Here is a 270,476-nt window from a genome sequence, read left to right on the forward strand (position 1 = left end):
TAATGAGCCAGTGTATTCCACCTCTCCATAATGGGACTGTGCATTGGACCTCTCCATAATGGGACCGTGCATTGGATCTTTCCAGAATGAGCCAGTGTATTTCATCTCTTCATAATGAGCCAGTGTATTCCAACTCTCCAGAATGAGCCAGTGTATTCCAACTCTCCATAATGAGCCAGTGTATTCCACCTCTCCATAATGAGACAGTGCATTTCACCTCTCCATAATGAGACAGTGCATTTCACCTCTCCATAATGGGACAGTGCATTTCACCTCTCCATAATGAGCCAGTGCATTTCACCTCTCCATAATGAGACCTTGCATTTCACCTCTCCATAATGAGACCGTGCATTTCACCTCTCTATAATGAGCCAGTGTATTCCACCTCTCCATAATGGGACTGTGCATTGGACCTCTCCATAATGGGACCGTGCATTGGATCTTTCCAGAATGAGCCAGTGTATTTCATCTCTTCATAATGGGACCGTGCATTGGACCTTTCCATAATGGGGTCTTGCATTGGACCTCTCCATAACGGGACAGTGCATTGGACCTCTCCATAATGGGACCGTGCATTGGATCTCTCCATAATGGGACAATGCATTGGACCTCTCCATAATGGGACCGTGCATTGGATCTCTCCATAATGAGTCAGTGCATTGGACTTCTCCATAATGAAACCATGCATTGGACCTCTCCATAATGAGACAGTGCATTGGACCTCTCCATAATGGGGCCTTGCATTGGACCTCTCCATAACGAGCCAGTGCATTGGACCTCTCCATAATGGGACCTTGCATTTGACCTCTCAAAAATGAGACATAGCATTAGACCTCTCCATAATGGGACAGTGCATTGGACCTCTCCATAATGGGACAGTGCATTTGATCTCTCCATAAAGGGACCTTGCATTGGACCTCTCAATAACGAGACAGTGCATTGGACCACTCCATAATGGGACAGTACTTTCGACCTCTCCATAATGACACCGTGTATTTGGACCACTCCATAATGAGACCGTGCAATGGATCTCCTCATAATGAGACAGTGCATTTCACATATCCATAATGGGACAGTGCATTTCACCTCTCCATAATGAGACCGTGTATTCCACTTCTCCATAATGAGCCAGTGCATTTCACCTCTCCATAATGAGACCGTGCATTTCACCTCTCCATAATGAGCCAGTGTATTCCACCTCTCCATAATGAGACAGTGCATTTCACCTCTCCATAATGAGACAGTGCATTTCACCTCTCCATAATGGGACAGTGCATTTCACCTCTCCATAATGAGCCAGTGCATTTCACCTCTCCATAATGAGACCTTGCATTTCACCTCTCCATAATGAGACCGTGCATTTCACCTCTCTATAATGAGCCAGTGTATTCCACCTCTCCATAATGGGACTGTGCATTGGACCTCTCCATAATGGGACCGTGCATTGGATCTTTCCAGAATGAGCCAGTGTATTTCATCTCTTCATAATGAGCCAGTGTATTCCAACTCTCCAGAATGAGCCAGTGTATTCCAACTCTCCATAATGAGCCAGTGTATTCCACCTCTCCATAATGAGACAGTGCATTTCACCTCTCCATAATGAGACAGTGCATTTCACCTCTCCATAATGGGACAGTGCATTTCACCTCTCCATAATGAGCCAGTGCATTTCACCTCTCCATAATGAGACCTTGCATTTCACCTCTCCATAATGAGACCGTGCATTTCACCTCTCTATAATGAGCCAGTGTATTCCACCTCTCCATAATGGGACTGTGCATTGGACCTCTCCATAATGGGACCGTGCATTGGATCTTTCCAGAATGAGCCAGTGTATTTCATCTCTTCATAATGGGACCGTGCATTGGACCTTTCCATAATGGGGTCTTGCATTGGACCTCTCCATAACGGGACAGTGCATTGGACCTCTCCATAATGGGACCGTGCATTGGATCTCTCCATAATGGGACAATGCATTGGACCTCTCCATAATGGGACCGTGCATTGGATCTCTCCATAATGAGTCAGTGCATTGGACTTCTCCATAATGAAACCATGCATTGGACCTCTTCATAACGAGCCAGTGCATTTGACCTCTCCATAATGAGCCAGTGCATTGGACCTCTCCAAAATGGGACAGTGCATTGGACCTCTCCATAATGGGACCGTGCATTGGATCCCTCTATAATGGGACAATGCATTGGACCTCTCCATAAAGGGACCGCGCATTGGATCTCTCCATAATTAGCCAGTGCATTGGACCTCTCCATAATGAGACCGTGCATTGGACCTCTCCATAACGACCCAGTTCATTTGACCTCTCCATAATGAGCCAGTGTATTCCAACTCTCCATAATGAGCCAGTGTATTCCACCTCTCCATAATGAGACAGTGCATTTCACCTCTCCATAATGAGACAGTGCATTTCACCTCTCCATAATGGGACAGTGCATTTCACCTCTCCATAATGAGCCAGTGCATTTCACCTCTCCATTATGAGACCGTGCATTTCACCTCTCCATAATGAGACCGTGCATTTCACCTCTCTATAATGAGCCAGTGTATTCCACCTCTCCATAATGAGACCGTGCATTTCACCTCTCCATAATGAGACCGTGCATTTCACCTCTCCATAATGAGCCAGTGCATTTCACCTCTCCATAATGAGACCGTGCATTTCACCTCTCCATAATGAGACCGTGCATTTCACCTCTCTATAATGAGCCAGTGTATTCCACCTCTCCATAATGGGACTGTGCATTGGACCTCTCCATAATGGGACCGTGCATTGGATCTTTCCAGAATGAGCCAGTGTATTTCATTTCTTCATAATGGGACAGTGCATTGGACTTTTCCATAATGGGGTCTTGCATTGGACCTCTCCATAACGGGACAGTGCATTGGACCTCTCCATAATGGGACCGTGCATTGGATCTCTCCATAATGGGACAATGCATTGGACCTCTCCATAATGGGACCGTGCATTGGATCTCTCCATAATGAGTCAGTGCATTGGACTTCTCCATAATGAAACCATGCATTGGACCTCTTCATAACGAGCCAGTGCATTTGACCTCTCCATAATGAGCCAGTGCATTGGACCTCTCCAAAATGGGACAGTGCATTGGACCTCTCCATAATGGGACCGTGCATTGGATCCCTCTTTAATGGGACAATGCATTGGACCTCTCCATAAAGGGACCGTGCATTGGATCTCTCAATAATTAGCCAGTGCATTGGACCTCTCCATAATGAGACCGTGCATTGGACCTCTCCATAACGACCCAGTTCATTTGACCTCTCCATAGTGAGCCAGTGTATTCCAACTCTCCATAATGAGCCAGTGTATTCCACCTCTCCATAATGAGACAGTGCATTTCACCTCTCCATAATGAGACAGTGCATTTCACCTCTCCATAATGGGACAGTGCATTTCACCTCTCCATAATGAGCCAGTGCATTTCACCTCTCTATAATGAGCCAGTGTATTCCACCTCTCCATAATGAGACAGTGCATTTCACCTCTCCATAATGAGACCGTGCATTTCACCTCTCCATAATGAGACCGTGCATTTCACCTCTCTATAATGAGCCAGTGTATTCCACCTCTCCATAATGGGACTGTGCATTGGACCTCTCCATAATGGGACCGTGCATTGGATCTTTCCAGAATGAGCCAGTGTATTTCATCTCTTTATAATGGGACAGTGCATTGGACCTTTCCATAATGGGGTCTTGCATTGGACCTCTCCATAACGGGACAGTGCATTGGACTTCTCCATAATGGGACCGTGCATTGGACCTCTCCATAATGGGACCGTGCATTGGATCTCTCCATAATGGGACAATGCATTGGACCTCTCCATAATGAGTCAGTGCATTGGACTTCTCCATAATGAAACCATGCATTGGACCTCTTCATAACGAGCCAGTGCATTTGACCTCTCCATAATGAGCCAGTGCATTGGACCTCTCCAAAATGGGACAGTGCATTGGACCTCTTCATAATGGGACCGTGCATTGGATCCCTCTATAATGGGACAATGCATTGGACCTCTCCATAAAGGGACCGTGCATTGGATCTCTCCATAATTAGCCAGTGCATTGGACCTCTCCATAATGAGACCGTGCATTGGACCTCTCCATAACGACCCAGTTCATTTGACCTCTCCATAGCGAGCCAGTGCATTGGACTTCTCCATAATGGGACAGTGCATTGGACCTCTCAATAGTGAGACAGTGCATTGGACCTCTCCATAATGAGACAGTGCATTGGACCTCTCCATAATGGGGCCTTGCATTGGACCTCTCCATAACGAGCCAGTGCATTGGACCTCTCCATAATGGGACCTTGCATTTGACCTCTCAAAAATGAGACATAGCATTAGACCTCTCCAAAATGGGACAGTGCATTGGACATCTCCATAATGGGACAGTGCATTTGATCTCTCCATAAAGGGACCTTGCATTGGACCTCTCAATAACGAGACAGTGCATTGGACCACTCCATAATGGGACAGTACATTCGACCTCTCCATAATGACACCGTGTATTTGGACCACTCCATAATGAGACCGTGCAATGGATCTCCTCATAATGAGACAGTGCATCTGACCTCTCCATAATGAGACAGTGCATTGGACCTCTCCATAATGAGACAGTCCATTTTTCGAATTAGAAACAATAAGCGAAACAGCAAAATATACATGTGCGGTAGGTGATGTGATACATCAGTAAGTAAGAATCAATGCGTTGTTCACAACGATATAAATTTTGTCTTATTTTTTGACAATTTTCTCTCTTTTTTTCTTGTAATTGTATCATTTCTAGTCAAATCCCTTTAAAGCATTAATTGCAACAGGATACCGATGCACCTCATTAGGATAACAATCATAGTGTGTTCAATGTTTCTGACATTAAATTAACTAAACGCGTAGCAAATAGGCTAGCAATTAATTCGTGTTTCTTTTTCAAAACTGTTTCGAAATGCATAACAGTACATTGCTTTATTTCCACAAGTTCATGAATACAACAGCATATGATTTTACTTAAGATATTGATATGATTTACACTTACGGAGTCGCCTAACAAGTGAACGAGAACATGAATAAAAATAGTGAACGTGCTATTTATAATATCCCAGTTTCATTTGCTTATAACTCGATCTCGAGAAATAGAATACACAAATACATCTGCTGTTCACAAAAATAAGATTGTTAACGGACGAACGAGAAAGCTTTCATTTCCCCTCTAATGGAATCCAAATATATGTGTTGCCTTTAAAATGTTAGCCTCGCTGGCATCTACATGTTACAAAATAGTCAACAGCCACGAGGATGAAATGTTCATATTTAGTCTATCTGCCGTGCTAGCATACTGAAACCAAGCGTCGTGGATGGAAGGAATGCTAAACATCACACATTGACGAACTATCTGATTATTGTTCACAATACATAACGTATTATATGAGTGCTAATGAAAGCATCTTAATTGTACGTGTACGTTTTTATACTTTAAGGCACCCGTATTGTAAGGTCATTTAAAAAAAACAATAAACAAGGTATTAAAAGCGAAGATGTGTCCGTCTGTTCTTTCTTGATATAGATTAGTGTCTATTTGATATATTCACGGAAAGGACACTGCGGTTGGAGTGACACTTCGGCGTAAATGTTTCCCAGTCACGGCTGCATCTCGTGTTCTTTCGTAGAATAAAATGAGGCTCGTTTTCTTTTCGCCAAATGTAGTGGATAAACACTGTGTTATATGGAAATGTTACAGTTCTTCTAATGTGAAATTCTAGAAATGCTGCCGACAACATGGCAGAGTCGTCAGCTTTTATTTCTGATTCGACAATGTTGCAATTGTACTTGGAATACACATGTTAAAAGGTAAAACATTCCCGATTCATTTGTTAAAACTTGATCTCTAGATAGAAGAAATCACCAATACTCGTAGCAGAAACATCGGCACTAAAGCATACTTTTACAATATCATAAGGCTTAAGACCAGAGTTATCTGCCCCCGTTGACCAAGATCCGGATATTAATGCAGAAAAAGGGGCGTGTGTTCAGGTATCAATATCCTATTAAAGTTGAATTAAATCCTGCCGACGAAATGGCAGAGTCGGCACTTTATATTTCTTAGTCGACACTGTTGCATTTGCCATGAAGATGATGTGCTATTCACACAAATGAACATGACAGGCATTGTTTGCGTAAAAGCCTTTTCTAGCATGGTAAGGCGAATGGAAATTACGAAAAATGTTAACAAAAGAAATTGAACATAAAAATAAAATAATAAAAGTCCACGAAAAATAGTGATATGGTGCTGACCTGATTCGAACTTACACCAAACGATACAAAAGGGAACGTCACTGGTAACGTGCGCGTAACCACTGGGCTATCTGAACACACAGCATTGCAATGACATATAATTGACCAAAACAAGCAGTTTGCCACCAAAGGTATATCCCAGATTGACTATTAAAAGATCGGACACAAAGGATTTGGACGATCTCAAATGCAAGGGTGATAAGCGTTTTTTACGTCATCAAATTTACGGATTTCCGTCATTTTCTCGAAAATTTGGGTAGTTTCACTGACGCAAATTGCAGCGACTGTTAGTTGGAACCAAGGCTTGATTCTGCTAAAACCTTTTTCTCCACAAGTGCATTTCAATTTCATCAACATCGAAAACCTGTTTTTCCGAGCCATGTTATGTGAATGGTTGGGTCGTGTTACTATTTATAGAGACCGGAACACGCATGCCAGACGCATAAAACAGTTATGCAAATATTGTCGGCAAGAAATAGTATGTTTCCTTTTTGATATAAACTGGCAAATGTGCACATCGCTTTATCACTGTGACTTAGGCACGCTGCAGTTTTGAATGCATACATAATATATTATACTACCGTGTCTTCCCACACAGGCAGGATTGCCTGCAAAGCATTTTAACGGGACTAGACACGAGATGGTCTAAAACTTGGCAAACACATTCTTTATTTTAGAAAACAAGCCTAGAATTATCAATACGAGTTAGTACGAGATGGACAGTACATCATTTACCTGATTTAAATACTATTTTCTTGCTGCCTCAGCTGAGTTATCTGCTTGGAAATAGCGCAAAGTGATTTCCATATTTAAAGTTTGTATACTTAGAATGTGAAAGTCAGGTGGTTAGTACAAATACATATACCAACGCGGTAGACAAACCCAGTAAACTTCGAATTAGAAACAATAAGCGAAACGGCAAAATATACATGTGCGGTAAGTGATGTGATACATCAGTAAGTAAGAATCAATGCGTTGTACACAACGATATAAATTTTGTCTTAATTTTTGACAATTTTCTCTCTTTTTGTCTTGCAATTGTATCATTTTTAGCCAAGTCCCTTTAAAGCATTAATTGAAACAGGATACCAATGCCCCTCATCAGGATAACAATCATAGTGTGTTCCATGTTTCTGACATTAAGTTAAATAAACGCGTAGCAAATTGGCCAGCAATTAATTTGTGTTTCTTTTTCAAAACTGTTTGGAAATGCATAACAGTACATTGCTTTATTTCCACAAGTTCATGAATACAACAGCATGTGATTTTACTTAAGATATTGATATGATTTACACTTACGGAGTCGCCTAACAAGTGAACGAGAACATGAATAAAAATAGTGAACGTGCTATTTGTAATATCCCAGTTTCATTTGCTTATAACTCGATCTCAAGAAATAGAATACACAAATATGCCGTAGCAAATACATCTGCTGTACACAAAAGATAAGATTGTTAACGGACGAACGAGAAAGCTTTCATTTCCCCTCTAATGGAATCCAAATATATGTGTTGCTTTTAAAATGTTAGCATTCGCTGGCATCTACATGTTACAAAATAGTCAACAGCCACGAGGATGAAATGTATATATTTAGTCTATTTACCGTGCTAGCATACTGAAGCCAAGCGTAAGTCGTGGATGTAAGGAATGGTAAATATCACACATTGACTAACTATCTGATTATTGTTCACAATACATTACATATTATATGAGTACTAATGAAAGCGTCTTAATTATACGTGTACGTGTTTATACTTTAAGGCACCCGTATTATAAGGTCATTTAAAAAAAAATAAACAAGGTATTGAAAGCATATATGTGTCCGTCTGTTCTTTCTTGATATAGATTAGTGTCTATTTGATATATTCACGGAAAGGCCTAGGACACTGCGGTTGGAGTGACACTTCGGCGTAAATGTTTCCCAGTCACGGCTGCATCTCGTGTTCTTTCGTAGAATAAAATGAGGCTCGTTTTCTTTTCGCCAAATGTAGTGGATAAACACTGTGTTATATGGAAATGTTACAGTTCTTCTAATGTGAAATTCTAGAAATGCTGCCGACGACATGGCAGAGTCGTCACCTTATATTTCTGATTCGACAATGTTGCAATTGTACTTGGGATACACATGTTAAAAGGTAAAACATTCCCGATTCATTTGTTAAAAATTGATCTCTAGATAGAAAATATCACCAATATTCGTAGCAGAAACATCTGTACTTAAGCATACTTTTACAATGTCATAAGGCTTAAGACAAGAGTTATCTGCCCCCGTTGACCAAGATCCGGATATTAATGCAGAAAAAGGGGCGTGTGTTCAGGTATCAATATCCTATTAAAGTTGAATTAAATCCTGCCGACGAAATGACAGAGTCGGCACTTTATATTTCTTAGTCGACACTGTTGCATTTGCCATGAAGATGATGTGCTATTCACACAAATGAACATGACAGGCATTGTTTGCGTAAAAGCCTTTTCTAGCATGGTAAGGCGAATGGAAATTACGAAAAATATTAACAAAAGAAATTGAACATAAAAATAAGATAGAAAAAGTCCACGAAAAATAGTGATATGGTGCTGACCTGATTCGAACTTACACCAAACGATACAAAAGGGAACGTCACTGGTAACGTGCGCGTAACCACTGGGCTATCTGAACACACAGCATTGCAATGACATAGAATTGACCAAAACAAGCAGTTTGCCACCAAAGGTATATCCCAGATTGACTATTAAAAGATCGGACACAAAGGATTTGGACGATCTCAAATGCAAGGGTGATAAGCGTTTTTTACGTCATCAAATTTACGGATCTCCGTCATTTTCTCGAAACATTCGGTAGTCTCAATGACGCAAATTGCAGCGACTGTTAGTTGGAGCCAAGGCTTGATTCTGCTAAAACCTTTTTCTCCACAAGTGCATTTCAATTTCATCAACATCGAAAACCTGTTTTTCCGAGCCCTGTTTTTTGAATGGTTGGGCCGTGTTACTATTTATAGAGACCGGAACACGCATGCCAGACGCATAAAACAGTTATGCAAATATTGTCGGCAAGAAATAGTATGTTTCCTTTTTTATTTAAACTGGCAAATGTGCACATCACTTTATCACTGTGACTTATGCATGTAAGCAGGCACGCTGCAGTTTTGAATGCATACATAATATATTATATTACCGTGTCTTCCCACACAGGCAGGATTGCCTGCAAAACATTTTAACGGGACTAGACACGAGATGGTCTAAAACTTGGCAAACACATTCTTTATTTTAGAAAACAAGCCTAGAATTATCAATACGAGTTAGTACGAGGCGGACAGTACATCATTTACCTGATTTAAATACTATTTTCTTGCTGCCTCAGCTGAGTTATCTGTTTGGAAATAGCGCAAAGTGATTTCCCAATTTATAGTTTGTATACTAAGAATGTGAAGGTCAGGTGGTTAGTAGGCTCAAGACCACAGTTATCTGCCCCCCGTTGACCAAGATCCGGATGTGAATACAGAAACAAAGAGTGCTTGTGTTCAAGTATCAATATTTTATTAAAATTGAATGAAAAAGAAGCAAAAAATGTTCTTTTTGCAGAGAACTTGACTGAATTTGACACTCTATTGCAGAAATTGATAGTTTTCAATGTAAATATTGGAAAAATCATAGCTTGTGGAAGTCTGAAAATTAGTTGTTTGTAGCCGATTGACTCCCTGGCGGAAGGGTTATGTATTTGAACTCAATTTTGACAGTCGGGTCAATGGTCAACATGGTGTTTTCTTGTGATTATATTTTGTGTCTTGAATTGTTCTAGAGATGCCATGTCCTTGTTTTTCAATTGGGGTGTGTATAAAGTCAATAGCCAGGTTAGTGTCTATATGAAACATATAGTAAAAATAACTGTGGTCTCACGCCTGATATAGAGGAAGCTTTTGGAGGGGTGGCCTATTTTAAATTGTTATAAATTCTTAATTTATACAGCTATCTGGTTGAAATTTGGCCAGTTGACAGTGCTTAGCCATAGAATATTGGTGTTTGAGTATGAAATGTGAAAATCTTATTGTAATAGGGTAGTTTTTCTTATGACCACGACTATATTAACGGTCTAACTCAGCAGTTAGGGTTCAGTGTAGTTGATTAACACGTCGGAAGTCTTTAGGGGCTTTTATTACATGTATTATAAATCCACAGCTCTGAAAGTATATAAACATCAACTTAAGCATATCACACAAGAGTTAACAATTAATTCAGTATATTTTCTATAATACTTTGAGAAGCAATATTCCTCATAATTAATACTATTTTCTAGCGGCCATACTATTACATAATATAATCATATTAAAACAATACATACATCATATACAAAACAGGTACAAACATATTTCACATCACATTACATATAATCTAACTCACCAGCTGTAGGCCAAACTGCCTTTATATTCTCCCTGACACATACATTCAACTGGTGCCGCAATTCTAAAATAAGTGGATTTATTAATATTACTTATAATATTAACATGCAAGATTGAATCACTATCTTGACCTTTTAGAAATATTATAACTATCATATTTCCAACTTACTAAATACTTAGATACAACTGCTCAAATGTAATTAAAACAATTACACTTCTTAATAAACAATATTCTAGAAATACTAGGTTCTAGAAGTATAACTAATAGACTAACCTTCAATATCTTTTCCCGCCAATTCCAACAATTACAGACAAAGTAAAATATGATGTGTTCGCCTTGAAAACAAAGAACCGAATGATCCAGTGTTCCCACCAAAAATGTCAATTTAGGGATTATAGTCACAGATGACCACACAGCAATTATATTTTAAAATTACTAAGAAAGACAACTCTGTACATAACATCAAAGCTGATTTGCTTGTTTTCTCCCTTGCATTACATCAAACTCAAAAATAAAATATAATAATTATGAAACTTGAACTTTGTTACATTATGTTACATAATATAAATTAATAATATATAATTTTCTTATATATTTTTGACATTTTAAAAAAAAACTACTTTCACTTTCAATTTAATGTTTGGAAATAGTTCCAAATGATGGTAACTAATGAATGAAAGCCTCACTTTCAATTCCAAAGTATAAATGGAGGGATTTTTTTAACATAGGAAGCAGACCCAGGAGGAACTGTCTGTTGAAGACCCCCCCCCCCCCACCAAGCTGCCCACCAGAGGCCAAGCTGTACTTGGTGTTTGCCAACATGCTGTAATTTGTAAGTACTTCAAGATAATATATTAGAAAATGGTATCCAAACTGAAGTACAAAGTGAGACAGTTTGGTCATAAAAGCCCATTGAGACTGTTTGTTCCATTCCTAAATGAATTTCTTTCATGTTGTCAATCATTTCTGATGTGGCTTTGATAATAATATTATTTTCTAATGAAACTGCTGACTTGTATCAGTCTTTTGTCTGTATTGTGCATCTATTCACACATTTTGTTTGCTCTTTTAAGCAAACATTACAATAATTGCAAATTCTATAAGCAATTAAACAAAACTTACTGCACATAGGATGCAGAATGATGTTTTATTTAGTGTGCATATGATTTTCAGCTTATGGACAAGAAAACATATACTTTAACAATCACAGCAACACAATGAGATCCCAATTTTAAAGAAATAATGCCACCTTTCATTAATTCATTAATTCATTCTATCAATCATTCATATATATATTCATTAATTCATTCATTTATTCAATTTATTCATTGAAAAACTTGACATTTCTCAAGGCAAAATAAATAAAAAGTGAGCAGCTTTCATAAAGAATAGAGCCCTTTCCCTTAATGCATTAAAAAACACAACCTTAATACAGTATAAATGTTTTAAAAACCCTAATTTATTGCTTATTTTAATAGCCAGCCTGGTTGCTGTAGCCACAGAGGAATTTTCAAGGACAAGAACCAGTGCTGGTAAAACTGTGGTCTCTGTGGTTTTCCATACCGGCTCTCGGCAAGGATTTTCAAGAAAGGAATACCATCTCCAAGTAAGAAGAAATTCTAAGCATGTCTGGTTTGAATGCTTGCAAAATGCATCTGGGTACTCAATAAGATGAGGTTTACCTTTGAGTTGTTAAAAACTGATTGCAAAATGTCCAAAAGACTATATATTCTATTAAATTTGTCCTGAAAATCTTTGAATTCATGAACTTTTCTGCATATTTATCACATTTATGACTATATTAAAGGTTGTGTATGCCTCAAATGAGTGTTTACAGGCCTTTTTCAAACTTTAACAGTAGTGGCAGATAGTTTTATTTGTGTAAAACATTGCTTTTGTGTCTTGCTTGCAGATCATGATGTGCCAATAAGCTCCAGTTAGCTGCGGCCTTTTCCCCAGGCGGTAGTCCTGCAATCTGAATCCAGGAGATGCAGCTCTGAATCCAATATTTCAGAAGAATGAAGATGTTAGTCAACTCTGTAGTGCTTGTTTGTGTGTAAATGATTCCAATGAGTGAGATTTATAGCAAATCAGGTGTAAATAAGCATCTTATAGACAATAGTGAAGTGCTGTACTCTGAATTTAATGCCAAATCTAGCCTTCAAAACAGATTCTTAAAGTAAAATTTTTTTAAAAATGGGCATAATAATGCTATCTCTGCATTTTCTACATCATGTAGCCACCTCATACATGAAAACACTAGCAGTTGTCATGAATCTTTAAGTTTTGGTGTGTTTTTTGCCATTTCCTTTGTTGCGCCATTTGTCCCGGAAGCCAACAATTTGGCATATAGTGTTGTTTAGACTGTCTATTAACACATTATCACTAAATTTCTTGTGTTAAACTGAACAGTTCTGTTACCTTTGTATATAAGTGGACCAGAAAAGCAAAATTTTGACAAGTTGAGGCATTTCAGTTGGGCTCTATGTCATTTTTTATATAAAACACTAAGCCGATGAAGTGGAAAAACTTTATTTTGCTTAGAAAAAATCTTAAAAGAGTAGGCAGGCCAGTTTTGTGGTGCTGTTCTATAGACACCATTAAAAGCTACAAGGAAAACTTTACTTGCTCAAATTATTCCAATGCATAAGGAAATAATGGCTCTTCAAAGGTTTGCGGCTTAACATTTGAGGGAAATGGCTGTTTCTGCTTTTTATGAAAATACCACAGGTGCTAATACTTGTCTCATTCATTTAGTGTTTGATATATCATTGCCAAACTTTCAGTATGTGTTGCATATAGCCTGAAGCTGAACTATAGGAGTTTTGAAGTCTGTTTCTGAAAAAATGTTGCTTAAATAGGCTCAAGACCACAGTTATCTGCCCCCCGTTGACCAAGATCCGGATGTGAATACAGAAACAAAGAGTGCTTGTGTTCAAGTATCAATATTTTATTAAAATTGAATGAAAAAGAAGCAAAAAATGTTCTTTTTGCAGAGAACTTGACTGAATTTGACACTCTATTGCAGAAATTGATAGTTTTCAATGTAAATATTGGAAAAATCATAGCTTGTGGAAGTCTGAAAATTAGTTGTTTGTAGCCGATTGACTCCCTGGCGGAAGGGTTATGTATTTGAACTCAATTTTGACAGTCGGGTCAATGGTCAACATGGTGTTTTCTTGTGATTATATTTTGTGTCTTGAATTGTTCTAGAGATGCCATGTCCTTGTTTTTCAATTGGGGTGTGTATAAAGTCAATAGCCAGGTTAGTGTCTATATGAAACATATAGTAAAAATAACTGTGGTCTCACGCCTGATATAGAGGAAGCTTTTGGAGGGGTGGCCTATTTTAAATTGTTATAAATTCTTAATTTATACAGCTATCTGGTTGAAATTTGGCCAGTTGACAGTGCTTAGCCATAGAATATTGGTGTTTGAGTATGAAATGTGAAAATCTTATTGTAATAGGGTAGTTTTTCTTATGACCACGACTATATTAACGGTCTAACTCAGCAGTTAGGGTTCAGTGTAGTTGATTAACACGTCGGAAGTCTTTAGGGGCTTTTATTACATGTATTATAAATCCACAGCTCTGAAAGTATATAAACATCAACTTAAGCATATCACACAAGAGTTAACAATTAATTCAGTATATTTTCTATAATACTTTGAGAAGCAATATTCCTCATAATTAATACTATTTTCTAGCGGCCATACTATTACATAATATAATCATATTAAAACAATACATACATCATATACAAAACAGGTACAAACATATTTCACATCACATTACATATAATCTAACTCACCAGCTGTAGGCCAAACTGCCTTTATATTCTCCCTGACACATACATTCAACTGGTGCCGCAATTCTAAAATAAGTGGATTTATTAATATTACTTATAATATTAACATGCAAGATTGAATCACTATCTTGACCTTTTAGAAATATTATAACTATCATATTTCCAACTTACTAAATACTTAGATACAACTGCTCAAATGTAATTAAAACAATTACACTTCTTAATAAACAATATTCTAGAAATACTAGGTTCTAGAAGTATAACTAATAGACTAACCTTCAATATCTTTTCCCGCCAATTCCAACAATTACAGACAAAGTAAAATATGATGTGTTCGCCTTGAAAACAAAGAACCGAATGATCCAGTGTTCCCACCAAAAATGTCAATTTAGGGATTATAGTCACAGATGACCACACAGCAATTATATTTTAAAATTACTAAGAAAGACAACTCTGTACATAACATCAAAGCTGATTTGCTTGTTTTCTCCCTTGCATTACATCAAACTCAAAAATAAAATATAATAATTATGAAACTTGAACTTTGTTACATTATGTTACATAATATAAATTAATAATATATAATTTTCTTATATATTTTTGACATTTTAAAAAAAAACTACTTTCACTTTCAATTTAATGTTTGGAAATAGTTCCAAATGATGGTAACTAATGAATGAAAGCCTCACTTTCAATTCCAAAGTATAAATGGAGGGATTTTTTTAACATAGGAAGCAGACCCAGGAGGAACTGTCTGTTGAAGACCCCCCCCCCCACCAAGCTGCCCACCAGAGGCCAAGCTGTACTTGGTGTTTGCCAACATGCTGTAATTTGTAAGTACTTCAAGATAATATATTAGAAAATGGTATCCAAACTGAAGTACAAAGTGAGACAGTTTGGTCATAAAAGCCCATTGAGACTGTTTGTTCCATTCCTAAATGAATTTCTTTCATGTTGTCAATCATTTCTGATGTGGCTTTGATAATAATATTATTTTCTAATGAAACTGCTGACTTGTATCAGTCTTTTGTCTGTATTGTGCATCTATTCACACATTTTGTTTGCTCTTTTAAGCAAACATTACAATAATTGCAAATTCTATAAGCAATTAAACAAAACTTACTGCACATAGGATGCAGAATGATGTTTTATTTAGTGTGCATATGATTTTCAGCTTATGGACAAGAAAACATATACTTTAACAATCACAGCAACACAATGAGATCCCAATTTTAAAGAAATAATGCCACCTTTCATTAATTCATTAATTCATTCTATCAATCATTCATATATATATTCATTAATTCATTCATTTATTCAATTTATTCATTGAAAAACTTGACATTTCTCAAGGCAAAATAAATAAAAAGTGAGCAGCTTTCATAAAGAATAGAGCCCTTTCCCTTAATGCATTAAAAAACACAACCTTAATACAGTATAAATGTTTTAAAAACCCTAATTTATTGCTTATTTTAATAGCCAGCCTGGTTGCTGTAGCCACAGAGGAATTTTCAAGGACAAGAACCAGTGCTGGTAAAACTGTGGTCTCTGTGGTTTTCCATACCGGCTCTCGGCAAGGATTTTCAAGAAAGGAATACCATCTCCAAGTAAGAAGAAATTCTAAGCATGTCTGGTTTGAATGCTTGCAAAATGCATCTGGGTACTCAATAAGATGAGGTTTACCTTTGAGTTGTTAAAAACTGATTGCAAAATGTCCAAAAGACTATATATTCTATTAAATTTGTCCTGAAAATCTTTGAATTCATGAACTTTTCTGCATATTTATCACATTTATGACTATATTAAAGGTTGTGTATGCCTCAAATGAGTGTTTACAGGCCTTTTTCAAACTTTAACAGTAGTGGCAGATAGTTTTATTTGTGTAAAACATTGCTTTTGTGTCTTGCTTGCAGATCATGATGTGCCAATAAGCTCCAGTTAGCTGCGGCCTTTTCCCCAGGCGGTAGTCCTGCAATCTGAATCCAGGAGATGCAGCTCTGAATCCAATATTTCAGAAGAATGAAGATGTTAGTCAACTCTGTAGTGCTTGTTTGTGTGTAAATGATTCCAATGAGTGAGATTTATAGCAAATCAGGTGTAAATAAGCATCTTATAGACAATAGTGAAGTGCTGTACTCTGAATTTAATGCCAAATCTAGCCTTCAAAACAGATTCTTAAAGTAAAATTTTTTTAAAAATGGGCATAATAATGCTATCTCTGCATTTTCTACATCATGTAGCCACCTCATACATGAAAACACTAGCAGTTGTCATGAATCTTTAAGTTTTGGTGTGTTTTTTGCCATTTCCTTTGTTGCGCCATTTGTCCCGGAAGCCAACAATTTGGCATATAGTGTTGTTTAGACTGTCTATTAACACATTATCACTAAATTTCTTGTGTTAAACTGAACAGTTCTGTTACCTTTGTATATAAGTGGACCAGAAAAGCAAAATTTTGACAAGTTGAGGCATTTCAGTTGGGCTCTATGTCATTTTTTATATAAAACACTAAGCCGATGAAGTGGAAAAACTTTATTTTGCTTAGAAAAAATCTTAAAAGAGTAGGCAGGCCAGTTTTGTGGTGCTGTTCTATAGACACCATTAAAAGCTACAAGGAAAACTTTACTTGCTCAAATTATTCCAATGCATAAGGAAATAATGGCTCTTCAAAGGTTTGCGGCTTAACATTTGAGGGAAATGGCTGTTTCTGCTTTTTATGAAAATACCACAGGTGCTAATACTTGTCTCATTCATTTAGTGTTTGATATATCATTGCCAAACTTTCAGTATGTGTTGCATATAGCCTGAAGCTGAACTATAGGAGTTTTGAAGTCTGTTTCTGAAAAAATGTTGCTTAAATAGGCTCAAGACCACAGTTATCTGCCCCCCGTTGACCAAGATCCGGATGTGAATACAGAAACAAAGAGTGCTTGTGTTCAAGTATCAATATTTTATTAAAATTGAATGAAAAAGAAGCAAAAAATGTTCTTTTTGCAGAGAACTTGACTGAATTTGACACTCTATTGCAGAAATTGATAGTTTTCAATGTAAATATTGGAAAAATCATAGCTTGTGGAAGTCTGAAAATTAGTTGTTTGTAGCCGATTGACTCCCTGGCGGAAGGGTTATGTATTTGAACTCAATTTTGACAGTCGGGTCAATGGTCAACATGGTGTTTTCTTGTGATTATATTTTGTGTCTTGAATTGTTCTAGAGATGCCATGTCCTTGTTTTTCAATTGGGGTGTGTATAAAGTCAATAGCCAGGTTAGTGTCTATATGAAACATATAGTAAAAATAACTGTGGTCTCACGCCTGATATAGAGGAAGCTTTTGGAGGGGTGGCCTATTTTAAATTGTTATAAATTCTTAATTTATACAGCTATCTGGTTGAAATTTGGCCAGTTGACAGTGCTTAGCCATAGAATATTGGTGTTTGAGTATGAAATGTGAAAATCTTATTGTAATAGGGTAGTTTTTCTTATGACCACGACTATATTAACGGTCTAACTCAGCAGTTAGGGTTCAGTGTAGTTGATTAACACGTCGGAAGTCTTTAGGGGCTTTTATTACATGTATTATAAATCCACAGCTCTGAAAGTATATAAACATCAACTTAAGCATATCACACAAGAGTTAACAATTAATTCAGTATATTTTCTATAATACTTTGAGAAGCAATATTCCTCATAATTAATACTATTTTCTAGCGGCCATACTATTACATAATATAATCATATTAAAACAATACATACATCATATACAAAACAGGTACAAACATATTTCACATCACATTACATATAATCTAACTCACCAGCTGTAGGCCAAACTGCCTTTATATTCTCCCTGACACATACATTCAACTGGTGCCGCAATTCTAAAATAAGTGGATTTATTAATATTACTTATAATATTAACATGCAAGATTGAATCACTATCTTGACCTTTTAGAAATATTATAACTATCATATTTCCAACTTACTAAATACTTAGATACAACTGCTCAAATGTAATTAAAACAATTACACTTCTTAATAAACAATATTCTAGAAATACTAGGTTCTAGAAGTATAACTAATAGACTAACCTTCAATATCTTTTCCCGCCAATTCCAACAATTACAGACAAAGTAAAATATGATGTGTTCGCCTTGAAAACAAAGAACCGAATGATCCAGTGTTCCCACCAAAAATGTCAATTTAGGGATTATAGTCACAGATGACCACACAGCAATTATATTTTAAAATTACTAAGAAAGACAACTCTGTACATAACATCAAAGCTGATTTGCTTGTTTTCTCCCTTGCATTACATCAAACTCAAAAATAAAATATAATAATTATGAAACTTGAACTTTGTTACATTATGTTACATAATATAAATTAATAATATATAATTTTCTTATATATTTTTGACATTTTAAAAAAAAACTACTTTCACTTTCAATTTAATGTTTGGAAATAGTTCCAAATGATGGTAACTAATGAATGAAAGCCTCACTTTCAATTCCAAAGTATAAATGGAGGGATTTTTTTAACATAGGAAGCAGACCCAGGAGGAACTGTCTGTTGAAGACCCCCCCCCCCCCACCAAGCTGCCCACCAGAGGCCAAGCTGTACTTGGTGTTTGCCAACATGCTGTAATTTGTAAGTACTTCAAGATAATATATTAGAAAATGGTATCCAAACTGAAGTACAAAGTGAGACAGTTTGGTCATAAAAGCCCATTGAGACTGTTTGTTCCATTCCTAAATGAATTTCTTTCATGTTGTCAATCATTTCTGATGTGGCTTTGATAATAATATTATTTTCTAATGAAACTGCTGACTTGTATCAGTCTTTTGTCTGTATTGTGCATCTATTCACACATTTTGTTTGCTCTTTTAAGCAAACATTACAATAATTGCAAATTCTATAAGCAATTAAACAAAACTTACTGCACATAGGATGCAGAATGATGTTTTATTTAGTGTGCATATGATTTTCAGCTTATGGACAAGAAAACATATACTTTAACAATCACAGCAACACAATGAGATCCCAATTTTAAAGAAATAATGCCACCTTTCATTAATTCATTAATTCATTCTATCAATCATTCATATATATATTCATTAATTCATTCATTTATTCAATTTATTCATTGAAAAACTTGACATTTCTCAAGGCAAAATAAATAAAAAGTGAGCAGCTTTCATAAAGAATAGAGCCCTTTCCCTTAATGCATTAAAAAACACAACCTTAATACAGTATAAATGTTTTAAAAACCCTAATTTATTGCTTATTTTAATAGCCAGCCTGGTTGCTGTAGCCACAGAGGAATTTTCAAGGACAAGAACCAGTGCTGGTAAAACTGTGGTCTCTGTGGTTTTCCATACCGGCTCTCGGCAAGGATTTTCAAGAAAGGAATACCATCTCCAAGTAAGAAGAAATTCTAAGCATGTCTGGTTTGAATGCTTGCAAAATGCATCTGGGTACTCAATAAGATGAGGTTTACCTTTGAGTTGTTAAAAACTGATTGCAAAATGTCCAAAAGACTATATATTCTATTAAATTTGTCCTGAAAATCTTTGAATTCATGAACTTTTCTGCATATTTATCACATTTATGACTATATTAAAGGTTGTGTATGCCTCAAATGAGTGTTTACAGGCCTTTTTCAAACTTTAACAGTAGTGGCAGATAGTTTTATTTGTGTAAAACATTGCTTTTGTGTCTTGCTTGCAGATCATGATGTGCCAATAAGCTCCAGTTAGCTGCGGCCTTTTCCCCAGGCGGTAGTCCTGCAATCTGAATCCAGGAGATGCAGCTCTGAATCCAATATTTCAGAAGAATGAAGATGTTAGTCAACTCTGTAGTGCTTGTTTGTGTGTAAATGATTCCAATGAGTGAGATTTATAGCAAATCAGGTGTAAATAAGCATCTTATAGACAATAGTGAAGTGCTGTACTCTGAATTTAATGCCAAATCTAGCCTTCAAAACAGATTCTTAAAGTAAAATTTTTTTAAAAATGGGCATAATAATGCTATCTCTGCATTTTCTACATCATGTAGCCACCTCATACATGAAAACACTAGCAGTTGTCATGAATCTTTAAGTTTTGGTGTGTTTTTTGCCATTTCCTTTGTTGCGCCATTTGTCCCGGAAGCCAACAATTTGGCATATAGTGTTGTTTAGACTGTCTATTAACACATTATCACTAAATTTCTTGTGTTAAACTGAACAGTTCTGTTACCTTTGTATATAAGTGGACCAGAAAAGCAAAATTTTGACAAGTTGAGGCATTTCAGTTGGGCTCTATGTCATTTTTTATATAAAACACTAAGCCGATGAAGTGGAAAAACTTTATTTTGCTTAGAAAAAATCTTAAAAGAGTAGGCAGGCCAGTTTTGTGGTGCTGTTCTATAGACACCATTAAAAGCTACAAGGAAAACTTTACTTGCTCAAATTATTCCAATGCATAAGGAAATAATGGCTCTTCAAAGGTTTGCGGCTTAACATTTGAGGGAAATGGCTGTTTCTGCTTTTTATGAAAATACCACAGGTGCTAATACTTGTCTCATTCATTTAGTGTTTGATATATCATTGCCAAACTTTCAGTATGTGTTGCATATAGCCTGAAGCTGAACTATAGGAGTTTTGAAGTCTGTTTCTGAAAAAATGTTGCTTAAATATAGAGGAAGCTTTTGGAGGGGTGGCCTATTTTAAATTGTTATAAATTCTTAATTTATACAGCTATCTGGTTGAAATTTGGCCAGTTGACAGTGCTTAGCCATAGAATATTGGTGTTTGAGTATGAAATGTGAAAATCTTATTGTAATAGGGTAGTTTTTCTTATGACCACGACTATATTAACGGTCTAACTCAGCAGTTAGGGTTCAGTGTAGTTGATTAACACGTCGGAAGTCTTTAGGGGCTTTTATTACATGTATTATAAATCCACAGCTCTGAAAGTATATAAACATCAACTTAAGCATATCACACAAGAGTTAACAATTAATTCAGTATATTTTCTATAATACTTTGAGAAGCAATATTCCTCATAATTAATACTATTTTCTAGCGGCCATACTATTACATAATATAATCATATTAAAACAATACATACATCATATACAAAACAGGTACAAACATATTTCACATCACATTACATATAATCTAACTCACCAGCTGTAGGCCAAACTGCCTTTATATTCTCCCTGACACATACATTCAACTGGTGCCGCAATTCTAAAATAAGTGGATTTATTAATATTACTTATAATATTAACATGCAAGATTGAATCACTATCTTGACCTTTTAGAAATATTATAACTATCATATTTCCAACTTACTAAATACTTAGATACAACTGCTCAAATGTAATTAAAACAATTACACTTCTTAATAAACAATATTCTAGAAATACTAGGTTCTAGAAGTATAACTAATAGACTAACCTTCAATATCTTTTCCCGCCAATTCCAACAATTACAGACAAAGTAAAATATGATGTGTTCGCCTTGAAAACAAAGAACCGAATGATCCAGTGTTCCCACCAAAAATGTCAATTTAGGGATTATAGTCACAGATGACCACACAGCAATTATATTTTAAAATTACTAAGAAAGACAACTCTGTACATAACATCAAAGCTGATTTGCTTGTTTTCTCCCTTGCATTACATCAAACTCAAAAATAAAATATAATAATTATGAAACTTGAACTTTGTTACATTATGTTACATAATATAAATTAATAATATATAATTTTCTTATATATTTTTGACATTTTAAAAAAAAACTACTTTCACTTTCAATTTAATGTTTGGAAATAGTTCCAAATGATGGTAACTAATGAATGAAAGCCTCACTTTCAATTCCAAAGTATAAATGGAGGGATTTTTTTAACATAGGAAGCAGACCCAGGAGGAACTGTCTGTTGAAGACCCCCCCCCCCCACCAAGCTGCCCACCAGAGGCCAAGCTGTACTTGGTGTTTGCCAACATGCTGTAATTTGTAAGTACTTCAAGATAATATATTAGAAAATGGTATCCAAACTGAAGTACAAAGTGAGACAGTTTGGTCATAAAAGCCCATTGAGACTGTTTGTTCCATTCCTAAATGAATTTCTTTCATGTTGTCAATCATTTCTGATGTGGCTTTGATAATAATATTATTTTCTAATGAAACTGCTGACTTGTATCAGTCTTTTGTCTGTATTGTGCATCTATTCACACATTTTGTTTGCTCTTTTAAGCAAACATTACAATAATTGCAAATTCTATAAGCAATTAAACAAAACTTACTGCACATAGGATGCAGAATGATGTTTTATTTAGTGTGCATATGATTTTCAGCTTATGGACAAGAAAACATATACTTTAACAATCACAGCAACACAATGAGATCCCAATTTTAAAGAAATAATGCCACCTTTCATTAATTCATTAATTCATTCTATCAATCATTCATATATATATTCATTAATTCATTCATTTATTCAATTTATTCATTGAAAAACTTGACATTTCTCAAGGCAAAATAAATAAAAAGTGAGCAGCTTTCATAAAGAATAGAGCCCTTTCCCTTAATGCATTAAAAAACACAACCTTAATACAGTATAAATGTTTTAAAAACCCTAATTTATTGCTTATTTTAATAGCCAGCCTGGTTGCTGTAGCCACAGAGGAATTTTCAAGGACAAGAACCAGTGCTGGTAAAACTGTGGTCTCTGTGGTTTTCCATACCGGCTCTCGGCAAGGATTTTCAAGAAAGGAATACCATCTCCAAGTAAGAAGAAATTCTAAGCATGTCTGGTTTGAATGCTTGCAAAATGCATCTGGGTACTCAATAAGATGAGGTTTACCTTTGAGTTGTTAAAAACTGATTGCAAAATGTCCAAAAGACTATATATTCTATTAAATTTGTCCTGAAAATCTTTGAATTCATGAACTTTTCTGCATATTTATCACATTTATGACTATATTAAAGGTTGTGTATGCCTCAAATGAGTGTTTACAGGCCTTTTTCAAACTTTAACAGTAGTGGCAGATAGTTTTATTTGTGTAAAACATTGCTTTTGTGTCTTGCTTGCAGATCATGATGTGCCAATAAGCTCCAGTTAGCTGCGGCCTTTTCCCCAGGCGGTAGTCCTGCAATCTGAATCCAGGAGATGCAGCTCTGAATCCAATATTTCAGAAGAATGAAGATGTTAGTCAACTCTGTAGTGCTTGTTTGTGTGTAAATGATTCCAATGAGTGAGATTTATAGCAAATCAGGTGTAAATAAGCATCTTATAGACAATAGTGAAGTGCTGTACTCTGAATTTAATGCCAAATCTAGCCTTCAAAACAGATTCTTAAAGTAAAATTTTTTTAAAAATGGGCATAATAATGCTATCTCTGCATTTTCTACATCATGTAGCCACCTCATACATGAAAACACTAGCAGTTGTCATGAATCTTTAAGTTTTGGTGTGTTTTTTGCCATTTCCTTTGTTGCGCCATTTGTCCCGGAAGCCAACAATTTGGCATATAGTGTTGTTTAGACTGTCTATTAACACATTATCACTAAATTTCTTGTGTTAAACTGAACAGTTCTGTTACCTTTGTATATAAGTGGACCAGAAAAGCAAAATTTTGACAAGTTGAGGCATTTCAGTTGGGCTCTATGTCATTTTTTATATAAAACACTAAGCCGATGAAGTGGAAAAACTTTATTTTGCTTAGAAAAAATCTTAAAAGAGTAGGCAGGCCAGTTTTGTGGTGCTGTTCTATAGACACCATTAAAAGCTACAAGGAAAACTTTACTTGCTCAAATTATTCCAATGCATAAGGAAATAATGGCTCTTCAAAGGTTTGCGGCTTAACATTTGAGGGAAATGGCTGTTTCTGCTTTTTATGAAAATACCACAGGTGCTAATACTTGTCTCATTCATTTAGTGTTTGATATATCATTGCCAAACTTTCAGTATGTGTTGCATATAGCCTGAAGCTGAACTATAGGAGTTTTGAAGTCTGTTTCTGAAAAAATGTTGCTTAAATAGGCTCAAGACCACAGTTATCTGCCCCCCGTTGACCAAGATCCGGATGTGAATACAGAAACAAAGAGTGCTTGTGTTCAAGTATCAATATTTTATTAAAATTGAATGAAAAAGAAGCAAAAAATGTTCTTTTTGCAGAGAACTTGACTGAATTTGACACTCTATTGCAGAAATTGATAGTTTTCAATGTAAATATTGGAAAAATCATAGCTTGTGGAAGTCTGAAAATTAGTTGTTTGTAGCCGATTGACTCCCTGGCGGAAGGGTTATGTATTTGAACTCAATTTTGACAGTCGGGTCAATGGTCAACATGGTGTTTTCTTGTGATTATATTTTGTGTCTTGAATTGTTCTAGAGATGCCATGTCCTTGTTTTTCAATTGGGGTGTGTATAAAGTCAATAGCCAGGTTAGTGTCTATATGAAACATATAGTAAAAATAACTGTGGTCTCACGCCTGATATAGAGGAAGCTTTTGGAGGGGTGGCCTATTTTAAATTGTTATAAATTCTTAATTTATACAGCTATCTGGTTGAAATTTGGCCAGTTGACAGTGCTTAGCCATAGAATATTGGTGTTTGAGTATGAAATGTGAAAATCTTATTGTAATAGGGTAGTTTTTCTTATGACCACGACTATATTAACGGTCTAACTCAGCAGTTAGGGTTCAGTGTAGTTGATTAACACGTCGGAAGTCTTTAGGGGCTTTTATTACATGTATTATAAATCCACAGCTCTGAAAGTATATAAACATCAACTTAAGCATATCACACAAGAGTTAACAATTAATTCAGTATATTTTCTATAATACTTTGAGAAGCAATATTCCTCATAATTAATACTATTTTCTAGCGGCCATACTATTACATAATATAATCATATTAAAACAATACATACATCATATACAAAACAGGTACAAACATATTTCACATCACATTACATATAATCTAACTCACCAGCTGTAGGCCAAACTGCCTTTATATTCTCCCTGACACATACATTCAACTGGTGCCGCAATTCTAAAATAAGTGGATTTATTAATATTACTTATAATATTAACATGCAAGATTGAATCACTATCTTGACCTTTTAGAAATATTATAACTATCATATTTCCAACTTACTAAATACTTAGATACAACTGCTCAAATGTAATTAAAACAATTACACTTCTTAATAAACAATATTCTAGAAATACTAGGTTCTAGAAGTATAACTAATAGACTAACCTTCAATATCTTTTCCCGCCAATTCCAACAATTACAGACAAAGTAAAATATGATGTGTTCGCCTTGAAAACAAAGAACCGAATGATCCAGTGTTCCCACCAAAAATGTCAATTTAGGGATTATAGTCACAGATGACCACACAGCAATTATATTTTAAAATTACTAAGAAAGACAACTCTGTACATAACATCAAAGCTGATTTGCTTGTTTTCTCCCTTGCATTACATCAAACTCAAAAATAAAATATAATAATTATGAAACTTGAACTTTGTTACATTATGTTACATAATATAAATTAATAATATATAATTTTCTTATATATTTTTGACATTTTAAAAAAAAACTACTTTCACTTTCAATTTAATGTTTGGAAATAGTTCCAAATGATGGTAACTAATGAATGAAAGCCTCACTTTCAATTCCAAAGTATAAATGGAGGGATTTTTTTAACATAGGAAGCAGACCCAGGAGGAACTGTCTGTTGAAGACCCCCCCCCCCACCAAGCTGCCCACCAGAGGCCAAGCTGTACTTGGTGTTTGCCAACATGCTGTAATTTGTAAGTACTTCAAGATAATATATTAGAAAATGGTATCCAAACTGAAGTACAAAGTGAGACAGTTTGGTCATAAAAGCCCATTGAGACTGTTTGTTCCATTCCTAAATGAATTTCTTTCATGTTGTCAATCATTTCTGATGTGGCTTTGATAATAATATTATTTTCTAATGAAACTGCTGACTTGTATCAGTCTTTTGTCTGTATTGTGCATCTATTCACACATTTTGTTTGCTCTTTTAAGCAAACATTACAATAATTGCAAATTCTATAAGCAATTAAACAAAACTTACTGCACATAGGATGCAGAATGATGTTTTATTTAGTGTGCATATGATTTTCAGCTTATGGACAAGAAAACATATACTTTAACAATCACAGCAACACAATGAGATCCCAATTTTAAAGAAATAATGCCACCTTTCATTAATTCATTAATTCATTCTATCAATCATTCATATATATATTCATTAATTCATTCATTTATTCAATTTATTCATTGAAAAACTTGACATTTCTCAAGGCAAAATAAATAAAAAGTGAGCAGCTTTCATAAAGAATAGAGCCCTTTCCCTTAATGCATTAAAAAACACAACCTTAATACAGTATAAATGTTTTAAAAACCCTAATTTATTGCTTATTTTAATAGCCAGCCTGGTTGCTGTAGCCACAGAGGAATTTTCAAGGACAAGAACCAGTGCTGGTAAAACTGTGGTCTCTGTGGTTTTCCATACCGGCTCTCGGCAAGGATTTTCAAGAAAGGAATACCATCTCCAAGTAAGAAGAAATTCTAAGCATGTCTGGTTTGAATGCTTGCAAAATGCATCTGGGTACTCAATAAGATGAGGTTTACCTTTGAGTTGTTAAAAACTGATTGCAAAATGTCCAAAAGACTATATATTCTATTAAATTTGTCCTGAAAATCTTTGAATTCATGAACTTTTCTGCATATTTATCACATTTATGACTATATTAAAGGTTGTGTATGCCTCAAATGAGTGTTTACAGGCCTTTTTCAAACTTTAACAGTAGTGGCAGATAGTTTTATTTGTGTAAAACATTGCTTTTGTGTCTTGCTTGCAGATCATGATGTGCCAATAAGCTCCAGTTAGCTGCGGCCTTTTCCCCAGGCGGTAGTCCTGCAATCTGAATCCAGGAGATGCAGCTCTGAATCCAATATTTCAGAAGAATGAAGATGTTAGTCAACTCTGTAGTGCTTGTTTGTGTGTAAATGATTCCAATGAGTGAGATTTATAGCAAATCAGGTGTAAATAAGCATCTTATAGACAATAGTGAAGTGCTGTACTCTGAATTTAATGCCAAATCTAGCCTTCAAAACAGATTCTTAAAGTAAAATTTTTTTAAAAATGGGCATAATAATGCTATCTCTGCATTTTCTACATCATGTAGCCACCTCATACATGAAAACACTAGCAGTTGTCATGAATCTTTAAGTTTTGGTGTGTTTTTTGCCATTTCCTTTGTTGCGCCATTTGTCCCGGAAGCCAACAATTTGGCATATAGTGTTGTTTAGACTGTCTATTAACACATTATCACTAAATTTCTTGTGTTAAACTGAACAGTTCTGTTACCTTTGTATATAAGTGGACCAGAAAAGCAAAATTTTGACAAGTTGAGGCATTTCAGTTGGGCTCTATGTCATTTTTTATATAAAACACTAAGCCGATGAAGTGGAAAAACTTTATTTTGCTTAGAAAAAATCTTAAAAGAGTAGGCAGGCCAGTTTTGTGGTGCTGTTCTATAGACACCATTAAAAGCTACAAGGAAAACTTTACTTGCTCAAATTATTCCAATGCATAAGGAAATAATGGCTCTTCAAAGGTTTGCGGCTTAACATTTGAGGGAAATGGCTGTTTCTGCTTTTTATGAAAATACCACAGGTGCTAATACTTGTCTCATTCATTTAGTGTTTGATATATCATTGCCAAACTTTCAGTATGTGTTGCATATAGCCTGAAGCTGAACTATAGGAGTTTTGAAGTCTGTTTCTGAAAAAATGTTGCTTAAATATAGAGGAAGCTTTTGGAGGGGTGGCCTATTTTAAATTGTTATAAATTCTTAATTTATACAGCTATCTGGTTGAAATTTGGCCAGTTGACAGTGCTTAGCCATAGAATATTGGTGTTTGAGTATGAAATGTGAAAATCTTATTGTAATAGGGTAGTTTTTCTTATGACCACGACTATATTAACGGTCTAACTCAGCAGTTAGGGTTCAGTGTAGTTGATTAACACGTCGGAAGTCTTTAGGGGCTTTTATTACATGTATTATAAATCCACAGCTCTGAAAGTATATAAACATCAACTTAAGCATATCACACAAGAGTTAACAATTAATTCAGTATATTTTCTATAATACTTTGAGAAGCAATATTCCTCATAATTAATACTATTTTCTAGCGGCCATACTATTACATAATATAATCATATTAAAACAATACATACATCATATACAAAACAGGTACAAACATATTTCACATCACATTACATATAATCTAACTCACCAGCTGTAGGCCAAACTGCCTTTATATTCTCCCTGACACATACATTCAACTGGTGCCGCAATTCTAAAATAAGTGGATTTATTAATATTACTTATAATATTAACATGCAAGATTGAATCACTATCTTGACCTTTTAGAAATATTATAACTATCATATTTCCAACTTACTAAATACTTAGATACAACTGCTCAAATGTAATTAAAACAATTACACTTCTTAATAAACAATATTCTAGAAATACTAGGTTCTAGAAGTATAACTAATAGACTAACCTTCAATATCTTTTCCCGCCAATTCCAACAATTACAGACAAAGTAAAATATGATGTGTTCGCCTTGAAAACAAAGAACCGAATGATCCAGTGTTCCCACCAAAAATGTCAATTTAGGGATTATAGTCACAGATGACCACACAGCAATTATATTTTAAAATTACTAAGAAAGACAACTCTGTACATAACATCAAAGCTGATTTGCTTGTTTTCTCCCTTGCATTACATCAAACTCAAAAATAAAATATAATAATTATGAAACTTGAACTTTGTTACATTATGTTACATAATATAAATTAATAATATATAATTTTCTTATATATTTTTGACATTTTAAAAAAAAAACTACTTTCACTTTCAATTTAATGTTTGGAAATAGTTCCAAATGATGGTAACTAATGAATGAAAGCCTCACTTTCAATTCCAAAGTATAAATGGAGGGATTTTTTAACATAGGAAGCAGACCCAGGAGGAACTGTCTGTTGAAGACCCCCCCCCCCCCACCAAGCTGCCCACCAGAGGCCAAGCTGTACTTGGTGTTTGCCAACATGCTGTAATTTGTAAGTACTTCAAGATAATATATTAGAAAATGGTATCCAAACTGAAGTACAAAGTGAGACAGTTTGGTCATAAAAGCCCATTGAGACTGTTTGTTCCATTCCTAAATGAATTTCTTTCATGTTGTCAATCATTTCTGATGTGGCTTTGATAATAATATTATTTTCTAATGAAACTGCTGACTTGTATCAGTCTTTTGTCTGTATTGTGCATCTATTCACACATTTTGTTTGCTCTTTTAAGCAAACATTACAATAATTGCAAATTCTATAAGCAATTAAACAAAACTTACTGCACATAGGATGCAGAATGATGTTTTATTTAGTGTGCATATGATTTTCAGCTTATGGACAAGAAAACATATACTTTAACAATCACAGCAACACAATGAGATCCCAATTTTAAAGAAATAATGCCACCTTTCATTAATTCATTAATTCATTCTATCAATCATTCATATATATATTCATTAATTCATTCATTTATTCAATTTATTCATTGAAAAACTTGACATTTCTCAAGGCAAAATAAATAAAAAGTGAGCAGCTTTCATAAAGAATAGAGCCCTTTCCCTTAATGCATTAAAAAACACAACCTTAATACAGTATAAATGTTTTAAAAACCCTAATTTATTGCTTATTTTAATAGCCAGCCTGGTTGCTGTAGCCACAGAGGAATTTTCAAGGACAAGAACCAGTGCTGGTAAAACTGTGGTCTCTGTGGTTTTCCATACCGGCTCTCGGCAAGGATTTTCAAGAAAGGAATACCATCTCCAAGTAAGAAGAAATTCTAAGCATGTCTGGTTTGAATGCTTGCAAAATGCATCTGGGTACTCAATAAGATGAGGTTTACCTTTGAGTTGTTAAAAACTGATTGCAAAATGTCCAAAAGACTATATATTCTATTAAATTTGTCCTGAAAATCTTTGAATTCATGAACTTTTCTGCATATTTATCACATTTATGACTATATTAAAGGTTGTGTATGCCTCAAATGAGTGTTTACAGGCCTTTTTCAAACTTTAACAGTAGTGGCAGATAGTTTTATTTGTGTAAAACATTGCTTTTGTGTCTTGCTTGCAGATCATGATGTGCCAATAAGCTCCAGTTAGCTGCGGCCTTTTCCCCAGGCGGTAGTCCTGCAATCTGAATCCAGGAGATGCAGCTCTGAATCCAATATTTCAGAAGAATGAAGATGTTAGTCAACTCTGTAGTGCTTGTTTGTGTGTAAATGATTCCAATGAGTGAGATTTATAGCAAATCAGGTGTAAATAAGCATCTTATAGACAATAGTGAAGTGCTGTACTCTGAATTTAATGCCAAATCTAGCCTTCAAAACAGATTCTTAAAGTAAATTTTTTTTAAAAATGGGCATAATAATGCTATCTCTGCATTTTCTACATCATGTAGCCACCTCATACATGAAAACACTAGCAGTTGTCATGAATCTTTAAGTTTTGGTGTGTTTTTTGCCATTTCCTTTGTTGCGCCATTTGTCCCGGAAGCCAACAATTTGGCATATAGTGTTGTTTAGACTGTCTATTAACACATTATCACTAAATTTCTTGTGTTAAACTGAACAGTTCTGTTACCTTTGTATATAAGTGGACCAGAAAAGCAAAATTTTGACAAGTTGAGGCATTTCAGTTGGGCTCTATGTCATTTTTTATATAAAACACTAAGCCGATGAAGTGGAAAAACTTTATTTTGCTTAGAAAAAATCTTAAAAGAGTAGGCAGGCCAGTTTTGTGGTGCTGTTCTATAGACACCATTAAAAGCTACAAGGAAAACTTTACTTGCTCAAATTATTCCAATGCATAAGGAAATAATGGCTCTTCAAAGGTTTGCGGCTTAACATTTGAGGGAAATGGCTGTTTCTGCTTTTTATGAAAATACCACAGGTGCTAATACTTGTCTCATTCATTTAGTGTTTGATATATCATTGCCAAACTTTCAGTATGTGTTGCATATAGCCTGAAGCTGAACTATAGGAGTTTTGAAGTCTGTTTCTGAAAAAATGTTGCTTAAATATAGAGGAAGCTTTTGGAGGGGTGGCCTATTTTAAATTGTTATAAATTCTTAATTTATACAGCTATCTGGTTGAAATTTGGCCAGTTGACAGTGCTTAGCCATAGAATATTGGTGTTTGAGTATGAAATGTGAAAATCTTATTGTAATAGGGTAGTTTTTCTTATGACCACGACTATATTAACGGTCTAACTCAGCAGTTAGGGTTCAGTGTAGTTGATTAACACGTCGGAAGTCTTTAGGGGCTTTTATTACATGTATTATAAATCCACAGCTCTGAAAGTATATAAACATCAACTTAAGCATATCACACAAGAGTTAACAATTAATTCAGTATATTTTCTATAATACTTTGAGAAGCAATATTCCTCATAATTAATACTATTTTCTAGCGGCCATACTATTACATAATATAATCATATTAAAACAATACATACATCATATACAAAACAGGTACAAACATATTTCACATCACATTACATATAATCTAACTCACCAGCTGTAGGCCAAACTGCCTTTATATTCTCCCTGACACATACATTCAACTGGTGCCGCAATTCTAAAATAAGTGGATTTATTAATATTACTTATAATATTAACATGCAAGATTGAATCACTATCTTGACCTTTTAGAAATATTATAACTATCATATTTCCAACTTACTAAATACTTAGATACAACTGCTCAAATGTAATTAAAACAATTACACTTCTTAATAAACAATATTCTAGAAATACTAGGTTCTAGAAGTATAACTAATAGACTAACCTTCAATATCTTTTCCCGCCAATTCCAACAATTACAGACAAAGTAAAATATGATGTGTTCGCCTTGAAAACAAAGAACCGAATGATCCAGTGTTCCCACCAAAAATGTCAATTTAGGGATTATAGTCACAGATGACCACACAGCAATTATATTTTAAAATTACTAAGAAAGACAACTCTGTACATAACATCAAAGCTGATTTGCTTGTTTTCTCCCTTGCATTACATCAAACTCAAAAATAAAATATAATAATTATGAAACTTGAACTTTGTTACATTATGTTACATAATATAAATTAATAATATATAATTTTCTTATATATTTTTGACATTTTAAAAAAAAACTACTTTCACTTTCAATTTAATGTTTGGAAATAGTTCCAAATGATGGTAACTAATGAATGAAAGCCTCACTTTCAATTCCAAAGTATAAATGGAGGGATTTTTTTAACATAGGAAGCAGACCCAGGAGGAACTGTCTGTTGAAGACCCCCCCCCCCCCACCAAGCTGCCCACCAGAGGCCAAGCTGTACTTGGTGTTTGCCAACATGCTGTAATTTGTAAGTACTTCAAGATAATATATTAGAAAATGGTATCCAAACTGAAGTACAAAGTGAGACAGTTTGGTCATAAAAGCCCATTGAGACTGTTTGTTCCATTCCTAAATGAATTTCTTTCATGTTGTCAATCATTTCTGATGTGGCTTTGATAATAATATTATTTTCTAATGAAACTGCTGACTTGTATCAGTCTTTTGTCTGTATTGTGCATCTATTCACACATTTTGTTTGCTCTTTTAAGCAAACATTACAATAATTGCAAATTCTATAAGCAATTAAACAAAACTTACTGCACATAGGATGCAGAATGATGTTTTATTTAGTGTGCATATGATTTTCAGCTTATGGACAAGAAAACATATACTTTAACAATCACAGCAACACAATGAGATCCCAATTTTAAAGAAATAATGCCACCTTTCATTAATTCATTAATTCATTCTATCAATCATTCATATATATATTCATTAATTCATTCATTTATTCAATTTATTCATTGAAAAACTTGACATTTCTCAAGGCAAAATAAATAAAAAGTGAGCAGCTTTCATAAAGAATAGAGCCCTTTCCCTTAATGCATTAAAAAACACAACCTTAATACAGTATAAATGTTTTAAAAACCCTAATTTATTGCTTATTTTAATAGCCAGCCTGGTTGCTGTAGCCACAGAGGAATTTTCAAGGACAAGAACCAGTGCTGGTAAAACTGTGGTCTCTGTGGTTTTCCATACCGGCTCTCGGCAAGGATTTTCAAGAAAGGAATACCATCTCCAAGTAAGAAGAAATTCTAAGCATGTCTGGTTTGAATGCTTGCAAAATGCATCTGGGTACTCAATAAGATGAGGTTTACCTTTGAGTTGTTAAAAACTGATTGCAAAATGTCCAAAAGACTATATATTCTATTAAATTTGTCCTGAAAATCTTTGAATTCATGAACTTTTCTGCATATTTATCACATTTATGACTATATTAAAGGTTGTGTATGCCTCAAATGAGTGTTTACAGGCCTTTTTCAAACTTTAACAGTAGTGGCAGATAGTTTTATTTGTGTAAAACATTGCTTTTGTGTCTTGCTTGCAGATCATGATGTGCCAATAAGCTCCAGTTAGCTGCGGCCTTTTCCCCAGGCGGTAGTCCTGCAATCTGAATCCAGGAGATGCAGCTCTGAATCCAATATTTCAGAAGAATGAAGATGTTAGTCAACTCTGTAGTGCTTGTTTGTGTGTAAATGATTCCAATGAGTGAGATTTATAGCAAATCAGGTGTAAATAAGCATCTTATAGACAATAGTGAAGTGCTGTACTCTGAATTTAATGCCAAATCTAGCCTTCAAAACAGATTCTTAAAGTAAAATTTTTTTAAAAATGGGCATAATAATGCTATCTCTGCATTTTCTACATCATGTAGCCACCTCATACATGAAAACACTAGCAGTTGTCATGAATCTTTAAGTTTTGGTGTGTTTTTTGCCATTTCCTTTGTTGCGCCATTTGTCCCGGAAGCCAACAATTTGGCATATAGTGTTGTTTAGACTGTCTATTAACACATTATCACTAAATTTCTTGTGTTAAACTGAACAGTTCTGTTACCTTTGTATATAAGTGGACCAGAAAAGCAAAATTTTGACAAGTTGAGGCATTTCAGTTGGGCTCTATGTCATTTTTTATATAAAACACTAAGCCGATGAAGTGGAAAAACTTTATTTTGCTTAGAAAAAATCTTAAAAGAGTAGGCAGGCCAGTTTTGTGGTGCTGTTCTATAGACACCATTAAAAGCTACAAGGAAAACTTTACTTGCTCAAATTATTCCAATGCATAAGGAAATAATGGCTCTTCAAAGGTTTGCGGCTTAACATTTGAGGGAAATGGCTGTTTCTGCTTTTTATGAAAATACCACAGGTGCTAATACTTGTCTCATTCATTTAGTGTTTGATATATCATTGCCAAACTTTCAGTATGTGTTGCATATAGCCTGAAGCTGAACTATAGGAGTTTTGAAGTCTGTTTCTGAAAAAATGTTGCTTAAATATAGAGGAAGCTTTTGGAGGGGTGGCCTATTTTAAATTGTTATAAATTCTTAATTTATACAGCTATCTGGTTGAAATTTGGCCAGTTGACAGTGCTTAGCCATAGAATATTGGTGTTTGAGTATGAAATGTGAAAATCTTATTGTAATAGGGTAGTTTTTCTTATGACCACGACTATATTAACGGTCTAACTCAGCAGTTAGGGTTCAGTGTAGTTGATTAACACGTCGGAAGTCTTTAGGGGCTTTTATTACATGTATTATAAATCCACAGCTCTGAAAGTATATAAACATCAACTTAAGCATATCACACAAGAGTTAACAATTAATTCAGTATATTTTCTATAATACTTTGAGAAGCAATATTCCTCATAATTAATACTATTTTCTAGCGGCCATACTATTACATAATATAATCATATTAAAACAATACATACATCATATACAAAACAGGTACAAACATATTTCACATCACATTACATATAATCTAACTCACCAGCTGTAGGCCAAACTGCCTTTATATTCTCCCTGACACATACATTCAACTGGTGCCGCAATTCTAAAATAAGTGGATTTATTAATATTACTTATAATATTAACATGCAAGATTGAATCACTATCTTGACCTTTTAGAAATATTATAACTATCATATTTCCAACTTACTAAATACTTAGATACAACTGCTCAAATGTAATTAAAACAATTACACTTCTTAATAAACAATATTCTAGAAATACTAGGTTCTAGAAGTATAACTAATAGACTAACCTTCAATATCTTTTCCCGCCAATTCCAACAATTACAGACAAAGTAAAATATGATGTGTTCGCCTTGAAAACAAAGAACCGAATGATCCAGTGTTCCCACCAAAAATGTCAATTTAGGGATTATAGTCACAGATGACCACACAGCAATTATATTTTAAAATTACTAAGAAAGACAACTCTGTACATAACATCAAAGCTGATTTGCTTGTTTTCTCCCTTGCATTACATCAAACTCAAAAATAAAATATAATAATTATGAAACTTGAACTTTGTTACATTATGTTACATAATATAAATTAATAATATATAATTTTCTTATATATTTTTGACATTTTAAAAAAAAACTACTTTCACTTTCAATTTAATGTTTGGAAATAGTTCCAAATGATGGTAACTAATGAATGAAAGCCTCACTTTCAATTCCAAAGTATAAATGGAGGGATTTTTTTAACATAGGAAGCAGACCCAGGAGGAACTGTCTGTTGAAGACCCCCCCCCCCCCCCCCCCCCACCAAGCTGCCCACCAGAGGCCAAGCTGTACTTGGTGTTTGCCAACATGCTGTAATTTGTAAGTACTTCAAGATAATATATTAGAAAATGGTATCCAAACTGAAGTACAAAGTGAGACAGTTTGGTCATAAAAGCCCATTGAGACTGTTTGTTCCATTCCTAAATGAATTTCTTTCATGTTGTCAATCATTTCTGATGTGGCTTTGATAATAATATTATTTTCTAATGAAACTGCTGACTTGTATCAGTCTTTTGTCTGTATTGTGCATCTATTCACACATTTTGTTTGCTCTTTTAAGCAAACATTACAATAATTGCAAATTCTATAAGCAATTAAACAAAACTTACTGCACATAGGATGCAGAATGATGTTTTATTTAGTGTGCATATGATTTTCAGCTTATGGACAAGAAAACATATACTTTAACAATCACAGCAACACAATGAGATCCCAATTTTAAAGAAATAATGCCACCTTTCATTAATTCATTAATTCATTCTATCAATCATTCATATATATATTCATTAATTCATTCATTTATTCAATTTATTCATTGAAAAACTTGACATTTCTCAAGGCAAAATAAATAAAAAGTGAGCAGCTTTCATAAAGAATAGAGCCCTTTCCCTTAATGCATTAAAAAACACAACCTTAATACAGTATAAATGTTTTAAAAACCCTAATTTATTGCTTATTTTAATAGCCAGCCTGGTTGCTGTAGCCACAGAGGAATTTTCAAGGACAAGAACCAGTGCTGGTAAAACTGTGGTCTCTGTGGTTTTCCATACCGGCTCTCGGCAAGGATTTTCAAGAAAGGAATACCATCTCCAAGTAAGAAGAAATTCTAAGCATGTCTGGTTTGAATGCTTGCAAAATGCATCTGGGTACTCAATAAGATGAGGTTTACCTTTGAGTTGTTAAAAACTGATTGCAAAATGTCCAAAAGACTATATATTCTATTAAATTTGTCCTGAAAATCTTTGAATTCATGAACTTTTCTGCATATTTATCACATTTATGACTATATTAAAGGTTGTGTATGCCTCAAATGAGTGTTTACAGGCCTTTTTCAAACTTTAACAGTAGTGGCAGATAGTTTTATTTGTGTAAAACATTGCTTTTGTGTCTTGCTTGCAGATCATGATGTGCCAATAAGCTCCAGTTAGCTGCGGCCTTTTCCCCAGGCGGTAGTCCTGCAATCTGAATCCAGGAGATGCAGCTCTGAATCCAATATTTCAGAAGAATGAAGATGTTAGTCAACTCTGTAGTGCTTGTTTGTGTGTAAATGATTCCAATGAGTGAGATTTATAGCAAATCAGGTGTAAATAAGCATCTTATAGACAATAGTGAAGTGCTGTACTCTGAATTTAATGCCAAATCTAGCCTTCAAAACAGATTCTTAAAGTAAATTTTTTTTAAAAATGGGCATAATAATGCTATCTCTGCATTTTCTACATCATGTAGCCACCTCATACATGAAAACACTAGCAGTTGTCATGAATCTTTAAGTTTTGGTGTGTTTTTTGCCATTTCCTTTGTTGCGCCATTTGTCCCGGAAGCCAACAATTTGGCATATAGTGTTGTTTAGACTGTCTATTAACACATTATCACTAAATTTCTTGTGTTAAACTGAACAGTTCTGTTACCTTTGTATATAAGTGGACCAGAAAAGCAAAATTTTGACAAGTTGAGGCATTTCAGTTGGGCTCTATGTCATTTTTTATATAAAACACTAAGCCGATGAAGTGGAAAAACTTTATTTTGCTTAGAAAAAATCTTAAAAGAGTAGGCAGGCCAGTTTTGTGGTGCTGTTCTATAGACACCATTAAAAGCTACAAGGAAAACTTTACTTGCTCAAATTATTCCAATGCATAAGGAAATAATGGCTCTTCAAAGGTTTGCGGCTTAACATTTGAGGGAAATGGCTGTTTCTGCTTTTTATGAAAATACCACAGGTGCTAATACTTGTCTCATTCATTTAGTGTTTGATATATCATTGCCAAACTTTCAGTATGTGTTGCATATAGCCTGAAGCTGAACTATAGGAGTTTTGAAGTCTGTTTCTGAAAAAATGTTGCTTAAATATAGAGGAAGCTTTTGGAGGGGTGGCCTATTTTAAATTGTTATAAATTCTTAATTTATACAGCTATCTGGTTGAAATTTGGCCAGTTGACAGTGCTTAGCCATAGAATATTGGTGTTTGAGTATGAAATGTGAAAATCTTATTGTAATAGGGTAGTTTTTCTTATGACCACGACTATATTAACGGTCTAACTCAGCAGTTAGGGTTCAGTGTAGTTGATTAACACGTCGGAAGTCTTTAGGGGCTTTTATTACATGTATTATAAATCCACAGCTCTGAAAGTATATAAACATCAACTTAAGCATATCACACAAGAGTTAACAATTAATTCAGTATATTTTCTATAATACTTTGAGAAGCAATATTCCTCATAATTAATACTATTTTCTAGCGGCCATACTATTACATAATATAATCATATTAAAACAATACATACATCATATACAAAACAGGTACAAACATATTTCACATCACATTACATATAATCTAACTCACCAGCTGTAGGCCAAACTGCCTTTATATTCTCCCTGACACATACATTCAACTGGTGCCGCAATTCTAAAATAAGTGGATTTATTAATATTACTTATAATATTAACATGCAAGATTGAATCACTATCTTGACCTTTTAGAAATATTATAACTATCATATTTCCAACTTACTAAATACTTAGATACAACTGCTCAAATGTAATTAAAACAATTACACTTCTTAATAAACAATATTCTAGAAATACTAGGTTCTAGAAGTATAACTAATAGACTAACCTTCAATATCTTTTCCCGCCAATTCCAACAATTACAGACAAAGTAAAATATGATGTGTTCGCCTTGAAAACAAAGAACCGAATGATCCAGTGTTCCCACCAAAAATGTCAATTTAGGGATTATAGTCACAGATGACCACACAGCAATTATATTTTAAAATTACTAAGAAAGACAACTCTGTACATAACATCAAAGCTGATTTGCTTGTTTTCTCCCTTGCATTACATCAAACTCAAAAATAAAATATAATAATTATGAAACTTGAACTTTGTTACATTATGTTACATAATATAAATTAATAATATATAATTTTCTTATATATTTTTGACATTTTAAAAAAAAACTACTTTCACTTTCAATTTAATGTTTGGAAATAGTTCCAAATGATGGTAACTAATGAATGAAAGCCTCACTTTCAATTCCAAAGTATAAATGGAGGGATTTTTTTAACATAGGAAGCAGACCCAGGAGGAACTGTCTGTTGAAGACCCCCCCCCCCCCCACCAAGCTGCCCACCAGAGGCCAAGCTGTACTTGGTGTTTGCCAACATGCTGTAATTTGTAAGTACTTCAAGATAATATATTAGAAAATGGTATCCAAACTGAAGTACAAAGTGAGACAGTTTGGTCATAAAAGCCCATTGAGACTGTTTGTTCCATTCCTAAATGAATTTCTTTCATGTTGTCAATCATTTCTGATGTGGCTTTGATAATAATATTATTTTCTAATGAAACTGCTGACTTGTATCAGTCTTTTGTCTGTATTGTGCATCTATTCACACATTTTGTTTGCTCTTTTAAGCAAACATTACAATAATTGCAAATTCTATAAGCAATTAAACAAAACTTACTGCACATAGGATGCAGAATGATGTTTTATTTAGTGTGCATATGATTTTCAGCTTATGGACAAGAAAACATATACTTTAACAATCACAGCAACACAATGAGATCCCAATTTTAAAGAAATAATGCCACCTTTCATTAATTCATTAATTCATTCTATCAATCATTCATATATATATTCATTAATTCATTCATTTATTCAATTTATTCATTGAAAAACTTGACATTTCTCAAGGCAAAATAAATAAAAAGTGAGCAGCTTTCATAAAGAATAGAGCCCTTTCCCTTAATGCATTAAAAAACACAACCTTAATACAGTATAAATGTTTTAAAAACCCTAATTTATTGCTTATTTTAATAGCCAGCCTGGTTGCTGTAGCCACAGAGGAATTTTCAAGGACAAGAACCAGTGCTGGTAAAACTGTGGTCTCTGTGGTTTTCCATACCGGCTCTCGGCAAGGATTTTCAAGAAAGGAATACCATCTCCAAGTAAGAAGAAATTCTAAGCATGTCTGGTTTGAATGCTTGCAAAATGCATCTGGGTACTCAATAAGATGAGGTTTACCTTTGAGTTGTTAAAAACTGATTGCAAAATGTCCAAAAGACTATATATTCTATTAAATTTGTCCTGAAAATCTTTGAATTCATGAACTTTTCTGCATATTTATCACATTTATGACTATATTAAAGGTTGTGTATGCCTCAAATGAGTGTTTACAGGCCTTTTTCAAACTTTAACAGTAGTGGCAGATAGTTTTATTTGTGTAAAACATTGCTTTTGTGTCTTGCTTGCAGATCATGATGTGCCAATAAGCTCCAGTTAGCTGCGGCCTTTTCCCCAGGCGGTAGTCCTGCAATCTGAATCCAGGAGATGCAGCTCTGAATCCAATATTTCAGAAGAATGAAGATGTTAGTCAACTCTGTAGTGCTTGTTTGTGTGTAAATGATTCCAATGAGTGAGATTTATAGCAAATCAGGTGTAAATAAGCATCTTATAGACAATAGTGAAGTGCTGTACTCTGAATTTAATGCCAAATCTAGCCTTCAAAACAGATTCTTAAAGTAAAATTTTTTTAAAAATGGGCATAATAATGCTATCTCTGCATTTTCTACATCATGTAGCCACCTCATACATGAAAACACTAGCAGTTGTCATGAATCTTTAAGTTTTGGTGTGTTTTTTGCCATTTCCTTTGTTGCGCCATTTGTCCCGGAAGCCAACAATTTGGCATATAGTGTTGTTTAGACTGTCTATTAACACATTATCACTAAATTTCTTGTGTTAAACTGAACAGTTCTGTTACCTTTGTATATAAGTGGACCAGAAAAGCAAAATTTTGACAAGTTGAGGCATTTCAGTTGGGCTCTATGTCATTTTTTATATAAAACACTAAGCCGATGAAGTGGAAAAACTTTATTTTGCTTAGAAAAAATCTTAAAAGAGTAGGCAGGCCAGTTTTGTGGTGCTGTTCTATAGACACCATTAAAAGCTACAAGGAAAACTTTACTTGCTCAAATTATTCCAATGCATAAGGAAATAATGGCTCTTCAAAGGTTTGCGGCTTAACATTTGAGGGAAATGGCTGTTTCTGCTTTTTATGAAAATACCACAGGTGCTAATACTTGTCTCATTCATTTAGTGTTTGATATATCATTGCCAAACTTTCAGTATGTGTTGCATATAGCCTGAAGCTGAACTATAGGAGTTTTGAAGTCTGTTTCTGAAAAAATGTTGCTTAAATAGGCTCAAGACCACAGTTATCTGCCCCCCGTTGACCAAGATCCGGATGTGAATACAGAAACAAAGAGTGCTTGTGTTCAAGTATCAATATTTTATTAAAATTGAATGAAAAAGAAGCAAAAAATGTTCTTTTTGCAGAGAACTTGACTGAATTTGACACTCTATTGCAGAAATTGATAGTTTTCAATGTAAATATTGGAAAAATCATAGCTTGTGGAAGTCTGAAAATTAGTTGTTTGTAGCCGATTGACTCCCTGGCGGAAGGGTTATGTATTTGAACTCAATTTTGACAGTCGGGTCAATGGTCAACATGGTGTTTTCTTGTGATTATATTTTGTGTCTTGAATTGTTCTAGAGATGCCATGTCCTTGTTTTTCAATTGGGGTGTGTATAAAGTCAATAGCCAGGTTAGTGTCTATATGAAACATATAGTAAAAATAACTGTGGTCTCACGCCAGTACAAATACATATACCAACGCGGTAGACAAACCCAGTAAACTTCGAATTAGAAACAATAAGCGAAACGGCAAAATATACATGTGCGGTAAGTGGTGATACATCAGTAAGTAAGAATCAATGCGTTGTACACAACGATATAAATTTTGTCTTAATTTTTGACAATTTTCTCTCTTTTTGTCTTGCAATTGTATCATTTCTAGCCAAGTCCCTTTGAAGCATTATTTGCAACAGGATACCGATGCACATCATTAGGATAACAATCATAGTGTGTTCCATGTTTCTGACATTAAGTTAAATAAACGCGTAGCAAATAGGCCAGCAATTAATTTGTGTTTCTTTTTCAAAACTGTTTCGAAATGCATTACAGTACATTGCTTTATTTCCACAAGTTCATGAATACAACAAAATATGAATTTACTTAAGATATTGATATGATTTACACTTACGGAGTCGCCTAGCTAGTGAACGAGAACATGAATAAAAATAGTGAACGTGCTATTTATAATATCCCAGTTTCATTTGCTTATAACTCGATCTCGAGAAATAGAATACACAAATATGCCGTAGCAAATACATCTGCTGTACACCAAAGATAAGATTGCTAATTTAGTAATCTCATAAAAAAATCAAAAAAATAAAATTTCGTGAGATGCCAGTGGTCCAAGAGAACTCCGACGACGATTCCGCGATGCCTTTTCTTGCTTAACCCGAGCGTGTTACCAGACGACTCAGCGTACGCGAACGACACATTGCTCGACGATGACACCACAGTATTGAGCGTCGTTGACATGCACACCACCAGATATGAGGTAAGATAACATGTAGCATCGAAACAGTAGCCAATGATTATAACCATATTTGATTTATAAACTATTAAGTTGGTTTCCGATTGCAAACGGCGCATTGTACCACCAGAGATGAGGTAAGATAACATGTAGCATCGAAACACTAGCCAATGATTATATCCATAATTGATTTATAAACTATTAAGTTGGTTTCTGATTGCATAACGTATTTAATTTCAGCTTTCCGACATCGGCGACCATGTCCTTCCGGTGTTGAATGTCACTGCGTTTGATGAGTCTTACTACTCGTTCTACACTGGAACAGATGACAGCCACATATAGGACATTTCCTTTGACGTCACCGGCCGGAACGTAACCGAGTAGTGGAACAGTCTTACTATGGGGCCCTGACGGAGACTATCTTGGAGGACCGCGGCATCGAGGCCGAGCTTGTGCAGATGGCTGAAAAGTCGGACGACTTGGAGAGAGGAGGCAACGTCCGTTGTCTGCGTCAAGACAACGCCATACGGATGCTTGCAGACGAGTACTTGAATGGAGATATTAGGACTTATGAGTACCTAGGAAGGATTGGAGACGTATATCGTCTGCGGATGTGATTTGCTGCCACATCTACATCACTGTTATTATTCTATCTCTCAGTCAGCAATCTTGATACATTGTTACATTGTTAAACACATTAACCTTGTGAAAAATGTATTATATTATGCCTGTCAATAAAAAAATGTTAATGTAACGCCGTTTGATTTTTTCTGTACCCACTGAAAATGGTGCAATTCCGAATGCCTGAAATGATTTAAAAGATTATTTAAGACATTATGCTATTTTTGATAAATATTCACTTCTATATATCTAAGAGAACGACAGTTATCAAAGATAAGACATCAAACTGGGCCTTTCTGGACCGGGCCTTTCTGGTACTTGGCCTTTCTGGAAGTGGGCCTTTTTGTCCCGCATTCATCCAAATATATGTGTTGCTTTTAAAATGTTAGCATTCGCTGGCCTTTTTAATTCACGGAAAAGCATTTAGAGAATCAGATTATTTATGTGTTATGTTAAAAGGGGTATTTGGGGCGACATCAAGCTACTGTACATAGTAGTCGATTGTTAGGGGAGACTACTGCGTCGGAAAACATTTTAAAACGGCTGACTTCCCTTATTGATAATTTAGCCATGTTTACACTAAAAACTTCGACAGTGAAGCCTAGAAACATCTCTCTGAATAACCTTTAATGGTAACTAGTTTGTACAATTATTTGTTGTTTTTTTCTTATCAACATTTTGTTTCCTTAACGCCACACTTCAACTGTAACTCCACAATATTTAACACTGCATTGTTAAATAAAAACACAAAAGTTGATCTGTCAACAAAGCATCACCATATTTTAGCCACAGTGGCTTGATGACAAAGGCTCATTAAAGTCACAATAAATCATTTCAACTAGGCAAAATTATATTTTATACATACTTGAACATGTATATCACCAAAATAATACATTGCCATAAACATAAAACGAGATTTGACAAAGTTCAAATTGTTTGAGAGAAACAATATACGACGAAAATGCTTCAAAATGCGAATTATCACAAGCGCTAGCCAGACATTGTTCTGTCAAAATGACGTAGTACCCGGTTCGCCTTAATCGATTAGTGAAAGCGGCTGAAGGACGGGAACCATCGGAAAAGCGTTGAGTGTTCCGGTGGTTCCCGCCCTTCAGCCGCTTTTGCTAATCGATGAAGGGGAGCTGGGTACCACAGCATTTTGACAGAACAATGTCTGGCTAGCGCTTGTGATAATTCGCATTTTGAAGCATTTTCGTCGTATACTGTTTCTCTCGACAAGAATACCAGTTTTAACGTGTATATAATGGGCCACTGCATCTATGAGCCAGGTATTTTGTTTGTAGCTTACAAAGAAGTTATAATTTCCGACGAGAATTGGTCTTTGTTTACATTTTCGCCGGGCGAACATTCTTCACTTGTTACAGTATAGGGTATTTTTTAATTTTGTCAAATCTCGTTTTATGTTTATGGCAATGTATTATTTTGATGATATGCATGTTCAAGTATGTATAAAATATAATTTTGGCTAGTTGAAATTAATTATTGTGACCTTAATGAGCCTTTGTCATCAAGCCACTGTGATTTTAGCTATCTAGCAGGTGCCTGTTATCTTTCTGCTCAATATACTTAGCGCTGGGATCTGTCATTCTTGGCTAGGAAAACAACAAGTGGGATATGGATGCGTAGAGTCGCCAAAACAAAAATTGTCAAAGACTCTGAAGCGGCTGTTTATATGGACTATATACAGTAAGGGGCTCACTCAGTTATTTTGGGTTTCCTGCTTATAGGCCGGATCATCTCTGGCGTCGGCATTAGCATCATCGGCTTTGACACCAGGGACCTGAAATAGCATTTCCTGCACTATGGTAGTATTTTGAATAATATCATTCAAATGATACTAAACTAAACATGCGGTGATAATCACCTTTTTGCTATATTTTTGAATGTATGGAGTATTGTCCTACAATGGTATCAAAAAGTACATCAATGACTTACAGTGGAACGCGCAGTTCTCTTTGCTTGCTTTCTGTGATATCTACTGTACTCCGCTCAAATACACTCCTAAATGTATATTTTTATGCCCCCCTTCGAAGAAGAGGGGTATATTGCTTTGCACAGGCATGTCGGTATGTCGGTCCGTCGGTCCGTCGGTAGACCAAAGCTTGTCCGAGTGATAACTCAACAATTCCTGGACGTATGGTCATCAAACTTGACATGAAGGTTGGGCCTGACCAGTAGATGACCTCTAATGATTTTAGGGCTCATCAGGTCAAAGGTCAAGGTCACAGTGACCTTTAATGGTATTTTTTTTTTAAAGCTTATCTGAGTGATAACTCAACAATGCCTAGACCTATGGTTATCAAACTTGATATGGGAGTTGAGCCTGACCAGTAGATGACCCCTATTATTTTTGGGGGTCATCGGGCCAAAGGTCAAGGTCACAGTGACCTTGAATGGTCAAAGGTTGTCCGAGTGATAACTCGACAATGCCTGCACCCATGGCCCTCATAATTGAATTGGAGGTTGGGCCTGACTAGTAGCTGACCCCTATTGTTTTTGGGGCTCATCGGGTCAAAGGTCAAGGTCACAGTGACCTTGAATGGTAAAAGGTTGTCCGAGTGATAACTCAACAATGCCTGCACCCATGGCCCTCAAACTTGACTTGGAGGTTGGGCTTGACCAGTAGCTGACCCCTATTGATTTAGAGCTCATCGGGTCAAAGGTCAAGGTCACAGTGACCTTGAATGGTAAAAGGTTGTCCGAGTGATAACTCGACAATGTCTGCACCCATGGCCCTCATAATTGAATTGGAGGTTGGGCCTGACCAGTAGATGACCCCTATTGTATTTGGGGGTCAACGGGCCAAAGGTCAAGGTCACAGTGACCTTGAATGGTAAAAAGTTGTCCATGTGATAACTCGACAATGCCTGCACCCATGGCCCTCAAACTTGACTTGGAGGTTGGGCCTGACCAGTAGCTGACCCCTATTGTTTTTTGGGCTCATCGGGTCAAATGAATGGTAAAAGGTTGTCTGTCTGATAACTCAACAATGCCTGCACCTATGGCCCTCAAACTTGACTTGGAGGTTGGGCCTGACCAGTAGATGACCCCTTTTGTTTTTGGGGGTCATCAGGCCAAAGGTCAAGGTCACAGTGACCTTGAATGGTAAAAGGTTGTCTGAGTGATAACACGACAATGCCTGCACCTATGGCCCACAAACTTGACTTGGAGGTTGGGCCTGACCAGTAGATGACCCCTATTGTTTTTGGGGGTCATCGGGCCAAAGGTCAAGGTCACAGTGACCTTGAATGGTAAAAGGTTGTCCAAGTGATAACTCGACAATGCCTGCACCCATGGCCCACAAACTTAACTTGGAGGTTGGGCCTGGCCAGTAGATGACCCCTATTGCTTTTGGGGGTCATCGGGCCAAAGGTCAAGGTCACAGTGACCTTGAACGGTAAAAGGTTGTCCAAGTGATAACTCGACAATGCCTGCACCCATGGCCCACAAACTTGACTTGGAGGTTGGGCCTGGCCAGTAGATGACCCCTATTGTTTTGGGGGTCATCGGGCCAAAGGTCAAGGTCACAGTGACCTTGAATGGTAAAAGGTTGTCCGAGTAATAACTCAACAATGCCTAGACCTATGGCCCACAAACTTGACTTGGAGGTTGGGCCTGACCAGTAGATGACCCCTTTTGTTTTTCGGGGTCATCGGGCTGAAGGTCAAGGTCACAGTGACCTTGAATGGTAAAAGGTTGTCCGAGTAATATCTCAATGCCTGAACCTATGATCATCAAACCTGACCAGGAGATGACACTTATTGATTTTAGGAGTCGTTGGGTCAAAGGACAAGTTCACAGTGACCTTGAATGCGAAAATATTTCAAGTGATAATTCGACAATGCCTGCAACCATGGCCCTCAAACTTGACTTGGTGTTGTGTCTGACCTGTAGATGACCCCTTATGATTTAGGGGTCATCAAGTCAAAGGTCAAGGTTACAGTGACCTTGAATGAAAAAAAGCTTGTCTGTGTGATAACTTGTCAATGCCTGCACCCATGGCCCTCAAACTTGACAGTTAGATTTTTGGTGACCAGCTGATGACTCCTATGGATTTTGAGGTCATAGATTCAAAGGTCATGGTCATAACACACTCTGTCCTCAAACTTAGAATGGTCATAATCTTATAACTGCCTCAACGGCATCCAATGTCAGTGACAAATCAGCTGTCATTTCGGTCCATGCATATTTCATTCAATTGTCCATATAATCCTGACAACATGGCGCTCAGGGGGGGCATAATGTTTGACAAACATCTCTTGTTCTAAGTGAATTATAATATACACAGTTAGCTATTTCTATGTTTATAAAATGTTTATTTTATGCATTTGCCATTTTAAATACATTGTACCAAACTGGATACTGGCAGTCCCAGCAGATATAATTCCCACACTTTTTGGCAAAATATGGCAATATTGTCTTACACATGGCTTTCCCCAAAAAATATTCAGAAACAATGATACCGTAAATGGTGTGTTCTGGTGCTATCTTAACACATTTAACTGTAATTTATTGAAATATTTTTTTGTGATTTTCATGTTTCCTTTTTAAATAAACCTTAATTATACAATTTTTATCCACCAATGAACTTACTTGTGCCTGTCAACCCTGCTTTTGCTCCTGTCACTGAAATTTGTGCATCTTTTCGCGTTGTAACCACTCTCTTTGCAGAAATTCTTGCAGCCGCCATCTTGGTTACTTCTGAGTCGCTTTAAAGTGTCTGTCTGTCTACTGATGTTATTTCTGTCGAAAATGATGCATTGTTACCATTCCCTTTTTCCCAGTCAACATTGTTTCTGCTTGCATCACCTATTATTGTGGCCTGTCAGCATTGTTACCATTCCCTTCCTCCCCTGTCCACGTTGTTACTTTGTCTACATTGTCCACACAACTGTCCACGTTGTTACTTTGTCTACATTGTCCACACAACTGTCCACGTTGTTACTTTGTCTACATTGTCCACACAACTGTCCACGTTGTTACTTTGTCTACATTGTCCACACAACTGTCCACGTTGTTACTTTGTCTACATTGTCCACACAACTGTCCACGTTGTTACTTTGTCTACATTGTCCACACAACGTCGTTACTTCACTGTCCACGTTGTTACTTTGTCTACATTGTCCACACAACTGTCCACGTTGTTACTTTGTCTACATTGTCCACACAACTGTCCACGTTGTTACTTTGTCTACATTGTCCACACAACTGTCCACGTTGTTACTATGTCTACATTGTCCACACAACTGTCCACGTTGTTACTTTGTCTACATTGTCCACACAACTGTCCACGTTGTTACTTTGTCTACATTGTCCACACAACTGTCCACGTTGTTACTTTGTCTACATTGTCCACACAACGTCGTTACTTCACTGTCCACGTTGTTACTTTGTCTACAATGTCCACACACTTTTTTAATGTGAAGCTTGGATCAGCATCAGTGTCCCTTATTTAATATAATAACACTTCATCTTTTGGAAAAGGTGATTTGCTAATGTATCCCATTGTACCCCATTAAACAAAGTGTGTAGGTGGGGGGGATAAAAAGGAGTGAGCATTTCAGTAAGTCTTGTCTGGACATAAACTGGGATACAAGAATCTTTATTTAAAGTTGGGTATTCGCCCAATGATTTATTTTCTGACATGAATAGCAATCATACATAACATATCAAAACATGATAAAGAGCTGGTGACCTGGAAATAAAAGTTTTGAATAGGTACAATATTGGATAGTGATAACATAAACTAGTTTTCCCGGCTGTACGCGCAATACACACACGCATGGTTCCTCTTGTTAACATATTGCTGTAAAATAGTTAGTTCTTTCAAGAGTATAAATTACTGATCATCAAATGCATTATTTAAAGCAGCAAATTGTTAGCTAAGGCATGGTTGCTCCTATGATTGGTTCATTACCTACCGACAGGTAACCATCCAAATCTCTGCCTGGCCACCGTCCTAACAATATAAGCACCTACAACTGTGTAAGAATATTAATTGAAAATGCCAAATCATGACACCTAAATATAAGCCCTTGTAATTTAATTTGATAATTTTTATTTATATATTCAAAATGCCCGCTGAAATCTTTTCTGGTATTTGATTGCATCATGATTAGGGTCAAGTTACAAATCATATTTTTTTACAGAGTAATGGCCCGTTTTCACTTCAATAATTTAACACATTTAAGAGAGTTATGCCTATTTTCAACTTAGGATTTTCCAAAATTTGGTGGTCAGAACGAAACATTATAACACATACATTAGATTTTAAAACATGTTGTTATGTGTTAAACACTATTAAATACTGGTCTAGTTTAACTTGGTAACAATCCACCAATGTTTGGAGTTATGGCCCCTTTTCAAAGACCTAGTTTACCATTTCTGTGTTCAGGCACCATGTTGGTAAGTTTGTGACTCCTTCGACAGCTCTAGATATTATTTGTTCTAACGTATAAAATAGTCACTATAAATGTAAAAATGTATATACATAATGTATCTTCATATACGCGTATATGTATATTTCTTAAATATAAATATAATTGTATTTATATTCAAGAAATAGGCAAAGAAAATCATTGGGTTTTAAAGTACATTTGTTACGGGATGCACTTGAAGTGTAGTATATATACTGGTAAGCATTAAACAACAAAATCTGTAACTTTGAACCAATTTCAGATGGAGGTGACTGAGAAAGGTGAGGTGACTGGAGTTCTGTCTGAGGATGTGTCCTTGCTGCTGCAGAAGGCCACGGAGCACCTAGGCGATGCGGCTGGGGAGTTTACCTTTCTCATACAGGCTGGGGAAGATGGGGCGACCACTGTACAGGCCATACCCGCAAACACGTTAGGGGAGAGTGTGCAAGGGGACAATGTGGACCTTGGCAACAAGGGTAATGACAATGACTATCAAAAAATGTTCTACAAGCTGTTGGAAGATTTTGAAGAGAAAGAGTCTGAGTTACAAGAGTTGAAAGAAGCGGCATTGCAGGTGGTTATTGCAACCAGCCAGCTGATTTTTCCTCCAGCAAGGATGCATATAGGTAGTTTGGTGTCAACACAGAATGTGGCTGCAGCCCTACACCGCTGTTCTGATCATATCAAACATGTACAGAAGAAGGTTGCACACCTACAGTTGGAGAGGAGTGAGGGCAACAGGGAGATGTTGGCCGAGCAACTAGATAAGCTAAGTCAGTGCTCCAACTACCAGAGCCTGTTGGCTGACCTCAGCAGTATATTTGGAAGCCAAGGTAACATTGTTAAAAGAGAATTTCAATTGAGTGGTAAACTTTATTATTATAACATCAGAAGTATACAATAGTGTAAAAATGTGTAACTAAAAACATTTTTGGCTGCATGACATTGATGTAGTTTGACTCTATGCTCTGAATATTCAGTTTGGACATTGTAATACAATATGATTTAAGATCAAAATGATCAACACGTCCTATAATATATTAAAACAATATGTTTGCAAGTTTATATTTCTTTACAGGTATTCGTCCCGGGAAGATCTTCAACCAGATGAAGTCCAGCTGTCATGATAGCTCAACAAATCATGCTAAACAGGATTCGAAGTGTACACAAATTGAACCACAAAATAGTGTTACGGAAAATAATACAAATGACAATATCATCACTGTGACAGTAGATGACTTTAAAAAAGAACAAGAGGAGAAAGCTGCCAAGGCTCCTGTACGTGTAGCTACAAGAGCTCGCACCAGATCAATGGTTGAAGTTAAGGGCATTGGAGGAAAACATAGTACCCATAAACGTTCACCAGCGGTTATTAAAGCTGTGACACGTCCAGGAGAGAAAGAGATTGTAGAACGATTGTATTCTTGTAAAGAGGAAACTGATCATGACGATGAGGATGGAAATGGAATTGTTGAAGAGAATGCAAATGATGAAGAAAGTAAAACAGTAGAAGTGTTTGCTCTTGATGGCACACAAATTAAAGGTACTGATAAGAAACATAAGAAGATTTTCAGGCCAAGCCTGAAAATGCGAATGATTGTAACACTTAATTTTTCTGTCTGTATTAGAAATATTTTAGCTAATCTGTATTTCAAAATCAAACATAGATGTTTTGTCAACTAACCTTGGTGTCAGCATACAAAATCTTTAACCTTGGACCTAAAATCTGATATTCACATGAGACCATCAGGCTTGGTGTATTGGTGAGTTATGTCCCTTGTTCAACTGAAAAAAAAAGGATATCGTGAAAGTCCTCTCATAGACTGCAATGGCTAGAGCATTGATAACTGGTATATAGCATTTTCAACTGGTCCTCTGCAAATGCCTTTCAAATCGTGACCCTAGGGTCAAAGCTTGCCCAAACAGACCTATAAAGAGAAATCTTTAAAATATTCTCATGGACAGCAATGGATCAAGTGGCCCCTACCAAGTTTGTTCGAATTATGACCCCAAGGTCAAAATAAGCTTCACCCTTGGGGCAACCTTTGTTATATAGACTTATATATTTATTGGGAAATCATGGAAAATCATTTTACTAACCTCAATAGCTAAAGCTAAATTATTTCCCTTTGGAAGTTTTCTTAAAATTACGTTTTTGAACTTCAAAGGAAACAGTTTTATACATTATATCACTTTTGTATAGAGTTATACACTTCAAAACTATATCTTAAATAGAAGCCATGTAGAGTTTCATGTTTTAACAAGGTTATTTGGTAGCATTTAGGGAAAGAAGAAAGAATTAATATTTATATGCCGTTTGCAAGTTGTTAAATGATTGTGGTCAATTTTACCGATCAAATTGTAATTGAGCATTGTATAAATCTTATGTGAGTAATATTAGAACTTGTTCAAACCAAAAATCATTGATTGAAAGAATAACAAAGTCTTTACTGCCAGTTGAGGTGAACATGGATGCAGAGATGTTGTCAGACGGTGATGGGGATGCAGATATGGAGGGTGTGGAAGACTTGGAGGACTTGGAATCAGATGGTGGAGACATACAGGGGGACACAGAGGACCAGGCTACACAGACTGGGAACGATAAAGCTGCCAGTCTCGCCAGAACTAACTACATCAAGGTTTGAAACATTGATATTAGCTGGACTGGTCTTAACTAATAAACAAGATGTTCCAATGAAATGTAATACACATCTTGCCAGAGACATTTTGCACATGTATAGTTAGGCCAATAACTGACTTTAATAGTTGTGAAGTTATGTCCAGTTTTTTACTGAAAATATCAACAGCAGTGGTGATTGCTCTGCTGCACGTTTGTTAAGATTTTTGTATAGAAGGTCAGTGATTGTATTCAATTAATGTCTCATTCAATGCAAAATATCATCATAGTTTTAGGACATTTCCTAACTTGAAAGGGTCTCTCTCGTGGTTTTTAAAATGCACTCTTTCTTTAATTATGAAATAAAGTTTGGCAGAATTTAAGGAGTGTTAAAACCATAATACCTAAAGCTGGAATCCTTCAAAAAATGTTGATATTTTCTCAAATATTGTCTTTAAGTTCAATTTTTAGCCGGATTTTTCATCGAAAAATTACGGGTTATAGAATGGCGAAAACCGGGCGGTTGGGCGGGCGGGCGTTAACAATTTTGCGTAAAGTTTTCATTTTATGTAATAAAATCAAGAGTTTTTATCCAATGGTAATCAAACTTCATACAATGGTAGAGCATAATGAGAGGAAGTACAGTGTACAATAACATTAACTCTATTCTTGCTTTTTACTGAGTTATTGTCCCTTGTTACTTTTTTTTGTCTGGAGTATAACTTGAAAAGTACTGGATGGAATTCATTGAAACTTCATACAATGGTAAAGCACAGTGAGAGGAAGTGCAGTGTACAATAACCATAACTCTATTCTTGCTTATTACTGAGTTATTGCCCCTTGTTATTTTTTTGTCCGGAGTATAACTTGGAAAATACTGGATGGAATTCATTGGAACTTCATACAATGGTGAAGCACAGTGAGAGGAAGTGCAGTGTTCAAGAACCATAACTATACCTAAACTAATTACTGAGTTATTGCCCTTTATTTGGTTTTTTTGCTGTCAATTTTTTTCAAGACATTAACTTGCAAACTACTAGATGGAATTTATTCAAACTTCATACAATGGTAAAGCACAATGAGAGGAAGTGAAGTGCACAAGAACCATAACTCTATTTCAGCTTATTACAAAGTTACTGCCCTTTGTTACTTTTTCTTGTCCGGAGCATAACTTAAAAACTATTGGATGGAATTAAATAAATCTTCTTAAATGATAGATCATAATGAGAGGGAGTGCAGTGTACAGGAACCGCAATTCTATTTCAGCTAATTACAGAGTTACTGCCCTTTGTTACTTTTTCTTGTCCAGAGCATAACTTAAAAACTATTGGATGGAATTTAATAAAACTTCATACAGTGATAGATCATAATGAGAGGAAGTGTAATGTACAGGAACTGCAATTCTTTTTCAGCCAATTACAGAGTTATTGCCCTTTGTTACTTTTTTCTTGTCCGAAGCATAACTTGAAAAGTATTGGATGGAATTTAATAAAACTTCATACAGTGATAGATCATAATGAGAGGGAGTGCAGTGTACAGGAATTGCAATTCTATTTCAGCTAATTACAGAGTTACTGCCTTAGAAGAAAGAATTCCACGGCCATAAAAATTCATTATTTTTTGTCAAATCTTTATAAAACTTGCTCAGAATATTTGTCTACTTGTTGTCTTAAACATTTGTGAATATGGGTCACCTCAGATCAAAAACTAGGTCAAATCTTAGGAAATATTTCCCAATGTCATAAAAATATTCTCAAATTTTCATGAAACTTTTACAAAAAAAATTTCTTCAGGATATCTTAGTCTCATTAAAGTGTAATAAAAAATTAGCAAAAATTTCATTTTTTTTCTAATTTTCTTTTCAATTTTCATGACATTTGGTTACTTTACATACATACACACATTCGCACACATGCTTTCACACTGGCACACACACCATTGATCTTTCAGCACCACAGTGAAACTACAGACTACCACTCTGGCACCATTAAGTATAAATATGGGTCTTTTGGGTTAAAAATACTATCTCAAATATTAGGTTTGCAAAATTGCATCATCGAATAAAAAATCCAGCTTTAATGCGGCATTGCCGCATTGGCGTCTTGTTGATACCATTAGTAAAGGGTTTCAGCAGTTTCATCGTTGCATGATGTTTTTTTCTTGATTTTATCGGCATGGGTTCGTACCCCACTGAATACTTTTTTTAATGCTATAACTGTAATTTTTTTTGCAATTTAGATATTCTTGAGTAAATAATAAGGAAAACTTACTTTTGGTCCAAAAACATCTGCGAAGCCCTTTAATAAAAATAATTTTGCATGTATATTCTATGCTTCTTCTTTTCTTCTTGCAATTGCTGAAGGCAACAACATGTTCATTTTAAGTAATCATAATAAAACAGCACAAACATACAGTATTTACATCTTTGATAGTTGCTTTGAAATTAATAAAACAACTAATATACTAGTAATCAAGTACACTATGTTGTTATGATCAAGAATGATTAAGTAACCTTGTGTATATCTAATTAAGTATTTCAAAGAAAATAATAAGTCTCAGATGAATATGTTGGGGCTTAATTAATTTGATTTTTGATGATCATTATAAATGTCCAATACTTAAACAAATTGTTGATCAACTAATTTCAGCGAGCACCCAGGGGTACTGGCAGCACAAAGTGTGGAGAATGCGGTAAGAAGTTTCAGTGTGAAGCGATCTTGAAGGCTCACATGCGCACACACACAGGGGAGAAACCATTCAAGTGTGACGAGTGTGGAGCAGAGTTCAGGGTGCGGTCTTACCTCATAGAGCACATGAGAAAACACACAGGTAAATGATTAGAAAAACAAAAATTTGTGAAATATAACATATGTGCTGTAATGTAATATTGAAAAATCGTTGCGGGTAAGATTGTTGAAAAACTTCAGTATAAGTTCTGAATTCATTATATAGGTAAATGTTTCTTCTGTTTTGCGTATTGTAAAGATGACATTCCGTAATCATACACCATATTTTCATTACTTTGAAAATTGCCAAACTTTCACGTATTCTTGCATTACCTGATGGCATTGCCTTACACTTGGTTACAGTCTTTCATTATATTGAGGTTTTATACAGAAACAGAAATACAAGGTTGTCCATAAGTTTTCTGTACTAAACAATGTACTAGGTGTCTCCAAAAGCTGTAGTTTTGAAATACATTGAGGATAATTGTTTGTTTCATTGTTAGATGGTAATATATTTCACCAAGTGAGTACCATAAGCTATATTTCACAAGTGGCAGTGCCACAAGTTAAATATTTACTTTTGGTGTTCAGGATAACATATATTCTGACCTTATAGGCAATCTTGAGGTTCATGTTCTCATACATTCACTCTGCCCAGTGTTTTAATATTAATGATTTATAATAGAAAATTGAATGCAGACGTTAATATTTTATTGTTTACCTTCATTGAACACTGACGTCATTTGAAAATCATGAGATTTAAAATGGCCCTTCTGAATGAAGATTTCCAAGCACACTTGTGGTGTTTTTTTTGCAAAATATGGCTCATTTTTAATTGGAAGACAGTAAAAATTGATCAAATTGAGTGTAGCAATACTCAACTCACATGCAATAAAAACATAAAAAACCTCAATTACATACCTATTTGGCTAGTATTGTCTGCTTTCAAGTCCAAAAGCCATTTTTGCAATTTAGCATCTAAAAAGACAATACTTGTATATTGACAGAGGTATTAGCTATAGTCTATACAAGTGTTGTGAAGCAATTATCAAAAAAAGGCAAATGACAGTTTTCACATCCAGTTGCAACACACTAGAACATAGTAGTTTTTCTCAATGTCAAATTTTTCCATATGAAATTTCAACTTAACATTGCACTTGCTTCATAAAAAAACTGATGTTGAAAAACTCCTATGGATAAGTTACAAGTAGAGAAATGCTTATAAATGCCATAGTGACTTTGTGGTCTGCAGCACATTACACTCAGTGTTCATATTGAATGTTGCATCATTTTGCTATTCCTTTTTTTAATAATTGATTACAAAAACACTTAATATAGTTATACATTTTGTATTTTCTAAAGGTAAGGTGTGTACATTTTTTTTGACATGACTCTGACTGGCTTGTATGTCCAAACAGTTCAAAGACGGTTCTGAATATGTCAGTAATAATTATATAACATTATATAATCTGCCAACATGTGAAAAAAAATACATAAAAAGCTTACATTACATTACACATTGTTTGATGTGTAAATTATGTATACATTGTAGTGGTAAAATATCTAACCACTTCATTTTCTTTGTAGGAGAAAAGCCATTCCAATGTAAGGACTGTGATGCTTCGTTCAGTAGGGCAACAGAGTTCTCCATTCACAAGCGTAAACATAATGAAAATAGTGTGTTCAAGTGCCACATATGTGAAAAAACATTGCTGAAGAAAGTCTTGTATGACAACCACATGCTCAAGCACACTGCAAACAGGGAGTGGAAATGTAGACTGTGTAGCTTCGCTTTCTATGAAAAACAACATCTGAAGAGCCACATGGGCAACGTTCATCAGGTCAGTTACGACACTGGTAAGCCCCTGGAAAAGGGGATGAAATCCCCGGGGGTGCAGCTGAAGAAGGAGTGTGAGATATGTCACAAGATGATCCGTGTTTATGGTATGAAAGCTCACATGGACATCCATGCAAACAACCGTAAGTACGAGTGTGGGGTATGTGGAGCTAAATTCATACAGCGTGGAACCTTAAAACTGCACATGAAACGCCATGAGGATGTGAGGGATCATGAATGCGATCACTGCGAAAAGACGTTTGTACGTTTGGCAGAACTCCGCACTCATATGAAGTGCCATGCTATTGATGAAAATGGTGAAAGAGTGGGCTTGAAGTGTGAACACTGTGGAAAAATACTGATGCGTAAGGAGAGTTATCTAGAGCATCTCAGGATCCATGAAGGAACAAAGAACTTTAAATGTGGCGACTGCGGAAAGGAGTTCTTTACCAAGCGTACATTGAAAAGTCACATAAAAGCCAGCCATGAGAAAAGTGTTGTTATGTTTGGATGTGAACAATGCGGAAGAGAGTTTGACAGGCCAGCTAAACTGACCAAGCACATGAAAATACATTCTCAAAACAATAAAGAAGTGTATAAATGTGAGGTTTGTAACGAAACCTTTCCCTCGCTGACAGGGAGAAGCCTACATATGAAGCACAAACATAGAGAGGTATATGCAGGAATGGTGAATAAGCCATATGACTGTACTGTATGCTCCAAGAAGTTTAAATCTGCAAATGGACTGTACCAGCATATGAAGCTTCATGAGGCGGCAAGTGTTGTTAGTGAGGAACTCCAAATTGAAGAAATTCAAGATATAGAGACAATTATTGGGAATGAAAATGTGCGATTCAAGTGCACCACTTGTAATGGGATTTACACCCATGACGCCTTTAAGGATCATGAGTGTTCGGAGCAGCCCCTTCCGGAACAAGAGGTGTTCCTCGCTGTCAAATACACATGATGGAGTGATACAGATAGGGGTGATCTAAACTGAGGAACAGTCTAAATGCTTAAGCTTTAGACACTAGAGCATCACATAGTTTTAGGTCTTCAACCTAGAATCTGGATTTCGATGGCCTCATTTAGAAATGTCGTAGCTACAAAAGCCGCTGTTTTCAGTAGCAACACTTTTAATTTTTAATCTTTGTAATTTGATCACACCTTTTTTTAAAAACATGCCGAAGTAACAAACATGCCGAAGTAACGATTTCTGAAGGTTCGGCATTTTCGCTTCTCTGCGAGATGTCCAATCATTGCTCGACATTTTGATCACATTATACAACACCATTTTCTCATTAGACTATTTAATTGGCATTTTGCAGTTAGATGCGACACACCTTTAGGATTTTAGTGATGTAAAAATTCCGAAACAGAAAAAATGCAGCTTCGGCATTTTGATGTGAGGCCATCGATTTTATGTTTGAATTGGAGAAAAAATTATGTTGTACTACGGTAGTATTTCAGTTTTCAAATACATGTCTGCTATATCTACTGTATAAACAGTTGGTAGAACACAAATTTCTACCTTGAGTATTGAATAAGCAGTGTGTCTGTTTTTGAAGCACCATTTTTTAGCTTCAACTTGTGAAAAAGTGGCACATATGGTCTTGTTAATATGCATGTATTTATTGTTATTTGCCCAATTATTTATTATGTATTAATTTAAACGAACATAGAAAAAATCTCTTTTGTGCATGTATGATATTCAAGTGTGTCCTTGTAGATATATATTACAAGCTCTAATTAATGTGTAGGAGATCTCTTCATGGGAATATTCTCTGACTCTGGGACCTGCAAAAATGTGCAGCCAATTTCTCTTTATAACAATGTATGGGTCTCTCATTACCCTAAAGGGTTTTTGAATAATACATATAACTCTCAGAAAACTATGTTTGACCTTTGAATATTTAATCTATTGTATGCATACATCTTTAAAATTAAGTTAATCCTTTTTAATTTTTATTAGTGAAATAAAATGTATTTATTTGATCTGTGTTATCACCTCACAATAATTCTTATTTTATGTAACAAATTATCAAGCTACCTCTATTGACTCATATATACTTCTCTCAAAATTTACTGACATAAAAAATGCATCCAAAAACAGAAGGTTCCTACTGCCTGGGTACTGGAAAGGTTTGTGTGTGAGGAGCTTCATGTTGTCATAATTGTGGTGAAATAAATCAGTTTTGAAAAATTAATTTGTTGTATACGCTGTTCATCACCAGTTTACTCATGGAATAAAGTCAAACCAGTCAAAGAAAAGTTCCTGATAACCTAATTCTGTAGCAGTCAGTAGCGATAGAACAGAAGCATCCTATTATAAGTTGTATATTTCCCTTGTCCTCAAATTTACTAAAATACATGTACTATTATTTCCAAATAAAATGAGTAAAAGATGATAGTGGATAGACCCACAGTCCCCCAGTAAGTATCACATGGCAATACATATAATCTTCATAACACTGAGACTCGCTGAAACTCAAATTTAAGGCATTTGGGTCTGCCAACAACAGGCAGAACTATGAATGCAAACAAAGTGTGGGAACTTTAAACGCAGCTTTAAATCTGTATGAAATGTTGAGGGTGACTGGTTTGACATGAGTGTCATCAGTGCAAATTTTTAATATGAACATGCTTTGATTAACTGACTGACAAACATGTTTTGCTCATTTTATTTGTAATTTAATAGTGTGTTTTTTCATAAGAATTATAACCCTGTTTGGTAACAGTTGGATGACAAGAATTAAAAATAGAGCATTCTTTGTCAAGTGAGTCAAGTAATTTAAAGTACATGGGCCAAGCAGTGAATCAAGCGATCTTGCAAGTTATCATCTTGGCTAGTTGAGTTATCTTTATAACTTGGAATAACTGATTTTGTTATATATGTTTATTTTGTTATATATGTTTATTTTGTTATATATGTTTATTTTGTTATATATGTTCCTATTCAAATATTAAAAGGACTAGACATCAGATTGTCCTAAAATCCGAAAATACATGATTTCATCAGATCAAGGCTACAATTATCAAAACGTTTTATTTCAATACAGGAGATAAAAAGTAATAAAATACACCCAAAATGCACCACTTGGGACTAAAACATTAACAATCAAACAGTATACCTGGAAGAGTAATGGTTCATGAGATATTATGCCCATTTTCATTATAAGCATGTTTGAGTAAGATTGAACAAGAGCGCCTACTGTTGCAAAATACGCCGTTCCTATTTTCAGGACATAAGTTTGGTGACAAGTAGTCTACATTAATCAAATTAAGAAAGATGACACGGTAAATAAGTTATTACCAATTTAAGGGTTATAACAAATGGAAGGTTATGGAACCCTTCCTAGATATTCTGCCCATATACATATAGTCCAAGTTAAGTGATAATTGGACAAAAACATCATTGAGTTAAAAAAGTTGTGTGCAATTTAAAGGCTAGCCCCAAAAAGCTTGAGTTAAAGAACAGAAAACACCCATGCAGGTGTATTCGAACATCGATAATACTTCACTTTTTTGTTGAGCCCGCTTGCGATGAGCTTGACATACCTGTCACAATGGCGGTTCCATGTATGAAGTGTGTCAGTGTATGTATCCATCCGCTCTGAAACTTGTCCAGGATGTATAATGACAACACATTAAAGGAAAAAAAACAACAACTTGCCATGGTGGTTCACAATGATGATAAGGCATGTCGCACATAAGACCCATAAGAGTTCATAAAGTGAAATGAAAACTGTTGATAGTACTAAACCTTGTCCAGGCCGTCTCTTAACCAAACATTACAAGATTTCCAAGAAAATTGACCTGATGATGATGAAATTAGTATCAAAATAAGTACTGTTGATTGTACTGGCCTGGACAGATTCTTGTCAGGGCTCTATCTTCACCATGTTTTTTAGGATTTTCACAAAAACATGCGATGAAGGTTCACACTGAGGAGTAATGTTTTTCTGTATTGCGATTGCATTGAAGAGCATGATGTCTGTGTCAAAGGCTCTCAACGAACTCGACATCACACCATGTGGTATCTAGTATCAAATGGGTGTTTAAAAAACATTTCAAATTTGACAACACCGTCAATTTATTCAAATTATTTTTACACCCATAAACATAAGTTTAAGTGTTAAATGGAGTCATATACATCACTGTATAGTGTATATATATATATAAGACACTCCAATATGGTACAGTAAGTGTACTGAAGTTTGAAGGCAAATAGACATATTGTCATAAATTTGATGTTGTTTTCAGTATTGGGCAAACACTTAAAACTTGACCAGGACTTAAGACCCTTTTAAGATATTCAAATAAAACTTTGTGCACATGTTGCCAGAGACAACTGGATGAAGAGCTAGACCCACTGCTGTAATATTTGTAAAATTATGCCCTCTTTTTCTTATTTTAAAAAGGACTATAACTTGGCATTCAGATTGAAGCAATCATGCTGGTAATAATACTTATAACTTAAATAAAAACTGTCAATTTTGACAATTAAATGAGCATACCGGTAACTTGGGAATGATTGAAGTGATTTTGCTGGTTATGAAACTGGTCCAAGATATTTTATAATAAGCGTGTTTGGTCAAGTTTGGTATGCATTGCTTATTTTAGTGAGCAGAAACATGACAGCTTCTACTACCCATCAGTGGGAATGTGTACCAAATCTCAGAGGGAAATTTACCATGGGAATAGTTCGCTTCACAAAAACCCAATACAGCCAAACATGTGAAATTATATTGCACAAAAAATCGAGGACATAGGTTATGATAAATATGCCGGCCATTACTACCCACAATTGTAAGTGTAGTGGCAAAATTATATTCAAGGGCTCATGCCACTAAGACAAAATGGCCATAGGGCAGGCACTACTATCATAGTTGTCATTTGTACCAAGTATAAGAGAGATAACTTTGTTTGCGGGGGTATAATGATGATTTTACAGTCCATTATTTTTTATCTTTATTCATGCAATATAATCATTATAGACATGATAGTGAGATAACAATGACACATTATCACAAACACTAACAAATGCACGGACACTTACCAGTGACAGTGCTTACAAAACAATCCTTATATTCATAATTGTATTTCAATTGCATTGACAGATCTGTCACAATGCATTTTACATTCTGTTCATAAATATTGATGTACAAAATCGTAAGAAAAGATAACATAATCAAAACTTATCATTAAATCTGCAAACAAGCCATTGCTGTAAGCAACTAAAATTGAACAAAAAATAAAAATATAATGTTACCAAATAAATTTATTTGCCTAAAAGAAGAAGTCACCTTTGCAATCTCTCAAAAACAACACACATTTCTCACACTTTTTTTCAGGACTCTGTTTAAATAAGATGCACTAGATACATTGTTTTTCTAGAAATAGCATGATACCAGTCCAATCATAACAAGAGTAAAACAACTGTTTTGGCATGGAAAACAAAGATATGGATCTTTCTAAATAATTGGATTCCTGTTGCGAAATACAATAAAATTATGATTTGGTGAAAATAATATAAAGCGGTTCTTTTACACTTTCTTAAATACATGTACATTGTAAACCAAATCAACCTTTTCATATTCCATTAGAAAGTACATCATAATATTATCATATATACATGTATGAAATAAAATGTTTTCTATCATTTATACAAATACAAATAAAAAAGGACGCATCATTGTGTCAAACAACAACGAAATGCAATAACATTGCACATAAAACAAAACATAGTGTGTATGCAAGATTTCAGAACTTTACTCTTTAAGCATGGCACCAACATAAACTCAGTCATCCTAATTAAGACTTTTGGATGAGCAAGCCTTAACTCTTATACAAGGGCTTGGCAGTAAAAAAATTCAACAAGCTCTGCTATATAAAATCCAGAACTTAAGCGAGCCCAGGAAGTATTTCACCAGTTCAGGGGTTGTGAGCTTGTGCTAATTTCAACCTTTGTAAACTAACATCTAATTGCTAATGCAATACTCCAATGCTACAATATATGTTGCTATAGCATTCGCCAATATTATTTTTACTGCATTTTTTAATTATCACAATTAGAGTTTAAACATATGCATACATAGACTGCATGTCTTTTCTCATCAGTTAAATTGGTATGTTGTACTTGAGCCAGACATGAGTTATACTATTTTAGTTATAGGTCATAGTTAATCAGCAAGCTGTTGTAATTAACATTTTTTTTCCATAGAAAAAATAGAAACCAATGTGGTACTTTTTTGAATGGATATAAAAACAAAATTAATTTCAAATCACTCCTTACAATCTAAAATTCTAACTTAGTTTTATAATTATGTTTATTTTAAAACTCATTTATTCAATAACTAAAGAACTGAATCAACAAATGAAACCAATGGAATACAGTTACAACAATAAATAAATATGACAAATATTTATAAACATATTTAAGGAAAGTTAATTCTGCAAGTTTGTATCATTTTATAGAAAAACTTAAATGCTTTCACTTTTTAGTTATATGAGAGTGCAAGAAATAAACACAACATAAAAAATTGCTTTTGTACATAATTTACATCTTTGTTCACATATTGCATTGAACAGCTAAACAGAGACATACAAAAGATGATTATGTTTGCTTTTCATATTTCAAAAAAATTGCGGCGCTTGCAAAACATGTGTGATTAAAGCCCGACCCAAAGCACTTGGAGTTTACTGTATTGTTGAAGCTGAATGTTAAATTTTATTATGTAACACTTATATATACTGATACTGAAAACTAAATAAAACATTTCTTGGAAGTGAAGAACAGTTCGAGCTCATGGTATGTAGTACCCATGTACATGTTCCGATCATTTCAAATGACATGTCCTTTTGAAGGAGCTACACGGTGAACATGTACAGAGATTCAGTGACCCGCAGCAAACTGTATAAAACTTTGATAAGTTGTCAACAGATTATTTTTAATCTAGCTTGCACCTTTATATGATTTATATGGTTAATTATAATTATTGGAACAACACGACCAATCATTTTAGGATAACCAAACTGAATATTAACCAATTTCAAACACATGCTGCTTCAGCATTTAGCTCCCACCAGCAGGTGCCCACTAGCAGGCAAGGGAGATAACTAGAGGTACTGCAGCTGATCAGGTGAGAAAAGAAGTCACATAAAGTCTTGGATAGAGGATAAACATATCCTACAAGGCAAACATGGGGTTATCATCATCATCCTTTTGAAGCTGGCGTGTGTTGCGTGCCTGGTTGCCAGTCTGGGCGGAGATAGAGGGAACATTAGAAGCAGCCGAGCGGTCTGTCAAGAACTGGTCAAACTCTGAAAGCATAGAAACATTTTTTTCACTTTCATATAAAAAACATACTTAAATCATAAAAACATTACGCAGTTGTGTGGCATAACATATTGTGTAAAGTACAAATGAGTATCAAGTGCTGATGGATCCAAAACTTTGAACACTTAAAAAATTAACTTTTAAGGTGAAAAATATTATGTAAGTGCATATACATGATGTCAAGCACAACCAAAATGAAGATGGGAATAAATTTATGTGTACATGTGCGCCTCAAAACAATGCATTTAAGTAAAACCTAACAAGCTATATTTTCATACTTTTGAAACCATTGAAAAAAGCATGTGGTCAGGATGAAAACTTGACATTTAACGAAATGCAAAAACTACAAAGCACATGTGGACAAATGGGAAAAAGCACACACATTTTCAACAAGAGCACTGCAAGGGAATGGCATTGCTCACCTGTTTTTTCAGTATTTTAAGAGGCCAAACCCAGCATTTTTATTGAAATGATACTTGTTATACATGTGTGTATTGTCGTAGAAAAGATATATGTATTTTCATCTTGTATTTAACGTGTTTTGAGAAATGATTTAGGCTGATGCCAATGACAACACCAAGCCTATAACAAAACCTTTATTTTTTCCCTTGAAAAAAGGTGAGTTGAAAAGTAAAATATTGATTTTGCTCAACAGAGCCAAAAAGGCAGGATGCATGCTGAGTGTACAATAATTATCATACCCTGTCCACAATAGCTTTCTAGTCTGTACAGTAAATAAATATCTATTAAGACTACATGTACCAGCCTTAAAACAGTTTTTACAATTTTGGAGAGAAAACTTTAAGGCAAAAATTTACAGTGCACAAGCAACTTCGATAAAAGATAAAGCAAATCAAGTCAAAATAGACAGTAACAAGAGCAGTCACAGACTGCCATAGCCCCTGGTGAATTATGAATAGTATCAACTTCACCTTACAATAAAGGATAACAAAAAAAAATATCAAAGGGAAAAAACTAACAAAATATTTGGTCCGGAGTCATGGATCATGTGCACTGTGCTTCTTCTAGATGATATCTATCTGTATATGAAGTTTGAAGTCAATATCTTAAGGACTCTTCCATGTTATGCACCAGAAAAAAATAAGTAAGAAAATTAAAAATGGGCAATAACTCAAAATATACTGCCCCAAAAGTTATGGTTCCTGTGCACTGCACTTATCCTCAATGAGATCTATCTGCATATAATGTCAATACCACAATGGCTTTCCAAGTTATGCTGCAGACAAGATTGACCCTATCTAAACAATAATCCTTACATACTAGAGATGGCTATGCCCTCCTTGCCACCCCTTGATCCCTCCTCCGTCTGTTTCAATCCCTGTTCCATCTCCCCACTCCCCCAACATAAGAATACCTCTCAGTATACACACTAGAGACAGCTGTGTCCTTCTTACCAAATCCTGATGCCTCCTCCTTCTGTTTCAATCACTGTTCCATCTCCCCACTCCCCCAACATAAGTATACCTCTCAGTATACACACTGGAGGCGGCCATGTCCTTCTTACCAAATCCTGATGCCTCCTCCTTCTGTTTCAATCACTGTTCCATCTCCCCTCTCCCCCAACATAAGTATACCTCTCAGTAAACCAACTGGAGACGGCCATGTCCTTCTTGCAATCCCCTGATGCCACCTCCTTCTGTTTCAATCACTGTTCCATCTCCCCACTCCCCCAACATAAGTATACCTCTCAGTAAACCCACTGGAGAAGGCTGTGTCCTTCTGGCCATCCCTTGATGCCTCCTCCTTCTGTTTCAATCCCTGTTCACTGATCAGTCTCCCCACTCACCAAACAAAAGCAGTATACCCACCACAGTTAAGGAGTGCTGTGTCTCTGCCAGCCTCTGATGCTGCCTCCTGCTATCCCCCCTCCCCATGACAAACAGTTTACCAACAAGCCTCAGTTTACTCACCAGTGCTGGAGATGGCAGAGTCCTTTTTGCCGGCTCCTGATGCCTCCTCTTGCTGTTTCAACCACTGTTCCATCTCATCATAGTCTGTATCTTTGTCTTGCAACTGTAAACAAATAGGCCATGCAAACAGTCAAAACTACTGCTTAAAGTGTCTAATAATATAACTGTTTTACAAATTATGTGTTTTAATTTAAATACAACTTTAAAATTCCCACATACCTCTAAATAATTTATGGAAAATAGTAATTACTGATAACAAGATTGTAACTGTGTATTTAACAGCTGAAAACACAAAAATATTAAATGAGTGCTAAAATATTTACTGTGATCTACTATTGTCTCATAAGGTAGAAATACTGTGTTTTCTGCACCTTTCTTTCAAATTAAACCCGATATCCTTCATAAGAATCATCGTTTTCAACATTTATCCAACTTTTTGGTATATGAAAACATTTGTATCAATTGTGGTAAATATTATTTGGGAGTAAGAGTGCATCTTTAAGATAAAGTATATGAAGTGAAAATAATGCAATGAAAATACCTCAAATATGCAGAGTTACAGATACTTTTTCACTTAAAGTGTATTGTACGCCCTTCAATATGTTATTTCATGAAGTGTGTTGTACCCCTTGGTTTCATTCAATACAGTTTGGCGATTGTTTAAGTCTACAGGCACATCAACGTGTGAAAATGCAAGTATTTTATATACACAACTAGCTTGATCCTTAAAGTAAAACTTAATTGATTAAAAACACATTACTTCTTTCCCTTTGCATTATAAAACACATTGTTCATCAAGGGAAATTAGGAGTTGAAGTGATTCTACCCCAGTTAAGCGCTTTCAACAATTTGGTCAAAACGGTTGTTTCCAAAACAGTTCCAAACTGATCCTAGTAACGGTGCGCCCTTATAACAATTTTTTTTCGTACTGATACGAACAAAATGATTGATTGTATATCGTAATTAGCACATTTTTAAGTGTATCTATACTGTGGCTCTGCATATGTGCATTATAAGGTGTTTTTTTTCATTTTTGCTTGGGTCAAGAGAGATAACTGCCATGCCTTAAAAACCATGAAATGGACACTAAAATTGTCATTATTGATAGAAATGTGTTACTAATTTTGCATTTCAAATCACACAATGAGTATCTATGCAAAAGCTTCACAGATTATTCAGAGTTTGATGAGCATTGCACTGTGACTGCTATGCAAACAGGAAAATCCAAGATTGGAAGGATAAAGCGTTGCTTTGGCATATTTCTAGAAAATATATATCTGGAAAAAACACATATATTTTGGTTGGTGTAAATGTTTTAACAAATCTTAATCTTTAATCAAACTTTTTAAGTTGATCAAGAGCCATGATTTATATTTAGGATAATTAGAAGTAAGTTATACAATCTAATGGTATGATTGCCTTCAATAACTGTGGATAGTATAAAGTCCATTGAATAAATGGTATTGGAGTTTTAAGTGAGAATCCAAACTTGCCCTTAAACTTAAAACCTGGCACAATGTCAGAAGCTAAATTGAAATTACACAAATGGGAGCTGGGTTCCACCTTGTTGCTTGTCAGAGGTTGTTTGTTGGATGTGGTCAAAGTAATCCAATGGATTATGCGTCCATGTGATATCACTTATTGACATAAAAAATAATCCTTTTATTGGTCAACTGAATGCTTGAATGACAATTGGTGTCATTTTAATTGAACACAAAAACAGATCATCAGACAAAAAATAGACACAGTAAGATAACCCATGCAAGAAGCAATGTGAAGACCAAACTGATAATGGAATGCAGCAGGGATAGGCAGCAGGGATGGTGCAAGCTGAAAAAAGCAAACAAACCTTTCTGCCAGATGATTTTTGGGACTAAAAATGTTAAAAAAGCAAGAATTTAAATATTAAAGAGAGTTAAAAGCTGTGATTAGGAAATGCATGACTCCAATCCAGGATTGAATTCTCTGTTTTTCTATGTGAATACATGCAAGTGTGAGGTGGATTAGATCAAACCAAAACATACAGCTACATGTGAGTAGACTAGAAGGAATAACATGCTAGTATCATTGACATTGCCACTACATATGGGTACATGTTGATTCTTCTCAGCCGGCCTTAATTATAACAATTCAGCCATGGCAAAGTGACTTGATACTTTTAAGGGCCGGAAGGTCAAAAACTAAAACGTTTAAAAAGTTCATGAATAATTTAGTTTTGAGGAACGATCTTTATTGGGAGTGAAACATATATTCTTGGTGACATGTTTTAGGGTAGTAAAGAGTTAAACAAATTTTACAAAAGAAGATTTTATCAGATTTTGGATAAAAAAGCATTCAAATTATTTCCGAAAAGTCTGTCGACATCATTACTTTGTTTTTATTTCAAAATGCCCCAAACTACCTATTCAACAATGTCTCGATGCTCTCTTGTCAATTAAGAAAGTTATTCAGAAAAATAATGAAAATAGTGGATGAAATTTATTTCCTGGTTACAAAAATTCATAAATCTTTTTTTAAATAGTTGCAATCAACACAAAGCCCCAAACATTGTTGATTGGGCAGTTCTGATCAATTTGACTCATAAATATATTCTTTTTGTGTTATGACATTTCCGGGGAAACGTAAATGCTTTTTGATTGGAAATCTGAAAAAATATTCTTTCGTAAAAAAATGTTCAACTCCTAATTACAGCTTTTCATGCTCATTAAATATTGAACCTCAAAACTAAATAGAAATAGATTTTTTAAACATTTTTTAATTTTGGTCCTTCAATCGACTTTTGCTTCGCTGCCAGCCCTTAAATGAAGAGTATTGTCATGGCATTTATGTCTCAAAGATTCAAGTGAAGAACAGTCAACATCATGGTTTTGCATGATGGTGATGATGCTGATAACATCAATGATATGACAATAGTTTCTTCTTTAAAAAACAGACAAGTTTAAAATAAGACAGATCTCTAATTTATGTTATACATGCTTTATCATAATGCTGATAATATGCAGGACACTTGCAGAGACATCAGACTTGGATGTAACAACGGCTAAAGCTTTCAGATCTAAATTGTCTACATGCAAGAATATCCTGCAATACTGAAAAAAGCCGAAATTAAATGTTTTAATTAATGTCTGATAGATCATAGCAGTGTTTAATCCTTCTATCAGGAGTTATAGTCAGAAAAACTAAGCAATGGTTCAATCAAGGCAAGATATTCAACTTGCATTGATCAACAGTGAAATCAACAAAAAAAACAGTGGTAAGTTGAAGCTTGTAAACAAACAATGCAGTATACCGTACTGTATATTCTCTACCCACACACTACGTTACAAAATCATTACCTGTAGAATTTCTTCATCCTGATATTAAGAGGAAAAAAAGAGGAGTTTAGGAAAATAAAGATCATCAGAAGTGTTGCAATACAATAAAGTTCAAGAAAAGGTCAACCTGAAATGCATTGCAAAGACTTTTCCAAATGGTACATTGCAATCTTCAAACCACATACACTTATTTAAGAAGAAATGTTCAAAACATAGAAGCCATGCAACATGGAAGGGATTGATAAATAGTTCCTTGAACAGTTGCTCTTAGTATTATTAAGCTTCTTTAACACATGTGTTTACAATTCTGGGCCCTTGGGAATCTGATTGCTTAATCATACCTGCGTTATTAACTGATAGAAAGAAAGTGTAATTGCTATCAAATTTAATGTAACCCAGTGTAACATTTGACAGAACATGACACTGAATTATATAATTGTTACCAATTACAAGAATATATTAACATGTATGAACTATGCACCATCCTACGGGCTTACAGTGAGGTTTGCCTTCATATTCACCGCTGCTCCCATCCCGGTTCCTTGTGTAAACTGGTCCTCGTTCACATAGTTTGTGCCAGAACTGAAATAAATGTGCATCATTGTTATTGGCATCTGGCTCTAGTTGCTGACTTTACTGCTGCATACTTAATGTTGGTTATCTATTTAAAAATTGTTATTCAATGGTTAAAAACAACATTCCCAGTTGGCAAGAATAAAAATGCAATATGAAAGTATTGTTAAGCTATTGAATTGACTATGAAAGCACACTTCCAAACAAAATAAGAAAGACATATGATGGGTTATAAAATCAATTTGATTATTGATTTTCCTGTGTCATTTAATGAAAGCATTAAAAGGCTGTAGGGGCGACAAGCGTGATTTTTTTTTTGCAATTCTGTCCACAGGCAATAACAATCCAATTTAAAAAAAAAATTGAATGACACCAAGCTATAACCAATAAGTGTCTGTCATAACCTAAGAAAAGGTAATGTAAAATGATATTTTTTTATACAATTAGCTAGTTTTATAACAGTAGCTGATAAACCTATATGTACCAAGATATTTGAACATTGCTTTCATCTTACAAGATTATTGCTAAAGTAAACTAGAGATTGTTTTTGAAAAAGCACTTGTCCCCAATGTATTTTTGTAACTGAGAAATAATAAATGATAAGACATGAAATTTGTACTTTTGAACTGGCGACAAACAAAAAGTGACCTTGAAGTTTTGCCTATTATATTATCATATGCCAGATTTTTATAGCACTTGTTTCATATATACAATGAATGTTCAAAGTGCTGTAGTTGATAGGGAACATCTCCTGCATAAGGAAAGTAATCTTAATATTAACAGAGGTCATCTAATCATGACCAACTTGCATACCAAGTATGAAGATCCTGGGCCCAAGCGTTCTTAAGTTAATGAATATCTTATATGAAATTTCTGAGTTGCTTAGTTATTGAGCTTAAACCCTTGTTCAGCTCTGTATCATCGGAGCTCATGAAGAAAGTACTGTGTTATGATCAGAAACATGAGGACCTTTGTGGAATAGGGAGAAATATGACTGATATGGATCTTGGGTCGCTTGCATTTTCTTTCTTAATTAGGGAGTGCCAAATATGGGTATGACATATTTGTCAATGACAGGGTGCTGTTTTAACAGCTAATTTATATCAAATAAATGACTCTCTGTATGACTTATGCCGATCAGTCATTGATTTAAGTCAGTGTTTTTGATAAAGGGTTATCATTTTGGATGATATGTTATATTTAATAAACTATTTAAGGTAAGTTGCACCAGAATTGGTATTTGAATTAAGTTAAGTTATTTCTTATGTTTGTGATATTTGTATCCAAATATGAGTAACCAAATTGACAGTTGAGGTCGAAACCAAATTGACAGTTGAGGTCGAAAACAAATTGATGTATTACTGACCTGGTGGCGATTTGGGAAAATTTTCAGTGTGAGTAGCTTTATATTGCCAGCGACAGTTTTCATGCCCTGTCATTTCTTTTAAGAAACGAGTGAAATTTTGTTGAAAACACAGTTTCCTAAGGTGATTATGAACATCTCTGAGTTTGGGCTAAAATGTCTATTTTGTTGATGGAAGTGTATTTTAAGTTGTACATTTTCTGAAACTTTATTATGTTCTGAGATGTATGCAAGATATTTCAAGAACATTGGTAAAAAAAGTAAGTTACAAGCTTGACAAAAACAACCTCACTATGAAGGCCTAAACATGTCAACATGTAACATATTATTTACATTATCTAACTTTCAGACAAAGAGAGAGGATTTTCGACATTGAATCCAGCGAAGACCATACACCGTTCTTCATTCTCATCAAGTACTGACCAGCGTTGCTTGGGCCACCAACTGCTGTGGTGCATTTCACCAGGCTGGTGAAGGAGTGGCATGGGGAGAAGCCCCGACAATCAGAAATATGATTTTAATTACAGTATGTATTTATGTATTGAGTATGCATTTATATGTTATATATTGATATTTTTTTTACTATATCTATTTGCAATATATTTTATTTATGTATTTAAATCATGAAACAAACATGATAATGATGATTTTGTATGCTTGTCTTTATTGAAGAATTATTCTCTTAAAGTGCACCAAAATTTGCCATTCGGCATTTAAAATGTTCAACAAAATCCACATGTGCAAGGGGATATTCCCCCACCCCCATCCCCTGCAAAAGTTGCTTTGGGGAGGGCTCTTGTGATTACATGCTTAACCATGGTGTGACAGCTATGCCTTCCCTGATGCCTGGGTGAGTAGTATAGCTCTCTATATTCTTAGAATAGTCTAGCTAAAAATGTATTTGAGACAGATGTAACACTGAAAACTTCATAAAATGTAGTTCCACCCTACCCAAGATTGTCCTTGCTTTGGTCAAAGGACTTGCGGGATTGAGCAAACATATCAAAGTCATCATCCTGGCCCGCTGCAGGAGCACCTCCATTCACACCTGCAAATAGTCAGTGTGGGTGTTAAAACCAGGAGTCAATGTACTGTTAAGAACAGAAAAAGGTTGGCAATTATAAACTAAATATGCTTCTAATCAATATTCCAGCAATAAAATTGATGAGAGTCAATTATATTCACCATCAACAGGTTCATTTTGTACAATTTAAAACATTAATCAAGTTTTTCTTCTTCTGTTCAAAACTAAAGACAGCCCATCACAGTTCAATTTAAACGAGATGTTTAAACAAACCACATAAACACCATACAAGTCAGTGAAACAAGCAAACATAAAAGTGGCAATATAACAGAAATGAACAAAAGATGTGTATATGTGTATGTGCGCTGTACATACTCATTTGTGCTAGCCTGTTTGTGACCTCGGTTGTGTTGGTGGTGGGGGCTTCCTCACCTAGGTCTATCAGGTTACCAACATTCTGGCTCCTACTCTGATCCTGAACCTGAACAGTTACACACAGATATAAATGCTTGAGAGATTAAAACTTCACCTTAGAAACATCACATTATAGTAAAAATCAAAACCTGTACATTATATTTTCCTTGAATAAAATTTAAATTAAGAAATAGTTCATATATATATATAAAAAAAATGACCTAGATATCATTTTCAGTGAAGTTGGAAATGTTTGCTATGTCATAAAAAACCTCTCTCAAAGATTAAGCTATAGTTTTTTTACTAATAAAATGAAATGGCAAAAGAAACTGTTGAAGCTATGCCACTCACAGTCTCATTATATGACGGGGGAGCGTGTGACTCTGTGGGTGCTGGTTCTGACGGGGTCTGCCCTGTCTGGCCGGTCCGGTATCGCTCGAACCTCTCATAGCGCAGAAACACATTGTTCACATCATCATTCACACGTAACAGCTCATCTGCAGGAGTAGACAGATTATTGAAAGAAGCAGTAATGTAAACTACTATTCTCATACACTCATTTAAAGATACAGAATATTGTGTGCAGGGTTACCCAATTTGACATGCCATAATACCAGTAGTTTTTTCTTATGAAGATAAATGCTTATGTTTGTTATCATTTTAAATGGGACAAAGTTGCTTTTTGTATCATGTTCCAAAACAAAATGTTTTCATGACTTCACCTGTGTCTTTGCTTAAGCCTTAGATTTACCATATGTTTTTGTCCCTCAATCAAATCTAAACACTAGCCTTACTTCATAAAACTTTGCTTGTAAATCATAGTTTGTTAAACCATCCAAACATGATTATTTACAAGTAGATCTGTGCATTTGACAGCAGCAGTAGTATCCTTTGAGTGACTTTCATGTTCAGTCAGCTGTTGACCTGTGATTGAAGTTCAATGTTCTATCAGATTCAGACACAGATGTTTGTGTCTTCACAGATCTAACACAGCGGCTATATATACTTAAGTTATCTTTATTATTAGGTAAGAAAAATGAAAAATATAGCTCTGCTATTTTAATCTGTTACAAAATATAATGTATAATATCCTATAACACGTGTTGCAATCTGATGTTTGATATGTAAGTTGAATAACATATTATTAATATATACAGTTACATTGAAAATTCCAAAAGATCAATTTTGAATTCCAATCATGGAATTAAATGGAAGTACCATTTATATGTTCATATAGATATAATCAGACATTTTTCAGCTTTTTCAGCTTTTCAGCAATCACACCTCGAACAAAATAGTGTGAAAACAAATAAGAAGTAAGAAATTAATCATGCATTATTTATCTAAAAGTTTATAATGATATAATTTAGGCTTTATGAAGACACACTGAGAATGACATTTAAGTTGATATGAATCATCCGTAAGTCTGTTTCCTGGGTGGAATCCAGCACTGGTGTACTTTTTCCACAAGGGATTGACCCCATGTGGGTTAAAACCATAGACTTGTTGGGTAAGAGATAAAGATCTCTACCACACAAACACCACCTTTGTTTGATTCCACTTATGACTTACTAGTCACTTCCTCGTTAGGGATACCATCCAGTAGCTCCACTATCCGCTGTTGCATCTGTCGATTTGTTCTATTCAGTTCCTGAAATATGCCACATTAAGATTTAACAAGAGCTGTCACAGAGACAGCGCGCTCGACTATTCCTCCACTTTTCAGTGTAAGGATTGAAAAGTTTTGGCGAAACATACATGGATCACTTTTAAATTAGATTTCAATGCAATACGTGATGTGCGGAGATATTAACATAAATGTGGTTACATGCAAAATTTTAACAAGAATTTTTAAGTGTAATAATAAAGGGCCATTATTTGCAAAACACAGTTATCTAACTTTTGTCTAACTTGATTATTCAATTAGGTTGGTTGGTTCAATACCATTGTATAAAGTCTCAATGCAATACATCAAGTAGTTGCTAATATATTATCCTATGTGTGCTAACATGCAAGACCTTAACCAGAATTTTTAAGTCGCATAATAAAGGGGCAAAAATGAGTTATCTTACTTGATTAAATAAGAAGGTTAAATGGTTGGGAGCCTGTGTGTAAAGTTTCAATGCAATACATGATGTATTTGCTGTAGCATTGACATAAAAGTGGTTAGATGCAAAACCTTACCAGAATTTCTATGTTGGAACAAAAAAGGGGCCATTATTTGAATTTAATGCAAACTAGAGTTATCTTACTTGGTTATTTAAGTAGATTGGATGGTTGAGTACCATTTTATAAAGTCTCAATACAATTCATCCAGTAGTTGCTGGATTATTAACTTATATGTGTGCTTGCACGCAAAACCTTAACCAGAATTTCTAAGTCAAATAATAAAGGCCTATTATTTGCATTAAATGCAAGGTAGAGTTATCTAACTTGGTTAATTAAGTAGGTTGGATGGTTAAGTACCATTGTATCAAGTCTCAATGCAATACCTCAAGTAGTTGCTGAGATATTAACCTATGTGTGCTTGCACGCAAAACCTTAACCAGAATTTCTAAGTCAAATAATAAAGGCCTATTATTTGCATTAAATGCAAACTAGAGTTATCTAACTTGGTAAATTTAGTTGGTTGGATGGTTGGGTACCATTGTATCAAGTCTCAATGCAATACCTCAAGTAGTTGCTGAGATATTAACCTATGTGTGCTTGCACGCAAAACCTTAACCAAGGGGTCATGCCGACGCCGACGCTTGGGTGAGTAGTATAGCTCTCCTTATTCTTCGAATAGTTGAGCTAAAAATGAAGTGTTCTGAAATATGCCACATTAAGATTTAAATGAAGATACAACTGACTTGACAGAACACTTTGTAACAAATAATACTTAGTAAACACTTGGACAGGATTATAAGGTTCTTTCAGACATGATATCTTGTTGAAGATGTACAATTCCACAGTAAATTAGGGAATAGAAACAGATAATGAAAGATATATTATGCATAAAAATACATTTTGAAGTATAAATTTTGTAAATAAATACAAAGACTTTTAACATACACTGCAATTCAAAAACCAGAATTCACGTGAATGAAACTTACTTGCAGTAGTTCTAAATCAGATGAGTCTACATCGTTGGGCGTAAGTTCTGTCAACATTTCACTCATGACGCGCACGTTTCCCTGTACAACATCAAGCTCACTGCGCAGTTTAGCCAGCTGGTCCTGTGTTGGCACAACAGGTACGCCAGGACGATGTGCGGGCATCTGCGGGGGAGGAACAACCTGATCCTGCAGAAGCGTCTAGAAAGACAGGGGGCAGTTATCAGAAAGAATAATTGTAATCATTAACATAAATGTAGATACTGTAGATACTGTAAACCTATATATTTTTTGAGGGTTGGGTAAAAAGCTGAATGTACTTAACTTATAAACCAAAGTAAACAGAAAAAAAATGCAAGGTGAAGTTCTATTTTATGGCAGTGAAATAAAATTATAGAAGTTATACATGTGTTTTCCAATAAATGATTCAAGCAATAGTTTATATCTTGACAACAACTAAATGCAGGTACGTGTACATGTAGAAAATGAAAGACGCACTTTAAACAAAATGGAGGCTATTGTAATACTTTAAATAAGATGTGTCAGTGCATGCATTTGATCATTTGATCACCAGATGATGGACTTTAACACAACAGAATCTGCCAATGAGAGCAGATAACAGACTGCAACACAACAATGATGAGACAAGGGAGGTAAGCACATTGAGAGGGGAAGTAAGAATGTAGACCTCCATCATCTCCCCTTTCCCTTCCTCCTCCTCCTCCACTATGTATGCAGACTGGCAACAAGGGAAATCATATGCACTTAATTCATCATTCTTATTTTAATTTATACCTCACAGAGTTTTGTTGGATTGTTACTATAGCTAAAACAATTGGCAAGTCAGTGTGAATAGCCTCTGACACAGACATAATGCTCTTCCATGCAATTGCAACACAGAATATCATGGAGTTGAACAATACGTGGAACTGTAAACATGGTCAAGATACAGCCCAGAAAAGGATCATTTAAACCTTTGACCTTTAACCCTGACCTTTGAGGTAGAGACCTTGGTCTTGTGTATGACACTCCACCTCATTATGGTGAACCTCCATGGCAAGTTTTTTGAAAATCCTATAAGGCATGGTCAACATACAGCCTGGACAACGATCATTAAAACCTTTGGTATAAAACTGTAGAAAACAACTATGGAAAGTTTAGTCCACAAAATATAACTCCTTGCTTCCATGAAGAGTACCCCCAGTATTCTGACTTTTTCAAACCTCATTATTTAGATACATTTAATATTTATCTACTTGTCTTATCCAGAAATTGTGTATTCTACACATTATAATTAGTAACTGCCCTGCAGAAATGGTCAACAGTTGATAATAAGCCTGATCCGTATACAATTACATGACAGAAAGGTGACTTACAGCTCTATTTGTGGTGGATCCCCGTGACCTGCTAGGGGGCTCAGGATCTGCTCCACCCTGGGTCTACAATACACCCAGCAGTACAACACACTACAAGTTGACTAAATCAATATATCTAGACTAATGTGAAGGGTGTTTATCTTATGTGTTTTGAAGAAACAGAATATGATTGAACTAAATTAAAAATTCACAAAAATACCTGCACATTTAATCTATTCAAAATTATAAATAAATACTATTTTTTCAACAAAGTCCTTATTTATAATTGAAAAAGTTGATTGTATCACTGAGCTGGAATACAAACCCCAAAGTCAGACCGCACATGTGAATGAAGATTATACACTATCACTCACAACATTGACTTTTATAGGTTTGGTAAAACTTACTTCAGAAAATATATGTTTTTATCATTTTAAATATTCGCTTTGCTGAGTTGGATTCCAAACTCACATTTGAGACCTTACATAAAGATCTGCACAGTACTTACCCTAGCTGGTGTGTAAATGGGTGCGAGGTTATCGAGGTCTGTCATAGGAAATTCAATGCCCTTGGATTTCAGGTCTTGGTACACCTTCTCTACCTCCTTCAGCTCTGGACTAGCCCGAAACGCATCAGCCCAAGTCTGTGTGGATAGGGAATAAATTAGTTGATGATTCATAAACCATTTGAATTGCATGATTTTATAAATTAATGTTAACATGTGGTTTAACAACAGCAGTGCTCTAGAATTTCATTTTTTCACCTACAATCAAAACCAATTTTCCCATAATAGTAAGTTAAAACTGAAAATGATACTGTGAGGCTCAAATGAGTCATTGACCTAACTCAAAAGTTTTCACAGCAAAACAAGACGAAGATTACTACGTCACGCGTATTAATATTCCACAAAATAGTTTGTTTAACTGAACTTAACTGTACCCACAAGCCAATGGCATCATGTTGGTGCGTCCCTCTGGACTTTATCATGTTGAGTTGCCCATTACCTGTATCATGTTGAGGTTCTCACCCACCTGTGTCAAATTAAGTGCCAATCACATTATCATGTTCAGGCACATTAACTTTATCTTTTTGAGGTGCCAACCCACCTGTATCATGCTGAGGTGCCAACTCACCTGTATCATGTTGAAGTGCCAACCCACCTAAATCATGTTGAGGTGCCAACCCACCTGTATCATGTTGTGGTGCCACTCACATGTATAATGTTGAGGTACCAACCCATTTGTTTTATGATGAGGTGCCAACCTACCTGTATGATGTTGAGATGCCAACCCAACTGTATCATGTTGAGGTGCCAAACCGCCTGTATTATGTTGAGCTGCCAACCCACCTGTATCATGTTGAGGTGCCAACTCACCTGTATCATGATGAGGTGCCAACACACCTGTATCATGTTGAGGTGCCAACTGACCTGTATCATGTTGAGGTGCCAACCCACCTGTATCATGTTGAGGTCCCAACCCACCTGTATCATGTTGAGGTCCCAACCCACATGTATCATGTTGATGTGTCAACCCACCTGTATCTTGTTGAGGTGCCAACCAACCTGTATCATGTTGAGGTGCCAAATCACCTGTATCATGATGAGGTGCCAACCCACCTGTATTATGTTGAGGTGCCAACCCACCTGTATCATGTTGAGGTGCCAACTCACCTGTATCATGTTCAGGTGCCAACCCACCTGTATCATGTTGAGGTGCCAACCCACCTGTATCATGTTGAGGTGCCAACCAACCTGTATCATGCTGATGTGTCCAACCAACCTGTATCATGCTGATGAGTCCAATTTACATGTATCATGTTTAGGTGGCCCTTGCCTTTATCATATTGAGTTGCTCATTTTCTATATCATGCTGATCATGTTCAGTTGCCCCACCACCTTTACCATAGTGCCCTGCCTCACCCACCTATATCATGTTGAGATGCCAATCACATGGATCATTTTCATTGCCAACTCTGTATCATGTTGATTTGCCCCACCACCTTTACCATAGTGCCCTGCCTCACCCACCTATATCATGTTGAGATGCCAATCACATGGATCATTTTCAGTGCCAACTCTGTATCATGTTGATTTGCCCCACCACCTTTACCATAGTGCCGTGCCTCACCCACCTGTATCATGTTAAGGACCTTCTCCTGTAAGGCCTGAGGGGGGTCATATTTCGGCCCTATCACCTTCACCATGTCATTGAGGAAGTCCTTGCTTGCCAGGAACACATGGAACCGCCTCCCACAGTTCTTCACACATGTCTCCAGACACTGAATATTACATACATTGATATTAAACATAAATGAAATAAAACAAAAGACATACCTATAGGAGTGCTTAAAGAAAACCTTGGTTATTTCTTGTTTATGTTGCTTTCACAAGTTGTTGAAATTCTTTTTTGTAATGGACTTGGAGAAAGCTGTTCTAGTTTTCTATGGCTTGACCAACACTTATATAAATATCTAACAGGTATTGGAATAAATATTTCTCTGGTTTGCAAACAACACAACACCAATACTCCTGAATAATTCAGACAGACACAGTTACCGGTATGTTGCTATAGAAATAACTGCTAAATACAGATAATTATATTCATATCATTACTTTTGAGAAATAAAGACACAGTGCAGGCTAATCAATAATTCGTCACTTAACACAGCAAGATGTATGTTTAGAGATGAATGCTGCTGACCCATAAATTCACATTGGTCAGACCTAGCTTCTGACCCATATTCTCACTGGTCTTAAATTTCATGGTGACAAATATTCGAGTTTCATTTAGTTCAGATAAAAACAATTGTAATTTGTATTCATGAGACAGAAAAAAACACTTCCAAGCCAGTTTTTCCATGGCAAATGTGGCTAAAAGTGTATGCTTAAAAATAAATCCAACAAGAGATTTCACAGAAACTTAACAAATGGCTTCGTTGGACAGGTAGCCATTAGTATTTTGGCCTGTCTGTACAGATAGCATTCAGTACCTAACATATTTCATGGTGACCTATCCTACCTTCCAATGGGGGTTGTAAATATTTGTAAGTCAATAAAGCGTCATAATTAGTATTTAAGATCATATAAAGATTATGAGTAACAAGAGCTGTCGTAGGAGATCACACTCGACTAAATGCCGCTTCGTCTAAAAAAATTAATGCATTAGGTAATGATAAATGATAATACATATATATGCCCATCAAATACAATTAAAAAAAAAGTCAATCAAGGGCCATAATTTGCGTTTAGGATAATATGGAGTTCCGTAACCTAATTGTGGGAATTCTTTGGACAACAGTGGTGTATAATATTAATTGAATGAATGGTATTGGAGTTATAAGTGATAATGCCAACTTGCCCTAAAATCTTACCCAAATGCTGATGCCGGGCCAAGTAGTAAAGCTAAAAATCACAACTTAAACTAAAACTGAAAGCCCAACATGAATGTGTAATTGTTTGCCTTTATTCAAATAAAAATCCATATTTTTAGACGGTCAATCAAATAATAAATACAAGAGCTGTCACAGTATGTGACAAATGCCTCCGAATGTGACATTGACATGGGTGAAAGTTTGAATTTTTCAAAATACTGAAAATAGGGTATTTACATAGGAAAATGCAATTTTTACAATACATTATATAGGATAAATATTTTCCAAAATACTGAATTCAGTATCAATACTGATAACTTTCACCCATGCATTGACCTACGAACAAGGTCAGTACATGAAAAGTTGATCTTGCCTTTACGTGTCAAATACATATGGCAAGTTATTTTAAATTGCCTCTGAACATAATAAAATACCACCCATACTTGACAACCTACACTGTTATGTCCTTATATTCAGAATTCCCTTGTGAATAAACACTTAGTGTATCTTTCACCTTAGAAGTAGGGACATGGGTCTTGCACGCGACACGTCGTCTTTGTATGTGGAACACATGTAGCAAGTGATTTTAAAATCTGTCCATACAAGGGAAGGTAACAGCCCTGACACGACAACCTATACTCTATGTCCTTATATGCAGCACTCCATTGTAAATAAACACTAAGTGTGACCTTGACCTTTGAGGTAGGGACATGGGTCTTGCACGCGACACATCGTCTTGGTATGTGGAACACATGTGGCAAGTTATTTAAAAATCTGTCCATACAAGGGAAAGTTACAGCCCTGACAAGACAACCTATACTCTATGTCCTTATATGCAGCACTCCATTGTAAATAAACACTAAGTGTGAGTGTGACCTTGACCTTTGAGGTAGGGACATGGGTCTTGCACGCGACACATCGTCTTGGTATGTGGAACACATGTGGCAAGTTATTTAAAAATCTGTCCATACAAGGGAAAGTTACAGCCCTGACAAGACAACCTATACTCTATGTCCTTATATGCAGCATTCCATTGTGAATAAAAACTATGTGTGACATTGACCTTTGAGGCAGGGACACGGGTCTTGCACGCGACACGTCGTCTTGGTATGTGGAACACATGTGGCAAGTTATTTTAAAATCTGTCCATACAAGAGAAAGTTACAGCCCTGACACGACAACCTATACTCTATGTCCTTATATGCAGCACTCCATTGTGAATAAACACTAAGTGTGACCTTGACCTTTGAGGTAGGGACACGGGTCTTGCACGCGACACGTCGTCTTGGTATGTGGAACACATGTGGCAAGTTATTTTAAAATCTGTCCATACAAGAGAAAGTTACAGCCCTGACACGACAACCTATACTCTATGTCCTTATATGCAGCACTCCATTGTGAATAAACACTATGTGTGACCTTGACCTTTGAGGCAGGGACACGGGTCTTGCACGCGACACGTCGTCTTGGTATGTGGAACACATGTGGCAAGTTATTTTAAAATCTGTCCATACAAGAGAAAGTTACAGCCCGGACACGACAACCTATACTCTATGTCCTTATATGCAGCACTCCATTGTGAATAAACACTAAGTGTGACCTTGACCTTTGAGGTAGGGACACGGGTTTTGCACGCGACACATCGTCTTGGTATGTGGAACACATTTGGCAAGTTATTTTAAAATCTGTCCATACAAGGGAAAGTTACAGCCCGGACACAACAACCTATACTCTATGTCCTTATATGCAGCACTCCATTGTGAATAAACACTAAGTGTGACCTTGACCTTTGAGGTAGGGACACGGGTCTTGCACGCGACACGTCGTCTTGGTATGTGGAACACATGTGGCAAGTTATTTTAAAATCTGTCCATACAAGAGAAAGTTACAGCCCTGACACGACAACCTATACTCTATGTCCTTATATGCAGCACTCCATTGTGAATAAACACTATGTGTGACCTTGACCTTTGAGGCAGGGACACGGGTCTTGCACGCGACACGTCGTCTTGGTATGTGGAACACATGTGGCAAGTTATTTTAAAATCTGTCCATACAAGAGAAAGTTACAGCCCGGACACAACAACCTATACTCTATGTCCTTATATGCAGCACTCCATTGTGAATAAACACTAAGTGTGACCTTGACCTTTGAGGTAGGGACACGGGTTTTGCACGCGACACATCGTCTTGGTATGTGGAACACATTTGGCAAGTTATTTTAAAATCTGTCCATACAAGGGAAAGTTACAGCCCGGACACAACAACCTATACTCTATGTCCTTATATGCAGCACTCCATTGTGAATAAACATTAAGTGTGACCTTGACCTTTGAGGTAGGGACACGGGTCTTGCATGCGACACGTCGTCTTGGTATGTGGAACACATGTGGCAAGTTATTTTAAAATCTGTCCATACAAGAGAAAGTTACAGCCCGGACACGACAACCTATACTCTATGTCCTTATATGCAGCACTCCATTGTGAATAAAACACTAAGTGTGACCTTGACCTTTGAGGCAGGGACACAGGTCTTGCACGCGACACGTCGTCTTGGTATGTGGAACACATGTGGCAAGTTATTTTAAAATCTGTCCATACCAGAGAAAGTTACAGCCCGGACACGACAACCTATACTCTATGTCCTTATATGCAGCACTCCATTGTGAATAAAACACTAAGTGTGACCTTGACCTTTGAGGCAGGGACACGGGTCTTGCACGCGACACGTCGTCTTGGTATGTGGAACACATGTGGCAAGTTATTTTAAAATCTGTCCATACAAGGGAAAGTTACTGAGCCGGACGGACGGACGGTGCGATTTTAATATGCCCACCTTCGGGGGCATAATTATTAAACGACTATGATTAAAACAATAATTAACAGGGGCAAAAAATGTATAAAAGAATCGCATGTATGTTATCACTTCAGACTCCATGTGGAAAAAAGGTTTGGGGAGTAAAATTTACTTCCTTAAATACAAATCCTTAAGTGCTTTAAAGCCAGTCTTTTGTTACAGGAAACCACAGAAACCACAATGCTTAGATTCTTGCTTCTTTCAGAATGGTTTATACAGTTTATTTCCTTTCCTTCTGATAACTAACATATAAGGTTGGTCATAATACAATCTGTATGTAATAAGAATTCTTACTGTGAGTGTGTAGAGAACAGCAGTGTGATTTTTGCCCATGTTCTGATTCAACCTCTTCCTGATCGCTTTAATGGCATCCTTCGGCCTACAATGCAACACATAAGTCTGATTGTCATTTAGTGAAGTAAAAATGATTCTACCACAGAAGCAAAAGTATGCATGGTCTTGAAATCTTTGAGGGAGTTTTTGTTTCGATTTGCTTACCAAAGTATCTAAAATATAGACATAAAGTACATTGTGAAGTGATTGCTACTACAGTAAGTACATCAACTGATAGAAATATTAAAATGACAATCCCAAAAGCATAGAAATTATGAAAAATAAAAACATCAATTGGATAAGTAAAACTAAATCCACCAGTTGTGTGAACATTTAACAAATAGATCAGTCCGGGGAAAGAGCTATAATGTACATGACTGTTACTATTATTGTACACTCACCCTTCTTCCGTTTCATTAACCATATCGCAAACCTCCATGTAGAGGCCCCAATTCTCAGAGGGCTGAGTCCCATCTGTCGCCCTTTCTACAAGCAAACGAAACAACAAACCTAGTGATACATATCCATTGTATTAGACCATAATATAATGCTTAGGACTGAGCAAAACTTCTTAGAAGGCTAGCATAAGCACGTAGAAATATCTTATTCAAACAGTTTAAATTTGGTCGTACAGAATTGAATTTTCATTCAAGTAACACCCCTGATTCATTTATATATATCAACATGACTTTCCGTCCATTGGCATTAATCTATTAGTAACTTGGAAACTGAAGATATCATGTTCAGATATTCAGATTCAGATCGAGATGAAAAAAGCCTAGTGCTCGAGACTATGACAGAAACATTTGAGATACTATGTTAGTATTTTCTATGTGCAATTTTAGAAAAATCTGGTAGCAGTGTGTTTCAAGTGATTGGAGTCAACAACTTTATATTACATAACTGCAATCAACATTCAACAATAGTATCCTGAACTCTATATTTCTGTGATATGTTTGTTTTTGAGACATATCTTAGTAACAATAACATATAATTTCATATTATATTTTTATGTCTAAATTTGATTGTAGTAATTCTTTGTAAAATTATTACAATATATAATACAAATTAAATTAAATGACCTTTTAAATTATCAATTGTTCAATTATGTATTATGTACTCATAAGCTGGTTTATGGTACAAATCAAAATAGTACACAAATACCAAACACCCGTTAAAACAAGTGTATAATTATGGTGATCAATAGTTTTATGGTATATATTAATACAGAGGCTTGCCTAAGCAACATAATTTGTGAAGTTTCATCTTGTTTCCATGAGTTTTGTTTCTTAAAAATGATTTCAAGGTTGTTATACACTTATAGATCAAAATGAAGCCTATGGAGGATTACGTCGCATTTGCATCTGTGCACATCTTTGAGGCATCACAGTTATGATGAACTAGTTATACTTTATAAGCGGTTAAATTCCTAGCTTTTAAGTTGGTTCTTAACTTTGCTTACGAAATTTTACTTCAAACTTTTATACATAATTATATTTGTACGCAGGGTTTCCGCCAGGCTATTCACTAACAAACGTTAATTGCATTGACATGCCAAGAAAGCAAGAAAGCATGTCGGCCGTATAATTGTGTGCTGCTATCCTAATGGTTGGCTAATCGCCAAAAGGCGTGTTGAGAATATTTGGTTTGATGTATCATCTTATGGGGTCACTGCTCGCCCCAACTCCTGCCATAATAAAAAGGCATTAGGTTTCATTTGTTAGTTTACATGAAAATCATTCTGTCAAAGAATTTCAACATGTCTTAACGCAAACTCCTCATATCTTCTATGAGACAGGCGATCTCATCGTTCTTTAAGAAATAACATGCACGCGCATGTAGGTCATGTCAGCCGGCGTGTGTAAGCTCGCGATATTGTTGCCATAATATAATTGAATATAGAAGTCTTCCTTCTTGAGAGTCTCCTATGTAAATGAGTATGCTATATATATATATAAATATATATATACTGTATTGCACTTAATTATTATTAACAATCGCATGATTCACGTGATCCCTGCTTTTTATGTACAAGGTCAGCAGATTCTGCGTTTTACACATTTCACCAGGTATGCTACCTGTCTCAATATAAACATTACTAATCACTACTATGTGAAATTGTATAGTAAAAAACCTTAGAGGAATACAAAAAATATGAAAACAACAAATTTAAGTTGGACTTTAAAGCAGATAAGTTAAGCTAAGAATGCAGGTCATACCACTACAATTACAAAAAAAAATCTCCAATAGTCTGTCCCGACTAGCCTTCGGAAAATCCTGGCGGAAACCCGGTTTGTATGTGTTGTAATAGTGAATCTTCCTAAATATATATATATGTATATATATATATAAGAAATATACTCATAAAATACTGCCCAAAACTCTAGTGTCATTAATTTATTTCCTCATTTATATGCTACTGGCAAATATTATTTTCAAACAGCAAAATAAAAATCACATCAATACTTATAATATCATAATATACATATTGCAACATTTTAACAAATAGTTATGATATGACCAATAATTCTGAACACTTTTGAATTGACTACTACAATGGATAAGAAATAACCAAAAATGAGCGGTAATGAAATGGAAATGTTACAAAATGACCATAATTCTTTTTAAATTACTGTACTTTTTAAAATAGAAATTTGATTGCAGACTGAGGCTGTAGTCTAAAATAACAGACGTGTTATACGGGATTCTTCCAATCCCTAACGTCTAAACGGGAATGTGCAAAAAACGGGGGTGTTTTAAAAATATTGAAATTGTTTTAAGTGAAATATTTTATGGCTTAAATTAATCATAAAGAGTTATATTCATATTTTACCATGTAAGTGAAATGTTATTTTGCACTAAACAAGCATTTAATGCATTAAAACAAGTTGTTTACCTTTCCAATAAAACGAAAGTTGACTGACACAGAAAACAATTATGAGAATGGAAACAACTCGATACAATCGTAATAACTCGGCCTCCTCCGACAAAGCTTCGAGATAGACCTCGTTATACAATCGTAACAACTCGGCCATGGCCAAAATGTTCCGAGCGATTTAAATCTGTGCATTGCAGGTGCCCTTTATGTATATAGGGTTATGTTTTGACAGAATGAAATGAAGAAAAGCTGTCAAACTCATAATTATAAGTTGGATATTTATTTTTTGTGTACTACGGAACTTATATAAAATAAAATTATCTGGTAATATTTCTTGTTTTTATGATGTTTTATAGAAGCTATATGCTTTAACCCGGAATCCTGATCAGAACAACTACCCACTTTTGCTACTAAACAATTTGTACGTGAAGGATTTGCCATATCAAAAATCTAAAAAAAATCCGTCAACGTGCAATTATTTGGACTAACTGAGGCTGGTATTGCGAAACAAATAGTCTGAAGCCGTAAAAAACCTGAGTGGCTACACAAATTGAAGAACAAAGCCTTAAAAGGTATTTAACCTAATGTTCAAAGAAAAGTTCATTGTAATTTACATTAAATTGTTGACATCTTTATCAGTATCACATGATCATGTTGTTTTTGTTTTGATTATTTGACAGGTGAAAAATTAGGTCGCCATTATCTAAACAAAAACTTGCATTTGTCGTTATTCTTTCAAAATTGTTAAAAAGTTGATATTTTTTCTGAATCAGTTCAGTAAATGCGCTGTTAATACCTATTAACTGTCCAACCGGAGTTGACAGTGGATTCCCGTGTCCAAAAAGAGCAGCCATTTTGACAAATGACGTCAGTCACGCACCTGCTTGTATTTTTCAACATTTATTTATTTAAGATTATTAAAATACTTATTTGCCCCAAAAAGATAAACTCTAAACAAATATCCTTCGGATTTTGTAAAGTGTAGATTTTGTAAAAGGCATTTACAAAAAAAGTTTCGAAATCTGGACCGGAAGTTTACATTTCCAGAGCAACAAGAGCTTGGAAAATTCATCTTTTTAAGTTTTGCAACCGTCTTAACAAATAAGTAAGAAATACTAGAAACCTAAACAGTAATAATTTGTAGTTTCACACATTGATTTAATTCCTAAACTCGTAAGTAATGTCATTATTTATAAAGCTAAATATAAAATGTTTGTTAATAATATTTACCCCACCACATTTAATCATTTATTGAAAAGTTAAGATAAGTTAATTATTCTCTGTTTTCACTGAATGTTTCAATGTCTTACGCTCATTGAAGGAATATTTATTCACGTGGATGTTTACTGGGTGTGTTTTTTGTGTGTTTCATACTATAATTAGTACATTTGGATAGTGGGCCATTCAATGTCTGAGGCTCAGCATGAAATAGCTCCCATCCATAAAAAGCAAGCAAGAGGTCTCATACCGTATTATATCATGTATAGGACGCTAGCATAGATAGGACGCAGGCAAAAAAATAGTTGAAAAAAACGGGTAAAAACCCGTAATATATAAGATAGGACGCAGCGGAAAAATGTCAAAATCGGAGCCGAAAAATCGAGGTTGGTCAAGTATTTATAACATATATTGAAGTAAAAAAAAAAATGTATATAAGGCATATTTCGATAACTGTCTTGTGTTTTTCGATAATTATCGTCGTATTTCGGTAATTTAGCATTTCGGTAATTAATTAGTGTACACAACAATGATATAAGTCTTGACATTTTGAGAACATTATAAGACTTATACAAATGCTGTAATAGTCCCGACACGCCTTCTGACTGACAGTCAACCGTTGCAACCATTGCAATAGTTCAGACATGCGTTCTAGATGACAGTCAACCGTTGCAAAACTGTGTATTGTCAAAACTGATGATTGTTTTGATAAGGCTTGTCGCTGTGCGGAGTAAAGCATGTCAGGCATAATTAATGCATGTCTGTTATTATCCTTGCCAGCGGAAGGCACGACAGGTACAGTGCGAACAAACAACCATACGGTATTACCATCGCAATAGTTCGTTCTATTGATGTTTTTCTAATGACAGACAGCGGGTGTTTTTCACACCTTCGCACATTTGAAAAGATTTGATAGTGACAATAATGCTACTTTGCGTTATGCACATTCCTTTATTATTTTTAATAAAAAAACCCAAAATGTTTTGTAAAATATCAAAACATTAAAATCATGAACAACGATTATTTGATATTTACCTCCTTTCCCGATTTTCCGTTGCCGTTATAACTCAATCCAGTTAAATGCTGACTCACATCGAGTTTTTGTGAGTAGCGTCCCTTTTGTAAAAAAGTAAACCCTCATGTTTGTTTTCAATTTATTTTTCAATAAATCATTTTAAAGTAAACATTCAATATATTTCTGCGTGTGTTAACTTGCGTTGTGACGCAGTACAGATACTTACTATTACTGCGTTCTTCCCTGGTCCGATATTTTCGACCTGAAATGGACTTGGAAAAAAACATGAAATTCTAATAGCATAGAAAGGACGCAGGCACTTTTTAAGACGAGAATTGGGGGTAAAAAAGTGCGTCCTATGCATGATATAATACGATACATTTCTTTTTAAGGTCCTGACCAGCTACAATTAGTCACCAATGTATTCGGCTATGTTCCCAATATCAACCCATATACAAGAGTCTTGTAAATAAAATAGAGTTGCCCCTTCGCAATTATCATTATTTAAATCAGGCAATGATGTGTTTTTTTTCTGGTGTACATATATACGCAAATATTCTCATAGCCCCAAAAAGCCATTGATGTAGAAGGCTCAATGAACTGGATTTTCTCCCAAAATGAGATCTAATGAAAAAGAAAACCTAAGATGAAAATGATATGTATACATGTTTTATGGTTAAGAATATTTAGCTTTAGCTTTAATGTATGTGCTTTATTGTAGGGAAGTGCTTTAAGATCAGCCATGAGTCGCCTGTATGACACGGTGGAGCCGTCAGTAATTGACGAAGACATGCTCCAGAAAGCTGTTGAAGAACAGGGCCCAAAGGATGAGGCCGGCAAAATTGCAAAGTCAGAAGGGATTGACTTTGCTGATGTAACATCACTCAGGCTTGAGTTTAAAAGTAACTATAATTTAAATTGAAATAAAGCAATGAAAGATGATGGCTTCAACAAGCTCCAGTTTAAATGTAAAATAATGGGATTGCACTAACAGGCACGAATATTTGTATTTTTTTGTTTTGATGTTCATGATGTGCTTTAATGATGTCATATTGGCCATAATTATACACTGTGCTTTCTATCTGAGGTACAGTACTGTTACCTTGCCTTTTACTGAAAGTGTTTAAATTGTATTGAAAGGATCTTGAAAGGTTAATTCTGTCCCTTTTTGCCATTTTTGGTTGATTTTCCTTTAGTGCAATATTTCAGACATAAATTCAAATATAAATGAAAAAGTTACATGTTATGTAGAAAATATATTGAATGTAAATATTGTCAGCTTGAGAATCACACAGGTGATTTCAACAGCCATTAGGGTGCATTAAAATATGCAGAAATTTATTAAGATGTTTATTAGGAAGTTCTTTTAATGAACTCTTTTTTACATAGATTTTGAACTTTTAAAAATAATGATACAAAATTTATTTTTCAGACATATTAGAGATAGACAATATGTGGAGTTTTGAGAATTTGACCAAGCTGCAACTGGATAACAACATCATTGAAAAAATCAAGGGGTTGGACGAACTGGTGAACCTTGTCTGGCTTGGTACGAATCATTGGGACAAAATGTTTTTCCTGATATCTCCCATTTTATAAGGATAATGATTAGGGTTTTTTATATTTACCCCTTTATATGTTTTTTTTAAATAGCATTTGTTTAACATTTTCATTTGTGGTCTATATAGGAGTATTTTTCTTTATTTGTACTTAATGTTTGTTTTAAAATTTTAAGCCTCATGAAGTTCAAGGCAATTACTTTTATGAAACATTGTGCCCAAAGATCCTTTATGAAATGAAAATATTTCAATCGACAAAGCTCATTATAATGAATCAAAACATTTCAACACTTGAATCTTAACATGTCAAAAACATGTCTGGCTATTGTTTGCAAGCACTAACCTATGAATGTTTTACTTCTACAGACCTGTCATTCAACAACATTGAAATGATAGAAGGTCTGGATAAACTTACAAAGCTCCAGGATCTGACACTGTACAACAACCGCATCTCTCGCATAGAAAACATGGACAAACTCACAGACCTGCACGTCCTCTCTCTCGGCAATAACAACCTTACAGACCTAGAAAATGTGAGTACAAGTTGGTTCAAGTGTATATTTTCTCTCTTATGTGTGGCGTTTACTGAAATATTATTCTTAAATACCACAAATGTACATGTACATTAATGCAAACAAGGACATCCTTTGAACTTCAAGAAAATGTTTGAAAAGTTGAAAAGTAGTACATACCAAACAAACAAACAAACAGTTTATTTGCTAGAAGGCCACCAGCCCATGCAAACATCACACCATACATACATGAAAACTACTTGTACAAATATGTGAGCATGGATTAAATAATAGTATCTTTCAAAACATAGTTTGTAGATAAAGTACATTTTGATACAATGACATTGATAACTTATATATAAAATATACTAACACTCATAAATTGTAACAAGTATGTAATGTTTATTCCTGGAAAAGTGAATTTCTCTTTTCAAAAGCTGAGCATTAATAGTGTGCAGTTTTTTTTCACAACATTTACAATATTACAAGACATCAATATATTAAACTTAATTAAATTTGGGTTCTCATAATATTTTCTATCTATATATTCTTGTCTAATAGTATCGTATAAAGGATACACCAAAAGAAAAATATACCAGTTTACCTTCATGAAAAAATGTTATAATGTACATGTTTTCTGTAGAACTATATTATAATAGTTGTTAAAGTTGATTGTTGGTTAATGTATTTTAAATCCTTAGATTGAGGTTTTTTTTAATATTTGATAACGTCTTTGACTTGATAAGAAACATACAAATGAATTTACATATTATAGGTAATACACCTTCGTCGGTTCAGAAAGCTGCGAACATTGAATCTGGCAGGCAATCCTTTCTGTGAGCAGGCAGAATATAAGCAGTATGTGACAGCCTATGTGTCCTCCATTGACTTCCTGGACTACAGACTCATTGATGAACAGTCGGTATGTGCTGACAGATACAAAGTCTGAATGAAGGATTTCCTTTTTTAATGAATGCATAAAGAAAATTTAGTTAATTTTTTATTATTTTTCTTCAATTGGTGGTGCTTTTGATAAATAACATAAGTCATCACGAAGTAGTCTATCACACTCATGTGTAATTCAAAAATATTTCTGGTTTTCCATGATCAAATGCTCATTAAAATCATGATAGTTGAGATGAAATTCAACTATGATACAAAATTCATTTCAACTACACAGTTACTGTCAATGAGCTTGTCCATTCTAGCTGAATAAATGAAGATGTTTCAAATAAAACTGTCTAAATAATAATATGAATATTGCATCTCAATCTATAGCAATTGGTTAACATTTCAACTTGATAAAAAAGTTTTCTCTTTTGTTATTATTATTCATTCCGTTGTGTATGGGTAAATGCCAGGGACCTTTTGTCAATTATGTAAGTAACTACCTTTATGTCACAACAAATACAGTCTATACTGTTCATATACCTGTATCATTTCAGCGAGCAGCAGCGACAGAGCGGTACCATCTATCTATTGAAGAGATGTTGCACAATGAGCGGGTGGCGGACCAGAAATATGAAGAAGAGAAGAAACGAGAGGTGGAGGAAGCACTATACAGGGTAACATATACAACTATGCATTTTAAGTTGACTATAACTAAGTAACTGAAGCTTTCAAACAAGTTATGACATACTAGTAATACTTTGTGGTATAAAAAACATTATCAAACAAGGAAACATAATTAATTTGTCTATTTTTCTAAGATTAAAATGAATGTATTGTGATAGAATAGGTGGCAATACGTTGTTGTATGTGGAAAATACTTTCTTCAAAACTACAAAACTAAAAAGACATTCATGATATTCAAATGAAACTTAATACAAATATGTAACAAGAGAAAATACACACATGTCAAGATAGGCCCATAACTTGGACTGTAATATCTGGTAGTGGTGCTCAATATGCAGAAAGTCAAAAGTTAAACCCTACATTTGCTCTATTTTTGGTATTTTGGTGTAAAAAGCTAATTCCATAATGTGGTTGCTTTTTTTTTGTCAAGTTGGGCCCTTGATGAGCTGGAGCAGATTGACATCTGCTGACATCTTATGTATAGTCTTTTCAGTCACAGGACCATGTTCCTAATTTAACTAACTAGTAATAGTGATGTTCATGTTTGCAGGAGGGTTATGTAGATGGTCTGGATGGTCCCGAACTCTTTGAGGGCATGTACGCAGATGACAATGAGGGCAAGAAAATGAAGGAGATGCCTGGAGTCGATGACCTCATGGTCACATATCCTTTTACTTATCATATAACAGAGTTGTGTTTTACAGCAGAAGCAATGTATTTCATACTTCATGAAGGGATTATTCTTATGTAAAAAAAATATAAATACAACCTATTGAAATAAATCATTACCGAATTTACATACCCTTATATTTTCCCATTTTAAATTAACACTTCTAACAAAAAAACAGAAACATTATTAAACACTAACAAAATGTTGACGTTAACATATAAAAATAAAGCATTTCACACAATATTTGTCCTTAACCACTGGGTGCACGTTTAGGGAGAAGTTTGTTGGTATCTGCAAGCAGATCTTCGACTACGGCCTCCAGGAAAACAGCAAGCGTCAGGAGGAAGTGTCACAGTTCTGGGAGTGTGTAATGGAGGCAAAGACTGAGAACAAGGATGCTGGCATTGGACACATCAATAACTTCATGAACATGAAGAAACGGGTTGGTACTCTGTTGGTTTAGAATCCGTTGCATTACCATGGTGTTTAATTATAGAAGTCCATATTTGAATCAAGACTGATAAAAACTAAATCATAGAATGAAATTCCTTAAAGGATTTTAGATTATTTTCCAAGAATGACTTACAATTATGAATCTTACTCATAATAGACTCAGATTGAGGCATACTTTATATCTATAGACAAACCTTAATTATGATCAATGAAGTACATATTATTGTATTATTTTCCAACAATTTTTAGCTTGACTATCAAAGAATAAGGACAGGGCAAATGGCCATTTCACTTAATACTTGTCAATTGTCCAATACTTGTTATTATATTCACTTAATACTTCACTCAGTTGTACGATCTTACAATAAGGTTACACACATTTTTATCCTTAATACAAATTATGGCGTCTGATTGACTTAGGAACTTGAGTTAAAGTTTTACAGCACATGGTTTTTGGTTAAAGTTTAAGGGCAAGTTTGTTTACAGCCATCACACAGTTAGGTTACATAACTCCTAAATACTAATTATTGCCCTTGACCGACTTCAAAAGTTTGGTTAAAGTTTTTGGGCAACTTTTTCACACAATGAAATCTGGCCGTACGTTGTTGTTTGGGTGGGCTTGCGGAAAGGCCGCATCAAACTCACCTATGGTATCAAATAATCTAGTAAGGTTTAACATTCAGTGACAAAACTGATATAGGGCTTGATTATAAAGACCTTTCATGAGAATGGGGCCCTATAGTCATTGCCTGGGTCACTGTTACTAATTACTACTTCAGGTAAGGGTTGACATATTGCAACCAAACTTGGTATATAAGAAGGCTTAATGGAGACCTTTCATGGGATTCCCTTTTGGGCCCCAAGGCTACTGTTATTAAAAGAAGGAAATCTGTTGCTACTGAATAATTTTAATTTAATTTGACATTCAGATTTTGTCATTCATTGTAAACCTGGTTTCATTGCATTGCGGTGTTTCTTGTTTACTCCTTTATTTTGACCTTTTTATTTTTGCTTTTAGAAGGCACATATTACATCATTATTGTATTTTTTTTACAAAGCTGCTAAAGTTGAGCTCACTCTCCGATGAAAGCTCTTGTTAAATGTCTCTTTTCTTAAATCAATAGAATATTAAGACCAAACTTGATAATCAGTCATGTTGCCTCATGGCCTTTGAATTGTGTAGATTAAACAAACTTTGTGTTTTCTGCACTTTACCTTGAACAGCTTTTGTCTGATCATCACCAAACATGGACAATATGTGTATGGGCAGGATATCTTGGTCAGGTTTAACTGACGATGTCATCCCATTTTTTTATCTTTTGTGTTACGGTCCTTGGATTTCTTAAGTACACACATTTGAAAAAAAAAAGACAAACATATTCAATGACAGTTTGCAACTTTCATAACTTTTACTAATGTTCTTATTTTGTCCAATTAACCTCCCAAGTTTGTATGTGTTGCAGGTGTTTGCAGAGATGAACCACATCACAGACTCAGCCCTGCTTGACCAGAAGGTGAAGGAATATAACAAGGAGGTGACCGAGCTATGGGACAAACTCATGGCCCTGGAACTGCAGCTTGTTGATCAGTTTGAGGTACAAAATTTTCACACAGTTATTATAACACTTCAGATGAAGCTAAAATTGGATTATCTCAGCTCTCAGCAATTAGCAAAATTGTTTAACATTTCATTCTATTGGCTCTTGCTTCTTTTCCTTTGGTGTAATGGTTATGAATATTTTAAACTGAGCCACCCTCATTCTATCAATTAAAATTTATTCTCTAAAAATCATTTTGTTATGTTCATTTTGCATAAAAAAAGAAGTGTAACTTTCATAGCCATGGAGTCGTTGTTTGGCAGGGCTTAGGTCATCATACTCAGCTAAAAGCTTTGTAACCATTGCCATTGATTGTACTTGTCCCAGATAATTTGTATGTTATGCTTGGTTATTATCAAATGCTGGTATACATTGAACAGGAGATCATCAAGGAGTTTGAGCGGAATCTACAGGATATGGGCTCGACATTTATTGAGAATGTTCAGGGATACCTTTCCCAGTGTCGTGACCTTGAGAACAACCACCATGAACGCATGCTGGAGATCGCCATCGTTACGTTGGAGAAGGTTGTCAAAAACGAGCTTGATGATGAGATCAATGATGACCTTAGAAATGTGAGGCTCTTTGGTTACATGTTAGAATTATCCTGTCATAACAATTTTACATATCACAATCATATTTATTTCATGCTGAAAAATTACGGTATTCTTCAGCTTTTTACCCATATGTTTACATGTATACTAAGATAAAAGTATTCTTGAACAGGAACTTTTGTATAAAACAAGGGGCTATGCGGAACGCCACATTATTGCCAGATTTTTCACTTTGCCATTGAAGTTAGTGGGCAGTAATTAAAACTGGCTTTTTACTACCATTTATTGTATTACTTAGAGCAGCACTATATGTACCGGTAGTTATATTTCCACACTATTTTTGTTGAAAAATCTGGTTAAAATTGAACAAATTCTCTTCTATGATATTGAATCTGTCTTAACAGTATAACCCTTGTAATCAATGGTATAGGTGATCTGGAGATAACAATTACTTTAATGTGCCATACATATCATGAAAAATAATTGTTTATTTCAGCTATTTGTTGACAAGGACACTATAATCAATGCTGTAACATCCTCACACGATGTGCACTTGTTGAAGATTGACAACAAGGAAGATGACATGGTTACCAGAATTAATGGCTGGATGAAAAACACCATCGAAAAAATCCACTATGAACAAGAAGTAAAGAGAAACCGAGAACGAGTGGCAGAAATAAACAACCTGATTGACCACTTACGAGAAGAAATTGAGAACTTGGAGGTGTTACAGGGAACTGGATATTAGTCGTATGACTGGTGTGACTGTGTATTGTATGCGTGTTGGGGCAGTTTAAGACCATACGTTAACTGCCTTGTAAGCATAATGATCAATTATGTACATTTTTTAAATGGTCTAGTTTTATGTGAACACTCGGCATTTAATTGAACACATAATGTTTATACTTCAATCTAGTATGGACCTCATCATGAACTCTCATCTATTTCATCATCATCATTTTTTGCTTGTTGACTTTGTATGAATTTGATATATATTATGTCTGTGATATTTGATATAAATGAATAAATTATTTCATAAAATATATTGCCGGTCACAATGTATAATATTTTTCAAGATCCGGCTACTATAAAGCTGAAGAGTGGCTGAATTTGAAAGATTTCAAATATGTTCATATCTAAAACCATACTCAGTTACATAAAGAAGTCATTACTATTCAGAAAGTAATGCTATTTTGATTATTTGAACAAGAGCTGTCGAGTTCATTATTCCGCTGCTATTAAGAACTGCAAAATAAATGTAGTTCAAGTAGATGCAGAGATATTAACCCATATGTGAGTTCATTGAAAACATTATCCAGAATTTCTTAGCCAAGGTAGAGTTATCTTATCTGGTGAAGTTGGTTGGGTGGTTGGGAAAGCATGCCTTAGTTTCAATAAATATATAATGTATTTCTAAAATATTGACTTAAATGTGGTAACATGCAAAACCTTAACCAGAATTTTCAAGCCATTATAGTTTGCATGCAAAATATTGTTATCTAACTTCATTAATCAAGTAGTTTGGATAGTAGGAAACTAATGTCTTAAGTCACTGCAATACATGATGCATTTGCTGAAATAATGACTTCAAGGTGCTTACATGCAAAACCTTAGCCAAGGTGTGACGGCGACACAGGGGCTGACACCAGGGTTAGTAGGATAGCTATCCTAGTTCTTTGAATATTCAAGCTAAAATAAGGACGTATGAGAACACCCATAGCGGTCAGTAGTGTTACCAACCTTGCTAAATTGTATTGGTATGTTTGATTACCAGCTTCTATACCTCCCAAATTATGGTCTCTAATTGTCAAATTTTGACGAAATGGACCTACTTTATATTTTCATTTGATCCTTACCAAACTTGGTTGTAATGTTTACAGCAAGTTTGGAAAACAAGTTATCAGATTAATACAATTACCAGCATGATTATGTCAGCATTTGCCATTTAAGTTGTGACACGCCAATTGTATTTTTACCAAATTGACTTTTTCTGTACTCATAATTCATCCTTTTCTTATTACCACACCTTTTAAGCAGTTCAACATTGATTTCCCTTTGACAGGTGTATATTTCTCCCCCTCGCAAGGTTCCTGTTCATTGTGATTTGTAACATACATTTGCGCAAACAGTTTGCTAATAATTTCAACACTCGTGGCATATTAACCCATTGATGTGTGGAACCAAATAAGAATACAACTTAATGATACATTTCTTTGACAGTTCACACCATAGAAGAACAAAGCCAAGTCTCTGCCCTTTGTTGTATAAGACAACTCAAGTACCAGGGTCCGATACGGACAGTTGAATTTCAGACTCAAGCACAGAAATCTGAATTCTTACCATAAATGTTTCAGAATATCTATAATATAAGTTATTCATATATAAGTTATCATGAATATATATATTATTTAAACTTAAATTTTGCTCTTTTGAGTCTGTGTCACAAATTTAGGCTCAGGACATAAGTGAATACAGCCCTGATCTTATCAGCACATTCACTTTTCAAGATGATCAGTTACAAGACTTTGAGTTGAAGATGTGAACCATAATTCAAGTGGCATATTAATACAAAGGGTATTTTCAAATATTATTTATTACAATTTTTCATACAACATAAGAACTTGATGATGTCGATGACAACATGGACTTTCTTTTGATTTTGACTGTCTCATTGGACCAGTGGACAAAAAGGGCGGCTGCTGACATCCGACTCTGGAGGTCGTAAAGGTCAATGTCGTGGTACCATTCCACATTGCCCCATCGCTCGATCTGAAGTAAAGATATCAAATATAGCCTTTGGTCAAAACATTGTGTTTTATCTCACCATAAAAAAAAGAAATTGTGTGAATGTCATTCAAATACATCAAGTCTTAATCATCACAGTAGTGACGATTTTAAGCCCAGAATAATCAGGCTCTTACTCTAACCCTTTTAAATCTCGCTGGACTTTATCTCTGTTTGTGCTAAAAAAATAGTACATTTCTGTTTTATTTTATTAAATATATGTCTCTGACTGTTTCTTTTCACAAGACATTAACACAAATTGTAAGGGGAAACTTCTCAATAGACTTTTAAATTTGATCAAAGTGTGTCTTTGGCTTTTATTGGATGCTGAATTTTCAATGCTTTTATGGCCATAACAACAGTCCCTGACAGTCAGTCTGAAAACAGACATTTGTCCAAAGGAAATCCCATTTGTCTATGAACTACAATCAGAGCCATGTAATTTATAATATTAAGAGGGAATGTTTCACAGGTCAATTTTTTTTAATTTCTTTGAAAGTAGAAATATTCATTTTTTTAAATCCAATATCTTCATGTGTGCAATACCGGTAGCAGCAAAGGGAGGATGTAAGTGTCTAGTGTCGAAATTCTCACCTGAAAGTCAACTTCTAGTCTTGACAACTTCACACATCTCTCTACTGTTATCATTTTATCCATCAAGCCCAGCGTCAGCACTAAGGATTTTATTGTTTCTACAGCATAGTTGTAACCTGGAATAAATACATATATGTATGAACTATTGTTAAACATTGTTTTACTATCTTAATGTTCTGCAAAAGAAATAATTATCAGAATTTTTCTTATGAACCTGTAATATTTACAGGAAATACTAATATATACTAGTAATAAAAAAGTAAGTGGAAGTAACTTACTCATTTACTTAAAAATTGAGCACACATATCTGCAGATTTATTTGACTTTTGAAGAACATCTTTACGTTACATTTTAACAGGCATCTAATATAATAATGAATTTGAAAAAATGGAGAGAGGGAGAGATTGAGAGAGAGAGATTCATTCATATGACAATGTGGTGTTGTATGGGCAACCAGAGGAATGCCACTTGTCCAGCTTGGTGACCATGAATGAAAATCACATTCTCCCATTCTCCCAGGCAGGGAAGCAACCATGGCCACCTTGATGCGAGGGCACTAAATACTCCACACAGAAAACACAGCTATTTACCAAAGAGAGCCCAGTCACTCTGAGACTGCAGGAACTTGGCAAGTTTCTCCGCAGTTGCAGGGTTGAGATCTGGAATGGCGGCAAGCTCTTCCATCACTGGTACCTCAATATCATATCTGGAATGGATAACACCCATAGTATGCTTTTTTTAATTAAGGGCCAGATATGGCATTATCGACAAATATAAATAATGATATATCACAATATTTCATTAGCATATCAAGATATATTGTTTAAAATAAAATTGATATCTAGTTTTCAAATTTTTAAATTATCATCATTATTTTATTTTCTGTTGTAAAACAACATCCGGTAGGTAGTAGTTATGTATTTGTTTGTAATTGTGTGCTTCACGCCTTTGTAGTGAGGCATTTTGACTATAATAACACTGTAATGGTAACTATAAGTTATGAGAAGTTTTATTGTCATCACTTACTATACTGGGTATATAAACTGTTCATTTGATAGCCTAGTCTATAATAATAGACATGTTGTACGGGATTCTTCAAATCCCTAATTACTTGAAGGATTTGCCATATCAAAAATCGTAAAAAAAACTATTGTTAGTCCTATTCGCAATTCCAAAGAGACAACTTTTTTCACAAAAATATCAGCAAAATAACTTTTAACCAAGACATTTATAAGTAAATAAGAGGAAGCAAAACATTTCAATATCACTATATGAGTTAAACATAAATTAAAACTTACTTTTTCTATCAAGAAATAGTCAATAAAATCATGTGTACAATATTCATTGTTTCAAATATAAATATTTACACCTCAACTTCCATTCCTTAAATGAACTGCCTTTCGGCAATTGCGTTCATCAATCGATGAACGCAACATCTTCGAATATGTTCAGATCGTAATTCATTGCATAACAATATACATGAAAGCTATTGATCTTGTTATTGGTTGTATTGTGTCTGCAGGTCCCGTAAAATATAGATCAACATTTTTTAAAAGTGTTAGTTTATTATATTTTAAATATAATAGTCCTTCGGACTCCACACACATTGACCAACCCAATTGCGTTCATACCCCGATAATGACATCAACCCCGCAATTCATTCCTTAAACAAGAGATATTTGTCAAACATTATGCCCCCCCTGAGCGCCATGTTGTCAGGATTATATGGACAATTGAATGAAATATGCATGGACCGAAATGACAGCTGATTTGTTGCTGTTTTAAGATTATGACCATAAAAGTGTGAGGATAAAGTGTGTTATGACCGTCATGACCTTTGACTCTATGAACTCAAAATCCAGAGTCATCAGCTGGTCACCAGAAACCTAAATGTCAAGTTTGAGTGCCATGGGTGCAGGCATTGTCAAGTTATCACAAGACAAGTTTTTTTCGTTCAAGGTCACTGTGACCTTGACCTTGGCCTGATGACCCCCAAAGTCGATAAGGGTCATCTACTGGGCAGGCCCAACCTTCATGTCAAGTTTTTATCATTCCAGGTCACTGTGACCTTGACCTTTGGCCAGATGACCCCCAAAAACCATAGGGGTCATCTCCTGGTCAGGCCAATTCTCCAAGTCAAGTTTGAGGGCCATGGGTGCAGGCATTGTTGAGTTATCAATCGGACAACCATTTACCATTCAAGGTCACTGTGACCTTGACCTTTGGCCCAATGACCCCCAAAAACAATAGGGGTCATCTACTGGTCAGGCCCAACCTCCAAGTCAAGTTTGAGGGCCATGGGTGCAAGCATTGTTGAGTTATCGCTCGAACAACCTTTTACCATTCAAGGTCACTGTGACCTTGACCTTTGACCCATTGAGCCCAAAAAACAATAGGGGTCAGCTACTGGTCAGGCCCAACCTCCAAGTCAAGTTTGAGGGCCATTGGTGCAGGCATTGTCACGTTATCACTTGGACAACCTTTTACCATTCAAGTTCACTGTGACCTTGACCTTTGGTCTGATGACCCCCAAAAACAATAGGGGTCATCTACTGGTCAGGCCCAACCTCCATGTCAAGTTTGAGGGCCATGGGTGCAGGCATTGTTGAGTTATCACTCGGACAAGCTTTATTTTATTTTACCATTAAAGGTCACTGTGACCTTGACCTTTGGCCCGATGACCCCCAAAATCAATAGGGGTCATCTACTGGTCAGGCCCAACCTTCATGTGAAGTTTGATGACCATACGTCCAGGAATTGTTCAGTTGTCACTTGGACAAGCTTTGGTCTACCGACGGACCGACCGACCGACCGACTGACCGACATGCCTGTGCAAAGCAATATACCCCTCTTCTTCGAAGAAGGGCATAATAATGTGTATTGTGTTGCAATTTTCCCAATTAATAGGGACACGGCCCCATTCACACAATAACGATAAAAAAACACTTAGCCACTGCAAACCATTAAAATGCATTCAAATGGGAAACCCATATCTCCATATAATACAAAACAACGCTATATTTGTAAACATTATGGCCTCTAAGCAATGCTTTATCTGAAAAATGTGTACATCTAAATAAAGGTGTTTTTATCTTAAGATTGCAGTGATTATTAATGGTTGCACAAAGTGTTTAAGACAGAAAATTTTAAACTTTGAATTGAGGTCAAAGTATCACAAGACTGTCCACTATGACCTTGACCTTTGATCAACTGACACCCCACCCCAAACAAGGGTCATACTAGTAAAGAGCAACCTCCCTCTAGAGTTCTATGGTCCTAGCTCACACTGTTCATGAGTTATTTTGAGGACAAAGTTACTTGGTCATTAGCTGGTCAAGGGCAACCAAACATAAATGTTAAATGGTCCAAGGAATAATGGTTCTCAGGTTATTGTGAAGACAGTAATTTAATAAGACCATGACCTTTGACCTACTGATCTGAAAATCAATATGAGGCTTCTGCTGGTTAATGGCAATTTTTTGGCAACCTACCACTAAAGATTCTTAGTCTTCACTGAATGACCTAGGAATATGAATATTCAGAAATAGCTTGCCAAAGAGAAAAGTGCTACCTACCACTAAAGTTTCATGTTATATGGTCAAATCATTCTCAAGTCATTGTGCGGACAAAGTTGACCTTGACCTTTAACCTACTGACTGAAAAAGTTAAAGGGTCATCTATTGGTCAAGAAAATCCCTACAACTGAAGAAACGTGGTTGTAGGTCTAACCATTTTTGAATAATTGTGCAGACAAAACATTGACTACCAGCGAAAGGTACATCAGACATTTTCAAACATACATATATGTTCCTTTTTTTCAAGAGGGCATACAAAATATTGATATGATTGCCCCTATATATCGATATGTATCAATTATCTTCCATATCATCACAACATTTTTATGTAGTATTAACGATATTGCTTAAAAAATTATTTATATAACTGTTTAAGTTTTACAAGAAACAGTGGTATGGAACCATTTTGCAACCTTAAACATTTCATACAAATGTGCAAACTAGAGGCCCATAAGGGCCTATGCTCTACTTGCATGGCTCTTGTGGTCATTTTCAATCCAGAGCATGTATGTATGGGTAAAAGGCAACAAACATATAGTACACGTTTTGTGTTTGGGTTAACTGAAAACGTTGCACGTTCAACATCTGAGGACAGAAAGTGTTGTAAGCAGATTAGTTGCATGAACTATTTTAATATGTGCCAAGTAAAGGTCATCTGACAAAAAAAAATTGCTTTCAAAACTGTACTCATGGTCAAAAATTCATTTCTGTAGCTTTAAAAATAAAAAAGTTGGTCAAAAGGTCAAAGTCAAGGTCATCCGAGAACAACTTTGATGCTCGTTTGCAAAACTGTACACATGGTCTAAATATCATTGCTGTAGCTTTAAAAATAAAAAAGAAGGTCAAAAGGGGTGGGGCCAGCTTTGGCCCCAGGGGCATACTTTAAACTGTTTTGCTTGAGGGTCATCATATGATGATCCACAACAAATATCAAAGGTATGAGCCTTGTGGTTTGAAACAAGAAGATATTGAAAATATTTCTTAAATAAGTCTCTAAGAAACTTGTGACCCCCAGGGTAGTGCCAGTTTTGACCCCAGGGGCATAATTTGAACAACCATGGTAGCAGAGCACTAAATTATGCCTCATTCAAAACAGCAAGTGTCTGTATAGCTGGTTCAGACAAAAAGATTTTCAAACATTCCCAATTTAAGTATAGCAAACCTGTGAACCCCGTGGGATTGCCAGTAATGACTCCAGGGGCATAATTTGAACAAACATTCACAAGCAGTTGTGCTTAGATGGATGCGCCAACACACAAAAAGAATTCAAACATTTCCCAATTAAAGTATAGCAAACCTGTGAACCCTGGGGAGTGGCCAGTAATGACTCCAGAGGCATAATTTGAACAAACATTCACAACCAATTTTGTTTAGATTAATGCGCGAACTACAGACACTTTGGCCAATAGAGCTAAAAATGGCCTTTGGCTTTTCAACAAGAACATGGCAGAGTAATTCACAAAATCAACTGCAGAAGCATAAAGCAAGTTGTCAACCTTTAATCCTAGACTTGACTTTACATGTAAACTTAGCTAAAAAAACAATTCGCTCATGCAGACTTGGCTAAAAATAGGTTAGCTAAAAATAGCATTTTTTTTAACTTTCAAGGCCCATAATCTAGGCATGCATGGGCGGATCTGGCTGGTATTCGAAAGGAACCAAGTCTGATGGATATCTAAATACTGTACAAGTTCTATCGAGATACAATCAAAACTGAGGACTGTATCGTGTTCACAAGCAATTGTTTACTGACGCACTGACGCACGCACAGACGCTCATACGACATACACATAACCATCGCTTAAGCTCTTCTGGCCTCTGGCCAGTAGAGCTTAAAATGACTGAGGCATTATTTAATACACCATTTAAAGGCGCATTTTCTAGAACCGATGGCATTCATTTTTCATTATAAAGCTAATTATTTAGAAAAAAATGTGAAAAATTGACAGCTGGTGCAAAAATAGAACCACTATAGGTGAAAAGAAGTCAGACAAGGGACATATTTTTGAGATACCTTTCTTCCACCATTTCTATCAACGATCCCCAGTGGTCCTTCTGCATTTTGTACAGTTCAGGAGGCTCCTTGATAAAAAAACTGAAAAATAGGGAAGGAAATAATTAATCCAGTCATTACCTTATGTTGTATGGCTGGTATGTAGTCCAAATAATTGTACGTTTACGGATTTTTTTTACGATTTTTGATATGGCAAATCTTTCACGACGTTAGGGATTGGAAGAATCCCGTATAACACGTCTATTATTTTAGACTAGGCTGGTATGGTACTGCTAACATGTATAATACACAAGTATACCATATAACTGGTAGAAATAAAGTAGTAAAACTTGGGTAATAACAGAAAGAAATTTTTTATACATATTTATTTATATAAGAGCTAATTATACAATTATTGTCTCCTTTATATGCTAAGAACTATATAATCCTGAAGAAGGTTGATATTCATAGATTCACATACACACCTCTGCATATCAGACCACACGCAAATATATGCACTCATTAAAGTTCATTCTACCTGACAGTGTCGGTCTCCATGAAGTGTAGAATGGACTTGATGAGGACTCCTCTGGTCAGGTGCATAGGGTTATCTACAGCAGTGTTGCATAATGAAGTCTGAAAATTATAAAGCAGTCGCTCAATTAAAGGGAAATTTCACTATTGATACTGGGGATTAGGACAGTCTCATTCACCCATTAATGATATTTGAGGCCCTCAAAGTATTTAAATTTATCCAGAAATATTTTAATAAATAAATGGACACACCATTTTGCTAATAACTTGTACATCTAACAGTGAAAATTATGCATACACTGATATAAAGGGGAAAATCCAATCTTGTGTATGTCTTTTAACAATATACTGTAAGATTAACAAGAGCTGTCATAAGACAGCTAACTGGAATATACATCACTTTGTTTTAGAAATAAAGACAATAATGATGTAATATGTACCTGTCAAAAGCAATAAAAAAGAAAATTAAAAAGCAAACAAGAAACACAGCAATGTGATGAAACCAGGTTTTCAATGATTGACAGAAGAACTTCAGCCTTTATTGTGAGAATTGGTTTGAACTTTTTTCTATTTTTATTACCAATTAATTATTACTACAACCCAAAATGCCATCCAATGGAAGTCCTCCATAAACTCTGCCTTTCTACCAGGTTTTGGTCACAGTACCAACCATTTTCTATTTTTAGTAACAGTGACCTTGACCTTGACCCTTGGGACTCCAAAGGCTATCCCATGAAAGGTCTCCATAAACTCTTCAATATACCAAGTTTCCTACATACCAAGTTTGATTACTTTATGTCAAATTGAACTAAAATTATTTAATGCCATAGGTGATTTTGATGTGGCCCTCTTACCAGCATGGTATGTTGAAGCTTTTCCATTTTAATAAATAGCATTTTACCACACATATTATGTGTGTATTATATGTATTGTTCACTGAAGTGACTTTTGTTTCCCAAAGTTTAAACTACAACCACAACACCAAAATATTGGTTGATATTTCCTCGTGTTGGTCTTTGTGGCCTTGGCTTTTCATGTTATGTTTTTGTTTTGATTGTAAGATAGATAAATGAACACACAGTTGAATGCACACTTTTCACTTAAAACAGATAAAAATTTGTGTAACAACTTCTTAAATTATAACGTAAACACCTGTCAATAATTTGCAGAAAATCATTAATCATGTGCCAGAATAAAAGAGCATTCTAATGAAATGGATATTGTGGAGTAGAGGTTGGATAAATCTGTCTACAAATACAAACTATTTCATGATGGTGTACTTCATGTTACTGAAAAAAAGTACTTTAGTTTGAAACTCTAAAACTGTTCCTGAAACTATCTTTTATAGCAATTTGAGAAATTTGTCCAAATTATTTTGGGACACCCTTTGTAGACTGTTTAATTTATGGTACATCCATAACTCCTTAATTTGAAACTTCAATATTTTATTTATGAAATAAATGGAACAGAATGTAAATCAGTTGAGAATGTACCAGATGCATGATATTTCTGTTGATGAATTTCTTCTGGGCATTCCATTCTGTAGCTACTGCCAAGGCTAGTGCCTCGTTTGGCACTCGAAATAGGTTTCCATTTGGCGTGCGCAACTTCCTCTGATCCAGATTTACTTCATACCAACCTGGAATTATATAAAAAAAAATTGATATAAGCATTGTACTTAACTGAGCCAATATCAAAATATAAAATGGCAGCTTGTGAAAGATTGTTCAATGTAAATTCCTTTTTATTAGGTTCACAGTCATGATTGACATTATGCATGATATTGATTTTTATCACTGAAGGTGTTGTTAAGGCAAAACACATGAACTTACCATCTGATTGTGTAATTGTAGCGTTTTTGAAAAACTTCTTGGTTTCTGAAATAAAACAAATTATTGTGATAAGATTTAAATCAAATTAAGGTAAAAATTCCTAAATCTCATATTTTTGTGACACAGGCCATCACATTGAATTTCGGGTAAATCTGAAAACCAGAAACCACACACTAAAACCTAATTATTTTAAAGTAGACTATGTTTATTTCTTTACCGCAACACAGATTGTTTTGTGTTGTCCACTCTCATTACTCAGGTAAATACTATATGCCTCATGGCATAACTCTGCCTACATACCCCAAGCATATCAGGTGAGTTTTGAGTACACAAGTTTGGTATTTTTCCGTGATTTGATACATATATTTTCTACAGCTCCAGTTAGTAAATGTTTGAAGCAGATGGCAATTTTCATTTCCTGAATATTGATGCCATCTCATGGCCACAAGATAGGAGTAGAAAATACCCAAAAATTAATTTTTATTATTTTATTTTGTGTGATAATAAAAAAATGTAGACTAGTTTGCTTTGCACATCAAGGATACAGGTTACAAAATTAACCCACTAGCCATCCGGGCTACTATTTTTATAGGTTTATGTTTTTGTAAAATGCTAATGGTCACTTAATCACGGCTATGTTTTTGCGTGATTGGTTTATTGACATTATCATGTGATATTATCAATGTATTGTTAAAAGGTCAAAATATCCAGCCATTCAGTCAGTTTTCTATTTTTTTCTTGACTTCACCGGCATGGGTTTGCACCCCACTCATTGTACTTTTTCGACATTATATTATAGAGATAAATGATAATAAGTTAATTTATTTTGCTTAAAAATAAATTTTATTATTTTCGCGAGATTGAATTTAAGGTCTGTTGTTCCGTTGCTAAGCAATCGGAACATTCTCGGCATCTATCGGTCAAGTCAATACGGACTGGTTCTCGATATTTGACACTTAAAGTGCTTTTTTGAATTAAATTAAACCGGTCTATGTAACGGGAATCTTTCTTTGCTAGCGAAATCTCGTGCGGAGAGGACTGGTTCTCGATATTTGACACTAGTTTAAAGTGCTTTTTTGAATTAAATTAAATTAAATTAAACTGGTCTATGTAACGGGAATCTTTCTTTGCTAGCTAAATCTTGTGCGGAGAGGACCGAAATTAAAAAACCCGCCCAGCCCACCCAGTCATAGATTGTTTTTCCCCTTTTCCTTTTGTTTAGAATGTACCTGTTATATAAGTTTTAAAGTAATTAAGTTTAAATTTTGCCGCTTAGAAATATACTTTCATGTGTTGCTGCTTTCGTATTTTGTATGTTACAGTATGTATCGCAGCGGTGGTTCGAGTCTGGTCCACATGCACGCTATGGCGGATTGATGTATCTCCAGGGGGCATTCGTTTTGACAGGGAATACCCTTAAACAGTCGGGGAGCAACGGATCACAAATCGCCATCTGAATCTGTCTGGAGTGTCATATTAAAGAGTTACAGGAATATTCAGACGCTTCTTAACGTGCAACCGCTATATGAACAGTGCTTGTGACCATGTTGTTTCGCACCGTCAGACTGAATTTCTATCTTGTAGTCATGGTGATTTTTCATAACTGGAAACTCGTGCGGATGGGAGTTTAGAATGAAACACTTTGACTGTTGCCATGGAGAGGCCATGACAGAGTGTCACCCCCACTTCAGTGGAAATAACTTTGGGTATAGATACATTGGACTGGACCAGACTTGTGGACATTATGTACTTTCTTCACATGTTGTAAATGTGCCTATATTTTGTTTGTGATTTAAGAATATCTAAATATGGAACCATGGACATCGGAAACTGCTTTCGGTTTGAAATGATTAGTTATTTATTAATTTTGTTTAAATAGATGCTTTGTTGCTCAAATGGTTAACCATCTTAATTTGGTTACCGGTAGCTTGCATTTGAGGAAGTATTTAGTAAAGTTTGAGGTATATGAGTGCCGCTTTCCAAGGTTCCACATACTTTTGTTTTTAGAATACTTAGTCAGTCGTGAAGGCGGGAAAAAATTTGCAAGCCGAGAGTTGGCTAGGCTGTCATCCATTTTAATTTAAAATTGCATACATATATGATTTATGATTTAGATGTATTTGGGCTTGTTGAGACCTTTTACCTTGGCCGAGCACCTCGGTGCTAGTTATCACTCGGTATGGGAATCAACAAGAGGGCTATACATGTGAAATTGGGAATGATAAACTAAAATCAATTAGGATGAATATAGATATAAATAATGTTTATTATCCCGTTGCTGGAATAACAAGTTCTTAAGGAGTCTGTTGCATGTCTGTTGCTCAAGGCCGGGAACGTCCTAGTACTTGGCGTCCCGGTGGTTGCGTTGTTGCGTTGCATTGCGTTGCGTTGCCATGAGATTGCGGAGATATATTGCGGATGTTGCATTAGCTGTTGGCAATTGTGGGTTGCATTGTTGCGTTGCATTGCGTTGCTAGGAGTTTGCGGGTTTTGCAGTTGCTTTTGGCAAAAGGAGCATTTGCACGTAGACCGTAGTTGCTTGGTTGTCGCATTTTGCCAAACAGTCTATTCCAGCACGGGCATATCATAGGACACTATAATATTAATAGAGTACACTTTGAATATACATTTAATATAACGGCTCAGCCTAGCCTCTCTCGGCTTGCATGGTTCTTTCCCACTCGGACTTCCAGCCGTGTGTTGCTATGACCTACCATGGAGTCCGTTCGTTTTCACGGCCATATTTTGCCAATCCTTTTATTTTTGTTGATAAGATGTTGTACCAATTGCAGTTATTATGTAGCAAGGCTATTTTAAGTTTATAATATTTGTTATGCAGAAGTAAAACTTAGGAAATGTCAACGTTGTTTATTTGGTTTCAATTCAACGAACTGGTAAAATAAGTGTTTTTAGATGCATTACTGTGAAAACTTACTGATGGTCTATAAAATCAGCAGCCCAACTAAATAGTTGGTTGCCCCACTTTTAAATATATAATTTTATCAAAACAAAAGCTGTCACAGAGACAGCGCGCTCGACTATTCCGCCGCTTTTCAGTGTAAGGATTGAAAAGTTTTTGGCAAAACATGCATGGATCACTGTTAGATTAGATTTCAATGCAATACATGATGTGCGGAGATATTAACATAAATGTGGTTACATGCAAAATTTTAACAAGAATTTTTAAGTGTAATAATAAAGGGCCATTATTTGCAAAACACAGTTATCTAACTTGATTATTCAATTAGGTTGGGTGGTTGAATACCATTGTATAAAGTCTCAATGCAATACATCAAGTAGTTGCTGAGATATTATCCTATGTGTGCTAACATGCAAGACCTTAACCAGAATTTCCAAGTCGCATAATAAAGGGGCAAAAATTATATAATATGAAAGATAGAGTTATCTTACTTGATTAAATAAGAAGGTTAAATGGTTGGGAGCCTGTGTGTAAAGTTTCATGCAATACATGATGTATTTGCTGAAGCATTGAATAAACAAGAGGCCCAAAAGGGCCTATGCTCTACTGGCATGGCTTTTGTGGTCATATCAATCCAGAGCATGTATGTATGGGTAAAAGGCAACAGACATATAGTTTTATTTTGTGTTTGGGTTACCTGAAAATGTAGCACGTTCAACATCTGAGCCCAGAAAGTATTGTAAGCAGATTAGTTGCATGAACTATTTTAATATGTGCAAAGTAAAAGTCATCCGACAAAAAAAAAATGCTTTCAAAACTGTACTCATAGTAAAAATTTCTGTAGTTTTAAAAGTTAAAAAAAGTTGGTCAAAAGGTCAAAGTCACGGGAATCCTAGGACAACATTGATCAATTTGAACAAACATTCACAATCAATTGTGCTGAGATGGATGCACGAACACACAAAAAGATTTTCAAACCTTTCCAGATTTATGTTTACCAAACCTGTGAACCCTGGGTGAGGCCAGTAATGACACCAGGTGCATAACTTAAACATTCACAACCAATTTTGTTAAGATGAATGCGCAAACTACAGAACTTAAAGCTAAAAAATGGCCTTTGGGCTTTCAACAAGAACAAGGCAGAGTAATTCACAAAATCAACTGCAGAAGCAAAAAGCAAATTGTCTCTCAAAATCCTAGACTTGCAAATTGTCTCCCTTAACTCTAGACTTGAATTTACATGTACATGTAAACTTTGCTAAAAATAGAATTCGCTCATGCAGACCTGGCTAAAAATAGAAAGCATTTCTTTAAAACCTTCATGGCCCATAATCTAGGCATTCATGGGCGGATCTTGCTGGTTTTCAAAAGGAACCGAGCTCTAATGGATATCTAGATACTGTACAAGTTTCATCGAGATACAATCAAAACTGAAGACTGTATCGTGTTCACAAGCAATTGATTACAGACTCATGAACGCACGGACGCACGACCGCACGGATGCACATACTACGTACACATTACCATCGCATAAGCTCTTCTGGCCTTTGGCCAGTAGAGCTAAAAAGGGGCCATTATTTGAATTTAATGCAAACTAGAGTTATCTTACTTGGTTATTTAAGTAGATTGGATGGTTGAGTACCATTTAATAAAGTCTCAATGCAATTCATCCAGTAGTTGCTGAGATATTAACCTATGTGTGCTTACATGCAAAACCTTAACCAGAATTTCTGAGTCAAATAAAGGGCAATTATTTGCATTAAATGCAAACTAGAGTTATCTAACTTGGTAAATTAAGTAGGTTGGATGGCTGAGTACCATTTTATCATGTCTTAACCTATGTGTGCTTGCACGCAAAACCTTAACCAGAATTTCTAAGTCAAATAATAAAGGCCTATTATTTGCATTAAATGCAAACTAGAGTTATCTAACTTGGTTAATTAAGTAGGTTGGATGGTTGAGTACCATTGTATTAAGTCTCAATGCAATTCATCAAGTAGTTCCTGAGATATAAACCTATGTGTGCTTGCACGCAAAACCTTAACCAGAATTTCTAAGTCAAATAATAAAGGCCTTTTATTTGCATTAAATGCAAACTAGAGTTATCTAACTTGGTTAATTGAGTAGGTTGGATGGTTGAGTACCATTGTATCAAGTCTCAATGCAATACCTCAAGTAGTTGCTGAGATATTAACCTATGTGTACTTGCACGCAAAACCTTAACCAGAATTTCTAAGTCAAATAATAAATGCCTATTTTTGGCATTAAATGCAAAGTAGAGTTATCTAACTTGGTTAATTAAGTAGGTTGGATGGTTGGGTACCATTGTATAAAGTCTCAATGCAATACCTCAAGTAGTTGCTGAGATGTTAACCTATGTGTGCTTGCACGCAAAACCTTATCCAAGGGGTGACGCCGACGCTTGGGTGAGTAGTATAGCTCTCCTTATTCTTCAAATAGTCGAGCTAAAAAGGAGAGGAAAGATGAAATGTACCCTAGGCGTAAACCTTAAAGTATCTGTAGGTTACAGCAACAGATACTTAAAGTTAAACATAACTTAAACTCTATATAGTTCCAATAATTTGACGAACACACTACTGACAGGCTTAGTAAGAGCCATTTTTTGCAAAAATCCATTGAAACCAGTTTTATAAGACTGCTGACAAAAAATAAGATCGCAAATTTTTATATTTAAGTTCAAAAATTGATGTTTTATGCATTTTTCTTAAACCGTTACAACAGTTTTTAAGCCATAAAACATTAATTTTCAAACGGAAATATGAAAATCTACGATCAGCAATTTTTGTCAGTAATCTTATCTCATTATTTTTGCAGATATTACGCAAAAATTTGCTATTTCGAAGACAAAAAAATAAAAAAGTCATAAAAATGGTATATTTGTGAGAGTGCAGCTTTAATATGGACAATAAATTATCTTTGAAATTAGAGTGCCATTTGCATTTCATGCAAGTTTCCACATCCCTAAACCACGGAATATCAGTTACCCAACCACTGTTGAAGCTACGTCATACAAAATCAAAAAAAAATATCGAATTTCGCATGCATTGAAATGTTTCGGCTGCACTTTGCTTGTCATCTGGCCAAGGAACGCCTGGTATAAAATGCCACATCACGTTTGGTAACTTACACAAGAAGAATTGTTTAAAATAAAGTGTGACCGTAGTTTGACTGTGAAAACAGAAAGTAAAAAAGTTGTTTTTGCAAGTACCTGAACAAAATTATTTGACTTAAATGAAAAAATACATAGAAGTGTGAAATTGAAGAGATAAGCGTGGACAAATTTTTGGGTCGCTGACTGCGCAGTTTGCTTACAAATTTGAATAGCCAAATGAAACTGTTGTTCATCTCAGGTGGCAAGGCAAGCATTAATTTGTATCCCTGTATTTGTATATAACATGTCTGTAGTTAAAAATTTTCAGGAATATTACTTTTTTTTTAGCGTTATGGTTTTGTAAGGGTGCGGTTTGTGTTATGATTAATTAGGGTTAGGTTATGCACCAGTCAATTGTAACCACGGCACCCTCAGGTCCGGGGGCATACCGAGGATAATGGGCCATGTTTTTACCTTTCAGGTGGCCCCGCAGTGACGGGTGAATGGGGTGGTTTTGTCTTCGCTTTAAATATAGTGTGGAATGGGCCTTACCTAGGGTCCCTGGGGTGCGGGGGCATTTGGCGGGGATTTTACCATCTGTTTGTCCCCATCTGTTCGTCTCCACAGGGCGGGGATTTTAGCCGGGGTTGGCTAGACTGAAAGTCAAATTCCCCGCTATTCCCCGGACCTGGGGGGGGCGTGGTTACAATTGACTGGTGCATTACAGGGTTATAAATAGGTAAAATTTAAAGGGAAAAATAATGATGAACTGATTGAAAAATCCCTCCAAATACCATTTCTAACATCTATACTCAATACACTGTTTTTTTTAATTTGAGAAAGAAATGCTAGTTTAAATAAAAATGCTTTGGTAAGTAAAACATGCCTTAAAACCAAAACGATCAATGAGTATCCTCTAGTTGTGGGCAATTTACCCTCTGAGTGTGAGTGGGATTGACTATTCGGTGCATTTTCAACGAAATGATGCAATAATTTTCTTTCACCGATTTTATTTCTTCATTTTAGAGTTACCTGATTTCGTATACCGAAAACGTACTCAGAGTAAGCGTTCAACAATAGAACTTAATGAGTATTTAGTATAGTTGTGTGTATCTCTCCATTGAATTTAACTATATTTTACAAGAAATTAATTAAAGCTAAGAATGTATCTTAACAAAGGTGCATCCTACCTCTAGAATTAAATCTTTTGAAAATGTTAACAATGGGACAAGTATAACGAAGTATAGATCCACTGACTATATGGTTACTTAGAAAATTGACAGAAAATCTTCCCAAGGGCGCAGCCATTTTGAAAATAAAGATGTAAAAATATCTTTGATTGGTCAAACATATTTATGGACCAATCACAGCAAGGAATACAGGCGTCAGTTAGGTATAAACTAACCGGTGTCGACGTACATTTTCTGTAAACTGAAAGTTTATATTTCGAACTTTCACGATGCCTGTTAAAGTCGACCCCCCTCCCCCAGCCAACTCGGAGCAGCCAGGTGTAACCACGTCTCTGCTGTACAACGGATCAAGATTTCAGGGGCACCAGAAAAGCAAAGGAAATTGCTACGATGTTGAAGTTATTCTACAGGTACATATAGCTGAAATACAAATACTCATTTAAAATGCCATTTATAAATTATTTGCCTTTTATATTAGTTTAACACATTGTTCTCCCACACAATCCCTAATACTGGGGCAAAAATAGCAAAGCCCAAATTTTAAAAGAATCCTGGAAGTTTTTCTGATCTAGCTTAAAACAATTCAATGTAATTTTGGGATTCTTATTATGAGATAATCCCTTCACTTCATGTCATGATTCAACGAGTTTGTGAAATACCTTTGCACATTGTCCTAAACTTTAAGTCTGTTTGGAAGCACATTGTCTGTAACATTGGAGTTGATTTTTTAAAATTAAATTAAAACAATACAGTTCAGTTGACCTTTGCTTACCTGAACTGAGATTTAGTCCAAATAATTGTACATGGACAGATTTTGTTTACAATTTTTGATATGGCAAATCCTTCACATATAAATTGTTTTGTACCAAAAGTGGGTAGTTGTTCCGATCGGGATTCCGGATTAAAGCATATTGCGTCCATAACATATCATAAAAACAAGAAATATTACTAGATAATGTTATTTTATATTAATTCCGTGCACAAAAAATAAATATCCAACAAATAATTATGAGTTTGATGGGGTTTTCTCCATTTCATTCTGTCAAAACATAACGCAAGGCTGCAGTTCACAGTTTTACAACAATTGGAGCACTTCGGTCATGGCTGAGTTGTTACGATTGTATTTACGAGGTCTATCATAAAGCTTGTCGGAGGTGGCCGAGTTATTACGATTGGGTCGAGTTGTTTCGCTTGGCATAATTGTTGTCTGTGTCAGTCAAGTTTTGTTTTATTGGAAAGGTAGATCATGTGTTAAATGCTTGTTTTGTGCAAAATAGCTCTGTACTTACATGAATATACCGTAATTCACCTAAGAGTTCGGACACTCTAAATATTCGGACACCCATAATTATTTTCCAAAATAATTTATTTTGCGTACCTAATTTTCGGACACCCAATGGACATCAATCATAACTTTCACAGTTACCACGTTTCACAGCCGAAGATTATTGATTTTTATCTTTACAATGCCTGGCTAGATTACCTAACCATATGTATACACCACTGTGACAAGTTAATTAGTTACTACCCATCCTAAACAATTTATTGCTTGCAGAAAAAGGAAGTGTGATATATTTATTGGAGGATTAAAGAAATAAAAAGGGCAATCAAGGGATTAAGAAAACATAAACATGACATGTTTGTAAAACGATCTGCCAATAAACTTTCAAACTTGTACCACACTTATAGACTGTTTGATGCAATAATCGTACAGTTATACATTAATACTGCATAGCAATGTCCATGCTCTCCACGAGATCCTCGTGGGTATAACTGTAAGTTATGTGACGTCACACAGTGTGACTCTTTGATCTGAAGCCGATAGAATGTGTTTATTTAGTTCAATGCATGTATAAAATGGTGTTTTAATTAACTTGATGAAGGATTTACACTTATAGGCGTAATAAATAAGTTTATGACCATTGATTACTACGAATAAATTAATAAGTGGTAAAATGCAAACATGAAGAAAAAAGGAAGGTTAAACAAACATGTAAATAAAATGTAAAAATGGTAATTTTCTATGTATTCGGACAGCGAAAAAAATAATTAATTTAAGGTGTCCGAACTCTTAGGTGAATTACGGTAAACCTTTTTTATCCCTTTCAAACATAAAATACCTCACTAAAAACAATTTCAATATTTTTCAAGCCCACCCAGTTTTTGCACAAACCCGTTTAGATGTTAGGGATTGAAAGGATCCCGTATAACATGTCTATCATTTTAGACTAAACTGAGATTTTGCTCTTGATTAAGTTGATATTACCAGGCTGTTATGGTTTGTTGGGTCCAACATGCAACACCAATCACAAACGTAAGTTACTTATGCTAACATGCTTTAAATCACGCAGGGACAAGCCTTATAAAAAAATCATCAATTTTAACATTTTACTGTTGTAACGTACGAAAAACAAACACCAACAGATCCGTTCAGAGAAAAGCATGCTGGCCCTGAAGGGGTCCACCAGTGGTCAAAATTAGCACAAGCCCGCAAGCCCTGCACTGGTAAAATGTCTTCCGGGCTTACTCAAATTCTGAATTTTATATAGCAGGGCTTGTTCAAAACTTTTATGCCAAGCAATACAATAAGAATTTAGGCTTGTTCATCCAAAAGTCTAATTTCGATGACTGGGTCCACTGGTCTTCATATATATATACTAAATTCTCTATCAACCCAGAGCCTGGGCTTTGCATATTACCAACCAATTTAACATACATACTATGAACGTACTTCAGTTTATAACAGAATGTTTTTATGAACGCATATCCGCCGCCTACAGCGGATCATTACGCTATGAACACACATCCGCCGCCTACAGCGGAATGGTTACACTGTGATTGCAACGGTTGCAACAGCTAACTGACAGCCAGAAGGCATGTTGGGAGTATTCCCAGAAAGAATGTCATTGAGGATCTTCGGTGCTGTTTACCACAACTACTCCGATACTTTTATCAGAACAAGGTGTGAAAATCATGACTGTTGTAATTCGGACATACATCAGTATAATTGAGTAAACAATAAGGGTTAATTTATATTGGTAATTTAAATTGTGTTTCATATTTTTTTGTTTACCAATTATAATTGAGAAGTATTGCCAATCATGGCCATTTTGATGGGTGAAAAAAAGATAATACCTATCATTCTTCTACTTATTTTGAATAAAGGAAAATAAGTCTGAAAAGACACATATGCATTCCCTAATTATTTAGCCAACCCACATTTAAAATGATGAGCTGTTGCACCTTTAAATACACTCATGTGCAGTCACCTGTCACCTTACATGAAAGGTAGATGGCATGGTATTGTTGCAGTCATTTTGATTATTTTACTCAACCTCTTACTTTTAACAATCTGGATCTCAAAATTAACATGCTTCTGGCTCTTTTGTACTCCAGCATTAAATCACCATGTTTTACACATTTTGCTGTGGCGTCAATATAAACAAGACTCTTACGTAATGAAAAATTAGTCCATTAGATCATCAATATTGTATTATCAGAATACTTCAGAAATACCAAAATTAAATGTAGAAAAAAAATTCAAATGAATACTTTAAACAAAGCTAACTTTACTATTTCTTTACCATTTTAAATGAAACATAGCGCAGTCTACACCGCTTACGGAGCCACGCCTTTGGTCTTTTACCAGAGTTTGATTGAGAGTTTAGTTTCTTAAAACACTTTGACATACCTTTTCACAATACAGCCGTCTGACGGCGCACTGTCAAAACATTATTTTTAAAACAGGTTTGTCGAGGTGTTTGATGAAACTAATCACCTTTTGAAACTCTAGTAATAGAACGAAGGAGGAGCTCTTTAAGCGGCATAGACTGCCCTTTGTTTTGTTATACCACCCAAAACAAAGTTTGGGGGGGGGGTATACTGGAATCGGGTTGTCCGTCTGTCTGTCCGTCCGTTTTTTTTTTGTCCGGGATTCATCTTTGTCGTTATTGAACAAATCTTTTTCAAACTTTCAAATATTAATGACCATGATGTAAACCTGTGCCTCCGTGGATTTGGTCAGAGTCGCATGATCCTGAGTGGAGTTGTGGCCCCTTAATGAGTTAAATTGGGCAAAATTAGCTTTGTCCAGGATTCTTCTTCGAAGCTATTGAGCAAATCTTTTTCAAACTTTCAAATATTAATGGCCATGATGTAAACCTTTGCCTCCATGAATTTGGTGGGAGTCACATGATCCTGAGTGGAGTTGTGGCCCCTTAATGAGTTAAATTGGGTAAAATTAGTTTTGTTCGTCCTACTCCTTCGTCATTTTTGAATGAATCTTTTTCAAACTTTTAGCCATGGTGAGAACATTTGCCCCTGTGATTGTGGTTGGAATCACATGATCATGTCTCCAATTATGGCCCCTGAATAAGTTAAAATAGGCAAAAATTATACAGCTTTGTCTAGCCTAATCCTTGGTCATTTTTTCTCATTTTTTCTATAAATCTTTTTCAAACTTTCAGATGTCAATGACCATGATATGAACTGTTGAATATGTGATTTGGTGCACCTGTATTAATCAGAATGTTTGCATGGCCTTAAAAAGACCTTTAATTGATTTTGTCCTTAAAAAGACCATCAAAAGTCCTGAAGTTAGGTGCATACAGGCCTTAAATTTGTTACAATATTCGCCTTGGTGGCCTACTCCTTTGTCATTTTTCAATATATTTTTCTCAAACTTTCAGCTATCCATGACCATGATGTGAACCTTTGTATATGTGATTTTGTGCACCTGTATTATTTCCTTGGTACTCATGTGTGGGGGGGGGGTGGTGGGGGTGGGTAAACAGAAATTGGGTTGGCAGACTGTCAAATTCACCCGTCCACCTTCATTTTGGAATATCCTGTCAGGAGTCATGACCCCTTTATGGTGAAAATGAGAGAAACAGGTTTGTTATCTCCCCTGAGGTGGGTGGGAGTGGGGTAATATTCGCTTTGGTGGCCTACTCCTTTGTCATTTTTCATCATGACCCCTTTATGGTGAAAATGAGAGAAACAGGTTTGTTATCTCCCCTGAGGTGGGTGGGAGTGGGGTAATATTCGCTTTGGTGGCCTACTCCTTTGTCATTTTTCAATGTAATAGGTATTCTAAATAAACTAAATAAATGTATTGCCTTGTGCTTTCTAATGATACCATAACTAAGGCCAGGGCAAACAACCTAGACAGGGAAGGGTTGGGGGGTATTCGTTAGCCTTTGGCTTACAGTTCTAGTTTAAAATGGTGGAGTAAAAGAAAAGTTATCTTTGATTTAAGTCTATATTTAAGCAAAATGTTGCCTTCCGACGTAGCATACTCGTATGTGACGTTATTTATCAAATGTTATACATACATGTACACTGTATTTTTTATATTAAGTGTTATCTTCAAGCTGTAATTGTACTGTTTAAGTGATGGATTTTTTCCATGTTCAATGAAATTTGATCAATAATGAAACAAATGTAACAAATTATTAATTCAGGGTACAAATATCAGTGCAAATAATACATTTTAATAAGATTTTTCATTCCCTGTGCATATCAAAAGGAAAATATAACCAAGAATTGATAGGAAATAGTTACATGTTTACTAATTTTGATAAAAATGTGCCAATGCTTGTTTTTAATCAATTTTAGAAAACTTATATAATTTATTCTGTATTGATTGACCAATAATGTAATATACCCTTAGACTATATATCTTATTTCAACAATAAGTCTCACTTTTTGAAGGCTTGGCTTTAGCAAAATAAAACACCAAAAAAGCTGAAATGTTAAAAATGTTGTGGTGGTAAAGTTATAAAGTAACCATACCAAAAAAATACCTATCATATGTACATACTACTAATACAATTCGTTCATTTTTCCTGTCTTTGTTACTTGTACAATTCAGGTGCCTTATAGTCTATGAAATACTAAGATCACTTTCCTTCCAGCATGTTGACATGCAGACATCATACTTGTGTGGATACTTGAAGATCAAGGGTTTGACCGAGGAATATCCAACACTGACCACATTTTTCGACGGGGAGATCATCAGTGAAAAGCATCCATTCCTTACCCGAAAATGGGATGCTGATGAAGAGGTGGATAGAAAACACTGGGTAAGACCAAAGAGAATGTTCATAGTGGTGCAAAAAAGTTATATCCAGTATATCCAGAATCCATTATAGTGAAAAAAAAATGTTTTTATAGTGTTGATTGCATATGGACTGTTTTAATGTCATTTTGTACTGAAAACATTTGTAATAAATTAAATCAAGGTAATATTTGTACACATTTACTGTCAACTGTGAGACCGGATTTGAATATCAGAACTATGAACTAAGCCTCATAGCCTACTTTTCTTTTACTTTAATTTTAATACAGTATAAATGATTATAATTTTGAATTATTATCCATTATTAAATGCACAATTATCATATGTTTTTCTATTTTTTTCAGGGGAAATTTCTATCATTTTATCAATTCAAAAACTTCAACTCAGACAAGTTTGACTATGAAGATTTAAAGACAACAGATTATGTATTTATGAGATGGAAGGTATGTATCATAGTGTACCTATAAATGTTATGTCCCACAAGGGGAGATAAACTGGATATAATTGTGTTGTCTAAATCCCACCCCTGGAGCAAGGAATTTGTCAAAAATCCTTTGGGTTGGGGATATCCCAGGCTTCAGAAATCCTTTGAAAAAATCTGACAGTGTCTCACAGGGCTTATCAGCCTGTTTGTCAATCATCCGCCTCTTGAGTCACTATTTTCCCGCCTTTATTGAAAGCGACCAAATTTACAAGACTTAGAGGCAGTAGTGTGCACATGCTCCTCTCCAGTACGGCAGGAAAGTGCTACCAAAAGAAGCAGGATGTAGCATCTTTCAAAAAGTTCCTATCTTTAACCTTTATGTACAAGAACTAAATATAATATATTCAAAATGTATAAATACCCATATTTAAGAAGCATAACTAACAGTATTCAAGAAGTATAACTACATCATGATCTTCCAGTATTCAAAAACTAAACATTAATTCAAACAGTGTTTGATTTTTTTTGTACAATTTCCTGTATTAATGAATCAATCGAATTGTTCTTTGAATGGGTTATACAAACTACCCTGTGATATTTGGCATTTTTAATAATTCAGTATATCTTATATTACAGGAGCATTTCCTTGTGCCAGACCACACTATTAAAGACATCAGCGGGGCTTCATTTGCTGGCTTTTATTATATATGTTTCCAAAAGTCAACAGCAACTATAGAAGGCTATTATTATCATAGAAGCTCAGAGTGGTGGGTATTTTAAAAAATAGTCTATTATCTTATTCATTATTCTAAAAGTAAAATATGAATAGTTTGATAACATCATGTTTTCCTATTTACCAAATTAATGTGCGTTGTAAAGACTCATGATTTTTGTCATAGTCATTGGAAAAACACCAGTGATATGTGTTTTAGAAATAATTTTTTTACGCTAACAGGCATTACTTGGTAGCAAATATCCAACTGCAGCTCCATGATTATCTTGTAACAAAAGTTTATGTGGAATTAACCCCTTTAAATGCAGAATTCAAATGTTGCCTTTCACAAAATGTTGTGCAATAAAATTTTGGAAATAATCCCATTGGCAAAATGAATTGGTGAGGGCATAAGGTTTTAAATGACATTAAAATATAAGCAGATACACCCATTTAGCTTTCACCCATAGAAGAGCAAGTGACTGTTGAAGTGTGCAAATGCAAAATAATGCATGCAGTAGAGACCACATTTAATATTTTGTTATGCAACTATCTTGAGAAAGAGGACATTGCTATTCTAGATTTAATGTTGTTTTCTTATCTTACATATAACACTGTTATGTTAAAACACTGTTTACCCTGTTATAAGTATGCTGTACTGATAATCATTATGATAGTGTACATATAAGGCTGAACATGGATTGAGTAAGCTTTATGTCTCTTTCAGGTACCAGTCCTTAAATCTAACACATGTTCCAGAGCGAAGCACATCAGTATACCAGTTCCGATGAGTTGAAGGTCATCTCCAAACTTCTGTGATAGAAATATGCATATGTTATATCTTGCCTGTAGCAGGCTGTAATGCAGAAAACTGTTGTTGTTTACTGTACCAATAGTAATATTTATATATATAAAGTCTGATGTATTGACACTTTTTAAGTCTGCATTCTTGTAATGAATTATATGTCAGACTATAGAAGTATGTGTAATAAAGATTTTATTTTATTCCAAACTTTAAAAATTCCTTGAAGAACCATTTTAATAAGTGGAAGATGAAGTATTATGAACATACATGCATTTTGAAACATGTCATTTTGACATTAGTAGGTGTAATGTCTTTAGTTGGGAATTGGCCGACTAATCAGGCAGGTAGATAGTTTGCAAATACATGTCCTGTTTAATGCAGTTCATATTGACAGCCATAAGTTCTTGTTATGGTTTGCTTATAGAATGCATGTACAGATCTTGATAGTTGGAATTCTCATAAGTGCAAGCATTTCATTACCTAAGATCATTTTATTGTTAAAGATAGAATCACACACTTGTATACTTGTATGTGTATTACACTCGGTGACAAAAGAAAATACATTTTTATTTTTGTTAATCATTTTATTATGGGAATATTTTCCTATAATGAAGGGCATATTTCTATTCCAGCACATTGTCTTCATGCTTTTTTGTGCCCTATAAATGTTTGGACTTCAAAATGAATGTAGTCTAGTAGAAAAAAGGTGATTTTAAAACCAGACATTAAAAGAAATCTTTTCAATCAGGTAGGCTCAAATTCTGTTTAGACTACCGGAATGAATTTTTGGCTGGCAAATCAGAATTATTCACGTTTTTACTGCACTCAAATATAAACTTAAAAGCTTCTTCAACAAAAGAACACAGTTTAAATGAGGTAAAATTCAAGATCAATGATTATGACATCATATAAGGACAACACTGTTGCAGAAATGATTTAAGCCTATCACAGATAAAGGGCGATGTATTGGGGCAGGGGATATGCTGTAAAAAGTACTAACAACTGTTTCCTGCCCAAGCTAGCTTCATATTTTGTCAGAAAATATGTGTTATTCTTGACAAATGTCCAGATTCCATTTAAACATGTAACCCCACACTTTTAACATATACCACCCCCCTACAGTATCAAATTTACCCTTTCAGGGTCCAAATTAGCAAAAAAAGACACCCACCCATATACTATTTAAATAATTGCCTTCCCCCTGTGGGTTATATGTTTTACTGGAATAGCCTTAACTTATTCAGAATGACTGATGAGTGTTTTATTTAGCCAATATAATGCCTATTGCAAGTTTAAATGTCCAGCATCATATTTAAATATTTTAGCATTAGTCTATTGAAAAAAAGGGGGGGAAACTGAAACTTCTCTTCTTCTGTCAGTGATTGTACAACTAATGTGTTATATGCCTAATTGTAACCTACAATGATTTTATTTATTTCCTGATTCTATGTTAGATATACATTATACTTGTTGATGCTTTTTCATAGAAGACAATGAAATGTGAATGGAATTTCTCTGTTATTTTCAACTTCTGTTCCCATGTGGAATATCACTGTCACAAAGTTCCAGCTCGGCCCTTCCAATGCATCATTAAATTTAAAGATTTTATGGTATCAAATGGATCCGTGAATAAGCTAGTTCTTTTATACAATCAATCATTTGGCCATAATGGTTCATTCAATTTGATAGCTGGTAACCTGATGTGATTGGTGAATGTTCTCATTTAAGACTCGCTTTGACTGAGATAATGGAAAAGGAAAACTGTTATATCAATATGAGATTGAGGTTTCAATTAGAATTGATATCTAAGTTAAAATTAAAATTGGTAAATTTCAAGTCTTTTAGGACCCAAAAATCTCTGTTTTGTGACATTGTTTTGGTCATGCATTTTAATCAATAAATATTTGAAAAGAATACAAAGTAAGGGCTTACCAGCCACCACACATAGTTATATACGGTATGTATATATTGGATACTTTATGAACATTGTCATTCAGAAACAGAGTTGGACTAGAGCGATAAAACTGCCATTTCAAGGCATGTGTATCCCAGCTACGCAATACTTACTTTTAAAGCTTTGTCGTCATCTGTGAAGTCCTTGAGGTGGTCATAGTGGACATCTTAATTACTATGTCAAATAACAAAAAATGTATACTATGGATTTCAATGATCTATAGTATATACAACTGTTTTATTATGCCCCCCTTCGAAGGAGAGGGGGTATATTACTTTGTTAATGTCGGTCTGTCCGTCTGTCAGTAGTCCAAAGCTTGTCCTAGTGATAACTTGACAATTCCTGGATCTATGGTCATCAAAACTTGACATGAATGTTGGGTCTGGCCAGTAGATGACCCCTATTGATTTAAGGGGTCAGATGTCAAGGTCACAGTGATCTTGAATGCAAAAAGATTGCCCAATGATAGCTCAACAATGCCTGGACCTATGGTCATCAATCTTGACATGGAGGCTGGGCCTGATCAGTAGAGGACCCGTATTCATTTAAGGGTTTAGGGTCAAGGTCACAGTTCCTTGACCTATGGTCATCAAACTTGACATGGACCCTATTGATTTTGATTGGATCAAAGGTCAAGGTCACAGTGACCTTTAACGCAAAAAGATTGTCAAAGCTTGTCTGAGTGATAACTCAACAATGCCTGGACTTATAGTCATCAAACTTGACATGATGGTTGGGCCTGACCAGAAGATGACCCCTATTGATTTTAGGGGTCACCGGGTCAAAGATCAATGTCAGTCATATTTACTGAGTCCTTGCTGCTATCCTCACACTAGATATGGTCATAATTTTAGAACTGCCTCAAATGCATCCAATGCCAATGACAAATCAGTCGTCATTTCGGTCCATGCATATTTAATTCAATCTTCCAAATATTCTTGACAACATGATGCTCAAGGGGGCATAAGGTTTGACAAACATCTCTTGATAAAATTCAAATTCTGAAGTAACTTGCAAACCGCCTTTCCAAGCTAAGTGAATGCAGGAGAGGCATGCAATGGATTTAGATACAAAATTCCATACTTTTCGTGTTAAACCAGGCTCTGGTGCAGAAAGATTTTAAAATTAATTTGAAATCAACACAAGCCATGTCTATTTCCCGGCCGGCTGCAGTCTCACCGTGTCCGTTGAGATCCCGTCGGTAGGTCATACAACAAGTGTTCCGCTGTGTCAAGTCGGATAGATGTATCAATCTTGAACAAATCCACCTTCAAACTGCTGTGCTTTAAACTATCAAACAATCGCTTACTAAGTGACCTGACCCATGACCTCCTTAGTAGCGTAGGCCCTAATCACGTTCCAAGGGTTCAAGTGATAATGCTTACATTCTTCTTGCACGGAAGATCGACTAGTAACAGAAGCTTAAACAAGCATATCGTAGTCATTAGTATGGCCTCGTTTATCGTGACCCGCTGGTATTCGTGTGCCATAGGGATACGGTCGATTAGCAGGGCTACACTGATTGCTATATTTCATTATACTTAGCTGATAGTACGGTAGAGATCATATTAGTTACGAAGAATGAGTATTTGCAATCAACACCTCTACTGGAGCAAACTTCCATCTTCTCATTGCTACGCAACGCGCTGACCAGTAATGCTAGGTTCCTATATTGTGCTAGATTCCTAAATTCATAATGCTGAATATTCCACAGAAGGGGCTTATTACCTATCGGCTAACAAAATTGGGCAACACCCATGAACACCAAAGGAAACTTGGTATACATGTTGCAAGAGACAATACGCACATGTACAGCAAGGCCCATAACTCTGGCTTTAACAAGGATTAGCTATTCCCTGATCGACTGAACCAAAAATAATTTCGGTTAATAATTGTGTTATGTCCGTTGATCGACCGGGGAAAGACGCGTTGGGTCCTCTTACTTAACATGCATTGTTTAAGTATAAAAATATAGTAATTCTTTCGTATTTAGTATAATGAAATGGTATTCAATTGTTTCAAATTTGAACGAAAGACAACTTGATCACCATCTTTAATCTTAGTTATACTTTCAGTCCAAAGAGCGGATATATTAAAATACACTTGATCATTGATCTTTATTCTTGAAAAAAAAGAAAATTCACTTTCATAAATTTATAACAAAGTATTATCATGATAAAAGTATAATAATCAATGCAGTATTTGATGATCAATATTTCGTCAGCATTGTTGATACGTGTCATAACTGATGCCTGTATATCGCTTCTTCTCAAATTGTTGAATTGAAATAAAATACCAGCCGCAAGCAGAGCTACATGTATACTGAACCGTATGAAGTTTTGCTTAGTAGCATTCTTATGGAGGGGAATAGCGTACTTATGATACAGTAGTGTTTGGACTAAGCTGGGAGTTTTGTTTCTGTGATCTACATGACCTGATATCTGACGGTATACGTACCTATGCCGGGTACCCGTACGTAGCAGGCTTCCACCTACACTGTTTTGCTGTCGTATCTAATCAGCACCAGCATCAGCAGTCAGGCTACCTGTTACACATCTCTCGTGATAGAAATCGGCTCTGGGGGACTGTAATATTTATATTTTCGGAGATATTATTATTCATATCTGCTCGTTTCTAGTCAGTTTCGGATTTATTACACCTCTAGAGCATTTTTTTTTTGTATTTAATTATACAAATCATCTGTCAAATTGTGGCGGAAAGATATTTCTGCAGTGTAAAGTACGTGCATATGTCGTAAGTCGCATTGTAGCTGTATTATAGTAGAGGATTAATAAAAACCACACGAGAGGATACATCTAGAGTTTACTCAACTCACTATTTGTGGTACAATTTAAATAAGCGACATTATGTCTCAGGAAGATCAGGTAGTGTCTGTGAGGCTACGACGTTCCACCACGAGCACGCCATGGGGCTTCCGGATGCAGGGAGGCCACGAATATGGGGCCCCGCTCTTCATACAAACGGTAAGAACTTTCTGAGATATGAGACGGGTTTGGTAGGTGATAGCAACTATTTAAACACACATAACTGTCTGTTCGTTACAAATCTTTATCTTGGCAGTGCTTCCATTGGGACTATCTTTTATAATTGACTGCTGATAAGCTCTTTCTATGACAAGGGACGTGCGCGTTGATCACGGTATTGTAGAATTACCGCAAGAAATGTTTCACCAATAGTATGATAATGTACCGTTCCAAAATTGTCAGGGGTATACCTGTTATAATTGTGCTATCCATTTACGGAAGTCACAAATGCTTACAACATGTTTCAGGACCAGGGAACTATATATATTTGCGTCCTGGTCCAATGTCAGGTGTAAAGTGGTCTGACTATTGAATATATTGTTAAAACATGTAGGTTATATAAATATTTGTATTTCTTTTTGCCGAGCTATTGATGATCATATTTGCTTGAGAAACGTTGTATCGGTCTGTATATAGGTGGCATGGTAGTTGATAAATGTGAAAAATGAAACAGTTGACACATTAACAGGACCATGGTCATTTATCTTTTGTTAACTACTACTTGAGGCACTCAGCATGAGTACTCGCGAGTTGGGAGTAAGCCTTCCCGCCCCTCTAATGACAGAAACGACCCTTGACCTTGTATACATGACACAGATTTAATGATATAAGATTATATGGTTAAATGATTAACTGCATTGTGCACACTCTATCATTAATCAGTAGTGACACTTGTAAACAATGAACAATGCAGTAAAGTTGTTTATTTTACAATACATAGTTTTTGTTTTGAATCATCGTCTTAAACATACTTTTATATTTATGTGCGTATTTGATGCACGATGCTGGAGTGTGTTGACATGTTTTAAGTATTCATTCATGACAGTAGCTACAGTAGCTCATGCAAGTGCCTACTTGGCTTACGAACGGGTTAATTAAGGTTCTTTCAGTTTAATTGCTTCTTTCAAAAACACTTATGTTACAAGTGTTGTCGCACACTACTCCATTGTTGACTACTTCCAACCAAAATGCATGCCATTCAAGTCGAAGGCTATTTCAATGAATAGCTCAATGAGTTGCTCATTGCAGAATAATCATGAAATAATCTAAACATATCGTGTATTGTTTTTTTCCTTGTTTAAGTATTCATCTGGTTGGAATTCGGCATTTTATCTTCAGTTTTGAAATAATGAATAACAAAAAGCCAACTATTATTAGACAGTCCGTAGCCGTTAAAACCCTAACAGTTCTCGTTTTGTTCAATACTATTCAGGATAAATAATATATTTCATACGTAAATGATTAGTTTATATTTGGCCTAATTTCTTGTAATTGAACCCCATTTGAAGCGTATCTATAGCCAGCATTTAGCTTTAATGGGTTTGTTGTGTGAAAGAGGTAGATGTAAATGACTTGTCAAATATTCACTGTAGATATCAAATACCAAACTTTCGCCAGGAGCTTCGATTAACCGACAATATTAGATGACATTCGGAACTCCTCGGCCATTTTTTCAAAAACAACCTCGGATGTATATGGACGGTTTACATACTTAAAAAAGTGGTACGTTTAAGTCCGCTGCAAATAGATCGCGTAGTAATCTTATTTAGTAGTTAAAATTTATGACTTAACTCTTGGGAATCGTAATTATGTTTGCAATAATACACTTCACTGGCAATCAATTTAAACTGAGAGCAATGAATACAACTCTTAAACACTACATTTAATTAATGCTTTTATTCAAAAAAATACGGACTACTTCAACAGATGTACCGGCATACATCCGAGGTTGTTTTTGAAAAAAATGGCCGAGGAGCTCCGAATGTATTAGATGATCGTCTTTGCCCGAGTAAGCTGTTATATGTATCTATCGAAGTAGGCAGTCAAAAAGGCAACCTTATTTAATATATCATATTATATTTATAACTCTTTCTCCATCGCCAGTGTGGAAACATCTCTAAATATTATTTCGCCGTGCGTATTCTGGTGAATTACAAGATATGGTTGTCATGAAGTCGTTGCCCCTCTAATTAAAATGCTCGTATAAAAAAACAAGAAGAAAAGAAAACAAGAAGTAAAAATATGTACGAAACACGTGTTGTGTCACAATCACTTACTTCACAATTTCCATTTCATGTACACGAAATACTTATTAAAATTGTACATTAATTGAAAACAGTCAATTGATACCATACATGAATATTAACATAATAATTATGTGTCGTGTTTTGACTCCATTTGATTTCATTACGATAACGTACGTAGAGCTTGTAGTTTTTCTTATCGTACTCTAGCAGCTATAAGAAAGAAACGTCCGCTCTCTTTCAGCGTTTTTTAGTTATACTTTGATATATTTACAATAGAAAACCTCTAGTAAACCAGTTACCATAGAACTTAGAATAACGAATATGTGGCATTGGGATTCCTGACGTCGTTCGCGGCAAATGTTTCAAATGACATGCTACAATGTTGGTAATATTTATCGATATGGAATGACGTATTAAGGACAGACGGATGGAAGGACATGGCTTTAATTTAGTCCATATAAACAGCCGCTTAGAGCCCTTTTGACTCTTTACGTTAAGGGAACACACTGCATGTCTAATCTTAAAAACGTTCCCTTAACTCGCATTATTGTGGCTAGGCCTTAAATACAGTTATTTTGTCCAGCTCAAGTATGATTGTTATGTAAAGTAGGCATACACTTTTCAAAACATAAGGCACCTGTTTTGCAAACATATTGCAGCTCTTGTCGACATGAATTTCCTCAAGAGGTCTTTTATTATCTCAAGTGCAAAATGTAAGTGCTCAACGGGATCACGGAGGACTCAATAGGTCATGATTCGCAAATTTATCGTTTTTGTTATTTTATATCAGTGCTGATACTCCTCGCAGGTGTTGTGCATAATATCATGTTCATTTTTTTCACGCAAGTGATAGCAATATACACAATTATGATAATTTCATTTTTTTTTTACTTTTTCCACGAGAAGGGTCTTGAGTTCCTGTTCAGCTTTTAAGCTTCTGGTTTCTTTTTAAATATCGTGTTGAGAGACATTCGCGATTCATAAAAGTATATGAGCCGTGGAATAAAACTAGCAACTTTATCAAACCATTACATTAGGATAAAACGCCATGCTATACTAAACGCTTTTTATGTGTATTTTCTGTTCCAATTATCAAATTATACACCAATTTACCATTTACTCTGCGGGATGCGAGTTTGAAGCAGAGATAATGTACAGAGCCGGGATTTTAGAAACTATACCAGTAGAACAGATCCAGCCCTATTTCAAAATCGCACAAATACTTTGGAATCGATAGATGTTAATATCACGTAAAAATATTCAATGGTGACGTTATTTCTTTGAACGAAAAATGAAAGGCAGTAGCCAAGATACTCTTATTTCAGATATACGACCATCTGTGTAAACTGACCAAACACTATTAAAAATTTGAGATAGTATTTAAATAATCAATACGTTTGCCATATACATGTAGTAAATTACATGCAAGTTGCCACACTCAATGTTGTAGTAAATTACATGCAAGTTGCCACACTCAATGTTGTAGTGAATTACATGCAAGTTGCCACACTCAATGTTGTAGTAAATTACATGCAAGTTGCCACACTCAATGTTGTAGTGAATTACATGCAAGTTGCCACACTCAATGTTGTAGTGAATTACATGCAAGTTGCCACACTCAATGTTGTAGTGAATTACATGCAAGTTGCCACACTCAATGTTGTAGTGAATTACATGCAAGTTGCCACACTCAATATTGTAGTAAATTACATGCAAGTTGCCACACTCAATGTTGTAGTGAATTGCATGCAAGTTGCCACACTCAATGTTGTAGTAAATTACATGCAAGTTGCCACACTCAATGTTGTTTATACAAACTCCAGGTGAACCCAAAGAGCCTGTCCGCGCGACATGGGCTGAGGGTGGGGGACCGGCTGCTGGCCATTTGTAACACGGAGGCCCACCGCATGTCGCACGAGCAGGCCAAGATGGAGATAATCCGGGCGGGAAACGAGCTCGACCTCATCGTTCAGAGGTAAGTGTGCATCAATGGGTGTTCATCAAGAAATATGCTCGAGCATTCGGCAGTATCGACATTAATAAATATACGTACGTATACGTACTTTGATATTTAGTGACCGGATATATTGCTGATTCTACAAGCCATTCGCACAGTATCTAGTCAGCGTTGATCATTACAAATTCTTGCATGTTCACCAGTCAGGATTGCATCGTTGTTTAAGCAGTACTTATTCTTTCAAGTACAGAATACAACATTTGGCAATTGATAGATACGCAAATTAACGAGCTTCACACAGCAGCAACATACGACATACAATCATAAAAAGAAAATAAACAGCTTTTAATACATAATATCTTTTTACATTTTTATTTAGATTATGTAGGATTTATTTCATTACATATTTTACGTGTTTAATACTATCAAGCCTTTCCTGAATCGGCACGGAACCGTTTAAAGCTGCACTCTCACAGATATACCGTTTTTACAACTTTTTTTTATTTTTTGTCTTTGAAAGAGCAAACTTTTGTGTAAATATCTGCAAACTAATGATAAAAGATTGCTGACAAAAGATCAGAACGCAGATTTTCATATTTCCGTTCGAAAAATAATGTTTTATGGCGTTACTAACGGTTTTAGAAAAATGCATAAAACATCAATTTTTGAACTTAAATATAAAAATCTGCGATCCTATTTTTTGTCAGCAGTCTTATATACATGGTTTCCATGGATTTTTGCAAGAAATGGCTCGTTCCAAGACAAAAATTTAAAAAGTTGTCAAAACGTTCAATCTGTGAGAGTGCAGCTTTAATATCACTGAATAAAAGAACAAACAGAGGAAATGAAATGAAACTAACGAACTGTCCTTCAAACCACAGAACATTTCATCTGACCATTTGAAAGAGCATAAGGCGTCAAGCTTTCAGCAGATGCCACCTCCATCTGCCAAAACCTAAACAATAAAATCGGATATCTTCCAGAGGCTACCAGAGTCGCCTTTGATTGAATGGAAACACTGTTGCATAGCTTGATTTGTGGTATAATAACTCCTAACAGGAAATATAGCTAATGTACCGAGACGTGAATATTTTGACAAGCTGTCGAGATGTCTTTAGAATCTGTGAAATATTATCAAAACCCTTGAAAAAATAAAGCACCTCGTGCTTGGAATGGCGCCAATAGAAAGCTATAGTAAATTGTCTGGAAATAAAACAAACGGTTGTAACCTTGATTGTTTAAAGGGATTCGCTCATGTTTTGTAAATGCACTCTTTTTTTATTACGAAATTGAATTAGGCATATCACAAGGAGTGTTAAAACCAAGATACCAAAAGCTGGAACCCTTCAGCAAATGTTGACGATTTTCGCTAGAGGAACCGCTATTAGCGATTCGTTGTTGCTGATTGGTTGATTGACATTATCACGTTATGTTATCAATGTACTGTTTAAAGGTCAAAATATTCAATATAAAAGTATTGGTGGCCTTGTGGTAAAGGATTCTGTTTTCTACTTAAATTGACTTTACCGGCGTGGATTCGCATCCCACTTAAACCTAAATACCTTTTTATACTATAATTGTTTTTTCAGCAATTTCGAAATAGTAGAGTAAATTCATGATAAATTAAGTGTTATCAGATGCACAACCGGGATTTCTAATTCTTGGTCCAAAAACATGAGCGTTTCCCTTTAAGGTTTACTTCTACCTCTGTGGATCTGAAACTGAGCATGACGCTTAATTGATTGCATAGCTCCAAACCAGCAGTTAAGACTGCACGACACACCTGTGCCAAATGTATTCTCACTCCGCCATCTAAGACATTCATGTACATGAACACCAATAAGCTAGATAAATCAGATTTGTGTTTTGTTATTCAAAACACATTTTTTCATTCGTAAGAATGATATGAACACTTTTTCTCAATGAATTTCAGGAACAAACCGCCTGTCGTACATATGTAGTTTCTGTTCATTTTTTTCGTACAGGTATTGTTCGTTTGCAGCCCAAGGTTATGATAAAATAGACAGCTACGAGGTAGATTTGATGCCAAGTATTTTCCCTACAGTAACAATTATCGTCGATCTCCGAGAGATTTTCCAGGGAACATATGAAACAATATATGATTAATTACATCCGAGTGACGGGGTGTAAAAGATGCAGTGTAGATTGGACACAGACTATCGGCGGGCAACAATCGGTCGTCAATCTGATTGAACATGTGATAATATGAAATAACTGCTACAATGTATGCTTTTGCGAAACTATAAACATATACATATTTTACTGATGGTGTTTTCATAATTAGATTTCGACAGCATAATGATTATTATATATCAGAAAAGATCATTTGTCGAATAAAGTATTAATTCCATTTTTATATTTCAGTTCGAAAAGAAAAATGCAGAAAACATCAATTTTTTAACTTAAATCGAAAAATCTGTGACCATTTTTGTCAGCAGTCTTATATGAATGGTTACATGCATTTTGAATAAATTTGCTTGTTCCAAGCCAAAAAATAAAATAAAAAAATATTGTAAAACCGTTCAATCTGTGAGAGTGCAGCTTTAAGGTAACACTTTCCCCCAGATCTGTGCATGCCGCTTTTATATAAAAACAACATGCAGCACAACACAGTTTGGTGTTTAACAAAAATTGATTATACGTTTATAGTTTAACCTTAATATCCGCTGTCTGTGTTTGCATAATTTCAGTCATGATCGAAAACAATACAGGTTGTATCTAATATTTGCGGTGAATGGTTCCGCATATATCGGTAAGGTATTATTCCATTAGTAGTCAGAATCTCGCTTCAATGCACCTGGTAACATGTGTCTCCTACTTGCAGGAGGCCCGGCCAGCCCCAGGATATCCCAGACGCGGGCAGAATCCACAGACAGCAGAACAAACACGAGGCCACAGAAGAGTCGACACAGTACCGCGGATACACCAATCCTAACGTCCAGTCCCGCTCATTTAAAATCCTGCAGGAGTCACTAGGTTATTCTGAGGCAAACGAAGAAGGTATTATTCTTCCCACGGGCGGTACCCCTGGGGAGTCCATTGTCCGTAGGGCCTATAACGAGGGAAAACACAGACTAGAAGAGCTATCAGAGATAAATCCAAGGAATTTTACAAACGAGGGAGAGTCTCCATATAGGTACAGCGATGCAATGATTCGTGATGATGATGCTTCTCGTCTTAGAAGCTCCGGTGCTCAGCCAGAGCGAAGACGTCGTCGCAGACGTGAGAAGCCAGACCCGGCGGATAACGTAGCCTCAGAAAAGCAGTTTGTAGGAGTGACCGGCAGCCATAAGGTGGCGCCTGTCGACATCGCAATGAGTTCCGTCCTTTCCCCTGCCGCAGGCCAGCAGCAATACCTCGAACAAGCGAAGTCACACTATCAAAGAGAACCGGAAGTTATGCCGCAAATGCCTGTTGTTCATCAGTCACAACCACAGCGACCCGTTTCTCATCAAAGTCAGTCCAATCAGAGACCACTTAAACTTATCAACTACAATTTTGAGGAGCAGTACGGGCATCAGCAAAATAAACAAAAGGCTGTTGTCTCGCCACAAAAATCAAATGATTTTATTCCATCGACGAAAACGGTTTCGTCTGTCGCAGCAGATCTCGATTTAAAGCATTCAGGGGATGTATATGGCCAAGGGCACGCATCAGCAGGTCAGCCCCCTGTCACATCTCATTTGGATGTTGTTTCAAACGAAAAGAAGATGGGAGACCCAGGAAACCATATGCATGTACATGAGGATCAGGGAAAAGCAAATCCTCCTGTGGCTGGTTATAAGAGTTCTACAGCCACGGTTATGTCGCCACCCACGATGGTGGTTGTGCAGAATGCACCGAAGGCTGCACCTGAAACTCCTCCTATAGCGATCATGAAAAGTCAACAGATGGCTGTTATCGAAAAATCCCCAATGACGGAAGTTGAAAATCCTCCAGTGACAGTCATAAAAAGTGAACAGATGGCTGTTGTAGAAAAGTCGCCAATGACAGTCGCTGTTAATCCTCCAATTGCAGTTGTTCAAGTCCCAAATACAGCTATTTTAGAAAAAGTGCCACCAGCAGCTGTTGATTTAACAGATGGCGCTCAGTCTTCCAAACCTAAAGGTAACGAAACAAATAACTCTGTATCTGCAGAGGAAAATGCTTCTTCTATTTCTGAACCAACACGGGAGACCAGTCCTTTGGAAGCCATAGAGGAGTCTATGAGCTTGGAACAAAAGAGTTCTCCGAAAGATGCAGCTGTAAAGGCACTAGATTCGGTTTCTCAAAAGATAGACTTACATGCATCAGGTGAGTCTATCACAAAGGTAGTGGGGGAAGAGGAAATTACACTAACAACAGAGGAGTCAGTGACAAAGGAAGAGAAATGTGCTCCTGCCGAAGACGTGTCAGTAGAGGATAATGCAAAAACGATAGAGGAATCTATGAGTAAGGAAGAGAAGATCGCCCCTAAAGATGTGGCTGTCAAGGCTGTAGAGGAAGTTTCAAAGAGAATAGTGGCACAGGCAACAGAGGAGGCTGTTGCCCAGGTATCAAAATTAGCGGCCGAACAAATTGAGGTAAAGGCGGATGATGATAGTAAGGTTTCGGTGGAAACAGAACCTAACAATACCAAAGAAATATCGACGTCTGAAGTAACGTCGGGTGGAGAAGTTAAAGCTACAACAGATGTCATTTCAGACACTCAAGCAGAAAATGAGTCAAATGCTGGGAGCCAGCTAGCAATGACCGAAGCTCCATTAGAAACAACTATTGAAGCTACCGAAAACAAATCAGAAAGTATCCAGATTGAACAGTCTGATGACGTGAATGCAGCAATAGGTGAAACTGAATCGGTCGTAAATATTTCGGTTGATGAGGAAATTGCCGCTCCAATGCAAGAAACAACAGATGAGACACACACTTTTTCGATTGACTTTAACTCGGATGCAGACATTGAATTACAAAACGAGGAAGTATCATTCTCTATTTCCACAGATGCGGATGTTAGCTCTGATATGCAAGAAAGTGTTAACATCAGTTCAACCGAAAACGGAGATGCAAACACTGAGGCTGCCATATCTATCAATTTCGACACTGATGTCACAGATGCAGGTGTTGAAACGGTTGAAATCGAAGCAACAGAAGAAAATGCACCAGAGAAGAATGCTAAAGATGAGAAATCGTCGCCCAATAAACTTCCAGAACAGAAGACCCCAGAATCAAAAACATCAAAACCAGAAAGAGCAAAATTTGTCGACAGCCAAGGAGGAGTGGCAGCTAGATTGGCAAAATTCAAGAAATAATTTGACGGTCCACTTATTAAAAATCATTTTTTTCAGAAGCATTAAAGTTCATATGGTTAGACCAAGGAAGTCTGTTTGTTGAAAAATTGAAATTCATCTGAGTTTTCGGAATATAGATTTGTGTCGCAGATGCTAAACGGAATGTGTTCTTATAACATTTTTTCAACGAAATTTAGCGCTATCTTTATTGAGTCAAAGAAATATGTGATTTATCAAAATTTAAAATATATACTATTTTGAATTGCTGCCTGCAGACAATGTATGCGGTTATGACGTTTGTGAACAAGGAATGCTGTGTGACTTTATATACAAGTGACATCAGTATGATTAGAGTTCTTTTCCAGGAGCCCCTTGTCCGTCACGGGCGTAAATTTCCTCCCCTGATTTCCCTCGTTATAGACATCCTTTGAGAAAATGATGACATTTTCATTTTACCGCCATTCCATGAATGCAGTCTTTCCATATGTTTAATTTACTTTTCTCGTCTTTAGATTTTTGTATTTATGCATTTTGAAAAAAAAACATTTTATTTGAAGTGTTGGGTAAACCAGGGTGACATTACTAAGTTTCTTTAAATTGAAAATAATTTTGATTGCATTCTAATTTCTTTAATGCATGTATTTTTTTATTTGAGTATGCCGCGACTGTGTGATATTTTTTGAATGATTTTGGTTTGTTTTTGTTTTACCAGGTAACTAGATTTGGTGGACGAGATATAGAATGTAAGTGCCAAAGTCTCTGAAAGAAGAAACGCGGAAAGTGGTGGCTGTTACTCTTCCATGTGAGCAGGACATGAACAAACTGGAGAATGCCTTTAGGTGTGAAGTGTGCTGTGTCGTTCGTTTACTTATGTTATGATCGTACTCATCGGTTGCTAACACCTTTCTAATGTTGCTCGATGCATACATCCCCACACTTCTTATTCATAAATAGCCTACTGTCTGGAGCCGTACGAAAATGGGCCAACGGATGTCCCGCCGAATGAATGGTTTCCCTTTGTACACTGCGTCACGATGACTTATAGGGCAGAAATAGTCCGGTGACGGGTACTTGTCTGTATGAACGCCAGATGTGACTCTAGCACGTCTGCGGTTATATGTTCCTGGGTGTGATTATTCTGAGAAAGTTACGGATCTAAGCATAGTTTTTACCTCTTTGTACAAACCATTTAAACGTATTTATTCCAAATTTAACTGCGTAACCAGAACATTTTTAATGACATCAATGGGCAGTATTGATATAGTATATAGGTGTTTATTAATGCATTAGCTGTTCCGTCAATATTTACCACTGTGTTTCCATTAATGTGTTTCGTTTATCAAATTTATTGATACATTGTGTTAAGTATTGTAGACCAAACTTTTCGTTAATTACAGTTTATTGTTTAAAAAATTTCAAACATAGAAATCTGTACACTTTTTGTGGATATTAACGATCGAGAACATGAAAGTCTAACTTAAACGTTTCCATTCAGTTGTAAGACGTTTAGAGAACCATGACAGCGCAATCTGTGAACAGTTGTGATTACTCTTGTACTGTTTACATATTTATGTAAAATCACACATCTTAGACAATAATATTTGGCTTGAATGTTTTTGATATTTATTTTATACCAGTGCAATTCCGTTATGGGGTATTTTTCGAATTGTTTTCTTGCACCTCTGTCATTTTTCAATCATAAACTAATCACAGAAAAGACAAAGTTAAAAAAAAACACACACCTTTACATTTCGTGTTTTTATTTGTCAAAAAGAATTTACCACTGTCTTTATATTTCCTAGATTGTGTGTTAAAGTATGTGTTTAATATTTAGCCTCTGTCCCATATCAACCTGATTTGCTATTGCATTCAAACCAAAAGTATGCCTATACTTGAATTTGCAATGTCAAGAATGGTTTTGTGGTACAAAGAAATGCTATTTATATAATTAGCAGTGTTCTCGGTTGATATTGTACATAATAATGTATGTGTGTATGTATGTAATAACACAAGTCATTCCCAAGGTAACCTATTCCAGAAAGTATGATGTGTGCCAGATGCTTGTGTCTGTGATTAGAGCTTCGCGTCATTACTGCGTTCATTGCTGTGGGGATTTAAGTGGCTCGTCACTAATTATTTATTTGATGTAAATACTTTATCATTGACGATTTGATTTCACTTAATGATGAATATACAAGTGTTGTTTTTTTCTGTTATTGTTTTACAGAGACTCTAAAAACACAATATAAACTAGACTTCTGCATGTCTGTTCACCGATGTCTTTTGTAACACAGATGGTCAGTTTTGCAGGCACGCTTGCATATTGATAGATTTTTTTCGAATTAATTCGAGTAAGAAGTTGTTAGTTGCGATCTAATAGTGTAGCACTGCTAGGGTATACACACAGTTTGCTGCATGTATGTGGGTACGAGGAAAGAGCAGTAATAGATAATTAGCAACACACTGAAATGATAAATGAGCTAACGGCAAACGAATCTGTATCACATCGCCCCGGATATATAATTATGGATATGACATAAAGTATATTGCGCAGGCAAGGTTGAAACAATTGTTTATAAATAAAGATACATGCATACATACTTTTCATGGCTGTTAATCAATGAATTTTGTATTAAGTGTATTATATGCATACGCCTACACGCAGAAATACTTATGACTACAAACTGCTTGCTTTCTCATATAAAGTAACTGGCTCATAGTTTGTAATATGCACATAATGTGATGTTAATGTTCGCACTTAAAGTACGTGGTGCCAACGTTTGCACTTAGTAGTAAATTACGGTAGACTAGATGTATACTATTATTATGATTTAATATGTTCCGTTTGTACGACGATGACTTTCCTCTTATCACTATATATCAATGTGGGTACCCTTTATGTACAACAATAAGGGAATGTTGTTCAATTTGTTATTCCCTAATTTATTTCATTTGTATTTTGACGTGATTGAAATAAATACAAAAAATCAAGCTCTTACTCGTGATGTTCCTTATTCAGAAGTGCTAGAACCAACTGAAACGATTGGCATAGTCGGCTATTACGTAGTCGGGCTTATAAGCACTGGCTGACCTTGCACGTGCGTACGTTTGAGAGCGTTTTTCCTGTCAAGAATGTGGCGTCCCAACCCTGCTTGTATGTGCGGATTAAGACATGTGGCAGAAAATGACAACTCGTATTGGCAGCCAGAATATGAAAACATAGATTACGCCCCTTTACAGCTAAAACTATACAATCAGTAGAAATAGAGGAAAACCGAATCATTTGTAAAAGCGTCTCGGATGAACCACGCCTTTGAACCGGTTTATGTGGGGCGCAAGGCCAAAAAAATGGCCAATATAAGCGACTCTGATACACCCTTGAAACCACCTGAAAGGATTCGAATCTTGGAAACTCGTGACAATTTTCAAATACTACATCATCAAGAGGCTTTCGTGCTAATGAGTTAATACAATAAGTATAATCACTTAAATCAGCCTTTACAGTGTGTTTTCATATCTTAGTATCACATATATATATATTCAAGTACATGTGTCACGTTGAAGAGGTAGATAACCATACCAAACATTTAGAATAATTGTTCAGTTTATATTAAGCGTGATTACGAAAAGACAAAAGCAGATAAGGAGTTATGGATTGATCCATTAGATAGCGTTGTCGTTGAAACTCCAAAATTAAGTTTAAATTCTAACTGATATGTGCTTTATGTTTTACTATCAAACTTTCGAAGATACATCTACAAGGCTGGTTTGCAGGTACTAATTACATGCACGTTTAACGTCTCACTACAGCGATCGTCGTTTGAACCATCTAGGGTTTCAATCGAATTTTCTGTGGACGGTATTGGATTGTCAGACACCCGATCATGGTCGGATCCAATTAACGCCAAATAAGCTTTTTATGTAAATACTTAAAAGCCTTTAAATGTGTTAACTAATGCATAATTGATCACCGTTGATAAACTGATTAACGCAAATGTTATTAAGAACACACTTTAAACCAACATTAGAAATATTGGTGAGGAACACAGACGGCAGTCGATCACTTTTATGAGCCAAGTAAGTTTTTAAACTATTTATCGTTCAATTAATGCTTCTGAAACACTGCCTCTTGAAAGTTATAAAACAAGTGCAGTTTTTATTTTCTATTAATTTAAGCCATAGATACAATATTTACTTTCTTTCAGTGGCATGTTTGCTACTGACGGGTAAATGCCATTGAGTTTACTTTTCGAGTACACAACTCCATGATGAATTACAGTCGATCTTGTAGAAGTGGTATTGATCTAAAACTTTAATTCTTACTTTAGGCAAACATTTCAATGTCATACAATCGGAATAAATGGCTTTAAGGTAGTTGTTTTATGTAAATCGGAATGATAAGTGATCGAACAGATAAATTTCCAATGCTTTTATTGCATGTTGTATGGCACAAAGAAAATCGAACAGAATGAATGTGATATAATGAATATGCAATTCAAACCACTAAAGTTTGATTTCTTTGAAAGTGGGTGTAATTCTTGATTTATTTGGAGCTATTCTTTTCTGGTTTACTTGTATCATACAGCAAGGTAATTGAACTTGTTATCGCATTTGCATATATATTAAAGTCCTACTCATATAAGGCATATCTCGGTAATCCCGAGCAACGCATTTACATATGGCTATACTTCACTTTAAATTGGAATGTGTTTGAAAAAGCATCTATTTTATTTCATTGTTTGTTATAACACAAGAAGATAATTGTCAAAATTATTGAACAAGTAAACTTGAAAAGGTGTTGCATTAATTTCATAGACTGCTTAACAATTTCCTTCTACCTACAGACGTCAAAGTATGCAACTTGATTGATGACTGGAAGCAGCGACAGCAGCAGCACCAATTACAAAAGCAGCACCAATAATGGCGTTCTCCTATCTGGGCCCCGAGTCGCCGCGACCCCTGTCGGTTATTTCGGAGGGATTCCAAAACCGGTTCCGTATCCCGGCGTACCCGGAATGGCAGGGTTACAGCTTTGGTTCACGGTACGACGAGGACATGTATACACTGGTGGACAAGTATCTTGGGCTTGAGACCACGGACAGGGTCTGCTACATCGGCGACCCTAAGGGCAGCCTTGCAGAGGGGATCATAAACAGGTATATAAGCTTGAACTTGTAATGAAAGATATGCAGTTCCTCATTTTAATGTACCTAGTTATTATTGATGCCTTAAAAACAGTTGTGTTTCCAAAAGGTATCTTTTCAGTGTACTTCACATTTTTGAGTTTTAAACGTTTAATGCTTGCGACTGCGTCTACAGACAAAGTATCTGTGTAACTATAGTTAATAATTACACAGAAATGATTATTGTCATAAAGTTGCATTGATAAATCGAACTGTTAGTTATTCCCGTTTCAAATAAGGCGGCGATCAATTTGTTAATGACAATAATGTGTTGTCTAGGAAATTATAAACAATTTTGCCAAGAAATACGCAAATGTAGTGTCATTAGCAAAATTCTTTTAAACAATAAAACAGTATGTTAATTTTGATGATTTAAATCCATGTTCAGGTTTTGCTTGCTGGAGCCTGTGATGAACGTGATCCCCGGCCATTACAGTTACGTGGAGACAGAATCGAATAAAATGCTGCCCATCCGCGTCGCAAATGTCGGTTCTGAAGAGTACTTCCGATTGCAGGCCAAGGAGAAGCCAGAAACACGCATTGTGTTTGACAAGATTGTCATTAAGGACGCTCTCCGTTACTTCGAGAACCCTGTAGAAATGTACTGCAACATCATGAAATGTCTCAGTAAAGACGGCAAAATGCTAATTATTCACAGAGCAAGTTCCATCAACACACTTCCGGTATTCATGAATGCTAAACGGCGATTGGAGGACAATGAAATTCCCTATTCTGACGTCATCAAAGACTTGAAGGCATTGGATTTTGATGTCCAATGGGAAATCGAGAACCTGAACCTAACAATTTCAAAGAAACAGTGGTACTCAATGCTCGAATCGAAGTTTCCGCCGCAAATGGAAATCATGAGCGACTTTGAAGTCCGGTCAGGGATCCGTGAACTTACAGAAGGGATCATGAAGTATGAAGGGGACTTGGTGGAGGTCAATGACAGACTTCTATTTATAGTAGTATCCAATCCCGCGCAGCGCAAACGCGGGTTCCCAAGTATTAAGCGCTACAATGCAGATGAGATGGTGCCTTTCCCAAATGCGAAGGACTTGAATTATTCCATGGAGATTTCTCCTGACTTAAACGACTTTGTGCAAGACAAACTAAAGAAAATGGCAAAGGAACGCCAGCAGACTAGCGGGATAGTGTTTGGATAGGCCAACGAGCGGAGGTCTTTGTCCGTCCATTATAAACAGTATTCACCACATGTATGTCTGTGCAGATGGAAATTGTGTGTTAAATGTTGTAATGCAATAATCTTAAGGTTAACATTTAGAACCTGCAGTATACATTTAATGATTGTGTAATGAGTCATTCAATGACAAATTTAAAATCGACCGTTTATTGTTAACAGTATTCGAGCTTGAATAATAAAATATCAAGAAATCAATTAGTCAATAACAATCTCAGTAACATTTCCATTAACATTGACCAAATTTGACCACAGAAGGTTACATTAAAGTAAACATAAGTTTATAATATATTGGCATATATCACAATGTAATGAAAATGGAACTACTGGTAAAAGGCCAGAGGCCTTACACAGGTCTTCGTTGATCTGTCAAGACTATTTAATACAATAAAGACACAGAACTATATGCACAATGATAACCAGTGTAGTGACACATGTCTCAAATAGACAATTATTTTAGCATCACTGTTTTAGAGCTATATAAAACTGATGAATTCGGAGTGTGAACATTTTGTTTTAATAGTTTGTGACCTCGACCTTTGTTCTCATATTCACACTCCACCTTGTCTCTTGGATCAAAATGTCATTCCACTTCAATCAATGTATTCAGGTCTTAGAACATGTTAAGATGAAATAAAACAGTGTCATTGACATTAAATAGCAAACATTACATGTTCCAGTCCAGTCATCTGTCAGACACCTTGATTCAAATATTTCCAAGAGTAACTTCTATACCAAGTTTCATAATGATTTAGAGTGTTCAAGTCGGGGTGCAAATATCATTAGGGCCACCTGCATTTGGTGGTCATATAATACAGTATTTGTGCATGTACGAACATGTATATCCACAAAGTAACTATGGTAAGGTCCCATGTCTCCTTAGTTAGTGGTATAACACTTATACTACTTCAGTAAATAGTAAATACTACTGCACAATAATGTGCAGTGCATCTAAAATTGTAGCAATCACTACGTATTTAAAATGAATGTGAATATTTAAATATACGTTTGGTACATACATGTTAGTCTTACCTATATTTTGCTAGCATATTACCACTGTACAAACTGTTAAGAATACAAAATCCTTGAACATAAAGTTTTGATATTTTATTGCATCACAGTCATTGTGCTAAACAAAGCCTGTATATGGCTGTTCATAAAGGAGATTGGAAAAAGTGACAAGACCTACATGTAGAACTGTTACACTCAGACATTTACTAACTCGGATAATCTCCAGGCCCCAATTTCTCGAAACTTCTTAAGTCCCTTATAACAGGATTAAGCTAAACTCACTATTTTTGTTGTTCTATAATATGCGTTATATTTACTTCTTTATGAGTTTTTATAAAATATATAAGAAAAATCTGTATGCTCATTTGAAGAAACCATTTTTCATTTATCAAAAATTATTAGTAGTATGTATTTTGGCTGTTTGAAATGAGCGACTTAAGCCTGTTAAGCTTAAAAAGTTTCGAGAAATTGGGGCCTGGAAATGACATTTCTGTATCAAAGCAAACACATTCAAATATGACATTTGTTTATAAGTACAGGAATGGCATATATTTATTAATTGTAATGAGTGGTCACAACCAATAAAATATGTGTGGATTTGATAGTTTACTTCACTGAATTGTGAATATATTTTTAGAAAAAATGGCAAATCATTTCATGTTAAATGACCAAATTTAATTGTAAAAGATAGTTGTAATAGTGTAGTTTGCGTTAACAGAAGAAATCATGCTCTAAATGAACACTAAATGTTTGTGTTTTACAACTTTTTAAAAAGTTATACAATTTGAACTATCAACAAAGCTGATGTTTAATTTACTTTGGCCCTGTTTCCATAACAACCCTGACTCACATATAAATACTATACTCTTCTCAGCCAACACATAAATTAACAAAGCATCACAGACTGATCAGGCTTATAGCCATTCCAGTGCCTTTAGGATTCTCCAACAGGCCTATGGGTTTTTATAGTCATTTTATAGGTAAATTTGGCCTGCACTTCAAATCATTTTGTGCATACGATATTTTTTTTAAAAATGAATAAACTTCTGCAATGAATTAAAATCATAATCTAAAACATATTTAACTATATTAGTCCAGTTGTATATTCGACACAGAGCTTGACATTGTCTGTTTGGAGTTGCGGATCTTCTTCACACCATATGTGAGGTCCGAGAGGCTGATGTTTCGCATCTCTCCTGTTATCATGTCACTGTAAAACAAGAGACAAGGTTTAACTGTGCTGCATGTACAGCTGATGACAACACTTGTTTTGTTGATCACCAGGCATAACTTCAAACTTATTAAGTCCACAGTTAAAGACCTTTACTACACATAACAAATTGGCAATAGTAACATGTGTATAAAGTTTTATGTGAATATTTTGAACGGTTATTGAATTATGGTCGAGTTTGAGTTTCCATCTTGCATTTCCAGAATATCAAGGGGAATCACTCGAAAATTAATTATGCAAGAGCTACAAGTCTTGCTTCAAAAATGGTTATGCATACGTTCACTGGTAAATAACATTTTTCCCCCCAATATCTATTGTACCACACCATTGCATCTCATTATAATTCTAAAATGTATTTTATTAAATATATGTAGATACAATCACTGAATTTAAGGCAAACTTGCTAACTAAACTATTCCTGTACCAGTACTCTTCCCCATGCAGTCTGCGGGCCTCTGCAACATAGCTGTGAATCCTGTTGAGTGCCGCAAGCCTGCATGCCTCTTTGATGTCACTGCCAGAGAACCCGTCTGTGAGGTCACCGAGGCTACCATAGTCAATGTCCTCATCCACTTCCTCTCCCTCCAACAACAGGCTCAGAATTGAGACCCTCTGGGCACGCGCCTGACATAAACACAAACAAACATTTTTCTCCAATCAGGGTTATGTTATACACTTTTTTCTCTAAAACTATAGTATATATTTTTAACTACGTAAATGCTTCCTATCAAGCAAAAAAATCATGACTGTTTAGAGTACATACTGTCTGTACCGGTGATGTTTTAAGGAATATAATGTAAAAGTGATCCATAATGATTTGTACCAGTAATTGTTGATATGGCTGATAAGATAATCTGTCAAACAAACAAGAACTGTTTACCGGTAGGTAACTGTTTATAAAAAAGGATGAAAGAGTGTAAATGGACAGTCAACAATTACTCTCCCATGAAGAAAACATGCTCTCAAACAAATAATAAACAAAACTATAAAGTTAATACACATACAGGCATGCCAATCCTAAACGTGCAGGGCATTCGTCTGAGAATGGCAGCGTCAATATCATGCGGCCGGTTGCTGGCCCCCATAATCATCACCTGACACTTGGGATCAGTGATCAAGCCATCCCAGAAACTCATAAACTGGGTCTTGATCATCAAAGTCGCTTCATGGTCATTTCCTGACCTTGAACGTAGGAAGGAATCTGTGGAGGAAAGGGGAGATATTGCTGGAAAATATTTTATTTCAAGCAACAAGACCATTGCAAACGAAAGTAAATGCTGAGCCAATTTTCTCAGTTGGTCAAGAGGCCAGGTTTGAGTCTATTGTTTGCATACTGATGGTGATATATGTTGGCAAAAAGGCATTGAAAGTTTTATAAAAAAATATATATATACAAAAAAAATATGATGAGATAGTAAAAAGACATAATATAACACAAAAACGTAACTTTCTTGACATACCAATTTCATCTATGAAGATAATGGATGGCTGCAGTTTTAGAGCCTAAAATACAACAGCAATAATTATGATTGTGATAAAAAATTCAAAAGATATCTGTTTGCACCAAACAACAAATTACAATTATGTGATTTACCTAAAACTGGTATAATATCATTATGTCTGCTTAGATACACAGACCAATTTTACTTTAAACAAACTTCAAAGCAGACACATTGTCATTCATATTATCAGAGATTACATTTTTATCGATCAAAGACATGTATAATTAAACCAGAAGTTTGCCAAAAGTGACTTGCCAAATATATGGCATGTAAGAAGTGTACAAAAGGTACATAAATGTACATGTAAATTACATCAAACTGTGATAATATATACCAGAGAGAAGACAGCCTCTGCCCGTTTCTGTGACTCGCCATACCACTTGTCCACCAAGGAGGAAATCTGTAGGTTGATAAACCTTGCTCCTAGAACAACACGGTGGCATTAAGTATTAGTTTAACAAGAGCTGTCGAAGGACAGTGCACTCGATTATACACCACTTTGTCTTAACAAGAGGCCCAAAAGGGCCTATGCTCTACTGGCATGGCTTTTGTGGTCATATCAATCCAGAGCATGTATGTATGGGTAAAAGGCAACAGACATATAGTTTATGTTTTATGTTTGGGTTACCTGAAAACGTAGCACGTTCAACATCTGAGCCCAGAAAGTATTGTAAGCAGATTAGTTGCATGAACTGTTTTAATATGTGCCAAGTAAAAGTCATCTGACAAAAAAAATGCTTTCAAAACTGTACTCATAGTAAAAATGTCTGTAGTTTTAAAAGTTAAAAAAAGTTGGTCAAAAGGTCAAAGTCAAGGGCATCCTAGGACAACATTGATCAATTTGAACAAACATTCACAATCATTTGTGCTGAGATGGATGCACGAACACACAAAAAGATTTTCAAACCTTTCCAGATTTATGTTTACCAAACCTGTGAACCCTGGGTGTGGCCAGCAATGACACCAGGTGCATAACTTAAACATTCACAACCAATTTTGTTAAGATGAATGCACAAACTACAGAACTTAAAGCTAAAAAATGGCCTTTAGGCTTTCAACAAGAACAAGGCAGAGTAATTCACAAAATCAACTGCAGAAGCAAAAAGCAAATTGTCTCTCAAAATCCTAGACTTGCAAATTGTCTCCCTTAACTCTAGACTTGAATTTACATGTACATGTAAACTTGGCTAAAAATAGAATTCACTCATGCAGACCTAGCTAAAAATAGAAAGCATTTCTTTTTAAAACTTTCATGGCCCATAATCTAGGCATTCATGGGCGGATCTTGCTGGTTTTCGAAAGGAACCCAGCTCTAATGGATATCTAGATACTGTACAAGTTTCATTGAGATACAATCAAAACTGAAGACTGTATCGTGTTCACAAGCAATTGTTTACAGACGCAAGAACGCACGGATGCACATACTACGTACACATTACCATCGCATAAGCTCTTCTGGCCTTTGGCCAGTAGAGCTAAAAATGAATACAAAAATGATGCAATACGTGTTTTCCAAAAACAATAATAAAATAAGACGAATTAAAAAGTAAACAGTATGACGAAAGCAGGCTTTCAATGATTGACAGAAGAATTTCAGCCTTCGTTGTGAGGTTCGGTTTTAACTCTTTTTTTTTCTATTTGTATTTACAATGACCTTGATCTTCATACTAGGGGCCCAAAATGCAACCACAAGTTAAGCCTCAATTAACTCTTCCTACATATCAAGTTTGGTCAAAATATGTCAACCCTAACTTAAGTTATTCATTACCAAATGGTTATCAATTTTTAGTAACAGTGACCTTCACCTTAGGAGCCCAAAACGCAATCCCATAAAAAGCCTCTAGAAACTATTCCTATATACCAAGTTTGGTCGCAATATGCTGGTCACCCTAACTACAGTTATTCAGTACCAACTGTTTTTTTCTATTTTTACTAACAGTGACCTTGACCCTAGGGGCCCCAAATGCTATCCCATGAAAGGTCTTCATAAACTCTTCCTGTATACCAAGTTTGGTAACAATATTTCAACTCATACTAAAGTTATTCATTACTTACCATTTTTCTATCGTTAGTAACAGAACCCTGACCTTGATCATGACTCTCTGAGCTCCAAACACAATCCGGTGAAAGGTCTCTATAAACTCTTTCTATATACCAAGTTTGGTTGCAATATGTCAACCCTTACTATTAAAAATTATTCAGTACCAAACACTTTTCTATTTTCAATCTCCATAAACTCTTCAAAAATACCAAGTCTGGTCACCAATTGTCAAACCTACCTAAAATTATTCAATATCATAGGTGAGTTTGATGCCTCGTGCCAGCCCATCCCAAAACACCATACATCATTCTAATAACCAGGTTTCACTTTTGTTAAAACTTATAAATTTGTGCCTGTCAAAAGAAGAAAAAAAGAAGAAAAAGACAACCAAGGACCATCATTTGTGTTTAGAGTAAATATGCAGTTATACAACCTGATTGTGTGATGGATTTAAACAACTGTGTGAAGTATTCAGTCAATTGAATGAAGGGTATAAAAGAAATTATTAAAAATCCTAACATGTCCTTACCAGACACAATGTGCCCTAAAACTTTAACCTAAGTTCCTAAGTCAATCAAGGACCATAATTTGTATTTAGGATAATATGGGGTTATGTAACCTCATTGTGTGATGGTCCTGAACAACTGTGTGAAGTCTTAAGTGAATTGAATGAAAGGTATTGGAGTTATAAGTGAAAATGCCAACCTGCTCTAAAACTTTAACCAGACGCCAATATGGGGGCGAGTAGTACAGCCTCCTTATTCATCAGTCAAGCTAAAAATGATTACCATAACTAAATACACAGAAAATGTTTCATATGAAATTATATATACAGTAGTATGAATATTATAATTCATGTAATTTGTAGCCACAACCTTACTAAAAGTTAACAGTAAACATGTTTCGTTTTTAAAAAAGTTTCTTTATTATAATTTTAGATTACAAGTGTACAAAATGGAATGTTGGATAATCTGCTGATTGTCATTAAGTTTAAGAAATCGAACTGCAAGGCATTGCCAAAGGATCGTTTAAATAAATAATTAATATATATTGAAACAGTCCCTAAAAAGCTTACCTGCTGCCTTAGCTGTAGCCTTGGCTATCATAGTTTTACCACAGCCTGGTGGTCCATACAGTAGCACACCTTCAATATCAATCCAGTAAAATACACAAACATGTAGTATTTTTGAAAGCATGTGGAACCAGTTGTTTACTCTGTTTTTACTTTTAATCTGTTAAAATAATTACAACTTATAATGACAGATCCATTTTCCTCAATCATATTGCAAGGTCATACATGTATGTTTTAAGCAAATTTCAAGCCTTAGGTAAATAATCAAATTAACAGTATAACAATATGATCAGCCATTTAACTGTCCACCTTTATTTCAATATTTTGTTGATTATTTTACCTTTAGGAGGTTGGACCAGACTGGACCTTTTGAAGAGATCACTGCGCCGGAAGGGAAAGATGACCGTGTCCTGTATCTGGTCAATCTCCTCCTTCAGTCCCCCAATATCTTCCCATGACACATTCATTGCCGACGGGTCAACCAAGTTGGCGGCAATACACAGCTCATAGTCACTTAACTGCAATTAAAGTAGATGCTAATTTCCATCATGAAAGTTTATTAACCACATTTGCATAGGTTTCCATTTCTACTGACTTTAAAAAAAAAAAAAATATGATAGTTCAAAACAGATTTGTATTTGCTTAAACCTCATAAATAGAAATTTAAATAACATATATAATACCTTTATGTCTATAACTCCAAGACGCCGCAGCATTGCCTCAGCCTGAAACACATGTTAAAATCTTTGTAATTTACAATCATTGGATGTTCATGGCCGTACTCTAAGGAATCTAATCCTGAATAAAAAGCGATGGGAACTATTATCTAATCCATAAAACCTGTTTGTTTCATATTTATTTTTTCATCCAATTATTATCAGTTAAACATCAAAAATGGAAAATATATGTTGTGAAAAACCTTCTAATTTAAACTTAAATACATTATACAAGAGAACAAGAACTCAGGAGGTTTCCAGCTTTTTGTGGAAAAGGACCTTCTTCACAATGGGGGAAAATTATGCTGTTTTGCATCAATGGCTATTGATATGCATGCAGATCTGAAACAGCAAAGATAGGTGAACGTAACAGCTCAGAATTGTTCACTGTTTTATTTCTGGGTCATATTGTGGACCGATCTGAGCCAAACCTTCCACTTATCTGGTCTGTATCATCTACCAATCTGGGTGGAAGTGTCCGCTAAACAGGGGACTGTTAATAGTTTCTAACGTATGTCCCATATGACGCATGCATAGTGCATTGTCATCAAGTTCATGGCTCTGGCATTAGGGATTTATCATTCTTAAAACATGACAAACAAACTTTCTACGCAACAACATACCGTAGTCGTAGGCAAAAGGTTTTTTACTTTATTTATTGAACAAAATATCATTGAATATTCGAAAACTGATTTTGACATCGAATAACAAATGTTCGATCAAATATTCAGATAATTGTTGGCTTCCATAATAAATACTAATCAAATTCATATCTCTGATCATCTGGGCTTCTCCCCATACCACTCCATCAACAGCTGGTGAAATCTACCATTGAAGATGTTGGCTCAAGCATGCTCACTGTCAGCATGCTGCTTAGTACTTTGCTGGAGAGTGAAAACTGTAGATGGTCTTCACTCACTTCAATGTTGAAAAATCTCTAATATAAAGTTGACTTGTTTTTACAAAGTAAAAGTTGACATGTGAAAGCCATCACTCAGACCAACAAATCTTAATAAAGTTTCAGAAAATGTACAATTTCAATACACTTCCATCAACATAATAGAACATAATTTTAGGCCCAAACTACGAGAAGCCCAAGGTAGGCAATAAATAATCACCATTAGAACCTGTGTTTCAAACAAAATTTCTCTCATTTCGTCAAATTTAACAAAAGAGGTCATGAAAACTGTTGCAGGCATCAAAATAAAAAATAACAACCAAATTGCCACCTGGTCAGTAATATGTCAATCTGTTTTTGACCTCAGTTATCTGTCCCGAATTCTGACACTCATATTCGGTACATGTATCAACAAAAAAGAACCAGGGCTTTTTCTGCCCATTTTGGGAAAAATATCTTATATTTTGCTTTGGGAACGGGTCCGATAGTCGGACCCGTGGGTACTATAGAAAAAGCCCTGAGAACTTACCTTAATAAAAAAACTGATCATAACACAATGATATTTTCAAGCGCTCCAGTTGTACAGATTTTGAAAATTAGAGGCCCCTGTGCCAGGGAGATGAAAATAAAATGGCCTTGGGAACCCCTAGCTACAATAATGAGCGCTCAGGGATACTCTTTTATTATTTTGACATTTCTAATGTATCCCTGTAACGCTACAACTCTACCATTTAACACTGGGCAAAAAAAAAAAATTAATATAATGCATAAATGTTGAATAATAATGACAAAATTGTTCACCCAGCAGTGATTAAACTGGATTGAATTTGTCAGAATTGTTATTTTTACATAAATATATTCTGGGTCATTAATACCGTTTTATACATGACTACATTCTATCAGATTTGTTCCAGATTTATAAATATCGGGATACTAGATAAACAATCAACATTTGTAAGTGTTTTATGATATCTGAACATGTTTGTATGGCATAATGATATAAATAAATATGTGTTTAATACTAATAGTAACCAATATGGTCCAGATTTATAAATATCGGGATACTAGATAAACAATCAACATTTGTAAGTGTTTTATGATATCTGAACATGTTTTTATGGCATAATGATATAAATAAATATGTGTTTAATACTAATAGTAACCAATATTTTCGTAGAAATTTGAATTGATAACAGAGATAATTTCAAAATTATGGTCACGAGGGTTCTTTGTGCAAGGACCACTCTTTGCTGGGATGGTGGACGTCACCAGTCTGGAATTAAAAAAAAATCGTGAAAAGACTTATTGGCGGCCATTTAGGTGGACTAGGGGAAAAGGCCCTGCTAGACATAATGTCCATTTAATTTTTAAATTGAAGAATTTTATGCATACCCTCTCTCGTGATTTCTGCTTTTCCTTCTTAGTTGGATCCATTGCATTGACCATGTAATTCACACAATAATACGTCAGACCAACTGTGGCCCCTAAACCCAGAAGTGACTTGAGAATTTGGACCAACATTTCCCTCCTTGCCATTTCATTTGCTGCTTTCTCTGAGAGTATTTCTGGTACAGAAAAAACTTCATTTCGTGGTATTTCAACGTCATGAGTTAGATCAACTTTTTCTTTTACAAAATCAACAAGCTTGAAGAAATTGTCTTTGACTGACGCAAGTGCAACTTTCGTTTCCTCCATGTTGATTACCAGCTGCTTGATTAGCGTGTTGGTATGACACTATGCTTGGTTATAATGCCATGTTAAAGATAACTATCATTTGATATATTTCTAACCTGAGATTTTTTAATGATTCATATTTAAATGAAACACAGATTTTATAATAGTATTTTATCAACAAACAATAATGGCAGAAAAAATAAAATAATCGATTTAAAACGGGGTGCGGGGTGATACAGGAATCCAGTGGATTTCACGTGAAATCCACTCAAAACGTGAAATCCACTCAGAACTCAGTTATTTTAATTAATAATTTATTTTTTTTGTATACATATTAGAAAGTGCCTCATGAAGGGTTTATATTTCAAATTTTATTGAAATTGGTCAAAAAATAAAGAAGTTAGAGCAATTTTTCATTTTTTCCAAAAATAGATCGGAAATCGCGGTGAAATCCAGATTCCGATAGGTGAAATCCACTCATAACTCATTAATTTTAATAAATAATTTTCTGTTTTTGTACAATTATTAGAAAGTGCCTCATAAAGGGTTTATATTTCAAATTTTATTGAAATTGATCAAAAAATGAAGAAGTTAGAGCAATTTTTCGAAAATAGATCGGAAATCGAGGTGAAATCCAGTTTTCGAGAAGTGAAATCCACTCCTAACTCAGTTTTATCAATTAGTAATTTTTATTTTTTGAATACGTTTTGGAAAGTGCCTAATAAAGAGCTTACATTTCAAATTTTATTGAAATATATCAATAAATTGATAAGGCTTTATCATGTGTTTATATTTCAAAAATTATTCAAATTGATCCAAAAATAAGAAAGTTGTAGACCTATTTTGAAAAAAAGATCGGAAATCGAAGTGAAATCCACATTTTGACAAGTGAAATCCACTTTTTCAGACGTGAAATCCACTCATAACTCATTTATTTTTAACAAATTAATTTTTCTGTTGAGCAAATAATTGAAAGGGCTTCATAATGGGTTTATATTTCAAATTTTATTCAAATTGATCCAAAAACAAGAAATTTGAAGTAATATTGTGAGGGCGTTTTGTTGTGTATGCATAATTGTTTATTTTTTTCATGATAAACACAATATCCATACACATCCAGGCCATACCACGTGGAGGCGCCCTCAATCATGGCCCTTTTTTACTTTCGAATTTTGAAAATCTTAAAAATTTAATAAATAATCCGAATATTGTTTTGTATTATTTGTTTATGCCAGACATTTATTTATGGTTATTTATACATGTACATTGGTTGATATACGTAATCATAAAAATAAATAAAAAAAGAAACAAACAAATACAACAGAACAAAGTTACACCAAGTGAAATCATATGTTTAACTTGGTTTACAATAATGAGAGATAATGAAAAGGTATGTTCACAACATTACACAAAATAAACAATTTTCTAAGCAAAAAAAGTTTCAACGCACAGAGAAAACGCATCAATAATCTTGTTCGAAAAAGTGTACAATGCATTGAAATGAAGAACATAAGATTTCATAAGGACTATCACAGTGACATGGTGCACTACAAAAACAAAGGACACATTAAATACTTTCACGCCATCAGGAAACATATTACGTAATTTCACAGATTAATACGAGCTAAAAGCAATTATTGTGATGTTAGTTATAAATATGCTTATTGTTGTAGTAATAGTAGGAGTAGTAGTTCGCAAATGTGCTTATAAAAACACGTAGTTATTAATTTATTGTTGTTATATAGTTGTTGTTATTTATGTTTTCAAATGTGCTTCATTCATTCATTTAAATGTTGTAATATTTATTCATGATTGTTAAAGTACTTAAACTTATTATGAAATATATTTTTGAAATGAATAAATATTGCATTAACTCATATAAAACGTCTCCGTTTTTAATAATAAGCATATTATAAGATATGCTAAGTATATATTACACTTACCGATTCAGTGCTGCTGTGTAGTTGTACTCATCCCCGACACAAGCACACTTTATACACGCAAACTTGAGATGACGTTGGTCCCAAGACTTAAGCTCAAGCTTGCCCATTTGACAACATGTACGATGGCACCACAACTTACAATTATCACAATAAATTGAGTCAAGTGCACATGCCTCAAGGCAGACACTACACGGAAAGGTTCCCATTTTATGAACAAATACAGCAGAAATATACAGAAACAATTAATTATCCTTTTAAATATCCAAATATAATAACACAAAATACACAGAAACAATTAATTATCCGTTTAAATATCAAATAATACGTATATCCAACACTACATGTTCATAGCATAAAAAATAAAAACATAGCAATGACAATTGCCATTTCTGATACATTTTATACTTACCATATCTTCTCAAATTCTTTTTCGGCATAAAATAATTACTGCCATTGTACTAAACTTCTTTAATATTACCGCCGAGTATGTTATGTCAACTTTCTCGGATATTTGATGTATCACCTTAACCGCTAAGTGCGAAAGTAACGGCACGTGAGAGTCGTCATCCTCGTCTTTGATAGATATAGATCAAAGACAAGAGTAATTATTAAACGATATTATAGAACTAATATATTGGGTAGTGGTTACTTACAGAAAAAAACAAACCAAAATATTGCATCTCAACTGATTCAGATATTAGATCTAATGTTATATAAGATATCACGACTAAAACGGATTAAATGATACTAATGTAAGTAAATAAAACAAAAAACAACAACATTAAAATATAATCATCAGACAAACTACTACTGTATTAATATTAAGATACTTGATTGAATTTATTTCATTACACTTAGTAGATTTCTTTACCAAATATTGGATTTCACTTGTCAAAATGTGGATTTCACTTAGCTTTCAGATCTATTTTCAACATATTTATCTAACTTTTTCATTTTTGGGCCAATTCCATTTAAATTTTAAATATAAACCGATGAGAATGCCTTTTCAATTATTTGTTCAACAAAAAAAATAATTTGTTAAAAATAAATGAGTTATGAGTGGATTTCACGTCTGAAAAAGTGGATTTCACTTGTCAAAATGTGGATTTCACATCGATTTCCGATCTTTTTTCAAAATAGGTCTACAACTTTCTTATTTTTGGATCAATTTGGATAAAATTTGATATATAAACCCATTATGAAGCCCTTTCAATTATTTGTTTAACAAAAAAAATAATTTGATAAAAAGAAATGAGTTATGAGTGGATTTCACGTCTGAAAAAGTGGATTTCACTTGTCAAAATGTGGATTTCATTTCGATTTCCGAAAAATTGCTCTAACTTCTTCATTTATTGATATATTTCAATAAAATTTGAAATGTAAGCTCTTTATTAGGCACTTTCCAAAATGTATACAAAAAATAACAAATTACTAATTAATAAAACTGAGTTAGGAGTGGATTTCACTTCTCGAAAACTGGATTTCACCTCGATTTCCGATCTATTTTCGAAAAATTGTTCTAACTTCTTCATTTTTTGACCAATTTCAATAAAATTTGAAATATAAACCCTTCATGAGGCACTTTCTAATAATTATACAAAAACAGAAAATTATTTATTAAAATTAATGAGTTATGAGTGGATTTCACTTCTCGAAAACTGGATTTCACCTCGATTTCCGATCTATTTTCGAAAAATTGCTCTAACTTCTTCATTTTTTGACCAATTTCAATAAAATTTGAAATATAAACCCTTTATGAGGCACTTTCTAATAATTGTACAAAAACAGAAAATTATTTATTAAAATTAATGAGTTATGAGTGGATTTCACCTATCGGAATCTGGATTTCACCTCGATTTCCGATCTATTTTTGGAAAAAAAATGAAAAATTGCTCTAACTTCTTTATTTTTTGACCAATTTCAATAAAATTTGAAATATAAACCCTTCATGAGGCACTTTCTAATATGTATACAAAAAAATAAATTATTAATTAAAATAACTGAGTTCTGAGTGGATTTCACGTTTTGAGTGGATTTCACGTGAAATCCACTGGATTCCTGTATCACCTCGCACCGTTTAAAACGAGCACACCTATTTGTTTTGACATTTTGGCGGGAAATAACTCACTAAACTGACAGTGAATATCGGTATGTTTTCAAACAAATGGTGCTATTTTTTTAAAAACACAATATCATTGGTGTTAAAATTCGTTATACAGGAAAACCCTCTTTTCAAACCACCGATATGGTTTTGAGAAAAAGTACTTAATAGCGGGGTGGTCACATTACTGAGTTTGTGGTGGTTAGGTTTATGAATCATTGAATGGTCAACAGGTGGAATTCAATTACTTGGTATTAGTAATATGGGGCTATAGGGATACTATTGAAGCAGAGAAAATATTAAAAGTTATATCATTTATTAATTTACATCATAAATTGTTCAAAAAATACACTAGTAATAATGTACTAGTCATTCTAAAATGCTGTCCAGGCTTTTTTTTAATGATGCTTGCCAGGCAACCATCATTAAAAAAAGCCTGGACAGCATTTTAGAATGACTAAAAGAATAACATGTATCAAAGCAACATATTTTCACTGTCCTGTATTTATATTTTCACAGTAAGCATGTGAAAATCCAGTCAAAAGCATTCAATCAATCAAAACCCCATAATTTTATTATCAAACACTTCCGTGTTTTTCACTATAATCTTGGCCTCTATCATAAAGCGACAAGTTTACTAGCCACAATAATGCGCGTTAAGGGAACTTTTTTTAACATTTGGATATATTCATTTTGTTCCCTAAACGCCACAAGTCGACTGATTCATACCAATGTAAAATATATTCTTCAACTGTAACTCCAAAATTCTTAACACTTCACTGTTAAATAAAAACACAAAAGTGAAACATTAATTATTTACAGCCAATACCTTTCTCTTATAACTCTTAAGAGTTTCATGAGACACTAATTCATGTCAACAAAGCATCACCATTTTCAAACTATCTAGCAGGTGCCCGTTATCTTTCTGCTCAATATACTTAGCGCTGGGATTTGTCATTTTTGGCTAGGAAAACAACAAATGGGATATGGCTGCGTAGAGTCTCCAAAACAAAAATCGTCAAAGACTCTGAAGAGGCTGTTTATATGAACTTAGCGACTACTGGTTGTCAATTGAGGTGTGAACACAAGCATGTATAGTAACAAATTGTCTTTGGTCACATTAATGGATCAATTTAACATGCAATTCATTAAAAGGGCCTGGATTAATAGTTGTGTTACTGAAAAACAGGGTGCCTGTTTTTCGGGGTTTGCGACCATTGAATTATAGAGGAAAAAAAATTGTTTTGAAAGAAAATGGGTTTCAATTAGCGGGTTGGTCGTGAAAAAAGGGGTGGTCGCATTTAGGGTTTTTACAGTAATTACTAATATAACACACATTTTTATAGAATGATTTCAGTGGAATATTATCAATAAGCAATAATGTGTTATATTTTTTATATCGATATGTTTTCCTCTTCTTTACAAACCTGGGAGTAGAATTGGTCCTAGACAAAACTGTCTTAATTGACTTAACAGCTACACCACCAACCTAGTCCACCTAAATGGCTGTCAACAAATCTGACGATTTTATGACCTTGTGCGATTGGCAGACTCAAGACATAAGAAATCTCAAAACAAAAAAAGTATTGCTGACCTCTCATTATTGTAGCTAACCATGTCTTTTTTTCAGAATTTTCTATGCGCCGCGATATATCCTTACCCCTGACCCTATCTGTTTAAAAAGCATATCTCATGACACATTTATTAATATGATTTGGCCTGCACCAAGTCCACATTGTACACAACACTGCAAAGTTGAATTAATGGAAATTAAGGTAGCTGTAAATAATTTAAGATGGCTACAGTTAATTGCTGTTATTGTTTTTCAGATCCACTTCTGAGAAAATATTTGATTGCCTTTAAACATTTTGTTTTGCAAGAAGTTTACTTACCACAAGAAATGCAGTCAAATAAATTTGCCCATGCATATCAGAACACGACTATTGCTCTTGTTTGATTATATCATGACTGAATAATGGCATTTTATTTTGATATAATATGAACATGGATTAATATGTTACACTCTAAACAGGCTAGGTTAGTATTGTTTAAGAGTTTTAGAATATCACAATTGAAAGTGACTGGGTTCAAACATGCGTTCAAAATTCACAGCGCACAGTTGAAGGCCTTCATGCATTGTTCTCTGTGGAAAATTCCCCAAAAAGTCACAAGCTATTTTAATCACCACTAATAAATATCATATAGTTATACGCTACATTGTATTGATCATTCGTTGTGTAAAATGTCAGCTTTTTTACGATGAAATACAAATAGAAGCAATATACGAGTATCATTATTATAAACAAGTCAAGACAATGTTCATTTGCGTTTACACACACATTAACAAAGATTTCACTGGTAAGAACTTTATGATACTTACAATGTACATAAGAATAAAAAGAACAACTGCTGAACTAGTTTTTCTCTATGTGACACTTTAACTATGCTTGTAATATTCATAAAGTAGTAAATAAATTGAACACATAACAAATCATAACAATGCAATTTAGGATAACTTTTTAAACAAAAACTAAATTCAATTTAGTTTTCTTAGTTGACACTTGAAAGCCATTCTGCGAACGTGGTACAATTTACAGTCTTCTTTTTCGTACCTGCGGCACCTATTATAATAACTGCATGTCACGGTAAGCCGCATGCAATGTTTTTGGAAGTCGTAAGCCGTAGCATAAGATAACAACTTGCCACCGCTTTGGCTACTGTGGAATTTTTCCCCACCATTTTATACTGTTTTTAAAATAATTTCATTAATGATAAATTTTTCAGGGAAATGCAATGAGACCATGGAAGACATGAACAGTGGAACATCATTGACAACATCCAGCTTTTATGGAGCAAAGAACAAAAGGTAATAGCACTGATTTGTTTAATGAATTGATACTGGCTTCTTTTAATTATTATTAAAGTTTACTTATTTTTTAAAGTTTACAGCTTCAAGGTAAGCTGCATTCTGCTAGATGGGTAACTGCCTGACATTTGGAACGCATTTTCATAATTTCTGATATCATTTAAAAATGTTAGTTAATCTTTGGCCGTTTTCAGCAATAGAAATATGTTTGTGCATGAGCTGAAAATGTTGTAATTAAATGTTGGGTTCACAGCAGCCTACAAAATTTCCATCACACACTAGGTGCAATTAAACCATTCTTTTATTACATGAAGATTCTTCTATTTTACCTTATGAATGCGTTATTTAACCTTTGTACAAACTCTTAAAATACAATGTAGCAAGTGAAAAATTGAAAGGTTGTATTATAAAGTATATCAATGTTTTCTGACAAGTTATACTTGAATTTAGCAAAAAGTTTTAACCTAACTTTTGCTTTGGTTGTACGGCATAAATGTGCTGAATTTACAGGAAAGGGACCAAGGTGCACAGAGAAAACCCTCTTGTCAAGCCTATTGGCACCAACCAAACTCAAATATACCAGGCCGTGACTACATGTCCCTTTTCATAAAACAATGTGATAAAAATGCATTTTCATCTAAGAAGAGATAAGTAAAAATTGACTATCACTTGTAAACAGTGGTAATTTTGACTTGTGAAATTTCAGAAAATGGATGGGTCTGCAGAACTCAATAGAGACCATGGAAAAACAGTTTAAGAAAGAGAAAATTCCTAAACCATTTCCAAGCAGGTAGAACAATTTATTCATTGCTTTCACTATTTCACTTATTGCTCTATTATTCTACAATTACGTTCCAATTTCAAAAATGTCATTTATTGTTTTTTTAGAATGGAAAGGTTATCAAAAAGGGATATTATGCAGTTTCTTATAAGTCTATGGACAAAATGTCTATGCCATGCATAATAAATAAAATGGTCATCAATTTAATATTTTGTTTAGCTCATTTATAAAATCATTTCAGGATTCTGGGACCCTCTGTCAAGTGGGAAATTTTCTTCCGACAGCAAGATGCTTTCAGCTACAGCAGAAGTAAATCCAAGGTGAGTGCTTAATGTTGTTTGTTTGTTCAACATTGATGACATACTCTTTCAGGTATATAAAAAAAGATACCGAATTCAATTTAAAATGTCCTGAGGTCAAGGATTACCAGTGAAAGTGGTTCTTTACATGCTAGGTGTAAAGCACTGATACATGGGGTACAACTTTCCTTGTTTAAACCAGTACTGTGTACACCACTTTTCCAAGTACTACGCTTTGAATGCTGAGCGCCAAGCAAGGGAGCTACTTTTAACATCTTTTGGTATGACACGGCCAGGGATTGAACACAGTCCACCTGCTCCATAGGTGGACGCATTAACCGCTAGGTCACAAAAACCTTTATGAAGATTGGGTAGCTATCTATTGTAAATTAAAATATACCAATATGAAATACAAAGGGTTATCCTGTTTGTTTTGTTTAGGATCTACATGTATTTGCCTTTGAGAGTGATTCATTTGAGGGTAATTCTGGACAACGCCTCTACCTCGCCACAAGCTATCCAGTCTTCTGGCATTACTACAGGTTTGCACAACTGTTAATGGTGTCATTTACAATGGACTTACCTTTTTATTTTATATTTTGTATTTGAATCATCCATTGTCTGGTTGTGAAATCAGATACATGTATAGTCTGATGAAAATCCAATCGATTTTCTGAAACAAATTTATGGTTAGAAACCAATACTGCTGTCTATTTTAAGAGGCCATGAGAACACGTCCCAGGTGGGGATCGTTAGAGGCCATGAGAACACATCCCAGGTGGGGATCTTAAGAGGCCATGAGAACACGTCCCAGGTGGGGATCGAACCCTGAAACTCCTTGGTGAGAGATTCACAACAACATATACGTGTTACTGAGTATTTTGATAAATTTGAATAAATCAATAGCAACATGAAATATCTTTAATTAATGTACTTATGTTGTTGTTGTATATGTATTCTTATTCGCTATACCAAATTCATATTTAAAGATGTATTGATTCATCTGAAAACACTATATATTTGTATATTTATTTGTCCACATAGGACATGTCCTTCTGTTTATTCTGTATATCAATCTTGACTCTTTATCACAACACCACCTCAATCTTTTCTTTCCCTCTATTTATGTAGTTCAGTATTTTACAGTTGTTTTTCTATAGTCCTGTGTATGATAAAATTGTATGTACAAGTTCAAACATGTATTTTATTTCTTATCAACACTTATTAGTACATGTCATTTTCTAAGAGAAATTCTTGTGATGTTTGACTCATCAGTTTGAATGGTGACTTTTGCAGTCAGATGGATGATGACAAAAGGCATCATTATGAAGTTATACCTGAAGGTGAGGGCTGAGCAAGTGTTTAACTATGTGCATGTGTTTATTGAAGTCTTCACGTTTGTTTAATTGTTTTGTTGATGACAACCATGGTACTTTAATTAAGGTTGCCTTCTACAAACATCTACAATATTTTGAATATTTCGTTGTTTCCACTTATTTTGGCGAATGGAAAAAATATTTACATTCCTTAATTCCGAGATAGCCTTTTCTTACTGTATACAGGTTGTGTGTGTAAGCTGTACTTTGACCTGGAGTTTGACAGAACCCTGAACCCTGCAGCTGACGGTGATGCCATGGTGGAGACATTCATTCAGGTAGCTATTGTCCATTTGTATTGAAATGCAACAAATGGCACCCATGAAAGTATGTGAAATTAAATACAAATAATTATAATGGATGGAGGAATCCTTGCAATCTCGGCAAAAGTACTTCATTAATCATTTCAGGATAGATACAATATTATACACCATATCAAATGCTTGTTTATTTCAACAAAATAGTTAAAGTAACTAGAATGAAATTTTGTATACTGGTAACTGAGCTTATTGTTTTTAAGTATTGGTGTGTTTGCAGGTAATTTGTGCTGGACTTTCAGAAGAATATTCACTCATTGCCACACGGAGAGAGGTACTGGATTTGGATTCAAGGTACTCAGTCCTTGTATGTTTACTGTGTTGTATGATATAGTTTGTCTGCAGTGTAGTTGTTTGCTTTTTAAGCCATTGGGATATCAATTTAGTTTGACTTACTGATTGATTTGAATTGGAATGCTGCTAAAACTTTTGCTTAGGGGTGTAGGCAGTGATGCCAATGACCAGTTTCAATCAAACAAAGACAACTGTTAGCTGTTGGTAGGGGTGTAGGGAGTGTTAGATCTAAAATTACTGTCGAGGACCAGTCTCAATCAAACCAAGCCTGCTCTAAGCTTGTACTAGAGGAGCTTAGGCACTATTACAGCTAACATTTCTGCCAAGGAACAGTTTGTTGAATTCTGTTGAATGTACCAGTATTCCAAAGGATCCCATAAGGATTAGCATTATCTATTTTGTTTTCATTGCAATAGATGAAGGGCCTAAGTTTTGTTGTCAGAATGCAATTGATAAAAAACTGAGTTTACAAAAAAAATAATTTGCAATTGTTTTGTTACAGCACTGAGGTGAAGTTCAGTCGACACTTGATATTCCAACTACAGAATGCAGCATTCAAAGATAATATTCATGCAGGTATATTCTATTTGCGTATAGCAAACAGGTCTTTACTGTACTGGTATATGTATGAAGATACAAGATGAATGACTTTAATAGGTTTCCGAATATAGGTACAGTCGAAACCCATTGGCTCGATATACCAGGCCAAAATACTTTGAATTTTGCGAATATCGGGCAAAACGGCAATGCTTACAAAGAGTTAATCAGAATTAGTCCTTTACATCCAGTTCCAGCCAATGAGGAAATTGAGCCAAGGGATATCAAGCCAATGGGTTTCGACTGTATACACAGTATATTCTAGTTAACATCCGCTTTGTAAGCTATATTGTGACATTTTTAAATGTGAACATTACATCTACTGACATGGTCAGTTTGTCTATATAGATGGGAACATGTGTTCAAAAGTGTACTTACTATTGTACTTCCTTCATTAACTAGTCAATGTTGAAACATGGCTATATAACTATAGCCATAACACATCACAAAGCTTTTGTGAAAAGCAGTGGTGTATAAGTTTAGGGCTAGCTCAAAACAAGCAAAAAATGAACATCATTATAGAAGCAGATACTTGTGAAAAAAAAAATTCTAGTGCAATGGTTCAATGGTTTGTAAAGTAGTATTGCTTATTTAATTTTCAGGCAGATTTGTGTCACACATTCTCTCTCAAGTTCTTCTTGCTGTTGAACAAGGAGATAAAGATGCAGCCCTTGCACAGAACATGAACAATGTGGAAAATAATCAAAGTGATGATGTTATAGACTCGAATAATGAAAATGGAAATATACCTTGCTTAGAGTCAAAGGCTGAAGATGTTGTGAAAGAGTTGACAGTCGACGGTTTAAAAGACAATATGAAAGAAGATAACTGTATGAGAAACAAATTGCTGAAGACAGTTTCATTAGCTGATCTCGGCTCACTTTTCGTACAGAGCAAACATGGAGAAATGGTCTTATTTTGTGATACAGGTTTGTGGCTTTAGATTATATACCTGGTTGCTCACTGTCACTGTAATGGTGTTATATATTTCATTTCATTACCCTAATAAAAGCTATTAGTTTTTCTTTAAGGGAGAAGACATTAAGGCTTTGTCATAGCCTTAGTGTTTTTGGCAATATGTCATTCATGGCCCTAACTTGAGCCTTTAAAAGATATAAAAGCATAAAGCATGGTACATCACTTGACTATAACAATACAAACAAGTGTAGTAAATCACATAACTCGAGCTGAAATATTTGTAGTGTAATGATCTACGGAGAAAGACAGACAAGGGTTAGTTTTTGCTGGTGTTGCTCTTCATGTACTTTCAATCTGATCTATTGAACACCGAATGAAACAACTACGAATGCATACTTTAATTGTCTGTGTGTAATGATTCCTTACTGTTGACATTCCTTATCCAGGTGTGTACACAAAGTACCGCAACTTTCGTTTGTTCAAGTCATCGAAACTGCAGAAGAAGAATCCCCTGAACTTGTCTGAAAAGAACCTCTACACTCCAACACTTTCCCAGGGACAGTCAACAGAGGAGGCTGTGTTTTTTTACTCCCTTATCGCCAATGTTAAGTATGTGCTTTTCTTAGTTTAGCTTATACTTATTTTTTTAGCTTAATTTTTATGAAAGCTGAAAGCTCATGAGCTTTATAGACTCATGCTTGATTTGGCTTTCAGGTAATAAACCAGCATTATTATCAGTATTATTATATATCTTAGTAAATGCCCCTGGTGGGGATTGAATCGACAAGCAGCACTGACATTTGTTGTTGCTTAGACTGTATATACACATGTATAAAAAACTGTCTGTCTTATATTACCAAACAGCTGATTTCCAAATTGATGTCTTTTGTCTATATTTGGTTATTGTTTCTGGTATTAAAGGAGCGACCTAGAGCATCGCCATCAAAAAACTTCTCATAATTTTTGAATAGTCAGTTCTTTGAGAACCATAACACATTATTTTATGAACCATTGTGAAGCCTGGCACTGTTAAACACATGCTTCAGTTTAAAAAATTATCGTTTACTAAAATGCAGTGCAACCTTTCCGTCCGTTTTTAATGGACACCTCTTTTAACCAGACATTCCAAATTCCTGCCGTAGGATTTTACCATAGGAAGTACATCATTGTAACATGTATTAAAGGAACACCACTCAAACATGGCCGCAGCACTTCCATTTATCTCTGATCCCATTAAATCATACAGACACACTTAAATACCCGTATGACATAATCCATTGACATATTTTACCAATAATTTAGGAAAATGATAACATAGTGCATTCATCATATGCCTTGTGTTGCAGAACGCTACAATATTTACACAATATGTAATTTGTTATTGTAATATCATAAATATTCTTAATTATTAAGTAAAAGGCCGACAGACGGCATTTATGGTAATTCAGTTTTAATGTTGATATACTGAAGAAAGGCGTCCGTATTTATGGGTTAACAATTTGCTTTTCCGCTTGGTCCAAATGTAAAATATTTATTGTTAATTAAATTGTATTCAAAACTCAAATGTTTTTCTACTAAAGATTTACTAAAGGGGCAGTTGAGAATATCATACTACAAAAAGTTGAACTAAACCTGAAGGCTGACCCCTTGATTAAGCAGACACCTGTCATAGGCAGGAGCATGTTTAAAACAGGTTACACTGTATCACAATCAAGCTTAAAACCTATACTTATATGTGCCAGGTATAGCAGTGCTCTGAGGGTTTTGACATTTGAGACGGAAACTGAAATGAAGCAGCAAAGGAAACGACACGACACATGCAAGAAAGGTGGTATTAATCTTGATTAAGTTTAAGCATAAAGCTTACATATGTATGATCTCATTTTAATGATAGCATTACAAATATTAACAATATTTGTCTTTCACTGGCAATTCTTCCCATTAAAATCTTATTCGTTTCATGCTTGTGTAATAAGTTGTTACAATATTACTCTTACCATACTAGTTGAGTAAATGTTACTCTAGAATGTCATCGCATCGGCTAAACTTGCTTATGTCCAGTCTCACTGGGATTTAAATCGAGGATGACATATATTGAAAAGAGATTGTGGTAACTACAGCGCAATGTGGAAATCTGTTGTAAGGTCATCATGTAGTAGAGCTATTGCTACTGTAGACAAAACAAATCGTGTAACTTAATGCATGTGTGCAAATAACCATAAAAGATGAACAAAATAATATAAGTTTTATTGTAGAAGTCAATGAGGATCTCTAGCCTATCAGCAGAAATTCCTTAAAGATATTTGAAAAAATATTTTTTTCCAGGCGAGGCAACAATTGATGGTTACAGTAAATCCCCCTACCCCGAAGTGGATGAATACATCATAAGCCTTATCACACAGGACTCTGGGAAGGGTGTTATACGACACTGGACCTACTTTCAGGAAGGAGAGCTGCTGGTGTATGAAATCACCAGATACAGATACTGTCACAATATAGGACGTCATCATAAGAGCAACAATGTCATGTAAGCCATTTTAATAAAAAGGATGTAGGAGCAAGTTTTATGTTTTATATGTTCAGATTGAAAGGGCATTACCTTATAAATGTGATAATTGTCATTATGTATAATCAATAATTAAATTATAAAAACTAACAAATGACTCTCAAAAATGTCAGGAGTTTTATGAGGGAAGTTTTATATTGTTGAAATTAGCAAAGAAAATATACTAATTAAATACAACGTACTCCAGGTTAATTGCCGACCTTCAGCGAGGAGTGTTTTACCAGAAATGTCATGACCCAGACTGCCATATGCAGAATTACAAGTCTCCAGGTATGTTCTCTATGTATTTTTTATTAGGGAAGTGCTTATGTCTTTGACAATGATAAGATAATCCACATGAAAACATGTTCCCCTTTTACTCCCAGCCTCTCACCTTAGAGCTCATTTTCATGACAATTTCTCATAGCTTCTCATTGTTTTTGGCCATAAAAGAAATGAAAAGTTTGACTGATTGTTCAGAATTTTTTAAAGTCAACAACATGATTAATGTCACATTTTAACTTTTCAAGGCATAATAATTGATCATGTGCTCATTTTCAAGAAATCAAACAAATTACGTTGAGACACTCATTTCAAACCTTTTTAGAAATATTGCAGATCACAAGGGTGTCCAGGAAATGTTATGAGTGGTAAAAATTTAACAACTGCATAAACAATATTATTTACTTTAATCAAGTTCTGAACTATCGGTCTAAAGTCCTAACACTAGCGTTGTCATCAGCGATAAAGCTATGGAAAGTTCTTACCTTTGGCCATGACGTTTATGATAACATGCAAATTAGTACATGGTTTAACAATGACATCTGTGTTGTAAAAGCTGTAACTCTGGCTTAATTGATTGTTATGATTTGCCTCTGGATCAACTTAGAAAAATAGATCACTGTTGGCTTCTGCTTCGATGTCCTTGTTGACTTAGATGATTAAATGACACCTGTTCTCTGTTGTTCAGAATGGCCGTTGCCAAGGCATGTGTTACCAGCCAGTTACTTTGATGACCTTGAGGAGGAAGGTGACAACGGCTCCAGTGACATGGACGATGAAGAACTCCTCAACAGCACACTAGAGCTGGAAAAACACCTGCAACACAGGAATCCAGACCCAGGTACCACTGTATAATAGTTGACTGCTTACTGTAGAGTTTTCTCTTCACAAATATTTGCATATCAATTATGTCACAAATTCAAACCTAGCATAATAGAGATGAGAAATATAGGTTTGCAAATGTTGGTTGGTCAAAGAAGATAGGTGGGCATTGTCAGTAGTTCTGTCTGTCTTGACTGCACAATAATCGTTTTACCTTAAGTACCATGAAACTCTGTTGCTCTTGACCAATTAGATGCCTCCTTTTTTGTAGGTTAAAGGTCACAGAGAACTCTTTAGAAAATAGATACAAGTTCACTGGCAACATTCTTATGAAATATAAGGGTTTTTTTCTTCTTGACTAAAATAATCAATGCTTTTTTTCTTAAAACACCTTCATTCATTTGACCACATGTTTTTGACAAGCAGCCCTAAGGGGGCACTCATCTTTTGATTGTTTAGATGTATGTTTAAAACATACACTTCATCTTCAGACATGTTCAGCTTAAACTGGTATTTACAGGTAGGTTTAGTTTAAAAATTAAAATGTGTCATTATTCAGATGCCGTTATATTTCTTTCTAGAAAACACATGTGACGATTTTGAAGATGGTTCTGATGAAATCATATTACAGTCAGCAGTAATTTTGGAATCTTCCCTCGGAAGATGATATTGGCGATAGTAGAAGACTCCCTCAGACCCATTGTCGTGCACCATCTGACATTAAAAGTGTTTCTTACAGGAAAAGATTTGCATACTTGTGCCAAAGGTTAACATTTTATCTTGTATGCAATGTAGCATATTATTCTTTTACATATATGTGATTACAAATTTTAATGAAGTACCGTACACGTTTTGTGCATTTTGATTCATGTGTCAAAAGGAATTAGATTTTTTTCTTCAACAACAATAATAACTATTCTCTATTCCTGTGCAAGGGCAAACAATCATAGTATTTGTGTTATCCTGTGTCACTTTTGAATTGTTATATAACACATTCTGTGATGACTGGAGATACAAAATAACAGTTTTTAGCTGTACTTGCCAAAGGCCAGAAGAGCTTATGCGATGGTAATGTGTACGTAGTATGTGCATCCGTGCGTCTGTAAACGATTGCTTGTGAACACGATACAGTCTTCAGTTTTGATTGTATCTCGATGAAACTTGTGCAGTATCTAGATATCCATTAGAGCTTGGTTCCTTTCGCAAACCAGCCAGATCCGCCATGCATGCCTAGATTATGGCCCTTGATAGTATAAAAGAATGCTATTGTGTAAACAATTGGTTGTGAACATGATACAGTCTTCATTTTTGATTGTATCTCGATAAAACTTGTACAGTATTTAGATATCCATTAGAGCTCAGTTCCTTTCGAAAACCAGCCAGATCCGACCATGCATGCCTAGATTATGGGCCTTGAAAGTATTATAAAATCAGTTCGTCTGTAAACAATTGCTAGTGAACCTGATACAGTCTTCAGTTTTGATTGTATCTCGATGAAACTTGTACAGTATTTAGATATCAATTAGAACTCGGTTCCTTTTGAAAACCAGCCAGTTATACTTTGTAAGGGATGGACTACATTTGAAATAATGCCCCTTGGGCAAAAGCTGGCCCCACCCCTTTTGACTTACTTATTAATTTTTAAAGCTACAGTAATGAAATTTTGACCATGTGAACAGTTTTGCAAACAAGCATTAATGTTGTCCTCGGATGTCCTTGACTTTGACCGACTTTTTATTTTTAAAGCTATAGAAATGAAATTTTGACGATGAGTACAGTTTTGAAAGCAAATATTTTTTACCCTCAGATTACCTTTACTTGGCACATATTAAAATAGTTCATGCAACTAATCTGCTAACAACACTTCCATGTCCTCAGATGTTGAACGTGCAGCATTTTCAGCTAACCCAAACACTAAAAGTGAACTATATATTTGTTGCCTGTTACTCAAACGTACATGCTCTGGATTGAAAATGACCACAAGAGCCATGCCAGTAGAGCATACGCCCTTTTGGGCCTCTTGTTCAATTAATGTGTTTATTCATTTGTTGTGTAAAAGAATAGTTTGGAATAGGAATAGAAAATATATACCAGTGTAATGTAACAATCCGATAGCATTGTTTGTATTTATGTACATGTCTACATGTAGTCCAATATAATTTCTTTTATTCATTTATGGCGTTTTGTTGGCTGTCTAATGCACATCCCCTTTTTTAAGAACTAGCAAGCTGTCAAAGTGTGTCGCAATAAAATAAACAACTGTATTTTAAAATCTGAAGAAAATTGGTTTTCAGCTGTAGAAAACTGATGTCCTAGCAATAGCATGCCATTGTAGACATATCTGATAGTTCTGGCTTCCAATGTTTTTTAATCTTCGCCATTAATTTTTGTCTAGCATGTTTACAATAAGCTTGACACAGTTGTCACAAAAGCAGAACTTCAGTGCGTCAGCCTGTATGTTGGTCACACAAATGTTGGCTTGTCTTGGCCACGCATTGGGGGATTTAAAGTAACATGACAAAAATGTTACAATGAGAAGATGCCATGGTGTGTGCGAAACCCATGTCCAAATCATTATGACAGGTCATTGTTAAAGAAATCTTGTATTTGGTTTGTCTGCTGTGTAACTTGGCCATGCATTTGGGGATTTGCCTTAACTATGTCTGTAGGTTTAAGGTCAACATCTTATTGGAGTGGTCAAAATTCTTTTTTGTTGGGGCTGTTACTTGGCCATACATTGAGCAGTTATAAAATATATCAAGGAGATGATGTCTAGTGCAAGACCCATGTCTGTAGTTCAAGGTGATGATGTCTAGAGCAAGACCCATGTCTGTAGTTTAAGGTGATGATGTCAAGAGCAAGACCCATGTCTGTAGTTCAAGGTGATGATGTCAAGAGCAAGACCCATGTCTGTAGTTCAAGGTGATGATGTCAAGAGCAAGACCCGTGTCTGTAGTTCAAGGTGATGATGTCAAGAGCAAGACCCGTGTCTGTAGTTCAAGGTGATGATGTCAAGAGCAAGACCCGTGTCTGTAGTTCAAGGTGATGATGTCAAGAGCAAGACCCGTGTCTGTAGTTCAAGATGATGTCTAGTTCAAGACCAGTGTCTGTAGTTCAAGGTGATGATGTCAAGAGCAAGACCCATGTCTGTAGTTCAAGGTGATGATGTCTAGAGCAAGACCCATGTCTGTAGTTCAAGGTGATGATGTCTAGAGCAAGACCCATGTCTGTAGTTCAAGGTGATGATGTCAAGAGCAAGACCCGTGTCTGTAGTTCAAGGTGATGATGTCAAGAGCAAGACCCGTGTCTGTAGTTCAAGGTGATGATGTCAAGAGCAAGACCCATGTCTGTAGTTCAAGGTGATGATGTCAAGAGCAAGACCCATGTCTGTAGTTCAAGGTGATGATGTCAAGAGCAAGACCCGTGTCTGTAGTTCAAGGTGATGATGTCAAGAGCAAGACCCGTGTCTGTAACTCAAGGTGATGATGTCAAGAGCAAGACCCGTGTCTGTAGTTCAAGGTGATGATGTCAAGAGCAAGACCCGTGTCTGTAGTTTAAGGTGATGATGTCAAGAGCAAGACCCGTGTCTGTAGTTCAAGGTGATGATGTCAAGAGCAAGACCTGTGTCTGTAGTTCAAGGTGATGATGTCAAGAGCAAGACCCGTGTCTGTAGTTCAAGGTGATGATGTCAAGAGCAAGACCTTTGTCTGTAGTTCAAGGTGATGATGTCTTGAGCAAGACCTGTGTCTGTAGTTCAAGGTGATGATGTCAAGAGCAAGACCCGTGTCTGTAGTTCAAGGTGATGATGTCAAGAGCAAGACCCGTTTCCTTTCGAAAACCAGCCAGATCCGACCATGCATGCCTAGATTATGGGCCTTGAAAGTATTATGAAATCAGTTCGTCTGTAAACAATTGCTAGTGAACCTGATACAGTCTTCAGTTTTGATTGTATCTCGATGAAACTTGTACAGTATTTTGATATCAATTAGAACTCGGTTCCTTTTGAAAACCAGCCAGTTATACTTTGTAAGGGATGGACTACATTTGAAATAATGCCCCTTGGGCAAAAGCTGGCCCCACCCCTTTTGACTTACTTATTAATTTTTAAAGCTACAGTAATGAAATTTTGACCATGTGAACAGTTTTGCAAACAAGCATTAATGTTGTCCTCGGATGTCCTTGACTTTGACCGACTTTTTATTTTTAAAGCTATAGAAATGAAATTTTGACGATGAGTACAGTTTTGAAAGCAAATATTTTTTACCCTCAGATTACCTTTACTTGGCACATATTAAAATAGTTCATGCAACTAATCTGCTAACAACACTTCCATGTCCTCAGATGTTGAACGTGCAGCATTTTCAGCTAACCCAAACACTAAAAGTGAACTATATATTTGTTGCCTGTTACTCAAACGTACATGCTCTGGATTGAAAATGACCACAAGAGCCATGCCAGTAGAGCATACGCCCTTTTGGGCCTCTTGTTCAATTAATGTGTTCATTCATTTGTTGTGTAAAAGAATCGTTTATAATAGGAATGGAAAATATATACCAGTGTAATGTAACAATCCGATAGCATTGTTTGTATTTATGTACATGTCTACATGTAGTCCAATATAATTTCTTTTATTCATTTATGGCGTTTTGTTGGCTGTCTAATGCACATCCCCTTTTTTAAGAACTAGCAAGCTGTCAAAGTGTGTCGCAATAAAATAAATGTATGTAGATCAAGGTGATGATGTCTGTAGATCAAGGTGATGATGTCTGTAGATCAAGGAGATGATGTTTAGTGCGAGACCAATGAGTATAGTTCAAGGAGATGCTCTTTAATTGCAAGACCCATGTCTGTAGACAAAGGAGATAACATTAAAGGCAAGACCCATGTCTGTAGTTCAAGGTGATGATGTCTGTAGATCAAGGAGATGATGTTTAGTGCGAGACCAATGAGTGTAGTTCAAGGGTCTTGCCTTTGATGTTAATGACTCATTAATATATATATATATATATATATATATATATATATATATATATATATATATATATATATATATATATATTAGGGATGCAAACGAATGGCAAAATTGATATTCGAATATTCGGTAATTCTTTCGATCGAATATTCAAATATTCGATTACCGAAATACGTATTTTAGAAGATGTATTAAATATTATTATTATTCGCTAAAGCAATAGCCGGGGCGTTTTTTACCCTACTTTGTCGTAGCCAGTACGCGCAACGGACCCTGATTTCCCCAAATGAGCCTTTGAAATTCTCCATTTTCAGGAAGAAAAAAGCAAAACATTATAAACAACAAATTGAATAATTCAATTCCGCTGCCTTTTGTAAACAATGTGAAATTAGATGGATTCCTAGTCAAACAGTGTTTTGCGCCTATGGAGGGTCTTTCCGTAGGATAATCAGCCTCGTTCTGAGATTGACCTCTAAATTGACTAAATAAAGATATGGAAACCCCAAACCAACTCGGTTCTAGTAAAATAATTAAACGAAAACATAAGTGCATTGGACTCAGCTATTGTACAACAAGAGAGGAAATATATCCTAAAATCCATTTCAAAGCACGAAAATTGTATCAAAACATGGAAACAGTTTATTTAAAAAGCACATATATGCAACAACATTTTTGTAGCACATGGCATTCATATCATCACTTCCATTTACGCTTTGTTGTACAGTAGTTGCAGCCAATACAATACATTGGTGTTAAAGCCGATCCCTAGCTAGTTGTTGTAAAAGTAGGGGGACCTTTTATAGTACCCGGCGTTATGTACCTAAATGACACATGACGCGTGTCTAGTCATCACATTCACACCTCTGGCATAAGGGGCCAATCGTTGTAAAAACAAGACAAACGAACTACATAAAAACAACATCAGCGTTGTAGGCAAAATGTGTTTTATTCTCTTTATTGAACTTTTTTCGAATATTCGAATACCGATTTTGAGATTCGAATACCAAACGTTTGATCGAATATTCGAATATTCGTTTGCATCCCTAATATATATATATATTATAGTTTTCGACTGACTAATCAGACAAACCGCACTTCGCTCCATTTAGCACCTTAAAGTACATTACCACGCGCCATTATCTCTATATCATCTCTGACATCATACAATACCGTTTGATCTGCAGCAGACACATCGATAAATTTCAATACATGTGTAAATAGTTTAAATCCTCCCAGTTATGGACCTATTACATTATTTAGTTGTCTTAGTTAATTGTTTACTTGTTATTGAATAGTCGCCTTGATAAATACGTCGAATCTTATAACCTAATGGATCTTTGTCAAGCCAGTTTAGCTAAGGCTATTCTACACCGGACAACATGTTTTTATTGAATAATTTAATACAGTTCTTAAATAATAGAAAAAAGAAATTATTTCTTGCATTTATAGACTTAAAAGAAGCTGATTAATACAAATATAAATGGAAAATGTCTGAAATTAATTCAGAACATGTATAACAATAGAAAGTGATGAGTACCAGAACAGGTAATTAAACTAACAAGAGCCATTGTAAGACAGCGCATTCGACTACACCGCTTTGACTTAGAATACAATAACAATGTAATAATACCAAGTTTGGTCTCTTTATGTCAAACCTAACTAAAACTATTCGATACATAAGGTGACTTTGATGCTGCCCTCCCACCAGCCCGCCCAAACAATGACGTAAGTCATTCAACTTGATTTCCCATTATGAAAATGTGGTTAAGAATATACAAATATGCCTTTCAAAGAAAATTAAAAAAAATAAAAAAAATAAAAAATTCAAGGGCCATAATTTTTATTTAGGCTTAAATTTTATTAAGTGCATTTAATGAACGGTATAAAAGTTTTTTTTATTAAAATCCCAACTTGCCCTTAACTTTTACTTGCCTAAAACTTTAACCTAAGTCAATCAGGGGCCATAACTTGTATTAAGGATATGGAGTTATGTAACCTCATTGGGTGATGGTCCTGAACAATTGTGAGAAGTATTAAGTCAATTGAATAAAGGGTATAGAAGTTATTAAACAATATCCCAACCTGCCCTAAAACTTTAACCTAAGTTCCATAGTCAATCAGGGGCCATAATCTGTGTAAAGAATAATATGGAGTTATCTAACCTCATCATGTTATGGCCCTGAGCAACTGCGTGAAGTATTAAGTCAATTGAATGTAGGGTATTGGACTTATAAGTGAAAATCCCAACTTGCCCTAAAACTTTAACCGGACGCCGAAGCTAGGGCGAGTAGTATAGCCCACCTATTCTCCGAATAGTCGAGGTAAAAGGGAATATTATACAGGGAAAATAGTATGCATTAATTGTAAAATCTTTGTGACACAAAAACAACATAAAGAACAAAAATAATGAGCAAAAATCTGTGGTACAAACACAACACTGATCAACAAAAGACAGACAATTTAATTTGTTTGAAATGGATTTCAACAGATACAGTAATAAAGTGAGAATATAAGATTGATAAGATAGATTGAAACTTGGATTTAAAATGATAAGTTTGTAATCAAAATATTACATAACTCAAACACTTCACACAAAAATTCAAATAAGCCCAATCTATCATTTGATTCCCCTTGCATTTCTTTGACTAATACTTTACCTTCCAACTGCATTCATACTCTGATGAATGCAATATCTTCAGAATACCTCTGATAGAAGTCAAACAGATGCATGAGTGATAGATATCAAATGAAGCTTAATCGCCGTAACATTAGTGAACTTGATGAAACAAATTATGTTATAAACACCATCTCTATTCAAACATAATTCCAGATGGAGTTTGCAAATATCAAGAGTAAATATAAGCATTAATTATTTTAGAATTGGGGTTCTGTGGATGAAAACACTTGGTATATTCCTTAAATGTCTTCATTATACCTACATCAATCAAATGTTTTCATACACAGATGAAGCACAATACTTGAACATTTAATTCTTTAAACATCAAAGCATTGTATCCTACATAGGTTTAGTTTGTTTCGTTTACTGCCTTATAATTCCACAATCTGGTACCAGAGTGCGTAAAGCAATGTGAACTTTTCTGTTTGGTCTCTTTACTCTTGAAAACAAGAGCAGTGAAAGCAGATACCAACCCTCATCTCTTTTTCAGTCAAAATGTGACATGACTCAACAATTACTAAAAACAGAATTATATTGCTTGCTACACAGGAGCTTATTGTCTCTGTCAGCATGTTATAGTTTTAAATATCTTCAATGATTTTTGAGGTTTGGTCAAGGTAGATTTTGCAAGCTGTTGACGCTAACAACAGCAATGCTAAAACATCAAGAAGTTTTTTCTTTGAAAAAAGATGAGCTAAAAATATGTGTCAATGTGTTAATAAAATTTTTAAACACAAATTAAAGGTTTTGATAAATAAAACACCCAACTGGAATGATATTTAGCACCGCTGTAATAATTGAAAATAAATGTATTGACATTTAAAGGGACTAGACATCAGATTTTTCCAAAATGGTCAAATACAGGTTATCCTAAAAAAAAACAATATACGTCACTTTACATGATTAAAATAATTATTTGTTGCTATCTCAGCTGAGTTTCCCCCTTTAAGAATAGCGTTTAATGGTTGAATGTATATTTAGCATGTGAAACTCATGTGATTACTTGTCTTACTGGTATGTACATTGTAGACAAACTATGTAAATTCAAATTGGAAAAATACGCAGAAACCGCAAAAGTTACTTGTGTCATTATAAGCGATGTGATACATCAGTAAGTAAGATTCAATGTGTCGTGCACAACGATATAATTCTTACGTAAGTTTTTGACAATTTTCTTTCTTTCTTGCAATTGTATCATCTGGTGTGTAGTACATTTAAAAAGGTCTGACTAAAAAGCTGCAAAACAATGCATCATCACAATACTAAGCTAGCAAAGGCAAGCATTACTTACATCTATGATAAATCATAAGTAGAAATGAAATTGTCATAAAAATAACACACGATTGGCTTAACAAACTAATGTTTGCTCCCCAGCGCTGCTTTGTCAAATACTTCTCAACATTGATACAGTGATGATTGTGAGAAAAAAAGCGCCAAAATATGTCAACATAACATCATCTGACAGGAAAGTACTAACAAAAACCATACAGGTAGAATACCATTTTCTCTTAGATTGTTTTCAACAATTCCATAAAAAGTAAATTCCAACAATTTTACTTAAATGCTCTGGTGCTATTTAAGAAATTGCTCCGAAAAGAAGGGTTGAACAGACTGACAAAGTGGCAGCAATAAGCTACCCGCAAACTTCAGGGGAGAAAGAACCACATTGGTTCCAAATATAAATGCTGTTGTTACAAAATCGTATAGACAAGTGAAAGCCTGAACACATGTCAGGAACATTATACATTTTTTTATAAGCCATCTGATCCAATGAAAATACATGTACAAGTACGCTGTAAAGTGGCAATACTTATAACAAAGTACATGTATACAATAGAAAAAGTCTATGATTACTGTATACCATGTGTACTGAAAATGAAGTTCAAATTGTCAAAAGAAAAGACATGTCAATTTTAGAAATGAAATAATCCCCCTTCATCAAAATAAGTAGCATTTAAAAACAATACCTACAAAATTTAATAATATATGGAAAATATTGGGCAAACTTGAACATTTATGGAAAAAATATTAATCATATATGATTATTTTGGATTTTTTTTTATTAAACCTCACTCCTTTAACCCTTTGCATGCTGGGTAAATTGTCGTCTGCTCAAAAATGACGTCTGGTTTATTCTAAATTTCTTTCAATTTACTTAAAACTTTGGGGATATATTGACTGAGTGGCAAACAGCTTAGAACCTGCCCAGGCGCCGAGTTACTCGGTGTCTGGTCTGGTTCTAAGCTGTTTGCAAAGCCTTTAAAATCGCCATCAGCAGCCTAAGGGTCAAATTTCTACATAATATATAACAAACAAGAATACAGGTTAAACTGCTATCATTCAAGTCTGTATTTCCTTGACACCTTGTTTACAAAAAGCAGACAAAATAAAATATTTTTGTTTTATTTTTATCTCTGTTGTTTTAGGAGAACCCTAAATATATATATATTAAAATAACTGTTCAGATGGTTTATTTAATGATCTATGATTGTTGTTATAAATCTTGGAATTTTTTGGAATTACAAAATATATATGGACTTCCTTGACCTAAAGCTAAAGCCTCAGTCCACAGTGTTCCTTCGGGTTGACAAAATGCCATGTCACCCTGAAGGAAGTCAATATTTATATTGTGCCATCAGTACCAAAATCTCTATAGCAGATCTGACGCGAGATATAAATGTAGCATCACAAGAATGTTGGGATAAAATAGTTATTCAAAATCTCAACAGCGCTTTCAAGAAATCAGCAAAATGACTTTTATCAAATAACCTACGGTACAATAAACCAACAAGATTGCCTTGTCAAGCATTTCAGTTTAAGTGAGATCTGGAAGTCTGATATACACCATACAATATTTTATGCTTAATAATTATATTCGCTCAATATATAAATGAGAAATGCATATTATTAAAGAAAAATATATATGTCTTGAAACACAGATTTCAATTTTTCAAGTCTTATTTCACTACTATGACATTAAACAGACATTTTTGAACTACAGGAGTATTTAACTTGCATAGGTGACAGTTTCTACATTTTAATTCTGTTATCTAAATCCCACGACTTGACCAGTCTCATTGCAATATCATGGAAAACAACTCGTACAGAAAAAAGAGCTTCATACTAAGCAGCATTATTATTCCCATAAAGCCTCACAATCCAATAGTGAAGAGCAGCCTGTCGATGAATGTAGTTGCAAGTAGCCAGGGCTGAAAGAGAGCAATAAATAAATTAAGAAATATGGTATTTTTTAAAGTATGTTGTGATAGTATTAACTAAAATATTAACACGAGATGTTTGTCTAACATTATGCCCCCCCCCCCCCCCCCCTGAGCGCCATGTTGTCAGGATTATATGGACAATTTAATGAAATGTGCATGGACCGAAATGACAGCTGATTTGTCGCCTTTGAGGCAGTTTTAAGATTATGACCATTCAAAGTTTGAGGATAGAGTTAGTTATGACCATGACCTTTGACTCTATGACCTAAAAATCCATAGTAGTCATCAGCTGGTCACCAAATATTTAAATGTTAAATTTGAGGGCCATGGGTGCAGGCATTGACAAGTTATCACACAGACAAGCATTTTTTTGTTCAAGGTCACTGTAACCTTGACCTTTGATCCGATGACCCCTTATGATTTAAGGGGTCATCTACAGGTCAGACACAACTCCAAGTCAAGTTTGAGGGCCATGGGTGCAGGCATTGTCCAATTATCACTTGAAACATTTTCGCATTCAAGGTCACTGTGAACCTGACCTTTGACCCAATGACTCCTAAAATCAATAAGGGTCATCTCCTGGTCAGGCCCAACTTACATGTCAAGTTTGATGATCATAGATTCAGGCATTGTTGAGTTATCACTTTGCGTTAAAGGTTACTGTGACCTTGACCTTGGCCTGATGACCCCCAAAGTCAAGAGGGGTCATCTACTGGTCAGGCCCAACCTTCATGTCAAGTTTGATGACCATATGTCCAGGAATTGTCGAGTTTGCTTTCAAGGTCACTGTGACCTTGACCTCTGACCCCTTAAATCAATAGGGGTCATCTACTGGTCAGGCCCAACCTCCAAGTCAAGTTTGAGGGTCATGGGCGCAGGCATTGTTGAGTTATCACTCAGGCAACCTTTTATCGTTTAAAGTCACTGTTACCTTGACCTTTGGCCCAATGACCCCTAAAATCAATAGGGGCCATCTACTGTTCAGACCCAACCTCCAATTCAAGTTTGATGGCCGTGAGTGCAGGCATTGTCGAGTTATCACTCAGACAACCTTTTACCATTCAAGGTCACTGTGACCTTGACCTTTGGCCCGATGACCCCCAAAACAATACGGGTCATCCACTGGTCAGGCCCAACCTCCAAGTCAAGTTTGAGGGCCATAGGTGTGGGCATTGTTGAGTTATGACACGGACAAACTTTTACCATTCAAGGTCACTGTGACCTTGACCTTTGACCCGATGACCCCCCAAAACAATAGGGTTCATCTACTGGTCAGGCCCAACCTCCAAGTCAATTATGAGGGCCATGGGTGCAGGCATTGTCGAGTTATCACATGGACAACCTTTTACCATTCAAGGTCACTGTGACCTTGACCTTTGACCCGATGAGCCCCAAAAACAATAGGGGTCAGCTACTGGTCAGGCCCAACCTCCAAGTCAAGAATGAGGGCCAAGGGTGCAGGCATTGTCGAGTTATCATTCGGACATCCTTTTACCATTCAAGGTGACTGTGACCTTGACTTTTGGCCCGATGACCCCCCAAAACAATAGGGGTCATCTAATGGTCAGGCCCAACTTCCATATCAAGTTTGATGACCATAGGTCCAGGAATTGTTGAGTTATCACTCGGACAAGCTTTGGTCTACCGGCGGACCGACCGACCGACATGCCTGTGCAAAGCAATATACCCCTCTTCTTCTAAGGGGGGCATAATAATGTGCTGTTTCAAAAGCATTACAAATGCTTTTGGACTAATATTAGGCAATTAATTTTACATGTACTATAATATTAGCAAATACGTCTAAAAGTAGAAGAAAAACGCCATAAATGAAATGAAAAATCTTAATAATTTAATTTTTCTTCTGTTTAAAACACATTTGGCACATTGATTGTTTTACCCATAAATTTAAGTTACAAACAGTGAATGGTATTGATTAACAATTGTCATTCTTTAACAACTGGAAAGGTCAAATGTATTATTGAAATATAAATTGAAATACTTAAGTATTCACTGATGCTTTACAATGGATAAATAATGGTTTCGCAAAACTTCAAATCCTTGGCCAAAACCAACAAAACAAACGTAAAAATGACCTCACAAAATTAAATCAAATTACAATATATTACCGAACTCTTGAAGCATACGTCGTCTCTCACCCAGCCTTCCATATCTGAGTAGCTCTGGGCTGGTCTATTTGCATGGAGCTCTTTACATAGCTTGCAGTATATTGAAGTGTTGTCCTTCTTGTAGAACTTTGTCCATTCAAAAAAACTGTTGAACAAAGCTTCATTCGAACCTATTTCTATCATACGCTCTGCTACTGCTTTGATAGATGGAAAATCAAAAACATTGAGATATGAATTTGGGGGCAGCATTTCTAAGTTGTATTTTGGAGCTGCTATGACAGGTATCTGTCGACGATCTAAGGCATTCCAGAACTTCTCAGAAACATAATCACGACAGAAGCTATTTTCAAAGGCAAGGTAAAACTTGTATTTTTTAAAGTTCATCTCTCCACACTCAGTGGTGGGTACCCCGGCCTTGCAAATAATTTTGCCTGAACATTTCCCAAAGTAGTCTAAGTCAATATACTGCTGAAGTTCATCAATTATTCTATATCTTCTGGCTTGGTCATTGCAATTACTAACCATGGTTGTGGCAAATTTAGTTTTCTCCTGAAAGTAATTAGTTGTTTCCTTTGCCTTTGTACTTTCCTGTGTGATTTCTTTTTGAGTCATCTTGTAATAACTTGTAAAAGGCATGTAAATACTAGATTCCCTTCTATATAGCATAGTCCAGTTCATGATATTTGGTGGGATGTTACCCCAGTGGTAAATCATTGGTTCCCAGCTGAACAGAGCCCATACTTGGTTAGGGGTTCTCAGCTTTGGCAACTCAATGTCTACATTCTTTATAGTTGCCAAGAAACCCTTGTACTTCCAGAAATCATTTGTATGAAACATAACAGCATCAGCGTCTGTCAGGGTAGATTTATCAGAAGTGGCTGTGCACGATACAGGACATTGTGGCAGCTGCTTTTGAGCATCCTCCATCCATCCCCAGCTCCCAAAAAAAGGTGTCCAAAATAATATCTTCTTTGTATCAGCCTTTTCCCAATAATTTTTTTCATACTTGGTAATGTACTTGGTGAAGTTTCTATTCAGTTGATCTCCAGGATATTGAAGAAAATTGTGTTTTAGCCAAATTCTATACACAATGAAAAGAAGAATGGTGGCAGCCAAATAAAGAATTGGACGATTTGATCTTCTTCTAAGTCGAAACATTATTGCTAGATTCATCTATCAAATTGAAATAGGTCTGATGATTGCAAACCTGAAAATATAAAACACAAACATGTTATGATATCATTAAACTTGGCATTTATATTCTGTATACACCTTCTGAAAGACAGAAATCAAAAAGTGATAAAACTTAAAAAAGTATCAATGTAGCCAGAAAAGTTCAAGGAAATGTCTTCAGACCAATAATGTTTCTTATATTAATAAACAACATTCAAGGTAGTCCAGGTCAAACAACTATTTTGCAGACAACACAAAGTTCTGTTCTGTTCTAGAGGAATCAAACAGCAAGGAAAATCTTCCAAGACATATTTTCACCACACTTGAAATATGCTTCTGAAATATTATTACCCACATGAAACAAGAGCGCCAACTGTCCTAAAACACCTGTCCTGAATTTAGAAAACAAAGTTTGATGATAATTGGTTGTATATTCGCCAAACTTAGAGAGTGGACACGGTATATACAGTTTTTGCCACTTCAAGGATAATAACTCTGGAGTGACTAAGATAATATGGCTTATTATCAAACCTGATTGAGATATTCTGCCAAAAAAGTATTGTCTAAATTTGGTGATGATCAAACATTTACGCTTATAAAGATATTGATTTGACAAGATCAATATTAGAAAATTTATATAATTAAAGGGATATATTGTAAGTGACTCCAGTGCGATGATATGACTATCAAACTTGTCCGATATATTATGCCCATACCATTTCGGACCAAAATTGGTGGTAATTGGACAAAGGCTTCTAAATTATTGATCTGACAAGACAGACTTTAGCAGACTTGGCAAAAACCGTCGGTCCGACGGTCCTGACTGGTAAATTTTGACTCCGTCTGACTAAATTTGTGATGGGATCGGTCTGTTTGACAGACAGTTTTCACGGCCAGATGTAAAAAATAATGAAGATTTAATCTTCACCAATTATCAAACACTGCTTAAAAGTAGGAATAATTTATGTTGTTTTACAGAAAATCACGTTTTTATCAATGATATTGTCAAATAACCACTTGTTTATGAATCTGATGTCGTTTTCCCGTAGTGTAGATGTCGAAATGCGTACAGCACTAAGTCAAACACCATGCAGCGTTTGCCTCCCTTTGCAATACATTACCAAATAATGTTTACTACTGTGTATATATCGCGCAATGATTGAATTGCTAAAATGGTAAAATTTTGTCATGAACATTGGAATGTTTTAAATGATAGTTCCAAATGTTCCAAACAATAATCTTATCCTTTGGAACATGTTATTTGATGCCGAAACCGGTACGGGTACGGTCCGAAAAACACTAATATGTTTTTATTTCTTGTAAATGTAAAATTAGCAACAACGGCTTTGAAAAACCAAAATTGTCGGACCGGCAATTTTTTTTACGGACCGACAAAATATCAGAGGCTGTCGGTCTGAATGACTTAGACTTTTTCTGAACTTTTCCGATGTCTGACTTTAGATAATTTCTATTATTAAAGGGCAATAACATGCCAGTGACCAGAGCAATATGGCAGTTTAACGATATTGTTCAAGATATTATGCTGATACACATTCTGACCAAATTTGGTGAAGATTGGGCATGCTTCTGAGAGTATTTTAAGTAATTCCTATAATCAAAGGGCAATCACTCGATCACTCGAGCAATATGGCTGGTTATCAAACTTGTTCACGGTATTATCACATTCTAACCAAATTTGGTGATGATCGGACAAAGTCTTCTTAAGTCATTGATCGGAAAAGACAACCAAACAAGATCATTCTTAGGTTATTTCTATAATTAAAGGGAGATAACCCTTAAGTGACTAGCCATATGACTGGTTACCAAACTTGTACGAATTATTTTGCCCACACACATTCTGACCAAATTTCATGATGACTCTACAATTGCTTCTCAAGTTATTGTGGACAACATACAGCCCGCTGCTGAAGTAATGACAATTCCGGTTCAATCAACCATAAACTGTGGCAAACAAAGAGGTGTCATTGTTGGGAATGTGTCATACATGCCATACCCCGGCGGGGAAAAATCCACCAGAATTTCGACCCATCCCCCGGTCTCATGGGGTATGTTTGCTATGAAGTATTTTGTTATGCAAATGAGTGCTTTTATTATGCAATATGACAGTGACAGTGTCTCATAAAAATATATATTAAGTGACGGAAAAAGGGGTCAACAAGGTGAATTGGCACACCCGCCATAGTGCTACATTGCGATGATGAAAATCCCCTGATATGTGACCCAAATCCCCTGGAATTCTGGACAAAATCCCCTGGGGAGCCTTTTAAAAATATGGCATGTACGGAATGTGTACTACAGTACACTCAACGAGTTAGACCCACTTTCCTCGCTCACTCCGAGGGATAAAGTCGATGATCGCGGACTTTCTCCGAGGGTAAAACTGTTGCCCTTGCTTAAACCCCAACGAGTTCCTCCGAGTGGCTGGATTGCCGAGTTTAATATGAACGATAGTGTTGAAAATCGGCCTATTTTATGACCCCGCAGCTGAACTCCGTGTCTAATCAGATAAGCAAGAAATCACTCTTGATCAGAAGTTATTTGTTTTTATGCTTATGTACATTGTTAACCGTACAAGATTCTGACCAGCAATTATTTTGTATTTGTGTCCATAAACGCCAACTGAATATTGTCTTGACTTGTTTATTGTAAACATTGAATCATTGATGAATTGCCACTAATTGTATTGCATCATAAAACAGCCGACATTTTACACGATTCTGAACTGTGACCTCTGATGTCACGCGGGTGATCAATACAATATAAATGTGTATAAAAATAGACGTTTTAGGGAATTTTTCCACAGAAAACGAGGCAAGAAGGCCTTCAACCATGCGCTTTGAACTTTGAACGCATGTTTGACCTCCTGATTTTCCGAAAATGTGTAATAAGTAACCTAGCCTTTTTCGGGTGAAATGTGATTATCAATGTATTCAGTCATTAGTAAAAAAACACGTTTATAAGATGCATGTGCAAATAGTGAAATACCAATTCATTTTAGCATCTTGGATTAAAGTATTCCCTATTATTACTTAGACCAAACCTGGCTTACCATTAACTTTAGGGAAAGAACATGTGAGGTCTTTATTAAGCATTTTATCAAAGTACGTCTTGCTTCTTCTACAGCTGATCTCGAACTCCCCGAGATGTGCTCACAGACCAGTGACGTCAGCACTTGATGTGTAAACAGGTCAAAGAGTGCACTCGCACTACAAGACCTCACGTGTTCTTTTCCTAAAGTTAATGGTAAGCTAGGTTTGGTCTAAGTAATAATAGGGAATACTTTAATCCCTACCTACCTTGTGTCTACCTTGTGTCTTCTAGGGAAATGTTTAGCCCTTTAGGCTAGTTGATCCCTTTAGACTACTTCTATGCAAATCTCCACTCCGATCTGATTTTGTTTATCAATGAAAATATTGAAATTTACTCCAGTCTGATTTTTTGCTGATGAAATTAATACACATCACTTAGATCAAAACGTTTGTGTGCCCATAACTTATCCAGTTGTGATTTAAAACTGTTCATGGTGCTGCATGTAACAATATTATGTGGAAGGCCGTTCCAAATGGATATAGTACGATGTCCAAAAGAATTTAATCGAATAGACTTGTGAGCTTTAGGCATTGCAAGCTTCAAACAGTGACCTCTTGTTCCACTATTGTCCGCAAAATTGAAAAATACACTTGCATTGATGTCATCAACTTCGTGAATAATTTTGAAAACTTGTATCATGTCAAATCTTTTTCTACGGTAGTCCAATGTTGGGAGATTCAGTTCTTTCAATCGTTCTTGATAGGAAAGTCCACGAAATTCAGGTATTAGTCTTGTGGCTCTACGTTGCGCATTCTCCAGAACTTGCTTACACTTCTTCGTGTATGGGAAGTATATTAAATTTCCATAGTCCAAGTGGGAACGAACAAGAGACTTGTACAATGTTAAGAACAAGGATTTGTCCATGAAGGTGAATTTCCTTCTAATAAGCCCAATGATTTTGTTTACTTTGTTGACTGTATTATTAATGTGGGTTTCAAAATTCAAATTATTTGTGAAGAGCACACCCAGGTCTTTTTCAGAAAAATCCCTTGCAAGTTTGTGAACATTTCCATTCTCATCTATCATGTTATAGTCATTGTAAAAATTTTCATTACCAAATGACACAATTTTACATTTCTTAATATTAAATTTCAGTAACCAGTCCTTACTCCACTGACATAAACGGTCAATATCTTCCTGAAGCTGTTGTTGATCAGTTGCGGAAAGAATATTTTTATAGATTTTACAGTCATCTGCAAACATTTTACAGAGGCATCCAACTACATCCGGTATATCGTTCACGAAAATTATGAAAAGAATCGGCCCAAGTATGGAGCCCTGGGGAATTCCTGACAAAACTGGATTCCACTCAGATTTTTGACCATCAACAACTACTCTTTGTTTGCGTCCATTTAAAAAGTTCTCAAGCCAGTTCAAAATTTGTCCAGAAATACCATATGCATTTACTTTCTTGAGAAGTCTACGGTGAGGTACACTATCAAAAGCTTTTCTAAAGTCAAGGTATATTGTATCAACTTGAATATTATTGTCAACTGCTTCAGTCCAATCCTCCAATACTGACAGTAGTTGGATAATAGTGTTTCTGTTCTTACGAAAGCCATACTGACAGTCTGACAGAAGTTTATGACGTGACAAATGTTCAACTATAACAAGCCAAATTATTTTCTCAAGCAGTTTACAAATCACAGAAGTCAATGACACGGGGCGGTAATTTCCTGGGTCTGTTTTGTCTCCTTTTTTAAAAATGCATGTTACATTTGCTAGTTTCCAATCACATGGTAGGATCCCGGTGGTAACCGACTTCTGAAATATTTCGCTCAACGGTATGTATATTTCTTCAGCACATTGCTTTAAAAAGAAAGGATGGCAGTTATCTGGACCACACGCTTTAGAAGCATTTAGAGCTTTTAAATGTTTTAACACCAACTGGGGTGATACAATAATGTCCGAGATGAAATTTTCTTTTTCCAACTTATCCTCAAAATTAGGAATTTCTGAGTTATCTTCCCTCGTGAATACTGATGCAAAGAAATCATTTAAAATGTTAGCTTTGTCTTTAATTTCAGTAGCAATGTTACCGTTCTTATCTCTTAGATCACCAATCCCACTCCTGGTATTTGTCTCCCCTTTTACAAAACTCCAAAACGATTTTTGACTTGTTTTTGAACTTTCTGCTACACCTTTTTGGTATTTCCTTTTAGAGAACCGAATAGCTTTAGTTGTACTATTTCTTATTTTACAGTATGATTGATAGTCCCTATAACTACGGCTGTAGGTGTAACGCTTCCATGCATGATACTTTTTCTTGACCTTTCTCACACAGTAATAGTCCATCCATTTTGGTTTTTTACATCCCCTCTTAGTATTACACTCTGGAATAAAATTCTCAACACAGAAATCCATATGCCGCAATAGAAAGGACCAAGAATCTTCAACATTCATATCCGCCATCTCCTTCCAGTTTACCCTACTTAGGTAGTTTTTAATTTTAACATAATCACCCTTAAAGAAGTTTACTTTATTTACTGGTTTCCTGTCCTTGTTTACTACACATGGAATTTCACAGATTATTGATATGTGATCACTTGCGCCGAGTTTGCTACTCAAAGTTAAGTTTTCAACTTCAGTCTGGTTATCAGTTAGTAATAAGTCTAAACAACTAGGGTCTTGACCCTGTCTATACCTTGTAACACCCTGTACATGTTGATTAAGAAAGTTATCCCTGAGGCATTCGACAAAAGAGAAAGCAGGATGTGTTTCATTTCTGTGTACTGTCCATGTGGACCAGTCTATTTCCGGGAAATTAAAGTCACCCAGAATCACCAGATGGTCAAAAGTTAAACTACATGCTTGTGATAAAAGAAAATTCAAATTCCTCTGATTTACCAAATTACTTGAAGGAGATTTGTATATTCCCCCTATTAAAAGTTTTTTAGCATTTGCAAGTCTCAATTCACACCAAACAGACTCCGAAAAGTCAGCTTCACACAAAATGTCACAATAATCTGCAACTATAGTCTCTTTAACATAAATAACTACCCCACCGCTGTTTTCTTGAACTTTAGCACTAAAACACTGATAACCCTTCAAAGAATACTCTCTAGAGTCAATGTTCATAGCTTTTATATTTTTTGGGAATACTTCAGTTACAATGATAACGTCAATCATTTTTATTGAAATCCAAGATGCTAAAATGAATTGGATACAAAGCAACGCCAGACATCGAGGGGTTAGACAGACCTAATGGGCTAAATGGCCTTTCTCAATAACCAGGTAGAACCAGGTAAATGTTACCTTTCTCTTGGGTGTCAGTCTTTCTCCTTCCGCAACAAATATGCAACAAACAAGCATCCATGTTAAACAAAACGCTTGGTAGGAAGCCTGCAGTGATTCAGATGCATGTAGTTCGTCAAATCGGTAAAAGTGAAAACGGTATACCCGAACTCCAACAATAATAATAACAACAACAACAATAATAATAATAATAATAATAATAATAATAATAATAATAATAAAGTCTTTATTTTCAGATCACGGTAACAAATAAAGGCGTAAGTATTATAACAGTACATCTTAAGACGTACACATCTTATTTACAATGAGGCCACCCGTATATGAAATAAACAATATAAATGCTAAAATTGATGAAGACAATACACATATACGTGGTATCTCGACAACAACAACATGTGCATAATAACTGTTCATAAATCAGTTTTAAAGTTGATGTTGTTTAGTAAAAAAAACACATAAAATATATTTATTTGATTTTGACAGTCAAACTAGTTTCAATTTAACAAGCAAGCAAAAAACGTCCGTGGGCATAATGCAATTATGGCCACTAAGGCTACTGGCTGTTCTTGTTTATATTAAACAGACCGTACCTTAAGAAAATATTTCTTGCACTTTGTTTTGAAACAGTGTACCGTCAAAGCAGAACGCAAATAGTTCCACAGGACTTTGTTATAATAAGTGAATGTGCGTTTCATGTTTAAGATCTACTGAGCGCAATACAGAAGATGATCGTTAATATTGTTAGTTTCATTATTCTACTAAGGGATGAGATCTTTCATGTATTCAGAGCATTGGTTATTTATTGTTTTATACACAAGAATGCCTGTGTGGTATTTGATTCGATATTCAAATGTTATACATATCAGTAGCTAAAATAGTTCAATGGGATGTGTTCCTGGTTTCTGTGTAACTCCCGTGATTATGACCTAGACTTCCGCTTTTCGTCGTTTAGGTTATTTTGGGCTAGCACGGTAGAAATTCAAAATATAAACAAGAAACTATAATATATGTAAAAAAATCAATAACGATAAGACGTCGTAGAATGGGGAAAGGTAAATGAAATTACAAAACTATGTTTCATTCACTTTATATTAGTACATGTATAGATGCATGGTTATCATACAGTATTACTAGATGTATTATTTATAGCCAACCTTCTTATCTGATATCTTATATTTGTTTGTTGTATATAATTGATGTAAACTTTTGTTTTATATGTTCCTTTGTATTATGTTCTGATTATAATGTGTCATGTCTCTTCATTATCGGAGGAAATAAAGAATATCTCTCTCTCTCTCTCACTCTGCCATCTCTTTTATGAGGTGTAGTTATTGTTCTTAAGCATGTTCGCTAGTTTTTGACTTTCACCGGACAACAATAATCAAAAGAATACTTCATATATGAATTGTAAAAAAGACGTGTTTAAAACATATAATACTCGCGCGGTACACAAAAAGTCGTATATATTTTTTGTTTATCTATTATATACATATACAATACACAAAACACTGTTTATCTGGAAAAAGTTAACAATAATATTTTTAATATCGTGATTTGCATTTCTGGCACAACGCACCTTGGGCAAGGTAAACGTAATATAGTGTATGATAACGCCTCGTAATAGCAACGTACAATGGAACATACTGAAGTAAATTAACGAAGTTATGAAGAACAAAAACATAAAAGCAAAATAAATGACGAACATAAAATAAACACAATTGCACTGTTTATTCTATATAGTACGCTAGCCATCGCATTGCTTCGCCGTATCCCATAAGCTTGACCAGGCTCACTGGAAATGTCTCGACGGGGCGTCGACCGACTTTCTCCCTCGGTGTATATTCCTGGAGAAACAATGCAACTTATGATAGCTTATTGTAAGATTTCATACATAGTCAGATCAAGTTGAACTGATAATTAATAATTCAGTTACAACATGTTACTATTTCGTAAAATACGAATACATCAACTTTTAGATAAATTGATACATTTTAAGAGGAAATGGTAAAGACATATTTTCACTTCAATCAGCATGACTACTGCGCTGAAAATACATTTTAAACACAAATATTTAACCATCCCTTTGAGTTCATAAAACTGTTTAACTATGTTGTGTGTACGGTGTATGTACCTTTCCTGTCTTGCTGGTATGAAGGTTCAGTTGTGCGGTGAGTAGGTCTTCATCGACCGCCTCCTTCCGGTCAATTTTGTTAAAGAGCACGGCCACTGGAACGTCCGGTAAAACATCACATGTCAACACGCTCTGTAAAAAAACATTGTCCATAGTTGTGGTCACACAGAAGCAAATATTTATGAGTTATGACCAGAGAGGTAGCTTACGTTCAAACAAAATGTAAACTATGTAGTACCAAATTGAGTCGAGAATTACGCTTGTGTGTCTTACAGTCACCTTGCTGTTAGTAAAGGAGAAAAGGAAACTGTACTATGGTATGTATTGGGAATGCCAGTGGTATTGCTTAAGTCTTGTCACATGTGATTTTTTTTCGGAAAACCGAAGCTTACATCTAACTCTGTCTTTGCCTCTTCAAATCTTTTCGAGTCGGCTGAGTCTACCATGAATATAATCCCGTCTACCGCCGGAAAGTAATCCTTCCACACCCGTCTTACTAAAACATGAAATAGGAAACTATTTTCAGGAGGCAGGTGAATTGCTGGATGACCACGGAATTCTTTTTGGTTATCCAATTTTTATTTCAATAACATGATCTTGTATTTACCATATTATTATCTATATAATACATGTTATATCATGATATTTGCTAAACCGTGGCAATAATGACCATGTGGCAAAAAAATGGCAAAATGTTCAGATAATGTAAATATCTTACTTTCAGAAGAAAATATAGGGTTATACAAAATCCAATTAGTGTAAGGACATGCTGGGGGTATACGTTCAATGGTGTAGAAACCATTGATGGATATCGATCAAAAATATGTATTAATTGATTCAAAAGTCGGATTGTTTCCGTACCTGTCGGATGACCGCCCAAATCATATGCCGTGAAGCGGAGCCGTCCAAGATCAAGCTGCTTGCTTCCTGTAAAGAAATTAAGGAGTGGTGATGTCTTAGTTATCATAAGTTTTACTCCATAGCTGATAAACATATGCCTTAAAATAAATATAATTATGCACAATTTCGGTTTACAACGCCGTCGCAAACCGGACACAATTTATTCGTCAACCAAATATTAAGTAACGATTTTTTTCACGAAATAATTTTGAAATTATTATTTTTTAAATTTGAAAAGCGAACATAATATTCTGCTGTTTAAATCCCGCATACTTGTTTGCCAGGTGGGAGGGTTTTGTGCAAGTCTGCTGTCCGCCAGCCTATCCAGGAACGTAGATTTCCCGGCGTTGTCAAGACCGATGATTAACAGTTTCGCATTTTTCTTGAATCCTGCAAAACAATTAGAAAGGTAATTAAAAGCAAAATTAAATAAAATTATTATTATTGTTGTTGTTGTTGTTGTTGTTATTATTTTTACTACGATTATTATTATTATTATTATTATTATTATTATTATTATTTACCGAAATAGGAGAACAAATCCAAAATCCAATTCCAAAAAAACATTTTGATGATCTTTTATTACTTAACTCTCAATAAATATAATATAGTATAAATAATACTGCATATAGTTTTGGTCTTTTCTTTCTCATATACAAGTATATTCATTTTATTGTATATATACCGAAGCAGGTTATCTTGGTACCCTATATTGACCATGTGTTGTAGAACACGTCATCAGCTATTACACTAAACTATTCGAGTACTATATTTAACTGTCATTGGAAAACGCATGTCTATGTTCTGGAGTGGTCTCCCTTGTCATATAAGCATGATGAAACATGCCATTTTTGTGTTTGCTTTATTATTAGATTTATTACACATATTGTATTTATGTTTCCATATCTTTTTTTAAACACAATAAATGATATGTTTTGCGAGAGTGAAAGTCATCTACGTTCTATCACGGATAAGGTCCGTGGTTTCATTATATTTTTTTTCCAAATGAAACAACAGTAGTCTTAGTACAATGTAACCGATGGCTATCGCGATTCTCACTAAACAATATTGTAGCGGAACCGAAAATGGGGGAAGAATAGTTGGGAAGTTGCTACGCTAAAGTTTTAATACTTTAAAAAACATTCATTTTATGTCCGTTCAAATGTAAAAAAAAACATGGAAACAAAAAAACTCTATTTACATGCAACGACACAGATTTTTGAAAATTCATATGCGAGAAATAATGTGCAAATTCAGTACACCTGTGTATGCGGTATTATTCATGAACTGTCGGTATCAAAACTGAGTTAAAATTTACCTAGATTTAAAAAGTACACTTGTCGTAACTGTGTTCAACTTAAAATAGAAAAGAATCTGAGTGACATACTATGATTGGCAAAATATTTTCGTTTGCATTTGAGCCAAGTCAGCAGAAGGAATGTGGTTTATTATTGCATTAGTATTAGAAGGTAAGAAATAACAAGAATATTACTTGTCAATCAATGGTCACTTTTTACCTTTAAATTAACACCAATGCTTGTTACCCTAACAAGTACATTGACACAGTGTTTGGTATCAGTACTTGATGGAATAATTACTTAAATAAAAGTAAAAGCTCTTTTAACGAGTTAACATGATCATCGAAGGTTTTGTTCTATTAAAGATTATTATAATTACTATTATTATCACTATAATTATTATTAAAGTTTTTAAATATTTGTTTTTTACGTTTTGCATTCATGAAGCCAGGCCTTTTGTTTGTCAGGCCTGACATGCTGTGAGGCTAATTACCGACATATATAGTATGTCTGAATGGGGACGTTATTGAGGGAAGCACTTTTACATTCGGAGTAAACCAGCGAAGCTCAGGTCTACCCTCGGAGTTAGCAAGGAAAGTGGGTCTAACGCGATGAGTGTACGATAGTTTACCATGTTCGGCATAGGTTTTCTTAAAACAAGTTATACCAGTCGCCACCATTCCCTTGATGAGCAATATACAAAAGTAACCTAAATACGAAACCAAGAATCTTTTATGGGTCTTGAGCAAAAGCTGAGAGGTTCCATGTATAAGTTTGTGAACAAAGGACTTAAAAAAGTGCTACCTACTGATTCAGATGTTTAAGAATAATGGGTCCTCAGGAAATACAATGAGTATACTCGGGATGTGCAAAATGAATCACTGCAATCATGAATGAAATAATGTGACTGAATGTTAATCTGTTAAAACAGTGTGCATAGGCAGAAAGAAATTCCTCACACATTGTGTTTTTTTTCCATATCCATCCGTCAGTAGACCAAAGCCTGTCTGAGAGTTAATTTGACAATTCCTGGATCTATGGTCATCAAACATAAAATAAAGGTTGGGCATAACCAGTTGACCTCTATTGATTTTAGGGGTCATCAGGTGAAAGTCAAGGTCACAGTGACCTTGAATGAATTAAGATTGTGTGTTTAAAAAATTGACAACGCCTGCACCCATGGCCCTCAAAGTTGCCATTTCGGTGGGGGGGGGGCAGTAGATGACCCATATTGATTTTGAGGTCATATAATAAAAGGTCAAGGTCACAGTGACCTTGAACACAAAAAGCTTGTCTGAATGATAACTAGACAATGATTGGATTTTTGGTCCTAAAACTTTACATGGAGGGTGAGCGTGACCAGTAGATGACCCCTATTGGTTTTGGGGTCATTAGTTCCAAAGCTAACTGTCAACACAAAAAGCTTGTCTGATTGATAACTGAAGAATGCCTTGCGTTCTTCATTCTCAAGACATTAGCATGGCTTCATTCTTACCTACTAACCTCACACTTTGAATGCTCATAAACTTTAAAACCAGCTCATAGGCCTCATAGGCATCCAATGTCAATGACAAATCAGCTTTCATTTCTGACCATGCGTATCATAGGCATCCAATGTCAATGACAAATCAGCTGTCATTTCTGACCATGCATATTTCATTCAATTGTTCAAATATTCCTTACAACATTGCGCTGAAGAGGGGCATAATGTTATAATAATTGCATTTCTTGACTGAAAGTGAACCCCCAATAACTCTAAAAGTGGGTTCAATTAAGACATGTGAGCTGCTTTGATAGCTAAATTATCAGTTGATTTATTTCAGGGGTGTGCATCCTAAGGAGTGAGGATGAATTTCCCCAGATTAAACACCGCTCTGCCTGTGACAGTCCGGAGTTTTGCCAGACTAACAGGTACTCCATTGAATGTCCGGTCAATGAGTACATTGCCATGATGGGGGTTAGCTACGGGGCAAAGCCAATCACGAACTACTGCCCCAAGACCCAGGCCTGCATCAACCAGCGTCAGTGCTGTACATACGAGGTAGGGGACTGCATTGTTCCCTTCAATGATACAGAGATGGTTGAGCTATACAGCAAGTGCTCCCAGATGCAACAGTGTGGCTGGTGGTTTGCGAGCTCCACGAAACTCCCTGATGACTGCAGGGTCCGTGATCGTTCCAACTACATCTGGGCAGACTTCCAGTGTGTCACCAGTAAGTTGCATACCCCAATTGAACTGGTATAATAGCAATTTGATCTTTCTGTGAAAACTGGGCTTTTTTATTACAAACAATGTTCCTTAGCTCCCTGTCTCTTTCCTGCTGCATTCTGCCCTTTCTAACACCTGTTGTTGTTTTTAACCCTGTAAGTTGACCCTCCCCTGACAAATTTACTTTTGAACATATTACATAAAAAAAAATTAAAAACAGAATCAAACAGAATCTCCGAAATCATTTGTTAACAAACATTTCATTCACAATTTCATCATATCAAGTCAATGTTTAAAAATATCAATACCCTTTTAATTGTCTCTTATACCAGCTAAGGAATACCAAGCATATAATCAGCATCTGAGTCTGTAAAAACCCTACTTGCTACAAATGTATTTTAGAGCGAAAAAAACACAGGAAGTAAACAGAATTTGCTTCATATTTCCATATTATGCAGATTGAAACAATTCTGGAGCCTCTTTTAACAGCTGTACTATCCTTTGACAACATATAGTCTGAAGTTTTCCCTAATTTTATTAGCAGATATTTGAGAAAAAACATTTTTAATGCACAAACAAACCAAAAAACATTAAATTGTGAAAATTGAATGGCATCAAAATGTGCGGACCATAAGGAATGCTTTGGTGTAATTTTTCAACATAAGATTCTCTAATAGAACTTTGAAAAATTGGGTTATTCTTTACAAATTTTCACTAAAAATCAATGTCACATTGAGTGTATAATTACCATAATATCATCATTCATATGATTTTGAAGCACTGATGTACTGTATAAGTTTACTGCTTACAGTACTTAGAACTGAAACCTTAAGATCTATGATGATTAATACACTTAACATTATCTTCTGTGATGGCTGATGAGATCACACATATGGCTATGAATTAATTTTGCTTTAAAGCTACCAGTAAGTCTTAAATGAGGAGTTTGCACAGTTTTTTTTTTCGGCCCTTATTGGGGCCATAATTCAGTCCAATTCCATTCCTGAAAAAGTATATATACTTTTCCTGCATACTGGACGTGTGTTTCCAGTCATGTGACCAGTGCTGGAAAAACCTGTCTCGCACCCCCCATGTAAGATGAACAACGCGCCACTTCTTGTTTCTTTTATTGTATTTCTTATGAAAAGTAAATTCAATAAAGCGCAAACAAATATTTATGTATGCAAGGCTTTTAATAATAACTGAAAATAAAATAATTGTATAAACGTGATTTTTATAGGAACTATTTGACGTCAATAGTGATTTAAAATAACTGCGCTTTATGACCTCAGTAAACAAGGTCGCGCACGCTTTTTGGTGAAATGTACAAAAGTGCATTTTCTAAGTCAATTTTTCCACAAATTGATAATTTTAGATATATATGCAAGAAAAAATCAATTATGTTTTTATGGTCCGGATCGAAAAATCCGACCCTCGGGCACGCGCGTAAGCCAGCAATGAGGCTTGGATTTTTCTATCCGTACTGGAAACATATGATAGATACTTATATTCCCCAACCAGGTAAAAAAATCCCCCAATAGGTTATTGAGTCAAAGTTTTGAAATAACGTTGAAAATTATATGAATCATATTAGTATTTTTCCCCATTTTGCCATACAACGCTATTTTTCCAATATTAAAGGGCCACCATTCCATTTAGAGTGGAAAAAACAGTGAAGCAGGTTTTGTACTTTTTGGCCACCTTAGACAGTAAAGGCCTGGGTCAATAAAGATTGTAAAGCTAAAAGTTTTTGTGAATCTCCAGACCTAACCTCGTTTTGGCATAAATTTCTTTACTGCATTTCCAGTTTAATTGTAAGGATATTCAGCGTTCTGATCCTGCCCTTAACTATACAGGTTTCCTCTAGCACTCTTAAGCAGCATGAGGTTTGAAACTAAGATATCGTATTGAAATATAGGCCAGGCCTGTACTGTAGAATTTATTTTATGTACTGAGATACGGAAAAAAAAAACATACATAGAAGAAAGGAAGAAAAATAATTTATTTACGAGCCAAGCAAAAAACTAGTTTAATAAAAGGTTAAACTGATTGTAAATCATTGTCCGGGAGCATTATTGTTTGTGTATAATCTTAAAATCTTATTATTTACATTGTATTTATTCTACATTCATGAAGGTTAGGAGTCACAAAGATAACTAAGATAGCAAGTCATGATAATAACTGAACAAACAAACAATTAGAGATTTATTACTAATGATAATTATATTGTCATTAGCCTAAGAAATATTTTTTATTGACAATATGCAAGTTTAAAGAAGGGGCTCCAAATTGATTTCTTTTTTAAATAGTAACATATAGATGGCTGTAGGACAAAATGACAAAATCAGCCTCATCATATCAACATCAATCTCATAATATGAACAAAACATAATTTATCACATGCTATACCTTGTTTCCAGTTTAATATAGCCATTACATATTTTTCTGTATTTCGCAAGTGTAATATAACATAGCTCTATTTCTATTGGTCATAAAATTTATCACTCCATGTGTAAACAAGTTAATTGGCAAAACTAATTGGCAATATTGTAGCAAGCCATACACTCATTTCTCATTTTGTAATTATAATAAAGATTTATTTGAATACAGACAGTCATCGACATGAGACTTTTAGATGAACAAGCCCGAATTCTTGTACTATTGCTTAGCATCAAATATTTAACAAGCTCTGCTATATAAAATTTTGAAGTTGAGCAAGCCGGGAAGACATTTTACCAGGGCAGGGCTTGTGGGCTTATATTAATTTTGACCACTGTACAGAAGTACATTCTCGATCTAATCTTAAGAGGAAAGCCTGATATTTCTTCTTGATTTCGAGAAAAACATTTTTAAAGACGGTCCGGTCGGTACTTAATGTATTTAAGCAGGAAATGACGTCATGGACATATAATAAATTTATGCCACCATCTTACCCGATATGATGTCACAATTTAGAAGAGAGCAAAATGATTTGTTTAAAGATTCCTGCTTATGTTGTAATTATTTTGAATATCATCTAAGTATGCATTCTACTTAAAAACAGAAATAAAACAATTGGATGTATCTGTGTATCTGGGTACTACATTTATGCAATGCATGTAGCTGGGTGTGTGTGGGGGGGTGGGGGGAATATGGAAGGGATTATCCGCCAGTTAATTCATGCTGCATTATGACATTTCTCATTTTAAATTGCAATTGCATTCGTCTAAATGGCAGGTGCCTTTGTGCAATTGCTTCGTGCCTTTTTGTTATTGACAAAAACATTTGTCTATGTATACAACTTTAAGATGCCTTCACTTTATTGCTTACGGTGTTAACGTCTAAACGACAAATGACATGTGTCAAGTTCTTACATTTAAATAACTAAATTGTGTACAAAACTACACCTTAACTATAAATACTAAATAACTAATAGTATTTATATACTGTAATAAAACCATGGAAAGCTAAAATAATATTCATCAATAGCAGTTATCCATCGACAATTGGTCACCGCCTAGTAGACAGCACATTTTTAATTCAGTCCGAATCGCAGATTAGAATTTGGATATGTGTCTAACTCAGTACCGAATAAAACATCCAGGAAAAAATAATCAGCAGAAAATAGCATCTAGCAGTATTACATTTTTAGGTCCAGATAATGTCAGACAATACCTCTTCTAGATATAATTTTGACAGCTCCTGCACGAAAACTGTTGACTGCTACCATCGCAAAAGTCGCGAGAGTGCTCTCCCGTGGATAAGAAGGGTACCAGTGTTTGGTTTCCATTTCCATTTAATATTGCTGCCGCAGGATACCAATATTTACTGGTTCCTTTCTAATTCCATTCGTTTAGTTGCGTTCGTCTAAATGCATTCGTCTATCGTCTATATGCTTATTGGTAAATGCATACTGCTATGTTTGATTGATGTGTAATTAAGTTAGCTTTTAATGGTCTTATTACGTTACATAAATTATATTAGTAATACTATTAGTTTAATTGTACTCTTGTATTTTAATTAGTACACAATAGTCAATTAAAAGTAAAAATTTGACATCTGTCATGTATCGTTTAGACGTAGACACTAAGCAATAACATGAAGGACACATAGACACATGCGGTATTCCATTACAAACACGAACGAAGCAATTGCATGAAGGCACTTACGATTTAAACGAATGCACTAGCAATTTAAAAAGAGAAATGTCATAATGCAGCATGCATTAACTGGCGGATAATCCCTTCCATAGGGGAATGGCATTGATGTGTAGTATTCAGTCATCACTAGGGCAGGTGAAATAGGTAGGATGTTTTTGCTATTTTTTACTGAAAAAGTATGTCATAAAAAGAATCTGACATTCGTCATCATATAACACACCATTTTATTTAACTCTGTGAATAAAATAGTGTATTAAATGACAACCTGTGACAGATCCTAATCATATTAACCTCATTATCATCAACATCAACCTCATCATATCAACATCATCATATCAACATCACCCTCATCATATCAACCTTATCATATCAACATCAACCTCATCACATCAACATCAACCTCATCATATCAACCTCATCATATCAACATCAGCCTCATCATATCAACCTCATAATATCAAAATCACCATATCGACCTCATCATATCAACCTCATTACATCAACATCCTCCTCATCATATCAACATCAAATTTATCATATCAACCTCATCACATCAGCATTAACCTCATCATTTCAACCTTATCATATCAACCTCATCATAACAACATCAACCTCATCATATCAATATCAACCTCATCATATCATTATCAACCTCTTCATATCAAGCTCATCATATCAACATCAACCTCATCATATCAACATCATCATATCAACATCAGCCTCATCATATCACCATCAGCCTCATTATATCAACATCATCATATCAACATCAACTTCATCATATCTACCTAAACCTCATCATATCATCCTCAACCTCATCATATCAACCTAATCATATCAACATCAACCTCATCATATCAACCTCAACCTCATTATATCAACATCCATCTCATCATATCAACATTAGCCTCATCATATCAACATCAACCTCATTACACCAACCTCAGCATATCAACATTAACCTCATCATATAAACATTAACCTCATCATATCAACCTCATCATATCAGCCTCATCATATCAACATCAACCTCATCATATAAACCTCATCATATCAACATCCTCCTCATCATATCAACATCAACCTCATCATATCAACATCCTCCTCATCATATCAACATCAACCTCATCATATCAACATCAACCTCATTACATCAACCTCAGCATATCAACATCAACCTCATCATATTAACATCAACCTCATCATATCAACCTCATCATATCAATATCAACATCAACATCATCATATCAACTTCAGCCTCATTATATCAACATCATCATATCAACATCAACTTCATCATATCTACCTAAACCTCATCATATCATCCTCAACCTCATCATATTAACATCAACTTCATCATATCTACCTAAACCTCATCATATCATCCTCAACATCATCATATCAACATCAACTTCATCATATCTACCTAAACCTCATCATATCAACATCAACCTCATCATATTAACATCAACCTCATCATATCAACCTCATCATATCAATATCAACATCAACCTCATCATATCAACTTCAGCCTCATAATTTCAGCCTCATCACATCAACATCAACATATTTTTACCTGTGACAAACAGTGGCACATTGATTGAATTAACATGAATTGATTTTCACAAACACTGTTTTGAAGGAAATTTTAAGAATGGACTTTTTAAAAATGGAGAACATATGAAATGTGTACCGTATGGTTAAAAACATGGACTCATAATATAGTATGTCTATCTGTTTTCATATTAACTGGTACATCAAACATGTTCAATGAGTGATGGCTAATTCACACATACTCATGAAGTCAGCCATATATAAATAGGTCATTACTAATGATTCATTTCAGTGTTTGTGTAATACTATTTTGTTTTTTTAATTCTGGTTGTATTGAAAGTCTAGCTTGATCTCTGTGTATTTAATGTATTGTGTCTGTTAGTATTTAAAGGAAAGACAAGAGTAGATAATTGTTATGCTTGTCATTTTGACTGGCATTTTTAATAAGCTGCCACTTGGGGGTGAAGAAGTATGAAATACAACACCTTGGCCCAACACTTGAAACTTTATCTGACAATCATTAGCAATAGGTTTTAGATTTAGAGTAAAAGGTTACTCCGCTTTAGGAAACGAGACCTACCCATGGTGGGTCGGTAGCTAACCGCAGGTATTAAATATGGTCATAAATACCACAGTAGATTTGACAGTCATGTAGGTGGTATATAGTATTATAATGTTTGTTAAATATTACATTGATTAAATCATCAAAAGTTAATCACAACCGTAAATCAGTATTGCCAGTATTTATTATATACAAACATTAATTCTGCAAGGAATGTATTTATTATGAGACTGAAATGATCATTTAGTTGAAATGCATTCTTTTATTAATTTGATAATTTGTTGTTCATATCAACTTTTAGGTCACAAAAGAGTATAGAAGTATGAAATAACTGTCATGTTCATAAACCGTCATATATGAGTGCAAACACTTGTAAAATACATGATGTGTTCACAAGATTTTAAAATGAAATGAAACAAATGAAACCTTTGAAAGAGAGACACCTGCAGTGGAAAATGTTGGAGAGGGATTATGAGGCAGAACACAAGTATATTTTCCTTATAGCCCATGTGACAATGCTCTTTGTTATTGAAGAATGACCAGAAGGAAGTTTTGTGTTCATTATGAAGAGTGGGTGTTAACAATTTTATAAGTAGGTCTGATGGAACATTGCGTTTGCGATCAGTTTAACAGTTTATGACCTAGAAGTGAAGTAAATTACTCAAAACTTATGCATTGCATTAAGTTTAAAAGGTGTAAAACTTAACTACAAAATTTTACTAGAGACAAGTACATGAAGTCCTTTTGTTCATGAAAGATAAAATCTTCAGCAGGTCACTGAAAAAAATAGTGAGGAAAAACTTCTGCAATGAGCAATTATTTGTTGTAAAAGAAACTAGGCTTACATTAATGTTAGAATTGAATTAAGACTGGAGCCTTTAGGGTAACTGGAAAGGGTATCCACTTTATTATCAATCATACTTGTACATGGTTCAAAGCCGATTGTTTTCTCTTCATATAACGGTGGGAACATTTCACTGCCTTTAATTGAAGCCTGCAGGCACATTGCAAATGATTTTCCAGGAAACCATTTCCATTCCAAAGCTGTTTAGTAACAGTGGCTTTAAAAGTGTTTTTAGATGTAAATGGATGGAAACATTCTGTTTGAATGTCTAGACAAATGAGAATCAATCCTTGCCAGCTCAAAGTATGGTAATCTGAGGAACTAGGGAATTCGAGGTACATGCCATATAGATGTGCTTTCCATGGGCTTGAACAGAAATGAGGATGATCACGTTGATTATCAAAGACATTCAATGATTTTTATACGCCAGTATAGTATCATGGGACATATTAAAGTTTCACCTGTGGTGTTCAGGCAGGGAGGTTGACGGCCAGGCTTGTGTGTTGTCCAATCAATAACTTAAAAAGCATATATCCAATCATCACCATAGTCAGAATGTGTATGGGCATATTATCTTGGACAGGTTCTACATTGCTGAAGTCATTTGAGAGCTATCACCCTTGAATTATATTGAAAATACCTAAAATCGTTCCTGTCTGATCAAGAACTTAAGAATTCTTTCTCCAATCCTCATCAAATTTGGTCAGAATGTGAATAATATTTTGGACAATTTGGATAATCAGCTTTATGATTGTAGTCTCTCGAGAGTTACCACCCTTTGTTATTCAAATTACGTAACATCAGTCTTTTCCACTGAATTAATTTAGAAGCATTTGTGAAATCATTACCAAATTTGGTCGAAATGTGTTAGGGTGTAATATCTTGCATGTACAGAATGACTCTCAGTCTTTCCAAAATTGTAAAGTTTCTGTCTGTCCACCAGACAGGCATGATGGAAGTTTTAGCCTGTCCAAAAAAATATGAGCCTGCCTGACGATTTTGATTATGCCTTGTTGCAAACCAATAGCCAATCAAAATAGTTGTAATATAATACTATTACAGATGCATCATATTTACTTGTTTATCACCAGCAGTCAGCATCATGATTCCATATTGTAAATGGCCGACTTTTGTCGATGTTTTGTGATGCAAATATCAATGTGGGATCAACCAACTACCACTAAAGCAATCATCAGCAAAAAAGACAAAAGGTTATTGCATACATTTTGCTTTTAGGTACCTTTTTGCTAATTAGTTGGCTCAAAATATGTTGATCATTTAGACCATCATTTACGAAAGAGCTGCTGTACCCTCACAAAATTTGCCGGACATGTCCAGCGGACTGGCACATTGCGGAAAAACTGCGATTTTGAGTTGGTTTCCTGGGCAGAAACCTGTACTGTGTCAATTTTGAGAAACCATGAATAGTTCCCCTGGTTGGGATTGAACCCACAACCTCATGGATTAGAGTTGTTTGTAAATATTCCAGGCTAGCAGTTGGCACAGATAATTGGGTTAAACATGTTTCCATTTCAGCATTTCACTGCAAAAAAAGATGTTCTCTGGCATTTTTTAAAAGTCTGAAATGTGCTTTGCAACTTGTCTCTCTCATAAATTCCTCTTGGCCTTGCACCAAAATCAATGCACTTGTAATTGACTGATGCGCCACTCAGACTCATATCTATTTGATTGATAATGATTTTTCAGGGAAACCTTGTATTTGACGGGGAGATTTTAGTCTGATTCTAGTTGTCATTTCTGTAATGCATCATAAAAACAGATATTATATTTAAGGATTGATAACCTTTTTCTTGCGTTTATGCTGTATGAACAGAGTAGGAGCCCTTCTTGGTCATTTGCTCGCTTGCCCTACTGCGTTCATATAGCATAAATGTCAGAAAAAATGCAGTCAGTACTTACATTCACAATTAGATAATTATTCATTGCGATTACAAATTAGCAGTATCCTCTGCAACTGAGTAGTTGTTCTGAAAGAAATAATGTAATCAACAACATACATTTTAATTAGGGATGCAGACGAATATTCGATCGAACGTTTGGTATTCTAATGTCAAAATCGGTATTCGAATATTCGATGTTTTTGTTGAATTAATAAATTGAAACTTTTTGCCTACAACTGTGTTCTTTGTCTGTCTTGTTTTTACAAAGATTGGCCACTAATGCCAGAGGTGTGAACTTGATGACACTATACACGCGTCATATCGGATATGTCTTCGGGAACTATAAACAGTCCACGTAATTTTGCATTTACTGGCTGTTAAACAAGTGACTTAAACACATTCCAATTATTTGGGGTACATTTAAATGACCATGCCAATTAAGGGTTTAAGAGATCGACCTTTATACCAATCTGTTGTGTTCACTGCTAAACAAGCTTAGCGATATTGCTCAAATCGCCTTGATGATATGAAGGACATGTGCTCGTTATGTGCTTTAAACTGTTTCATGTTTCGATATAACACTCTTGCCTTGGAAAGTAACTGTATGGTTTAGCGTTTAAGGATATTTGTCCTGTATTGTTGTACAATACATAAGTCCAAATTGACGTTTGGCCATGGTGTCGTTTTCTATAAATATATTTCGTAAACGTCTATCCCAGAACGAGGCTTCAAGTCCCACATTGGCGTATATCGTCATTTAACCGGGAAAATACGAAATTTCCCGAACTTATTTTGCATTGTTTACAACTATGAACGCAGAGGAATTGAAACAATTTGCTTTTTGTCCAAAATATATCGCTTTTTCTTGGGATATATTCTGAAAATGGGGAAATTCAGAGGCTGATTTGTTGAACAATAAATGTCTGTCACGTGTACCAGATACCACAAAGAAGGGTAACAGGGCCCCAGCTATTACGTTAGTGAAATATAGTTTACTACAATTCTTAAACGTTCATTTTGGTATTCGATCGAAAAAATTACCAAATATTCGAATATCAATTTTGCCATTCGTTTGTAACCCTAGTATTATTAAAGAATAGCTGATTTTTGTAATGTTGTATATTATTGGTTAAATGATGTTACGCAAATCCAATCGGGGCGTAATATTGAAGCAAACAATGACGTCATAACTCCTGTGTTATACAAAGTAATTGTCAATTTTCATCTATACTTAGGACCAGGTGTAAATATTTAAAAGATGCACTCTTACACCTAAAAAAATTTTACTGAAATTAATAATATTGTTTTAATATTCCAAAAAGGATGAATAAATGTAAAAAAAAGAGGAAGGATATCAAGTTTAATTTGAAAGAAATAAGCATAAAACACGCTATTTCTACCTTATGAGACTATAGTAGACCACAGTAAATCTTTTAACATTCACCAATCATTTAATATTTTTGCGCTTTCTGCTTTTAAATTAAATTAAGTTTTACCATGAATGCATTATTTAGTAAGAAATTTAAGGTTTATCAGTCAAAATTTATATTTGTTATAAATGTGTCTGTATTGATTTTGAATAAGAGTGTCACTTTAAGCTTAAATTACAGAGTTCTCGAATTAAAGTTATTGTTGTAAGTGTGATGACAAAATCAGTTGTATGCAAATGCTGGACAATAGAGTCTCAGGTTGCAAAACTTTACTTGTATGGCTACTGTTGGGGCTACTTTTTGTGCGCTTTGTCATCATCGTATCTGTACATGGTACATGACTGTTTTAAAAAAAGAGAGTTTATAAGTTCACAGTGAAAATTCACAAACCACTTAAACACAGCTGCAACTTAAACACGACACTTATAGACATACAGGTACCTGTACATGTCTTTGCAAACCCTCTAACAATCACCAAGTTAACCTACAAATGTATCCTCTTATTTTGAAGACTCAAGCCGTGCTATTTTTGTTTTGACATCTTCCTGCACGTTTCTGTTGTTCAGACCCCATTCTCATTATATTAGGTGAAGAGAAAGAGATGGCTTCATAAATATTGTAATGGCTCAGTTTGCTGCAATTACCATCTCTAATATCAGCAACAAAGTGGGGCTTTTTCAGAAATAATGGGCAGCAAATATTTCTGACAACAGATAATGCATCCTCTATGAATTTAATCTGCATTGATATATAGCATGCTAGCCAAAAAATCAGGATTGATTATAGCTAGAAAATAGTAATGACTTTGAGACTGGTTAATTGACATTGGATATTGCAGCAGTAATAACTGTTCAAGGTCATTATATTGCCGTGTTCCAGGTGCTCCCATTTCTATTGAGGCCACACCTTTTTATTCTGTTTATTGTTAACCCCTTTTTTTGAAACCCACATGTAGTTACCTATAAAAATAACAACAAACGAAGCCTTTAAAAACACAATAATCCACACTGATCTATCACCAATGTTATAAAGGAAATAATTCTAAAACATATTACTGTGTGATTAAAGTGCATTCTTCCATTTCAAATTAAAATGCATCTATTCATCAACAAAAAACACTTTATTTATATTCTAAATTTACTTCTTTGTTTTCTTTAAATTATGTTGTTCAGAGACAGGCTCACTGTGTGGTTGGTCAAGATGTGCATGTAAATAAGACATGAATTTTTCTTCCAAAACACGTTGAAACTATAGCGCACATGGCCATGGATGGTAACCAGGAATACACAGTGTGGCCTCAGCTCCTGTACCTGAAGCACAAGTGAACCAAAATGGCATTGTATTGCTTCCTGTCTCATGTGGCCCTATGAAATCATGGACATTTGTCAAGCTTTCATTAGTATTGATGTTTTGGAGGCTAATGATGGAGATGTTACAGTAGTTTTTCCAGCACACTGCCCATATATAAGATTCAGCCTAATTTAATGTGGACAACAGATTTCCGTTGACTTCGTTTTCCCCCAAGGGATATTTTTTAATGTCAATAGCTCTATAGCACCAGGCACTTACTTGTGAAAGATTTGTCTCTCTCATGAAAAGCAATATATAGAAAGTAAAATAAGGAAAAAACCAACAGAAACTTAGTCATATGTCATTATTGTTGTTTGCAGTTTTGATTTATCTTTATTTTGTTTTGTCTGCTAGAAATGAATATCTTAAACAGGGTTTTTGGTTTCTGTTTAAATACTACCTCAACAATGGGTTGCTGATATTAGAGGGTTATGTGCATCTATAATAAGCAAAACAATCTTCATGCTTGTCTGTATGCTTTATGTGTTTTTTTCTATTTCCTATTTGCATAAGGTTTTTGTACGGGGACGACATGGTCAAGATATAAGTCTGAGTAAACAAAAATTGGCAGCAGACTTTGGTTAAACATGCAACTGGATAGCAGCTGACATTTGTTTGCCTCATAACGGCTAGTCAGAAAGATCAGAAATATTAATTATGGAAGGCCATTACTTTGGCATGGAGATAACTTAGCTCTTAAGAAACAGGAACCAATATAAGTTGGCTTACTTAATCAACAGCAGCTTTCCTGTTGCCATGATGTTCTGGTGAGCTGACCCTTTCCTTCTGGCTTGTGTAAATTGGCTTAAGTAATATAGGCAGCTTGCAGGAAACTTGGCATAAAAGGAAAGTCAATAAATAGAAGGTTTCCCAGATTTCAGCTTTATGACTAATAGATTTTCTACAAGTTATATAATTTATTCCTTTATGAGCTTTCTTCGATATATTTTGATAAATGTTGAAAATTGGTAACTATGATCATGAAGGCTCATTCTTGGCCAATTTTAAATTTACAAAAATAACACTCAGTTCTTTTGCTGTGTGTTTGAAATCTTTGCCGTGATATAGAAAAGAAGGTTTAAATGATGCAAATGTTTCCTTATTACAAAGCAGTTAGCAATGACTTGGTGAACTTGGTATGGAAGTTGATATTTAGAGTTTTTGTTTTTCTGTGGGCATCATATATTTGAGATACAATTGAATGTGGCTTTAAATTTTTTTCAACACTTCACATCTGGTCAAGATGAGTTCCCAAATCCATTAAAAGAAAAGTAAAATTTTTCCCCTTTCTGGGTAGGAAAAGTAGGAAACTTTCATTATGGGATGATTATATTCTCTTATAGTAAAGATTTTAAACATCAAAATTGACCCCCCCCCCCCTTCGAGAAGAAATTTGTTTCATACAGAACAAGTGGGGAAGGAGGGAACTGTTTTTGTCATCACAAGGAGTCTTTTAGTCTGCAGTTATAAATCCAACAAAATTGTGATTAATTTTGAATGAGTTTGACATTAAGCGAAAACCAAGTGCACAAAAAATCACACAGAGTGACTGCACTTGCTGATAGGACAGAATGCCCAATGACGGAACATAATCTAATATCCCAGTTAATGGGTTTTGAAGCTCCGGAGAGAAATGGGTGACAGATTTGCTCTTTTCTCCAATTGGCTTGATTGGGCCGTCATGTCTATTTAGTACTAATGAAATCTTCAATTTTATAGACGAGAAGTTTCCTTTAATTTAGACTGGTGACAAACTTGCCCACATGTTTGTTTTTGAATTCTGTGAATTGTTGTATAAATGTGGATTGACAACTGGGAAACCAGTTTAAAACTAGCTATTTCCTTCGGGAAATATTGGATTTTAATTTAAAAATCCGGGCTTCTATAAATTAGAATTAAGTAGTGTATTTTATCTCCTTGGGAAATCTGGTAAATTATGACATAAATCTTTGTGCTAATTGAAATGTTTTGCGATGCAAAATAATCTGATGTTCCAGAAAGACATTCTAATAGTCTGGTATTGATGCACTGCTCTTCTGAGAACATTAGATGTAGTATCTAGACATTTTGGAAACATGTCTTGCATTTTAAAATGATAACTAGGTACATTATTGTTTTTTTTCTGATTTCAATTGTATTTATCTTTAAGTTAGGCACTTTTTTATAACCATATCTGTGTGCTAACAAAGAAAACATGGTCCAGAAATGGTGTCTCTTGCAGTGTTTTTCTCTCATTTTTTAGGAATGGGGCTTGGGTCTTTAAGTCTTTAAATATATTAAAAAGAGAAAAAAGATTGTGATTAATGTTATTTCATTAAGAATACATCAATTATTCCACAAACAAACTTTTTGGGATTCAATCCTTTGATGACTTTTTATCTAAGTTTTTAATGAAACCCAGGTTATTAGAATGGAGATATGATTATAGGGTGGACAGCTGGGCAGGCTTCAAACCTTCGGTTTTGCCCAATAAGTCATATTAGCATTGATGGATAGTAGCTAGCTTTGAATTGCCTTTGAGGGGAGTGGGGTCAATATCACTGTTACTAAAAATAGGAAAATGTTTTCTGCCCAATGACTTAGGTAAGAATTGATTGATAGAGTTGAAAGTTGGTGTGTAGGTTAAGCTTATGTGAAGAGCTAGCTTTGGATCTGTTTTTTTGAGTGGTGTGGGGGGGGTCAGGGTCAAGGTTTCTGTTACTGGAAATAGAAAAACTGTTTCTGCTATATAACTGATGGATAGTAATAAAAGTTGGTGTGCATGTAGCTTATTTTAAGAGCTAATCTTGGGATTGCTTTAAGGGTCAAGGTCACTGTAATTCAAAATGCCTAATTAGTCTGCCCAATAACTTACGAAAGAACTGATGGAAAGTGATTGAAGTTGGTGTGTAGGTAGCTTATGTGAAGAGCTAATTTGGGATTGATTAAGAGGGGGGGGGGGGGGGGGGTAGGGTCAAGATTAAGGTCGTTGTTACTAAAAATAGAATTTTTTTTTTTCACCCAATAACTTTAATTAGAATTGATGTAAAGGGAAGAAAGTTGTTGTGTTGGTAGCTTAAGTAAAGAGGAAGCTTGGGATTGCTTTCAAGGGGGCTGGAGTCAAGGTTAAGGTCACTGCTTTCGGGCCAACAACTTTAGTTAGAATTGATGAATATTGATGTCAGTTTCCCAAACCCTCTATTTGTAGTCAGTAGCAATAGCAAAAAGCTTTCCCACTCAGGCACTTTCATAATTTATATGATAAAGCTGGTGTGTTTTTTTTTTGTGTCAAGCCAGCAATGGCATGTAGATCTTGGTATTGAAAGGGCAAGCATTGTTGTGTTGAAAGACAACTAGAATTATGAAGTTGATTCCATTAATTTTACTTTCACCCACATGGAAACCGTCTGAAGATTTCAAAATTGGCACGATCTCTATCTGCTAGAACCTCAATGTAAGAAACGGACATGATAAAAGCAATGTTCTATGCTAAACATGGATAATAACCATTATATTTTACATGAGAAATTTCATAATGAGCCTGCATATTGCTTGGTTAACCATAGCCTGTGTTCACTATTGTCTTGAGTCTGAGTTCTAGACTTTGACTCAGAAAGCAGAATTTTAAAATATTAGATATCATGTTCATGTAGTCAGCTTGACAAAATTACAGTGTGTAATTGATGAATAGGATTTTAAATATGTTGAGACATTTTCTCAAATTTTGCTCAACAAACAGTGAATTTACATTGAAATTGAAATTTACATTTTTATAACAGTGATTGTAATCAGTTTAAACATTTTGATTTGTAATTGGTATTCAGTGATTTCAACTTGTAAAAAGTTCAACCATTGTCTTTTTCCAAAAAAAAGGAGAAAGATATTCTCATGAGACTTAGTATATATATATAAATGTTGCAGCCAAACTAAACACATATAAGAAACTAGTTAGCTCGAGTAATTTTCAGTTACGTCTCTTTTTATGCCCCCACAAAGTGGCGGCATATAGGGTTGCCCTTGTCCGTACGTACGTCTGTCTGTCTGTACGTACGTACGTCCCGAAGATTGTTTCCGATCTAATTCTTGAAAACCGTTTGTCCAATCCTCACCAAACTTTAAACACATGTTTGTGACCATAATATCTTGATCAAGTTCGATAGTCATGGAAATCGCTTTAGTCATTTAGGAGTTACGGCCCTTTTTTGCCAAAAATACTTCAAAAATATATGTTTCCAATCTAATTCTTGAAAAGTATGTGTCCAATCCTCACCAAACTTTACATACATGATTGTGACCATAATATCTTGATCAAGTTCGATAGCCATGGAAATCGCTTTTGTCATTTAGGAGTTACGGCCCTTTATTTGCAAAAAAAGACTTGAAAAATACGTCCCGAAGATTGTTTCCGATCTAATTCTTGAAAACTGTTTGTCCAATCCTCACCAAACTTTTAACACATGTTTGTGACCATAATACCTTGATCAAGTTCGATAGCCATGGAAATCGCTTTAATCATTTAGGAGTTAGGGCCCTTTATTTCCCAACAATACTTAAAAAATATCTTATCCGATCTAATTTTTGAAAAGGATTTGCCCTTGTGCAGATTATCCTGAATAATCATTATGGCTTATTTTCTGTGACAAAAAATCGAAGTGGGGGCATCCGTGTCCTATGGACACATTTCTAGTTGATAAAAGAAATGATAAAGGCTGCTCCTTTTGCCTAACTCGTACAAGAAATTAATTGGCAAAAATTACTGATTACTGTAAAAAAACACCTGGCTTAGTCGCATTGCCGTGCTTCTATTTTTAGCTCGACTATTCGAAGAATAAGGAGAGCTATACTACTCACCCAAGCGTCGGCGTCAGCGTCACCCCTTGGTTAAGGTTTTGCGTGCAAGCACACAGGTTAATATCTCAGCAATTACTTGAGAAAATAGTAAATGTTTTAGCTTTGAGAATCATCAAGGCTGACATTCAGTTCCAAATTGGTCAAACTCTGCTTAACCATTCTGAAAGATTCCTTTAGTTTTTGTACAATCTTGCTCTTCCATTGATTTTCAGTTTTTCACAGGGTAGACATTGTGTGATTTAAAACACCAAATACCCAAATTCTTTCAAATATAATTCCTTGTTGTTCTGAATTGGTTCGTTTAAATACCCCGTTTTGATTTCAGGGAACCAGTTTGTGGACATGTGTTCCCAGCAGACTGTGACAGCCAAGACCGTCCATCTCCAACACTCTGCTGTTCTCAGTAGCCACAACTTTGACCAGTGTTCATGCATTGTAACTCCAGACTCGTGCAACACAAGCACTAGACTAGAGTTTCGGGCAGTTGACATTCGCCTGCACAGCGTTGGTGACACTGAAAACATATCAAAGTGTACGACAGCCAGCCGTCTTGAGTTGGTCGGTCAGAAGGATCTGAAGCGATACTCTTGCCATCCAGACGCATTCCTGCATGGGTTCAAGACATTCCATGTGACCAGCGAAAAGAATGTGATGCTTTACCTGCATAAAAAGCACAGAGAGTATCCTCAGAGTGTCTGGCTTGAAGTGAAAGGTAATTGGAATTATTAAACAACTTGCATATAATCTTGTATACCTCAACACTTTTAACATCCTTAAAGGAAAAAAAGAATTATGAAAGAATATATAACTGCCTCAATGTTGTCTAATAAACAAATAACAGCCATGTAAACCATACCATCTTTATTGGTGTCAAATCGGTAAGAAGCTGAAAACAGACAATAGTTCTCATATACATAGTGTTCCTAACAATATGTACTTGAATATTTTTAACAAAATCTAAGTTAACATAAAGAATTGCCATAAAAACACATTTGGTACGAACAGGTCATAGTCCGAAAGCGTACAAAATATTATCGAGGAATTTTCATATAAAAACGAATTATTACAAACTGACACTTTGCTGAATTGTAAACTATACATTTATCTATCAAAATACACCAAAAATATGATAAAACTTACACTGTGCGGACTCTAAATGGACATTCAACATAAAAATCTTCTTTAACATGTGCGAAAACGTTTTACTTACGAATGAAAAATAAAACCAAAGATAAGACAACTACCACAAAGTGAAATTACCGGTAAGACAAAACAGTTCGCATAAAATGCGAATAAACAGTTCCATGACAGAATATGGGTAAACATTATGTATGGGTAGGCTATAATCGTGGTACTAAACGTGTCATTGCTATGTATACCAAATCTGCAGTATTGATGCTCCACTTCATTAAAACATTTTCGGGATTTGAAGGCATATCAAGGTGCCGTTTACTGATTTTCGGTCTAAAATTTGTTCCTAATTCCCATCTTAAAAGGTGTATTTTTCCCCTAAAATTCTGAAAATACCTGTGTGAGGTTAACATATTATATTTTGAAGATTTTTTTATCAAAATCGGACAAAAAGTGACCAAGATACAAGTTGTTGTTTTTCGTCTTTAATGTGCTGGCACTAGAATCCTGTTACAGTAAAACTGCAGTCGTTCGAACAGGTGGTTGTTCGAGAACCGGCAGTCCCTCGAGGTTGAAGCTTGGTCCCAAACTTTTCCCTTCTACAGTTGAACACTGTTAATCCGAAATCATAGGGACCAAAAAAAAATAATTTTGAAATAGCGATGTTTTCGAATTGTTAACAACCTGACAGCCTTTGCAAATTGTCAATGATGTGAAACATTAAGTCATGAAGAATGCAATGTTGGTTACACGTTACAAATACGATACACTCGGTGTTAAATTTTTCGCAAGTTGTAAAAATTGCAATGATAATTGAAAGGAAATTTGGTTAGGTGTGAAAAAACCTTCATCACTGTTTACGCATGCATGACCGCTATTAGTTGATAATTATGAGAAGTTAATTGTGTGAAATGTAAATGGGTAATAGAAAATGAATAAAACACACTACCATAGCAGTCCAACATTTGAGCGTACACACACCCATCATTTGAATCCCTGAAAACAATTATCAATCCTTGATTTTGCGAAACTTGAATCTGCAGGGTTCCCTCTGGGATCTAAAAAGTTATTGCCACTTTTTTGCGGGGGATTCAGGGGGCCTCGAAAGACCCCCTTACATGTCCAGGGTAGCACCCTTGTGGGGGTTAGAGGGGACGAAGCCCCCTGAAGCTCATGAGGTTTAAGCATTTTAAGAGCCTTAAATTGCATTTAATTAGCACATTGTCGTGCAAAAACATAAAAAAAAATTGAACATGAAGCACAAGATATTAGCAAATAGTTATTCTATTGACAAAATATATGGAGTATATAAATAAAAGAAATAATAAAAATACTATGAGGTTTTAGCTCGGACACTGGAGTCCTCGAGCAATTGCAGATTTACTGTATTACTAATAATGTGAATGAGATTGTCTCTATGAGAAAACCTTCACTTACACTTTGTTTCATTTAAGAATTAGAATTATTTGTGTTTATTTGAAAAAAAATCAATCACAAAATTTCCCTTTAGCAGGGCCTCAGCTCTATTCCTTAAAAGCAGCCCAAGAAGGGCTTTAAATCTTGGTTTTATCTGAAAGGCTATAGCTTTATTTTGGAAAATTCAGCTGATGTTTTGAAATATCAGAACATCTTTTGCCAATAAATGTCATTGATATGTTCATTCTAAAGAGTAACTCTCCATTGTTTAACTTGTTTTATTTGCAAATTTTGTTAATATTTCAGTGACTCCTTTTATCTGGGCAATTTAATATATTAAGCTGCAATCCACACTATGTAATGATTGCAATTTCATGTAAATTGTCTGTATTTGTACATTTTATTAGCTGGTGTGCGATCTTCTCTTTCACTTACATTCATGATCAGCACTGATTTGTATACTTCATGGGATTTTAGACGAAAAATATTTAATTCAGTATTTATACAAACAACTTTTAGCTTTTGAAACTATTACATAAATATTGTAATTCTGAATTACTAGTACCATGATCGTATGTTATTGTTGCTGTACATGGGAAAATTCTACATTGAAGACAATTTAAAATGCAGCTAACATGGGCCAAATTATGTATCAGTGTCAGAAATACACATAAAACCTCAAATTAGGATGTGATTCATAGAAATGTCATTCATTTTGAATTACTGTCTGTTTTTCAGAATTGTCGGAAGAAGGTTTTGACTTGTGGTTTTCCTTGAAAATCTTTGAACTGAGTACAAATATTTGTGTTGATTTTTCTCTGTTGACTTAAATTGACTATTAAATCAAGAATCGCCCAAACTAATATTTGATTTGTGGACTTACTAGAAGCCAAGTTTTAACTATATTGCAGATTTTTTTGATTTTTGACTTTAGGTTTGCTTTGTCTTGTTAATGTATTGAAGTTTGAATTTTGGCTACAGTTTTCATTTATGAATGTAGTTTTCAGCTGCCTATCATTTCAATTAACCTCGACCCAGGTATTTAATTTGTAATGTCATAATCTTACTTATTCCTTAACACCTGGTTACATTAATATAAGTACTTATGATGTGCTCTTACAGAATACTACATTTGATAGCTGATTATCTTTCTAGTCACATTTCTCTATGAAGGTTTAAGTGTCTTACCATGCCCTGAAGTCACCTCTGTGTTTTGATTACGATCAATTTGTTATGCCTGCTTGGTTCTTATTGTTGTTTAACAAATAAAATAATGACCTGAGTCACTTTATTTCATGATAAGGGTTTGATCAAATTTTGACAGATTTTTTGTGGATAATGCCCAATACATGTTTGCAGAAGTTATTATTTCTAAATTCCACACCTGTGTGTTTTGTTGTATAAGTAACATAATAAAATTCTTCTGTAGTGCTAAAAGATTTTCTTCTGAAAGCACGAGGACTGAACAAAATATATCCTGTTGTTTTTGTTGACATTAGGCTTTTTCAGACTTGGCTTTTAGTATCATAACTGTCCTTGAAAAAGTGTCAAACTTGTTCATATTTGAAGCTTGGTAGGGGAAACATTTACCCCAGTATGTAGTCCTTGTACTGACAGCAAAAAATATATAATTCTCCCTGTTGTGTCACTGTAAGTCCCCATCCATTTGGTCTATCTTACATCAGGCCATCAATGTTTATCCACCTAACTTACTAAGACCTCATTTCCCCCATGTATTTCAGCGTCAAATCCAGAAGTTAATGTTCGCGTGACATGCGGACCGCGGAGCATCGAGACAGCCAGCAGGTGCCCTGCCTCCCCAATCAGTCAATCAAATAAGCTTGACGATGTGGAGGAAGTCCCGGACAAATCCGAAAACACTCCCAGTATGTATATGTTTATCTGTAGCATGAAATGCATGTATTTGAAGAATGCATTTTATTGCTTTCTTAGGTGAGCGGGTCTAGTGCTGTTATAATACATTATTGTTAGGCTCACACGAGAGAGGGTGTGGGTTTGAACGCCACAAAGTGTACTTTTTCATGACCTCATATAATGGACTTCAGACTTGAGCTTGATTCTATAAGCTGCTAGGATTTTTACACTCAACCTGAAAAAAATAAATAACACTTTCTCTTGAACTTGTTTATTTGAATTTGGTTTCCAACCGTTTTTGAACGACTAACATGAAGTGGGAGAGAAACTTTGGAGACACTGTTAGATACTCACCTCGCCCTGTTGGTTGTCTTTTCAGCCATAATTCACCTGGACCCAGACGCCATTGACCATGGAAAAGGTCAAAACGATGATGAGCCAGGTGAAAAACAAAACACAGGTAAAATAGAACAAACTCTTCATGTACAGTTTATGTTTGCCATTTGCTTCATTAGTTATGAAATCTATCTAGAATTGCATACGTCAGTTCTTAGTTACAATGGTTTTCAAAATCATACTTACAAATTCCGTCCAGAAAACAATGAAGGAGATGTGGCATAATGCTCAAACATCTGTCTCTGGTAATCCAGAATGGTAATGACAAAATTGAAAAGAAACAAGTTGGTTATGTCTGAATAACAATCATAATGCATGATATGTTTCTATTTACAGCCCTTGCCCCTCTGGTAGGAGGAATTGTTGCTGGTGTAGTTGTGCTCCTGCTGCTGTTGCTGGTGGTCCGTCTCATCATTAGAAAAAAGTATTTAGAGTTCACTTTTTATGCATTCTTTAAATTGAAGATAATTGTAAAGTTTGCAATATTTGCAACATCTAAGCTTCCGTTCCTTTAGGTTGTAGGCCGCAGGCGTACAGACCTAAGGAACACAAATTGATATTGTCAAAACTGCTTTTTGACATGACATGTTAAAAAATGAAAAATTGCAAATTAAAAGACCACTTTTAAAAACATTCATAAGATTGTAACCTTATCTTTAATAAACTGAGGGGAATAGATCATTACACAGAAAATGGAAACATGTTGACTAAAAGACACAGCCTTGCTTTACCTGGTTCAAATGGTCAAAACTCTGGTTTAATTTAAGTAACTTTACACTAGCAATAGACTTATGAAATGAAAGCAATGTTCATATATACCAGTACATATAGGTTTATCAGAAACTAGCTAATTGTATTAAAAATTGATCAATAAACATAACCTTTCTTAGGTAATGACAGGCATGTATCAGTTATCGTACTGTTTGGGGCCATTCAAAATATGTTTTAGATTTGATTTTTATTGACTGTAAATAGAATTGTAAAAAGTGTAAAATCAATCTTGTCATGCCCACAACCTTTCAACACTTTCATTTATGTAATTGAATGACTTTTTTTTTTAATTTCATTTTTTTTTTTAATTCTTACTCAACAATGTTTGATGAAAATTGAATACACTCTGTGGTTGATATTTCAAAGTAACATGTTTGTGAAAACGTTTTTTGAAGAGAATGCTACTCCCATCTCAAATATTCATGCTAATGTTTTAACAATATCTATAATTATGTTTTGTTGTTTCATTACATTTTAATTTTCAGAAAAAACAACAGGAAACACGAGTCTGGTGGCAAGAAATGTCTTCCCTTTGCTGAAGAGTCTCACCAAGCGAATTATTATGAACCAATCAACGACTCAGATTCAAAGGCAAGAGATGCCAACCTGATTTACCATGAGCCATGGGGAAAGCAAGACGGAGTAGATGTCACTAATAGGGCCAAACAGAAAGATCTGGCTTATGCAACCAGTGAAGAAATCAAGGTGCTAATTGAGAAGATGGAAAGGGATCGTCACAGCATCATTGAGGGTGATGATGATTACCCCAGCCCCGATCCAACATACTACAGACATGTTAGTACATTTACCTTCCATCCCCCTGAAAGAAAGAACTTAAATGGTAACAATGAGGGCTGTAAAAACAAAACAGAAAGTGAGGATGAGTCATTAGCTTCAGATAATTGTGGGACTGAAAAGCTAGAATCTGAAGATTCAAAAGTAGAGGCAGACAGAGTGATAGATTCAGATTGTGAGTCTCATAAGGTGGAATCCGAGACTGTCTCTGCCTATTTTGATGGTTACGAGTCACCTAGAGTCAGCAGTTCGCATCCTTCAGACATCTCAACTGCCAGGACGAGTGTACTGTCAGACAATCGGTCGGAGCTGCCAAATTATGTGTACGAGCCAGATGATGTAATTCTTGAAGACCATTTGTCCGACTTAGAAATTCCTGACGAACATGCACCACCCATTGGTGCAGCCATCTTAAATCAGTTGAAGGATAAACGGAAATCTGGTGACCTAACAGAGCAGGATGAAGGGAATATTGTTCTTGGAGCCTATAGAGAGCCCAGAGGTAGTGTAGACAGTGGTATAAGGGAGGCAACTCCAGATTCCCCGGACACTGAGGATTTAAAGAGTGATTACCCTTACAGTCCTGTGTACGATGAGATAGCTGAACAGCAAACAAGGCTGTAACTGTTTTAGGGCCATTTTCTCTATAGCCAAATACACAGGAATTAAACAGAATGGAAGAGAATCTTCTGGTCATAATATTATAATTCACATGATTTACATGTATGTGGTAATTAATTACATTCCTACAGATTTACACTTGTTTGTACAATATATATAACATTTTCTATTGTAAGCATTAACTTTCAATAAAGGTCATGTTGATGAATTTTATTTAAATCTGTTGCGCTTTTGTATTTTGAACCACTAATAGGAAATATTCAGAGAGATACTCCATGAATTAATTAAGGAAGTTTTGTCTTGCGAACTTTTATTTGTTATTGTGTTACTGGTTGATGTTGTGATGTTTTATATATATGATACAGAGTGTCTTTCAATATTGTACAAGTTATCTAGCAAAACCTTAAGATAAGAAGGACAGTTTGGTGTTGTATTAAAGTTCCTTATTGTAAAAGTTAACCTCAACATGTGTGTAACTTCATTGATGGGATGATTGTGATCATATCACATTCTTATACACTTTAACTTACTTTCATAAAGTAAAGATCTGCTATATTTTGATGAAACCTTCATTCCTTGTCCCACCATTCCAAAACAGGATTAAGCCATTCCAAATCTTTGTTTCCAATAATTACGTTTATTCTCATTGCATGGTGATACTATGGCTGTGTCCTCTATGGCTGTGTCATCTATGGTTGTGTCCTCTATGGCTGTGTCATCTAGGTTTTTGTTTTATTTTTATATATGTTTATATTTTGTACATTTTTTAAGCAGTTTTAATTCAGTGTTGTGTTAAATTATTTTGGACATGTAGATTTTGATCTGAATATGTTATACTGGTTTATATATTTAGGCAGGCATAATGTTTCCATAATTATGACATATTCTATATGTATTTGTATAAATGTAAGTAATTTTTCAAGTAACAGAATTATTGTAACACTTCCATAGAAATATTTATCTTGATATATATATATATATATATATATATATATATATATATATATATATATATATATATATATATATATATATATATATATATATATATATATTTAAAAGAATTGGTATTACTTTGGGGAATATTTTTCCAATAATTGAAGTCATAATGAATAAGTCTCAAAAGTTTATTTGTAATCATAATGTTGCTTAATTCAGCTATATAATATCATTTCATTCACTTTTAATAATCATCTTCTCCGGGATTTTTACCAGGCCATCCAACTACCTAATATTATACTTGATTTTGTTTCCTTAATTTGTGGGATTATTTATCTACAAAAAAAGGTGACCAACTATTATCTATGGTAACTGTATTGGATATTCCAATTTTGATATAATTTTGATAATCAGTTCTCTTACAGTTTTATGATGTGTCTTCCTTGAAAATTCTTGAGTACTGATAATGTTTACTTAGATATTTCATGACAATAGTTTGATATTTGACCATGAATTTTGCAAAAAGTCTTCTTTTGTTAAAAAAAATATTTGTTCTTCTGTGATGAACAATGAGTGTTGTATTTTACAAATTTCATACCAAATCTGACTTACATTCATTACACTATCAAGCAGAAAAAAACTATTTTTGTTTGTTCTATTTTCTAAAAGCTACTAACTAAAAATTTAAGTTTGGAAGAAAGAATCATAACTTGATATACATACGTATATTAATAAGATTTGGTCTATAAGAGTTTCCTGTACCTATATTTTATTAAACAGATCACAAAGCAGGAATATTTTCAAATAAATGTGTTTGTTTATGACCAGGTTTGTTGCTAGTTTTAGATTGGACTTGCAGTATCAAACGGAACAATTTTTGTTGATACTTGCATATTGATTAATGCCATAAATGTTCATTTGATTTTGCTCACAGTTAACATGTATTTGCCATAACTTGGTTGTGTGTAGCCTGTGTTTCCTGTATTAATCAAGGTATCTGAGGTACAATTATGTCAAATTTGGAAGCCTGGTGAGCCTTAAGTATTTTGGTATCAATCATAAAATAAAGGCTTTGATGTGTAGGGAAAGAATACAGAAATTTTTATTTCAAGCGAGCCTATAATTTTAGCAGTGACAGATAGCATAAATGGTTAGGTTCATGTCCGATTTCAGTTGAAATGAAGAACCAAAATACAAATTGCAATAACTTTAATGTGACTTGTCACATGATACCAACATTATAAAGGGTCACCAGACATCAACATTTCACCCCATAACGAAGGCCTTGATAGAAAGCGACGAGCTCTTTCATACATGGGATGACCAATGTTTTAGTCTAGAAATGGTTCCAGGTTAGAGAAGCAGTTAAGGATATTTAACAGATAATAGATTTTGTCAGACTTCATTTTGTTACCACTTTTTGTCTACAATGTTATTGATGAATACAGATTTTAATGTATGTGTCATTGTGTTTTTCAATTCCCATAAGGTGTAAAGCTTATCTGCCTGATAATTTCATATGTGATGAGGTAAATGTTACCAGTATACATGACCTATACTGTCACTAAACAAACTAATCCTGCAAGAGGGAGCACCTACAGGGTATACCATTCCATCAATGATTGGTTTTGTGAACTAAAGAGTTCAGACAAAAAAATTGTCGGAAGGTCCATTCAGTACTTCCCGTCTGTGAAATGTTAATTGAACTTGAACACGCTACAAATCCAAAGAATAAGATGCGTTGTTGTCAGTTGTGATATTATGGCAATTGAAAGATATCCAAACAAGAAATAAACCAGCTGAATTTCAATGTAATTAAGGGGGTGTTACTCTAGTTTTACTGTGGGCAATTCATTTGACAATCAAACTTGAATTGGACATTACGCCAAAAACATTGTTATCAAGTTTAGATAGTAAATATGTTAGTTATTGATTCAACTTGTTTTCAACCTACATTTTTTTTAATTTATTAGAGGCAAAACTGGCATTAATGAGGTGATTTATCCAATGTTTATATTTGCCCACAAACAGTTGTGACAAAGTTTCATCATGATTGGGTGTAATGAGTGGTATTACTTAAGTTATTGTCTGCACAAGGTTAAGCTGACTCTGACCCTGTCGCCAACATTATTACCAGCTTGCCACCTTTTTAAGTTACACAAAAATCGCCTGTGAGCTATATATTGTAAACATGTCGTAATACCCTGTAATGAGAGGTAGTTTTTTTCATATTCATAAGTGGTAATCCATTATAATCTAAGACTCCCACAACAACGACCTACTTGATGTCTACTTGGTCTTGATAACCTTTACACCTTTAGTTTGGTTCTCTTAAGTTATGAATGTGAATGTAGCAAATTGCAAAACAAACGTAATCAAAAATGGCGAGATCACCACCCACACAGTAATGTCACAATCTCAAAACCAACACTAGCAAACTGACATCTTCTTGTCTCACTGTCAAAAGGAAGCAGTAGGTCTAGTTGAAACACTTGAGTAGAGATTATTTTTAAGACAAAGATAAAAAGTTACAAATATTAACATTTGATCTTTCTAGCCAGTCTGCTTCCTTCAGGATATACTTTTCTGTAATTTGCCTTGGATACACATGAATTCCTCCAAATATTCAGCAATGGTTTCATGCTTTTTATGTCACCTGCAGAGTCGTTGGCAGACACAAAGAAATATTTTGTCCGCCTTTGTTGTTTTGCGGTTTTGAAAGACGGACTGAGTGCAGAGTTTGAAACTTGGTATGCATGTAGGTCATGGCCAGTACATGACTGTTGATTTTGGGTCAAGGTCATGGTGACCTTGAAAAGAATAATAATGGGCTCTTTTCTTTCTTTGCCGATCAATAACTTTTCAACAGGTTCTCAAACTTGGTATACAGAAGTAACATGGTCAGAAGATGACCCCTATTGATAATGGGTTCATTAGGTCAAAGGTAATGGTGATCTTTAATAGAAAAACAAGAATATTGCTGGAAAGTACACTGTAGTCAAAACATGCTGTACTGCCCTCCCTCATATTAATATACATGTACATCTATATTCCAAGTTTCATAAGAATCCCTCAAGTACTTTTCAGTTACGGACAAGCAGATCCTTATTTCTGTTCTTCCGCACTGTACTTGCCCATATTATCCTCTGTCAATGTTTCAAGTTGCAATCCCATCAGAAGTTTTCAAGTTATTCTTGGAACAAGGGAGTGACGGATGGACAGACTATGCAGAGCTGGGGAACATAATTACGACCTCTTTCGACAAGCTACACATCTGATGCACAGAACTCAGGTCGGTCCACTCTTGTACATATTGCGAAAAATTCACTATTTTCATATTTTGGCCTGTTTCGTATAAAAAGCAGGGAAAGTGTCTGGTTGGATGTAACAAGGATATTATCATCAGGGAGCAGTTGGTCCACATCTGCAAAATGCAAGTTTGACTATCTTTACTGAATAAAATTCATAACAAGGTCAACTGCCACAATATCTTTAAGGAGTTTGATAACCAACCAGACCACTTTAGTGACTTTCAAGATGTAGTGAACTGATCAAATGGACCTAGTAGTACCCTTTCTGATCAAAATTCAGCCATTGATTACCAACATGGATTGGCATTATATCTGTTTATAACCAGCAAGATCTGTATGGTTGCCCAGAATTAACTGTCTATACTTGGTCAATTTCACCTTGTCTAACTTGGTAACTGTGTGTGTAGGAATAACATTTTTAACAAGATCAATGACAAGTCATTGTAGTACACTGTAGTCAATGTAGTACACTGTAGTCAATGTAGTACACTGTAGTCAATGTAGTACACTGTAGTCAATGTTGTACACTGTAGTCAATGTTGTACACTGTAGTCAATGTTGTACACTGTAGCCAATGCTGTACACTGTTAGTCAATGTTGTACACTGTAGTCAATGTTGTACACTGTAGTCAATGTAGTACACTGTAGTCAATGTTGTACACTGTAGTCTATGTACTACACTGTAGTCAATGTAGTACACTGTAGTCAATGTAGTACATTGTAGTCAATGCTGTACACTGTACATAGTCTATATACTACACTGTAGTCAATGTAGTACACTGTAGTCGATGTAGTACACTGTAGTCTATGTAGTACACTGTAGTCTATGCAGTACACTGTAGTCTATGTAGTACACTGTAGTCAATGCTGTACACTGTAGTCAATGTAGTACACTGTAGTCTATGTAGTACACTGTAGTCTATGCAGTACACTGAAGTCAATGTAGTACACTGTAGTCAATGGTGTACACTGTAGTCAATGTAGTACACTGTAGTCAATGGTGTACACTGTAGTCAATGGTGTATACTGTAGTCAATGTAGTACACTGTAGTCTATGCAGTACACTGTAGTCTATGTAGTGCACTGTAGTCAATGAAGACTTTGGACTCTTGAACTGTACCCATAAATGATATAATACATATTGCTTCCTAATGTATATTGCTTCTTGGCAATCTCAATGGCAATCTTAAGTAGACAAGTACAGAAAATATAACAAGACAATTTTCAGTTTATATATTTTACTGTGCGACCATACAATCAAAATATTGAAGAATAAATAATAAACGTACGCAATGAAAACATCTGGGGTTTGCCACAATAAAAAGAGGCAGCTCTATATAGTGTAAACCAAACACATCTTACCGCATATGATACATCAAACAGAGTATAGCAGTACCAAACTGGTTATAATTTGTTATGCTTATAAATGCTAAATTCAAGCATTTTCAAGGGCATACGTGCATACATAAGTACAATTTCACGATACATGACCAAACATTTAATTGACAACTTTTGTTTGATTGCAAATACAGGCTTCCAATATCATCCCAGTTTTGACCGGTATGACATTATTGTGAAATTATACCAAAGTTATAAGATGACATTCTCGTGTTACGAAGACGATTTACATAAAATATTTTATGTCATACATACAATACATGATTAAATATAAAGCATTTCAATAAAACTGCAAAAATACAATGTACCAAGTTATTTGACATTGAAATCAAGCTAATCTATTTTATACATGATTCTATAACATAACTACACTTGTAGTACAATTAACATATATTAACAACTTTTGATTCAGTCACAATTATCTGTATATATAACTAGTTTGTTAAACAATGAAATCAGACCAGTCTATGTTTAGCAAGAATATGAGAGGAAATTTATTTTATTGAACTTATCAATTTTTAACATCATTATGTCATCAACTAAAGGAAGAAATAACAGTCATTTATTACATAAAGACGAAGCAAGCACAGTGAAGGTCTTAATGTGACAATGTTTTGCACTACTATCTCTTGGAGACATGTATATATATATATATAACACAAGTGGAAAAACGAAACTGTGCACATATGATAACATCTTGTTTACCTCTATCATTTGACACAAATGTAACCGTGATACAGCGATGTATGTTCTTTAAGTATGTGACAATGTATACAATTAAGTTATCTTTGAAAATTGCTATTTCAGGAGTTATTTAAGAACCTGTATATTTTTGCATGCACAGTTTCTTCTTTCCACTATTCAAATACAGCAGCAATAATCATGTTTTGCACAATGATATAATTATTATTTATTTGAAATATTACAAATAAATATCTTCTACATGAGAAGTGCAATAATTACATTCAAATTCAAACTTTTGGTGATTTGATTAAGTTGAAACTTTTAAACCTGAAAATTCATCAACGTTTGCCACTGATTCAGCAATGGTGTCAGAAAATCTAAATTCTCATAAAAAAAGGCAATCATCTGAAATCAAAACAATCTACAGAAATGAAGAAGACCCGTGTATTTCGCACCGCCAAACCTCAACTTTCCAGACCCGGGTATTTGGCACAGCCAAGTTTCAGGTTTTCAGACCCGGGTATTTGGCACCGCCAAGTTTCAGGTTTTCAGACCCGGGTATTTGGCACAGCCGAGTTTCAGGTTTTTAGACCCGGGTATTTGGCACCGCCAAGTTTCAGGTTTTAAGACCTGTGCATTTGGCACCACAAAGTCTCATAGGTTTTCAGACAACAGTGTGTGGAAATATGCAAAGATTCTGGCCATATATGTAGCACCAAGCAAGAAAGTACCATTATCAGACATGCCCCTTTTACATTTGGTCACTTTCGAAAGCGAAACACCTACAGGCACAATGAACAAAGTTTCAAGAGATACATGTAATAAACTGTATTTTACAGAAACTCATGTTCTCTATATACATGCTTCATTGTAAATAGCATAGCCAGCCTTGGTAGGTTGATTACCAATGAGTTTGGTTCAAAAAGTTGGTCAGTTTCAAGATGAAAAATTATTACCTATAGCCAGCTGTCAATAAGTCACTTGTTATAAAATACTACAGGTACTTGTAGCTGTTTCTTCCAGCTACATTGTCAATAAAACAGGTCTTTTTCAAAGTTTAACTGCATAAAGTTTGGCAATTTCTCAAAGAAAGGTGACAGTTATATTTGGCTGTAAATGCCAACTTCTGCTATATGCTATTAACAGCAGCAACATGACGGCAACTGTGATAACCTACAATCTTGAAAAAAGTTGATAGATGAATAAGTCATTAACAGCCCCAAGTAAAACCATTCTAGCAAAATTAATATAATAAAATCATGTCATATTAAACAGAGATGATGTACATCATTGTATCTGAATGAATTCATTTTATAACTGACTGTACAAAACAAAACCATTGCCTCAGGACATCAACATTAGCCTTTCATATTCCATAATAAAAACTACATTTAATCGGTCAGCTTAAATGGCAAAAGCATGTTATTTCCTTATCATAGCATTAAATTTAAACAAAAAATATGTGCCACAGACATATAAGGATTTTACATGGGGTTGCCATTTCATACAAAATGTTATGTAACAAGTTCAGAAAAAGTTATAAAGGGAGCCTTTTGTGTGTATGATAACATGGTGTATTCAATGGCAAATCATGCAAGATCTTTTTTTATCATATGACACATCTGTCTCCAAATATGAAGATTTTATTCATTATTTGATAAAAATTTGCTGCTAAATTAGAAGGATGAGATGAGGTCAATGTCAAGCAATAGTACACTAGTGTTTTGTAAGAAAATATGTATTTCACTCAGAACTAGGAACGCCATGTGATGAATTTATCTTTGTTGTTCTTCTAAAAATAATATGAAAATATAATTAATAGTGTTTTCTATAGAAACCAATTATTGGCATCATCTTCCTTCACCAGGTTAAATAATGGCAACTATTTACTTCCAAAGAAAATGTAAAACAATTATAACAATGACAGCACTTAAAACACAGGCTGACACGGTTCAATTAAGAAAGGCATAGTCATTCTGGAAGCCAAAACTATAAAAGCAACTGATGTGAATGTATGGAAGAATTTCTTCAACTTTGTGCACTCAAGTTTTCTCACAGACATACAACAATTTTTTTAACAAAACAGATAAATGGTTTTCAATGGCACAGGACGAAGGCATTCCTGGTATACATATACAGGTTTACATGTAATGGTGTTATATTTTATGCTAGTACCATAACAAATGTTGACAATCATGAAAGTATACACGTATGTACAACTGCAGCAAATAGCAAGAACCAACATCAGTCATAGTGTCTTAGAAGAAAAAAGAATACTATAAAAAAAAAAACTAATACTTTATACTGTATACAGAATACTTTATCCAGCTTTTATTCATTTTATTTAAAGGTGATTATAACCTAGAATCTACAATGGCGCACAACCAAAATCTGCCCAGCCTTAAAAATAATGGTATATAGAGTGTCGCAGAGCAACATCGTTGCTAGTCTGTTGTTTTTAAGGCAAAAAGTGTCATATTACTCAGTAATTAATACTGGCAGAGTCATGGGTCTTGCTCTACATGACACATGCATAAGGTCTCTGGGTACCAAGTTTCATGTGAACATCTCAAGCATTTTGGGGGTAATGGGCACGGTTTTTGTTTTTGCACGCAAACACCAATACTAATGCCATGACTATGACAATACACTGACTTTCTTACATCAAAAAATAGACGGGCTAAAAATAGTATGCAGTATAAATATATCTTTTAATCCCTGCCTTGTAGAAAAAAATGACAATTTTTATAGAATATCAAACTTCTTTATAATGTTAACAATTTACATTACTGATGGGTTTAGTCATCGAAGCTTAACAACCATTATATATATCCACTGAGTTAATGGCTAAATCAGTCTGGTATAATTTAAATGAACAATTTTCATAAAATTTATTCACTTTGGCCTAATAGAAGAATATATTTTCACTATTAAAGCCACATTAACATGTGCATGCATACCAAATGTCAAATCTGGGAAATTGTCGAGGTCATCAACTATGTCATACTCCATTTTATGGTAGCTTACTGCCCTGAAATGTTATCCTTAATTAGCCCAAACTTGATACCTATTTAGGCTGAGGTTATGATAAAGGCCATACGCCTTTGTGAATTATCAATTAGGTTGAATACATTTGGAATAGGTTAAATGTTATAGTGTAATTGGTGAATACATTTATTCTGCATTGTATTGAAGAATGTTTTTCAGCACTTCATCGTATTTAAAAGGATTAAACTTAACACCAATAATGTCAAATTTCAGCCATTCACTTGTTGACCATTAATTTAATTTTCCATTATATATCAATAGGTTTTAAACTCTTCCACTTGAAAAGGCACAAAGTTTATTCTAATCTTTGTACAGTTATAGGTGACCCTATCTTTCCAGAGAGACCGGTATGCTTAATTTCGAATTCATAAAAAAAACTTCCTATCAGTATGGTATCAGTTATAAATAAAGACGAAATATATGATATTTTATTGTCCCTTTTTCTAGAAAATTTGTTTGTTAATTGAATAGGACTCTTAAGAAACTGCTTTCATACTTGAAAGTGACCCTAAAGAGAAACAAGATTTTAATTTACAGTCTAGCCTCATAACAGCATTGACATACATCTTCTGACAGAAATGACTGATTGGCATCATCAACATTGAAACTCACTTAGGAAAATTAAAATCGCATTTCTGACAGACTTATGATGGACAAACTATGTTGAAATTTATGATTTAAGGTATAACAGCTATGATAGTGCATTACCTCGTATTAGAGTGTGTTTTAATACATGCATTGTGTTTTACTACTTTGAAACATAAAACCACACAGCATACATGTAGCTAATGGTATGTAGAAGCAGTGTTATGTCACCGATCATACAGCAGCTTCAGCAGCGTCATCTAATATGATCACATGTATACTGCTTGTTCAAACAGCAGAAGGTGCGGACTACAGAATAATCACGTCCTCTATTGAGCAGAGACCAGTCTTCTTGGTTACAGTAACAAGCCTTCAAATCATCAAGATAACTACAAACGGTATGAATTTAGCAATTTATGGTCCAACCCTCAATTCAACAAATCAGAAGTCTGAAAACACATGATTAAATAATGCCTTTGTGATGAATCCCTGTACAGATATTGTTCAAGGCATGCCATGTACACAAACAGTTCTCTTTGACACCATATAGGTAAACAATTAGAAAAAATTCATCTGTCACTTTAATGTATGGATGACTGTCATAAATCACGAGAGACTATTAAGTGGCTGTTTCCATACTTGAATTTCATGCTGAGTTGCCGGGTTTATTTTTGGTTGATTTAATAGTCATTATTCAGTCATAAATGCTCCCCCATGCTAAAAAGAATTCACAAATGTAAATTTTTCCAATTAAAATGCAAAAAAATTCAAAATGAATATTTGGAATATTGGTACAACTGCCAAGCTTTTACACTGATAGGCAACAGATAAACACATAAATGAAGCTTGAACGGGTACAGGTAGATGGGCCACTATATCAATTTCTAGTTAACCTTAAGTTTCCTGAAATTTTCTGATGGTTTCCACAATTTCTATCATGTAAACATAAAAAATTACACTTTGATGGATATAGTAGCTAATTTTCCCCATAAGGTCCAGATTGGTTGTATGTATACATGGAAACGTCATCAGCAGAAATGAATCCTGTGGAGGAATAGTAACATTTTCATTTTTTGTCTCATGAACAAGCAGTCATAGCAATTTTAAATTCTGAATAGTTTCTCTAATGCAATTTTAACACATGTTACAAATTTGGTTTTGTGATTCTATCATTTGATTTAATTTTGTTTTTGTTGTTTACGTGAATGCTTCCCAAGGACTTATTTTCTAAGACATCCCAATTATTATTCACACTTTCAGCAGCCCTAAAAGAGAGGTACAAACGGTTTGGGAATACCCACACTCTAAGTCATATAAGTAGACAGTAGCGCAATATAATTGTGGTATTCCACACATTGATTTCTTGATAACAATAATATATATACATGAACATTATATCCACACATTGCACCTTGCGTCAATGTTCATATCTACTTCTGTTTGTGATTACATGTAGCTGATTCAATCAGTTTAGCACTTACTCTTACCTCTAGTATATACACATATTAAAATTCACTAACACTGGTGACGAACAACTGAAAAAGCCTCTATTGTAACATGAGTGACTTGATGTTGTCCTGTAATATGATATCTTTCACAGCCTTAAACACAAACTTTATATTCTCAGTGTCTATTGCAGTGGTGAAATGATGAAACAAAGGCTTGGACCGTTCACGCCGGCGATCATCAAACAGTCCCAGAATGAAGTTCTGAACATCATCCAGACAGTGGGGGTCCCCTTCAAACTCGGGGAAGGTGTCTCTTATGCTCACAACTTTCACCTTCTCTTCTAAAAGATCAGTTTTGTTCAGAAAGAGAATGATGGACACATTGCAGAAAATCTTGTTGTTGATTATGGTCTCGAAAATGTCACATGACTCGAAAAGGCGGTTCGTTCTGCGATCCTCCATGAGTACCTGGTCGAACTCACTCGAGGATGCCAGAAACAGGATGGCTGTGATTCCCTCAAAGCACTGGAACCACTTCTGACGCTGCGACCTCTGACCCCCGACATCGACAAACAGGAAGGGTATCCGGTTGATGTCAATCTGGTGCTCTGTGATGCCCTTTGTTGCCTTTCTCGCATGAAGGATGTCCAACTTCAGAGGCACATAATCCTGAAATCAGAAAGTGATGTGAGAAGAAAATATACCACCCACTTTACTTCTCAATCTCTTGGTAATTTAATCAGGCAAACACCACAGCCCATTTAATAACATGTATCTGTGGATGGAAAAATAAGTTTCCATGACGTTCAAGCTTGTCCCTCCATCCATCCAACCATCTGTCTTTAAATTTAGACACAATCAAGTGCGTGATTCATTTCTGAAATCCCTCACCAGATTTGGATAACCTCTCGAATCATAGCTCTGGTTTAGAAACAGCTAAATTGTGGTAATACATGAAAACTTCTATGACCCTATGAAAAGAGTATAACATTTACTGCTTAGAATAAATTTCCATTCTTTAACTTATTATTGTTACATATATATATATATATATATATTATTTACAAATTATATGGTATTAAACTTACTGGTTTGCCAATACGGTGGATAATGCTTAGGAAATAGCGCAAAGAGTCGCCCTGAAAAAGAAAAACTTATTTAGTAATTGATTTAATAAACACAAAATGTAGCCTATTGGTTTAATAGGTAAGAAAGTATTTGAATAAGAATAGCAACATCATGTTTTAATTACTCCATGTCATAAAAAACAACAAAGAATTCAACATAATAGGGAAGTTAAAGATTTTTTAAGAGTTGTGCCGGTAAACTTTACAGTAAGTCATTACGGCCAATAAATAAACTGAATGATATTAAATCATTATTGTTTTGCACTAGTGGAAACAATTAGTTCAACTTAAGCCAAGCCATTAACATGTCACAGATATGACACAGGATATTTTAATTCATTGCCATCTAAACATTTAATTGTACAGCTAAAACTAGTTCAACAATATGTCAAAGATTATCCCAAATTTATGCAGCAGTTTGCCATACATTGCTGCCTTAAAATTAATGATCCCAACAAGGTGGGACCGATCAACAGAGCCTAGGTTCATCATGATCCCATCTAGAATACAGTTTTGTCTAATTAAAAATAGCTGCTGAGCTTGATTTCCCAAAGAACTCATTATGCATACAAGCCAAACATGTAGTATAGCTATCTAAATATAATGTACTTATGTCCATGTGAACAAATTTGCCTCCCGCGTTGCAAATATACCCTTGTGTGCAAATTTTCCAATAATCTTTTTTAGAAATGTTTATTTTTTTATGGCAGCTGAAAAAAATAAATATGTTTCATAAAATGCCAATAAAAAATGCTAAAAGAATGAAGAATGTTTTTCGAATTTAAAACTTCGAAAGTATCTACTGAAATAGGAGTTTGATAGCTTTAATTAAACCAAATACCAGGATATCTAAAGGCTAAGTACTATACTTAGTACATATATAGATAAATATAAATAATGTATAGCATAACAGTCCCAAAGAAAGACCAAATTGCCAATCTTGAAAAAAATGTAAACAAAAACACAGTATTTCTAACATTTCAGTCCTTTGTAGTTCTAAACAATCAGTCAAATTTCAAAAAAAGTTTGAAACAACATAAAATACCTGTGGGTGCAAATTAACCCCACCGCCAGGCATGGGGAAATTTGCCCACCGTGGATAAATTTATGCCAGAAGGTTATTGCTTTAAATTTATATTCACATATTTTTCTATGGGGTTATTTTGCACAAATTTGCATTCGAGGGTCAATCTTTTCATATAAACGGATTATATGCTTGTATAACGTTAATTTCCCAGCTCTTTGTAGACAAAATTTAATTTGACTCTTCATATACCATGACCATCACTATTTACATGTTAAATGAAGGAATTAAATGACTATATAGAAGTATTGTGATGACATCGGACCATGCCTGTATTAGCCATATCTGTGGCCACATTATCAAGCCTATCATCACGTCACATGCACACTAAATGTCATATGAAGAGGAGCAAGTAAGTACATACTCTTGAAACAAATAGTTTCCACTACCATAGTACCTAACATCTACATACACAATTATTTTTTTCACTTTTTCATTTAAACCCTTCCTGTGCCACTTAAGAAAAATTAGTTTGTGAAATACACCCCAGTGTGTTGTACATTTACATCAAATACATAATACTGCAACCACTTAAATATATTTATAACCTGAAAAGCCAGTATTTTCTAGATTTTCAGACAATTTGCCCTGATAGTGGAACATTATCAATGATAAGGCTGTTATAAATGATATCAATTTAAACAACAGAAGTAGCTCATTCCTATCTGTTATGTCAGATCACACATTTTAGAAAATTCTCACTATCTTCTTCTCTGCATGCCTTGGAAACTGTTTTCTATATATATTGATTTGCAGCCTTAATATATTATACAAAAAATGCCAACAATTTTGGCTACCAACTTCATTCATTTCTATGCATAATTGCATGTATAGTTTTCAGGTTATCAAAATTGAAAATAAAATCCATTCTTGAAGTACAGTTAAAGTTATAATGGAAAGGTCCAACCTCCACAATTAGAAGGAAAAAAAATGCAATATTCAGGAAAGTGACATGAGCTCACAGGTGCTTTCAACTAGATCAACCCATACAATGTAGCTCTGTAGAAATTATACCAATTTCATTTATTACCAACCCTAGACAAAACAGCATAAAATAGGGGGAATTATCTGAACATAACTTCACCTGAAATTCTTCAGGTTATGAGAAGACCAATTCTGCAAACAGATCATTGTAATGCTGAAAACTAGTATAGTGGAGTAGTGTATGCATTTCATTGAAACCCGAAATTAGCACAAGCCAGCTAAAATCGTGCCCGGGTATGCTAAAAATTTGTATTCTATATAGTTGGGCTAGCAGTTTCAATTGTTTCATTATTAATTTTTACTTATATATATATATTGGTGTTCACACATATTTGTGGGCCAATGACAATCAAGGGTTTTCCCCATTTAGTGTGGCTCAACTTTCATGTAGAGCTGTTCCCCCTGCTCATGCTTGAAGTACATTGATTGACAGTTAAGGGTGCCGTTGACTTAAGGCAGTAGAAGCTTACGTCATGAACCCAAATTTAAGATAGATAATATATGTATGGCCATCCATCAATCCAAAGGAAGCACTTTTAAAATTGTAAGATTTTTCCATTATTTTAACAAGTCCATACCAAAACAAGAGCTGTCACTGTAAGGGACGAATGCAGTGTGATACTCAAATGTGATTCAAATATGACTTAAAGAGGGGAAAAACTAGCAATGCAATATGTGGAAAAAAGGAAGGCAAAACGCTATCTTACATTATTATAAAATCTGTCCATACAAAAGAAAGCTACAGGCCCGACAAAAACACCTTACTCTATGTCTCTATATGCAGCATTCCATTGTGAACAAACAACAAGTGTGACCTTTGACTTAAAGTAGAGACACAGGTCTTGTAAGGGACATGTCGTTTTGATAAACTCTTATTAAGTCATACAAGAGAAAGTAACAGCCCGGACACAACCTCCTATACACATTGTTTTTATATGCAGCATTCGATAGTAAACAAATACTTAGTGTGACCTTGAACTTAGAGGTAGGAAAATGGGTCATACACGAAACACATTATCTTTGACATAAGAAATTGAGCCAGAAGCACGGATGAAAATAATAAATAATCCTAATACAGGGCCTTCCCCAGAAAACAATTCAGGCGCATTGTTTGGAGGGGGTGGGGGTGGGTGCGGGAGGGCATGCCCCTTTCGCAAGTCTTTTTTTTTATTCAATGTCTACTGCCTTATGGCACATGTTGGTGCACTCTAAGAGGAGAATTCTTGAAGGAGACAAAATCATCATTATTATGAAAAGACATAAAATAGTTCATGAAAAAAATATTATACGATTGGGGTTTCACGACTGACTTACATCAGTTATTGATTGACACAATTCAAACGACAATCATTAATTTGATATCATTAAGCTGCTAAAACAACACCCTGTCATTGAAAATTACGTAATACCCATGTTTGGCATGGGCTAATTGGTCAAGCATCCCGGGAATCTGAACAAAGCTGACCTATTTTTCTTGCTTTTGGATTTTTTTACATTAAAAATACAAGCGCCCTGGGAGTTTGATCATAACACAGTATGATTTTCAAGTGACCCGGTGATATAGATTTTGAAAAACAGACGGGGCGCTAAAAGGGCCCAGGGAAGGCCCTGCTAATAAATAAATAATATTATCCCAAATGTCTAAATGGATCAGTAAAAAAAAGCAACAGAAACAGGGCCTGTTTCTTGTTCAGAAACAATAAAATGCGAGAAGTGATCACCAGGCCTCAACAAATCCACTCGCCCGCACAAATAAGGGAGTGAATATCAAGGTCGGGTGAGAAGAAATTCAATAATTCTCATCTACCCGGGCGAGTCAGTTTCTCTTAATTCAAATATTACTCCTATTTATTTTTTCAACTTGAAATTATAGCGAATTGAAACCGGATAATGTGACCTCATTTAAATATATCTTTATGGAATACACATGGTCGAACGTGGCACTTGCATGTTGAAGATACAGTACACTCAACGAGTTAGAGCCACTTTCCTCACTCACTCAAATAAAGTCGATGATCGCGGGTTTCCTCCGAGGGTAAAACTCTTGCCCTCGCTAAAATCCCCCCAAGTTCCTCCGAGTGGCTGGCTTACCGCCGAGTTTAATATGAACGATAGCGTTGAGAATCGTCCGATTTTATGACCCCGCAGCGGAACTCCAAGTCTAATTAGATAAGCAAGAAATCATTTTTGTTTAGAAGTTATTTATTGTCATGCTTATGCACATTGTTAAGCGTAAAAGATTCTTACATGTACCAACGTTTCATTTGTATTTATGTCCGTAAACACCAATTGAATATTGTCTTGAATAATAAACATTGAATCATTAAAAGTACTGCCACTAATTTTATTGCATCATAAAGCAGCCGACTATTTACACGATTCTGAACCATGACCTTTGACGTCAAGCGCTGTGAACTTTGAGCGCGTGTTTGACCCCCTGATTTTCCGAAAATGTGTGACCTAGAATTTCTCGGATGAAATGTGTTTATCAGTCATTAGCAAAAACACGTTAATAAGATGCATGTGCAACTAGTGAAATACGACTGCATTTTTGTGGTAAGCTAACTTCATGCAAAACGGGCAGAGGCAAAGAATAATAGCAATTTACTGGAGCCGTTGTAATCGGTTGAAAATTTTAATAAAATAAGATAAGTTTAGCGTAGATTCTTATCAAGTGTCCGCAGAGTTTCGCTGAGTTAACCCCTCCTAGGAACGCTGAGTTCGTTATTCTTCGGTCGACTGATCACCCTCCAAGGGCCTTAAATTCAAACTCCGAGGAACGCGGATAGTCGATAAAATCATTGTGTTGGCCGCAATAGCAAAAATCTGTGGAGCGAAACGGAAAGTGGGTCCAACGCGTTGAGTGTACTGTAATTCTTCTTGGAATTGAAATAAAAAACAAATAATTAATGATTAATTTATTTTATTATTATTAAATTAATAATTAAAATGTTGTTGTTTTTATAATTTAAAATCAATTATAATCCGGGCATAAGATGATCTTCGTAAATGAATCGCTCAGCAGAAGTGGCCAGGACTAGAGAAAAGAAAACTGTTACGATAATCAAGCGGATCAAAGTTTATTGTCTTTGATGGTAAAATAGAGCGACTGCAAAACAAGCTATGTAATCAGTGTCACCTGATTTTGTGTTTTTTGTTGTTGAAAATATAGGGCGAGTAATTATTGTGTACTACGAGTAGATGTTCAGGTTCACTCACCCTGCAGGGCAAGTGACCCTAACTATTTTTATGAGATCCAATTTCAGCTACACAGAAAGCTATAATTTGGAAATTAAATCTGTTGCCCTAGAATTTTTAAGTTTGTTTCCTGGTAAACATGTCACACAGTATTATCTGATAAGGGTTTAACCTATTTGCCAGATCGAGGAGTATTGCCGCAGTGTTCTCAATAAGAACCAGCTACTGGCCAAAATGGACGGTTCAAATGGCAATAGGGCCGGTTCAAATTTGGAAAACTAAATGAATTTTCAGTAGAATAAGCAGGGTTCGAATTTAACTTTGAGGAGCACTCGCAAAATTTTGCGAGTGCATTTTGAGGCAACTCGCAAAATGACAAATCAACTTGCAATTTTATTATTTGCTTTATTCCCTTATAATATTGTCTAATTAAAGTAGAAATTAACACCTAAGACATATTATGAATATCAAAAAGTATCAATCTTGAGTGACTCGACTACTAGAACTTGTTGATGGCTTATTCTATTTGGGGGGTATGGAAAGACTCGTCTGATGCTGGCAGCTTTTTGATAACAAAGCTGTCCAATAATTTGACATAGTTCACTTTGTATATTTACCCTCGGCATCGGGTAATTTTATACCCATTCGACAAGCATGCTACAGATTTCATTAAGTCTATAAATATTAAAAACAATAAAATAATAAATTTAAAAAACATTAAATGTAGCTTGGATACTTTGGACCATGAAATATATCGATCAACGAAGGATGATGGGGTTTACATATAGTGCGCAAAAGCGCGAAATTTAGCCAATAATTGAGCTAGGTGATTACGTCATTCGTATTTACTTTGTATAATGCACGCCTCGGAGCATCCCGGAAAGATTCGAGATAAAACTCGGCCTTTTCCGTATTTTTTCTATTTTTGAAAACCTACTAGAGCGTGACTCCGTACTGTCTTCTTTACACCGGTAGTGTAAACATGCCACTTATAGGCTGTTTACACTCGTCTACATAGCGGAATTAAGTTCATGTTTATTCTACTTTCCTTTTAACATTTTGTGGTCTATAAAAAGCCACTCGCAGAATTTTGCGAGCTTGAATAAAAGTCACTCGCAATTTCCAAATGTCGCTCGCATTTTGCGAGTATGCGAGTCTTAATTCGAACCCTGATAAGTAGAAGCTGGTCGTTTACTTTAATATTTGAGACGGTTCAACCAAAACTTATTGAGAACCCTGTGCCGGATTCGGGAAGTTTCACCAGCCTGTTCTAGTTCTAAACAACTAATTCTAATGCACCCTTTAAACACATACCAACTGAAACTCTCGACGGCGAGCAAAGGCAGCAAGAATTCCTTCATCTTTCCACAACAATTCCAGTGATTCTACATAGTTTTGAAAAACATTTTCATCTAATTGTGAATTGTCATAGCTAAATACAAATTGAGCATGTCTTGCATTTGATTCTTCGCCCCAAGGAATAGCCAGTTTTTCTCTCGCGTCGATCAAAACACGCATTCCTTTAATAATGTTTGAATAAATTGTGTCACGGAATTCCGTGAGTGTTCTCTGATCAAAATCCTCTCCATGAATAATTCGCATTTGCTTCAAGAATGTACTTTTACCACTCTCACCAGCACCCAACAACAATATCTTCACCGTCCGCCTGAACTGTATTTTCTCTCGTTTTAACTGTTCGTCAATCTGTTTGCTTATATCACTTTGTCTTTTGAGATCAGGGTCCCCATTACAGCACTGAAATATATCCGCCATTTTGACTGATCCCCACCCATGACGTCAGGAAAGAAAACTTCCTGATTTGGTTCTCATTTTCAAGCTTTTCATTGTCTTCAAGCCGAGTAGAAATAAAATGGGAAATACCGAATTGCCACTAAATGTCGAATGGTAGAAAAATGGGAAACACCGAATCAACATTAATTGAAGTAGCGGTTTATCTTAATCTGAATCTTCTCTCTTTGTTCAATATAGTAGTTGTAAATGTTAAACTTGAACTATACACTTCTATAACTAGTTGATATTAATAATTTGTACAGCCGATTTGTACATGCCATATACTGCCAGTATATCTGTTAAACTTAGGTCACTGTAGACTACGAGTTGACAAGAGTTTCTTACGGTTGGCCCTACGATGCGCCAAACATTATTCCGTTCACAAACTTTGCAACTATCAATGCCGGAATATATTTAGTGACTGGCCAAGGAGTGTCAAGTTCGAGGTTAGCAATGTAGCTCAACAGGATTTTCACATTGTTACATATGCAGTATAATGTCTTAGCAATAACTTTGAACTTTGAAAGGTCGAATGTGTTAGCAAAACAATTTGATATAAAACATTTTTATTAGTTTTAGAGTGTGTTTCATGATATATTGATTTTCAATCCTCTTACTTTCATAGACCTGTCTGTTTTGTTTGAAGACAGGTATATTTCCAGGTGTAATGATGTGGACCACGCTAGTTTGTTAACAAATTTTGAGGCGTGGGTTGGTTAAAAAAAAATCAGTAAATCTGCCAAATTGTTGGGTGAATTTTCCGAGAAGTTCGTATTACGTATTACAACGAGACGCAGTTCAAAATACATTTGGACGATGATATAACATTCTATTTATGTTCGAACAGTTGTTTTTGTCTGTATTTGTTTGGTATGAAAGCAAATGTTCGAACATTAAGCTTCAAGATCAAGAAAACGTTTGGAACACGGGATAACCATTTTTCTAATAGACGGTAATTAAGTTGTTAATTTCCAAATATGTCTTTATTAAAAGTTAGGTAACATTTCTTTAAATTTTATTTGACAACATAGTCTGGTTTAAAGTGAAGTGTTCCGTTTTGATCAAGGGAAAGTAACAATAATGGATTTTAAAAGTAGTTCTGAAAGTTGATATTTTCACTCCTTTTTTGCAGTGAAAATATCAAAATCGATAATTTCACTGATAATACTCCGTATTTCATCGAAAAGCATGAAAGAAATAGGGTAATATATATAAAATATAATTATTTCTTGTTCATATTTTGTATTTACACAGTGTTAGCCAAAAGGCCTGAACGACGAAAAGCGAAAATCTAGGTCTTATCTACGGGAGTTATTCATTTGTTGTATCCGTATTCATACATAATCTTAATGTACTTTAATGCCGCTTTGGAAGCCTTGACTCTAATTGTGTGCTCTAGGGACAGGAACGGAAAACCAGTTAAAAGTGCAATCAATTGATCAACCGTTTTAAGGTGACTGAATTCGGGGAAAACTTTGTCACTAAGACATATACACAATGCTATCCATAAATCGTCTCTAGCATGACAAGGTCGTGATATTACAAAACATTATCTTGGGTAAAACTGTTTGTTCTGTAACGGTTTCATATTCTTGACATTTGGACACAAAACTTCTCGATAAATATTTACTGATAACAAGTAAAGCAACCATACAATTATTCAACTGGTCTCTGTACATGTTACTATACAAATTAGTATGGTTGTCATAAGGGTTGCGGTTGGGAGTCTTACTTGTGATCCCTGAATTGACCGTCAAGTGTGTTACAACTAGATCACGAAATCGCATCAGTCGCGTAATTTGGGATAATGATAATAATGACAACAACAACAACCGTTTTCAGTGGTAATTCGGTAGTTCTTTACACCAATCCATGGGTGCATGGAAAAGGCGGAACATAGGATCGTGTTATGCAAGATGGCGGCCTCCATGGTCTGTCGCGGAGGACTAAGAAAATTTAAGCAGCTTGCTTCCATTCAGTACACACAATGCAGGGGAAACAGAGAAGCGACCAATTCAATGAGCAGAGGATATTTTGTTTTGTACGATTGTGTTATAAAAGTTAATTGTCACGTTGTTAACAGGCAGTGGCGTAACTGTCATTTGTCTGTCATTGAAATTTAGTTTTCATAATTTAAACAAATATATCAATCAATTTGTCATTATACATTGGACTCTGAGACATAAATGCAGAAATCTTACGACTGATTATATGAGTGCAATTATTTTGTTTACATATTGAATCTGTACTATATTTATAGATTACGGTAAAAAAATCTGTCAGCGCACAATTATTTAAACTAATCAGAAACTATGTTAAAGCTGTACTTTCACAGATCAAATGTTTTGACATCTTTTTTTCTTGGAATCAGCCATTTTTTGTGAAAATCCATGGAAACCAGTTATATAAGACTGCTGACAAAAAATAGATCGCAGATTTTTATATTTTAGTTAAAATAATGATGTGTTATGCATTTTTTTTTAACCGTTAGTAACCCATAAAACATTAATTTTCAAACTGAAGTATAAAAATCTACGATCTGATTTTTTGTCAGCAATCTTATATCATTGGTGTGCAGATATTTATGCAAAAAATAAAAAAGTTGTAAAAATGGTATTTCTGTTGGAGTGCAGCTTTAAAATCTCTTTCTTGACTTCAAGAAGACTTTGATAAGCTTTTTAATTAGAGTGAGAAATGGTTACTCCAGTTTTCAGCAAAAAGTGTAAAGCCATGCTTATTGGAAACAAGAAATTCAATTTAGTGTTGGAATAAAATAAAAAAAACACAGATATTTTATCTGTATACAATAAAGAAAAAGACCTTGATGTGACTTTTGAAGATACTCTAAAATATAATAAGCATGTCCATAAAACCATTGAAATAAGTTCAGAGGACTTATAAAACTCCTTTACCTTTATGAACATACAGTAGTTATGTTTCTGACTCTGAACAAAAGTCTAATTAGATCCATTGTTGACTAAGGTAACGGTAATGGTTTATCCCTGCTAAAAAACATGCAGTTTACAGAGATTATTTAATGGAAAGGGACTCATATTGTTCCTAAATGTAAAGGATTGAAATATACGCATTGACTCTTCAAACATTACTACTACATAGAAGACAGAGTGCACATTAAAGTCTTGTATATCATGTAAAAACCATTTCACATTTGCTCAATGTTTGAAAATATGATACCTGGTCTGTGTTATACTTCTTTTTGGATAAAAATAAGATTGCAACTATAATATTGTGCACATATATGTATGTGTCTCTGCCTATTTTTCAGCATACCAGAAATCCCAAAAGACACCAAAGTAACAAACCCAATTATGGACTATGACAAATTCCCACAGTTTTCCAAGATGAATAAGGACAGTGTTGTAAGGGGATGTGCAAAGCTGGCCTTGTTGTTTGATGTTGAGTATGACAAGCTTGTACAGACTTTAGGTAATCATTGATATATTGATTTAAAACTAGTATTAAAACTATTTTCAATTGTGCTTATTTTTTTTTAAAGTTACACCATTGTAACATTATTAATCAATATCATTCAGGCAACAGCCATACAAGTATATTCAAATAACTTAAGGTTATAATTTTTTATGTACTACTATTTCATGTTCAAAAACATTTCATAAGATGATTTACTAAGCAGTAGTCTTCAAGCCCTCTGGTAAAATGACTTTCAGGATTGCTCAAACAGTGAAACTTGAGATTTTATATAGCAGGGCCCATTGAATTTGACGTCAAGCGTATGGGGACTCATGCATGGATTTTATGGTGGCAATATAGTTTTTAAATTTATTTAAGTTGAGTTTTTTATTTGGTTTTATGAACAAACACAAAGCTGCAGATTTGAACAGAATTTGAAATTTATAACTAGCAATGCCAAAGCTTTCAAGCAAAATAAAGCATTTTCTGTCATATATTCCATTGAAAATATAAAAGATCTTATGTGAAATTCGTTAGAGAAAAATTATGAAGCTTTCCAATGGCTCACGTTATAAACTTTCCTTGTAAACTTGTTCAATAATTTTGTGTACAAAATCTTTTTTTCTCTTTTCAATAAAAAGTTGCCCTCAAGTTTTAAGAGCAAAATAAAATCAATGTCACTTTATTTTACACTAAAGCATACGACTTATGCATAATAAGCGACCTGTAAGCTGCAAATATACTTGTAACAAGTAACAAGTATTTCATGTTCACAATCCGGATGAAAGAAACTTCTAAATTCAAGAAATGTATATTGACTTGCAGGTAGTAAAAAGTTGAGTTTTGAGGAGATAATAGATCAAATGGAGAGATCAATGGCCCCAATGCAATATGGCATGCATCAAGCAGAAATCCTCACACAGAATAGTTACAAGGACTTCCCCAGAAGTTTCTTTAATAGGGTAAGTTTTCTCGCTAGTGTCTTTTTGGAAGGGCTTTCAGGTTTGCTTGAAGTAGGTTATACAAGGTATTTTTTATAATTGGTTACATTCCTGGCTTATTTTAAATTTTCTCTCCACTTGCTTATATTGCTGGCTTATTTTAAAACTTCTCTCTACTTGGATTACACCGCTGGCTTATTTTAAAACTTCTCCCTACTTAATTACATTGCTGGCTTATTATAAACTTCTCCCTTTCTGAGTACCTAAAACTTCTCCCTATTTGATTACATTGCTGGCCTTTTTCAAAACTTCTCCATATGCTTGATTACATTGCTGGCTTATATTAAAACTTCCCCCTTCTTGATTACATTGCTGGCTTATATTAAAACTTCCCCCCTTCTTGATTACATTGCTGGCCTTGTTCAAGACTTCTCCATATGCTTGATTACATTGCTAGCTTATATTAAAACTTCCCCCTTCTTGATTACATTGCTGGCCTTGTTCAAAACTTCTCCATATGCTTGATTACATTGCCGGCTTATATTAAAACTTATCCCTACTTTATTACATTGTTGGCTGATTTTAAAACTTCTCCCTTTTTTGAATACCTGTGTAATTTATAACTTTTCTCTTCTTGATTGCACTGCAAGCTTATTTTAAAACTTCTCCAAGATTGATTACATTGCTGGCTCATGTTAAGACCTTCCTTTTTGATTACATTGATGGCTCATTTTAAAACCTACAAAATACTACAAAATAAATGATACAGTGAAAAACCATGATATGTAATTATTGTAAAATGAAGGATGTGAACTATTCAATATTGATTTTATTTTCAGACTGAAAGCCAAGTACAGAGGTCATTGAATGAAATTTTCTTCCATGAAGAATTTTATAAAGCTCTAAAGGTAAGCAGTCTTAATAAAAGAAATATATGTTTACTATGAATAAAGGATGACCGCAGCCTCAAATGGGGTACAGCTGATTTATTCAGATTTCCTTGTAAAAAAACACTGACAGAAATGTAGCAAGAGATAAGAGAGGAACAAATCTGTTTCTTCCTGTTATTAATAGAGCCAAGTTTCTTCTCTGTGTGTAACTCAGGGAGAACGCTGGTATGCTGTTAAGTACTAGTCACACATTCCATGCCGCTTAAATTGTTTTAATATGTTTGGGTTTTTTTTAGTCTTTTTATCATTACAAGTTTAAACATCAGAAGTTCTTACAATATTTCAGCCACAACAGTCAGAAAGATGATTTTACAAAATCTAAAAATTCATGCACCCGTTTTTTAGCTTGTCTATTGTGATTGCCTTGGTGTTGTCCACCTTATCATCTTGAGAATCATCTTTTAACCTTCACCATTACTACCGTTAAAGCCAAGTGATAAACATCCTGCCAGAAATAATATGCAGATGTCAAACTCAGACTTCAATAATTGTAGAGTAATGCACCTTGTCTATATGACTAAGATAATTTATATTTTTTTATGTAGAGAATAGACAAGGAGAATAAGCTTACTCCATACCAGCGACGGTTGCTTGATATGTATTTCTACGAAGCCAAACTTATTGGACTTCATATATTTGACAACAAGAAGGACTACACGTACATCCTTGAGTGCTACGAAAAGATAGAGAGAAACCAACAGGAATTTGAGTAGGATATTTGTTATAAATACTTTTGAGTTTTTTTTTATTTCTTTGATATTTTGAAGTTTATGAATTTTAATAAATGATAAAAAATAATGTTTCTGAAACGTAATCAATCGTAAAACACTTAATAAAAAGCATATATATTTTTTCCCATTATTATGGTTTTATTTTTCAATCTTGAATAACTTAACTTTGCTTAACAGTGTTGATTCATGAAAACGCATTCATCTGTTAGTTTGATAACAAAGTATTAATGAGTATTCAGTTTCTTGTAGTGTTTTTTGTTTATTTCTATGTAGAATGAAGGTGATGTCACACAAGCGTCTGTTCTTTTTGGACATCAACCAGTCTGACTGGAAATGGGTCGAACAGCTGCCCCCGGCTGTCAGGCAGGAGATAGCCAGAGACAAGTGAGATTTAAAGACACAGATCAGGGATAGCCAGGTTTCAAAAAGGGTGCTTCAGAAAAGGATGAAAAAGGCACATCAGACTGTGAAGAACTCAATTTAATAGAAATTGTTGCTTCATTACATTCAATTGAAATAACATTTTGTTTGACTTCGTTGGGTGCTCAAACCAAAGGTCATCTGAGTTCAGTAATTTAAGTATTGCATTTTCAATGTCGGTCATTTGCAGAAGGTTCTACATTCAAAGGAGGTCACTTCATTTTATTGGCCTAGAAAATGTTTTACCAAGCATAATTTTACACTTATATGTAAACAGTTATTATAATCTGAATAGAAGGTTCCAGGATAACACATACCTGGTACTACCCCAAAAAGGTATGCTTGTCCTTGCAATTTTTCGTATATTTCCGTAGATCAGCACCAGATGTAGGACCATGGCGTGTAACTTTAAAGAAGCCAGTTGTTGAGGCGTTTCTTGAAGTGTGTCCCAACAGGAAACTGCGGTTCAAAGTATGGAATGGCTGGCATATCATAGGCACCCACTTCTCAACAGACATACGACTCCACACGTTTGAAATCCCAGGACAGATAACAGAGGCTCGGTAATTAAGAGGAATTGTTATTTACTGGAGTTTGTTTGTACAGGCTAACATGTTTAATCACTGGTTTGTATAAGAAAGAGTTTCTACATGTATTGAATTCTTTATTAGGCCCCCCTTCGAAGAAGAGGGGTATATTGCTTTTCGGTCGGTCGGTAGATTGGTCCGTCAGTTGGTCGGTCCGTTGGTAGACCAAAGCTTGCCAAGTGATAACTCAACAATTCCTGGATGTATGGTCATCAAACTTGACATGAAGGTTGGACCTGACCAGTAGATGACCCCTATTGATTTTAGGGCTCATTGGGTCAAAGGTCAAGGTCAGAGTGACCTTTAATGGTAAAATAATTTTAAAGCTTGTCCAAGTGATAACTCAACAATGCCTACAGCTATGGTCATCAAACTTGATACTGAAGTTAAGCCTGACCAGTAGATGACTCCTATTGTTTTTGGGGATCATCGGGCCAAAGGTCAAGGTCACAGTGACCTTGAATGGTAAAAGGTTGTCCGAGTGATAACGCGACAATGCCTGCACCCATGGTCCTCATACTTGACTTGGAGGTTGGGCCTGACTAGTAGATGACCCCTGTTGTTTTGGAGGGTCATCGGGCCAATGGTCAAGGTCACAGTGATCTTGAATGGTAAAAGGTTGTCTGTGTGATAATTCGACAATGCCTGCACCCATGGCTCTCAAACTTGACTTTGAGGTTGGGCCTGACCAGTAGATGACCCCTATTGTTTTGGGGGGTTATCGGGCCAAAGGTCTCTTGTTATATTTAGGCTGCAGTTGGTTGAAACAGCAACATTTTAATGCTTACTGTGTGGAGATATTTTCACTCCTAAATCTGAACATATTGGTTTATAAAGTTATGTACGTGAGTATACCAAACAGTGATAAGGGTTTAATTTCTCCAAATGTTGTTGCATTGTAGAAGAGACATAGCCTTAAAGCTTGGATATGAGCACTACACTGACATGTGTATGGAACGAAGGATGGCAGGCAATGTGAAAACTGTCTACACCATGCTGGACACGTAAGTTATGTGTCCTAAGGTTGAACTTTTTATGGTGTTAAGATGTCATTTTTAGCTCTACTGGCCAAAGGCCAGAAGAGCTTATGCGATGGTAATGTGTACGTAGTATGTGCATCCGTGCGTTCGTGCGTCTGTAAACAATTGCTTGTGAACACGATACAGTCTTCAGTTTTGATTGTATCTCGATGAAACTTATACAGTATCTAGATATCCATTAGAGCTCGGTTCCTTTCGAAAACCAGCCAGATCCGCCCATAAATGCCTAGATTATGGGCCATGAAAGTTTTAAAGAAATGCTTTCTATTTTTAGCCAGGTCTGCATGAGCGAATTCTATTTTTAGCCAAGTTTACATGTACATGTAAATTCAAGTCTAGAGTTAAGGGAGACAATTTGCAAGTCTAGGATTTTGAGAGACAATTTGCTTTTTGCTTCTGCAGTTGATTTTGTGAATTACTCTGCCTTGTTCTTGTTTGAAGCCCAAATGCCATTTTTTAGCTTTAAGTTCTGTAGTTTGCGCATTCATCTTAACAAAATTGGTTGTGAATGTTTAAGTTATGCACCTGGTGTCATTACTGGCCACACCCAGGGTTCACAGGTTTGGTAAACATAAATCTGGAAAGGTTTGAAAATCTTTTTGTGTGTTCGTGCATCCATCTCAGCACAATTGATTGTGAATGTTTGTTCAAATTGATCAATGTTGTCCTAGGATGCCCTTGACTTTGACCTTTTGACCAACTTTTTTTAACTTTTAAAACTACAGAAATTTTTACTATGAGTACAGTTTTGAAAGCATTTTTTTTTGTCAGATGACTTTTACTTGGCACATATTAAAATAGTTCATGCAACTAATGTGCTTACAATACTTTCTGGGCTCAGATGTTGAACGAGCTACGTTTTCAGGTAACCCAAACACAAAACATAAACTATATGTCTGTTGCCTTTTACCCATACATACATGCTCTGGATAGATATGACCACAAAAGCCATGCCAGTAGAGCATAGGCCCTTTTGGGCCTCTTGTTATTCCATGTCATTAATTCAATAGTTTTTATCCAATTATGATGAAACTTGGTCAGAAAACTTGTCTGTATAACATTTTGATCATTGCTCAAAAACTAGGTCACTAGATCATATCTTAGAAGAATAAAAATCCTCGTCATTTATTAAATAGTTTTTTTTCCAATCATAATGAAAATTAGTTAGGATACTTTTCTGTATGTTATCTTGAACAATAATGAATATGGGTCACCTCAGGTCAAGCACTAGGTCACTGAGTCATGTCTTAGGATAGTAAAAATCCACAGCATTAATTCTTTAGTTTTTATCCTATTGATATGAAAATGGTTAAATATTTGTTTGAATGGTGTCTTGTTGTTTTCTCTTTAATGTTCTAACCACAGGAGCCAGTTTTAACTTGACCTTTAGTAATTTTCATGGGCTTGGGCAACTGGTCTATCTTGAAGACTGTTCATGTGTATTGATGTCTGCAGTATCATACATTTTCTGCTTCATTATGAATAGACAAAAAAATAAAATAAAACAATCATTATTCTATGCTTATTGATCATATAGTTACCGTGAACATTTCTACCCGATGGCAAAGAAGGAGATGGAGGATCTTCAGCAGTTTGCCAACTCCAGCGGCTTCCCTGAGGCCATTAGACAGTGGGATATCACGTTCTTTCGACGGCAACACTGTGATAAACTCTACAAGTAGGCTGTGTACATACTCAAATTTATAATCATGCAGAAATTAAAGGAAACAGAATTTAAAGCTATAGCTGTTTACATTCTGCATATTTTTGTAAAGAAATGTCCCAATTTTGAGTATTCAATTACCTTTTTGACATTTTCTCATTACTTTCATGACTCATAACCATATTTAAACAAACATGTCATAGAATTATAAAATACATGCCTTTACTTGACAAAACTTTCATGCGACATGAAATATACCATTTCAGTATGCATAAAGTGGACAGAAAGCCTTACTTCAGCGTACCCCTGGTGTTGGAAACCATGTTCTCTGTCTGTGAAAGGATGTTCTCCATCAAAATTGAGGTATTACGTGAATGATATGTCATTGGGCAGGTCTTTGGTTGACACATTATATAGTTCTATGTATTTTATTCGTATGTTATGAGTCCCCTATTGGCTTCATTGGAGACGTTTATAGGCTTGTTTGCCGTCCATCATTCTGTCCAGAAAAACTGGATCCAGCAATATGTTAACATGTATGAAAGCTGGTCTTATGAAATTTATATGTATATTGGCTTGTAGACAAAGTCATGTCCGCACAATAACTCACAAACAGTTTGACGTAGGACAATGAAACTTGTAGCTTGCCTTTCACCAGTAGATGACCCCTACTGTGGTCAATAGTTCAACAGTTGTATGTACTCTTTTTCAATACAATGAATTAAGAATGGTTTCACTTAAGACCATGAAGCTTAAGTGGTAGGTTGCCATTGACCAGCAGGTGACACCTGTCGACAATGAGGTAGTATGGTGAGCTCAATGCTCAATAATCAATGAATTGTTTGAATCAACTTCTATATGTTTCTGACAAAGCGTCGCTTAGGGATCTTAATGTTGACAAACATATCTTGTTGATTAGCTCAACTATAAGGAGGGCTATACTACTCGCCCCAGCGTCGGCGTCCGGTTAAAAGTTTAGGACAAGTTGGGATTTTCACTTATAAGTCCAATACCCTTCATTCAATTGACCTAATACTTCACACAGTTGTTCAGGGCCATTACATAATGAGGTTAGATAACTCCATATTATCCTTTTTACAAATTATGGCCCCTGATTGACTATGGAACTTAAGTTAAAGTTTTAGGGCAGGTTGGGATATTTATTAATAACTTCTATACCCTTAGTTCAATTTACTTAATACTTCACACAGTTGTTCAGGACCATCACAAAATGAGGTAACATATTAATCCATATCATCCTTAATACAAGTTATGGCCCCTGATTGACTTAGGTTAAAGTTTTAGGGCAGGTTAAAGTTTTAGGGCAAGTTGGGATTTTCACTAATAAGTCCAATACCCTTCATTCAATTGACTTAATACTTCACATAATTGTTCAGGACCATCACACAATGAGGTTACATAACACCATATTATCCTTAATACAAGTTATGGCCCCTGATTGACTTAGGTTAAATTTTTAGGGCAGGTTAAAGTTTTAGGGCAAGTTGGGATTTTATTAAAAAAAAACTTCTATACCCTTCATTCAATGCACATAAAACTTCGCAGAATTATTGACGACCATCTTACAACAAGGAACATAACTCCATTTTAACCCTTAATACAAATAATGGCCCTTGATTTTTTTTTTGATTTTTTTTTTAATTTTTCTTTTAATATCTTTTGAAAGGCACATTTTTATATTCTTAACCACATTTTCATAAAGGGAAAACAAGTTATTTGAATGACTTGCGTCATTGTTCGGGCGGGCTGGTTGGGGGGCAGCGTCAAAGTCACGTTATGTATCGAATAATTTTAGCTAGGTTTGACATAAAGAGACAAAACTTGGTATATACAAAGAGTTTATGGAGACCTTTTATGGGAATGCGTTTGAGGCCCCTAGGATCAAGGTCAAGGTTACTATTAATAGAAAAAGGGTTGGTATTAAATAACTTTTAATATGTAAGGGTCTACATATTGTGACCAAACTTGGTATATAGGAAGAGTTATAGAGACCTTTCCTGAGATTGTGTTTTGGGCCCCTAGAATTATGGTCTAGGTCAAGGTCACTGTTGCTAAAAATAGAAATATGCTTAGGACTGAATAACTCAAGCAAGGGTTGACATAGTGTGACCAAACTTGGTATATAGGACAAGTTTATGCAGAGCTTTCAAGGATTGCCTTTCGGCCCCTAGGGTCAAAGTCACTGTCATAGAAATAGATTACTGTTTCAGTTATGGTTGACATACTGTGACCAAACTTGTTATGTAGAAAGAGTTTATGGAGGACTTCCATTGGATTGTGTTTGGGGCCCATGGAATCAAGGTCACTGTTACTAAAAATAGAAGAAAGCAGTTGAAACTGAATCTCTTCTGCCAATCATGAAAAACCTGGTTTTATCACATCGCGATTCTTGTTCACTTCTTAATTTGATTGTTTTATTGCTTTTGACAGGCACATATTACATCATTATTGTATTCACTTCTAAGTCAAAGCAGCGTAGTCGAGTGGGCTGTCTTACGACAGCTCTTGTTAAAAATTACTAATTTCTTTGAAAAATCTGATGTTGCCGGTACATGTAAATAAATGTAGTGATGTTTATGTTTTAGCCAGTCCTGCAACCTGATGTATGGAACTCTGATGTGATGGCATTTGATGTACACAACCTTGATGGTAGGATATTAACCTCTTTTCCCTACCTTAAATGGGGCCATATAGGTCCAGTTAGCTACTTTTTCACTAAAGTAGTACATGTAGCAAAATCTTCAAAGTTTCAATATTCATTGTCTTGATATTATGTTCTCAATTAATTGCCGCTCTTTTCCCCATTCACAGAAACTTTGCACATTAAGAAAAAGGTTTAATAGAAATATCACTGCATTTTGAACACCTTAGAAATATATTGTTATGCTATTTAGCTATATGCCTTTTATTAATATTTAACTCTCAGAAGTTATGTTTATGCCTTTGATTTATAAACATAAGCCATATATCAGCTTGCTATGAATATATTTGACATTTAAGTGTCTACTCAATGTTTAAATGAAGCAATATTTTTATCCAGTATGATTGATAATTATAGGTGCGTTTGTGGGGAGGTTTTACCTTGACTTGTATGCACGGCCTACAAAGAGGATGGCTGACACCACTTACCTATGTAGAGGTACGCAGTTTTCCTGAATAACATACTGTCCAAGCTAGTACATTTTTAGTACCCGTTCCATACATATTTTGACTTTACTTGTCTGCTGTGTAACTCGAGAAGCTTATGTCCAATCCTCACCAAACTCAACAGATAGGTGGACAGATATACAGCCAAGTTTGATAACAGAGTGACCAGACAAAAACTCAGGTAAAGGGTTGATGGATTTCATCTAGTTTTGGAACATGATGAGCACTATTAAATCAAGGTTTAGTTTGATCTAGGTTACAAAGGCAAATTTTGTAATTTAGTAATGTTTTGTACAAATGTTCAACACAGTAAAATGCAAGATCCACTTTTTTGGTAACAAACTACCAATTCATGACATAGTTATGGCCCCTTTTTGACAAAGAATTTGCAAATATCAATGGTTACAGAGGGGTCCTCTCTGAAACTTTGAATATGTAAAAATAGTATCTAGGCGGCATGTAGGGGTATTCATCACTTCTGTGACAGCTCTAGTTTTGTCATGTCAGTGAGTGTCCTTTGTTGAAGTTAAAGTGACGGGCATTAACTTCTGATAGAATGGCATAGCATTTTGTCCATTCGAGGTGTTAACAATAGCGACGATGGTGCAGGGGTGATTCTTGTTTCGATGGACATTATCTTGTGACAGTTTCACATTCAGTTTTTGGCCTTCAATATATCCATGTAACCATTTTTATCTGCTTTTGTAATGAATAAGTTACATTAACATCATGGCATAGCTTTCTAGGATGAAATTTTCTTTTATCACAACTTGAATGTTATGAAATTTGAAAAAAGTAAGTCATGATGTTTTTCACTGTCAATATTGTTACAATGCATATTAATTCCAGAGCGATGTGACCGTCTAGGCATGACTCCAATATCTGTGATCACACTGAATCTGAACAAGTCGGAGATGTCAGGGATCCCAAGCCTCATGTCCTTCCAGGATGTTCTCACCCTCTTTGGAGAGGTAAAACTGATGATTTACCAATCTAGAAACCGATTAGCATGTGTTACCATTTACTTCATAACCTTGGACTTTCTTTAAAGAATGTAGCATTGGTGTTGTCAACAGCATCTTGCAATTTATTTTTAGCTCAACTATCTGAAGAATAAGGAGAGCTATCCTAGTCACCCAAGCGTCGGCATCGGCGTTACCACTTATGTTAAAGTTTGCGTACCACCTCAAATATTTTCAAAGTCCATTGACATATGGCTTTGAAACTTTGCACACTTGCTCACCATTATGCCCCCAACCTGTACACAGGAGGAGGTAACTCTATTAAGCATTTTGACAAAATTATGCCCCTTTTTCTTCTTCGAATTTATGTTAAAGTTTGCGTACCACCTCAAATATTTTCAAAATCCATTGACATCTGGCTTTGAAACTTCGCACGCTTGTTCACCATCATGCCCCCAGCCTGTACACAGGAGGAGGTCACTGTATCAAGCATTTTGACAGAATTATGCCCTTTTTTCGACTTAGAATTTAAGTTAAAGTTTGCGTACCACCTCAATGATTTTCAAAGTCCATTGACATCTGGCTTTGAAACTTCGCACGCTTTCTCAATATCATGCCCCAACCTGTACTCAGGAGGAGATCACTGTATCAAGCATTTTGACAAAATTATGCCCCTTTTTCGACTTAGAATTTACGTTAAAGTTTGCGTACCACCTCAGATAATTTCAAAGTCCATCGACATATGGCTTTGAAACTTTGCACACTTGTTCACCATCATGATCTCAACCTGTGTACAGGAGGAGGTCACTGTATCAAGCTTTTTTACAATATTATGCCCCTTTTTACTTAGAACTTACGTTAAAGTTTGCGTACTACCTCAGATATTTTCAAAGTCCATTTACATATGCCTTTCAAACTTTGCACACTTGTTCACCATCACTGAGAATAGTCTTCATGACCCATGGCATGTGCTGACCTGTAAGGTAATCAGCTGTTCAAGTTAATGGGGAGTTTTTAGTGACCATAACTTAACAATCATTCAAAATATTCATGTTAAATTTAGTATACATATCACTAGTGACAAAACATATATGTGCAGCAAGGCCCACATCATAATGAGTGACAAGTTATGACCCTTTATGGACTGACAAAACTATGAGACAAGTATTGGCATCTGCTTTCCATCCTGTTGCATTGAACTTCTGATTATAGAATGAGGGAGTCGTTTCATGATTTTAACCTTGAAGGGACTAGCCACACAAAGCTGTTTGAATGAGTGAAACATCGTTTTTATTTCACTGATCAATCTATAAAACACCACACAGCAAATATCGTAATAATTTCTGTTATTATCCTGGAAACATTAAACAGAGTTGAATGCAAAGTCTAAGAAATAGATTAAACACATATCAATAAATTCTATTCCAGTAAGGTGTCCAATACTCTATCTAGTATGTGAATTTTGAATGCCTGGTTACCCCATATTATTTTGTTTTCATTTAAAATTGGTTTCATTTGAAGAGAAGATCACTTGCAATTTACTTTATACAAACATGCTTATTTGGCCTTGGACGGTTGCTGAAAGTGCCATGTCCAGGGTTCAGTTGTGAACTTGTGAGAAAGAACAAAAACTGCATTAACTAATATGTTTTCTGTCCTTTATTTGACCATAACGTATCCAGCAGGCAACACCCTTTTTATTGATACCAAGATAATGTTGAGTGTCCAGCCATCAAAATTTAACATTATCACCAATGGCTTGAGGAAATGATAAAACTATTTATTCATCAGGGTACATAGAATTGGGGCCATATTGGCATGAATTGGATTAAGTTTGTGTCATATTTTCTAGTTTTACTTTTACAACATATGTGAGCCAGTTTGACATAAGCCATCATTAAAATAGACATAAAATTAAAAATATGAAAAATATCGAACCAAACAAAAGGTCAGCTTTATGACATTTGTGACATTTATACAGATTCCTACTAAGATTTGTTAATGAAACCAGCCCTAAACACTTTAGAGCTCATGTTTTCTTCTCCATTTTAGTTTGGGAATACGTTGCAGCAGGTACTGAGTGAGGTGCCGTTACTTGAGCTCTCGTCACAGCGAAACATAGATCGAGACGCAATCTTTGTGTGTGCCAATGTGATGAAGATGATAGCGCAGCAGCCCTCCATCGTAAGAGACATGAGCCAACATCATCTGTCTGGGGAATCGCTTGATGATCACGACATTGACAAACTTTTAAAATGTGAGTAAAGAAAAAACAAAGTAATCAAGTCTTAAACATAGCTGATTTTATCGGGTAGCTCATAGTCGCTGTTTGTCTGTCCATCACAACCCAATTTGACCAGACTATGGACTCATATTTTTACTAAATTTATAAATTTATGATCCTTTTACGTATTGGGATTGATGTGTTTAATTTTAAACTAATTGAGATGTTTAAGAATTTGTATTCTTTTGTGATTCATTTGATAAAGAGAATGCTTACATATAAAAATACTGTTTTCACTCCAAAGAGTATTATTGAAGTGACTGTTTTTCTCTTGCATTGTAGGTCAACTGCATATGAAGGGTTTTGACATGTGTCACCAGCTCTACAAGAGCGCCTTTGATATTGAAAACCATCTGGCGTAAGTTTGAGTTCGCTTTAACAGGGGTTTCTATTTCTGCAAAAGAAGTCTTTTTTGTATGGAGTTCAAAGCAGCTACACAGATTTCTCAGTTGACTGTGGTATATCTGTCCAGAACGTCTTTGTAAAGTTACCTCTCAAAAATCCTTTAAGAAATGATAAAATTTATTATACCTAAACAAAATTATATTTTGTCTGATATATCAAATTTATATCCTCCCATATCTCCCTGTAGGCATGACAACTACTGGAAGGACATACAGATGGACATGTACAAATTGTTCATGCCGCTAGAGATCCACAAAGAGGACTGGATCTGGTGCTCGGACCCAACACTCTGGATGAGCGACGCTTTCGCAGCAGCCTATTACCTTCACATATGGTCCGAGGTCAGTGGTGTGCCCTAATTGATTGTCTATATTTCAAAGAAAAAACCGTCTATGTCTATATTTCAAAGAAAAAACCGTCTATGTCTATATTTCAAAGAAAAAAACATTCTATGTATTGTAATAGCATTGATGTCATTTGCTGTGAAGTGCAAAAGCTTGGCCAGATCTTACAAAACGTAAAAAAAATCATATAAAACTTTGTACAGAAGTTTCAAGAGATAATTTGCAGATGTCTAGCAAGGCACATCACTCAGGTTTTAATAATTCTTCATTTTTGACACATTTTATCTGAAAAAAATAAATAAACTGGCCGCATTATCTTTGTTTGTTGTATTTTTGTTGTTTGCTCAGGAAGGTTTATTAGTTGACTGCAATCTGTGACTAGCCTCTTGTATTTCATGAACATGTAAAATCTGTGCTATTTCAGATGTTGGCTGCTAACATCATGGAGGAGTTTACTGTTTCTGGGTTTGACAATGAAAAACAGCTCGCCAAAGTTGGCATGAGGTAAATGGGTTTTTACAAATGAAAATATTTTTGTTAATGTGATTAATGTTTTTGTCAGACATAACATTATTCAATAGGCAAACACATGCTTGAAATAGTAAATGCATCCACCACATGATTGCAGAGTGCTAATTATGTACAATTTCAGTCAGGAAGGTAGTGTTTACAATAACGGTTTTGCAACATACTGATAAGTTTACTATACAATGAGTTGCATGTGTATATTAGGATATCATTATAAAATTTCTTGCGTATATTGCAAAATTGTTGTAATTTATTTGTACACCAATAATTGGTCAGTGTACTCCTGGTTATTGCTCTGACGTTGTGTAAGAATTGTCCATTTTTCTCTCAGATTCCGTGAGACGTACCTGGCTGTTGGAGGAGCGGAGAGTGCGAAATCCGTGTTCCAGAAATTCACTGGACGAAACCCGTCGCTGGAAAGTCTCCTCAAGCGCTATCCAAGATAGAGCGATTGATGTACTGTTGAATGAGAACTCTGTTTGAGTGGAATCTAAACCACTCATGTTTCACCCTGTCTGTCATTTGTGATTCATTAACCTCATAAATCATGGTGAACAAAGATGCCTCTATGAGTGCTAGTGTTTGAAGTTTGTTAGAGAACATTCTTCTTGGTTTCATAGAGTGCAATTGGAAGTTAAATCTGAATCATGAATAAATGAAGATTGCAAAATGGCTGACATGTACTAAGAAAATAAGAACAGGTATACAGCAAGTTAAAATTAACGTCAATGCTATGAGTTTTGAAGACTGATGGTAAGGTTCTATGTGCACTGAGTTTTATGTGAAAGGTACAGGACACATATCATTTACAACTGTGCATGTAACAGTTTCCTCATTAAGGTTACTTACTTACTATCTTTCCTGTCAACAAATTCCTTGCGTTTGTTTTTGATACTTTAAGAGTATTGTATAGATTGTTAATATAATAAAATAATATTTGAATAAAACTGACACGTGTTTACTGGGATGCTAGTTTAGTTCATCTGAATAATGTTCTGTAGATGGGGCCACAACTGACACTGGCAGTTAACCACAGGTTGACTCTGAAGTGGGCGTCTTTCCTATTTGATCATTGATTTTAGCGCTGTGTAACCACCAAGATGTCATTCATGGCGGTTTTCACACCACTTTGGCTTTAAAATCATTTTTTGGAAACAATGAGGCTCCTCAACCTGATGGTTTTCAAATAATATACATTAATTGATATATTCCGAATCAATAGGTAAGTTCTTAATATTGCAACGAAAGTTGTCAATATTTGAACATAACAAATCTAAAACCTGAACTAGTATTATAAAGACATTACTGACCTTGACTATGAGTCTGGAAGTTTTCCACATTGGTTGTGCATGCCTCTATCATACACAAACTAAAGGCTTGAACACTTAAATGAAGACTCAAAACGCTTATCCCACTGGGACTGCGACATACGGTAGGTTCTCCTTTGTCGCCTAGATGAACATGAGACCCACGATCTATCAACATAGTGACACACAGTGTTGGGTTTATAGTGTGGAATCATTACAAGGCTCAAGTCAGTGGCCTAGTATTATTACATTACATTACCAGGTGGAGTTCAAACACTGGTTTTGCAAGAAGCCTTAATAAGTACAACATGTAGTGAAACCTCCATTTAAATCCTTTAAGGGGTCTTGGTGAGTAAGATCGGCAACATGATGGAAGCCCTAACCTCTGATATATTGTACTATTGGCTTTGACCACTTGTGCTTGTCCGTTCCGTTCATCCTTGTAGGGGTGAAGGAGATACGTGGCAACACTAACGTTATGGACTGAACGACAGATGGGCAACAAAGGACAGTCATAAATCACCCTGATGACAGATATGCAACAAAGGACAGTCTTATATCCCCCTGATGTCAGATAGGCAACAAAGGACAGTCTTATACCCCCCTGATGACAGATAGGCAACAAAAGACAAACATATGTCCCCCTGATGACAGATAGGCAACAAAGGACAGTCTTATATCCCCCTGATGACAGATAGGCAACAAAGGACAGTCATATGTCCCCCTGATGACAGGTAGGCAACAAAGGACAGTCTTATACCCCCCTGATGACAGATAGGCAACAAAGGACAGTCTTATACCCCCCTGATGACAGATAGGCAACAAAGGACAGTCTTATACCCCCCTGATGACAGATAGGCAACAAAGGACAGTCTTATAACCCCCTGATGACAGGTAGGCAACAAAGGACAGTCTTATATCCCCCTGATGACAGATAGGCAACCAATGACAGTCATATGTCCCCCTGATGACAGATAGGCAACCAAGGACAGCCATATATCCCCCTGATGTCAGATAGGCAACAAAGGACAGTCTTATATCCCCCTGATGACAGATAGGCAACAAAGGACAGTCTTATGTCCCCCTGATAACAGATAGGCAACAAAGGACAGTCTTATACCCCCCTGATAACAGATAGGCAACAAAAGACAAACATATGTCCCCCTGATGACAGATAGGCAACAAAGGACAGTCTTATATCCCCCTGATGACAGATAGGCAACAAAGGACAGTCATATGTCCCCCTGATGACAGGTAGGCAACAAAGGACAGTCTTATACCCCCCTGATGACAGATAGGCAACAAAGGACAGTCTTATAACCCCCTGATGACAGATAGGCAACAAAGGGCAGTCTTATATCCCCCTGATGACAGATAGGCAACAAAGGACAGTCTTATAACCCCCTGATGACAGGTAGGCAACAAAGGACAGTCTTATAACCCCCTGATGACAGATAGGCAACAAAGGGCAGTCTTATATCCCTCTGATGACAGATAGGCAACAAAGGGCAGTCTTATATCCCCCTGATGACAGATAGGCAACAAAGGACAGTCTTATATCCCCCTGATGACAGATAGGCAACAAAGGACAGTCTTATAACCCCCTGATGACAGATAGGCAACAAAGGACAGTCTTATAACCCCCTGATGACAGATAGGCAACAAAGGGCAGTCTTATATCCCCCTGATGACAGATAGGCAACAAAGGACAGTCTTATATCCCTCTGATGACAGATATGCAACAAAGGGCAGTCTTATATCCCCCTGATGACAGATGGGCAACACAGGACAGTCATATATCCCCCTGATGGCAGATAGGCAACAAAGGACAATCTTATATCCCCCTGATGTCAGATAGGCAACAAAGGACAGTCTTATATCCCCCTGATTACAGATAGGCAACAAAGGACAGTCTTATATCCCCCTGATGACAGATAGGCAATAAAGGAAGTCTTATAACGCATCCCAACTTCAGACTGGGGTTACACTAAAACGTTCATCTTTATTTATGCGCATGCAATGTACGATAAGTCACAAAATATGCACATTTTGACCTTTAATTCTCATTATAAAACCAATTATATCTGAACTTTTCTCTTTCACATTTTGTAGAACCAGCATTTGTGATTATGCACACTGTACACTTTGATACACATGGTAGTATTACAGGCATTAAATGTAATTAACAACAAAGATCACATGCAATATGTTACAAAACAAGCGTTATATACAATTGAACATGAATTCAAAGTCAGATTTACAAAACTCATACCTAAGAGCATTTTAAATAAAAACAAATTGATATAATTAATCATATTGCTCCTAAAATACGTAATATATACATAAACAAAAATCTGGAATGCTTTGAAAAAAGACGAAACAAGTATAACCTACTTCATCATTTCATATTTTTGTATGAAACAGACGGCTTCTTAACAGGCAATGGAGAAGCTGCAATGACAGCTGACTCCCAGCTGGAACACAGAAGCTTGGTCGGAAATCCCAGTCAAATGGAAAAAAATAATCTTTACACAAGTTATGACTCGGAATAACCAGCAAAAACAGAAAAGTTTGCAATGAAAACTTTTTGCCAGCCATCTGCACTAGACCCCAGTATATCCTTCATAACCATATCCTTGACCTTCAACATCACCCTGGCCAACTCGACAGCTGGCCATGTAAGCGTGTTCAGAAGCCATGCGCCAGATGATAATTCATCATCACCCATCCATATAAGTTCAGAGCACCAAGGTATTGACAATGTTAAGATAACTTCCTGCTTCTTCGACTTCAATTTATCCATTTAGGCTTTGCAAGCACTTCAAGCACAAATAAATGCAATACAGAGAAATATAATTCACTGCGACTTCACGACGAATGGGCGACCTATTAATTCAACATCGCAATTTAACACTTGACAATGCCATTCAGTATGAGTTTGAATGTGTCTTCATTAAAATGCATTTTCTACTAACAGTACTTCAACGTTAAGGGACAAATCGATCTTTTTATTACCCATTAACAAAGTCCGTTGATTGAACCACTAAAATAACCACTATAACGCAATTTGATAAATTGGCAAATATCTACGCAACCAACAAAAGGGGTGGTCAGAAGAAATGTAAGCAGTATATTCACTTGAAATGTGTTGTTGTTATTGTTGTTGTTGCTATTATTATTGGTTTTGTTATAGTAAAACCTTAATACACAAAGTACCCCAAATAGGTCTGGCTAAAACCCTATTCACATTCAAAACTACACTACAACATAAAATAATATCATATAAAAGAAGAATGTGAACGTTTTGATTTGCTTTCTGAAAGAATTTAAAGGATGAAGCTGGACGAGGGACGACAGACGTCGCACATTGACCCGTCACTACAGATCACAGTAAGTACTTCGTGCTCAGGTGAGCAAAAATCAAGCTTCAGCACGCCATCAGTGTCGTACTACTAAGTGAACCTTGTCCTCGATAATCAAAGGGGATGGACCATGAGGTTGCTTTTAAAGCTTTTAGCTCTTGGTCCAACACTTCTTCAATTGTTTTGAGAATGTCGCTACTACACACATCGTACGAAGATCATGAAACAATCTCAAACTAAAAATGTCATGAAGACTGTTAACTGACCACAAGCAGAACTGTCGAGATTGAACTATCCAAAACTAGTCAGTAGTACATGTATAAGCATTGGAGTTTGGAAGCAGATAATAAAAGGTAGTGGGTTTTTGGAAGGTGCACTGATTATTCAATTTATCAGCCGATAAGATACATAACATTGACGACATTCCAAATAAAATGATAATATTTATTATGATTATTTTCCATTAATAGAATAGCAGTCAAATTAAATAAAAAATATTTCACAATTATTCTCCCTATTATTATTGTACTATTTGTACATACACTGTATTGTGATTTCGGATTTATTTCACTTCACTGCCCCAATACAGCAGAGAAAAGATTAACTGGAGATGTTATTTACTTTCTTAAACTTGGAAAATCCGGAAGAAAGTCAAACATCACCAATCAAAATAATAAACTACTGTTCATATAATGTTTAATCATCTTCACAAAACATAGTCCATACTTTGGGATATTTACTTTCTGTTTGGTCGCTTACAAATTTCAACAATGGTGATGTTGATATTTTAATATGTTTGCAGGAGGAAAATGACTGTGAAGATGAAGACCTGGACATTATTGATGACAAAGGCGTAGTAGTTGAATCACTAGAACGGGACGACATTGATGAACTGATTGGGAATGATTTAGACAATATGTCGGTGGATTCTGATTGGAGAGAGCACAATCCTTGAATGTTCATTTATTGCCAATATGATTCTTGATGGAAGCGATGATGACATATCTGAGATTCCTAAAATTGGGACGGAAATGATTCAGGGAGAATACAACCCACTCGGAACTGACAACTGATGAAGATAATGATTCCTGTACTATATAATAACATTCTGGGTTCCACAAATTTGAAACCTCCACCATTTATCACCAAACACCCACCGCGGGTATTGGAAAGGGATGGCGACATAAAGAAACGGAAAGAAGTTCTGGATGGCGTCTTGATGAAGACAGACAACTGTCATGTTGAAGCACATAAGCTTATATTTGCACCAGATCGTTATAGGCTCCAATATAACAATGCAAGATATTATCGTACTTTTATGTTCTGAGTTTCTTGTTCTCCATCTCAGAAAGTCGAAAATAACTAAACTGTACAGTGCGTACAGCGATGCTTGACTTTTGCACATACTGAAATACATGAGAGATGAGGAGTATCAGGTTTGGAAGAAAATCATATCTGCAGAACATATAGAATGGCCACCAGGTACATACGAAGACTGACTCTCGTGCTTCACATGGCATTTTGGCGTTTCTACAGTTATTGCCGATGTCAAGTTGCTAAGAAACAGCATCGAACATGCTTAATGCCGATATTATAGGTTGTAAATGGGAACAGGTTCAACAACTCATGGGCGAAGGAAAAAAAATAATGAAACATTTGCAATGCACTAAAATATGATGCAGCACCGTGCTGAAGTAGGTGCAATAAGTTTGGCTGAAAGTCGTGGGAGAACTGTTTTAATAAAGATCCTTGGGTTTAAGATGGCCAGGCCAACCTTCATTTCAATAAAAGTATTATAAGGTCATTTATTGCAATCTTAAAGCTGCACAGTCTCATAGATTGACACTGATGGTTATATACTCTGATGTTAACTGCTGTCAAGTCTACTATTTCCGTATCTAAATGGGCTTCTTCGTATGCAGCACTCACCACAAAGCTCATCTACCTGTTGGGATTAGATTCTAACTGAGTTTTTACATTCATTAACATTGCATAAAATACTAAAGATTATGTATGTTTAAGGGATACTTATTATCAAGTGGGTTTTAACAAGTTAGTCTTGATATATCTCCAAAAAAGGATTCACTATAGTATAAAGACCAAATGTATCGCTTGCTTTGAACTGGAACAACCACTTTGATAAGCCCTTTACACCCAGAAGGTACACCACAACCGCAGCCATTTGGGGGAAAAAGGCGACATAAGAAAAGGACAAGTATATTCGTATGTGACATTTGGGAACTTTCTGAGCATAATATTAGCGTAGGGTTGAACGCTCAATTTGATCAGACTTTTTATATTTCTAGAGAATATCAGTATTCATTGTACATGTTTGTTATCATATTTCAAAGAAGTAAATCTATATGTAATTTATTGTGAATATATTTATTGTTAATGTATTGTATATATACATGTATGCTGATTGTAATTTCTTTGTCCATTTGTTAATATGTATACATACATTTACAGTTATATATTTAAAAACTGTATAAGTATTATATTGTTACAGATATGTATATATAATAATTTACAATTACATCAACTTTATAATTGTCTTATAGTTATGTAATTAGATTAATATTATATTCATAATTCTTAATGTAAAGTAAATCAAGTGAATGCTCAATGACTTTCAGATTATCATTTGACTGTTGGTGACAATTTTAAAGAAATGCCGAATTTTCTGCTTTCTGGCAGTCTGGTTCAAACCGATACAGGAGTTACAGAATTTGATCTTGGTCCAGACACGCACGTGAACAGTATAGGAGAGTGCGTTGAGACAGATCATGAAGAGCTAGCTCTAAGACTGAAGCCAGGTATATATTATATAGCAATTGAGAAATGGGGAAACATCAAATAATAAAGGCTGCCTCGGGTTGTCTCAGTCGGTACATATCAATCAATGCTTTCTTCTTGAGGTAATTTGCGTATGTTATTTTTTATTATATTCTTTGTATCATTTCAGAAAAAAACGACATTTTGAAGAGTTACATTTGACGGACATCCTGGTGACAAAATTATGATATGAGACTAAAATAAACTAGAGACTAAAGGCTAAATAAAACTTAGAAAAAACTCATTATATTAAACATGCAGTTTAATTTCTAAATAAAGGTCTATCATAGTGTTTCAGTATATTCAGATCTTGTACTCTCAATATGTATAATATCTGGCCCGGCGTGGCCCGAGAAAAATATAAAGTCAGCATGCCAGGCAATGTTAGGTTGTAGAACATTCCGACTGAGCTATGCAACAACGTGTTTGTTATGCACACAGTGGGGGTGGGGGGGGGGGGCAGGGTATCCTAACGTCGAAGGTTGTATATGTGCAAATAGAAAAAAAGGAAATAGGTTGTCGAAACATACTGTATTTTGTCACGTTTTAGGTGATTTTGAAACTTTCCACCGATGTTCAGCACGTATATGCAACACGTGGCGTGCGCTCTCGTTTTCAAGTTCAATGGCAGATTCAGAATGTTGCTTTTATGCATATAACTTAAATATATAAATAAAACAAACTCATGGCAGGCAGTTTTATACATTATATATGAAGAAAATTTAAATCCATACATTAATTAAAGAATACAATAGGATAATTCAGATAATGCTTAAAATATAAAACATTGTTTGTAAACCAATTTGAGATCATTAAATAAAACCATACATATAAATATTATTTAGCAGTGTTTCAATATAATATGAAATCAATGTACAATGTTAAATGTCTTTCATTGATGTAGTTTCGACTTCGAACAAAATTTCACAATGGTAGCTCCAAAACTCATTGTGTTGAAATAGCATAAGGTAAATCTAATGAGACGCCAAATTGGCTGATGCGATATGAAACGTTGCTAAATGACAAAAAATCTTCTGTAAGTTTTGTGTCTTCATGCGAAATTGACACAGTCCCACTTCATATGTTCGCAATTTGTTTCACACTTGCACGGATCTCCTCATAAGCTGAACAAATTAAACAAGATGTACATTTTGTTTAACAAAAACCGAGGAATGTCTATGATACATACAACATAGCAGGTATCTTGCCCAATCTTGGGGAGTACTGGAAATATCATCATATTGGACCGAGGATAACTCAAGCACTTACTTTCGGGGGAAAGGATTTTCTACCAGGGTTTTACGGACTTTCGCACATGAAAATGCTTCAAACATACATGGGAGAACATTTCTTTTGGTCAAGTCTTTTCAAAATGGAAATTCATGATACCACGAAAATGTTGAGTATAACATTTGATGTCAAATTATTCAAAGAAGATTGTGAAAACTATACATGTGCCAAAACATGTCTATCTTGAACAGTTCACATATTTTAGACAGATTTTTATCGTACTACAGAAAGCCAACTCAATTCATGAAAAAGAAACCCACATCATTGGATGCCTCCTGCATCTGCTATAAAAACAATCTAGGCAAGAACGTCCACTGTGCCTGGATCATTACCATACGGCCGTCAATGATGAAGCACCATTTCCAAATTTACTAAAAATTGTTTGTCTGTGTAAGTTCACAGATGGATCTATAGAGTATGATTTTTAGTGCTGAGTCAAAAATTAAAGATATTCAAGAAGCTGTTGTAACAGATCGAGCAGAAATGTCAGACAGCATAAACGTCACTCAAAAAAGAGAAAACAAGAAGAGACGCCACGAAAAGGAGCAAGGGCTAAATTGAAACCAACGCCTACACTGACACCAAGGGAAGATTTATTGAAAAGTTTACAATTTATTGTATTCAATTTATTAAGTCAACGCCATGTGTAATTCATGTTCTCTGTTATAGAAACTACGGAATATTGAGGACGTCACTGTTTTGAATTGGGATGGAGGTGAGGTAGAAGCCATAGTATAATGGAATAATTGGAATGTGGATATACGTGGGTCAAGTTGTGTGAAAATCCGGAATAAAAAATTAACCTAGAAAAAAACAGGGCAAACCAGTACACATGTACTTGAATGAAAAAAGTTAGACAATAAACAAGAGACTGACGTGATGGCAATGGGGCAAACCGCATTCGACATAAGATATGACCCGGATTGATCAATGGGTAGACAAACCCGAGTTACTGTCAAAGTGCCTTTTAGAGAAAGAAATCAATGGATTATTTATATAAAAAATAGGGGTTCACCAAACAAGATGAAGGTTAAACATAATATATTTCAATTAAACTACATGTATATTTTAACATAACACGGGCATTAATATGCTACACCTGCTACATGGAGAATCATGTTATTTGCGTTTTTATATACATTTATTTTAGGTTGTATTTGTATAAACTGTCTAGGCGAATGTGCAAAATGCTTCATGTTCTTACCCTATTGGACAAAGGGTGCATTTGGACATAGCGTGGCCCTTTTGTACCAAACTGCTAATTTAAAAAATGCTCGATGCCAAAACATTCCTCGAGGATGCCGCCAAAACGTCAGAGTTACAGTTTTGGCATGCACAAAGAGGTAGGAGGAAACATGGAAAAGCCACGCAAGATCTTTTATTAAATAGTCATTCTGGAAAAGTGTCATTAGCAACACTGAGAAACATCGAGTCCATATACAATCCAGTACGTGGAGAGAGGTTTTCATGGAAAGATCATGTTGATGGGTTTTTTTTATTCTGTGGAAGTTAGTTAAAATTTTAGCCATGAGGTTTGGTTTTATCATACGAGCAGCCTCTGGAAGAACATTGTATTACATGTATTAATATATATGACGATACATCGTTTCCAGACATGTGAGTGGGCTATGCGGGGTCAAACAATTACATCACTGTGCTACAAAGTGATAAACTAGTCATGATAATGTTGATCGAATTAACATAATCGGAAATAATCATATTTGAGACTCAAACAAGTCACAACAGTCTCATATGCCTGTTTGGTACAAAATAAGAAAACACAAGCTCGCCGCTTGTAACATCGGCATACATTTCAAAAGAATAAAACAACACAAAATACTTGTGAACAGACTAAAGGTAAGAAGACATTGTAATGACAGCGGCGATCCTACATGCCAGTTGGGGGACATCGTGGTTTAAGCTGCCTCTACTGACGGAAAAGAGGAACAACCCCAAGATGGAATTAGATTTCCGCTAGTTTCTAGTGTATTGGATGACAAATACTTGCGATAGGAAACAAACTGAACCGGTGAAATTGCAGCGCAACCAGTAAAACTATTACCAAATCTTGACACAGCTTGCTGTGACAGGACTGCAATAGTGTAACTTTTTTGTTTGGTGTCAATCAGACAACCACAATAAAACAATTAATACCAATCAGGAATTACGGGACACTGTAAAAGAGAAAGCAGACATGTTCTTTTTGTGATACACTGGTATGAAATTGATGATAGGAATTTGACATCCGGACAGGGCGGAGAGGGCCCTAAGAAGGCACAAAGAAAGGTAAAAAGAACTACAAAGCTATGGGGCACAGGTAAAGAAAACGTAATTATATGGGATACCTATATGAAGTCTGTACTCAAGGAGGGCATACGATGAAGGTGATACTGATGTGCACAAAACCCAATAAAATGACACTTTCGTTTATCAATGTTTATATTTATATGTTTGATAGGGCTGTGGCACACACATATATTTAAGTTTTAAACATTAGTGTACAAAAATGCCAGATTGAAAGTTCTGAAAAAAATGAAGTGCATACTTGAGATATTTGGACATTTAAGTAGCGTTGGAAACAGTGGTAACGTTGAGTCAACGTCAGCCAAACACGTGGCCCCGATGAGCAACATGCCGTTGGGCCATTGTCGGACATAAACATCCGGTCATCGTCATTTTGACAATTTAACCAATGTTTGGCCACATAATTTGGCATGGAACACACAGCGTTGTTGATGATGCTGTAGTCATGATACCAAACATAATGTTCCCAAATCGCCGTAACACCAAAAAAGTAATGTAAAATTGAATTCACAATTCATTCTTATTTGGTGTTTGCTGATGCATTCGATCGAATCGATTTACTCAAAGTTAACGAACAGAAAAATAAGAAAACCTCGAATGTCATTGGCCAACACAAATATGCAAACACCAAGTATATGCTACCTTGTACTACTGATACTAGATTTACAAGTAAGGTGAAGCAATAGAATGACATTCATATATCACATCTAACTAGTTCTGATGCATTCGTCAGAATCGATATACGTACAATTAATGAGCAGACAATTTGGAAAATCCTCCATTGTCGTTGACCAACACGAAAAAAATGCAAACACCAAGTAATATTCAACATGACAGTCAAAAGACTGCGGGAAGAAACTCTTCGGAGCACGAAACTATATGGACTGCTCAACATTATAGTCAACACTGGGACCAGCAAAACGGCATTCAATGGATTCCAAACCTTGATAGACATGACGTTACAATTTGGCCCCCAACGTCCAGGAATAGACAACGAACACATTATACATGGTGGCGTGATTATTCGAGATGCGCTTATCAAGCCTTTTCACTCTGTGTTACGTAACGAGAAAGTCCCAGATATATGGAAATCTAGCATAATTATTCCCATATACAAAGGAAAGGGTAAAACTAAAAGCGACCCTAACAGCTATAGACCTGTCTCGTTACTTCCGTGTACCTGTAAACTATTTGAACGGATACTGCTGACAATAATTAACAACCATGTGACCACTTCTAATTTACTATTCCCGTCGGCACAGCAACAAGGCTTCCAGAAAGGACTTAGCTGCATTACAACTGCATTCAACCTCCAGGAAACAGTTTATACACAGATTGAGAGTGGCAGTAATGCATACACCGCTTGTCTCGACTAGAAAGCTGCGTTCGATTCGGTGTGGCACGGTGGTCTATTTTACAAACTTGGACAGTTGGGAATATGTGGAAAACTCTTGCGCTTAATAATACAATCATACAGCAGTCTTAAATGCGTAGTTCGCACAAACGGGAGTACATCAAAGGCCATTAACGTTAAACGCTCAGTTCGGCAGGGAGGAGTTTTGTCAACTTTTTTCTATTTAGTATACATCAATGACCTACTCGTCACACTCGAGAACAGTAACTACGGAAGCAGTGTCATGTCAGTCAAGGCAGGTAACCCATCATTCGCAGACGATATAGCGCTGATTGCAGTTACCCCCCTTTACCTCCAGAAGTTAATAGACATTGTGTACTTTTATTGCAAAGACTGGAAAATGGATATAAGCGTAGCCAAATCAAGCGTTGTGGCCTTTACAAGTAAAAGGACGATACCAGTTGTAGGAATCCTTTATGGAGATGTATATATAGATCAAGCAGACAATGTAAACCACTTAGGAATTAGACAGGATTCCAATTTAAAGTTTTCGTTAAGAATTCAGGAAAGACTGCAAAAAGCTAAAAATGCATTTTTTTCTATGGCTGCACAGGGTGTCCACCCTTTCGGAGTGAACCCTTTGGTAAGCGCCGATCTTTACAAGAAAATAATCAAGCCTATAGCTCTTTATGGTTGTGAATTATGGTGTAACCTTACTGCGCATAACATGTATACTATTGACAAATTTCAGCATTTCATTGTTAAAAAAAATACAGGGTATTCATATTTCGACAAGATCAGATATGTGTGAAGCAATGGTTGGACTGCAAAAACTTACCTGCGATGTGATTATTAGGAAACTTGTGTTTTTACACAAGCTATTAAGCCTTGATTGTAAAAGTACATGTCGAAATATTTTATACGCAGGTATTTGTCATTCATATCTTGTAACACTACCGTAAAGTACGGTTTTATTCCAGATATTTGTAACACACTCTGTAAATACGATCTTCATTCTGTCATTAACAATGTTTTAGTAGATCCGACAACATTGCCGAGTAAGTATGTATGGAAAAGAACTGTCAAGCAATTAATGTATAGATACGAGACTGAAATGTGGAGATACAGAATTATGACAGACTGACTTTGCTCGCTTCAGAATTTTACAACCAACTATCTCTCCGTCAATTGTGTACAGGACGTGTTGTCGTGCTGCTCAGAGAAACATTATGCACGAGGTTGCAAAACAATGGTGTCGCAGCTGTCGACTCGACTCTCTAACACTTTGTCAAATCTGTAATGTCCAAACCACGGACAAAATTGTTCACCTGGTCAGCGAATGTGCAGCAACAACTGAATTGCGAACTAAATATGTGTGCGCTATTTCATGTTTCGGCATTGAGTTTGTATCAGAAATACTTCAATTGGACGAATTCATGTTTACTATGAAACTGATGGGTGCACCCTTAGCGCCACTGCTTGACAATAATGACAATAAGGACTTTCTCCTGATATC

At 35.2% G+C, this 270,476-nt stretch overlaps 14 protein-coding genes and 4 long non-coding RNA genes across 25 annotated transcripts; 12 read left to right on the plus strand and 6 right to left on the minus strand.

The window, feature by feature from the left end:
* The first annotated feature begins 12,636 nt into the window (after positions 1-12,636).
* On the plus strand, positions 12,637-16,143 carry LOC128242369 (uncharacterized). Its single transcript, XR_008262597.1, has 3 exons — positions 12,637-12,753; positions 15,268-15,369; positions 16,016-16,143. It is a non-coding gene; the product is annotated as an uncharacterized LOC128242369 (long non-coding RNA).
* A 6,289-nt stretch (positions 16,144-22,432) lies between these two features.
* Positions 22,433-30,891, plus strand: LOC128242366 (uncharacterized). Its single transcript, XR_008262595.1, has 9 exons — positions 22,433-22,533; positions 23,180-23,307; positions 23,614-23,727; positions 26,242-26,343; positions 26,990-27,117; positions 27,424-27,537; positions 29,593-29,696; positions 30,343-30,470; positions 30,777-30,891. It is a non-coding gene; the product is annotated as an uncharacterized LOC128242366 (long non-coding RNA).
* Positions 30,892-32,987: 2,096 nt separating this feature from the next.
* Positions 32,988-34,827, plus strand: LOC128242377 (uncharacterized). Its single transcript, XR_008262598.1, has 3 exons — positions 32,988-33,049; positions 33,696-33,823; positions 34,130-34,827. It is a non-coding gene; the product is annotated as an uncharacterized LOC128242377 (long non-coding RNA).
* A 1,487-nt stretch (positions 34,828-36,314) lies between these two features.
* On the plus strand, positions 36,315-37,605 carry LOC128242384 (uncharacterized). Its single transcript, XR_008262599.1, has 3 exons — positions 36,315-36,410; positions 37,057-37,184; positions 37,491-37,605. It is a non-coding gene; the product is annotated as an uncharacterized LOC128242384 (long non-coding RNA).
* Positions 37,606-44,227: 6,622 nt separating this feature from the next.
* LOC128242436 (zinc finger protein 420-like) lies at positions 44,228-59,678 on the plus strand. Its single transcript, XM_052959590.1, has 6 exons — positions 44,228-44,287; positions 50,355-50,925; positions 51,171-51,635; positions 52,550-52,731; positions 55,358-55,538; positions 57,023-59,678. Exons 1-6 carry the CDS (start codon positions 44,285-44,287, stop codon positions 58,237-58,239), a joined length of 2,619 nt encoding a protein of 872 aa, XP_052815550.1. The 5' UTR covers positions 44,228-44,284; the 3' UTR covers positions 58,240-59,678.
* A 2,552-nt stretch (positions 59,679-62,230) lies between these two features.
* Positions 62,231-87,989, minus strand: LOC128209735 (target of Myb1 membrane trafficking protein-like). Of its 2 annotated transcripts, XM_052913915.1 has the most exons (15): positions 87,917-87,989; positions 84,644-84,728; positions 84,204-84,288; positions 79,814-79,960; positions 78,189-78,323; positions 77,702-77,764; positions 76,326-76,526; positions 74,803-74,881; positions 73,582-73,727; positions 73,192-73,297; positions 72,744-72,840; positions 70,354-70,438; positions 69,878-69,895; positions 66,543-66,645; positions 62,231-64,595 (listed from the first exon to the last, which is right to left on the minus strand). In XM_052913915.1, exons 1-15 carry the CDS (start codon positions 87,972-87,974, stop codon positions 64,462-64,464), a joined length of 1,542 nt encoding a protein of 513 aa, XP_052769875.1. In that variant the 5' UTR covers positions 87,975-87,989; the 3' UTR covers positions 62,231-64,461. The 2 variants fall into 2 exon arrangements, with proteins under 2 accessions (XP_052769875.1, XP_052769884.1); XM_052913924.1 differs by lacking the exon at positions 69,878-69,895.
* A 135-nt stretch (positions 87,990-88,124) lies between these two features.
* Positions 88,125-97,334, plus strand: LOC128218290 (dynein regulatory complex subunit 3-like). Of its 2 annotated transcripts, none has more exons than XM_052925934.1 (11): positions 88,125-88,225; positions 90,075-90,255; positions 90,786-90,902; positions 91,279-91,445; positions 92,200-92,346; positions 92,870-92,989; positions 93,550-93,659; positions 93,934-94,111; positions 95,586-95,717; positions 96,101-96,295; positions 96,771-97,334. In XM_052925934.1, exons 2-11 carry the CDS (start codon positions 90,096-90,098, stop codon positions 97,020-97,022), a joined length of 1,578 nt encoding a protein of 525 aa, XP_052781894.1. In that variant the 5' UTR covers positions 88,125-88,225; positions 90,075-90,095; the 3' UTR covers positions 97,023-97,334. The 2 variants fall into 2 exon arrangements, with proteins under 2 accessions (XP_052781894.1, XP_052781902.1); XM_052925942.1 differs by having other exon boundaries at positions 88,155-88,293.
* Positions 97,335-98,849: 1,515 nt separating this feature from the next.
* LOC128218134 (ATP synthase mitochondrial F1 complex assembly factor 2-like) lies at positions 98,850-114,932 on the minus strand. The gene is made up of 8 exons (XM_052925691.1): positions 114,809-114,932; positions 107,587-107,631; positions 107,248-107,393; positions 105,759-105,856; positions 105,242-105,322; positions 100,243-100,358; positions 99,653-99,768; positions 98,850-99,043 (listed from the first exon to the last, which is right to left on the minus strand). The coding sequence occupies exons 1-8, from the start codon at positions 114,924-114,926 to the stop codon at positions 98,879-98,881; spliced, it is 885 nt and encodes a 294-aa protein (XP_052781651.1). The 5' UTR covers positions 114,927-114,932; the 3' UTR covers positions 98,850-98,878.
* Positions 114,933-115,008: 76 nt separating this feature from the next.
* Positions 115,009-123,028, plus strand: LOC128225082 (glucose-induced degradation protein 4 homolog). The gene is made up of 5 exons (XM_052935104.1): positions 115,009-115,218; positions 120,724-120,891; positions 121,232-121,330; positions 121,948-122,078; positions 122,751-123,028. The coding sequence occupies exons 1-5, from the start codon at positions 115,078-115,080 to the stop codon at positions 122,812-122,814; spliced, it is 603 nt and encodes a 200-aa protein (XP_052791064.1). The 5' UTR covers positions 115,009-115,077; the 3' UTR covers positions 122,815-123,028.
* A 4,621-nt stretch (positions 123,029-127,649) lies between these two features.
* LOC128216890 (protein SON-like) lies at positions 127,650-137,119 on the plus strand. The gene is made up of 3 exons (XM_052923594.1): positions 127,650-127,766; positions 131,677-131,828; positions 134,656-137,119. Exons 1-3 carry the CDS (start codon positions 127,650-127,652, stop codon positions 137,117-137,119), a joined length of 2,733 nt encoding a protein of 910 aa, XP_052779554.1.
* A 3,796-nt stretch (positions 137,120-140,915) lies between these two features.
* Positions 140,916-143,763, plus strand: LOC128208741 (uncharacterized). Of its 3 annotated transcripts, none has more exons than XM_052912291.1 (3): positions 140,916-141,175; positions 141,943-142,254; positions 142,670-143,763. In XM_052912291.1, exons 2-3 carry the CDS (start codon positions 142,019-142,021, stop codon positions 143,445-143,447), a joined length of 1,014 nt encoding a protein of 337 aa, XP_052768251.1. In that variant the 5' UTR covers positions 140,916-141,175; positions 141,943-142,018; the 3' UTR covers positions 143,448-143,763. The 3 variants fall into 3 exon arrangements, with proteins under 3 accessions (XP_052768251.1, XP_052768257.1, XP_052768266.1); XM_052912297.1 differs by lacking the exon at positions 140,916-141,175 and adding an exon at positions 141,235-141,687; XM_052912306.1 differs by lacking the exon at positions 140,916-141,175 and having other exon boundaries at positions 141,757-142,254.
* Positions 143,764-144,574: 811 nt separating this feature from the next.
* On the minus strand, positions 144,575-153,685 carry LOC128208731 (outer mitochondrial transmembrane helix translocase-like). The gene is made up of 9 exons (XM_052912282.1): positions 153,346-153,685; positions 151,023-151,064; positions 150,680-150,857; positions 150,343-150,411; positions 147,561-147,649; positions 147,185-147,227; positions 146,729-146,925; positions 146,149-146,348; positions 144,575-145,703 (listed from the first exon to the last, which is right to left on the minus strand). The coding sequence occupies exons 1-9, from the start codon at positions 153,646-153,648 to the stop codon at positions 145,583-145,585; spliced, it is 1,242 nt and encodes a 413-aa protein (XP_052768242.1). The 5' UTR covers positions 153,649-153,685; the 3' UTR covers positions 144,575-145,582.
* LOC128208714 (DNA-directed primase/polymerase protein-like) lies at positions 152,647-171,549 on the plus strand. 2 transcript variants are annotated; one of them, XM_052912273.1, is made up of 16 exons: positions 152,647-152,907; positions 160,456-160,537; positions 161,244-161,327; positions 161,560-161,638; positions 162,059-162,159; positions 162,914-162,960; positions 163,180-163,271; positions 163,531-163,604; positions 164,107-164,180; positions 164,804-165,130; positions 165,566-165,728; positions 166,862-166,947; positions 167,445-167,646; positions 167,873-167,955; positions 168,635-168,787; positions 169,350-171,549. In XM_052912273.1, the coding sequence occupies exons 2-16, from the start codon at positions 160,473-160,475 to the stop codon at positions 169,433-169,435; spliced, it is 1,716 nt and encodes a 571-aa protein (XP_052768233.1). In that variant the 5' UTR covers positions 152,647-152,907; positions 160,456-160,472; the 3' UTR covers positions 169,436-171,549. The 2 variants fall into 2 exon arrangements, with proteins under 2 accessions (XP_052768233.1, XP_052768226.1); XM_052912266.1 differs by lacking the exon at positions 152,647-152,907 and adding an exon at positions 157,684-157,718.
* A 4,634-nt stretch (positions 171,550-176,183) lies between these two features.
* LOC128219028 (alpha-(1,3)-fucosyltransferase C-like) lies at positions 176,184-189,376 on the minus strand. The gene is made up of 3 exons (XM_052926842.1): positions 189,304-189,376; positions 181,765-182,971; positions 176,184-179,626 (listed from the first exon to the last, which is right to left on the minus strand). Exons 2-3 carry the CDS (start codon positions 182,935-182,937, stop codon positions 179,570-179,572), a joined length of 1,230 nt encoding a protein of 409 aa, XP_052782802.1. The 5' UTR covers positions 182,938-182,971; positions 189,304-189,376; the 3' UTR covers positions 176,184-179,569.
* Positions 189,377-190,520: 1,144 nt separating this feature from the next.
* LOC128224441 (uncharacterized) lies at positions 190,521-198,294 on the minus strand. 2 transcript variants are annotated; one of them, XM_052934286.1, is made up of 6 exons: positions 192,859-192,952; positions 192,608-192,724; positions 192,296-192,361; positions 191,827-191,930; positions 191,435-191,566; positions 190,521-191,147 (listed from the first exon to the last, which is right to left on the minus strand). In XM_052934286.1, the coding sequence occupies exons 1-6, from the start codon at positions 192,899-192,901 to the stop codon at positions 191,031-191,033; spliced, it is 579 nt and encodes a 192-aa protein (XP_052790246.1). In that variant the 5' UTR covers positions 192,902-192,952; the 3' UTR covers positions 190,521-191,030. The 2 variants fall into 2 exon arrangements, with proteins under 2 accessions (XP_052790246.1, XP_052790252.1); XM_052934292.1 differs by lacking the exon at positions 192,859-192,952 and adding an exon at positions 198,251-198,294 and having other exon boundaries at positions 190,522-191,147.
* LOC128224425 (uncharacterized) lies at positions 193,200-220,415 on the plus strand. 2 transcript variants are annotated; one of them, XM_052934276.1, is made up of 7 exons: positions 193,200-193,803; positions 195,456-195,845; positions 212,777-213,163; positions 216,741-216,884; positions 217,253-217,333; positions 217,606-217,693; positions 218,538-220,415. In XM_052934276.1, exons 1-7 carry the CDS (start codon positions 193,773-193,775, stop codon positions 219,457-219,459), a joined length of 2,043 nt encoding a protein of 680 aa, XP_052790236.1. In that variant the 5' UTR covers positions 193,200-193,772; the 3' UTR covers positions 219,460-220,415. The 2 variants fall into 2 exon arrangements, with proteins under 2 accessions (XP_052790236.1, XP_052790229.1); XM_052934269.1 differs by having other exon boundaries at positions 193,201-193,803; positions 218,526-220,415.
* Positions 220,416-224,927: 4,512 nt separating this feature from the next.
* LOC128245807 (guanine nucleotide-binding protein subunit alpha-12-like) lies at positions 224,928-239,045 on the minus strand. The gene is made up of 3 exons (XM_052964035.1): positions 238,577-239,045; positions 231,958-232,008; positions 224,928-231,538 (listed from the first exon to the last, which is right to left on the minus strand). Exons 1-3 carry the CDS (start codon positions 239,033-239,035, stop codon positions 230,969-230,971), a joined length of 1,080 nt encoding a protein of 359 aa, XP_052819995.1. The 5' UTR covers positions 239,036-239,045; the 3' UTR covers positions 224,928-230,968.
* A 1,903-nt stretch (positions 239,046-240,948) lies between these two features.
* LOC128245796 (uncharacterized) lies at positions 240,949-257,473 on the plus strand. The gene is made up of 18 exons (XM_052964026.1): positions 240,949-241,094; positions 242,340-242,500; positions 243,311-243,447; positions 244,266-244,334; positions 244,922-245,085; positions 245,381-245,491; positions 245,902-246,090; positions 247,017-247,118; positions 248,692-248,832; positions 249,084-249,180; positions 251,424-251,487; positions 251,897-251,977; positions 252,835-252,956; positions 255,000-255,204; positions 255,514-255,589; positions 255,824-255,977; positions 256,405-256,484; positions 256,840-257,473. The coding sequence occupies exons 1-18, from the start codon at positions 240,970-240,972 to the stop codon at positions 256,952-256,954; spliced, it is 2,193 nt and encodes a 730-aa protein (XP_052819986.1). The 5' UTR covers positions 240,949-240,969; the 3' UTR covers positions 256,955-257,473.
* Positions 257,474-270,476: the final 13,003 nt, after the last annotated feature.

This window comes from Mya arenaria, chromosome 2, assembly GCF_026914265.1.
Source record: "Mya arenaria isolate MELC-2E11 chromosome 2, ASM2691426v1".
In the NCBI taxonomy this organism is placed as follows: domain Eukaryota; kingdom Metazoa; phylum Mollusca; class Bivalvia; order Myida; family Myidae; genus Mya; species Mya arenaria.

Coding starts and splice junctions, on each gene's coding strand:
- LOC128242436 (XM_052959590.1), top strand. Junction 50,926..51,170: donor CAGTATATTTGGAAGCCAAG/GTAACATTGTTA, acceptor ATTTCTTTACAG/GTATTCGTCCCGGGAAGATC. Junction 51,636..52,549: donor TGATGGCACACAAATTAAAG/GTACTGATAAGA, acceptor CTTTACTGCCAG/TTGAGGTGAACATGGATGCA.
- LOC128209735 (XM_052913915.1), bottom strand. CDS start 87,974: ATGGCTGCTCTTTTTGGACACGGGAATCCACTGTCAACTCCGGTTGGA. Junction 79,961..84,203: donor CTGTTCTCTACACACTCACA/GTAAGAATTCTT, acceptor TGTAATATTCAG/TGTCTGGAGACATGTGTGAA. Junction 73,298..73,581: donor CCCCGTCATATAATGAGACT/GTGAGTGGCATA, acceptor GTAACTGTTCAG/GTTCAGGATCAGAGTAGGAG.
- LOC128218290 (XM_052925934.1), top strand. CDS start 90,096: ATGAGTCGCCTGTATGACACGGTGGAGCCGTCAGTAATTGACGAAGAC. Junction 91,446..92,199: donor ACCTTACAGACCTAGAAAAT/GTGAGTACAAGT, acceptor TACATATTATAG/GTAATACACCTTCGTCGGTT. Junction 93,660..93,933: donor GGAGTCGATGACCTCATGGT/CACATATCCTTT, acceptor AACCACTGGGTG/CACGTTTAGGGAGAAGTTTG.
- LOC128218134 (XM_052925691.1), bottom strand. CDS start 114,926: ATGGCTGCGCCCTTGGGAAGATTTTCTGTCAATTTTCTAAGTAACCAT. Junction 100,359..105,241: donor ATAGAAATGGTGGAAGAAAG/GTATCTCAAAAA, acceptor TATCCATTCCAG/ATATGATATTGAGGTACCAG. Junction 99,769..100,242: donor GAGTGACTGGGCTCTCTTTG/GTAAATAGCTGT, acceptor TATTTATTCCAG/GTTACAACTATGCTGTAGAA.
- LOC128225082 (XM_052935104.1), top strand. CDS start 115,078: ATGCCTGTTAAAGTCGACCCCCCTCCCCCAGCCAACTCGGAGCAGCCA. Junction 115,219..120,723: donor ATGTTGAAGTTATTCTACAG/GTACATATAGCT, acceptor CTTTCCTTCCAG/CATGTTGACATGCAGACATC. Junction 121,331..121,947: donor ATGTATTTATGAGATGGAAG/GTATGTATCATA, acceptor CTTATATTACAG/GAGCATTTCCTTGTGCCAGA.
- LOC128216890 (XM_052923594.1), top strand. CDS start 127,650: ATGTCTCAGGAAGATCAGGTAGTGTCTGTGAGGCTACGACGTTCCACC. Junction 127,767..131,676: donor CCCCGCTCTTCATACAAACG/GTAAGAACTTTC, acceptor TACAAACTCCAG/GTGAACCCAAAGAGCCTGTC. Junction 131,829..134,655: donor CTCGACCTCATCGTTCAGAG/GTAAGTGTGCAT, acceptor TCCTACTTGCAG/GAGGCCCGGCCAGCCCCAGG.
- LOC128208741 (XM_052912291.1), top strand. CDS start 142,019: ATGGCGTTCTCCTATCTGGGCCCCGAGTCGCCGCGACCCCTGTCGGTT. Junction 142,255..142,669: donor GCAGAGGGGATCATAAACAG/GTATATAAGCTT, acceptor ATCCATGTTCAG/GTTTTGCTTGCTGGAGCCTG.
- LOC128208731 (XM_052912282.1), bottom strand. CDS start 153,648: ATGGAGGAAACGAAAGTTGCACTTGCGTCAGTCAAAGACAATTTCTTC. Junction 147,650..150,342: donor GGCTACAGCTAAGGCAGCAG/GTAAGCTTTTTA, acceptor GTGTTGTTCTAG/GAGCAAGGTTTATCAACCTA. Junction 147,228..147,560: donor CAGAGGCTGTCTTCTCTCTG/GTATATATTATC, acceptor GTTGTATTTTAG/GCTCTAAAACTGCAGCCATC.
- LOC128208714 (XM_052912273.1), top strand. CDS start 160,473: ATGGAAGACATGAACAGTGGAACATCATTGACAACATCCAGCTTTTAT. Junction 164,181..164,803: donor CAAAGATAATATTCATGCAG/GTATATTCTATT, acceptor TTTAATTTTCAG/GCAGATTTGTGTCACACATT. Junction 165,131..165,565: donor GGTCTTATTTTGTGATACAG/GTTTGTGGCTTT, acceptor TTCCTTATCCAG/GTGTGTACACAAAGTACCGC.
- LOC128219028 (XM_052926842.1), bottom strand. CDS start 182,937: ATGAATCTAGCAATAATGTTTCGACTTAGAAGAAGATCAAATCGTCCA. Junction 179,627..181,764: donor ACGTATGCTTCAAGAGTTCG/GTAATATATTGT, acceptor GCTCTCTTTCAG/CCCTGGCTACTTGCAACTAC.
- LOC128224441 (XM_052934286.1), bottom strand. CDS start 192,901: ATGTTTTTTTGGAATTGGATTTTGGATTTGTTCTCCTATTTCG. Junction 191,931..192,295: donor TTTGGGCGGTCATCCGACAG/GTACGGAAACAA, acceptor TTCATGTTTTAG/TAAGACGGGTGTGGAAGGAT. Junction 191,567..191,826: donor AGGCAAAGACAGAGTTAGAT/GTAAGCTTCGGT, acceptor GTTTTTTTACAG/AGCGTGTTGACATGTGATGT.
- LOC128224425 (XM_052934269.1), top strand. CDS start 193,773: ATGTGGTTTATTATTGCATTAGTATTAGAAG. Junction 193,804..195,455: donor TATTGCATTAGTATTAGAAG/GTAAGAAATAAC, acceptor GATTTATTTCAG/GGGTGTGCATCCTAAGGAGT. Junction 195,846..212,776: donor AGACTTCCAGTGTGTCACCA/GTAAGTTGCATA, acceptor TTTTGATTTCAG/GGAACCAGTTTGTGGACATG.
- LOC128245807 (XM_052964035.1), bottom strand. CDS start 239,035: ATGGCGGATATATTTCAGTGCTGTAATGGGGACCCTGATCTCAAAAGA. Junction 232,009..238,576: donor GCCGTCGAGAGTTTCAGTTG/GTATGTGTTTAA, acceptor TTTCTTTTTCAG/GGCGACTCTTTGCGCTATTT. Junction 231,539..231,957: donor TCCACCGTATTGGCAAACCA/GTAAGTTTAATA, acceptor TTCTGATTTCAG/GATTATGTGCCTCTGAAGTT.
- LOC128245796 (XM_052964026.1), top strand. CDS start 240,970: ATGGCGGCCTCCATGGTCTGTCGCGGAGGACTAAGAAAATTTAAGCAG. Junction 245,492..245,901: donor CAGGAGATAGCCAGAGACAA/GTGAGATTTAAA, acceptor ATATTTCCGTAG/ATCAGCACCAGATGTAGGAC. Junction 255,978..256,404: donor ACCTTCACATATGGTCCGAG/GTCAGTGGTGTG, acceptor GTGCTATTTCAG/ATGTTGGCTGCTAACATCAT.